Source organism: Gorilla gorilla, chromosome 9 (genome assembly GCF_029281585.2).
Source record: "Gorilla gorilla gorilla isolate KB3781 chromosome 9, NHGRI_mGorGor1-v2.1_pri, whole genome shotgun sequence".
Taxonomy (NCBI): domain Eukaryota; kingdom Metazoa; phylum Chordata; class Mammalia; order Primates; family Hominidae; genus Gorilla; species Gorilla gorilla.
In genome coordinates this window covers 35,261,381-35,549,738 of record NC_073233.2, presented here as the reverse complement: position 1 = coordinate 35,549,738, position 288,358 = coordinate 35,261,381, and the positions used below count along the sequence as shown (strand labels likewise).

Sequence of the window (288,358 nt, the reverse complement as noted above, 5' to 3'; positions counted from 1 at the left end):
AATTTGATGTCTTCTGTTTTAAATATGTAGTAAAACAGATTTTAAAATTTTGAACAGGTTGAAAATGTAATTCATGTAAAACATTCAACACAGACCCTGTCACATACTTTGGTAGTGAATAAATGTTCTCAATTATTATCATTAATATTTGTGATACATTTGAATTTGGAGATTTAAGTAAAATTTTAGTCAGCAAAAATACTTGTTTCCTGCTTCATGTATTATCTTAAACATACATCTCAAAATCCTGAAAGATTACATAGCAAATATATATATATGTGTGTGTGTGTATACATATATACATATATAGTTATTTCTCAATGTATATATATATGCATATATATGTATGTGTATATATATACATATATGTATGTGTATATATACATATACATGTATGTATATATATACATATATGTATGTGTATATATATACATATATGTATGTGTATATATATACATATATGTATGTATATATATACATATATGTATGTGTATATATATACATATATGTATGTATATATATACATATATGTATGTGTATATATATACATATATGTGTATATATACATATATGCATGTGTATATATGCATATATGTATGTGTATATATGCATATATATGTATGTATATACATTGCATATATATGTATGTATGTATGTGTATGTGTGTGTATATATATATATATGCATTGAGAAATAACTAAGTACCAGGCACTCAAGTATGTTATATTAATTCTTATTCTGTTTCTATAGCAACTTTTGAGCATCATCAAGCCATTTTATAGATGAAGAAACTGAAGCTGAAGAAGGTTAAGCAAATTCCCAGGATTTAATAGCTGATGAGATAACTAAGATCCAACCTGCAGTCTGTCTGACTATGAAGTCTGTGTTAATAACCCGTGTCATATTGTCTAGATGCATTTCAACCTGGTTAACATTGAAAATGTTAATAAATAATCATGCTGGGGACCTAGCCTAGATTATTTTAATCAGAATATGAAACCTCAGAGCCTGAGGTTAAAAAATATTTTTAATGTGATTTAGGTGATTATTATGTGCATCCAGGGTTAAGAACTAACTGGTCTAGATGTTATAATGCACCTGGGAGGCTCTTAAGATATTTTGGGTTAGGTCATATAGCAGGCCATTTTGAAATCATGAATAGCAATGGAGACTCCATCTATTTTTTTTTTTTTTTTTACCCCAAGAGTGTTTTAAGACAAACACCAAAGAAGATTCATTGTAAGAAAGCAAAGGTATTCTTTTTTGCACAGGAAGAAAGAGTTGTTATCGTCATGACCTTGAATAATCTTTTATAGATGGGTGTGGGAGTATGATTTATTTTCTCAAACTCAGAGAAGTAAAAGCATCTGTGTACTGATCTAAAAGAATGTGTGGAAAACATAGGATGAGGAGAAGAATTACTACATAGCTTGGATCAGAAATGTCAAGGCAGGCAGACGTGGGACGGTGGAAAAGGAGTGTGTCATGAATACATCCTAAGTGGGCCCCTCCTTCACATTTGTTAGCATCATTTATAATAGGATGAATAATAGTGTTAAGATGTATGCTCCATGATGTGCCCCTTTATCCAGACAAATACAAAGCAGCTCCAATAAAAGTATTAACCAAGGTCAGCATATGCAAACTAGAGATAGGGTGCTAGTGATTTCAGCCCCAGTCCCAGTGGGAGGGCAATTCACAGAAATAACTGCCTCAGTTCCCCAACTTTATTCTGAAGATGGAGACTTATAAACAAGGCATTGATTCTTCCAATCGTTATACCTATTAATTCTATTTCCTAGGGTCGCTTTCTAGAAGGGCATTAAATTAAGGGACTGATGTTATGTGCAGAAATAGGGGCTGTGGCTAGAGAAGGATGCTTTGACCAATTTAAACACATAAAAATATAACCAAATTATGTCAAAGGCCACCAAGCTCAAGAAAGCCTTACTGTGAAACAGCCACCATAATTTATATAATTATGTAAATATAATTTACATATTTATATAAATTATATAATTATATGTTATAATTATATAATTATATAAATATAATCCTTAAGTTAAAGGAAACACTCAAATTGTTAGTGTTAGTGAACTAAAGACCAGTCTCCATAGATATTGGTGATAGATATTAGTGTAAACTGTCTACTTTGTTCTGAAAAAGAATATCTTCATTATGTTAAACAAAACTATCAAGGATCCTAGAATTTTTCTCTAACAGCATCAAAATAGTGGCCTAATTCATGATAATGTGTAAGGAACCATGACGTGGTAAAAAGAATATAGATTTTTGACTCAGAATTGTTTGAATTCAGTTTTGGTTTCTACTAACAATCTATTCTTGGGCAAGTAACTTAGTGTATTAGAACCTAATACTTTTTATCTGTGAAATGAGAATAATATTTACCATTTAGGTTTATTCTGAGGCTTATAGATAGTATCTGTGAAGCAGCAAGTACAATATATCTAGAAATTATTCCATCGATAATGATCATTTCTATTATATTTTCATTGTTGGAAGTCAACTCACTCTCCTAACATCTTGTCAAGGACCTGTGCTTTCATATCCTGGAACTCAGCCATGCATTTCCCTGTTCCTCTCAGAATAAAATATTACTGGCCTAGAGAGTAGCCCTGAAATTAAACCTACTCACCAGAAAGGACAGATTCTGGGGGAATTGGCCAAACAACAGGAGTTAAGCAAGAGTTTCTGCTGGCAGACAAAGTCTAGTGCCCAAGAAACACAGCAATAACTAGGCACAATTCATATGAGTTATCAGGAACCATCTTAGAACAGTAGGTTAGGTCAGCACATAGGAAAGCTTATATGCAGCAACTCATCAGGGCTATTGCCTTGCTGTCTTCTACTTAAGGGAATTCTAGATAAGGCATGTCATAGTTTGAGGTCTAGTTCTAACAAGGAACTTCTAGTTAAAGGATGAGTTCCACGTACTAGGGAATCCAGGTCTGAAGCAAATCAGCAAAACAGGTTCATACGGGTAAAAACCAAGGAACAAGACCATTTATAAGTACTGAAGTATGACTTAGAGCTCAGAAGTGAGGTGATATCCCAACTTTCATATTTGAGTAGAAGATTTGCTCTAGATAAAGATAACTGATGCAGAATTGTCATTACTACTGCTGTTCAGGAATTAGGTTTACTCTTTCCAAAATCCCTAAGAGAGTTGCCATCCATCTCCACTTGACTGATGAAAAAGCCATAACTCAGTATGGACAAGTAAATTACTCAAAACAAAGCAAGCAGTGAGTTCCAAGTCTGATATCCAAACTCAAATTTATCTGAGTTTAAAAGAATGGACTGAACCAAGGTACACTGTACTACTGACGAAAAATAAATAAAAAGTAAAAAACAAAAACTTTGGCTTCAGTTCAGATTGGTTCTGACAACAGATGGCAAGTTTAAAGCTGCATCTTATGATCAAACAGCTCTTGCTGTGGGAAACCTGATCCTAAAAGCCTGATATGGACGACAGTTTGTTGTCTAACACAAAGGGCTTTAAAATCAAGCAGCAACACCTTCTTGTTCAGACCATCAGTAGTAGTTTTCATAATTTCCTCTCTGTGACCATTGTTAAGGACCTCTGGAATCTCACGGAATCTATTGGAATTGTATTTGTATGTTCTGTAGTTTGTACTATCATCATGGTCACTATATTTCTCACCACAATATTTCATAAAGGAATTGTCCTGACTTAATGATTAGGGAAGATTTAATGATTGGTATCATCCACTAGATTGCTTCCTTTTCAACATATTATAAATTGTTTGTTGATATCTGTATTGTCAAGGGTGTTTTGTAGTTAGTGTTGCTGGGGTTTCTAAGCCTTATTTGGAGTATCACTAGAAATATTTCCCTCCCCATCTCACTGTAATTAATATTACATGGCATATTTGGCTCTTCTGTATACATTCAGATGCATGTGCAGATGTCCAGAGGGAAAAGGCTCTTCTCATTGTTCCACTAGGAAATGTCAGAGAGGTGCTCAGTTCCCTTATAGATTCGAAAAGGAATTTAAGTAGGCTTCATTCTATGAAGTCTGGGGACAGGAGAGGTCTAAAGGGAAAGAAACAGCCTTTCTTACCTCTTCTTCATAATTCTTTTAAAAAAAAACTGTTTGTGGGGTTATGGAAGAGATAGTTGGGTTGAAAACCAAAACCTCACACTTGTTAAGCAGAAAACTTTTGATAAATATTAAGAATAAATTATCTGCAAATATTATGTAACAATACTTCTGTTCCATGGGAATATTCATTTGCTATATTTACTGTTCTCTTTTCTGTCTCTCTTTTTTCAGATGTGTAATTCTCAGTCTACCTGACATGTCCTTGAAGAAGTCCCAAGAAAATAAAATTATTGTAATTTAAATAAGCCCCACCATAAAGAACCTTTCCTTCAATAGCTCTCCCAAACTCTTGCTATCCTTCTGGTAGCCTGAAAGACTTAAACACATATAACAAAACACTTAACTTTCCATCTCAGGGGAATACCTACATAATGGAGAATCTATTTGAACAGGCCAACTGAAGAGCAATTAAAATAAAAACATTAAAAACCTACTTTCTAAATGGTATATGAATGGAGGTAAGATGGTACTTCCCAGCAAATGAATAATTTTACAGAGTAATTGAGTCCTTGTTTATTTCTTTTAGGAAAATATGTTTTCTGCATTTAAAAACATATTGAAGATAGCTGTCCTCAGTGGTATCCAGCATTAACAGTTAAACAATTTACAGGAGATAAATTTTCTACTTTGAGTGCATAGAATGGTAAATTAGTGAAGACCTCTTGAAATTATTGAGACTGTCATACAGTTAGAAATTCACTGAATGCTATTTATATGTCTTTGTAGCTTGAAAATTTAATGAGGCTGAAATCTGAAGAATAAAAATATTTCCACTACAAAAATGAAAAAAATGTTTGAATGAAATCTAGTTTCATTGCATGCCTAAGATCTCAAGACCCAAACAACATTTTTCTTCCATAAGATCACATGGAGTGAAAATGAGTCAACATTCAATAGGATCTTTGTTTAAAAGACATCAAAGGAATGCTGACAATCTCACCATTTCACTCCTCTTCTTATCATCTGTGTAGACATAATATGCTCGATTTTCAGGAAGCCTAGAGCATCTTATACATTTTTGGTACTCCTTATGGAATGTGGATTGTGTAGTTATTGGCCCTGAATGTATAAACTATGAATTAAGTGTCACTTGAATGGAAAATTATTTGAAGAAAGTACACCATGATTCACTTCTAATGAATGCTTTTATATGTCTCTGCAAATGTATTCACCCAAAGAAGTTTTCGTAGAAGCAGGCCAAGAAACTATTCTTTCTTGTGATATTTTATCTAGCAATTTTTAAAGTAAAATAATTCCCTAAAGCTAAGAAGTTTTCTTTTATTATCAAATAGCACACATAGAAATTTCCTGTGTCTGGTTAAAATCTTACCAGATAACCAACTGAAATTAAAATATTTTCTAACCCACAAAAGCATATATTCCACAAAGACTGAGAGCACTTGATAGATACACAAAAACATGAACTAAATGCTTTGATAGTCAACCTACCAGATGCAACTAATGCAGACCTTACATCCTTTTAAAAAGTGAAAGTTACCCAATATTTATACGAGTAAACTTTTGCACTCTGACTTCTTGGGGTTTTGTTTTGGTTCAAATTTTCTGTGTTTTCTTATAAAGACCTATGGATCTTTAGTCTTTATAATAAAAACTAAAAAAAACCCACCAAATAAAAATAACTGCACATCCTTGATTCTTAGTATCTGGGACTCAGTTCAGTTGGCTGATGGTTATGTGTTTGATAAAGACTTATGAATCTTGTGTATAATAAAAATAATTTAAAAAACAACAAAAATAATCTGCAAATGTGTGGTTTCTAGTATTTAAGACTCAGTTCAGTGTTCTTCGCTGATCATTATGTAACATTATCAGAGACAGATTTTTGTGCTGTGCCCGATTGCAGAAGACCTTCCCTGCTAATCAGAAAGGTGAGGTCTAATCCAAAAGACAAAGATCCAGTAGCAAATACTGTCCAAAGGGTGATAAAATTATCCTTGTTTTAGGGAGTAAAAATTTGTGACAATTTAGAAAACTTAATTGCACCCAGAGCATTTGGTTGTAGTTGCAGTTTTTCAAGTGATAGATGATGAGGGATAGGATTTAACACGTTGGCCATTGAGATAGATATGGGAAATGGATCTTAAAAAACCTCTAGATATAACTGATATTCTATATATGGTTTAAATAGAAAGAATGGGATATAGAGGGGGTTAATATAAAAAATGACATCAAATGCCCTGGCTGAGGAAGCAGAGCTGATGATTTTAAGAGAACAAGGGAGGTAGAGAATGATTAGGAGATGAGAAGTTCTGTTTTAGAAGTGCCCAATTTCAGGTACCTATAATTAAAGATGGTTACATCAAACAGGCTATTAGAGCTCTAAATTGTGTAAAAGAAAGTCTAGACTATAGTAAGAACTATTTCATTTCTCTTTTCCCAATTTTTCCCTTTGAAAGTTTATAGGACAACTTTAGGAGATGACTCCAATATCTGTGGAACTGAAGGTGAACTTAGGGCTGCAGTGGCTCTAATGATGCCTTATGGTCACTATTATTCCTTTAATTAGACTAATTGAAGGTTACACATTCAAGTCTGTCTTGCTCTGTCCTTCCTTTGGATTTAAAAAGCTTTGAATGCTCTCTGATCATATATCCTCTACCAATATTGAAAGACAGGTGCACCTTAACTGTAGAGGCCAAAGAAAGATTTGAATATCCTATTACCTTGAGTCCCAAAAATGCAGCTACTTCCTTTTATACCATTATTTTCAAAGTCTGAAATTGAAAATGCTTTAATTTCAATATCGTTGAATGAAAACAGAGGTAAATGAGTGCTGAACCACTTTTGTTCCCAGCAATTTTTCTCATAAACTTTGCTATTAACATTTTGTTTTAGCATTAATTTTTCAACCCTTGGCACGCACTTATGCAGGTATGCATGTAGCATTGCTTTTCTGACTTAATCTTCACAATGGTATTAGCATTTGGTAACTTTTTAAATTCTTGTTTTACAGATGGAAAAATAAATCTAAGGATATTACAATGTTAAGTAACTTCTTCAGGGACACATAGCTAGTGGGGGTTGGAATTTAAACCTACCACTGGAATGAACTATGTTTTGTTATGCTTAATTACCTAGTTGCAGAACACTGTACTGAGTTTTTGCTGAAATCATATCAAATCTAAGCTGGCTTCCAGGTTTAACATCATGAATCTATAATATACGCAGCTGTAGAAGGAAAAAATTTATAGAAAAGACTCAAGTAATTAAATAGACATTTTCATTAAAGAAAGTTTCTATGTTTGTGGTTTGTGGGATGAAAAATGTGAGAGTTACTCATCACTCATCAGCCTTGGGAAGATGATTATCATTGGCTTTATTTCTGGAAGACTTTAATGTTGGAGATGAGATTTAGAAAACCTTTGAAAAAGAGGAAAGAAGGTAGACTTTAAGTAAAAGGTTGTTCCAAGAATAATGAATGGCATGAGTGAGAATATAAGTGAGAAAGGCATGGTAGGGAATAGGGTAGGAGGTGAGAGTATAGAGGGAACAGTGAGTTCTTTACTCCTCCACACCTTGTATGTGATAATTAATCTAGAAAGACAGAAGAGAAAGGAATGGTGAGAAAGGGTGGGCAATTACTTAGGCAATCTACAGAAGCCCTTGAATTTGATCCTTAGAGACTGGGCAGAGAAGGAAAAATTTCATGGCCTTTACCACAGTCAAGGAAACAGGTTCTAAAAGCAGAACTTGGACTTGTGATTTGATTGGGTAGCCAGAAGGAAGGAACAGTTATAGGAGATGTATTAAGTCCAAGTATTAGGCCACTCTCATGGAGTAATATACAGAAAACATGAAATAGGCTGCTCTCCCTGCAACGGCTGGATTGCCATAGGATAGATACTGCAGGAAGAAACTCAGCTGTAAGAAGCAAAACTTTTTACAATGAAATATAGCTGGCTAAAAATATAAGTATGTTATAAGCAGCAGCTCTGCATCAGATGAACAATTTAGGTCAATTCTGTTAATCCCTAAGGCCAAGTTCCCTAAGGCTGGGAATTTGTTAGAAATGCAGAATCCCAGGCCTCATTCCAGACCCATTGATTTGAATCCACTTTGAGAAACATTGCCCTAGACTCTCTTATTTTTACTTCTCTCATTTATAAAGCACTGATAATGGCTTCAGTATAAGGTTATGTCAGAATTAAATTAAATGGTATTCTCCAAGGGTTTAGTAGGGTATTTGGCATAGTAGGTGTCAAATAATTGGAAATTAATGTATTAATATTAGTAATAGTATATATTGAAGAATTATTTTTAAATCTAAAATAGAATTTATGGGTGAGGTACAGTGGCACATGCCTGTAATCTCAGCACTTTGGGAGGTTGAGGCAGGTGGATCGCTTGAGCCCAGGAGTTCGAGCATGGGCAACATGGTGAAACCCCATTTCTACAAAAAAATAAAAATAAAAAATTAGCTGTACATGGTGGTGCACACCAGTAGTCTCTGCTACTCAGGAGGCTGAGGTAGGAGGATAGCTTAAGCCCAGAAGGTCAAAGCTATAGTCAACCGTGATAGTGCCCCACACTCCAGCCTGGGCAACAGAGCAAGACCCTGTCTCAAATAAGTAAGCAAATAAATAAATAAATAAACAAATAAATAAATAAATAAAACATTAAATTTAAAAAATGAAATAGGAGGCATGTTTTTGTAAAGACTAGATAAATCCCACTTCAGAATTGGGCATTTTAATTTCTATTCCATACACACAGTTTCACCGTGTAGGCTACCAATTGTTTATAATTCGACCTATATTTAGAAGAAAATGACCAGGTGGATGGATTGATTTTGAACGGTGCCTCGGTTGGCTGAATTTTGCTGAAGGAATTTTATTACATGTGGTTTCTGAATCATTTTCAGTATGAGTGCCTAAGAAGGGGAATTGTGAGCCAAAAAACTAATTGTCAGATTAATAGAGTTCTAATATGTAATGCAAATATTATGCTAATGAAATAAAAGTGCAGACCTGCCCTTAATTACTCAACCTGTCTCTCCTTGGGACATGCATGTGTTTATTTTATTGCTCAGCTTTAATCTATTCTCATTATTCTTGATCAGGTTTGTAAATGGGTTCAAAAGACCTTTAGGCCTGACAATATTTTAATCAACCCCAAAATCTTTCCTGCTTCAGCAATATTATATAAAATCACAGCACTCTGTATTCCCAGTCCACCTTCATGTCTGCTTTTTCTTAATTATCTAAATAGAGAAAAACTATTTGCAACATCGCAATCTCTATACTAGACCATATCTCCAAAGAGAACCTTAATCCTGATGCCCTTACAAAGGAAAATGGGGCTAACATAATGACAATAATGCTGCTGATGAGGATGGTGATGATGATGACAATGACAATTATAACTACAGTAATAATAACTTCCAACGTTTATGGTGTGTTTAATTCAATCTTCTAGTTTGGAATACTATTTTCACTCCTTATTTTTATTTTTAGTGGAAAACCTCTCTCTTCTGAATTTTAGAGACATATCCAACTGCCTACTCAACATCTTTAACTTGGATATCTGTGAGGCATCTCAAACCTAATTTATACAAATAATTGGCTTCCTGTAAGATACTGGCCCTCCCATGGTCACTCCATCTTCATAAATGACACTTCCATTCTAAAAACAAAACAATAAAACTTGAAGTCATTTTTTTTCATATCTCATTCCATTTGCCAGCAAATCCTGGCAGTCTTGTCAGTCTGATGTTAGCAACCATGTGTTTCCCCATTGTGCAACTCACAACATCGAGTTTTGCAGAAGGAATTGTTACTTATATGTTTTGTGCCATTGGGATATCAAAATAATTTTTAAATTATGAACTGCATGGAATCTTCCAAGGGACAAATGTGTCTTCAATAGTCACAATTCAGAAAACAGAAAATGTAATATAGAATGTGCAGGTAACGTTAGCAATTAGTAATAGGAAAAAGAGATTCAATTCACAGTAATTTAAGTAATTTAGCCTTCAAGAATTTCCTGTAGGCCCAGAATATTTTGAATGTGTGTGCACATGTCCGTGTGATAGTAGAAAAAAAATATATAGAAGTGTTTGGGAACTCAACAACAGTTTACAATGACAAGCACTTATTAAATACTTAATGCTTGTCTGGTACTATGCATTAAGGAAATGGAAATACAAAGATGAGTGAGACAAAGTCTATATCAAGGAACTCTGACTCTAGTAAGAGAGTCAAGGCAGTAAATAGTTTAAATAATCGTTAACTCAACTTTGCAAACTTACTGTAACTGTAAACATTCAGAGCACTATTCACTGGTGGAAGCAACTCCAATGGATGTGGAAGTGAATCAAACTTATATGGTAAATTTTCAAATCCAACCACCATAAATAATAACAAACATCACACAGAGCTTGTGATTTATCAAATCCCATAACTGTTCATATTTCTTGGAAACCAAAGAAAGAGCTCTGGAAAGTCTAAGGAGTTATCTTTTTAAATCTCCACATACCTGATGTAGCAATGCTGCACTACAAAATATCACCTCATGGTGAAAGGGTTTCCAGAACTGATGTTAGATAAAAGTCTCTATTAGGTTTATTTTCCAATAGTGCCTGTTGTTTTGGGTGACCCATTCTTTAAAGACATGAACACTGCATTGGGTTATTCCAGAAAATCAAGTAAGCTACAGAGTGATATAGTGCTCGAAGCACTAAACTCGTCATGAGTTCAATTCAAGAATGACATAGGAAAGATGGAGCACCAGGACACAAGCCAAGCTTTGGAAACTTTTATCATATATTCAGTTATGTTTTAAAATATATTTATCACTGACAAGAAAATGTTTCTACCAAAATACAATCATCATGGAAACTAAACACAGCCATAACACAGCCACTCTTTAGATTAAATAACAATTTTTATTCATCAAATATTTGAGTACCTACTATTTTCCAAACACTCTGAAGGGATACAGAGATTAAAATAATTGGCCGCAGTGATCTAAAAGTTGATAGATTAGCGAAAAACATACTCCTAAATAAAACAAATTAACGCATAGTATACTTGGATGGGTGAAGGTACACAGTGTAATAGATGGTCTATCTGAAAGCTTCAGTGAAGCCGAGTTTGAAAAATGGAAAACAGTTAAACTTGTAAAGAAGTAATAGAGTGGCTGATGTAGAAAAAGAGAACTGTATTTTTAAAGGCATAGAGAATTGGAAAATTTGCTGAGAGAGCAACTTGCCTGTTTTCTAACATCTGGCATTCCTTTTTAATTGTTGCCTAGTTATGACATTCAGCAGAAATAATAGCCATTGGGCAGTCAAAATGATTTGTTATGGTAAATAGAATGGGAGGAACTCTTATTCCCTGTCTATGCATATGAGGCTATAGTTTTAGTACTAAATTCGTTTTTTCTATCTTAGGTAATACAATAGGCAATATTTCTTAAAAACATGATTTTCATTAATCTTGTGGATTGTTGAAACTAAAGGATATAAAGGAATACTGATTCAAATCAAATGTTTTAATAACTCATAATTAACTTATTCCTATCACAAGTATGATTGGAGGGCTTACAGAAACCAACCACTGTGCCAGACTCTAGAGATAAAAGGATAAATACACATTCTTAACCACCAATACTCAAAAATTGAATGGGTTGTCAGATACATTTAAACAGATCAACCTTTTATGGACTTCCAGTCTTTAATCTGTTTATTTAAAATCTTTTATCTTTCAAATAAAAGTGCGGCCAAAATGCAAGAAGAGAATAAATTGGTAAGAGAAGCACAAATGAAGGTGATCTGACAAGAATATATAAATATGGAGAGAAACAGTGAAATCTGACCTAGCTTTTGAACAATGAAAAAAAAAGTGGTGAAAGTTGTTCTAGGCTAGCAAATGGCATAAAACAAGAGAGAACATGTAAAATGTCAGGGATTATTAGGGAAATTCCATATAAAAGTTGATTTGCTGCAATACCAGAAAAACCCATATGACATAAGATGTAGGCAATAACTCAAACTTTATACTTTCAATGTTTTGTGTTCTTTTTGTCTTCACTGACAACCAACTCTCAGCCAAAAAGCATGGTAAGATTATAGGCTCCTTTATATGGCTCTGGGATTTTAAACATCCAATAAAAAAACAATGCTTTTGGATATAGTTGAACAGCTGCTCTAAGGAATAAGATTAGCAAATGAGTTAAAATGTGCTGCTGAGGGTTAGTTAATGCATTATATCAGTGTTAATTAAGGTATTATTAAAAGGCTGACTGTTGCCTCTTGTATTCCTAGAATTTACACACACACTTCATTAATCTTTGCCCTCCCTTTGGGATAAGCCATTGCACCTGTTCATCTTCATGAGCATGAGTATCGTCTGCAATATAGCTGGCATGCAGCTCAAGACAAGTATGGATGATATGTGGCAAGTCAAAGAGAAAACATCCTGGCATTTGATAGGGATTTTACCTTCTCTTCATTTTGGTGATAGACCCTGGCCTTTTTTAAATTGTTTATTGGAATATAATTGTAAGACATACTCATTAAATTCCTTTTACCATCATCAATATCAAACATCCATTTTTGTCCCAGGCATATTTGCCAAGATTTAGAATTTAAAACATGTGACAATTGTACAAGTTTAGGGAGGATGTCTCTATTTTACACCACGGAAAATATGGCTGATCAGAGAACACATGAAACAGAGAAGTAAAATATTGGCGACGTAGACAAATAAGAGCATCATGTGCAGAGGATTTTTTGTAAGCATGGGAAATAGAATCTATCTAGAGATTCTTAGAGGTAAGACTTTAGAGCTTTGAAGGATAAAATAAATAAAAGTAATAATAGTTATTGTTTATGGAAGACATACTCCATCAGACACTATTGTTATGAACTTCAGATATATTATTTCATGTAATTGCTATTGGTGTTTATTTAAAGTCAAAATTTTCCTTTATAGTTGTAAAGCTTAAACTCCAATAATTGTTTTGCCCACTATCTCACAGCTAGCAAGAGGCAGAACTAGATTCAAACGTTAAGGGAATCTACCTCTACAAACTGTGCTCTTAGTGACTGTGTTGAATTACTTGTTTATTTGGTAAGAACTGGCTACTAGAAGAATTCCAACCATAACTTTCAGTGAAAACAATTGACTGGGCTTTCAGGGATTGTAAACACAGATTACATGGATCATGATATTTTGCTTCTGTGATGATTGGCTTATTAACTTGTAGTTGCTAGTAGCATGAATTTCAAGGCAGATTGGGAGGCTAAGGGGTAATATCTTGTCATTCAGGAAGGGTTTACAGGGAAAATATCTGAGTTCCCCAAGCTCCAGCTTGGTCCTCAATTTTGTCATGTCTGTTCAAAAGTGATCAATCCTTTGATTCAGAGGGATTCATTCTGAAGAGATAACTATGCCCATTTAATAATGTTATGTTAAATGCAATCGTAAATCTTATGAGGATGGCCCAGTTTAGCTGAGCAGCATGTTCTTGTCCTATAGCATACTGTAATAAAAGAAACTAAATTATAATCTGAAAATTGCTTAATATTCATGGAATATTAGTATTAGCAAAAGGAGTTGAATCAATGTGTCCATCTTTTGGAATATACCTTCCAAGTAGATAGAATGCAAATGATCAGGACACAAGGCTTCTCCCAGAACAAAGGAAACGCACTGACAAAAATCTTGCTTTTAGCCTCCTCTTCATTCTGGGCTTTAAACAGGTCACTTAATTCTTTTGAAAAGTTGTAGGTTTCAGAAATATATTCAAATTCTAATTGCATATTTTTGAAGTTGCGTTCTTGTCATTATGATTGTACCCAAATAGTTGCACATTTTTAATGTGTCATTAAGTGCATTGCTTCCATGGATCTCAAACTCCATTTGTTTTTGGATTCTTTTTAAGAATGGTTTCTTGGAGGTGATCTAGTGTAGTTTACCACTCATGTACTTTCAATATGTTAAGAAAAATGACCACTGTATGCCACCATAATATGAGGTGGGCATGAGTGGTAAGTACTTCAATATGCATCTCTCCCACTATACTTCAAACTACACAGGAGTTCTATTTGAAAAGTAGCATTTCACTGATGGCTAGCACAGTGACCGATGCATAGCAGGTGCTCCCAAACATTTGTTGAGCAAATGAATATAAGCCATGGTAATTTTCTGTCTCACCGTGATTTTTTACTTTTTCAAAATTGAACTATTGTAATTATTTGTCTTATTATAAAATGACTTCATACTCATTGCAAAAACTTCCACCAATACAGAAATATATAATGTAAAGAATAAAAATCTGACAAAATCCCTGCTTCTCTCCTAAGAAGTGATTATTTCCATTTAAAGGACTATTCTTCCAGTCTTTCTCTGTGGTGTGTATGCGTGTAGTTTTTACATGAGTGAAACCATATTATTTGGGCAGTCTTTTTCTATTTAATATGATGTGAAGAAATTTCAATGCCAATACATATAAATCATCTTGTCCTTTTGATGCCTACTTAGACTGCCATTGTATAGATGTTACAATTTGTTTTACTACTTAATTGATGTACATTTAGCTTAATTTCAATTGCAAACAATGCCTCTTGCAGAACCATTTATGTGTACTTTTTCAGTATTTATGTAGATTTCTACTAATGGCATAGCTGAATCAAATAAATGCCTGTCTTAAATGTTGAGATAATTTTTTTTCCAATTTATTTCATAAAGATTTTACAATTTAAACATCCACTAACAGTTAAGGAGTATCCTCAAATTGAAGTTTAATACTTCCATACAGTGAAAACTTTCATTAACCTGTGAAATTAGCCTCTATGTTTCCCTAAACTTAATACTCTGATTAGTGAGATAACTCAAATAAAAGAAGCATAATAATTGAATATGAGAAGGTAATAGCAATGCCCTTTTGATTTATAGGTGGATTTTTTAAGGCATAAGTGTTTAGAGTCTCTGAGGTAGTTAATTAACAAAAATCATTGATAACAATGATTTGTAAACACTGTTTGGGAAACAATGTCTTTAAAAACCAATACTTAAGATTAGAGTGTATTAGCCCATGGAATTATAGGTTTTTAATCATAAAATAAGCTCTTAGTTAAGGGTGATCTAAAATTGTGAAGATGAAGAGGAATACTCAACCATAACTATTAAAATAATTAAAACTTTCCACCTCAATGACTTTAGGCCCAAGTTTCTATGAATATTTATCCAACTGTACCCCATTCTACTTCTGCTGCCTCTCATTATGAATTTTATAACAATCAAAACAATAACAGAAAGTTTCAGAAATATTTTCTATGCACCAACCATACATATATCCTTTTATTCTTTTGTTTAGGAGCCTTCTGTAGACTTCCATGGATACAGAAAGTTTGGCAATAATATAGATGTTAAAAACATATGCTGGGAGAAAAACAATCAAGCATTACTTCAAGAAAAAAAAAAAAAAAAAGCTTGGCCCGGTTCATGCATGTAATACCAGCACTTTGGGAGGATTGCTTGAGCTATATAGTCCCAGCAGTCCCAGCTACTCAGCCAGACAGGAAGCTGGGGGGAGTTGAGGTAGGAGGATAGCTTAAGATGAGCGCAGGGGATGGAGGCTGCAGACCATGATTGCACCACTGCACTCCAGCCTGGGTGACAGAGAGAGACCCCTCTTTCAAAAAAAAAAAAAAAAAAAAGAAAGAAAGAAAGAAAGAAAGAAAGAAAGAAAGAAAGAAAGAAAGAAAGAAAGAAAAGAAAGAAAGAGAAAGAAAGAAAGAAAGAAAGAAAAAGAAAAGAAAAGAAAAAAATACATTTAATCTAGAATTTTGTAATGATGATGAAGTGGTGCTTTTTGGGAAGCCCAAGAGTTAAGATGGTAGGGTTCACAAGAAGTATCAGGTAATAAAAGTTTACAGAATCCGCACTAAGCTCCTTTGCCATTTAACTAATTTATCTGATTGTGACCAACTTGGGATATTGGAAGATATAATGACCTCCAATGTGAAATGTTACAAGGGAAGCAATTCACATAGTCTACATGAAAATTCCAATACAAAGGTTATTGGCACTGTATTTCTTTACTCAGAGGAAGCTCTTCCTCATTTCAAACTAGGTTTCTTGTACCTCAGACCTATTTTCACTTGATCAGTCCTGAATCGAAAGAAAGCACAGCTGGTCACATCTCTACTCAATAGCCATGACAACCCCTTAGATTTTGTAAGCCTCTGGCTGTTTCTACATGACATCAAAAACAGGATACAAAAAGGAATATTCTTGAGGAAAATGGTGATTTCATCAGGCCAGAGTTGCTCAATAGCAGTGCAATGGAATTTTGGGCCACACAATTATTTGTTAGGAGGGGCTATCCTATGCATTATAAGGCATTTAGCAGTAAGTATTCTTGTATATGATGCCGGTACTACCTTTGCATTTTTTACAATAAAAAATGTCTGCAGACATTATCAAATGCCCCCTGGAGGGCAAAAATTGCCCACCCTCCAGTGAGAACCATGTATTATTGTTTGAGGGACAACTACTCAGTCACAATTGGCAAGGGGCATGTTTACATGCCAGACAAGGCCTTGACGTCCCTTCAGCTCATCAGTTGGATACACCTAATATGGAATCCCAGCTATTAAGGGATAGAAAACACTACTGTAGTTATCATCAGGCTGTTTCCAATGTTCAAAGATAAAGTTGTTTGTTTTGAGAATTTCTTCAGTGAGATGCTATAACAGTAAGCACCTTCCAACATATGTTAACCGTTAACAGTTAACATATAGACCGTGATTCATTTGCCTGCTTTGTAAAAGAATTTCTGAAAAATAATCCCAAGAGTTTTAAGCTATTAACTCCTAGTTAACATTTAGAGAGGCACATGTGACCCCAGAGACATGTGAACACACACTTAAATCCTATCAGAGATGCATATTTAAAAATTAATCATCCTCTCTGATTGAAGAATTTTTTTGTTAGCACTAAAATATAAAATCCCTACACTGACATATTAATAAAGGGAGGAAGGGAGGCTCACATTTGTTGGGCCACTATTGTTTTACATGCTTTACATATATTAACGTATTTAATCTTCATATCAATGCTATTAAGCCACTAGTATTATTCCAATTTCATTAAAAGATGAAGAAGTTGAGACTTAATAGGTTTAAATGAATTGTCCAATATGAGACTATAGGAAATGACTGACGTATGCATCCATCTTAGATCTAACTCCAAAGCCAACATTCTCTCTCCAATATTATGGAAAAGTATTTTATTCAGAAAGTCAAAAAAATAACATGCCAAAAGTCTTTCTTGAAGATTCTCATTTGTGAAGGAAAATATTACATGAGATAAAATTAAAATCACTTTGCTTATAAATAATAGTTCTTAAAATATAAAAAGAACATTTACAGGTCTGAATGATATGATAATGAACACACATTTTAAGAATTGAAATTTAGAACCATTTAAAATAGAAAATGAATTCTTAGCCAAAATATGCACTCCTGGAAAATAAAAAAGGAACATAACCAAAAGGCATTGAAACTAAATCACTTCCTGAGCCATAATGAGCTTAGGTTTTTAATCAGACTAATGAGAAAAGATCTGTAATTCAGCATGGCTCATGAGTCATACCATAAAGTTTCTCCCTACAGTTTCATGGCAGGCCTTGATGTATCATTCATTAGGTACTGGAAAAGTAACATTTTCAAGAACACAATGAACTGCAGACAGACAGGAAAAACAATGAGGAAGCAGCCCTGGTCCTCCCTTCCAAACTGCCCTTTACTTCTATCAGTGTGCTCTCATTCCCTCATCTCCAAGCTGTGATTACTAGCTCTGGTCTGTATTAATTTGGTGAATCATCGATGGCCTTGGAAGTCTTGATCCTCAAGACCCATATAATAGAAGTGTAGGATGGTAATGAAACTCTAGTGGGGAAAACATGCAATCAATTAACTCTCAATTACGTGTCCTCCCCCCACAACCACCTGCAGGAGATCAAGACATAGATTTTTAAAAACTCACTGATATTTCTCTTTAAAAGGTCTGTGCAATATGACCTCAAATGTTCTAAGTATGCATCATCTGTGAGTGGGAAAAGCATGGAACTAGCGGTCTGGATGTGAAAATGTACCGTACATGAGCAATTCCTGTAATTTAAAGACTAAGATAATGCAACTATGAACTGAAGCCAAAAAGGATCTAGGAAACCCAGAAGACCTCCTGGAGGGAGAACCAGTAGGTTAGGAGAATCTTTAAAACTGGAAGATAGGTACAACGGAGACATATGATATAAAAGCAAAAGACAAAGTTTGGCATGAAAAGATATGAAGTACTATTGGGGTCCACTACGTTTTAGCTGAGTGACCCTAAAGGCAAATCTAAATTTCCCCAAACCTCAATTTCTCCTCCTGTAAATAGGGATAATGAGAATCCTATTTCACAGGTTTCTTTTAATAAAATGTAATAATGCATCTGAAATAAAATGAAAATTCATTTTATTTTTTATATTTACAGGTATTATTTTATAATTAAGCTTCATTGAGTATACTTTTATTATAAGAGGCATGACCGTCCTCTCACTATTTAGCAGATACTTGGCTTTTCTATCAAGCTTTCATGTATTCTCTAAGGCCAGGAGAAGAAAGTTTGTTTCTAATAAACTTGTCTGATTCCTGGAGCAGTCCAACCACAATCTTTTCTTTTTTTTAACTCCCTCCCTCCTCTTCTGCTTTTGCTCCCCCTCTGCATTAGTTTGTTCTCACACTGGTATGAAGAAATACCCGAGATTGGGAATTTATAAAGGAAATAGGTGTAATTGACTCACAGTTCCATCTTGCTGGGGAGGCCTCAGGGCCTCAGGAAACTTGCAATCTTGGCAGAAGGCAAAGGAGAAGCAGGCATCTTCCTCACTGGGTGGCAGAACAGAGTGAGAGTGCAAGAGGGAAATGCCAGACACTTATAAAACCATCAGATCACCTGAGAACTCACTCACTATCACAAAAATAGCATGGGGAAAACCACCCCCGTGATCCAATTACTTCCACCTGGTCCCAACCTTGACACGTGGGGATTTATGAAGACAACAATTGCAGGCGAGATATGGGTGGAGACACAGAGCCAAACCATACCATTCTCCTTCTCCTCCTTCTCTTCCGAGTCCTAACTCCCATCCTCCTCCTCTTTTCTCTTTTTTCTTCTCTCTTTTTTTCCTCATTTGCAAATTCTTTATTTTCTTGGCTGATGCTCCAATGTTCTTTTAGATTCCTGCCTCCCTCCCTTGGAAACCTCTTCCAGGGCTGTAGGCTTAGCTGTAATTACAGTCATGGCCATTAGGGAGCAGCAGAATGCAAAGGCGCATCGCTGGAGCCTGGAGAAAGCTCAACAGGACAGCCCAGCTAAAGCACGAGCCTGGGCCACCAGCTCCTCCGAGAAGTCCCTGACATCTCAGAAGCCACTGTGGGACAGTGGAAAATGAACAGTTATTAAAGTTAGAAAGACTAGGAGTTTGAATTATTTTTCAACTGTGTAATCTTTGGAGATACTTAATCTCTCTGCCTTGGATTTCATTATTTAAAAGATTAGGATGATATCATCGAGATAATTTTGTAAAACATTTTGTGTGCAAAACAACAAACATGGTGGCTGAGTCATAAAAGATATTTAATAAATATTTCCTTTTCTAATTTTTCACTATCACACTTGTGTTGAATTTGGCAATCTTCACTTCAGGCCAGCCTAACTCAATTTACCAATCTGCGGACACACCTACACACCCAGGTAGCTTACCAGCTGCCAATCAGCCCAATATACCTCCATTTCCAACTCCACTTCTATAGACTTTGGGTCTTCTCCACAATTAACTCTGACCTACCAAATGACAAGGAGTCAGCTTTCTAACAATCTTGGATCAGATATACAGTAAACAGCAAGAAAACTAGTGTGATAGGGTGGCTCTTATATAGCCCTCAGTGACCCCACCTGTTGTTACTCAGGACCTAGTGTAATGCTTTCCCCTAGAGTAACTATCTTGTAACCAGTAAAATACAGCAACATTGAGAGGATGTCCCTTTTCTACTTAAGTCACAAAAGATGCTGACTTTGTCTTGCTTGTGGATTCTCTCTCTCTCTCCCTGTCTCATTAGCCTTGATGAAACAAGGGGCGTGTTGGAGAGGCCTATGTGGCAAGAAACTGAGGGTAGCTTCTTGCCAACAGCCAGCAAGGAATGGAAGCTCTCAGTGCAACAGCGCTTATGAAACTGAATCCTCTTAACGACCACGTCGGTGAGCTCGGAAGTGGATTTTTCTCCAACTGAGTCTTCAGGTAACACTTTTGTATTGCCTGACATGTTTACAGCCTTGTGAGAGACCTCAAAGCAGAAGACCCAGCTAAGCTATGCCCAGATTTCTACTTTGCAGAAATTGCAGATAAAAAAATGTGCATTCTTTTAAGTTGCAATATTTTAAAGTAGCTTGTTGCACAGCAATAAATAACTAATAAAATTAGTAAAAGAAGTTGAGATGAGATCAAAGTATATAAGGGAGTCACATTATGTAGGGCCTTATATGCCATAGCAAATAAATTGAATTTTATTCCAAGTACAATGGGAAAACAGTGGGGATTATTCAGCATAAGACAAATATGCTCTAAATACATTTTAGAAAGATTTCACTGGTTGCTCTGAGATGATTAAACTGTGTGGGACTTGTTTCAGTGGTATTTTGCATGTCTTCTTACCAAAAAGAAAATAGTTTATTCTGTCTTCAGAGGAAATAGAGGCACTCTTTATCTTCTCTTTAATCATGCTCAGAAATAGAAAAACTTTTGTTATCTTTGGAATAATCTATGGCAGGATCAAAAAATCCAGTTTGGGAAAATTTTTTCAATTAAACTTTTTTTTGTATGAAAATGTAGTTTCACATACAATTGTAAGAAATAATATAGAGTGACCTCATATACTCTTCATCTAATTTCTCCCAACGCTAACATCTTGAACAACAGCAAGATGATATCACAACCAGAAAATTGGTATTTTTACAATCCACTGATCTTATTCAGACTTTATTAGACTTATATACATTCAAGTGTGTATTTAGTTCTATGAAATTTTATTACATGTGTGTATTTATGTAACCATCACCACAGTCAAGATAAAGAATAGTCTCTTCTCAGTAAAGATCCTCTGTGCTACACTTTTATAGCTTTACTCACTACTTATCTTTTCCCTCCCCCATCCATAATCTCTGGCACCCAGTAATCTATTCTACTTTATAATTTTTCATTTCATGTGTGTTATATAAATTGATAGCATGTGATCATGTGTAGCTCTGTAAATATTTTTATTTTTATTTTTTTACTCAGCAGAATTCCCTTGAAATCCATTAAAGTTACTGTGGTCTTAACAGTCTGTTCTTTTTATGGCTAAATAGTTAAGTAGAAATTCACGGTATGGATGTACCATGGTATGTTTAACCATTCACACATTGAAGGGCATCTGGACTGTTTTCGGTTGTGGGCTATTAGGAATAAAGCCATTATGAACATTCCTGTATTTTTTGCAAGTGCTTAATTTTTATTTCTGTGGCGCAAATGCAAAGCAATTTCTGGGCTGTATGTAAATTGCATGTTTAGTTTTATAAGAAATTGCCAAATGATTTTCCAGAGTGGATATTCAATTTTACATTCCCCCAGCAAAGCATAATCCAGTTTTTCTTTATCCTCACCAGCATTTGCTTGGTTTACTATTTTTCCATTTGGATATGTTTATAGTGATATCTAGTTGTGGTTTTTATTTATATTTTTCTAATGGCTAGTGATGTTGAACACCTTTTCAAGTGTTTATTTGCCATCTGCCTATTCTTGTCAGTGAAATGTCTGCCATGTATTCCACCCATTACCTAATTGAATTGTTTTTATATATTGTTCTGTATATCTTCCTAGACATGACTACTTTGTCAGATACATGGCTTGTAAATATTTTATTTTAGTCTATAGCTTTTATGCTCCCAGCAGGTTATTCCATAGAGCAAAAGTTTATAATTTTGATGAGGTCCAGTTTAACATTTTCTTTCTTTATCAGATATGCTTTTCTCTCTTCTAAAAACTCCTTTCCAGCTCTAGATACCAAATATTTTCTTGTGTCTTTTTTTTCTACCAGTTTTTTAGTTTCATATTTTACATTTAAGTCCATGATCCATTTTGAGTTAATTTTTATGTGAGATATAAGGTTTAGGATGAGATTCATTTCCTTTTGCCTATGAATGTTCAATTGCTCCAGCCAGCATCATGTGTTGAAAAGTTTGTTCAGCTAAAGCAGTTCAACTGTTAAAAAAAATCATTTGGTAGATATCTACATTAAGAAAAAATAAAGTTAGACTCCTACTTCAAACAATATGCAAAAATTAATTCAAAATGGATGAGAGACCTAAACATAAAAGTTGAAAATATAAAAATTTTTGAAGAAAACACAGGGTAAATGTTAATCTTCATGATTTTTGATTAGTCAGTGTTTTCTTAGATGTGACACAAAAAGCACAATTACAAAAAAAAGATTAATCAACATTAAAATGTTGTGCTTCAAAGGACATCATCAAGAAATATAAGGACAACACACAGAATGTGAGAATATTTCTGCAAATCATTTGGTAAGAGATTTATATCTTCAAAATATAAAGAACAGTAACATCTCAACAACAACAACAAACCCACTTTTAAAAATAGGAAAAGGATTTGAAAATACATTTCTTTAAAGAAGATATACAATGGTTAATAAACACAAAAGATATTCTAACTCATGAATCATTGGAAAAAGATGCAAATCAACACTACAATATGATATTACTTCACAAACACTAAATGGATAAAATAAAAACAGATAATAATAAGTACTGACAAGGATATGAAGAAATTAAAACTTTCTTTCATTGCTAGTGGGATTATAAAATGGTACAACCACTTTGGAAAACAGCTTGGCAGTTCCTCAGAATGTTAAACATAATGTGATACCATATGGCCTAGCAATTTATTCATAAGTATATACTCAAGAAAAAGAGAACACATAAAAAAGTTTACATAAAAACTTGTACAGAAATGTTAAAAGCAGCAATGTTTATGATAGACACAAAAAATTATATGCTCCAGCATGAGAAACAGAACACCAAAAATGGAAGCAATCCAAAGTAATGAATGAATAAAAGAATATGGTATGTCTACACAGTGGTATAATTTTGGCAATAAAATGAATGAAGTACCGACACATGCTACAACAAGGACAAACTTTGAAAATACTGTGCTAAGTGAAAGAAGCCAGCCACAAAATACTATGTATTGGTTGTTTTCATTTATATGAAATGTCCAGAATGAGCAAATCCTTAGAGACATAAAGTAGGTAAGAGTTGCTAGGGGTTGAGGGGAGGAAAAGATGAGAAATGATGACTAATGGATATGGAGTTTTCCTTGAGGATTATGAAAACATTCTAAAAAGGGATAGCAGTGGTGGTCATGTAACCATATGAATATTCTACAAAACATAATTTTTCACCATTTAAAAGAGTAAGTTTTATGGTATACAGTATATTTCAATAATGCTCTTAGTTTTAAGAAAATAATAAAAACAAAAGAATCAGCTGGACATATTATGTAAATCTGTTTGTGACTTCTCTATTCTAGTTCCAGTGATTTATATGTCTATCCTTCTGCCAATATTTTTCTCTCTTGACTACTACAGCTATAAGCGTTAACATCAGGTAGAATGATTCCTCCCACTTTATTTTTTATTTCAAAATCGTTTTAGTATTTTAGATCCTGTGGCTTTCCATATAAATTTTAAAATAATCTTGTCTATATTTATAAAAAAACTTCCTATTATCTTAGTAATAATTAAATTAAACCTATAGCTATATCAGGGAGAACCGATTTATTTACTATATTGAATCTTTCCATAGATGAACATGGTATATCTCTCAATTTGTTTAGGTCTCCTTAGATTTCTTTCATCAGCATTTTATAAGGAACAGCAAGATTATATACAATTTTTGTTAAGTTTTTCTTTTAAGCAATTGCAAACTGTATTGTTTTATATTTTGGTTTTCATATGTTCATTGTTAGCATATAGAAGTGACAATTGATTTTTGTGTATTGATCTTGTATTCTGAGACCTAGCTGAATACCCTTATTAGCTCTAAGAGTTTTTATTATATTTGGGGGATTTTCTACATGAACAATCATGTTATCTGCAAATAAGCTCAGTTTTATTTCTTCTTTTTCAATATTTACAGTTTAGCAAATAAGCTCAGTTTTATTTCTTCTTTTTCAATATTTACAGTTTTATTTCTTTTTCTTGCCTTATTGTACTGACTAGAAATTGCAGTGGGATATGCTTAATAGAGGTGATAAGAACAAACATTCTACTTTGTTTCATGATCTTAGGGAATAAGCAGTCAATTTTTCTTCTTTAAGTAAAGATTTTTAAAAACTAATTAAGAGTTTCCCACACTGGGCTGTTAAATTTGAATGAAAAGAAGTAAGGGCAGAGGGTTCAGACATATGTGGTACCAACACAGGTCTTATTAAGCTTGTATAAGAGGACTCGGATGAGTTCTTGGCAAGCTAGAGCATGAGAATCAGACACCAGTAGCTGGGCACAGAGTAGAAAATCTGGATGAAAATCATGTTCTCTATAACACTTTTATAAGTGACATTAGTGAATGAGCACTAACATTTTCTGATAAAATACCTTATTACTTATGCAATTTATTGATTTTCTTAGTGGTTATGATTAGGATTAAGGGTGAGCAGACCTGGGTTTCAATGTAGTACCTGAGACTTTTGGCACATAATCTCTCACCAGTTGTTTCACCTTCAAAGTGAAGATTGTATTAGGACTTACTTTAATCTGGTTGTTTTGGCACATTAAACAAAATATATTGAAATATTTCTATCAAGTTTATTTATAATTTAGTATTAAGAGTGCTAGCAAGGTAGTAGGAAAAAGGTTGCTTGTTCTATATTATTTATTATCCCCAGATATGTTAGCTAGGAAACAAATTATTAAAATGCAAAACACGGAAAATTACTACCCTAACTCTGTTGGTAAGATATGCTTAATTGAGAATTACAATACACCTTACTAAATAGCATAATTATTTGAGTAGCTTTGCCTTGTATCCATTTTTTGGAGTAGAGCATTTGGTGAAAGTCAATCCTTTACAATTTTTTAGCTGCATTGCTGACTTTTCGGGTTTTCACTCTATATAGTACAATGGAAAATATTAATCAATTTGAGAGTGCTTTACAACATTATTCTAAAGTACTTTCTAATGAACCTTCCTACCTAAATGACCCATAGCAGCAGCATCACCAGGGCTTTATTAGATATGCAGAATATCTAGACCACCCTAGATCTAATAAATCAAAATTGGCATTTAAACTAGATCCCTGTGAATTGTTAGCATATTAAAGTTTACAAAACATTGGCCTATAACACTAGATTCATTGAATGATTAGGTTTTGCACAGCAATGGCAATAACAGTAAAGATATGATGATCAATCAAAAGTTTGGAAAACAATGGGTTGAATAAATCTAAACAAGTTTCTTAACTTTCAGCCTTCTCAGACACGTTAGCTTTCTGATATTATCATCAGTCTACACAAATGGTTATACTATCTTATATTTTTCAAATGCATTTGGCTGTGAATTCCCTTTTTAGCAGAATAACTAATATTCTGTGGCATAACTTTTGGAAATTCTCATTTAAGCAAATTTTCCAGTGAGACAGAATCATAATTATAAGTGGAAGTTGAAGATTTTTGATATCTATGTCTAACTTCTGAGGACACAACATCCAAATTTTATCACCAGCAACAGGAAGACAATGTATTTAAAATCATGATTTCAGGCTATACATGCACTCTGTAACTGTGCACTTGGCCCCTTTGAAGCCCATAAGTTGTAATTTTGCAAGCTGGCAAGGTCAGCAGAGTCCCTAAAGGCCATTGCCTGCTGGAGAGAGGATTACGGCAGAAATCATGACTTCTATTAGAAGTCACGATTTGGAGAAAGTGCCACTTAGAGAAAGAGTCTCTCTAAATTTGATAACTAATGAGCATCAACTGAAAGCAACTAAATGAGAAAACTGTCAGAGAAATAATCAAAAGCTTGTTGAATGAGAAGTCAAGAGATGGTGTATTTATTAGTCCCATTCCTGTTACTATGTGAACATAGGTCAGCCACTTAATTTTCAGGATCATCAATTTCCTCCTGTATAAGAAGAAATAGTTAGCATTTAGTAGTCATTATGAGCATGATTTAGGAATTAGAAAGATTAGGACTGAATCCTGGCTGTGCTACTTATTTATTGTGTGACCCTGGAAAAGTTACTGGATCTCCTTAAGCTAATGTTCTCATAGGGTTCTTGTTAGGATTAAATAAGATAATGCATATAAAATACTCAGTGCACTGAAAAACTGGTAGTTATTATCATTTGGAGACTGAATTCACAGTGATTAAAAGTGCATGCTCTAGGATCAGACTGTCTTGGTTTTAATCCCATATCTATCATTTCTCAGTAACTGAATGTTAGACAAATAAATACTCTGAACCTCAGTTCTTCAATCTGCCAAATAAAGATAATATAGTTTCTATGTATTAATGTTTCTGTAAAGATTAAAATACTGCATACAAGCAAATATTTAGCTTTAGACAAAACACATATTAAGTACTAAAAAAAGTCAGAGATAATCATTATTAAATGCATTCAAATAAAACTAGGCAATTCTCATAGACTGGTAGAATTAGGCCTACAATCTAGTTACTGGGTGGTGACATCTTAGAGGTAAATCTTAATACACTTTTACCAATTAGTACAAGAAGAAACAGACATCGAAAGACACAGATGCCCAAATTAAAAGTCAACAGCTCTCAACAGCCTACCATGTGTGAGACAGTGGCAGTCACTGCATGGACTATCATGGAAAAGCATGGGACTGTCATCCAGGTTAGCCCTTGAACTTTACGTTTCTCTACAACTGCACTTATCATTTATATCCCAATTTTCCAGTTTCTCACACTGACGTCTTCCCATCCTGACTGAGAAGTTTTTGTCTGTGTTGATGTGGTAGTCTTTGCAGGTTTATGATTAGTTTCAACAATGTTCACAGATGACAACACTACATAAGCTGTATGGAATTTCCTAAAGTAGAATGCTATGTCCTTTTCAGGGAAGATTTCTCTCCTAAAGAAAAGGTAACCCTTTTGATTGTTTATCTCAATATAAATTTGGAACAAAAGTCCCATAGAAATGCACTGCATAATCCTTTTTTCAAGCTGGCTCATTCTTACTATTATTTTAATAGGACTTTAAGATATAGAGATCAGTCCTTGTTAGAAAACATACCTCAAATTATAATTCTTTCTTTATAACATTTATCTAGGGTGGCTATATAAAATATAAGATGCCCAGTAAAATTTGAAATTCCAATAAACAGCAGTTTTTTGGTATGTCACACATACTGCAAAGGACATAAACTAAAAATACATGGTTTTATCTGAAGTTAAAATTTAACAGTGTCTTGTATTTTTATTTGCTAAATCTGGCAACCCTAAGATCCAGCAGACTTGGAAATTTTTATTTAATATTTTTCTCTTGCACTATCTCTAGGATCTAAAAGGCAGAGGGTATATCTGTCTTATGAATCATTTTTTTCCTAGTTTCTATCATAGTACTTGATATGGTTTGCCTGTGTTCCCACCCAATTCTCATCTTGAATTGTAGTTCCCATAATCCTCACGTGTGTGGGAGGGACCAGGTGAAGATAACTGAATCATGAGGACAGTTTCCCCCATCCTGTTCCCATGATGGTGAGTTAATTTTCATGAGATTTGATGGTTTTATAAAGGGCTCCCCCCTTGGCTGGGTACTGATTCCTGTCAGAATGGCTATGATCAAAAAGACAACAATGACAAGTGTTGGCAAGGATGTGAAGAAAAGGTAACTCTTGCACACTATTGGCGGAAGTGGAAGTTAGCATAGCCACTATGGAAAACAGTATAGAGATTTATCGAAAATTAAAAATAGAAATAAAACATGGTCTATCAATCCTACTTTTTGATATATATATATACAAAAATGTAATTAGTATGTTGAAGATATGTCTGTATTCCCATGTTCCTTGCAGTGTTATTCACAGTAGTCAAGATATGGAATCAACCTGTGTCTATCACTGAATGAAGAGATAAATAAAATGTGGTATATATACAATGGAATACTACTCAGCCTTACAAAAGAAGGAAATCCTGTCATTCTGTCTGTCACGTGAGACAACATGAATGAACCAGAAGGACATTATTTTAAGCAAAATAAGCCATTTAGATGAAAGGAATAAGTTCAAGAAATTCCATTCAAGAATACAACATGGTGACTATAGTTAATGACAATGTGTTGTATTCTTGAAAATCACTAATAGAGTAGATTTTAAGTGTTCTCATCACACAAAAAGCAATAAATATGCCCTTCTGGCATGATTGTAATTTTCCTAAGGCCTCCCCAGCCAAGGCCTCCCCAGCCTTGTGAAAATGTGAGTCAATTAAACTTCTTTCCTTTATTAATTACCCAGTCTCAGGTAAGTCTTTATTAGCAGCGTGAGAATGGACTAATACGGTACCTGATATACTATTGACCCTTAATATGTTCTTGTGGATTAAAATGGAATAGGTGGAAGTTTTCTTTCTAATGATCCAATTATATATGTTATTTTTTACTTTACTATTTTTAATTAATTTTAATTAACAAAAAAGTGTATACAAAAGTGACAAAAGTATATACAGTGACAAAAGTGTATTTATTGTGTACAACACAATGTTTTGAAGTATGCATACATGTTGAATGACTACATTGAGCTAAATAACATGCATAACCTCACATATTTATCATTTTTTGTTTGATGAGCGCACTTAAAATCTACTCTGTTAGTGATTTTCAAGAATACAACACATTGTCATTAACTATAGTCACCATGTTGTATTCTTGAATGGAATCTCTTGAACTTATTCCTTTCACCTAAATGGCTTATTTTGCTTAAAATAATGTCCTTCTGGTTCATCCATGTTTTCTCAAGTGACAGACAGAATGACAGGATTTCCTTCTTTTGTAAGGCTGAGTAGTATTCCAGTACATATACCACATTTTATTTCTCTTCATTCAGTGATAGACACATGTTGATTCCATATCTTGACTATTGTGAATAACACTGCAAGGAACATGGGAATACAGACATATTTTCAACATACTAATTACATTTTTGTATATATATCAAAAAGTAGGATTGATAGACCATGTTTTATTTCTATTTTTAATTTTTGATAAATCTCCATACTGTTTTCCATAATGGCTATGCTAATTTCCACTTCCACCAACAGTGTGCAAGAGTTACTTTTTCTTCACATCCTTGCCAACACTTGTCATTGTTGTCTTTTTGATCATAGCCACTCTAACAGGAGTGAGGAGATATCTCATTGTAGTTTTAATTTGCATTTGCCTCTTTATTAGTAATGTTGAGCATTTATTTGTATACTTGTAGCCATTTGTCTGTCTTCTTTTGAGAAATATCTACTCAGATCATTTGCCCATATTTAAAACCAGGTTACCTGTTTTGTTGCTATTGAGTTGTTTGGTTTCCTTATATATTTTGGATATCAACCCCTTACCAGATGTCTGGTATGCAAATATTTTCTTCCATTTCAGAGGTTGTCTCTGCACTGTGCTGATTGTTTCTTTTGCTGTGCAAAAGTATTTTTAGCTTAATGTATTCCCATTTGCTTATATTCAGTTTTGTTGCTTGTGATTTTGGAATCATATCTAAAAAATTATCTCCTAAACCAATATCAAGAAGCATTTCCCCTATGTTTTTTCCAATGATTTAATAGTTTCCTATAGTACAACTTTGTTTTTAATCTATTTTGAGTTGATTTTTGTGTACAGTGTGAGGTCAGGGTCTAATTTCATTATTCAGCATGTGGATATCTAGTTTCCTCAATACAGTTTATTAAAGAGATTGTCCTTTCCCCACTGTGTTTTCTTGGCAGCTCTGTTGAAAATCAATTGACGTTCAATGCATAGATTTATTTCTGGACTCTCTATTATGTTCTATTGGTCAAGATGTTTGTTTTTAAGTCAGTGCCATGGCATTTTGACTACTAAGCTTTGTAGTATATTTTGAAATTGGGTAGTATTGGGCTTCCAGCTTTGTTCCTTTTGCTCAAGATTGCTTTTGCTATTGTGAGTCTTCTATGGTTCTACGTGAATGTTGGATTCTTTTTTTCACTATTTCTGTGAAAAATGTCAATAGAATTTTTATAGATATTGCACTGAATTTGTAGATTGCTTTAAGTAGTATGGACATATTAGCAATTCTTCCAATTCATGAACACAGAATATCTCCCAAGTATTTGTTTCTTCTTCAATTCTTTCATCAATGTTTAATGGAAGTTTCTGACTTAGTCAAAATGTATATGTCACTTGGCCAATAATTTTTCAGAAAAGAAAATATTTTCTTAGTTAGAAATTTGGACCCCATCAGATGGTCATGTGGCTTTAGGAAGAAACCTAGGAAAAATGAGAGACTATGAGTGTTTAGACAGACATATTAGGAAAAATCTCTGGCAATAAGGTAGCATGTGTTAAAGCCACAGAGCCTAAAAAAAATTTTGTTGGCTTATGAAAGAACTAATGACCCTCATGTTTGATATACATTTTCATCATTCTTTCAGGTTACCATTGACTTGCCAGCATTTATTCTTTTTGTTTGTTTGTTTTTTGCATATTATCAAAATTTATTGCTGGCGTGAAAGAACTCTGGACCAGGAGTGGCAATCTCAATCCACGTGCAAATTTTCTAACTTTTCCAAATGCTTTTCGTAGTGTTCACAGTGTGTCCTTTTTTTTTTTTTTTTTTTTTTTTTTTTTGAGATAGAGTCTCACTCTGTTGCCCGGGCTGAAGTGCAGATGTACATTTACAGATCATCACAATCTTGTACTCCTGAACTCAAGCAACCCTCCCTCCTCAGCCTACCTGACTAGTAGGGAAGAGCCTACTCTTGTGGCCCTTAACTTCTTGTGGTATCCTTCTGTAGGTCTTTTTGCCTTGTTTCCCATCCCTTTTCTCAGATACACATGATGTGTTCAATCTGATAGTACCCACACTCATACATTCATTTTGTCTTCCTACAAATGAAGCCCCATGTCTCCTATTAGTGATCTACCCCAAGTTATGTCATCACCCAATTTAACACAAGGCTACTTTAACATTTTACTTTGAAATTTTTTCTTTCTTTGGTGTTCCTGGGTTTAAAAGGCCAACATTTTCAAAGACATACTGTAGGCTGGGCATGTTGGCTCACACCTGTAATCCCAGCACTTTGTGAGGCCAAGGCAGGTGGGTCACCTATGGTCAGGGGTTCGAGACTAGCCTGGCCAACATGTTGAAACCCCGTCTCTGCTAAAAATACAAAAAAAAAATTAGCCAGGTGTGGTGGTTCATGCCTGTAATCCCAGCTACTTAGGAGGCTGAGGCAAGAGAATCTCTTGAACCCAAGGGGCAGAGGTTGCAGTGAGCCAAGGTCACACCATTGCACTCTAGCCTGGGCAACAAGAGCAAAACTTCATCTCAAAAAAATAAATAAATAAATAAAAAGGAAATGCTAGAGGAAGACTACATGGTTGAAGGATATAAGAGGGGCTTGTTGCTTCCTCTTTTGCTTTCTATCTTTTGCTTTCTATCCCTGTCAACAGGTTCCTAGTAATTGTTCTTTCATATTATTGGGGTTTTTCCTCTGTGTCCAGTTTTTCTTATATTCCCAGAACAAGTTTCATATGGCCCTTCCCAAGAGGCAGCATCAGCTAACCAGTGCCTGCTCTTTATTCTGAGCTCCAGCTCTGCCTAATTCCTCCTCTGAGCTCCTGAGGCACCAACTCAAATTGAGCCATGGTCAGCAGTTGCTTCTTCTATCTCACGAGATACCTGCATCAGACAACACCAACTCTTCTGAGGTCAAAATCCAAGTTCTGAAAAGCGTCTCCTTTAAGCTGTAAGGTTCTAATTCTCATAGTCCTTTCTATTTATTTGTTCATTCTTCCCTAAGTATACTTCCCTAACTGCTTCTGGCAGTTAGTGTCTCTGTGTTACTTCAGAACCCTCGCTTGCATTTCCAGTTCTTTCATGCCCTTTCAGCCAATTCTTTGCACGGAATTCTTGCTCTTAAAATAACACATGTGTACCTGTTTTCTTTATTAAAACCTGAATGAGACAGTATTTACTAAAAACAAACAAACAAACAAAAACAGTGGCAGCAAATAGAGCCTCACAGAAGATTCTGAGACTGTGGTCTTGACTTTGAACACAATGCTAAGCTTCTTGACAAGCAGAAGCCAGGCACAAATTGTTCTTGTTTCTATTACCATGAAACTAATTACTCCAAAATTTAATTGTACAAAACAATTTAAAAAATTGTTTTATGTATGATTTTGTGGGTCAGGAATTTGGGAAACAAGGCTTCCAGTTGATTCTTGCAGAGTGTCCCTTGCAGTCAGATGTCAACAGGGGCTGTAGTCATCTGAAGGCTCAGCTAGGCTGGAGGTCCTAAACATAGGTGTATGGTTTTTCCAAAAAGAAAAGTGATAAATAATTTAGGTTTTATAAACCAAGTAGTTGGTCACAACTACCTTAATTTGCTATCGTAGTGCAAAAGCAATCATAGACAATATTTCAATGAGTAGATGTGGCCTTGTTAAAATAAAATAATTTCAAAAACAGGCAGAGGGTCGATTTGGCCTGCGGGCCATAGTTTGCTAATCAATATCTTCAACAGGTCTCTCTAATGACTGGCAGTTAGTACTGTCTATGACCTGAGGATTAATCTGGGAGTGTTGATGGGAACACCTGAGACCTCCCTCATGGTGGTCTCAGAGTAAACATATCATATAAAATAAAGGTAAAATAAAGTATTTTCTTTGTATCTTAATTGATCTAAAAAACTACTGTGTAAATAATTGTACTAATGATGTTTTAGGTCACTATAGCATATGTCCAAGTGATATTAATGACAGCAATGCTATAAAAAGAAATTATGAACACTATATCACAAAGTATTTGTGCTACATGTGAAGTAGTATAGTGTTATTTGAAAGTGGAGATACATTAGGTAAAAAACTATATTATAAGCTCTAAACCAAGTACTGAAATTTTCTAAAAAGAAGCATAATTGATGTGCTGAGAGAAGGTACAATGGAACCATATTGAAATGCTCAACTAAAACAGAGAAGGCAGAAAAGGAGGAGAAAAAATAAACAAAGAGCAAATGCTAAAAATAGAAAACATTTACTGATTTGGTAGATAATCCAACTATACCAATAATCGTTTTAAAGGGGAATGGTGCAAAATACACATATTAAAATACAGAGATTGTCAGATTGGATTTAAAAAAAAAACAAAAAATGATACTTTATGTTGTTTACAGGAAACAACTTTAAATACAAAAATATCAGGTTAAATATAAGGAGTTAGTAAATGATATACCATGTCAACATAAATCAAAAGAACGCTAGAGCCGCTATATTAACTTCATACAAAGTAGATTTTAGAACAAGGAAATCTATCAGGTTTAAAAAGGACTACTACATCATAATAAAAGTGAAAATTGTCCAAGACATAGCAATCTTTAATGTATATGTCCTTAACAGCAGTGTGTCATAATATGTGAGCCAAATCTGATATAGTGGAAAGGATAAATAGATAAATCAACTCCGATAGTTGATATCTTCAGCCCTCCTCTTTTAGTAAATACGTAGCAAGGAGGCAGAAAATCGGGACATAGTTGACTTAAAGAGCACCACCAATCAACTTGGCCCAATTCACATTTACAGAATACTCCCTCCAACAACAGCAAAATGGACAATTTTTTTCAAACTCAAATGAAACATTCACAAAGATAGATATCACTTTGGGCTATGAAGCATACTTAAGCAAAGTTTAAAATGATAGAAATCAGGCAAGGCATATTCTCACACCACAGTGCAATTAAACTAGAAATGAACAACAGAAAGATAGCAAGAAAAGCTCCAAATATTTTGAAGTTAAGGGAAACACTTCTAAATAAGCCATGGGTCAAAATAGAAGTTTCTTTGAGAAAAATAAATTATAAAATATTTTCAATTTAAACAAAAATGAAAATACAGCTTATCAAAACCTCTCTCTAAGCAATGCTTAGAGAGAAACTTATAACACTAAATGCATATGTTAGAAAAAAAACTATCCAAGCCTTGTTTGACATTCAAAAATGAATTAATGTAATCCACCATATCAATTAGGTTAAAGAGCAAAATTATAATTGAGAATTATTTTATAAACTCCAGCACTTATTTATGATAAAAATTTGCAGCAGAAATGCTAGAAATAGAGAAATCTCCTCAACTTGATAAAGAATATCTACCAAAAAATCCTCTACAGCTAACATCATATTTATTGGTGAAAACTAGATGTTTCAGGATGTTTAAATAGATGAAGCACTGGGGATTTTTTGTAGGGTGTTGAAACTATTTTGCATAATATTGTAATGATGGATTCATGACATTATGCTTTTGTCAAAACCCATACTACTTTACAGCACAAAGACGGAAGCTTAGTGTATGCAAATATAAAAAAACTATTTAGGAGGTTACAGGATCTCTTGATGGAATGCAAAGAATGACAAAACAATCTAACCATATAAAAAATGTGACACCATCAGTGACACCATCTCACTGAAGGAGGTGAAGGGAAAGGCACCGACCTAAGTAATAGTAAGAGAAATCTTTAAAAGTAAATTCAAAAGGAATTGTATATAAGAATAGTACTTTAGTTGATAAAGCATTATCCCACTGGGGTATAGTTTCATGATTCTGACACTGTATATGTATACAAGAATTGAACAATTTTGTGAATACATGGCAAATGTGGGAGCCAGGTTTTCACTGTTAGAGTAGTTAGAGATAACCAAGGGGAAGAATCTAGAATGATCCATGAGTAAATTGATTAGAGTCGAAGACAAGTTTGAATTCATGTTCGAGCTCATATATATATAAATATATATACACACACACACACACAGATGGTTGCATATACTAATATTAATAGATGTGTATATATACATTTGTTAATATATGCACATATATTTCCTTGCTTTGTCAAGTGAGGGATCTAAAAGCAATGATAACCCAGTTGCAACAAGCACACCTGACACTCAGGTCTTGGTTTCTAATTCCATGTTCCCACAAAAGGATTGAGAAGTTCTTATAGAAATGGCTGATCTAAGACTGGGGTAGGAAATATGCAACATGACCAGGAACATCTGGCAGTGACAAAAAGTAGAAAGTGCTAAACACACATACACATGCATATGTGTATACGAAACTGATGGAGGCAGGCAAAAGGGCACGGGGACACCGAAAGAGCTTCCAGTGACCAAAGATGGAACATATTGATCAACAGATTAGATAAAGTAATATTGGGTTTTTGATCCAAAGTATAAAATAAATATATACTGATACCTATATCCAATAATACCAACAATTGAAAAAAAGAAATACATTTGGGAGAATAGATGAATCTCCCATGCATAAGAATTCTAAATATTTAGATACTTCGTCCTCAAAGAGGTAGAATGTCACTCTCTACTTTTTAGGTGTGGACTGTACATAGTGATTTTCATCCAAAAAAGTACACTGAAGTGAGAAGAAAAGTCTTTATAGTGGATAAATCTGGCAAACACTAGCTCAGCCAGGTGATCAATGTTAATATCAACAATAAGTCATGTTGATTATATGTACCTTAAATATGATGTGATGAAAAAGGTAATATATTTCTGTGGTCTTCTTCCCCAAAACAGATTACATCAGAAAAATCCCAACTGGAGGCCATTCTATAAAATGTGTGAGCTGCCTTAATGTCAAGGTCATCAAAAAAAAGGTAAGTCTGAGAAACTGTCAGAGACAAGAGAAGCTGAAAGAGACATGAATAAATATAATGTGGGATCCAAGATGAGATCTTGGGACAGAAAAAGGACATTAGATAAACACTAAGAAACTCTTAAAAAGCATAAACTTAAGTTTAATTAACAATGTTTCAATATTGGTTTATTCATTATAATAAATGTCTCATACAAATGTAAGATATTAAAAATAGAAAAAATGGGCCTTTGGTATATTGAAAGTCTCTGTATTATATTTGTAATTTTTTCTGTGAATCTAAAACTGTTGTAAAATAGTTTATTTTAAAATTTAAAGGCAGTATGAATACTTGGTAGAATGCTGTAATAGACCTTTATGAATTGGATAGTTCATCAAATTAGATGAACTTTAAGTTTCTTTGCATGATTTTCAGTTCACTCATACTCTGTAGAATTTGTTTTGATACTCATATATAGAAAATATGGAAGAAATATGTACACATACTAATCTGACATTTAAAATAAATAATTAACAAAAATCATTAATTTTCCTAAAGAGACAAGTCTTTCCAGGGAGAGACTGGACTTATAAACTGGATCACTTACAGCCAACGCATGGTTGCCACATAAACAGGAAAGGAGAAAATTAGTTAACATTTTAATGAGTTTTTAAAGGCCAAGTGTGAGCTAGAGTTAGTCCAGAAGAGCTGGAAAACCGTGACACAGGGGAGCTTGCACTCACACAACACTTGTTTTCCTTGAGCATCCACCAGAAGCTCCCAAGATAGATTGGGCATAGGATAGGAGACCTCAAAAAAAGAAAAAAATCCCTTTTGTTAATGCCCACCTGAAGATGATGATATGATTAGCAACCGCTAAGGAAAAGGTACCCACTTCACCTACTTCCTGGATACTTTCTTTCTATTAAAAAAATAATAAAAAGCTTTAGGTTGCTTGGGAAGAGGCAGCAATCTCAAACATGCCCTGTGCATGTCAAAGACCCATTGCACATGAGAGAAAGTAGAAAAAAAATTCTAATAGAGGAGGAGGAATATGGCAGGAAATCTTTAACTGTTCAATATTTTAAATGTGTAGAAAGCAAAGGTCTGCTACTGTTGACATTGGGGCAGGAAATACCCACTAGAGACCAACCACAGATACGAGGCAGAGTTGTATGCTATGCTGAAGAGAGGTAGGAATACTAAAAAGTTCTACCACAAGAGGTCCAGGGACATGGGAACAGACTAGAGAGGTTGGACTATACTAACAGAATTCTCAGCTCCCACCTTGAGACTAGGTTAGCTACAATAGTCTGCTGCTGGGTTATAGTCAAGAGCATAGAGAAAGATCTCTTCTGTAGCAGGGATGTGCAGAGATGGCTGAAGGACAAAGATGGAGCACAATCATTAAAAACAACCCCTTTGGCACTCCAGTGCTCATCTTAAGCACAAAACAACACCAGTTCACCTCTAGAAGACAAAACATACTGGAATAATGTTAACAACAAAATCTGAAGCAAACACCTCCTGAATACATTGACTCAACACCCTCACAATAACAACTTGATAATAGAAGAAATATATCCATTTCCAGGTTTAAATACTATTAACCCCAGTCCTCACTGAGATACACAGAAAAGCAACAAGTCAATTAATTACCAAGAGAGCCAGGTAGAAGCATGTTGGCTTTTTCTTGCCTAACCTTGAAGTCATGCAGAATAATTTTGCATTTTATTGATTACATGTAAGTCACTTAGCCCAGCTAAGATTTAAGAGATTGGAATGGGGACTCCATCTCTCTTTAGGAAGAAAGTCAAATAACTTGTGGATGTTTTAAAACCACTACACTTGTAATCCATCACATACTGTAGCATCCTAATTGATAAAGTTATTATTTGTGTTTTGTGCGTTTGGAAATGCCAACAAAAGTAAGTGTCTACACATATCAAGTCATTGCTGTGTTTAACTAATAGGGCAATAGTAGTTACTACAAAGACTGTGGTGGGGTAGATGCATCATAGTAGAGTTCGAACACTGAAGAGCTTGCAGAAGAAAAACTGATGAGCTTCCTTCTTCAGTCTCAGCTCAATCAAGATCACAGAATCAGGGAGTTTTTATGGTGGTCCTAAAAGACTCTCTTTTTTATTGCAAGCTTGGAACTGACCTCATTGAAAATCACACACAGTTTGATTTTATATATTGTAAAATAAAAAAGAAAGTTTTACTTTTCAGCCTCACAAGTTGCTCATGTACAAAATAGAGCTTTGTTTAGGAAGGAGTGCGACCCTGAGATTTGGAAAAAGAATATCTGGTTGGACCGACATGCAGCTGAAAATCTTGTACCCCTGAGTTACTTAAAGCTTTCCTTGTCTGTGGAAGAGGCCTGCTTTCTATGTACGAAGAAGCCAATTTTTCCTTCTTTGAAGACCCTGCTGTAACCTTGGCTGGGGCAGTTGTCTTGCAAGGGGTGCTCTTTCTTGTCATGACCTCCTATAACCATCATTCATTGTCGCTAAACACACCAGGGTCAGATCCCAGTATGCTGTAGTGGGATCAGTAGTACAATGTCTACATAAGAGGAAATATTCTCCAAAAAGTTTGCAAGAATTTTCTAATCTATATCAGCAGAAACTAGATAATAGATAATTGAGTGAAAGATTTACTACAAAGTAAATGTAGAAATGACCCTATGGCAGAATCGGATATGCTTTTAGTTAGATTAGATTGGACAGGATAATTTTGCATTAGTGAGGAGAAAGAGTAGGAACCTAGAACAGCATGGACTTTTAGACCAAATGTGCAATTCCAAGTTTTGGCTATGGAACTTACCAGGTTTTCACAGGTTTTCAAGATCAGACATGCCTGAACAGTACTTGTAGCCATCTCATATTTTGAATACTATTTATTTTGACATACAAAATATATTGCCAACATCATTTAGTCTAATTAGCCAATATGCTAGTGCAGTTTTAGAAAGTTTTTGAAATACTTGTTATAAAGTTTAGGGACATGGACCCTTGATTAGGGTTTTTTGTGTTTGCTAACCAACAACCTATGAGTGCAGATAAATTATTACAGTGATTCAAATTTTAACTAGCTGCCTTTTGATTGTAGATTAAAATTAAACTACACACACATGTGCTTATGTCACTCTGTCTACTATTGTTTTTCAAATTACAGATTTCAGTGACCCATTAATGTGTCAAGAAAACAATTTCATGTGCCAAGAACAGAACTTTTACAAAATGACATCTAAAATAAAGAATACTGGGACATAAAAAACAAGGGTAAATATTTTTCTTAAAATGTTCATATTAGTTACAATACACACACGTGTGTATCTGCATGTTTGTGCATGCTGAACTTCAACAAAGTCCTTCAACCTATAAATTAAGATTTTAAAAAGTTTGAAAACCATTTTTACAGAAGTATTTAAAGGTAAACTACAGATGACATAGTAATCATACTCATTTAGTTGCTCATCTAAATCTCTTTTCCAGCTCAGAGAGTATTTATCACTTCTGAAAAGAATAAAAAGAGACTCTTGAAGTATTCTTACAACAATTGCTCCTCTTTATAACAGGACTTCTTCTTTGATCATTAAAAATAAAACCATTAAAACATTAGAAGTGAAGTACATATTAGAAGTGCAGGGTTTGGATCTTTGGTTTTGCTCTGAACCATTCTTCTTAGGATGATAAATTTTCATGTCTAGTGGGCAACAAAAATAAAGTCATGAGCTTAAAGGAAGCTCATGGAAAAACCAAGCAAATACAGCTTAGTATTCACTTTATCGTCTCAGCTAGTTAGCACATAATACCAGCTTTGTAGGTAACAAGTCCAGAAATATCTGGCAGGTATGCACAGGAGGCTGAATTAAAAGAATAATCAGAAAGGGAGATATTTGGAATACATTAAAAACTTAAATGTGGTAATATTAATTCAGTGCCGTAAGGAGGGATCAATGTAACTTTAAGTCTGCTGGCTTGAAGGACCTCTTACGAAGGAAATGTCATTAGCTGAGAAGGTAAATTCATTTGTGTGTGTGTGTGTGCATGTGCATGTGCATATGTGTGTACGTGTGTGTGTGTCTAGGGAGTGTGGAAATTGAAATTATGTTGGCTTAAAGTGTCTATAGGACAAATTGTTGGAGATACCAAGCAAACAGTTGTCTGAATGAGTCTACAGCTAAAGAGAAAAGGCTGTAATGAAGATATATAGTTAAGTACCATTAGCATAGCTAATGAAAATTGAAGCTATGGCAGTAAAAAAGATTTCTCAGAGAGTTACGTTGAGTTAGAAAATTTGAGGACTAAACACTGGAACTTGAGACCATATTAACATTTCTACCATGAGCGGAAGAAAACTACCCATCAGGAGAAAATAAAAAATAATAGTGAGATGGGAGGGGACTAGAAGAAGAGTTGTCTCATTAATCAATGAAAGACAAATTTCAAGGAGAAAGTGATCAACAGTGTCACATATCATAGAGGGGTCAAGTAACAAAATAACTAAAAACTTTTAGAGTGACAACTTATGTTTTACCTTGGGAAGGTTAGTTTTAAGGAACTGGTAAAGAAAGAAGCCTTATTGTAGTGGGTGGTACGATCTGTGGTAAAGAAGAGGAAATAAGTATAAACTACCTTTTAGGAATGTGACTGTGAAGGCAAAAAATAAATCTGTAGTAAAGGAGTTACAGGATCAAAAAGAGTAGCGATTGTATCTTTCATAATTTTGTATGCTCCAGGATACAACACAATTTTGAACACAATGAAACTTTTGAATTTCTGACATATATACTTAAATGCTGACATGACATATTTATTTGATGTCCAAAACATAACTTAAACTTTTCTTCTGCTTTCAGTCCTCCAATCCTTACCTCCCTACCATTTGTTCTATAACAATTGATAGCAGAAACACCCTTCCAGATGCTTAGTAACACAAACAAATGCATGGGAATCATCACTGAATTTTCCCTTTTCTCTTTCTCTCACACTTCATATTCCTCAGGAACTCTTGTTTTTGAACTTGCAAACTGTAGAGAGGATATTACCTATTCTCACCAGCTCCACTTTGTCTACCCTGTTGTGACTCAACATCATCTCTCTCCTGGATTACTATCATGGGCTCCAAACCTTCATCCCTACAGCCTGTTCCTAACCCACAACAGCCAAAGTACGCCTTATAAAATGCAAGTCATATAATGTCACAAATATGGACAAAACCATCCAGTGGAATCTCATTTTTCTTAGATTAAAATCTAGATAATGACAATGGCCTATATAAACTTGACATCATCTGGCTCTTATTTCCTGGCTCACCCAGCCTCATCTCTTGCTACTTTCTCCCCTGTTCACTCTGCTACAGTCATCTTTACCTACTTGCTGTTCTTTGAATGGTTACCCAAAACCTCATCTCAGAACCTGTATACTGCTTACTCCCACCTTGGGGAATTCTCTTCACCAGAATTTTCACAATGGTAAATCTCTCACTTCTTTCTAGTCATTGCTCGGATCTCATTTTCTTCATAAGAAATATCTTGACCACCTTATTTTAAAATGCAGAGTCTTCTCCCCAAGATTCTTTTGTCTGTTTTTTTCTTTGATGTGTTCCAAGTACTTAGCACTGTTCCTGACACAGAAGAGGTACTCATAAATACTTAATCACTGGCCAAATCTATGAATGAGCAAATTTAATCTTTTCTGATCACTTTCAGCTTCCAGAAGAATACCACTGTCAGTATGACATTGATAAGATTTGTATACGTAGGTGGTTGAGATACATTATGCTTCAAGATAAACACAATTTTAAGTGCCAAGAAACCAACACAATGTCAACTTAGAAAGTATCTTAAAATAATTATTGGAGACCAAAGGCTGTTTCGGGGGAACGAGAATATTCACAGGAAATGGAATCAATTCCAGTGCAGTATTATACATCCTCTTTTTCTGCCCCAAAGGACTGTCTGACTCATCTTCATTCAAAGAAGTCCACAGCTTCAAGGCAAATAACTTTGTGTTCTAGAGTAAAGCTGCAAGACCCACACCATAGGATACCAGTCACACTGGGAGGCTATTATTATATGCCATATTTCACAACTTGAGTACTTATTACATTATTTAGTTTGGTGGATTTGGGAACTGGGAAGTGTTTCCATTCTCTTTTCCTGTTCCAAGCAGGATTGCTGCATTCGTTCAGATAGGACTGTCAAAAAAAATTCATTCAACTTACAGGATTATTTTTGTGATTTAAAGGGGCACTATTAATAGTTAAATCAGGGCAGAAACTGGGAATATGGTTGCCCTGTTTTTGGATACCAGGACCCCAATGTATAGTGCTGTAAGAGGGCCTAGTCATTGTCCCTTCATTTGCTGGATCAAGATTTGGTCTGGTGGGTCTGGTGGGTCCTAAGGGAAGGACTGAAATGCTTCAAGAAACAATGAGGGATATTTGGGAGACTTGGGTCTGTGGACAATTTCTAACTGATATAGAAAAAGAACTTCAACATTTTAACCATACTGGCTGAAACTTCTTCCTTTACCTCTCAATTTGCCTAGGACAATCCCATTTAATGCCTATTGTCACAGTGTAATTATTAATAACTCCTCTTTTATTTTCAAGCTTTTCCTGGTTCAGATAATAAATTGTTGCTATGCTTTACTTTTTGAAAAACTGTTTGATGTTTCACCAAAATCTGCAAATAACACTGAATCATTGCTATGCAAGCATTGGTGACGAAAACAAAAAAAGCTTCAAGACCTGCTGCTGTACTCAGTCTACAGAATTAACTCTTCATCTAAAGTCACCCAAATAATATAATATTGTCTATTTCCAGTCTCTGCTCTACTAAATTAATGGGGCCTCTGTTAATAGTATTTCCAATACTATTTCCAATATATACTATTTCCACTTCTATTTATTTCCTATTATATATTACCAACAATTTATTAGTTTTTAAACTTTAAATACTTGGCTTTAATCCTAATATAACCATAGAACTATAAAGTCTTTGGGCTAGTTTTATAAATCCTCTTTGGTGTTAATCAAACATTTTAATAAACTGAACCACTTTTCTATGTTAGATTATGATAAAAGTTTATTTTACTTAATAAATTCTGTCTGTAATTAAAAATAAAATTTCAGGGAATACCAACACTAAATCATCCCCCCCCCCTCCCCGTTCCAAGTGGTCAAGGCCAAGGCTGACATTCATCATGATTCTTATGTAATAACTATGTATTATTTATCCTATCATTATTTTCCTTTTTTTTTTTTTGAGACAGTCTCACTCTGTCACCCAGGCTGGAGTGCAGTGGTGTGATCTTGGCTCACTGCAAACCCTTCCTCCTGGGTTCAAGCAATCCTCCTGCCTCAGCCTCCCAAGTAGCTGGGATTACAGGTGCCCACAACCATGCCCAGCTCATTATTTTGTACTTTTAGTAGAGACAGGGTTTCACGATGTTGGCCAGGCTGGTTTTGAACTCCACCCACCTCAGACTCACAAAGTGCCAGGATTACGACCTCCAGCCCTTTTCCTGACCATTCTTAGCTTATGGTTTAATGATATAGGTTTTATTAAACTTTCTGTCTATATGTGAAACACACGCATATATAATGAAGTATAAGTACTTAAGCAAAAAATAAAAAGTGTATATATATATACATTCATAGTCACAGGTTGACATTAAAATTTACCTTTGACAGTACAAGTTTTTTTATTATTATTATTTTGGACCAGTGAGTAAACATACTTTTCCTACAGACTTCTGCACTAAAGGTTTTTCTTGAGCCATCTCAGCTTGAATTCTGGTTCAATCTTTTAAAAGCGATATGCTATCAAGCAAGTGGCTTAATCTATTTTGCCTTAGTTTCCTCTTCTATAAAATGGGGGAAATTATTATTTCCATACGTTTCATAGGATTGCAGTTAGGCTTAATTAGTCACTACATGCAATGGTCTTGGAATAGTGGTTTGCTTGTAATAGGCACTTTATAAAGCTTAACAGTCCTTGAAAAGGCAAAGTGATATAGTATAAAGTGAATGAGGTTAGTAATTTGATTATATGGATTTGGGTCCACTTCTAAATTTATTAGCCGTGTGACACTAAGGATGTTAAATCTCTCAGACTCTCTCTTCCCCTTCCCCTTCTCCTTCCCTTTCCCCTTCCCCTTCCCTTTCCTTTCCTTCTGTCAATAAAATAGGAACACTAATACCTGTGCTGAAGTGATTACATGAGACTTGGGATCACTTACTCAAAAATGATTATTAAGCCCTAAATTTTAGTTTTCCAAACATGTATTCTCAGAATCATAGGACTTAATAGGAGTTGGAATTTATTTAATGTAATCCTCTGCAAGAAAATACTTCCAATTGCATGGTTTCATGGATCACTGACTCTCTGACCTGAAAGTTGAAGAGAATTCAGCACCTCCCACAAAAGTTCATTTCAGCAGTGAAAACAGAACTGTCACATGACTGAATTAGTGTTTTTTAAACACTAGGTTATGATGCATCAGTGCTCATAAAATCAATCTGGTTAATGACCCTCATCAATAACAAAATAGGATAGACATAAGTACTTTTTAAAGAATACTCTTTATACAATGTAGTAGAGGTATGAATTTTTGTAAAAACTTTTGTTTATCTTATATATACATATACATACATATGCTTGCATATATACATGTATATATGTGTACATATATGTATTACACTGTGTACATACATGAACACACATACGTATGGGCTAAACATGGGGAGAATAATTTTTCTTCTAAGCTAAGACGCAGAGGAGGCAGATAATGAGGAAGAAGTGCAGCCACCAACTTCTCAGCAGTTTCCCTTGAAGGCAGTAAGATCTGAGAGAGAAAGTTGTTTAGCTGCAACAGATGGGATCATGAGAGGCTCACAGAAAGAGTCTTCAGACCCAGAGTGGCATAGAAACAGAGTATGCCACCAAACTGACGGTAGATATGAACATTTTGGTGATTACTTATGTATCTAGATATCTCTAAGACCATATATTTTCTGTCATCTCTTACAAAGTCCTGGAACTACACATGTGCCCACTAAAATCATGAAATATCCCAGGAAAGAATGATTTAAGATTCCTTCCAGCCTAGGAGAATGAGGGCCTGAAAAAGAAGCTATGTTGAATCCGTAAGTAACTACATAAATATACTTATATACTTGTACACCTCCATTTGAGGATTGAGGACTTTCTCTGATTCATGACTTACAAACTTGTTTTATTCTAAGGATATGCCTTATTAGTGGCCCCATGATGAAAGGTAGAAGGTTCGGGTGTAGAGGTGGAAAAAAATGCGTGCTTCCAAATATGGGGGGTAGTTATTCCTCTTGGCAAACTATCCTGTGTCATTCAACAGTCAGCCCCTGGATTCACTCAGCTATGGAAAATGATGTCTATTATCCAACAATGTATCTAAGTATGAACGTATAGTCCTGAGTGATTGGCAAAAAGTGATCATCTTTGAACAACACAAGCAAAGGATAACATGCATGTGAAGAAATGTTGTGAGATTATATCCATTCAAGTAAAAAGGGGGGAAAACAATTCAGGTAAATTCATCCTGTAATACCCTTATAATGTGTTCACTCTATCTGTACTGCACCCCCACCCCTGTACCCACCCAATTCTGCCAGATAACAGATGGGAGAAAATTTACTGCTAAGGTCTTGGGTAGACTCAAAGGTTCTAGGTACAGAGAAATGATCTCCAAGAAAAATACTAAACCAATCTGACCCAAACCATAAATGATAACATCATCAATTGACCGAAACTCAAGTCAGCATGCAGTAGTCTTAGACAATTGTATAGTTAAAGGGAACATTACCCATGAGATCACCCTCACTTCTGGCATTGAGTTCAGGGGTACATCAAAACCACCCTCAGATTTGAAAATTTGCTGGAAGAACTTACAGAACTCACTGAAAGCTATGACACTTATGGTTTATTACAGGGAAAGGATGCATGTCTAATGTACCTAAAAGAAGAGATTTATAGGGTAGCGTCTTGGAGGGGTACAAATATGGAGCTTCCAATTGTTTTATTCCTGTGAAGTTAAGGAGATTTTTACCTCCTCCTGGCCCTGATGTCTGACAATACACACAAGAGTATTGCCAACAAGGGAAGCACTTTTGAGTCTTTGTTGTCTAGAAATTTTACTGGGGCTTGATCACATGCCATCCACAGGCTTACTTTCTAGCCCTTTCCAGAGGTCAGACTAATCTCTTTAGTTATGAATCACCCCAGATGTTAGAACCAATAGTGTGTGGCCCAAAGTACCCATCGTAAATTATATCATCAGGGTATCTGATGGGCAAAGCTCCCAGACAACAAAGACACCACTCCTATTATAAAGAACATTCCAGGGACCTAGAGGTCACTTCTTGGTGCTAAGGGAAAAGGCCAGTCCTCTCTTTCAGTAAGGTTAATTCTTCACTGCACAGGATTGGAAAAAGAGTCTCCATTCAACTCAGATGAATGACATTGATGAAAAGCAAGCCAACGATGTTTAAGAACAGTTTCTAACAATTCTTCTCACTTTTACTGGTTAGCCAGGCATGCATTCTTTACAACAGAAATATTCTAGAAATATCATGAAGAGTACTTACTGAGAAGAAATTTTCAGTAAATTACACAAACATATGTGAACCAAGCAATGTGTTCATGCTAAAAATTCAAAAAAGAAAAAGAAAAATACAAGACCTTTCAACCAAAGAGGTCATTGCAATAAAAGAGAAACAGCTTAAGTGGACAATTTTAACAGAATAGAATAAGTTATGAATGGGATAACTTATATCTGTGGAATCACAGAAGAGAATAGCTTAATCCATCCTAGAGGTTTTGAGAAATCTTCCCTCAGATGACCTATGAAGGATAATATTTTATAAAAAATGAAAGTAGTAGCAGTAGCAGAAGTAATAGTAATAAAAATAATTAACATTTATATAGAATTTATTATGCCAGACACAATTTTACGGGATTGAATGGATTAATTTACTTAAATTGTTAATTTAGAAGCAGTGGCAACATCTATTACTGAACTCTGAGCCTCTGCTCTCCCTGAATTCATATCTTAAGGTCATATTGCCTTGAAAATCTATCACCTTTTTACAAAATGAAGTCAGGGGAGCTTATACTGCCCAGATCCAATAGAAAAGTACACCATTTTTGCTGCAGCGATTATTCTGAATAAATGCATGTGCAATAAAAGTTATGTGTTTTCAGATTTCACCTGCATTGCAACAATTTTACAAACCAGGAGAGCTTTTCCTTAAGCAAGAACATGCCTCTTCTCATTACTCATTCACAGACTGCCCTTATTCTTGCTATGAAGTAGGAACCTTCCTTTGGAGGCAATGACAAATCCTGGGGCCTGCGTTGCACTCATCTTGCATGCAGTGGTTGCATTGAGGCCACTTAATCCGATTGACGTCAGCCGGCACTCCGTGCACAGAATGTGCCACTCAGAATCTAGGGGAATCGATCATCTCTCAACTTGCATTGCCATGACACCTACAGCCTCGAATTATTTCAGCTTTGTAGTTTCTTTTGCTTTTCCTTCTCTTTCCTCTCCAACTAAAAGAAGTACATATTTTCCATCTTCACAAAAACCACTTATTAGAACCCCAGCTTCATCACTGGAAAATTCAGACCATCACTTTGCACTGATAATTAAATTTTTCTGAGTAAAGCTGCTGTGGAGAGCCAGGTAAGGCTGAAAAATATATCACACATCTCAGACTAAGCATTGACAGGAAGGTGCTTATTATTATATGTAAGTATTTTTCCAAGAAAATATAAGTATGGAATTTCATTAGCCCCAATAGGGAAGGAAAGGAGAAGGAGATTCATGAAACATCTACTATATTCTGGGCATATCATAAATATTATAACATATATAATTTGGTTCTCAACCAGGTGTAATCACTTCCCACCCACCTCCTGGGGAACATTTGGCAATGTCTGCAGACTGTCATGAATCTAGTGTTTGCTAAACATCCTACAATGCGTAGGACAGTGCCCCTACCACAACAAACAATTACACAGGCCCAAATCTGAATAGTATTGATGTAAAGAAACCCTGCAACTGAATCCCACAAAGCTGTTTGAGACAAGTGTTAATACTGCCAGTTTATAGATGAGGCCACTGAAAGCAATTAAATGACTTGCTTGTGTTCACATAGTAAGCATCTGGATTTGAATCCAGACTTATCTAGATGCAAAAGCTGGACCCTTCTACTGCACCAGGCTGTGCTGGCAAGCCTTCGTGGCAAAGGAAACTACAACTCTTAAAGCTAGTCTTCAGATGCATTTGACCTTTTCCTTATATAGCAGTCTTTTTTTCAGAAATGTGTTTTATAAGAATATGAAGGCACATTTAAAGGATGAATTAGGGAGAATTATTGGCCATTGATGACCCAATGGACTTGCAGGCTGCATATACAAAAGATAATTTCACTAATCAAATGATTGTTTATCAAATGATTGCTCTGATTACATTTATACTGGGAACCTGTATGTATGTATGATTCTATATATGTATGCATGACTTATTACTATTTTCTTTCTAAACTTCAGGTATGAATAAACCAATTTAACTTGCCCAGCATAGTAGAAAGAGATAGGCAATACAGGCTAGTAAAGCACAGTTACATACCAAAGACAGTAGCTGCTGTCTTTCATATTGCAAGACAAATTCATATATCAGTCATTCCTTTGAAAAACAAATGTTTATTAAATCTTTCATATGAACTCAGTACATCTGGCCAGACACAGAGCAAATAATTACACTAATGTGATACATACTATGACAGAGGTGAGCTCCAGTGATGTAGGAACATAGAGGAAGAGGCGCTTCACTATCTTTGGAGGTGATGGAGAATGCCTGCTACAAGGTGAGTGAAAAATGAAGATTAGAGTTCATCAGGTGGAGTGGTGATGGGGCTAAAGAAGAAAACAGAAACCAGACCATAAACCTTGTAGACTAAACAGTTTGAATTTTATTCTCAAAGTCAAATGAAGCCAATATGAGTTTGTGAAATGTAAGTGATTAGTTTTTTTTTTCATGTAAGTGATTAGTTCTTTTAGTAGGAATTTAGGGAAGTGGGGAGAGGGGAGGTAGAGAGACACAGTTTGAGGCTATTGTAGTAATCCAGGTAAGGAGTGATAAAGGCCCAAACTAAGGCAGAAACACTGAGAATGGAAGGAAAGGTCAAAACCAAAATAGAATTAGAATTAGAACATATAGGTATTCAATGTGGAAGTTAAAAAAGAGTAAGGATTTCTCCTTTGGCAAATGGAAATACAGGAAAAGTAATTTACAACTGGAAACAGTTACGTTTAAGGTATCTATGTTGAGTAAAAATATTGTGGGTTAATTAAATGTCAGAAACTCTACCAGACCCTCCATATGTTAATCATCACAAAAGCCATGTAATGTGGTACTATTCTTTTTTATTTTGAGGATGAAGTCTCAGAGAAGTTAACTTGCTCCATTTGTTAAGTGCCAGAGTCAAACGTTACTACAGTTCTATGTATCTTCAAGCCTGTATTTGTTCAACACTAGACAAGACTGCCTCCTTTGTGAAGCTGATGCTCTGTAGGACTTCAAATTTTTTAGCTAGAAATCAATTCTGGAGATGTTGCTCCTAGAAGAAGCAGTTGAGATCTTGAATGTGTATGAAGTCACTCGGGGGGGGGGGTGTTAATTAGGAATGAATGAGAAAGAGTCAGAAGTACAGAAGATTCAGGACAGAATTTCAGGAATACATTAAACTTTAAAATGCATTATTTAAGGAGATTAACCAAACAAAACACAAAAAAAGTCAAAGAGATAGGTGGGAGCTGAGGGAGGATAATGTCAAGGATGCAAAGGGAAAATTTGTTAACAGTCTTTCTAGGGAGTCAAATATTGTCCTGTTTTGCACTAAGAAAATGTCTCATCACAAAAGTACAATTAAGATCCCTGCTGGGAAAACCTCAGTCTAGATGAGATAATGTGGTGCCCATTCTCTCCTTTTTATAGCCACTGCAACAGTCTACTTTAAATGCTGTTGAATAGGTGAAATTATTATGTGTATAAAGTCACTAACACATAGCAAGCATCAAAAATGCCTTCTCTGCTGGCATGGATATTAGACTGTAGATCTGATGGCAAGGATCTTAAACTTTAGCTGCAAACATCTGAAACTTCAGCAATTTATTAAATGTTCATGCTACTGTGCAAGTTAATTATTATTATTTTCATTGTACAGATGTTGGAATTTAGGCACAGAGAGGTTAAAAACATTCTGCATGGTCTCAAAGCTAGTAAGCAACTGACCAAGAATTCAAGTTAGGGTCTATCCAGCACAAATGTCACCACCTCTTGCTTATTTGTAAAGCTCCATCTTTAAGTTAAGAAGGTGATATAGTTAAACTTTCAAAACAGGTACTATTGGGTAGAAGAAAACACTTGTGTTGCCAAGGGTTTAGAGACTCAATGTCTCCCCTTATCATGGTCCTATGGTTCAACCTCTAAGTCTGAATGGAACTAGGATCTTTCTCTTGATTTTAGAGCAGGTTTTCTCAACTTCCACATGATTGACTTTCAGATGGATAATTCGTTGTTGTGAGAGGGCTGTCCTGTGCATTGTAGAAAGCTTAAAAGCAATCCTGTATGTCTAAGGAATATTTATACTCTCAAGTTTATTGCAGCATTATTTATAATTCTCAAGATGTGGAATTAATCTAAGTGCCCATCAACCATGAATAGATGAAAAAAATATGATCTCTATATATATATATATCACATTTATATATATACACACATACAATGAAATAATATGCAGTCTTAAAAAATAAGGAAATCCTGTCATTTGTGACAACATGGATGAAAATGTAGGACATTATGCTAAGTGAAATAAGCCAAGGACAGCAAAACAAATATTGCCTTATCTCACATTTCTGCAATCTAGAGTTGAAACTCGTAGAAGCAGAGAGTAGAATGATGGTTACCAGGGGCTGGGGGTCAGGAGTAGAGGTTGGGGGTTGGGGAGATGTTGGTAAAAGGATACGAAATTCTAGTTAGAAAGGAGGATCAGTTCAGAAGATCTATTGTACAACATGGTGACTATGGTTAATAACAATGCATTATATACTTCAAAATTGCCAAAAGAGTGGATTTTAAATGTTCTCGCTACACAAAAATAATAAGTGTGTGAAGTAGTAGATATGTTCCTTAGCTCGACTCAGCCATTCCAAAATGTATACATACATCAAAACATCATGTTGTATACCATAAATATATATAATTCTTATAAATATATAGAGATAACTAAATAAATTTAAAAAGCATCCCTGGCCTCTATCTATTAGGTGTAAGTAGTACCCAACCAGCACCCACTTTACTTGTTACCATTAGTGACAAATAAAAATGTTTACAGACTTTGCCAAGTGCCCCTTAGGGTTCCTTGGTTGAGAATCACTGGTTTAGATATACAGCCTTCTCATTCTTAGCATTAGTATACAGCCTGAGTTCCTGTGTTTATGACTCCTCTTCCTGGAAACTGCATTTGCTTGTCTTCGAAACCCTCATTTACACCATTTCTGCCCCATCCAGTCATCCAATTCACCCTGCCTTGGGACGACCCCACTGCACGGGCTCTGCCAAAGGATCCAAACCCCTTCTCTGAGCTGATATCCGAAACCTGTCCCTGATCTGGAGACCGAGGCAGTGAAAAGCCAGCTTCTGTGATTGTGTATCATTTGGGTAGAAAAAGGCCTCATAAATCACCGGATTGTTTTGTGGGCCTTCGAGGGTGCTACTGGGAATGGCAGGGAGTGTGACTCATCCTGCTGTACTGCTGTAATATTAAAGAAAATAAATAACGGAACTGAGAAGGCATTAAGTGAGGAAATGAGGCACGGATGCGTGAGGCAGAGGTGATCCTACTGCACTGCATGTACGTGGATATTACCCAATTACTTGGGAAGCAGAACTTAGGAAGAGAACTGTGGAATCAGTTTTCTGAATGAACTGCAGAGTATACACTCAGATTGTACTGAATTCCCCAGGCAAGACTTTTCCTCTGAGCTCCCTTTCTGAATAATAAGGAAGTACATGCAATTGGGTTGTCATGGTTTGTTCTCTGTCTTAAGTACTACTGGTAATAATCATGCCTTATATTTGTTCAGTGTTTCCTGGTTTACAGAACACATTCCCATATATTATGTCATTTCACTAACAAAGCAATCCTCTAGACAGGAGGAATCCAGCCAGGAGGAAAACAGTGTTCTAGAAGGGGTGTTTTGACAGGTTTGAGACAGCAGAGCATACTTGTGAGAGCACAGGATCTGGAATCTGAAGATTTGGGTAAGAATAACAGCTCAAAACAGCTCTGGTATCTTGACCATTAAACTGTCAAACTTTAGTGTTTCTTCTGTGGAGATAATAGCACTGCTACGAGGTATTCAATGAAATCAGACCTATAAATACTGAATACTGTACCCACCTCACCCTAGGAAACAGTCTCTTAAAAACAGTGGTGGAAGCAATCTTTAACTCAGGATAATCTGTAGATTACAAAAGTATAATAGCATATTTTATTGCATAGTAGTCAAGTATAAATGAAGACTTTAGAGTCAGGTGACCAGGGTTTGAATCTCAGCTCTGCTTCTTGTAACTGTGTCACTTGAAACAAGTTTCTCAACCTCCCTGTGTCTTGGTTTCCTTATCCATAAAATAGGTGCTTTGGAGATTAAACAGGCTATTATATAAAAAGTTTTTATAACTGCAGTGTTTCTCTGCTTTGAGTCATCTATACAACAGTCATCCCGTATCCACAGGGGATATGTTGCAAGACCCCCCTGGATGCCTGAAACTGCAGATAGTAATAAGCCTATATATACCATATTTTTAAATACATACGTACCTATGATAAAGTTTAATTTATAAATTAGGCACAGTGAGAGTTTAACAACAATAGCTAATGAAAAGAACAATTATAACAACGTACTGTAATAAAAGTTATGTGAAAATCAATACCTCTCTCTCTCTCTCTCAACCCAAATATCTTATTGTACTTATTTTTGGACCATGGTTGACCATGGGTAACTAAAACCAAGACAGTAAAGCTGCTGATAAAGGGGGAGTACTGTACTTGGTAACTTTTTTGTCCTAGGCTCTGACGTCTACTTTTATTACCTCAACTAATGTGATTACTCAGAGTTGACTTTAAGTACAGCATTATTTAAGGTGAACAACACTGGATTCTGTGACAGATGAAGTCCCAAATATAGTGGCTTCACACACTCATCTCTTTTCCTCCCTCTCTTCTTCCCTTCTTCCCTTCTTCCCACCTTCCCTCCTTCCTTCCCTCCTTCTCTCCCTTCCTTCCCTTCCTTCCTTCCTTCCTTCCTTCCTTCCTTCCTTCCTTCCTTCCTTCCTTCCATCCTTCCTTCCTTCTTTCCTTCCTTCCTTCTTTTTGACAGGCTCTCACTCTCTCACTCAGGCTGGAGTGCAGTGGCATGATCATGGGTCACTGCAGCCTCGACCTGCTAGGTGTTTAAACATCAGCTGAGGATGTGACCCATGATGTAGCAATCCAGTGCCTTGTAAAGGACCACTCACCTCCTTTTGAGGCTGAAAACTAGAGTAATAGGTTTGACCTTGACAGAGGTACAAGATCAAGGTGGATCTACAGGTAATAGCAGGCAAATGGAAATGAGCTCAAAGCCAGAAAAGTACGATCAGATCCTGGACAGATAAACATAAATTTAGAACCAGAAGGAATACTCAGACATGGTAAAAACTTCTAAAAACCTGGCAACCAGACACCTGCTAAGTAGTGAAGCCAGGAGACTGTGAAAGAATATTTAAAGATATTCTTCGGAAGAGACCCAGAAATAATACCATTCAACAAAAAAAGCACAGAGGCAGTATAAAGGAGGGAGTTAAAACATTGATTTTGTGATGTACAGCCCTGCATTCAAATCCAGTGTTCAAACTCTACCAATTATGTGACTGGACAAGGTTCTTGATGTCTCTGAACTTGAGTGTTCCCATCAGTAAGGAGGAAATTAATAAATAACTCCTCTCTCAGAATTATTGTAAGAAATGTCTGAGATACTACAGATGAATTTGTTTCTAGAAATGGGGTTTCCCATTCTGGTTGCATCTCAAACTCACCTCATGATTGCAATAGTCTTTGTTGTAGTAACATATGCCTAAGTTCCATCTTGGGTGTTTCTTATTCAGTAGCTCTCAGGTGGCTGGCTGCACCTATATGTTCACAAAGCCTCGCAGGTGATTCTAATCACCATGACACTGATTTCCCAGTTGAAAACCAACGTTTCATTGGGCCATGGGCTAGCAAACACTTTTTAATTAAGGAAATATCTTAGTTTTTGCGTGTTGTATAGTCTCTGCTGCTGCTATTCAACTCTGCAATTTTTGTGTAAAAACGGACGTTGATAATATGTAAATTCACGAGCTTTGGTTGTCTTTCAATAAAACTCATTTATGAATACTGAAATTTAAATATCATATAATTTTCGCATCACAAAATATTACTCTTCATTGTATTTTTAAAATTCTTTATGAATGTAAAAACAATTTCTAGCTTATGGGTGATACAAAAGTAAGTTTCTCTGCCAAATTTGGCCCACAGGTCATCGTTTGCTTACTGTGTAGGAGAGCTGAGGCTCCTAGGCTTACACATGCAGGATCATCCAGAGGGCTTGATAAACTTTTTGGGCCCAACCCCCAGAATTTCTAATTCAGTAGGTCTGTGATGTGGCAGAGAATTTGCATTTGTAACAGATTCCCATGGGATGATGATGTAGCTGGTCTGGGGACTGCATTTTGAGAATCATTGATCTAAAGGAATACTCAGACGATTGGTTCTTCAGATTGTCCTTACTTTAATTTATAATATAACATGTTACTTAAATCATTCTCCATTTTTGAGCTTTGAAAACTATTTGGTAGCTGTGCACTGAGTTTATACCCTTTAAGAAATATCTGAAATAAAGACAATTTCTATCACGTTAACGGTTGAGTATAGATAATAAATTTTACTAGTTAAAAGCATGGACATTGGAGAAAAATCAGACCAGGCATAAATCCTGGACCTCCTTCAATTGTATGACCTTGGGTAAGTATGTTCTCTGCATCTCGGTTGCCTCAGTTCATATGTAAAATAAAGGTAATAATAATACCTATATTGTACGATTGTTGCCAGGATTAAATGGGTATGAAAAACATTCAGAATAGTGCCTGGCCCATAGTAAATATTCAATAAATGTTGGTGACTATTATATCTAAAGGTAAGTTATGACAGCAAAGGTATTTTTAATAAGAGGGATGTACTCTATTGAAGGCCTACATAAGGGTGAACCAAGGATATGATATGCAGCAGGCAAAAATCTTTCTAAATAATTTTTGATCCATTTTTAGATATGTAGCAATTATCTGTTCTAGGTCTACAATAATTCACCTGACTAATAATTTTTCTAGGCCCACAATAATTCACCTGACTAATAATTTTAGTCAGGATGTTTTCTTTTATTTAAAGTAAATATGTTACTGAATTCCCAAGATGACATTAAAAATAAAACAAAGTACCTATAAGTCAGCTTAATTTAAAAACCTCTTGATTCTTAAGTCTGATGACTTTCTTTATTCACCAAATAATTATTGAGCATCTGGTAGCAAGATAGTGTGCAAAGAACAAGTGATAAAGCAGAGTGGTCAATGAGACAGGTGCAGTGCTCCAACTCAGGGAAGACAAACATCAAGCAAATGATAACTAAAACAATTAATTCCTTCCACCTGTAATAAGTATGAAGAAAAAGTGCAAAGTTTCATGAAGAGACATCACTAAAGGAATTACTCTAATCTCCAGAGGTGAGGATCACCGAGAAAGTTTCCCTAAGGAAGACATCTGCGATGGTTAATACTGAGTGTCAACTTGATTGGATTGAAGGATGCAATAATGATCCTGGGTGCGTCTGTGAGGGTGTTGCCCAATTAGAATAACATATAAGTCAGTGGGCTGAGGAAGGCAGACCCACCCTTAATCAGTTGGGCACCATCTAATCAGCCACCAGCGTATATAAAGCAGTCAGAAAAAAACGTGAAGAGGTGAGATGGGCTAGCCTCCCAGCCTACATCTTTCTCCCATGCTGGATGCTTTCTGCCCTTGAACATCAGACTCCAAGTTCTTCAGTTTTGGAACTCAAACTGGTTCCCCTTGCTCCTCAGCTTTCAGACAGCCTGTTGTGGGACCTTGTGATTGTGTAAGTTAATACTTAATAAACTAGCATATATAATTTCCTATTAGTTCTATCCCTCTAAGAGAACCCTGACTAACACAACATCTCTATCTAATCCGATATTTGCTGCTGCTTAGAATTTCAGAAACATTCACTAAAATAAGAATCTGTGGTTCTGGGAGTGTGTCACAAAAATCTATAGGTAACATTCATTTGTTTTTTTTTTTTTATTTTCACAGTGGGTATAAAAGAAAGGATCATGCATCCTGCTTATCAAAAGTGTTCTGAAGTCATTCATGTATAAATTAGAGAAAGGAGTGCAAGAAGGATTTTCCAATGCCAAACATACATAGTTTTAAGTTCCATTGAAAATTATCATATCCATTAAGAGATAATTTCTACCAAACTTGACCCTTGTGGTGTCATTGATAAGCAAGTTTTGAACTCATACCCATTTCTATGGATCAATATTGAGCCATGCATTTTATCTAGTAATTAATACTTGACTATGTTCTGATAAAGATTAAATAAATGCCCAAAATGCTGCAAATGTTTTGGTTTTTTTGATGTATTTTCCCAGAATATGATAAAATGCCCATAAATCAATAGGGCAATAGCTGTGCCTAATATCTGCCTCCTTCTTTTCTACAATATCAACCTGAGAAACTTTAGGTATATGTAATAGGTATAGGTATTACTTATATGTAATAGAGAGAATAATGATCCCCCAAAGATGTTCACATCCTTATTCTTGGAACCTGTGAATATGTTATATTACATGGCAAGAAGGAGATTAAGGTGGCAGATGAAATTAAGGTTGCTCATCAGCTGACTTTAAGATTGGGAGATTATCTTGAATTACCTGGGTGAGCCCAATAAGGGAGAGAGAGAGACAGAAGAGTCAATGTGAGGGTGATGTATTTTGAGACAGACTCCCACCACCATTGCTGGCTTTGAAGATGAAAGGGAGGCATGAGCCTAAGAGTGCCTCTAGAACTTGAAAAGCGAAAAAATGGATTCTCCTCTAAAAGCTTCCAAAAATGAACACAGCTCTGATGACACCATGATTGTAGCCCAGTGATACCCATTTCAGGCTTTTGACCTCCAGAACTGTAAGATAGTAAAGCTGAGTTGTTTTAAGACACCAAATTTATGGTAATTACAGTATTGATAGGAAACTAATACAAAATACCATTCGAAACAAATGTTTAAAGAAATGAAGCACTCTAAAGGTTGAGAGAATAGTGTTTCTTTTATAAAAACAATAAATCTTCAGAACATTTCAAGGGCTACTCTAATTGGTAGCTCTGATTCTTGACAAGAAATAATTCTACAGAGCTGAGCCCACCAGGCTGGCTTTCTCCTCAGACCCACTGAGCCTATATTTTATCTGCCAAGGTAAAGACAAGAACAGAAAGAATGTTTTATCTTTAGTGTCTCCTACTAGTAGACACTGAATAAAGGTTAGTTAAACATGTGGGTTTATTTATTAAAAGACCCTTTGACATCCCAGGTGAATATATATGAAATAGATATTCTAAATTAACTCATCTAAAATAAAACTCCTGATTCTTCTAACGAAGTTTGCTTCTTTCCTAATTTTCTACAATTCATGTTAGGTATGAAAGTAAGAAGGATGCTTGCCCCTACTTTTCCCTTTCACTTCATCACAAAATATTTTATTAATTAAAAAAAAATCTGTCAAGGACCAACCATGTGCCTTGTCACTAGATGTAATTAAGAGCAAGTCCATTGGCTGATCTTCAAAATGATTGCAAATCTAATCATTCCTCACCACCTCCACTTCCTTGACAGCATATCCATGGCACTACCGTGTTTAAATCAGAACACTGCAATAGCCTCCTAACTTGTCGCCTGATTTTATTCTTGCCCCCCTATAATCTATTTTTCCCATAGCAACCAGAATAACTTTCTTAAAAAATATCAGATTATGCCCTTAATTATCCTGCTTATAAAATCCAGTGGCTTACTCTCACAATGAAATTAAAAAACATTCTCTGTACTGTGATCATGCCCCTACATAATTTGTCTGTCTCCTCTTATTTCTGACCTAATCTCCATCCACTCCATTCAAGTTGACATCCTTGTTCCTTGAGCATAATCAGCATTCTCTCACCCCAGGACATTTGCCCTTGCTGCTTTCTCACTGAAAAACACTTCATCAGAGTTTCATATGCTGCACTCTCACATCACTCAGGCTTCAGCTCACCCTAGGATCGCCACCTCCAAAGTCTTCTCACTTTATCAAGTATTTTGATGAACTTAAAGCACTTTAGATTTATAGCACATTATGAACACAATAGTTTAAACACTTTGATTAGTTTAACATAACTTTCCCTAGATAACCAATGTTGTCACATTTTGTTCTAAATGTGTACTATGCATGTGTTTACCAGTCTACTCTAGAATTTTGTTGAAGCTGGACATCAGGTTTACTTATTACACTTTTCACCATTTTCCTCTGTTCTGCTTTCAATCGAGTGAAATGTCTGCCTGTCTGTAATCATGTGGCAGTTCTTCAGTAAATCATGGTTTCTCCAAAATTGGCATCATGATACTGAGATCTTAATTCAAAGTTTACTTTTACACTAAAATGCAATATATTTGGGCCTTTAAATCTGAGTGATCACATTTTTTAAATATATTCTCATGTACACATGGTTTTATTAAGGGGACTTAAAAATAAGGGTATTTGGACTCATCCTTTTTATGGTTGTATAGTATTCCATGTGTATATGTGCCATATTTTCTTTATCCAGTCTATCATTGATAGGCATTTAGATTGGTTCCAAGTCTTTGCTATTGTGAATAGTGCTGCAATAAACATATGTGTGCATGTGTCTTTATAGTAGAATCATTTATAATACTTTGGGTATATACCCAGTAATGGGATCCCTGGGTCAAGTGGTATTTCTGGTTCTAGATCCTTGAGGAATCACCACACTGTCTTCCACAATGGTCAAACTAATTTACATTCCCACCAATAGTGTAAAAACATTCCTATTTCTCCACATCCTCTCCAGCACCTGTTGTTTCCTGACTTTTTAATGATCGCCATTCTAACTGACATGAGATGGTATGTCATTGTAGTTTTGATTTGCATTTCTCTAATGACCAGTGATGATGAGCTTTTTTTCATGTGTTTGTTGGCCGCATAGATGGATGGAGCTAGAACCCATCGTTCTCAACAAACTAACACAGGAACAGAAAACCAAACACAGCATGTTCTCACTCATAAGTTGGAGCTGAACAATGAGAATACATGGACACAGGGTTGGGAACATCACACACCAGGGCCTATCAGGGGGTTGGGGGATAGGGGAGGGATAGCATTAGGAAAAATACCTAATGCAGATGACGGGTTGATTGGTGCAGCAAGCCACCATGGCGCATGTATACCTAGGTAACAAACCTGCACGTTCTGCACATGTATCCCAGAACTTAAAGTATAATAATAAAAAAAATAAAATAAAATAAAAATAAGGGTATTTGGGTAGGAACAGAATTGTAGGTTGTCCAGAGACTTTGAAAGACAGCGGTGTTCTTTGAAATTTTTAAGTTGGCCTCACTGGTTTGACCACCTTTATCTTGGCCTGGGACTGCCTTTTGTTCCTGGGTGATATGGTTATATTGCTGGTAAAGGCCTACATGTGTTGTATTTGTGTCTAAATGCTATTTTGCAAGCAACGTTCTGCATTTTATTCAGAGCATTTCAGAGTTTCAAATTGTGATTATAGTGTCATCAAATTATTTACCTTCCTAAAGTGTACTTTGTGAAATATATGTAAATTTGGTGTTTATCTACTCTTCAACACAGTAATATATTGGGATGGGAAATGCTTCCTCCTCCTAGTTGAGCTTTAGATGTCCTGTTATCTATGCCTGTGATGCAGACAAACATTATGATGATAACTTACTCTCTGCTCTGGTACCCTATATTAATATTTGTCTTCATTATAGTAAACTTGTACCACCAAGGAGCCCAAGCTGCTAGAAGATTTTCCACATCAGTATAGCCATCAACTCTTTCTTTAAGTTAATTGTTCCCACTCTTCACTTCACAGTTAGCAAATTGTTTATTTACACATTCAACAAATATTTACTGAGTACCTAGGTGAGACACCAGATAGATGCGAGAAGTATAAATGTGAATAAAATTACATTGATGATAGCATTAGTAATAGCATTGATGGGAGTATAAGCAAAAACAGTGCTAGTAAAAGCAATAGGGTATTCTATGAAATTCTTGGAATGGTAGGAGGACCCACTGATAACTAACTTGAAATTATTGATTTTACATCTGTAGGGAGAAATGTCTGTCTTGTTTCTGAGTGGGTATTGATTCATCAGAATGTAATGTAAGGTGTTTATCTTTCCATTCAGGGAGGGAATATTGGCCCTTGTGTTTTCAAAATAGCTTACTTATTTATAGTCATTACCTAATTTCATTATTATGTCAGAAAAGTAAGGTACTTATTATCATTATTCCTATTTTTTACAGATAAGGACATTGAGGCTAATAGAACTCAAGTAACTTGTTCCTAGTCACATTATCCTAAGCACTATAGTTTCTCATAGTAAAGTTGAAAATAAATAGGCTTATTTTTCCACTATAATCTCTTAACATTATACCATTTTCACCAAGCAATGGAACTATCACTTGATTGGCCAGATCATAACTTACAAAGTCAGTATTTTTATTAGTTTTTCCCTTTAGCATGCAAACTTCATCAGTTTTGGCCCTTCGCCTCTTTGAATTGGTTTGTGACAATCATATACGTACATTACATATGATGCATATATGTATCACTTATGCATTCCTTTGTCTTATTTTAGATTCCCTTGAAAGAAAAGCCTTTGTCTTATTTTAGATTCCCTTGAAAGAAAAGCCTAAAATAGGGGCTTTTCTACAGGTGGTTTATTTTGAGAACAAGAGTAAAGTACCAGTAGGTGTGCAACAAGAAAGAGGGAAAAATTATCCAAAGGGTGAGTTGCAAGCCTAACCCATCATGGATAGTTGAGACTTGATCCTGTTATAAAGCCCTGAGGTTTACACGTAGAATGCACTTCAGAATTATCTGTCCAAGGATAAGAAAAGCGGTGGTATTAATTCACTATATTCTGTTTCTCACTAGTCAAAAGTTGACCTATAACTACCTTGCATTTGTTTGCAAATGCATCAAAATGGCTGAATGAAAGCTTGGAAGCAGAAAGTGAGAGCTACAGAGTACAAATGAGGTGAGATGCTATAAGGTTACAGCAGTGCACACCTGGATTCCACAGCAAAAGCTGGAATAAATGGGTAAGCTGAGAGACTATGGGGGATGGATACAGAGTTATCGAATACATACTTCGTTTGTCTTGACTTAAAATCTTAGCTCATCTCAGCTTTTCCTATGAAGTCACCTTGATATCTTCAAATGCTTATTGAATATATTAATCTCCGTAGGTTTTACGATAGAAACAATAATTACATACTACTTAATAACTATACTACTTGCTTCATTAATAAATCACCACTTACTTGCTAACCTATCCCCCATGAGCCACCTTCTGTTTTTACGGTCTCTTTTTTTTTTTTTTTTTTTTTTTTTTGAGACGGATTCTCGCTTTGTCGCCCAGGCTGGAGTGCAGTGGCGCGATCTCGGCTCACTGCAAGCTCCACCTCCCGGGTTCACGCCATTCTCCTGCCTCAGCCTCCCGAGTAGCTGGGACTACAGGTGCCCACTACCACGCCCGGCTAATTTTTTGTATTTTTAGTAGAGACGGGGTTTCACCGTGTTAGCCAGGATGGTCTCGATCTCCTGACCTCGTGATCCGCCCGCCTCGGCCTCCCAAAGTGCTGGGATTACAGGCGTGAGCCACCGCGCCCGGCCTGTTTTTATGGTCTCTTGACAGTGGCAGGTGAGACAGTAGTGACAGGCCATGATTGTGGGTATCTTCCCTGTGCCTGGAGTGTTTGCGATTCCTCACAGATCAGGTGCAGAGAGTTACAATTACCACCTTAAGATTCCATGTATCCTTTCTTTCTCAATCAGAAAATTATCATAACCTTATACCGTAATTTTTTGTTTTCCATTAATAGCAAATTTGTTTGTAATTTGATATCTATTGATAAATATTTAAGTCACTAGACTGTATTGTTTTCAATTTCTTAATTCCTTTCTCCATTGTTGCCATTCAGTTGGCAAATCCAGATTATATTTGTATTATCAACCCCTCACTGTTCTTTTTCTTCCTCTTTTTCAACCGTCAGTTGTCAACTGTCAACTGATTACATTCTCTTTCTTGAACTGTTAATTCAGCCTATCTTTACTTCACATTTTAATGTTGCTTTTTTTGTTTATCAGAACATATTTAGTCATGGATTTCCATTTCCTAGTTGCAATAGATATTTACTGCTGTGGGTTGCAAATAACTCTTTCTCCATTCTCCTGGTCACCACATACCAATTACTTTAGTGAAATACTTCCCGCAGTCTCTCCCCTTACAGATTTCAGGTGGGAGCTAACAATTAAAGAATCCAACTCCTATGGTCAAAGGAACAGACATACGACCCACTTGCACAGCATCTCATCTCCAGGACAGAATATATTGATGCCTTTGAGGTATATGACCCCAGCAAGACCAACCGGTTTTTCCTTGCCTCCACCCCACATTCAAATACCCGTGGCCATGATGTCACTTTCATAATAACAAGAGACCTGGGAGACATAAAGTAATATATAGAGAAAATTAACAATGAGAAAGAACGGGCAAAGAATGAGGAAAATTGGATGGTATTTGGTTCTATTAGGGAGATTTATGGGTTCCCAAAATTAAACCACAAATAGGATAAAAATACAACCAACAAATTTAACTTTCTTGTTTAATTACTTGAGGCTCAGTTTCTGTTTTTTGCAACCAGAGTTCTGACTACTTCACTAAATATATATACCATCCAAATTATAAGGGACAAAGGCCTGTTAAAAGGTTCAGCTCCTATATTGCAAACATTTAGTAGTCTCCATTTGGAAGCTTTAAACTTCTGCCTTTACTGAGGAATAAAAATAGTTATTTTATTCTAGGAACACATAAAGCTTTGGAGAATTAGAAAGTGCTTTGATTCCCCATGCCTAGGGTCATCTGTGCAAATGGAATAGTGAGAACTGCATCTTTGGCAGCATGTGCTCTCTAATCCCCTAGAAACTACCTGTCTTCATCTCTCTCCCCAGAAACTCATCTTTGCAACAGCAGAGGCTTCCATCTCCCCTTCTGGTCTGAAAGCAACTACTTTAATGTTTTTTTCTCCTTCCAGAGAAGTATTTCTATTCTTCTATGGGGCTATAAGACTTAGCCTCATCTTAATGGTAGAAAGGCTTCGGGAAAACACACACACACACACACACACACACACACACACCAAGAAAAGGCCATCTAGTGGACAATATGTCAGAAATAGCATTTCTCTACATTTGGAAATAAACTAATATGTTAATATTAATTCTACTGATTAATGTAAAGTACCCAATAATGATTTCGATAAATAACAAAAAAGGTATTTCATGCCATTGAATAGATGCTTCCGGGTAAAAAGAAAAGAAACATGTAGATATGCCAGGACAGAATATTATTTCCTTGACATGATAATTTTTTTAAAAAAAAATCAACTTCCAATATCATACTTAATGGTGAAATACTATAGTCATTCCCATTAAAATCAGGAACAAGACAAAGACATCATTATTTTTTAAAATTGTCTTGAAGTTCTTTCCAAAACAATAAGGCAAGAGACAGAAATAAGAGATAAAACTATTGGATATGAGACAAAATCAGCATTCTTTGCAGGTGGTAGAATTGTATAGAAGTAAATGGAAGATGGACAACCTTTTAGATTGAATTTATCTTCTGAACAGTGGTTGCATTCTACATTAATATTAAAAATTTAGATGTTTTACTATCCTTGAAATACAGTACCTGAATGTATTAAGTCATTCTTGCATTGCCATAAGGAAATAACTTAGACTGGGTAGTTTATAAGAAAAGATGGTTAATTGGCTCATGGCTCTGCAGGTGGTTTAGGAAGCATGGTGGCATTTGCTTCTGGGGAGACCTCAGGGAGCCTTTACTCATGGCAGAAGATGAAGCAGGAGCAGGCACCTCTCATAACAAAAGCAGGAGCGAGAGAGAGAGTGATGTGGGGAGGACGTGCCACACATTTTTAAATGACCAGATCTTGTGATAACTCACTATTGTGAAGACAGCACCAAACCATGAGGGATCTATCCCTATAATCCAAACACCTCCAAACCAGGCCCCACCTCCAGCATTGGGAATTAAAATTCAACATGAGATTTGGGTGGGGACAAATACCCAAACTATATCACTGAAATATGTTAAAAATTTTTCAGTTAAACATTCTCAATCTCAAATTGTACCATCATGAAAAATCATAAAACAGCCTATCAATTGCGTACATATACATGCAACCACTATCTAGGAATATCACTGTGTGAATCTACATGAAGAAAATTATAGGCTGGGTGTGGTAGCTCACACCTGTAATTCCAGCACTTTGGGAGGCTGAGGCAAGAGGATCACTTGGGGCCAGGAGTTTGAGACCAGCCTGGGCAACATAGCAAGATCTCATCTCTCAAAAAAATTAATTAACTGGGCATGGTGACACATACCTGTAGTTCCAGCGACTTGGGAGTCTGAGGCAGAAGGATCACTGAGCCCAGGAGTTTGAGGTTGCAGTAAGCTATTATCACACCACTGCACTCCCAGCCTGGGTGACACAGTGAGACCCTATCTCTTAAAAAAAAAAGGAAAAGAAAACTATAAAATATTGTATTATTTAGAATGAGCTAGGTTATATTATGGTGACAAATAATCTACTCAAATAACCTTGGTTTATTTCTCATTCTTGTTACATATCCTTGGTTAGCTGGAAGAGAACTCTGCTCCATATGGTGCTAATTCAGGTCCCAGCTATTGATATGCTCTGCATCTGTGGCAAGGGAAAAGGAAGATAGAAGATTGCATAACAGAGTCCTGTACCACTTCAGCTTACATTTCATTGGCCAAAGCAAGGCACATGCCATGCCTAATCTCAAAGAGGCTTAGGAAGTACAATACTAACCACAATCTAACTGAAAAATAAGGTGGCTAATTATCGGTGGAACCCACCCCCAATATTTCAACGTAGGTTCTTTCTATTTTCCCTAAGTGTTGGCCAGTCTGAGAAAGAAAGAGATAAAGTACAAAGAGAGGAATTCTACAGCTGGGCCACTGGGGGTGACATCACATATCAGTAGGTCCTTGATGCCCACCTGAGCTGCAAAACCAGCAGGCCTTTTTTGAGGATTTCAAAAGGGGAGGGGGTGCAAGAACAGGGAGTAGGTCACAAAGATCACATGCTTCAAAGGGCAAAAAGGGGAACAAAGATCACATGCTTCTGAGGAAACAGGACAAAAGGCAAAACAGAACTACTGATAAGGGTCTATGTTCAGCTGTGCACATATTGTCTTGATAAACATCTTAAACAACAGAAAACAGGGTTCGAGAGCAGAGAGCCAGTCTGACCACAAATTTACCAGGATAGAGTTTTTCCCCACCCTAATAAGCCTGAGGGTACTGCAGGAGACCAGGGTGTATTTCAGTCCTTATCTCAACCTCATAAGACAGACATTCCCAGAGTGGCTGTTTATAGACCTCCCCCCAGAAATGCATTCCTTTTCCAGGGTCTTAGTTATTAATATTCCTTGCTAGGAATATTAATATCAGCGATATCTTCCCTACTTCCATGTCCATTTATAGGCTCTCTGCAAGAAGAAAAATATGGCTCTATTCTGCCTGACCCCTCAGGCAGTCAGACCTCATGGTTGTCTTTCCTTGTTCCCTGAAGATCATGGTTATTTTGTTCTCTTTCAAGGTGCACTGGTTTCATATTGTTCAAACACACATATTTTACAATCAGTTTGTACAGATAACATAATAGTGGTCCTAAGGTGACATACATTCTCAGCTTATGAAGATAACAGGATTAAGAGATTAAAGTAAAGACAGGCATAAGAAATTATAAAAGTATTAATTTTGGGAACTGATAAATGTCCATATTAAAATGAAATCTTCACAATTTATGCTCAGAGATCGCAATAAAGACAGGCATAAGAAATTATAAAAGTATTAATTTTGGGAACTGATAAATGTCCATATTAAAATGAAATCTTCACAATTTATGTTCAGAGATTGCAATAAAGACAGGTGTAAGAAATTATAAAACTATTAATTTGGGGAACTGATATACGTCCATACTGAAATGAAATCTTCACAATTTATGTTCCTTTGCCACAGCTCCAGCCAGCCCCTCTGTTCGGGCTCCCTGACTTCCCGCAACAGCTAATTGCAATACCCAATCTAAAGGTTAAGAATTCAGACTCCAGAAACAGTGCCTGAGTTCGAATCCTGGCTATTAAAATTGCTGCTAAATACCCTTGCTATAATTATGGCTTCTCATCAGAAAACAACAATAGCATATTTCCTATCAGATTATGTTACAGTTTATGCATTTATGAAAAATATTTATTGAGCAACATTTTGTAAAAAGAATATACCATTCTGGGTGCCTGGATATATCAGTGAACAAAATGGACAAAGATCTCTGCCTTTGGGAAGCATATTCTTGAGAGGGAAAGGAAATAAGCCATGGAAAAACTGTAAGAAAATTGCATAGAATTCTCAGATAGCCTTTTAGGTTACAGTAAAAATTTTGGCTTTACTGTGAGCAGATGGGGAACCACAGGACACTTTTCTCATAGGAATGACATTATCTGAGTCACTTATTAAAATGATCCTTCTAGGTATTCTTTTGGGAAAAGACCCTAGTGGAGCAAAGGTCAAAGCAAGGAGATCCCTAAGTAAGGAGGCTATCATAGCATTATATATGACAAATGGTTTGGACTAATATGGTAGCAATGAAATTTTTGAGAATTGCATCCAGCACCAAATACATCTAAAGTATTCAGATATATATCATGGATATATATTAAGATATATCCTTGATACATTTTGAAAGTAGAGTTATTGATCAATTGCATGCACAGTATTAAAGAAAGAGAAAAGTCAATTAGGAATTCGGACCACAAGGTTTTTAAACTGAGCCATTAACTTAGATGGGGAAGGGAACAGAGAAGTCCAGTTTGGGATATGTCAAACCTTAAATGCTTATTAGACATCAAAGAGGAAGTGTTGAGTAGGGAGATGATACATTTAATAGAATTCAGGACAGCATTTATAACTGGAAAAGCAAATGTGTATGTGCTCACAGAGAATGCATTTAAAGCCTTGGAACTCCACCAAATCACTAACGAAGTGAGTGCATTTGTTTTTAATATGAGTTAGTAAGCGGGAATGACTTAGAATGATAGAATATAATAAACACTCAGTGAATGTTAATTATTATTATTATGTTCCTTGAAGAGACAATTGTTTCAAAATTCTTAGTTCTTACCAAATTCCAATTAACTACCGATGTCATCTCAATAAAATTCCTTTTGTCGAGGAAAGGAGTTTACAAAACTATTCTAAAGGCTGTCTGGAAAAGAAATCAACAGTAAAATTATTCTAGACATTTAGGCGTAATGATATCAGAGACAGAGGTTGAGCTTGATTACCATGCACCTATCTGATATTACCCAGGTTGGGCAATTTTACTAAGTGTGGAACTGGTTCAAGATATAATAATAAAATGAAAGGAACCAATACATAGCCCCCAAATGTACTATCTATATTTTTTATCTATATCTACATATACACTGATAAATTAAAAAATAAATTTTGTCTGGGCGCCTTGGCTCATGTCAGTAATTCCCAGCACTTTCAGGGGCCCAGATGGGCAGATCACTTTGAGCTCGGGAGTTCGAGACCAGCCTGGGCAACATGGCAAAAACCTGTCTCTACAAAAAACTTCTAAAAAATTAGCTGGGCATGGTGGCATGTACCTCTAACCCCAGCTACTTGGGAGGCTGAAGTGGGAGGATCACCTGAGCCCAGGGTTGGTCAAGGCTGCAGTGAGCTGTGATCGCACCACTGCATTCCAGCCTGAGTGGCAGAGTGAGACCCCATCTAAATAAATAAATACATAAATAAAATAATTAATTAATTAATTTTAAAATGGTTCAGAGTTTTAAAATATGACATAAAACACTAGGACTTTTAAATAAATATCCATCTACTTTGGGGTTAAAGTATATTCTGAGCATATAAGCAATAAAGATATAAAATATTGAAACATTTAATGACATAAAATTTTACTGTAGGCTGGGCAAGGTGGCTCACGCCTGTAATCCCAGCACTTTAGGAGGCCGAGGCGGGTGGATCACGAGGTCAGGAGTTCAAGACCAGCCTGGCCAAGATGGTGAAACCCCATCTCTACTAAAAATACAAAAATTAGCTGGGCATGGTGGCGGGTGCCTGTAATCTCAGCTACTCAGGAGGCTGAGGCAGCGAATTGCTTGAACCTGGAGGTTGCAGTGAGCCGAAATCATGCCACCACTCCAGACTGGGTGACAGAGAAAACTCTGTCTCAAAAAAACAAAAAAAATTTACCGTATATCATAAACATCGCAAAAAGTAAATGGCAATTTTGGAATATTTTAAAAGATAGGACCAACAATAAATTATATGAACCTAACAAAACTTATTGTGAATTATCAAGAAAATGAAATTTAATAGTCTAAGAGAAAACTGGAAAAACACAAATAGATAAGTCATGACATTAAAAATATATATGCCTACTGTAATGTAAACATTAAAATTTTCTAATAAACAAATGCGAATTTTTAAAAAACAAAAGTATTTCAAAAATACTCAGGATTTCTAAAAATATTGAATGCTTGCAAATTTATAGTGAGGCAAATATTATCTTACATTCCCAGAACAAGTTAAATTCATACAACCTTTCTAGAAAGCAATTTGGCAAAACGAATCTAGAAATCTAAAAGACACATATGCTTTAACCAACTAATTACACTTTTTGGAATTCATCCTAAGAATGTATCAAAAATGAAAATGATAATTCTACACTAAAGAGTTTTTAGTGTAGTGTTGTATTTATAACAGTGCACATTAAAAAGCAATCTAAGGCTTAAACAATAGGGACTTGTTTAAGTAAGTAATGATCAATAAAAACAATGCTAATACTAAATAGCAATTAAAAATGATATTTTCATATTTTAATGAAATAAAATGCTCTCCCTGTAATAGTATATGCAAGGAGCAGTGTTCAAAACTTCAAACACAGTACAAGTTTCCTATCTATAGCTACATATATATATATAACATTTATCTATAGATCTATTCATATTCATATATTATATATAACAATATAATGTTATTTCTGTGTGGTGATATAATTATGGTTTTTCCTCTATATTTATCTATTACGTATTTTTAAATGTCCTGGATTGCATATGTATTAATTTTATCATAAAGTATATGCAAGATATAATAAAACATATAAAAAGCATCTATATAATTAAAACTATATATTTGTCTCTGTGTGTCCTTACACTGTGTCAAGTATATAAATATTTAAAATAGTAGAGAAAGTTTCTAACTTGAAGAAAATTCAATGCCAAGAGGACGTTCTTTTAGCAGATACTAGTCATTAACCATTGCCATTCCCATAAGGATTGTTCTAAAGTTTTTAATTTTTTAAAATCTACACACACTTATAGGCCTGTTGACTCCCATTTCACTCTATATAGGTGACCTGGCTTTACATATCACTGACAAATTCAAGATTGTATTTAACCAGGATCACTCCTTAAATATGAACATTAATGTTATTCAATCATGCATACATACATTTTCCTCTTTATTTGGAATGTCAAATAAAATACAGTAGTTCCAAGGCATCCTATACTTTTACTTACTAAATCTGGCAATCCTAGCGCTCCCTCATTTCTCCCCACCCCACCACCTCCATTTCCCCTTGTGAAGTCCTACACGTCTTTTAAAACCCAACTAACATTACATCCTTTTTTGAATGCTTCCTTGAAAACCACATGTAACACTTCTGTGATGTCATCATTTGATGAATATGCCCCACTTAAACATTTGAATAACTTGTTAGTTGTTTGTATGTTTATCTACCCAAAAGCACTGTGGGTCCTGGATAAAAATATCACATCCCATTTGTCTTTGGATTCCCAGAAGGTAATTGAGCATCTTCCTCCCTTATGTAGATGCTTGGTAATTATAAATTAAAGGCAGCAGAATGTGTTAGATAGAAAAACCTGACCTCTGACATCTGACTACATTCTATGAGTCAGAGTTCAGAACTTGTTTTGCTATCATTCCATGGTGCTAGATTTATAAAATAATTCCTCAGGCTCCATATTTGATTTTACAATAAAATGCCCATATATCAACCTTACAGCTACCTTAGTCTTTACTTATTTATTTTTATTGAGGATAAGGCTAGATGAAATTAATAACTGGCAGCAAATTCTAAAAGTCAATAATACTAAAACACGTCTTCAGTATCCTCAATCATAGTTTAATACTGCTTTTTTATGTTGAATTTCTGAATTGTTCATCCTTTTCAAAGGTCAGAACGTTCATACCAACAGCAATGACAAGAACATAATGGAAGAATTCAATGAATGTGTTCTTTTGAATTTATTTGGCAATATGAATTAAAACTGGCCACATTTCTTGACAAAGCATCTTAAACAATTAATATAATTTGATACTTGAGCTAGCGCACACTGGGAAGATTCTGCTTAATTTGTTAAGAATTTAAATTTTAAAAGTTGCCTATTGAAAGATATTCAGTGTACAGTTATATATCAAAGTTAACCTTTGGATTACCTTCAAGGTCATGAAAATATCACTAGCCATTGTGCCATCTATATTCAGCAATCTGTATTCAACCAAGTGTTAGGATAAGTTTGTGTGTGTGTGTGTGTGTGTGTGTGTGTAAGAGAGAGAGAGAGAGACAGAGATAGAGCGCATATGTCTATGTGTATATTACATAGAGGAGTAACACCTCAAATTTAGAATTGGGTTGGGGAAAAGGAAAGTGCATAGAATATGTCCTCTTCCGTATAGTTCTAGATTTGAAAGCCTTTCTTTTCTTGTTTGTTTGAGGCTGAAACCCCTGCTTCAGAACTTTAAAAGGGTCTATCTCTTTTTCTTTTTCTTCTCCAGGCATATTCTTAAGAGTGTAAATCAAAGACATAAAATGTAGAATTACAGAGATGAAAAACATTCCTATATCAGCAGTCCTAGGCATATTCTTTGGGAATGTCTTAAGAAAAAGAATTGTGTGTCCAGATGAATTTATTAAATGCAGTTTACACTATCCTCACCTTAAGAAGCACCATAAAGATTTAAATTAAAGACTCAGAGAAACTCTGTAATTAAGAAACCAACTTAACTTTGATTAACCCAGAAATTCACAAAATTAATTGGCTAACAATATTTTTATTACATATCACTAGTTTGACAATATTTAGGTTCTGCACTTTATTTTTAAATTACCTCTATTTGGAAATATTTTAGAAGGATTAAATATTCTTCCAGTTATTTCCTAACTTTAATGAATTGAAGGACTTTCACACTCTTTTTTTTTTTTACCAGCTGAGTAAATTAGAGCTAGATTAGTGACGTTGGTTGCATTAATTATCACTAAGTTTGATGGAAAAATCATCCTCCTGTGGCAGATATAGCTTATCATCCTAAGTAAACAACTAACATTTTTCCCTAATAAACACTGTGGCAAATGTAGTTTTCCATAACAAATGTGTTATGTTCTATGGACTGAATGATTGTGTCCCCTTAATATTTGTATAATCAAACCCAAATCTTCAATGTGATGATATTTGGAGGTGGGACTTTGGAAGGTAATTAGTCCATGAGGGTTGAGCTCTCATGAATATAAGACCTAAGTGGCTGCCACACAGGAGACATATATAATCATTACAATATAAAAAACAGTATGTCTAGTATTGATTAAAAATGTATACTGCACTAAATGCACTACATGGATCATCTCATCCATGCTCCACAGCAATCCTATCAATGTGGTTAAATACCTTTCTCACGGTCCCACAACTAGGCTTGTCCCGTAATCATCAGGATAAACTACCTAACATGTTCCATATTTACATTATTGCATTACTATGGACAGAGAGGGATAGGTGAAAGACATGAATGTTTCAAGTACAAGCAGCAAATCCAAAGGTGGTACAAAGTAAATCTAAATTCAAAAGATTGTTGTATTTTTGCCTTTTTTTTTTTTTTTTTTTTAGGTAGGGTATTACTCTTTCACCCAGGTTGCCAGATTGGAGTGGTATAGTAGCATGATCTCAGCTCATTGCAACCTCTGTTTCCGGGGCTCAAGGGATTCTGCAGCCTCAGCCTCCTAAGTAGCTGGGACTATCAGCATGAGCCACCGATGCTTGGCTAATTTTTGTATTTTTTGTAGAGATGGAGTTTCACCATGTTGCTCAGGATAGTTGTATTTTTCCTTCTAATTTAAGCCACTGCACTTAATATGTTCCAACATTAGTATTAAGATGGGAGACAGGAATTACCCTGAGCAACCTGAAGGAAGCTGGGTAGTACATAAGTCATACTTTATGCCATTAAAATAATTTTTATTTCATAAAACAACTAAAATATATCTATATTTGGGGTCCCACTATAAGTACAATGACTTTTAAGTGCTCTGTTTCCTAAGAAAGGTTAAAACATATAATATTATAAAGGTCACTAAGGGCTCTCTTTTGAGTAATAGATCCTTTTGATACCTTGAAAAAAAATCTATGGAATGAATATCTTCTGAGAAAATTCATATGTATAGTTAAACATATATATTTGTACATAATTTTAGACCTTCAAAATTGTATATGCCTAGTCGTATCCCCTCTGGAACTCCATGAACAATTAACAGTCCAAATCCCTCATTATCCTATTTGACCATCTTTCATTAAGTAAATGTACACAGTTATGATGCATCTTAATTTGATCAAGCAGGATTCAACCATCCATAATCCTCAAATATCCGTAGTGGAGATGACCATAAAAAGAGAATTATTTAAATGCAATTTAACTTAATTGGGTTTCAGTTTGGGGGAAAAGATAAGAAGTGAGTAGATATCCTAATTACAATTTGAAAAATGTCTACTTCCCCTCACTTATTTTCTCTGGGTAGTGCTACCATCAGTGTGAAACCCAGCATTACCTTGAGAGGGTAACTAAGTAGCTAGAGCTGTACTATTTTCCTCTTTTATTTCCTATGCAAGCCTGAATGAAGCTAAATTAATGGTAATGTAGGGGGCATTATTATTCTAAGCAGTTACTGCACAAAAATGTAAAAGGACTTTGATTCCAGTTGAATCTTTTTAGTTGCAATGCACACACTGTGTATATCAAGAATCAATTCCTTCAGGGCAAACACCTCTGAACTGAGGGCTAAGGCCACATTCGTATGTTTTTTCTTCTCTCTTTTCTGATGAAATCATCATTTCTTTTAAAAGAATGTTGTTGCAACAATGATTCAAACTGGGAGAGACATGCTGAACAGGGAAGGGATTAGGAGACATTGACTATATAATATGTAATAAATATGTATGGAGTAACATGTAACATGTAAGGAAGTGTAAAACTTGTAAGCCTTTGTATGTCCACACTTTATACCTTAGCTTGAGATGTTGAATCATCTCCTTTCATGAGGTGGACTTTATGAGATCAGCTAAGGGTCTCATGACTTTCCCGGACTAGTCTCAGTCTTCAATACCTTACTTAGGGAATCTTGCAAAACATGTTAGAAGAAATGAGGTGGAGATATTGACCAAATTTTATTGATTACATTTGGTTATTAGGCCAGAAATATAAAAATCCAGAGAACAGCTGGGTGAAGTGGCTCATGCCCGTAATCTCTGCACTTTGGGAGGCTGAGGCAGGCAGATCACTTGAGATCTGCTCAAGATCAGCCTGGCCAACATGGCAAAACCTGTCTCTACTAAAAATGCAAAAATTAGCGGGGCATGGTGGCACATACCTGTAGTCCCAGCTACTTGGGAGGCTGAGGCAGAAGAATCGCTTGAACCTGGGGAGCGGAGGTTGCAGTGAGCCAAGACTGCACCACTGCACTGCTGTCTGGGTGACAGTGAGACTCTTGTCTAAAAAAAAAAAAAAAGAAAGAAAGAAAAGAAAAGAAAAAAAGAAATTGGTAAAATTCTCCTGTGGTTGGATCCCTTACTATTTGCACTCCTTTAGGTGGATCTAAATGCCTTCACAGAACCAGAAATCAGAATTGAATCAAGACCCGAAAGCAATGGAAATCCTTTGAATGTCAAATGTCAAATAAAGGGTTACATATCATCACTGAATTGCCACTTGAAATGTGTTCTTCAGGATTTGGGCCATTCCAAAATTAACGCATATATCCATGATGTTTAGCATTGTGTAATTTGGATAAGCCACACATTTAGTTTTTTAAAAAATGTATTTCTAAGTATTTTATTTATTTATTTAACTTTTATTTTAGATTCAGTGGGTTTGTTACATGGGGATATTGTATGATGTCACAGGTTTGGGGTATGATTGATCCTGTCACCCAGGTAATGACCATAATACCCAATAGGTAGTTTCTCAGCCCTTTCGCCTCTCCTTCTCTCCCCTCTTTTAAAGTCTCTAGTGTCTATTGTTCCCATTTTGTGTTCATATGTACCCAGTGTTTAGCTCCCACTTATAAGCAAAACCATATGGTATTTGACTTTCTGTTCCTGCCTTAATTTGCTTAGGATGATGGCCTCCAGCTGCATCTATGTTACTGCAAATGACATGATTTCATTCTTTTTTATGGTTGCATAGTATTCCATGGTATATATGTACCACATTTTCTTTATCCAATCCACCATGGATGGACCACCTAGGTTGACTCCATGTCTTTGCTATTGTGAATAGTGCTGCAATTAACATGTGAGTGCATGTGTCTTTTTGGCAGAATGATTTATTTTCCCTTGGGTAGATACCCAGTAATGGAATTGCTAGGTCGAATTACAGGTTCTGTTTTCAGTTCTCTGATAAATCCCCAAACTGCTTTCCAAAGTGGAAATGGGGCTTATACATTCCCACCAAGACTATATAGTGTTCCCTTTTCTCCACAGACTTGCCAGGATCTGTTATTTTTTGACTTAATAATAGTTATTCTGACTTGTGTGAGATGGTATTTCATTGTGGTTTTGGTTTGCCTTTCTCTAATGATTAGTGATGTTGAACATTTTTTCACGTTTTTTGGCCACTTGTATGTCTTCTTTTGAGAAGATCCACTCATGTTCTTTGCCCACTTTTTAATGGAGTTGTTTGTTTTATGTTTGTTTATTTGTATAAGTTCCTTATAGATTCTTGATATTAGTAGACCTTTGTCGGATGCATAGGTGGTGAACCCATTTTCCCATTCTGTAGGGTGTCTGTTTACTCCATTGGTAGTTTCTTTTGTTGTGCAGAAGCTCTTCAGTTTAATTAGGTCCCACTTGTCAATTTTTGTTTTTGCTGCAATTGCTTTTGAGGTCTTATTGCCGTATAATTGAATCACAGTACTAGGAGGATGCTATAAGGATAAAGTTGCTGCCAGTATCATTTTGTCAAATATTCATTTCTGTTATTCTACATTCATTGCTGACTATTTAGGGACTCTCAAAGTATGATTTTAGAAGTTTTGTTTCAAATAGTTATACATACTGGAATGCATAAATCTGCATGTTTGTGAAGAACACAGTATTATTTATTTCAAATGGCAAGACTTACCCTTCTTTACAAGACAGGAAATTAGCTTGATGTAAAAATAAAAATAATGTCAATGGTATTTTCCAGTTCTAATTGTTATAATTTTCCCATTTTACAAAGATATTCTACATGGTAGAAAAAAATGTAATTATATAATGTGAACATTCACACAACTGCTAAGTTCAGTTTTCCTCTGTGAAAAATAATTATTTCTATTTCATAATGTTCTTGTCAATATTAAAGGAACCTGACTTATGTAGAGTAGTGAATAAAATATAAAAAATTATTACAAAATTACTCTTCAATGAATAAATATTATTGCTCAGGACATTCTATTTCATGAGAATTCTAAACATGTGAAAATTTTAATACTAAGTTCAGAGACTAGAAGATCTAGGCATACTATCATTGTTTGCACAAAAAGAGTTCTGTTACCAACATATAGCCATCAGTTTTCCTGAAAACTTTTAAAACTTTAAGTGCTTACTGTGCAAGATGTTATCTTTGCAGTTAAAAATATGTCTACTTATTCGTCTTTTTGGAATAGCACACAGGTAATTTACGCTTTTTAACAAAGTGTCTGGAATCTCTTTGGACCTATGATTCCTGTTGTTGGAACATTTTGCCACAACAGGAATGTGACTCTTTCTTATCCTGTGAGTTGACAGGCATAAACCATTTTTTTTTTTTTTTTTTTTTTTACATACAATCCCCATCAAAATGCCACTTTTTCTGAAAGGAACTCACCAAACATTTAATGCCAACTTATTTACTTACTTATTACACTCTTGCTGTGTGCAAACATAACGTTCTGTACTGAAATTCAGAGAAGAATAGAACTTCTGATTTCAAGGCATTCATATCCTTGTGGTAAAGATTGGCCAAAAGAAGGCTACAAGGAAACAGCAGGGCACATGAGGCCCACAAAGGATTTGGCTGGTGTAAAAGCAAGGCAGACTAAATTCATCCCCAGAGAAGACGACATTTAAGCTGAGTCTAGAGGAATGAATAGGCACTGGCCAGATAACAGAGAAGAAAAATGCATTCCAAGTAGAGGAAACAATATGACAAATAAATAAATAAATAAAATAAAAAAAAGGGTTTAATAAAGAGTCTGTTATAGTCAAAGAACTATAAAAACGTGATGTGTGGCTATAGCACAGGCTCCATAGGGTAGAGAGGAGGAAGATGAAGTTAGAGAAAAGAGGTAAATACAGAAGAATTTGTAGGTCTTGTCAAACACAAGTATCTAGTGGCATTGCGTCTCTTCTACCATCATATATTGGGAATGGAAGAGGGTTATTATTGTATGTTTAGGGCATATAGTGTAGACAAGTTGTTAGCCACTGAAATTAGGGGCATTGCTTGTTACCAAATTATATACTGACTGATATAAGAATGGCATTGATCACCGTGATACAAATGGAGTGTACCACCTAAGAATAAAATTAAGAATAACTGATCAGATATGAGATGAGAGAAGCTTGAGGGATTGCTTTTAATTATTGGAGTCAGCTGAACCTGGGGAAATTAACTAGCTGTATTTCCCAGGTGGAATCTGTTCTTCTAAATAAGACTGCTATAGTCATTTCTCATTCTGCATTTTTTTAATTGAATAGAGCAATTGAATTACAATATGTACACCATACCATCTTAAAATGATTTTACTTCTACCTTTCCAAGGTTGATATTTAAAATAATTATAATTTATAAATGAATGAAATGGGATTGTTGTAGTTGCAGCAGAAGAGAAATGCTAGATGTAAGGTCAACCAAGAACTGTTTAAACAGTGGTTATTCTTCATTCTCTGACAATAGAGTTAAGGAATTCCAGGCATGTGCAAATATAAGCAACACCACAAGATATTTTGGAAACTCATGGTAATACAATATGAGGAAAGATATTTGGGCAAAAGGAAACTATGTTGTCTCTTTAAAGGATAAGAATTTATAATAAAACATCTCTCTTCCCTGCTGTTAAAGTTCTGGTTAATATAAATAAAATTTAAATGAAACATTGCAATTTAAAGAGCTTGTTGAAGCAAAGATAAGCCTCTGTCACATTGGTTATTATCCTCCTAAAACACTAGGAAATTAAAGAAAAATAGAATTCAGATGACTTAAAAATCTATTTAGCTTATCAAAGTGTTTTTGATTTTAAAAATCTAGTATAGATCCAATGGTGTTATTATTTTTGCCCCTCTCCTCTTTAATGGTCCTTATACATTTATTCTGGGACCTTTTTCTAATCAAGAATGTAAAGTGATTATTCTTAACTATATCCTAAGATTTATTTTCTTAACAGGTATTCTCTTTGCGATTCCATTAATCTCAGGATTGCTTAGAAATTCTCCAGAAATGAACACTGTAAAACCTTATTATGACAGTCCATCCTTGTTACCTCTTCATTAAGTGTTAAATGAAGCTTAGTCTCAGTTATTGCTCCATTCAAATAATTCAATTCCATCTTACTTAGAATAACCACTGTTGTAACAGTTCTTGGTTGACCTTACATCTAGAATTTCTCTTCTGCTACAACTAGACCAATCTCATTTCATGCATTTATATGTTACTTCTAGTCACTGCAACCAAGGCTTAAATGATCCATGGCCTGTTTACAGGTACCAAAAAGAGAATTTTTTTTCTTTTTTTTTTTTTTTTTGAGACAGAGTTTCGCTTTAGTTGCCCAGGCTGGAGGGCAATGGTGCAATCTCAGCCCACTGCAACCTCTGCCTCCCGGGTTTAAGTGATTCTCCTGCCTCAGGCCCCTGAGTAGCTGGGATTACAGGTGCCTGCCACCATGCCCGGCTAATTTTTTTTTATTTTTAGTAGAGATGGAATTTCACCATGGTGGCCAGGCTGGTCTTGAACTCCTGACCTCAGGTGATCCACCTGCTTCAGCCTCCCAAAGTGCTGGGATTGCAGGCGTGAGCCACCGCTCCCGGCCCAGAAATATTTTCTTGTTTTATCTTTGTTTTTCTTGTAATCTGCACTTTTCAGGCTCACATTTAAGGCAGAAATATACTTAAATAGTAACCATTCTAAAAAGCATAAGCAGAGAGATGCTTTCTGGATCAAGATTATCTGAAAAATCACTTTATTGAAGGCAGATAATACGCTCAATACAGACTTATCATCATGTGAGCATTGCAGTAGTAATATCTTTCCTGGATTTGGCTTCCAACTCCTCTCCCTACTTCGCACTATGACTTTTTTATTTTTAAAGATCGTATATTATAGGCTTAACACAAACAGAACACTATCATGTGTATAGTTATCAAATCCAGGAGTACAAAACAAGTACTTAATCATGTTCTTAAGGGTTACTTTATTCTTGCTCACTGGAATTCCTCATAGAGTCATAGTTTGTCAAGGCTACCCACTGAAATAACCTGGAGAGTTCTTATTTGTTTCCAGTCACTTGGACATTTAGTACAGGAAATGGTAATTTGACCACGTCCTATCTAGGTTCATGGAAGTTCTACAGCCATTTCAAAGAGGAGAGATAGAACTGGTAATATGGTGGCCTTTGAGATCAAAATATGAAATGTTGATTCTAATTATATCCACCTATTTCAATACATTTTCACTTTAAAAAATGAAGGTCTGGTCCCTATGGTGAAAATCCTGTTATTTTAAATTCAAACAAAGCCTGATATTTACTGCTTATGTTTAGTATGCTAATATACAGTTATGTGTGGTAATGGACAGAAAATTGCAAGCATCCTGGTCCACCTTACATGTTAGGGGCCTCAGATCCTGTGCCTGAGTCATTGAAATACTCCAATATTGAACCGTAAACCCTTAAACAAAATTAAATATCTTCTAGGGACAGAAGATTTTTTGGTTAAAAGCAGGACCTAAACAATCTTGGATCTTGAATCCAGCTCTAATAATTTGTGCTCTTAGACAACTTATTTAACTTATTTAACTGTTTATAAGAGTGAAGATAATAAAAGTATCAATGCAATAGGTTTATTGTGATGATTAAAAGAGAAAATACGCATGGAAGCATGACATAGAGCCTTACAACTGTAATAAATTTTTAGGAGAAATCATTATCACAATTTCCAGGCAATCAGAAGAACATAATCCAGAGCATAATGTCAAATATTTTCTTCCTTTGGTATATAGAAGAACACATCACAAACACCACACACACATACACACGCACACACACACACACACACACACACATCTAAAGATTGAATTTGATTTTCCCAGACAAATAAAATTTGGGAAAATCTTTGGTTAGATGCCTTGGTTATGCACACAAACAAAACAGAAAGAAGAAAATATGTCATTGTTTGAGAAGGGGTTTTGTTTTCAGATTCTTTCAAAGAAGGTCATCAAGCCAATATTCAGTTCCAGAACTAAGCTAAGTAAAACTTTTCCAGCAGCACTGACTGCTCCCATTTTAATGATGAAGCTTGCTGATACAACATTTTGGAAATGATAACTCTCCCAGAGTCAGAAAGACAGGAAATGCAAAGTGCTGGGAACCTCCTCAAAATGCTAATTCATTAATATTTGCTGGATGCTTTTCTAAAATCAGTAGTTAGCCATATGGGTTTGAATAAATTTCCTGATTCTCTTCAGCTTTTTATTCCTTAATTCTTTGTCATTAATTTTCCTTAAGTTTGGCATTGTTCTCTGTTAATTCTCACTAAGAGAACCTGATGTTTATTCAAATCTCATCCAGCTGCCCAACATTACCACAAGAGAGTGATTAAAGTGCACTTTGAAGACTGGGTAAAATTTTTCTTTGCAGAGAGAAAAAGAAGAGGTGAGAAATCTCACCATGGCTAATGTTGATATGAAATGAAAACAGTGGCAGGTAGTGGTATTTGTACACACAAATGATGAAACAATGTTTAGGTTAAAATTATGCTGATTTTTTTGTTTTTGATTCAACATCACCATCACTGCTTTCAGAATTTTTGCATTAAATGTCAAGAGAGAGGCATTAGTGTGAGACTTGGAAGGTAGAATACCAAGGGACTTCATCAATCTTGACAACATTAGAGGCCCCACATGGGCAGAAGTTGAGATTCACAGTTGGTGTCAGTAGTTGACAACTACTCTCTTGGCTGTTGCAGTCTGAGTTTGCCTTTGAATTTACTAAGATTTTGAATTTACCGAGGGGAAATTTGCTAGATGACCTTGAGACTGACAGTCACCTCTTCAGTCTCTTGAGAACCACCGACTCTAGTGTGCAGGCTGAGATTAGTGGAGGTAAAGTCTTAGGGCTTCCCAGAAGCAGATCTTGAGTCAAGGATTCAAATGAGGTAGTTTAGCAGGTCAGACATCCTAGGAAACACCAAAAGGGAAGAAGACAAACTCTCATTTGTTATTGGTTGAGAGCTGCCACTAAAACTCATTTTTTGTCATATTCGTCCTTCTTTGAGTGTAGGCAGCAAGGATCTGATATAGTAGAGAATTCTCGGGTAGCTGGAAGTCAGCTCTTACTTACTTTTTATATCATAATAAGACTATAGGGTATGCCTTACCATATCTATATTTGTCAAAATCCCATTTATCTTCAATACTACCTCAAATAATCATTGTGAAACCATGCCTAATTTCTCCTATTTGGCATTAATTATGTTTTTAGCTCTATTCCCCTAGCACATCTCTTACAAATTATTTTAACAAATTGGTCAATCTAGCAGAGTAAAATCAAGCATATATCTGTTGATCATGCTGTCATGTGAACATCTGAAAGTCAGGCACTATGAGACACAGAGTTTTTTCTCTCAAGTCACCTAGCAGAGTCTTTGCATGAAGGACTGAACTTGTTAACTTGGAAGAACTTGACTAGGGAGGGAATCGTATGATCAGGAACCCAGGTCTCAAGACAAACAGACCTGTGCTCTAATCTCTGATCTTCCACTTAATAACTGTATGTCTTAGGCTGGAAATTTACTTCTTTAAGCATCATTTTTTAAATAAAATCTGTAAAATAAGAATGCTGACCTGTATTATAGAGCATTGTAATAATAAAAATACCTTTCTCATGTCATGTTTTCTTGTTCTAATATTGTCTAGTAGGCAGAACCCAGATTAATGGGGAAAGTTAAAGAAATCCTACAAATAAGCAGGAAGATTGAGCATAGGTGATATTTATGTTCTTTTCAACTCTAAAATTCTGTAAAATAATATAATGCATATTTTCCTGGCCTCAACCAGCCTAAAGATAAAATTAGTGTAAATTATATTAATAAAGTTAAATAGTTTCAGAACAATTACTTTGGGTCTAGCTTTATTAGCAATTGTGCAATCTCCAGTCATTTCCCCATTCAAAAAATTCTCTTGGCTATTTCAGGCGTGTGTCCTCCCTAAAGTCTGAAGGTGAGGAACATTGCCTATTGCATTGGTCAGGGTTCTCTCAGAGGGACATATCTTCTATATACATGTATACATATATATGGGGGAGTTTATTAAGTATTAACTTGTACAATCACAAGGTCCCACAATAGGCCATCTGCAAGCTGAAGGGAAAGGAGAGCCAGTCCAAGACCCAAAACTGATGAACTTGGAGTCTGATATTCAAGGGCAGGAAGCATCCAGCATGGGAGAAAGATATAGGCTGGGGAGGCTACGCCCATCATCTGCTTTTCATGTTTTTCTGCCGGCTTTATATTTACTGGAAGCTGATTAGATTGTGACCACCATATTAAGGGTGGATCTGCATTCCCCAGCCCACTGACTCAAATGTTAATCTCTTTGGCAACACCCTCCCAGACACACTGGTATTAATACTTTGTATCCTTCAGTCCAATCAAGTTGACACTTAGTATTAACCATTACACCTTTTTTTGTTAGCAGTGTACCATTAGGATCTAGAATATTGCCTGGAATGTTATAAGTGTTCTAGCCACCTGTACTTGCCACTAAATGAATGAGTACAAGAGGTTGGTATGTGTGCACACACATGCGAATTCAGGTGTTTAATATATATTTGGGCATCTGAATATATTCTACCCAATTACTAAATTTGCTACTAAAGATATCACTCCTTCTTATAAAGGCAAAGATATCTGAGTCTAAACTCACTTCACATTTTCTAAAACTTTGAAGGATGCTATGAAACTATAGAACAGTCCTTGAAAATAATGTAGGAACAGTTCCATTTGAGCAGGAAGTAAAATTAGGACAATGCCAATAAGAAGCATTAACCAGAAGTATCATAATTTATGGTCTGACATAGCAGATGCACATTTAAATGGGATTTTTGGTATTGAATTGTCAGGTTAGACAAGATATATAAATCCTCTTTGGATTCTAGCATTCTCTAATTCTAAGTGTATAATGTGGTCATTAAAAATTACTAAATAGGGCGGGGTGTGGTGGCTCACACTTGTAATCCCAGCACTTTGGGAGGCTGAGGTGGGCGAGTCACTTGAGGTGAGGAGTTGGAGACCAGACTGGCCAACATGGCAAAACCCCGTCTCTATTAAAAACACAAGAATTAGCTGGGCATGGTAGTGCACGCCTGTAATCCAAGCTGCTAGGGAGGCTGAAGCAGGAGAATCTCTTGAACCCAGGGGGCGGAGGTTTCAATGAGCCAAGTTCATGCCACTGTATTCCAACCTGGGAGACAGTGAGACAGCCTCAGGAAAAAAAAAATTAAAAATTATGAAATAGATTGTTTAGGAACCTAATGAACTTAGATAAATTTAGTGAAAGAAAAGTACTCAACATTTTAATGAAAATCTAGCAATTTACGGGTTAAAATGGTGCCCTGGGAAGTTCAGAGGAGTGGTTAAAAAAAAATGAGATTGAGTATTGGGTATGGTTTGGGGTGGTACCCTGCTTCTGGCATTTGTCATCTAAGATATTTTTGAACAATGTAGCCACCCAAAGACTCACTTTTATGACATGTAAATTATGAATAATGCTTACTTCACATTGTTGTAAAGATTAAAAATTATAATGTGTGGCAATATTTCATGAAACCTCTGAAACATAAAAATGCTCCATAGTTGGTACAGTGTTATGTTTTATTTTGTTTGTAATCAGAGCCTTAGACTGAAATACCATGCAAAATATGCTAATTTTGGCCATTAAGATGCTATCAAGGGATCTTTGTTGTGCATCTTTTGATCCAGTAGATGAAATAAAATAGATTTCCACAACTCCTTATAGTCCACAAAATTAATTTGAATCTAGCAGATCAGAAAGCAGATTGCTTTAATTAAGGCAGAACATTTAAAGCAGTGCCTGGATCATAATAAGAAATCTCTGTTTGCTATCCCCATCATTAAAATAACATATTTCATGTTTGACCTCTTGACACAGATTTTTCTAAGTAATTTCATAATCTTTTTTATTTTGAAGAATGGTTGTTTCTTTCAAATATGCATACTAACTTACCAAAAATAAATTTGTAAATATGTCTAAAGAAAAAATTTTTAAAAATCTGTAATACCAGCACCCCAAGACATTCCCTTCTACTATGCTAGAATTTTCCTCTTGTTCCCTTCATGTATTAATTCATTTGTTCATGTTAATTAGCCTTTTATTTTAAAAAGGCATATTTACACAGGTCCACCTCCATTTTTACCAGCTTTTATTCTATAAAAATTTTTTTGTTTTGTTTTTGATAAAAGCAATATTTTTATAAGGCTTGCAGAGTATTCCACACTTTATTTAATCCACCCTATCATCGAAACAGTAAGTTGTTTTCAATCGTTTGTTATAATAAATTCACTGCTGTTATGGTATCATTGGACATAAATCATTGCTGCATATCTAATTTTGTCTTCAGGGTAAATTATATAAAATATAATTACTAGAGCAATGAATATGAATGTTTTCAAATCTCATGTTTCACTTTATTAAATTTCTCTCTAGAAAGGTTATTAAATTTCTGTCTAGAACCCTAGTGGCTCCCTATTTCAATCAAAGTAAGAGCCAAAATTCCTATAAGGGCTACATATCTGGCCCACTATTTAAGCTCTGACCTCTCTTTCACTACTTTCTTCCTCATTTATTCCGCTGTGAACACACTTGGCCTCCTGGCTGCTGTTTTTATGCAACATTCATGTTCTAGCCTCTTAGTTCCCTCTTGTAAATTATTCCTCTCTCAGCTACCTGCTTGGAGTCTACCATATTTCTGACGATGTTTTCCTCAAAATTCACTTCTTCAATGACGTCTAGCCTTATTACCTTCTTTCTTCTGCAACTTCCACCCTCAAAGTCCTGACTTTATAATTTAACCATTTATTGTGATATTTTAAATTTTTCTCTCTTCTCACTCTGGACACTACATATGTAGGTATCTTTAACTGTTTTCTGCACTGATGTATTCCAGTTATAGTTATCTATAGTAATGCCTCATGCATCATAGGTGCTAAATATTTGTTGAATAAATGAACATACTGACTATCACTACCAGCAACTATTACGAGTTTGTCTATTATGCAACACTCCCACAAACAGTGTGTGTTTTCTTCTGGCTCTTCCATAGTGATCATATTCTCTCCCTATTTGCCCTGTTATATTACTCTTACTTCTGTATTCTAGGAATTATTGCTAAGTTATCTTACAAATCATCAAACATGTTTCCTCTAAAATTGTTTTTGAAATTTACTGTTTATAATGATTTTTTTAAAAAAAATTTGCATGTGTGTATTGGTTTGTGTGTATCTGTGCATCCATAGATAATTTTATTTTAATAATCCCACATATAAAATGGCTGCCTTTTTATTCCCATTCTCCATTCAACATCTCTTTTTAAAAAACCTTAGTTTATTTTTGTCAAAATTTGAGATTTATAAAGTTCTTAATTCATTTAATTATATTCTAGAACCAAAGGAAATGTATTTTTAATGTTTTTGTTACTGATATTTATAATATTTAAAGTATGCTCTGTTCCTTGAGTATTTTGTTTCTGTGACTTGAGTACATAATCATTTTATGGTCAGTTTTTGGTTCTGTATTTCTGTTTACACATCTTTGAATAAAAAGAGATTCAGTCATTCACAGTACTTGGCCATAAACTGGCATTTTCCTTCATTTCTATTCCTGTTTACTGGTTGAGTATCAGTGTTTCCTCTCAGGACTTAAGCTAGAGAGCCAGCAGATGTATTAATATGTAGCTTTTCAGGAAAAAAAAATTGTGTCTAGTTTATCAAATGTGGCTTAACAGAATTAAGGGAAGGGATCATCAGCTCTCTCTGGATTGAATTAAGAAAAGTGAAAATTATTTGTCAGTAATTGAAAATAGAGTTGGTACTTGATCAACACGGGTTTGAACTGAACATGTCCACTTATATGTGGATTTTCTTCTACCTCTGCCACCCCTGAGACAAGACCAACTCCTCTTCTTCCTCCTCCTACTTGGCCTACTCAACGTGAAGATAATGAGCATGAAGACCTTTATGATAATCCACTTCCACTGAATATTACCCAGAGTTGACCCTCAAACTATGCAGGGGCTAGGGCGTCAACCCACCACACAGTAAAAATGTGTATAATTTCGTCTCTCCCCAAACGTAACTACTAATAGCCTACTGCTGACCAGAAGCCTTACAAATAACATAAACATATTTTTGTATATGTATTACGTACCTTATTTTTACAATAAAGTAACTTAGAAAAAAGAAAATGTTACAAAGAAAATTGCAAGCAAGAGGAAACATATTTACTCTTCATTAAATGGAAGTGTATCATCATAGAGGTCTTCATCTTCAACATCTTCACATCGTGTAGGCTAAGGAGTGGGAGTGAGAGGTAAGACTGGCTTTGCTGTCTCAGGAGTGGCAGAAGAGGTAAAGAAGGTGAAGATGAGGCAGAAGAGTTCCCCGTTAACACCCCGTTAACTTTTTTTTTTTTTTTTTTTTTTTTGAGACAGAGTCTCGCTCTGTTGCCCAGACTTGCTCTGTTGCCACTGCAAGCTCCGCCTCGTGGGTTCATGCCAGTCTCCTGCCTCAGCCTCACGAGTAGCTGGGACTACAGGCGCCCGCCACCACACTCAGCTAGTTTTTTGTTTTTGTTTTTGTTTTTGTTTTTGGTATTTTTAGTAGAGACCAGGTTTCACCGTGTTAGCCAGGATGGTCTCGTGACCTCGTGATCCGCCCGCCTAGGCCTCCCAAAGTGCTGGGATTACAGGTGTGAGCCTCTGTGCCCGGTCACCCCGCTGACTTTTATTGAAAAAAATCCAGGCTGGGCTTAGTGGCCGACATCTGTAATCCCAAAACTTTGGGAGGCTGAGGCAGGAAGATTGCTTGAAGCCAGAAATTTGAGACTAGCCCGGGCCACGTAGTGAGACCTTGTCTCTACAAAATATTTATTTTAAAAAATTAGTTGGGTATAGCAATGCATACCTGTAGACCCAGCTACCTGAGAGTTGGAGGTAGGAGAATTGCTTGAGCAGGAAGTTTGAGGCTGCAGTGCACCGTGATCGCACCACTCCACTCCAGCCTAGGCAAACACAGGGAGAACCCAACTCAAAAAAGAAAAAAATGCACTCATGAGTGGTGGCACACAGTTCAAATCCATGTTCTTCAAGGGTCAACAGTATATGTTCTCTTTCTTACAATTTTCTTAATAACATTTTATTTTCATTTGCTTACTTTAAGAATACAGTACAAAATACATGTAACATACAAATATGTGTTAATCAACTATTTATGTTATTGATAAGGCTTCTGGCCAAGAATAGGCTGTAGTTAAGATCTGGGGGAGTCTAAAGTTATATGCAGATTTTTGACTGCATGGTGGGGGAGCAGTACCCCTAACCCTTCTGTTTTTCAAGGGTCAACTATAATGCTTAATTTTCCTCTGGCCAGAAAGCCAGAGAAAAAATCTAAAATTTCAAAACTAAAATTTGAAGACAGTACCATCCGCATTACTTTTTCTGTCACAAATTATTCCTTGCTTGATTTCAAATTCTAGAATAAGAGGGCTAGCATCTATTTACACATTTCTTTATTACATTACTAGAAACAGAATAAACAAATGCCTTAAGGGATTAAAATCATAACAACTAGTTTTCTTGGTGGAGATCTTGATTTCTAAAATACAAAAATAAAATGCAAAGATGTCTTCTCATCTCTTTCCCCAAATTTTATTTCCTTTGGAACAAAATTTTGTTTTAGCTTCAATCACCAGTGGTGATTTTCATTTCATATCTTCAAACTCATCATTACAGAAAATTGTGTTTGATTCTGTTTTCAAGGTTGTATGTTTTAATTTTATAATGAGATTTTTAGTTTTTATTTTGTAGAATATATTCTGCTAGTCAGATGTTATCTTTAAGAGGGCAACATTGAATTTTATTTCTGCTTTTTAAATGGTCTAGCCCAGCATTCTTGTATTATAACAGTATTTTTAAAAATCTGAGCATTGTATTTTCAAAATCTTTCATTTTTGCATCTCATGCTGTTTTTTTCTGCATTTCACCCTGTACTCTCATCTTTATGAAATTTTCTTCCATATTAAATTTCCTTCTATATTAAAAGGGATTCTTAGTAATCTTCTAAACTATTGATTGAGTTATAATAAATTATGGTGAGAGGAATATTAGTACTCTTTTCTGATGGGGAGGCAACTGGCAGAAACTCAAATGCCAGGGACTCTGTTGGTATGCCTTCAAATCCCATTTACTAAGCCAGTGCACCCCTACTTCAGCTAGTGATAGTTGTGAGTTTGGGCTGATAACTGTTCACATCTGCTAGTTCTGTAGGTTATTGTCTTTAAAAATGATCATATTGGGAGGATTTGTCTCCAAATCACCACCGTGCAGCAAAGGCAGAGACAACCTGCATTTAATGATTAACTAACACTAGGAAACAAGATGCTAGACCCTTGCCTAAAGGTGTCAATGCCTTATAGAGATCTCACTCATGTTTCCTTAGATCTGTTCCTCAGTGTCCATTGCTACAAGTAGAAAGAAAACTGATTGTGTCATATTGACTTTGTATTTAGTAGCATTGCTAAACTCAGATAAGTACATACGTGGATATATATTTATAAGTATATATCTGTATACATACATAATATTCTAAATACACAATGATTTTGTCTATTAATGATAAACATTTTACTCCTCCTTGCAAAATTCTTATAAAATTCATTCGTTTGTTTTGTCTTGTTTTTATTGCTCTAGCCAGGAAGACTTCTATCAAAATGCTAAATAGAAGCAATGACCACAGACATCCTGTCAAATTGTTTATCTTTGGACAAGAGTTTGTAATATTTCACTATTGAATATTATAATTGCTCTAAAGTTTAAATTAATTTTCACTGGTTAACAAATTTTCATTTTATTTCCAGTTTGCTAAAAAATTTTAGTATGAATGACTTGAATTTTTATCAATTTCTTTTTGTATCAATCAACATGAACATATGATTCATCTTGTATATTCTACTAATGTGGTGACTTACAATGATATATTTCCAAATAATAAACCAACTTTACATATTTGGAAAGTCCAATTTATTTGTGATATATAATTTTACATACAATATATTGCTGGATCCAATTTTCTAATAATGTATTCAGGATTTTTTATTTCATTTTTTGAGATAGATAGGTCTGTAGTTTTCCTTTATTGTTTATCCTCATCTGTTTTTCCAATCTATGGCTCTTTCTCTCAAAAAATTTATTGGTATATGTTCCATCTTTATTTTCTGCAATTTCATGTATTATTGGTGTTATTTCTTCCTTAATTATTTGGAAGAATTTGCAGGTGAAACCATCTAATACAGGAGTTTCCTTTGTTGAAAGGCTGTAGATTGTGATTATAGCTTTAATGAAGGTAGAGCTGTTTACATTTTCTATTTCTTTTGTGTCAATTTTGAGAAATTTTATTTTTTCTAGAAATTTTTCTATTTCCACTCAATTTCCAAATTTTGGGACGAAGTAGTCTATAATATTGTCTTATTGATTTGTTATAAATCTTTCAACTACTCCTTTAGTGGCTGCCGTAGACATGAGTAAAATGCTAATATTATAAATACTAGCATAAAATGCAAATAAGAACCTACTTTAAATTAGTATTTTTCTCAATTCTTAGCCATGCAAACATAATCTTTGTACTGTTATTCATGTATTTTATTTTACATTTATTCTGCCTTCAAAATCATTGTTGCTTTAAACATTTTATTTGTGTATATATAGATATATGTTTTGCTTATATATTTATTTTTACCAGCACTCTTCACTTACTATACTACCATGTTCCCGTGTGGGATTAGTTTTCTTCTGCCTTAAGTATTTCCTTTAATAATTTCTTTATTATGAATCTGTCAGTCAAAAACCTAGTTTTGTGGGGTTTTCTTGGTAGGAGCAGGCAAGGATGGCCATTTTACCTTCATTTTCAAAAATATTTTCACTATATATTTAATATCAGCATATTAGAAGTATTCTTTACTTTAGTACTATAAAAATGCCATTCTCTTATCTTCTGACTTCCACTGTTTATAGTGAAAAGTTACACATGAGTTTTAGTGTTTTGAAGCTAGTGTATCTTCTATCTCTGGATGCTCTTTTCTTGCCTTTGGTTTTCACCAGTTTTACTATGACAGACCTAAGCATGGTTATTCATTGAAGTTTTTCTGTTTTGGTTAGCAAACTTCTTGAATCTCTGAGTTGAAATATCTCATTAGTTAGTATCATTATCTTCTTGATATTGCTTCTGACCCACTTACTGTTTATTACTTCCTTACTGAGACTCAAATTACATTTAAGTTAAAACTTTTTACTGGGATCTACATAAGTTTTACTCTCATTTTTCTAATTTGTATCTTTTTCTCTCATGTATGTTCCAAGCTGGGTTTTTCTTTTTACCAACGTAACTCCCAGTTCACTAATTATTTGTTCTATAAATGTGCTGAATCTATCCAATTCTTAATTTCAGTTATCCTGCTTTTCAATTCCATTACCTTTAGATTTATTTTTAATATGTTCAATTTCTCTGATAAAATTATCTTTCCCATATATTCTCTCAAACATATTTATTACAATTATTTTATATTATTTTGTTTCTATTTCTCTTATTTCCTTTTTTAAAAAACTTTGATTTTAAGTTCAGAGATATAAGTGTGTCATGGGGTTTGTTGTACAGATTATTCCAACTCCCAAGTAAGCATAGTACCCACTATTTTTCCTGATCTGCTCCCTCCTCCTACCCACATATTAATCATAATTATTTTATTATATTTCTATTTATTTTTCTTTTTTTAAAACTTTTAAGTTCTGGGGTACATTTATTTTTCTTTTTTTAAAACTTTTAAGTTCTGGGGTACAAGTGCTGGTTTGTGACATAGGTAAACGTGTCACTGGTGTTTGTTGTACAGATTATTTCATCATCCAGGTAAGCCTGCTACCCATTAATTATTTTTCCTGATCCTCTCCCTCCTCCTACCCTCTATCCTTTGAAAGGCCCCAGTGCATGTTGCTCTCCTTTATGTGTCCATGTGTTCTCATTATTTAGCGCCCACTTATAAGTGAGAACAGTCAGTATTTGGTTTTCTGTTTCTGTATTAGTTTGCTAATAATAATGGCCCCAGCTCCATCCATGTCCCTGCAAAGGACATGATCTTGTTTTCTTTTTTTGTGGCTACATAGTATTCCATGGTGTATATGTTCCACATTTTCTTTATCCAGTCTATCATTGACGGGCACTTATGTTGATATCATGTCTTTGCTACTGTAATTGCAGTTAAAGTCTGTAGATGATGTATTAGTCTGTTTTCATGCAGCTGATAAAGACACAACTGAGACTGGGAAGAAAAAGAGGTTTAATTGGACTTAGAGATCTACATGGCTGAGGTGGCCTCAGAATCATAGCAGGAGGTGAAAAGTGGATTTTATGTGGTGGCAGAAAGGAAAAATGAGGGAAAATCAAAAGCAGAAACCCCTGATAAACCCATCAGATCTCCTAAGACTTATTCACTAGCACAAGAAAGACAGGCCACCATGATTCAATTACCTCACCTGGGGTCCCTCTCACAACACATGGGAATTCTGGGAGATACAATTCAAGATGAGATTTGGGTGGGGACACAGAGCCAAACTATGTCATTCTGCCCCTGGCCCCTCCAAATCTCATGTCTTCACATTTCAAAACCAATCATGCCTTTCCAACAGTCCCCCAGAGTTGTAACTCATTTTAGCATTAACCCAAAAGTCCACAGTCCAAAGTCTCATCTGAGACAAGGCAAGTCGCTTCTGCCTATGAGCCTGTAAAATCAAAAGCAAGCTAGTTACTTCCTAGATACAGTGGGGGTACCGTTATTAGGTAAATACAGCCATTCCAAATGGGAGAAATTGGCCAAAACAAAGGGGTTACAGGACCCATGCAAGTTCAAACTCCAGCAGGGCAGTCAAATTTTAAAGCTCCAAAATGATCTCCTTTGACTCCAAGTCTCACATCCAGATCACAATGATGCAAGAGGTAGGTTCTCATGGTCTTGGGCAGCTCTGCCCCTGAGGCTTTGCAGAGTACAGCCTCCCTCCTGGCTGCTTTCATGGGCTGGCGTTAAGTGTGGCTTTTCCAGGTGCATGGTGCAAGCCATCAGTGTATCTTCCATTCTGGGGGTCTGGAGAATGGTGGCTTTCTCCTCACAGCTTCACTGGGCAGTGCCCCAGTAGGGACTCTGTGTGGGGCTCTGACCCCACATTTCCCTTTGCACTGCCCTGGCAGAGATTCTCCATGAGGGCTCTGCCCCTGGAGCAAACTTTTGCCTGAGCATCCAGGTGTTTCCATATATCTTCTGAAATCTAGGTGGAGATTACCAAACCTCAATTCTTGACTTCCATGCACCCACACACTCAATGCCACATGGAAGCTTGGGGCTTCCACCCTCTGAAGCGACAGCCTTAGCTGTACCTTTGCCCCTTTCAGTTATGGCTAGAACAGCTGGGACACAGAGCACCAAGTCCCTAGGCTGCACACAGCACAGGGGACCCTTGGCCAGGCCCACAAAACCACTTTTTCCTCCTGGGCCTCCAGGGCTGTGATGGGAGGGGCTACCGTGAAGGTCTCTGACTTGGCCTGGAGATATTCTCCCCATGGTCTTGGGGATTAATATTAGGCACCTTGCTACTTATGCAAATTTCTGCAGCTGGCTTGAATTTCTCCCCAGGAAATGGGTTTTTCTTTTCTATCACAGAGTCAGGCTGCAAATTTTCCAAACTTTTATGTTCTGCTTCCCTTATAAAACTAAATGCCTTTAACAGCACCCAAGTTACATCTTGAATGCTTTGCTGCTTTGAAATTTCTTCAGCCAGATACCCTAAATCATCTCTCTCAAGTTCAAAGTTCCACAAATCTCTAAGGCAGGGGCAAAATACCACCAGTCTCTTTGATAAAACATAGCAAGAGTTGTCTTTGCTCCAGTTCCCAGCAAGTTCCTTATCTCCATCTGAGACCACCTCAACCTGAATTTTATTGTCCATATCTCTATCAGCCATTTTTGGGGCAAAGCCATTCAACAAGTTTCTAGGAATTTCCAAACTTTGCCAGATTTTTCTGTCTCCTTCTGAGTCCTTCAAACTGTTCCAACCTCTGCCTGTTACCCAGTTCCAAAGTTGCTTCCACATTTTCAGGTGTCTTTTCAGCAACGTCCCACTCTACTGGTACCAATTTTCTGTATTAGTCTGTTTTAACACTACTGATAAAGACATACCTGAGACTGGGAAGAAAAAAAGGTTTAACTGGACTTACAGTTCCGTATGCCTAGGGAGGCCTCAGAATCATGGTGGGAGGTGAAAGGCACTCCTTACTTGGTGGTGGCAAGAGAAAATGAGGAAGAAGCAAAAGCAGAAATCCCTGATAAACCCATCAAATCTCATGAGACCTATTCAATATCATGAGAATAGCATGGGAAAGACAGAGCCCCATGATTCAATTACCTTCCCTTGGGTCCCTCCCACAACATGTGGGAATTCTTGGAGATACAATTCAAGTTGAGATTTTGGTGGGACATAGCCAAACCATATCAGATAACACAAATATTTGGATTAATTATAGAAGTTAAAATTTTTAATTTAGTTTTTAGCAACATAGATCTATTTTTATTATTCCTGTCAATTGTTATTGAATTTTAGAAATTTATATGAAACAATATCAAGGGTATACATGATGTAGTAAACTAATTTTCTTCCAGCAGCATGAAGACAATGGGCAGCATGATCTTAACCAGTCTATTTCCAATATACCATTACTTCTAAGTCTTTTTTTTCTTGGGTTCATAACTGGAAAGCCTTCCATACATACCAGGACCTTTTTCCTGGGTAGGTTTTCAACTTAAATTTTTTGTCTCTCTAGCACAATAAAACTGCTAAAATATCTGCTTATTTTTAAATTATTGATTAACTATTTTCAGTAGCTGAGCATCTTGCCCTGCTCATATTCAACTTAGGAAACAAAAAAATGCCTCAAGAAGAAATTGCATTCAGAGATTGCAGCTCTGGACAGAACAGCAGGAGGGGGCTCACACTGTGAATTTTACCTCCAGATCAACTGCAAGAACAAATCAGCAATCCTGAGAGGACCCACAGACCCTCTGAAGGAAGTGGACTGCTCTTTCAGGACCCAGGAGACCCTACCAAAACGGCGAGTGCCCCAACGGCAGAAGTGGGAAAGGGAGACCCTTCTCTCCAGAATATACACCCCCACTAGAGAAGCTGACCATCTGTTTGCAGGAGAAGTTTCCAACTTTACTTGGAACTGAGTCAATTCAGAGAGCCAAGCAAAATACAGGGGTAGAGGAAGCAGCAGAATTCCCTGGGAGCTCACTGGGTCCTGTAGCAGGCCATTCCTGCCTGGCACCACAGGGATACAACAGGAGAGGAGCAGGGAGTAAAACTACACAGGGAGAAGGAAATCTCTAGCTGAACTTCATAAAAGTTTTAACCGGGTGAGAAGCCTCCTGGCCAGATCTCAGGGGAGGGTGCGATTCTGGTGTGCAGACTCCACAGGTTGGGTAAGAATCAAGCCCTTTTCTTTTGCAGCTGGGAGGTGGGTAGCCTGGGGCAGGTTTTCAAGCCCATCTCACTCTCCACCTGGAAATAGACTGGGGTCTGTTGGCGGGTGGGGGGGCAGGCACAGTGGGAGTGAGACTGGCCCTTTGGTTTGCATGGGAGCTGTGTGAGGCCTATGACTGCCAGCTTTCTGCCACTTCCTTGATAACCTGCATGACTCTGCAGAGGCAGTCATAATCCTCCTAGGTATGCAACTCCAGTGACCTGGGAATCTCACTCCCATCCCCTACAGTTGCCACAGCAAGACCCACCCAAGGAGAGTCTCAGCTCAGACACGCCTAGCTCTGCCCTCACCTGATGTTCCTTCCCTACACATCCTGGTAGCAGAAGACAAAGGGTATATAATCTTGGGAGTTCTAGAGACCTGCCCACCACCAGTTCCTTCCCATACTACCACAGGTGATGCTCTCTGGAAAGCACCACCTCCTGGCAGGAGGCCAAACAGCACAAAAAATAGAGCATTAAACCACCAAAGCTAAGAACCCCCATGTAGCCCACTGCACCCCCCTGCCACACGACTGGAACAGGTGCTGGTATCCATGGCTGAGAGACCCACAGATAGTTCACATCACAGAGCACTGTGACAACCCCCAGCACCAGCCCGGAGCCAGGAGACCCAGAAGAGAGAAAACAATCATTGCAGTTTGGCTCACAGGAACTCATATCCATAGGAAAAGGGGGAGAGTACTACATCAAGGGAACATCCCATGGAACAAAAGAAACAGAATAACAGCCTTGAGCCCTAGACCTTCCCTCTGACACAGCCTACCCAAATGAGAAGGAACCAGACAAATGACCCTGGTAACGTGACAAAACAAGGCTCATCAACACCCCCCAAAAATCACACTGGTTCACCAGAAATGAATCCAAAACAAGAAGAAATCCCAGATTTGCCCGAAAAAGAATTCATGAGGTTAGTTATTAAGCTAATCAGGGAGGGACCAGAGAAAGGCATAGCCCAATACAAGGAAACCCAAAATATGATACAAGAAGTGAAGGAAGAAATATTCAAGGAAATAGAAAGCTTACAGAAAAAAAAAACACTCTAAAATTCAGCAAACGTTGGACAGACACACTTTTAGAAATGCAAAATGCTCTGGAAATTCTCAGCAAAAGAATTGAACAAGTAGAAGAAAGAAATTCAGAGCTTACAGAGAAGGTCTTCAAATTAACCTAATCCAACAAAGACAAAGAAAAAAGAATAAGAAAGTATGAACAAGCCTCCAAGAAGTCTAGGGTTATGTTAAATGACAAAACCTAAGAATAACCAGTGTTCCTGAGGAAGAAGAGAATTCTAAAAGCTTGAAAAACATATGTGGGAGAATAATTGAGGAAAACTTCAGTGGCCTTGCCAGAGACCTTGACATCCCAATACAAGAAGCATAAAAAACACCTGGGAAATTAATTGCAAAAAGATCTTCACCTAGGCACATTGTCACCAGGTTGTCCAAAGTTAAGACGAAGGAAAGAATCTTAAGTGCTGTGAGACAGAGCACCAAGTAACCAATACAGGAAAACCTATCAGATTAACAGCAGATTTCTCAGCAGAAACCCTACAAGCTAGAAAGGATTGGGGCCCTATCTTTAGCCTCCTCAACAGAACAATTATAAGTCAAGAATTTTGTAACCAGCAAAACTAAGCATCATGTATGAAGGAAAGATACAGCCTTTTTCAGACAAAAAAATGCTGAGAGAATTCACCATTACTAAGCCACCACTATGAGAACTGCAAAAAGAGCTCTAAATCTTAAAACAAATCCTGGTATCACATCAAAACAAGACTTCTTTAAATCATACATCACACAGGACCTATACAACAAAAATACAAGTTAAATAGCAAAAAACAAACAAAAAAACAAAGTACACAGGCAACAAAGAGCACGATGAATGCAATGGTACCTCACATTTCAATACTAACATTGAATGTAAATGACCTAAATGCTCCACTTAAAAGATACAGGACTGCAAAATGGGTAAGAACTCACCAACCAACTGTCTGCTGCCTTCATGAGACTCGCCTAGCACATACAGACTCACATAAACTTAAAGTAAAGGGATGAAAAGAGGAATTTCATGCAAATAAACACCAAAAGCAAGCAGGGGTAGCTATTTTTATATCAGACAAAACAAACTTTAAAGCAACAGCAGTTAAAAGAGACAAAGAGGGACATTATATAATGGTAAAAGGCCTTGTCTGACAGGAAAATATCACAATACTAAACATATATACACCTAAAACTGGAGGTCCCAAATTTATTAAACAATTGCTAATAGACCTAAGAAATGAGATAGACAGCAGCACAATAATAGTGGAGGACTTCAGTACTCCACTGAAAGCACTAGAAAGAGACACAATGATAGTGGGGGACTTCAATACTCCACTAACAGCACTAGATAGGTCAAGACAGAAAGTCAACAAAGAAACAATGGATTTAAACTATACCTTGGAACAAATGGACTTAACAGATATGTACAGAACATTTCATCCAATAACCACAGAGTACACATTCTATTCAACAGCACAGAGAACTTTCTCCAAGATAGACCATATAATAGGCCATAAAACAAGCCTCAATAAGTATAAGAAAATTGAAATTATATCAAGCACTCTCTAAGACCACAGTGGCATAAAACTGGAAATCAACTCCAAAAGGAACCTTCAAAACCATGAAAATACAGGGAAATTAAATAGCTTGCTCCTGAACGAGCACTAGATCAAAAACAAAATCAAGATGGAAATTAAAAAATTCTTCTAACTGAACAATAATGACACAACCTATCAAAACACCTGGGATACAGCAAAGGCGGTGCTAAGAGAAAAGTTCATTGCCCTAAATGCCTACATTAAAAAGACTGAAAGAGCACAAACAGACACTCTAAGGTCACACCTCAAGGAACTAGAGGTAACAAGAACAAACCAAACTCAAACCCAGCAGAAAAAAGGAAATAACCAAGATCAGAGCAGAACTAAATAAAATTGTAACAAACAAAAATACAAAAGATAAATGAAACAAAAAGCTGATTATTTGAAAAGATAAATAAAACTGATAGAACATTAGCAAGATTAACCAAGAAAAGAAGAGAGAAAATCCAAATAACCTCACTAAGAAACAAAACAGGAGATATTATAACTGACACCACTGAAATAAGAAGATCATTCAAGGCTACTATGAACACGTTTATACATATAAACTAGAAAAACTAAAAGAGATGGATAAATTCCTGGAAAAAATACTGCCCTTCTAGTTTAAGTTAGGAAGAATTAGATACCCTGAACAGACAAATAACAAGCAGCAAGGTCCAAATGGTAATTAAAAATTACCAACAACAAAATGTCCAGGACCACAGGGATTCACAGCAGAATTCTACCAGACATTTAAAGAAGAATTGGAACCAATCCTTTTGACACAATTCCACAAGATAGAGAAAGAAGAAACCTTCCCTAATTCATTCTATGAAGCCAGCACCACTCTAATACCAAAACTAGGAAAGGGCAAAATCACAAAACAAAACTACAGATTGATATCTTTGATGAACATAGATGCCAAAATCCTTAGCAAAATACTAGCTAACCAAATCCTGCAACATATCAAAAAGATAACCCACCATGATGAAATAGTTTTCATACAAGGGATGCAGGGATGGTTTAACATATGCAAATCCATAAATATGATACACCACATAAACAGGAATAAAAAACAAAAAATCACATGATCATTTCAATAGATGCAGCAAAACTATTCAACAAAATCCAGCATCTCTTTATGAATAAAACTCTCAGCCAAATTGTCATACAAGGGGCATACCTTAATGTAATAAAAGCCATCTATGACAAATCCATAACCAACATAATACTGAATGAGGAAAAGTTGAAAGCATTCCCTCGGAGAATGGGAATAAGACAAAGATGCCCATTCTCATCACTCCTCTTCAACATAGTACTGGAAGTTGTAGCCAGAGCAATCAGACAAGAGAAAGAAATAAAGAACATCTAAATCGGTAAAGAGGAAGTCAAACTGTCACTATTTGGTGATGATATATTCGTTTACCTTGAAAATCCTAAAGACTCCTCCAGAAAGCTCCTAGAACTCATAAAAGAATTCAGCAAAGTTGCCAGATACAAGATTAATGTACACAAATCAGTAGCTTTTCTATACACCAACAGCGACCAAGCAGAGAATCAAATCAAGAACTCAACGCTTTTCACAATAGCTGCAAAAAAATAAAATAAAATGCTTAGGAATATACCTACCCAAGGAGTTGAAAGACCCCTACAAGGAAAACTACCAAGCATTGCTGAAAGAAATCATAGATGACAAGAACAAATGGAAACATCCCATGCTTATGGATGGGTAGAAACAATATTGTAAAAATGACCATACTGCCAAAAGCAATCTACAAATTCAATGCAATACCCATCAAAATACCACCATTATTCTTCACAGAATTAGAAAATGCAATTCTAAAATTCATATGGAACCAAAAAAGAACCCACATAGCCAAAACAAGACTAAGCAAAAGGAACAAATCTGGAGGCATCACACTACCTGATTTCAAACTATACTATAAAGTCCTAGTCACCCAAACAGCATGGTACTGGTACAAAAATAGGCACATAGACCAATGGAACAGATTAGAGAACCCAGAACACAGCCAACTGATTTTTGACAAAGCAAACAAAAACATAAAGTGGGGAAAGGACACCCTTTTCAACAAATGCTGCTGGGATAATTGGCTAGCCACATGTAGGAGAATGAAACTTGATCCTCATCTCTCACCTTATACAAAAATCAACTCAAGATGGATTAAGGACTTCAACCTAACACCTGAAACTATAACAATTCTAGAAGATAACATTGGAAAAACTCTTCTAGACATTGACTTAGGCAAGGATTTCATGACCAAGAACCCAAAAGCAAATGCAATAAAAACAAACATAAATAACTGAGACCTAATTAAACTAAAGAGCTTATGCATGGCAAAAGGAACAGTCAGCAGAGTAAACAGACAACCCACAGAATGGGAGAAAATCTTCAGAATCTATACATCTGACAAAAGACTAATATCCAGAATCTACAACAAACTCAAACAAATCAGTAAGAAAAAAAAAATCCCATCAAAAAGTGGACTAAGGACATCAATAGACAATTCTCAAAAGAAGATATACAAATGGCCAACAAACAGATGAAAAAAAATGTTTTTTTCCCTGATCACCAATGGTCAGGGAAACGCAAATCAAAACCACAATATAATACCACCTCACTGCTTGTAAGAATAGCCATAATCAAAAAACAGTAGATGTTGGTGTGGATGCAGTGAACAGGGAACACTTCTATGCTGCTGGTGGAAATGTAAACTAGTACAGCCACTATGGAAAATAGTGTGGAGATTCCTTAAAGAACTAAAAGTAGAACTACCATTCAATCAAGCAATCCCACTATTGGGTATCTACCCAGAGGAAAAGAAGTCATTATTCAAAAAAGATACTTGCACACGCATGTTTATAGCAAAACAATTCACAATTGCAAAATTGTGGAACCAACCCAAATGCCCATCAATGAGTGGATAAAGAAACTGTAGTATATACATACGATGAACTACTACACAGCCATAAAAATAAATTAACAGCATTTGAAGTGACCTGGATGAGAATAGAGACTCGGGAATGGAAAACCAAACATCCTGTGTTCTCACTGATATGTGGAGCTAAGCCATGAGGACGCAAAGTCATAAGAATGATACAATGGGCTTTGAGGACTTGGGGGAAAGAGTGGGAGGGAGGTGAGGGATAAAAAACTACAAATATGGTGCGCGGGTGATGGATGCATCAAAATCTCACAAATCACCACTAAAGAATTTACTCATGTAACCAAATACCACCTGTACCCCAATGACTTATGGAAAAAATTTAAAAAAGAAAAATAAATTTTATTAAAATTAATAGATTACTTATTTGTGTTTCTCTTTCTTTGGTCCTTCAAGTTATAAATGCTTTAGCAGCCTTAAATTCAAATTTTAGTTTCACTTGTTCAGTGAAACCATTGCAGTATCTGGATCACTATTTTCTGTTCAGCCTCTATTTATCACTATTAAAAACAAATTCCCTGAGGAGAAAATTTTGGCATAAATACATAGTTCCTCGCAATGTGTTTACATTATCTCTGACTCTATCTGGCATTGTGATTCCTCAAGCCCTAGCTATTGTCTGCTGTCCAATATATTCAAACATAAGCTTTTTCCCTTAAACTTTATCCAGTTTTGATAGTTGTTCTTAGAATGAAGGATAGCTTAATATTACCTACCTCACTATAACAGGAATAGAAAATAATCATGCAAACAATTATGAAGATGAGATTCAAATGAGTAGTTTGATTTTGTTTGGTTACACATATATATGTGTATACATACATATGTATGTGTGTATGTGTGTATATATACATATGTGTGTTTATATACATGTGTGTTTATATATACTCATATATAATGTATGTATATATGTGTATATACATATGTGTGTATATATGTGTATACACACATATGTATGCATGTACATGCACATGTATATATACACATATGCACATGCATATATGTGTATACATATATATACATACATACACATATATAAACACACACACAAACATAAATATATACACACGAGCATAAATTGAGCTATTTACATTAAGAATGTTTATTCTTTCATATGACTTGATAATGGAGATTTGTTATAAACAAATAAAACTGTCAATTGTTAAGTAAACAAAAAGGTTCAGAGAGTGTGCTCACCTTAAACACACATACAGTACAGTCTTCTTCACACTAAGCCTCCATATACAATTATTTTTTTTCTTTGTTCATCTCTGGACAGTATTTATTTTTCTTTCCAAATTTATTTTAGATTCAAGGGATATATGTACAGGTTTATTTCATGGGTAAATTAAGTGACCTGGGGGGTGGTGTACAGATTATTTAGTCGCACAGATAATCAGCATAATACCCAATAGGAAGTTTTTCAATCCTCAGCCTCCTTCCATCTTCCACCCTCCAATAGGTCCCAATGTCTATTAGTCCCCTCTTTGTGTCCATGTGCATCTTGTCCATGTTTAGCTCCCACTTATAAGTGAGAATATGCAGTATTTGGTTTTCTGTTCACACATTAATTGTCTTAGGATTATGGCCTCCAGCTCCATCCACGATGCTGCAAAAAACATGATCTCATTTTTTATAGCTGCATGGTATTTTATGGTGCATACGTACCTTTTCTTTATCCAGTCTACCACTGATGGACATTTACATTGATTCAACATCTTTGCTGTGATGAACATATGAGGGCATGTGTCTTCATGGTAGAACAATTTATATTCCTTTGTGTATATACTCAATAATGGGATTTCTGGGTTGAATGGTAATTCTGCTTAAGTTCTTCAAGAAATCTCCACACTGGTTTCCACAATGACTGAATTAATTTAGATTCTGATTAGTAGTGTGTAAGTGTTCCCTTTTGTTTGTGACCTTGAAAACATCTATTTTTGGACTTTTTAATAATAACAATTTTGACTGGTGTGAGATGCTATCTCATTGTGGTTTTAATTTGCATTTTCCTAATAATTTCTGATATTGAGCATTTTTTCATATGCTTATTGGCCACACGTATGTCTTCTTTTAAGAACTGTCTGTTCATATCTTTTGCCCATTTTAATGGGGTTGTTTGGTTTTTGCTTATAGATTTATTTGAATTTCTTACGGATTCTGAGTATTAGACCTTTGTTGAGTGCATTCTTTGCAGATATTTTCTCCCATTCTGTAGGGTGTTTGTTTACTCCGCCGATAGTTTATTTTGCTGTGCAGAAGTTCTTTGGTTTAATTAGGTCCCACTAGCTAATTTTTGTTTTTGTTGCAATTGGGTTTGGAGTCTTCCTCATGATGTCTTTGCCTGGGCTGATGTCCAGAATGATATTTCCTAATTTTCCTCTAGGGCCTTTATACTTTTAGATTTTCCATTTAGGTCATTGTTCTGTCTTGAGTTGATTTTTGTATATGGTGAATGGTAGAGGTTCAGTTTCAATCTTCTGCATATGGCAGGACAGTTATCCCAGCAGCATCTATTGAATAGGGAGTCCTTTCCCCATTCCTTGTTTTTGTCAGCTTTGTTGAAGATCAGATGGTTGTAGGTATGTGGCTTGATTTCTGGATTCTCTAACCTGTTCTATTGGTCTATGTGTCTTTTTTTGTACCAATACCATGCTGTGGACTTGTAGTATAGTTTGAAGTTGGGCAGTGTGATGCCTCCAGCTTTTTTTCTTTTTGCTTAGGATTCTTTTGGCTATTTGGCCTCTTTTTTGGTTTCAAACGAATTTTAGAATTTGTTTTCTAATTCTCTAAAATATGTGGTTGGTAGTTTGTTAGAAATAGCTTTCAATCTGTAAATAGCTTTGGGAAGTATGGCCATTTGAACAATATTGATTCTTCCTATCCATGAGCATGAAATGTTTTTCCATTTGTCTGTGTTGTCTCTGATTACTTTCAGCAGTATATTGTAATTTTCACTGTAGAAATTTCTCACCTCCTTTATTTAGCTCTATTTCTAGGTATTTTATTCTTTTGTGGATATCGTGAATGGGATTGCAATTTTTATTTGGCTCTCAGGTTGTATGTTATTTGTGTATAGAAATGCTACTTATTTTTGTACATTAATTTTGTATTCTGAAACTATGCTGAAGTTATTTATCAGATCTAAAAGACTTTAGGCAGATACTATGAAGTTTTCTAGGTATAGTTTCATAATGTCTGTGAAGAGAGATAGTTTCACTTCCTTTATTCCTATTTGGATGCCTTTTATTTCTTTCTCTTGCCTGTTTGCTCTGGCTAGGACTTCCAGTAATATGTTGAATTAGAGTGATGAGACTGGGCTTCTATGTCTTGTTCTTGTTCTCAAGCAGAATTCCTCCAGCTTTTTCTCATTCAGTATAATGTTGGCTCTGGGTTTGTGTTAGATGGCTCTTATTATTTTGAGGTATGTATCTTTGATACCCAGTTTGTTGAGGGCTTATAACATGAAGGTATATTGAATTTTATTGAAAGACTTTTCTGCATATATTGAAATGATCATGTGGTTTTTGTTTTTAGTTCTGTCTATATGGTGAATCACATTTATTGATTTGGATATGTTGAACCAACCTTGCATCCCAGGGATAAAGCATACTTATTCATGGTGAATTACCTTTTTGATATGCTGCTGGATTTGGTTTGCTAGTATTTTATTAAGGATTTTTGCACCTAACTTCATCAGGGATATTAATCTGAAGTTTCCTTTTTCCATTGTATCTCTGCCAGGTTTTGGCATCAGAATGATGAAGGACTCATAGAATGAGTGAGGAAGGGTTTCTCCTTGATTTTTTTTATTTTTGAATAGTAAAAGAGTACTAGGTCTTCTTTATATGTTTGGGAGAATATGGCTATGAATCTATCTGGTCCATGGCTTTTTTATTTTTTATTTTTGGTTGGTATGTTTTTACTAATTCAGTTTCAGAACTCATTGCTGCTCTATTCAGGGACTCAATTTCTTCATGGTTTAATCTTCAGAGGTTCTGTGTTTCCAGGAATTTATCCATTTCTTCTAGGTTTTCTAGTTCGTGTGCACAGAGGTGTTCACAATAGTTTCTAAGGGTTTTTTGTATTTCCGTGGGATCAGTGGCAAGGCACCCTTTGTATTTCTGATTGTGTTTATTTTGTTTTTCTCCATATTTTTCCTTATTAGCCTAACTAGTAGTCTATCAACCTTCATTGTTTCAAAGAACCAACTTTTGTTTTCATTAATCTCTTCTTTTTTCTCATCTCCATTTCATTCAGTTCAGTTCTGATTTTGGATATTTCTTTTCTTCTGTTACCTTTGGACTTAGTTTGCTCTTCTTTTTCAAGTTCCTTCAAGTGGGATGTTAGGTTGTTAATTTGAGATCCTTCTAGCTACTTGATATGGGCATTTAGCACTATAAATTCTCTTAACATTGTTTTAGCTATGTTCCAGACCTTATTGTATGTTGTATCTTTGTTTTCATTAGTTTCAAAGAATTTCTTGACTTCTACCTTAATTTCATTGTTTACCCAAAAGTCAGTCAGGAACAGATTAATTTCCATGTAATTTCTTTTGCTGTGCAGAAGCTCTTTAGTTTAATTAGATCCCATTTGTCAATTTTGTCTTTTGTTGCCATTGCTTTTGGTGTTTTAGACATGAAGTCCTTGCCCATGCCTATGTCCTGAATGGTAATGCCTAGGTTTTCTTCTAGGGTTTTTATGGTTTTAGGTCTAACATTTAAGTCTTTAATCCATCTTGAATTGATTTTTGTATAAGGTGTAAGGAAGGGATCCAGTTTCAGCTTTCTACATATGGCTAGCCAGTTTTCCCAGCACCATTTATTAAATAGGGAATCCTTTCCCCATTGCTTGTTTTTCTCAGGTTTGTCAAAGATCAGATAGTTGTAGATATGCGGCGTTATTTCTGAGGGCTCTGTTCTGTTCCATTGATCTATATCTCTGTTTTGGTACCAGTACCATGCTGTTTTGGTTACTGTAGCCTTGTTGTATAGTTTGAAGTCAGGTAGTGTGATGCCTCCAGCTTTGTTCTTTTGGCTTAGGATTGACTTGGCTAAAACAGGCAACCTACAAAATGGGAGAAAATTTTCGCCACCTACTCATCTGACAAAGGGCTAATATCCAGAATCTACAATGAACTCAAACAAATTTACAAGAAAAAAACAAACAACCCCATCAAAAAGTGGGCAAAGGACATGAACAGACACTTCTCAAAAGAAGACATTTATGCAGCCAAAACACACATGAAAAAATGCTCACCATCACTGGCCATCAGAGAAATGCAAATCAAAACCACAATGAGATATCATCTCACACCAGTTAGAATGGCAATCATTAAAAGGTCAAGAAACAACAGGTGTTGGAGAGGATGTGGAGAAATAGGAACATTTTTACACTGTTGGTGGGACTGTAAACTAGTTCAACCATTGTGGAAGTCAGTGTGGTGATTCCTCAGGGATCTAGAACTAGAAATACCATTTGACCCAGCCATCCCATTACTGAGTATATACCCAAAGGACTCTAAATCATGCTGCTATAAAGACACATGCACACGTATGTTTATTGTGGCATTATTCACAATAGCAAAGACTTGGAACCAACCCAAATGTCCAACAATGATAGACTGGATTAAGAAAATGTGGCACATATACACCATGGAATACTATGCAGCCATAAAGAATGATGAGTTCATGTCCTTTGTAGGGACCTGGATGAAATTGGAAACCATCATTCTCAGTAAACTATCGCAAGAACAAAAAACCAAACACCGCATTTTCTCACTCCTAGGTGGGAATTGAACAGTGAGATCACATGGACACAGGAAGGGGAACATCACACTCTGGGGACTGTTGTGGGGTGGGGGGAGGTAGGAGGGATAGCATTGGGAGATATACCTAATGCTAGATGACGAGTTAGTGGGTGCAGCACACCAGCATGGCACATGTATACGTATGTAACTAACCTGCACAATGTGCACATGTACCCTAAAACTTTAAGTATAATAATAAAAAAAAAAGGAAAAAAAAATTTCCATGTAATTGTATGGTTTTAAGATCTCTTCTTGGTATTTATTTATATTTTTATTGCCTTGTGGTCTGAGACTGTGGTTGGTATAATTTCAGTTTTTTTGAATTTGTTGAGAATTGCCTCATGGCCAATTGTGTGGTCAGTTTTAAAGAATGTGCCACATGCACCTGAGAAGAATGTATATTCTGTTTTTTGTTGGGTGGAGTGTTCTGTGGATGCCTATAAGGTTAATTTGGTCAAGTGTCAAGTTTAGATCCCAAATATCTTTGTTAGCATTCTGCCTTGATGATCTGGCCAGCTGTCCGTGGAGTGTTGAAGTCTCTTACTATTGGTTACCTAAGTCTCTTCATAAGTGTCTTAGAATTTGTTTTATGAATCTGGGTGCTCCAGTGTTGAGTGCATATATATTTAAAATAGTTAAGTTTTCTTGTTGAATTGAACCCTTTATTATTATGTAATACCCTTATTTGTCCTTTTTGATCATATTTGGAAGTAAAATTTACGTCTGTGTGGAGACCCTGTGAGCCTCCATGAACTCTACTTACTATAAGGCCCCCAAAAGACTTGACTTAAACATTTTAGTTTTTGCTCTAAGAGAATTATCAAAAAATCAAAATAATTTTACTATAATTTTTACTATAATCTCACTCCCAGAACATTTTTGTTACTTAAACACTTTTGTCTTCATTAATAATAAATTTCTGTTGAAAGTATAGAGTTCAAATGAGTCTATACCTCTGTTAAACCAGTATTTTATCTACATTACATGGAGTATTAGTATACATTTACTATTTTTTCTATTGTTTTATTATATCTAGAGTAAAGAATTTATATATTATTAATTAAAAGTACTAAATGGAGTTTTGCTATATTTTAAAATATTATTTTGGAGAAACACTGGTCAAATAAACCTGAATACTGAATAGCTAATAAGTTTTTTCATTCCTCTTTCTGAAAAAAAAATGAACAAACAAAGTATAAACAAGTAGGGATCTAATTGGACAAAGATGGAAGATAGTGGCTAAAATTTATATCAAAAATAGTTGTTAAGCAAATACATTTTGATTTACCATCAAAATGTGAATAAAATGTTTATGGGTAGCTTATCAGTAAACCAACAATTTTAAGAGACTAAATTTCATTTTGTATTCAATTGTATCACTTGGGTTTCAAAAATTTTAGATTCATAGAATTCTTCAGCTTGAGAGAATATTGAAGATCATCTAGTCTAGGGTTGGCGTAGGTTGTCACTTTGCATGCCAACTCTGCCTCAGTGAAAAAGAGACCAATGATCCTGAAGCAGCATCTATCATCATCATGGAAGACAGAAATTGAGGCCTGTATGTAACTTTTTTGTTACGCTTAGTCAAAAACATCCCCACTCCCCTTTACACACATAGAAACCTTCAGGTAGACGAGTAAATGTTCAGTAGCCCGACAGTTTGATACTTTCTGGAGGAGCCAGAACTAAAACCCAGTTTTCTCCCATGGCATATTTCCCTTGTGTCCCTTTTGGTCTTTATTACCTAAAACTTATTTTTAGCTAACCCTTTCTATGAGTGAAATAAAATAATTTTCTGTGAAACATAACTAAATTCCTGGGAACTTGATAATGTTATATACAGTAGCTCTAATTCATTCAGGGCTTATTTTCAAGAATGAAATCATTTTAGCCATGCTTCAAACAGTATAAAAATTTACATCTTTATTAACAATATTGTTCAAAATAAATAGTATTTGCAAGGAGTAGAAATCCTAATTCATCATACAATATTTTTTAAATGTAATTAAAATAGCTAAAATAGCTGTATAATGATTTTAATATCTATTTACCTTTTATTTAAAATATTTCCTGCGGAAGCCTTTCTTCATCATTTTAATCTATTGAAATGGATTGAAAATGGCTTTGTTGAATGAACTTCAATCCAGTTATGTTTTCCTCAATCTGTCCCCCCGAGTACTTGGCTCATCTTTCTACCCATGGCCTCCCCTAAGGTATGCAAGGACCTACTCGCCGTGAATACATTTGTGCAGTCTCTTTCTACATAAACTAGGGATCGAGGCAGAGTTCCTGTTCATCTTGGACTAAAAGGTGATTTTTCTTCTCATTAAGATGATAATTTGCTTTGGGATCTGCGATCATTTAACACTAAATTTTACACATCAAAAAATTTAAAATATACTTTTCATTCTTTTTTGTATCCCCAACATTTGGTACAATGCCTGGAATACAGTAGTCATTTAATTATTTATTAAATACTGTCATGTATGTTTAACAATGGGATACATTCTGAAAAATGTATCATTAGGTGATGTCATGGTTATGCAAACATCGTAGAGTATGCTTACACAAATTTAGAGTATGCTTATACAAACACTGTAGAGTATGCTTATACAAACATCCTAGAGTATGTTTACATCATAGAGTATGCTTGCACATAGTTGTGCAAGCATTGTGGAGTATGCTTACACAAACCTATACACACCTAGGTTATATGGTATAGCCTATTGCTCCTAGGCTACACATCTGTACACCATATTTCGGTACTGAATACTGTAGGCAATTGTTACACAGTGGTATTTGTGTATCTAAACAAGCATAGAAAGGGTACAGTAAAAATACAGTATAAAAGATAAAAAGTGGTACACATTTATAAGGCACTTACCATGGATGGAGCTTGCAGGACTGGAAGTTGCTCTGAGTGAGTCAGTGAGTGAGTGATGAGTGAATGTGAAGGTCTGGGACATTACTGTAGATTTATAAACACTGTACACTTAGGCTACACTAAACTTATATACAAAGATTATTTCTTCATTAATAAATTAATCTTAGCTTATTGTAAGTTTTTATAAACTTTTTAAAAAAAACTTTTGGCTCTTTTGCAATAACATTTAGCTTAAAACACACATACATTGTACAGCTGTTCGAAAATATTCTTATGTCCTTAATTCTATATGATTTTTCTATTTTCAAATGTTTTATTTTTATTTTTCTTACTTTTTAAGCTTTTAGTTAAAAACGAAGACACAAACACATGCATTAGCCTAGGCCTATACAGTCTCAGGTTCAGGATCATCCATATCACTGTCTTCCATCTCCTCATCTTGTCCCACTGGTCTTCAGGGAAAATAATACTCATGGAGCTATCATTTTGTATGATAACAATGCCTTCTGGAATATCTCCTGAAAGACCTGCCTGAGGCGGTTTTGCAGTTGACTTTTTCTGTAAATAGAAGGAATATGCTCTGAAATAACAATAAAAATTATAGTATAGTAAACACATAAGCCATAAATCAGGAACAGTCATTTATTATCATCATCAAGTATTATGGATTGTACATAATTGATATATTATACTTTTATATGACTGGCAGAGCAGTAGGTTAGGTTAAGCCAGCATCACCACATACACATCCATAATGCATTGCACTATGATATTATGAACCTATGGCATCACTAGGCAATAGAAATTTTCAGCTTTGTTATAATCTTCTGGGGACAATATGATATATGTAGTCTGTCATTGAATCAAACATCATTATACAAAGCATGACCATAAATTGTCTCCAAAATTGATAAAATAAACAAGTATCTCAAAATCCCACTGACATTATGTCATGTTCCTTCCTTCTGAAAGCTTTTATCAAGCTCCCAGCCAAAAATGTATGTTCTTCCCTGAACACTTTACAATGAGGTTATATGTTTTAGTTAATACTGATCTCTTTACTTCATTATAATTATTTATATCATTATCTTATTTTTCTCAAAAAGACTGTCATCTTCCTAAGGGCAGGAGCCATGTCTCATAATTTATGTATCTGTCTGCCAATGGTTATGCTCAATATTTGGAGCACAATAAATGCCTGTTGAAAGAATAATTAATCACATGGAGAGGTGTGAATTGGAGATAGTATTTTACTTTCTTCAACAAGGTTGTTATGAAGCTCAAATGAAAGCAAAACGCCTGTAAAAGTACTTTGTAATATGTAAAGTACAACACAATTGAAAGAACCAAGATGATTATGATTTGTTTGCTGTATATATGGAACAACACAGAGCTTTAAGGATCTTTGGTGCTACCACCATAACTGCTATTCAGAGGCTACTGAATACTTCTTCCAATTCACCATAATGTGGATTAGACATCAATGATCCATCACGAGTGAAGAAAACTACTTTCTCATGGAAATCATACTTGTAATAGGCTTCAGGATTCTTTAGCTAAATATATTTATAACAACATTTTGAATTAAACTGAGGATTCATGCAAACATCTATCCATGAAATATTTCTGAAGGTCTGGTATGAACCAGGCAATATTAGGAGCTAATAGCTAAGGATATATTGATGAACAAAATAGACATGGTCACTGCCCTGAGGGAGTTTATTTTCCAAAATAACTTATCTTTAACAATATAGCTATAGTTTTATGGTTTTGTAACTGGATCTTTGAAAATTTTTTACAATAGATACTTTAAGCTCCCTCTTATGAGGATTTGGCGAATCTTAAAAAGAAAAATCCCTTCACAAAGATTTCTGTAATCAAGTTTAACCTTTTTGATCCAACAGAATAATGCCCTCGTTACTCAGGGATATGCCATTAACATTACCTGGTTACTAAACCTTTTGATTCTTGGTATCAAGAGGTCTAATTAATTTAGATGGCTTGGAATCAGTCAATATGTCTGAATATAGCAGAGACAAGTTGTGCACCTTGTCTACCTACACTCTGAGTCTTAGAACTTTGTCTAACTAAATGAGAACTCTGAAATGTTGTGCCCTAAACTAATAAAAGGAGGACACTGACAACTTCTGTAAAACATGTGGTTGATAAAGCAAGACCAACATCTTTCTGTTCTGTCTAATAAGAAATATCTTACCTAGTCATCTGACTCAGCAAATCCAATAATCCCCAAATTTCTTATCAGATAGGCTGGGTGGTTTTTATATAGGCAGGACTCAACCATGAAAAGTCATATGTGTGGGGGTGTGTGTGTATATATATATATCACACAGCTATATTTGTATATAAAGTATATATACATATACATGCCAATACACACATATATGTATATATGATTTAATATACTATGCTATGCTATGATGTTTATTACATATATTTATATCATATAGATACATATTGACTTCAATAATACATAAAGCAATTGTGACATGCTGTCTACTCTGTCATCATCCTCTCTTTTTTTTCACGCTGACTGTGCTTTGTAGTGTGACAATGCTTTGCAGGACTCAAAGGAGTTCTATACATTGATGCTGAGAAATACAGATCTGAGTACTCAACATAGCTCCAAATAAAACAGCCAGAATTCCACATATAGTTACTAAAATAACCCTGTGATAGGAGCTGTCTTGAACCTATTTTACTCATCTTGTAGTCTTTTAGTGAGGCTGTTAATAATGGTGACTTATATATCCACTGACCTGATGACCTATTAGACAGGAGGGGAAAATTATTCTCCATAGACATTAAAACAATAAACATTTAAATTTAGAAGAAAGGATAAAAACTGGTCTCTTCTCTAGGGAAATGGTATCAGCAAGAACTCTGATCTCTGCTTCAAGTCACTGAAAAGTGATTATGGTACATGCTACCATAAAAAACAAATTCTTCTGAAAACTCTCTCTTCTGTAAATTTTTTTTGACACCATACTCTTCTATATCTTCTCCTACCCCTCATATGACCTGTTCTCAGTCTAGCAGGCTCCTTCGTCTGCCCATTCTAAAATTGTTAGACTTCACTGTATCTTTTTTTAAAATTTTATCACTTTATACATTCTCACATAACTTTATCCTGTCTAGGAGGTTAATTACTACTCATACTAATAGCTCTTAAATTTTGAGGTCCAGTCGATAATTTTCACAGGAAATTCAGATCTGTATTTTCAAATGCTTACTATCCATTTACACTTGAATATATTATGAGCACCTCTGTCGGAAATATCTAAATTTAAACTCATCTCTCCCACTCGAAACCTGCTTCTTTTCTCACAATTTCTCTCTGTAAATGGAACCACTGATCATTGAATTGCCAAGTCATAACTGAGGCATCCATGTGTACTTCTCTAACCTTATCCAATCCATCAATTCAGACAATTATAACTCTTTAACATTTCTGAAATGCATCTAATTCTATCATTTCTCTTCCTACAACTGTAGCTCTGGTCATCATTATCTTTCATTTGGATCACTATGTGTTAATTTTTATCATCTAGCTCCCCACTAAGTCACTCCACTCATTGGAATAGTCTTCTAAATTGTAAATATACTGAGGCCACACCCCTGCCTAAAATACCTCAACGACTCTCCAGGACCCTCCAGATAATATCTAAGATCTTTCCTCTTATGCTTCCTCATCATGACCTGACCCCTGACGATTTGCCTGGTCTTAGCTTTTGGCCTTCTCCTTAGCGCTGACTTTCCCTTGTGAACTCTAGTAATATTAAATCTCTTGCCTTACCTTGAAAGCACATTCTGACACCATTCTTTGTCTCTGAAACTGTATATATTACCTTCTCTCTGGAAACATTTTTTCCTCTTTGCTTCTTTGTGTGTATTGCTCTTAACTCATTTTTCAGGTAACAATTTAGATACAACTTTAACTGGAAAGTCTCTTCATCTATGTTGAGCCCCAAATCTCCAATTTTTATTTACTCCATCTGTGTTTCCATAGCACCTGTACTTCCCTTATAATTATTCTTTTTTTTGTTTTGTTTTGTTTTTGAGATGAAGTCTCACTCTATTGCCCAGGCTGGAGTGCAGTGGCATGATCTTGGCTCACTGCAACCTCCACCAGCGAGTCTTCTGCCTCAGCCTCCTGAGTAGCTGGGACTACAGGTGTGCGCCCCCATGCCTTGCTAATTTTTGTAGAAACAGGGTTTCACCATGTTGGCCAGGCTTGTCTTGAACTCCTAACCTCAGGTAATAACCCAGCTCAGCCTCCCAGAAGCGCTGGGATTACAGGCATGAGCCTCCATGCCCTGGGCCCCCTTATAAATTATTCTTATCAACATGCACTACAATTGACTTACCACTTATCTGCCTTCCCTACTGGACTGTTGATTCCATGAAGACTGGGCATATTGCAACATTATTCACCATTATATCTCCAGCACCTAGCATAATGTAGTACATAGTAGGCACTAAAAAAAATTGTTCATTTCCAAATGTTTCTATTATTCCTTATTTACACATAATGGCAGATTTTTGCGTTTTATATAAAACATCACCAACATATCCTTATTTTAACCAGTGTTCCTCTTTTATCTGATTAGCAAAATGAAATTTTGGCTAAGATTTGATGGAAACAATCACAAAATAAAATTTGTAGTGTTTTCCAGCTAAGAAAAGCTTGTGTATCAGGGTTTTGTCTCTTACTATGCTAAGCATAATATATTCTTCTTTTTAGTTACCCTCATCCCTTTTCTTTCTGTACTTTATAGTTTACCCACTTGAGTATCTGAGTCCCCTATAGAGTTGACGATATTTTTAATCTTTTCAAATCTTAAAGTGTGCAGCACAGCAGCTTGTATCTACCTTGATCTTAATAAATATTTGTTCAATTTAACCTGACACAAAATGGGGGAACTATAAGCCTGAGCTTTCATTTGAGAGGGTACTTAGAGTGAGTCTCCAATTTGACCCTCCAGATATATTCTCACCTTGCCCTGTGTGCAGATAGGTTGACTTTGATGGACTGCATCAAGAAGCTTCCTTGCAACCTGGCTTCTGGTTGGATTGGCAAATAAGAGGCCATGGCAGAAGATCAGAGGCAAGAAAAATAGTAAGATAAACATGTCTATTTCCCTGGATCCTTTCTTGCCAGGATACCACTCACTAAGTCCCAGTAAATACTTCCTCCTCTGATTGCTTCAATTCTAAGGGCCCTACTAGTGGCTTACTGTTATAAGCATACACACATCTAGGATATTATACTCTTCATTATTTCCTTAATCACACCCATGTCTTTTTTAATAGAACCTTTATTAGATTCTTCTCAAATTACTCAGTCTTGGTATGATATCTTTTCCTGCCCAAGCCATAATTAATAAATAGCCTTCCCCTATATTCTCTGACATCCCGTTCTCAATCTCCAAGAGTATTTGTCCATTTTCATACTGCTATGAAGAAATGCCTGAGACTGGGTAATTTATAAAGAAAAATAGGTTTAATGGACTCACAGTTCCACATGACTGGGAAGGCCTCACAATCATGGCAGAAGACAAAGGAGGAGCAAAGGCACATGGCAGCAGGCAAAGGGCATGTGCAGGGGAACTCTTCTTTATAAAACCGTCAGACCTCATGAGACTTATTCACTATCACAAGAACAGCAAGAGAAAAACCCACCCTACGATTCAATTAACTCCCATTGGGTCCCTTCCATGACACATGGGGATTATGGGAGCTACAATTCAAGATGTGATTTTGTGGGGACAGAACCAAACATATCACCAGGTAAATACTGAGCTAACTTGGTCACTGGGGCCTATCAGTGAAAAATTTGGGGCAGTTATCAAGAAGTTTTCACGCTCCTGATAAAGACATACCCAAGAATGGGCAACTTACAAAAGAAATAAAGAGGTTTAAAAAGAAAGAGGTTTAATTGGACTTAAAGTTCCATGTGGCTGGGGGAGCCTCACAATCAAGGTGGAAGGCAAGGAGGAGCAAGTCCCATCTTACATGGATGGCAGCAGGCAAAGAGCAAATGAGGAAGACACAAAAGCAGAAATCCCTGATAAAACCATTAGATCCCATGGGATGTACTCATACCATGAGAACAGTATGGGGGAAACTGCACCTATGATTCAGTCATCTCCCACCAGGTCCCTCCCACAACATGTGGGAATTATGGGAATACAATTCAAGATGATATCTGAGTGGGGACGGAGGCAAATCATATCATTCCACCCCTAGCCACTGCCAAATCTCATATCCTCACATTGCAAAACCATCTATACCTTCCCAACAGTCCCCCAAAGTCTTAACTCATTTCATCATTAACCCAAAAGTCCACAGTCCAATGTCTCATCTGAGACAAGGCAAGTCCCTTCTGCCTATGAGCCTGTAAAGTCAAATGCAAGCTATTTATTTCCTAGATACAATGGGGGTACAGACATCAGGTAAATACAACTATTCCAAATGGGAGAAATTGGCCAAAACAAAAGGGCTACAGGGCCAATGCAAGTCTGATATCCACTGGGGAAGTCAAATCTTAAAGCTCCAAAATGATGTCCTTTGACTCCATCTCTCACATCCAGGTCACACTGATGCAAGAGGTGAGTTCCCATGGTCTTGGGCAGCTCCACCCCTGTGGTTTTGCAGGGTAAGCCTTCTTTCTGGCTGCTTTCACAGGCTGGCATTGAGTGTCTGTGCCTTTCCAGACGCACAATGCAAGCTGTTGGTGGAACCACCATTCTGGAGTATAGAGGAGAGTGACCCCCTTCTCACAGCTCCACTAGGCAGTGCCCTAGTAAGGACTCTGTGTGGGTGCTCCAACCCCACATTTCCCTTCCACACTGCTCTAGCAGAGGTTCTCCATGACAGCCCTGCCCCTGCAGCAAACTTCTGCCTGGGTATCCAGGCATTTCCATAGATCTTCTGAAATCTAGGGGGAAGTTCTCAAACCTCAAGTCTTGACTTCTCTGTACCCACAGGTTCAACACCATGTAGAAGCTGCCAAGGCTTAGGGCTTGCACCATCTGAAGCCACAGCCCAAGATCTACACTGGCCCCTTTCATGCACAACAGGAGGAGCTGGGACGCAGGGCACCAAGTCCCTATTCTGCACACAGCTCAGGATACTCTCAGTCCAGCACACAAAACCACTTTTTCCTCCTAGGCCTCCAGGCCTGTGATGGGAGGGGCTGCCACGAAGAATTCTGACATGCCCTGGAGACATTTTCCCTATTGTCTTGGGGCTTAACATTTGGCTCCTCATTACTTAAGCAAATTTCTGCAGCTGGCTTGAATTTCTCCTCAGAAAATGGGATTTTCTTTTCTATCACATTGCCAGGCTGCAAATTTTTCAAACTTTTATGCTCTGTTTCCATTTTAAAACTAAATGCTTTAAACAGCACCCAAATCACCTCTTGAATGCTTCGCTGCTTAGAAACTTCTTCTGTCAGATACCCTAAATCATCTCTCTCAAGTTCAAAGTTCCACAAATCTCTAGGACGGGAGCAAAATGCCACCAGTCTCTTCGCTAAAACATAGCAAGTCACCTTTGCTCCAGTTCCCAACAAGTTCCTCATCTACATCTGAGACCAGCTCAGCCTGGACTTTATTGTCCATATTGCTATCAGCATTTTGGGCAAAGCCATTCAACAATGCTCTAGGAATTTCCAAACGCTTCCACATTTTCCCTTCTTCTTCTGAGCCCTCCAAATGGTTCCAACCTCTGCCTGTTACCTAGTTCCAAAGTCGCTTCCACATTTTCAGGTATCTTTTCAGCAACGCCCCTCTCTAGTGGTGTCAATTTACTCTATTAGTCCATTTTCATGCTGCTGATAAAGACATACCAGAGACTGGAAAATTTACAAAACAAAGAAGTTTTATTGGACTTACAGTTCCACATGGCTGGGGAAGCCTCACAATCAGGGCAGAAGGCAAGGAGGAGCAACCCCCGTCTAACATGGATGGCAGCAGGCAAAGAGAAAATGAGGAAGATGCAAAAGTAGAAACCTCTGACAAAACCATCAGATCTCATGAGACTTATTCACTAACACTAGAACACTATGGGGGATAAAACCCCCATGATTCAATCATCTCCCACCGGGTCCCTCACACAACATGGGGAAATTACAGGAGTACAATTCAAGATGAGATTTGAGCGGGGACACAGAGCCAAACCACATCAAGTAGAATGCCTATTTAGAAATCCTTTGTATACCTTTATTATGGAGCCAACAGTACACACAATTACTTGTTGGTGCAAATTTGGAATAACCTCTTTGTGCTCCAAGCAGAGTAACATGGAAAGAAAACACTACTATTTGCTACATTTTGCAAACTTTTAAGTAGTCCATTATTTTGCTAAATTAATTATTACCATCTTTTACAATCTTCTGTAGTTTAACTTCTAAGGCTAGTTGACTTCTTACAGTTGATGTTATAGGTCCACTTCAAACTTCCTCTTAGTTCTCTTTAAAAGTTGGATAACTGTAAATCTCATATTTTCCTTAATTGATTTATCAGTGGAGTATAAGTCTTTATCACCATTTTTTTCTTTTTTATTTATTTATTTTAATTATACTTTAAGTTCTGTGATACCTGTGCAGAATGTGCTGGTTTGTTTCATAGGTATATATGTGCCATGGTGGTTTGCTGCACCCTTCAACCTGTCATCTACATTGGGTATTTCCCCTAATGCTATCCCTCTCCTTGACCCCCACCCACCGACTAGCCCCGGCATATGACGTTCCCCTCCCTGTGCCCATATGTTCTCATGGTTCGACTCCCACTTATGAGTGAGAACATGTAGTGTTTGGTTTTATGTTCCTATGTTAGTTTGCTGAGAATGATAATTTCTAGCTTCATCCATATCCCTGCAAAGGACATGAGCTCATTCTTTTTTACGGCTGCATAGCATTCCATGGTGTATATGTTCCAAGTTTTCTTTATCCAGTCTATAATTGATGGGCATTTGGGTTGGTTCCAAGTCTTTGTTATTGTGAATAGTGCTACAATAAACATACATGTGCATATGCCTTCATAGTATAATGATTTATGATCTAATTAAACTAAAGATCTTCTGCACAGCAAAAGAAACAATCATTTGAGTGAACAGGCAGACTACAGAATGGGAGAAAATTGTTGCAATCTATCCATCTGACAAAGAGCTATTATCCAGAATCTACAAGGAACTTAAACAAATTTAGAAGATTATAAAAAACCCATCCCATCAAAAAGTGGGCGAAGGATATGAACAGACACTTTTCCAAAGAAGACATTTATGTGGCCAACAAACATATAAAAAAAGCTCACCATCACTGGGCCTTAGAGAAATGCTAACCAAAACCAAAATGAGATACCAGCTCATGCCAGTTAGAATGGCAAATATTAAAAAGTCTGGAAACAACAGATGCTGGAGAGGATGTGGAAAAATAGGAATGCTTTTACACTGTTGCTAGGAGTGTAAATTAGTTCAACCATTGTGGAAGACAGTGCTGGCAATTCCTCAAAGACCTAGAACCAGAAATACCATTTGACCCACCAATCCCATTACTGGATATGTCACCATTTTTAAGAATGAAAACTAGACAATATTAATTTTGTGGATGTGTCTCACCTGTGTCAAAATGAAGTCTGAACTAGGTCATTCAACCTTCCTAATTTGTTTTTTTACTTATAATTACAACTGAGATGAAAAATGTATAGTGCCTAATATAATGCTTGGCATATGAGCACAAAGTAATCTCACCCTCACCTCTGCATTCTAGCCACACTGACCTTATGTTACAGCCTTGAATGCTTCATGCGCCTTACTCCTCACCAGGCTTTAGTACATGTTATTCTTGAATACTCATAAAATGTTCTTCCAGAAAAGCTGTTCTGATTCCCAGGATCATTTTTGTTTTCTGGTTTATATTTCATACATCTGTGTATATTTCCTTTATAACACTTGATTCATTTATTTGTGCACTCAATAATTATGGAGTTACTATGTTGTTGGATCAGGTTTTAAGGATAAGACAATGAATAATATAAGACAATGAATCTTTCTCATTATTTAGTTCATAGCCTCACATCTATAATTTTTCATTAGAGTTTAGAGTTATATATAGTTATATTGAGTTAATATGTTACTCCCCCACCAAACTATTACCTACATGTGGATGTAGGCTTTTTTTTTCATCCTTACTTCAATTACTTTGGTCACATAACAAATTATTCCAAAACTTAATGGCTTAAAACAACAATTGTACTTATCTTTCCTTGTTTCTGTAGACCAGAAATTTGGATAAGACAGAGCTCATTAAAGGATCAAAGTCTGAGGGCTTGAATCATTTCTCATCTTGGGCCATTAACTCAGACTGCTGGCTGAGAATGCAAGTGTCAGGGGATCTCAGCTATATCCTCATGGACTTCTTTGTGTGGTCTTTATACCTGCACTGGGTTCTACAGATGAACTTTCTGAGAGGAAATGAGGTGGAGCTCTTTCACCTTTTCTGAGCTAGCCTGAGATACCATCTAGTGTCACTTCTGCTGCATTTGATTGATTGAGGTTTTTGAAAAATTTGCTCAGAGTTGAGGGAAGATACAGAGACCCCCACATCTCAGTGGGAAGAGTGTTGTTCATGTTGTAAAGAAGAGCATGTGGAATGGAATGAACATACACACACACACACTCTCACACTCATCTTTGGGAAACATAATTGTCCACACACATTATTATAATTTTATTGTCTACCACTTACCTTGCATATAGTAGTCACCCAATAAAAAATTATCAAATGGAGAAATCAATAAATGAAATAAAGAAGAAGCAAAATCATAAGGAGAGATCGTGAAATGACATATGTATAATTTATACATTTATTCCACAAGTATTTTTAAGCTTTTCTTAGAAGATATATGCCCAGGGTACATTCCTTAGGATTCCTAACTAAGCCACTCTTAAATGTTAGTTTTTCTGGAATATTAGTAGTGAAGCCTATGGACTACAGAGAGGGAAAGAGAGTCGGAAATTTCTCAGACCAACTCTATGCCCATGAATTTGAGTTTGGGGATAACTTACAGTTCAGTTCTTAATTGTGTCAATTCTTCTTACCTCATTCTGCAGATGTAAGAGTTAAGTGCATTGGAGGACTAAGTAGGGGGTGATTAGCAGAAGTTAGTGTTGGTGAGTGGTATGGAATTTCCTCTGTCATTCAAGATTAGATGAAAAAATGATGCATCCCACAGGAGTTACCTGTAAACTATGGGATTCACAAGTGCCATTGAAACAAAGGGCAATGTCTTCCTGATGCAGAGGAAGAAGAAAAAGATCAGAATTGACAGTCCCTATAACATTGACATTACAGTTAACTAGAGTTATTGTTAACTTCAGGGTTCATGAGTGTTTCACAAAGATTATTTGTTATGCTTTCTCATGAGAATAAATGGTAAAAATTTTTAATGGTATTTAATGCAAGAATGTAGGCTATTGGCTTTTGTAGTATTCATATATTTCTGACTGTGGGATATGTTCCTGTATCCAGTTTATTGAAATTGTTATAATTCTCTGGCTGAGTGGAGTTTCTCTATATCTGGGCAACGTTCACTTTCAGTGTCTTATCTATAGAATCAATAGAGATGGCAACTTAAAAAAACTCAGAGTCAGAGAACTAAATCTTACCTGGTTTTTGCAGTTGTTTTATAAGTAGTCTAGTCTTTCTGTTCATTTAACCCAAACAATAAATCAATAATGGGCTATACAAATCTCAGGTCAAAATTAAGTATTATAATTCATACTCCCTCTTTACCTCTTGCAAACAGCAAATTATTGGGGGGATTCTTCCCTTGTCAAATTCCTCCCAGTTATTCCTGTACAATCATTATGATTTTATCATGCTTGTAAAATCGGAGATTATTTGTTGTAAACTCAATAGAGGTAAATTAGAGCTTACTTAAGTCAAAGGAGTTTCAGTAAACTCCAAATGCAGGAATATAGCCAGGATAGAAGCCAAGCACTGGCCAGTTGGTCAGTTGTCACATCTGTTCCCGCTTTTATCTGTTTCTTTTAATAATCATCTCTCTCTCTCTCTCTCTCCCTCCCTCTCCTCCTCTCCCCCATCCCAGACTACTTTGATGTATGAATTTATTTTTGCTTATGGTACATAAGATGTCTTGGGCAAGATACGGCTGCCCGTGACAACAATACATAAAATTTGTATGTCATTATTTGAATCATATAAAACTTAATTTGCTATCTCTTAGTTCCAATTCCCAAATCCAGGGAGACAGCTTATTATCAGCCAGCAATTTTTTTCAGGCTATCATTAATTTATGATTCAGTTTATTGAGTTTGACAATCTGCATGTTTAAAAAAGAAAATAAAATAGAAAAATCAGAGTATAAGGCACATAGAATATGTTAAATATATGGGTGTATATTCAAGGTATTAAATAAAAATGTACTGTGAGTCTCAGTGAAAAAGCTTGAAAAATGCTCTTAGGACCAGTTTGGAGATGTTTATGTCTACCTAGGTGAATCATGATAGTTTATTCAAAAAAGAAACAGAAGTGTGTTATAAATATGGCCATGAAAGTGAACCTCTGGGTAGAGGGTATGGTAGAGTTCTTACAGAAGAGGAACCTCACATGTGGATAGTGCAGAAATCCTGAATCATCCATTGCTTCTGCTCACCACCTGCATTTAAACCTTGCCTTCATAGACCACCCTCTGTGTGACCTTAGGCTGGCAATTAACTCTCTGAACCTTAGATTGATTATATTTTAAATGGAATCTTAATAAAGTTTGTGGGGTTTTTTTTTTGTCTTTCTTGTAGATTTATTATGTGGACTAAATGAGATAGCCCATACTCTTAGCAAACTGTAGCTAACGGTTTAAAAAGAGTCTTTTACAATATTATATTAGTCCTCATTACTATTCATCATTACTGTAATATTATTCCTATTGACAAATTATATTTACTCCATTTTTCCTCTTCATGTGAGGCTCTGTCCTATTGCCATTAGTAATGAAGCTCCTGTGCTGACACTCAGAAGCTGCAATTTTGTACTAAAAGCATTAATGCCATCCACAACCTGAAATACTATCAAAGTTTTCTCTTGGGATTGGATGAAGTCCACTAACTACATTAATTTCATACGTCAATACTAATTCTTCAAGAACTTCAGGTGCTCTTCCCCCAGTATGGTGCTACTCTGATGACTAATAATGGTGACTAATAATGAACCCTTGTTCTTCTAAAGTGTTAGAGGTTGCACAAAGACATCCCTATACTGGTTTGTGCTTACTTTGACAAACCATTCTTTCCCTAGGCATGCTTTCCCTATACATTGGTACTGTATATCTTTGGATTCAGATACTTTTAACTTCTAACATTTGTTGGAGCAAAATTCATTTGAATGGAGTTTATTCTTGATGTTTGTTACCCAGAGAGTTCCTTTTCATCAAATAAATAGTAAATTTTTTCTTATAGCTTCAGGATGTATCCAAGCCTAACTGTATACGAGAGAGAACACTATACCCAACATAAGGTCCTCAAATAGAGATTCTTCATTTCTAAAGCAACAATCAGTTCTGCTTTTTCTGTTTTTTTCCCCATCTTCGTGGTTTTATGTAACTTTGGTCCCTGATGATGGTGATATACAGATGGGGCTTTGGTGTGGATGTCCTTTCTGTTTTCTAGTTTTCCTTCTAACAGTCAGGACCCTCAGCTGCAGGTCTGTTGGAGTTTGCTGGAGGTCCACTCCAGACCCTATTTGCCTGGGTATCAGCAGCGGAAGCTGCAGAACAGCAAATATTGCTGAACAGCAAATGTTGCTGCCTGATCATTCCTCTGGAAGTTTCCTCTCAGAGGGGTACCCAGCCTCGTGAGGTGTCAATCTGCCCCTACTGGGGGATGCCTCCCAGTTAGGCTACTCAGGGGTCAGGGACCCACTTGAGGAGGCAGTCTGTCCGTTTTCAGATCTCAAACTCTGTGCTGGGAGAACCACTACTCTCTTCAAAGCTGTCAGACAGGGACATTTAAGTCCGCAGACATTTCTGCTGCCATTTGTTCTGCTATGCCCTGCCCCTAGAGATGGAGTCTACAGAGGCAGGCAGGCCTCCTTGCGCTGTGGTGGGCTCCACGCAGTTCGAGCTTCCCAGCCGCTTTGTTTACCTACTCAAGCCTCAGCAATGGTGGGCGCCCCTTCCCCAGCCTCACTGCCACCTTGCAGTTCGATCTCAGACTGCTGTGCTAGCAATGAGCAGGGCTCCATGGGCATGGGACCCTCCGAGCCAGGCACAGGAAATAATCTCCTGGTGTGCCGTTTGCTAAGACCACTGGAAAAGCACAGTATTAGGGTGGGAATGACCCGAATTTCCAGGTGCCATCTGTCACAGCTTTGCTTGGCTATGAAAGGGAATTCCCTGACCCCTTGCACTTCCCAGGTGAGGCGATGCCTCACCCTGCTTCAGCTCACGCTCGGTGCGATGCAGCCACTGTCCTGTACCCACTGTCTGACAAGCCCCAGTGAGATGAACCCGGTACCTCAGTTGGAAATGCAGAAATCACCCATCTTCTGCGTCGTTCATGCTGGGAGCTGTAGACTGGAGCTGTTCCTATTCAGCCATCTTTCACAGAACAGAAAAACTGAGAATTCTAAAAATCAGAGCACCTCTCTTCCTCCAAAGGAACACAACTCCTCACCAGCAATGGAACAAAGCTGGACGGAGAATGACTTTGAGTTGAGAGAAGAAGGCTTCAGACGATCAAACTTCTCCGAGCTAAAGCAGGAAGTTCAAACCCATCACAAAGAAGTTAAAAACCTTGAAAAAAGATTAGATGAATGGCTAACTAGAATAACTAATGCAGAGAAGTCCTTAAAGGACCTGATGGAGCTGAAAACCTTGGCATGAGAACTACGTGATGAATGCACAAGCTTCAGTAGCCAATTCAATCAACTGGAAGAAAGGGTATCAGTGATGGCAGATCAAATGAATGAAATGAAGTGAGAAGAGAAGTTTAGAGAAAAAAGAATAAAAAGAAATGAACAAAGCCTCCAAGAAATATGGGACTCTGTGAAAAGACCAAATCCACGTCTGATTGGTGTACCTGAAAGTGATGGGGAAAATGGAACGGAACGAAGATGGGAAACACTCTGCAGGATATTATCCAGGAGAACCTCCCCAACAGAGCAAGGCAGGCCAACATTCAGATTCAGGAAATACAGAGAACACCACAAAGATACTACTCAAGAAGAGCAACTCCAAGATACATAATTGTCAGATTCACCAAAGTTGAAATGAAGGAAAAAATGTTAAGGGCAGCCAGAGAGAAAGGTTGGGTTACCCACAAAGGGAAGCCCATCAGACTAACAGCTGATCTCTCAGCAGAAACTCTACAAGCTAGAAGAGAGTGGGGGCCAATATTCAACATTCTTAAAGAAAATAATTTTCAACCCAGAATTTCATATCCAGCCAATCTAAGCTTCATAAGTGAAGGAGAAATAAAATACTTTACAGACAAGCAAATGCTGAGAGATTTTCTCACCACCAGGCCTGCCCTAAAAGAGCTCCTGAAGGAAGCACTAAACATGGAAAGGAACAACCACTGCAAGAACATGCCAAATTGTAAAGACCATCAAGGCTAGGCAGAAACTGCATCAACTAATGAGCAAAATAACCAGCTAACATCATAATGGCAGGATCAAATTCACACATAGCAATATTAACCTTAAATGTAAATGGGCTAAATGCTCCAATTAAAAGACACAGACTGGCAAATTGGATAAAGAGTCAAGACCCATCAGTGTGCTGTATTCAGGAAACCCATCTCCCATGCAGAGACACACATAGGCACAAAATAAAGGGATGGAGGAAGATCTACCAAGCAAATGGAAAACAAAAAAAGGCAGGGGATGCAATCCTAGTGTCTGATAAAACAGACTTTAAACCAACAAAGATCAAAAGAGACCAAGAAGACCATTACTTAATGGTAAAGGGATCAATTCAACAAGAAGAGCTAACTATTCTAAATATATATGCACCCAATACAGGAGCACCCAAGGATATCCAGGAATTGAATTCAGCTCTGCACCAAGTGGACCTAATAGACATCTACAGAAGTCTCCACCCCAAATCAACAGAATATACATTCTTCTCAGCACCACATCGCACTTATTCCATAATTGACCACATAGTTGGAAGTAAAGCAATCCTCAGCAAGTGTAAAAGAACAGAAATTATAATAATCTGTCCCACAGACCACAGTGCAATCAAACTAGAACTCAGGATTAAGAAAGTCACTCAAAACCACTCAATTACATGGAAACTGAACAACCTGCTCCTGAATGACTACTGGGTACATAACGAAATGAAGGCAGAAATAAAGATGTTCTTTGAAACCAACGAGAACAGAGATACAACATACCAGAATCTCTGGGACACATTCAAAGCAGTGTGTAGACGGAAATTTATAGCACTAAATGCCCACAAGAGAAAGCAGGAAAGATCTAAAATTGACACCCTAACATCACAATTAAAAGAACTAGAGAAGCAAGAGCAAGCACATTCAAAAGCTAGCAGAAAGCAAGAAATAACTAAGATCAGAGCAGAACTGAAGGAGACAGAGACACAAAAAACCCTTCAAAAATCAATGAACCCAGGAGCTGGTTTTTTGAAAAGATCAACAAAATTGATAGACTGCCAGCAAGACTAATAAAGAAGAAAAGAGAGAAGAATCAAATAGATGCAATAAAAGATGATAAAGGGGGTATCACCACCAATCCCACAGAAATACAAACTACCATCAGAGAATACTATAAACACCTCTACGCAAATAAACTAGAAAATCTAGAAGAAATGGATAAATTCCTGGACACATACACCCTCCCAAGACTAAACCAGGAAGAAGTTGAATCTCTGAATAGACCAATAACAGGCTCCGAAATTGAGGTAATAATTAGTAGCTTACCAACCAAAAAAAGTCCAGGACCAGACGGATTCACAGCTGAATTCTACCAGAGGTACAAGGAGGAACTGGTACCATTCCTTCTGAAACTATTCCAATCAATAGAAAAAGAGGGAATCCTCCCTAACTCATTTTATGAGGCCAGCATCATCAGGATACCAAAGCTTGGCAGAGACACAAACAAAAAAGATAATTTTAGACCAATATCCCTGATGAACATTGATGGAAAAATCCCCAATAAAATACTGGCAAACTGAATCCAGCAGCACATCATAAAGCTTATCCACCATGACCAAGTGGGCTTCATCCCTAGGAGGCAAGGTTGGTTCAACATATGCAAACCAATAAATGTAATCCAGCATAAAACAGAACCAAAGACAAAAACCACATGATTATCTCAATAGATGAAGAAAAGGCCTTTGACAAAATTCAACAGCCCTTCATGCTAAAAACTCTTAATAAATTAGGTATTGATGGGATGTATCTCAAAATAATAAGAGCTATTTATGACAAACTCACAGCCAATATCATACTGAATGGGCAAAAACTGGAAGCATTCCCTTTGAAAACTGGCACAAGATAGGGATGCCCTCTCTCACCACTCCTATTCAACATAGTGTTGGAAGTTCTGGCCAGGGCAATCAGGCAGGAGAAGGAAATAAAGGGTATTCAATTAGGAAATGAGGAGGTCAAATTGCCCCTGTTTGCAGATGACATGATTGTATATCTAGAAAACCTCATCGTCTCAGCCCAAAATCTCCTGAAGCTGATAAGCAACTTCAGCAAAATCTCAGAATACAAAATCAATGTGCAAAAATCACAAGCATTCTTATACACCAATAACAGACAAACAGAGAGCCAAATCATGAGTGAACTCCCATTCACAATTGCTTCAAAGAGAATAACATACCTAGGAATCCAACTTACAAGGGACGTGAAGGACCTCTTCAAGGAGAACTACAAACCACTACTCAAGGAAATAAAAGAGGACAGAAACAAATGGAAGAACATTCCAAGCTCATGGATAGGAAGAATCAATATCGTGAAAATGGTCATACTGCCCAAGGTAATTCATAGATTCAATGCCATCTCCAGCAAGCTACCAATGACTTTCGTCACAGAATTGGAAAAAACTACTTTAAAGTGCATATGGAACCAAAAAAGAGCCTGCATCACCAAGTCAATCCTAAGCCAAAAGAACAAAGCTGGAGGCATCATGCTACCTGACTTCAAACTATACTACAAGGCTACAGTAACCAAAACAGCATGGTACTGGTACCAAAACAGAGATATAGACCAATGGAATAGAACAGAGCCCTCAGAAATAATACCACACATGTACAACCACCTGATCTTTGACAAACCTGACAAAAACAAGAAATGGGGAAAGGATTCCCTATTTAACAAATGGTGCTGGGAAAACTGGCTAGCCACATGTAGAAAGCTGAAACTGGATCCCTTACTTACACCTTTATACAAAAATTAATTCAAGATGGATTAACGACTTAAATGTTAAACCTAAAACCATAAAAACCCTAGAAGAAAACCTAGGTATTACCATTCAGGACATAGGCATGGGCAAGGACTTCATGTGTAAAACACCAAAAGCAATGGCAACAAAAGCCAAAATTGACAAATGGGATCTAATTAAACTAAAGAGCTTCTGCACAGCAAAAGAAACTACCATCAGAGTGAACAGGCAACCTACAGAATGGGAGAAAATTTTTGCAATCTACTCATCTGACAAAGGGCTAATATCCAGAATCTACAAAGAACTCAAGAAAATTTACAAGAAGAAAACAAACAATCCCATCAAAAAGTGGGCAAAGGACGTGAACAGAGACTTCTGAAAAGAAGACATTTATGCAGCCAACAGACTGCATAAATGTGTCTACATGAAAAAATGCTCATCATCACTGGCCATCAGAGAAATGCAAATCATAACCACGAGATAATATCTCACACCAGTTAGAATGGCAATCATCAGAAAGTCAGGAAACAACAGGTGCTGGAGAGGATGTGGAGAAATAGGAACACTCTTACACCGTTGGTGGGACTGTAAACTAGTTCAACCATTGTGGAAGACAATGTGGCGATTCCTCAGGGATCTAGAACTAGAAATACCATTTGACCCAGCCATCCCATTACTGGGTATATACCCAAAGGAATACAAATCATGCTGCTATAAAGACACATGCACACGTATGTTTATTGTGGCACTACTCACAATAGCAAAGACTTGGAACCAACCCAAATGTCCATCAATGATAGACTGGATTAAGAAAATGTGGCACATATACACCATGGAATAGTATGCAGCCGTAAAATTGATGATTTCACGTCCTTTGTAGGGACATGGATGAAGCTGGAAACCATCATTCTCAGTAAACTATCGCAAGAACAAAAAACCAAACACCGCATATTCTCACTCATAGGTGGGAAATGAACAATGAGAACACTTGGACACAGGAAGGGGAACATCACACACCGGGGCCTGTTGTGGGGTGGGGGTAGGGGGGAGGCATAGCATTAGGAGATATACCTAATGTCAATGACGAGTTAATGGGTGCAGCACACCAACATGGCACATATATACTTATGTAACAAACCTGCACGTTGTGCACATGTACCCTAGAACTTAAAGTATAATAAAAAAAAAAGGAAAAGAAAAACAAAAGACAATAAATAAATAAATAAATAAATAAATAAATAAATAAAGCAACAATCAAGAGCTAACAGGGGCACCTTTATAAGTGGACAACTGTGTGGTCACACAGAGCCCTGAAATCAGAAGGCCTTTGCACTTGGTTTAGTGTTCTGCTGTTGCCACCTTGAAATTCTTAACGATTTGATCTTCAAACTTGAATTTTGAAAATGAAGTCCAGTGAGAGAATGGAGCAGTGAAGTTTGACACAATATCTATGCCCCCTTTTCCTGGCCACCTCATTTGCATATAAATGCCTCTCAAGAACAGAAGTTCATTGGACCGAAAATGTATGGGAGTTCAATGCAACCCACGTAAGCATAAGAAAAACCCTTTAAATTTACAACCTGAGTAAGCAGGGTTGCTGGACGTCCTATAAGGCCATATTTTTCATTTGAACCAGACCTTGCTTCAATATTTCAATGGCACTCTAAGAAGCAAAAGCAACCAAGGAATTACATCATAATTTTTCTTTTTTTCCAGACAGGGTCTTGCTCTGTTACCCAGTCTAGAGTACAGTGGTATGATCTCAGCTCACTGCAACCTCCACCTCCTGGGTTCAAGGGATTCTCCCACTTCAGCCTCCCAAGTAGCTGGAACTTTAGGCACACACCACCATGCTTGGCTAATTTTTTTTTTTTTTTTTTTTTGTAGAGACAGAGCGTTGCCATGTTGCACCGGCTGGTCTCGAACTCCTGAGCTCAAGTGATCTGCCCACCTCAGCCTCCCAAAGTCCTGGGGAGTACAGGCATGAGCTGCCACACCCAGCACTTTTCTTTTATTTTCCCTTCCTTTTCTTTTATCTTCTTTCCTTTCCTATTCTTTTTGTTAACTTTTACTTTAGGTTTGGGGGTACATGTGAAGGTTTGTTTCATAGGTAAACACCTGTAATGGGGGTTTGTTTTACATATTATTTCATCACCCAGGTATTAAGCCCAATACCCAGTAGTTATTTATTCTGTTTCTATCTCTCTTCTCACCCTCTCCCTTCAAGTAGACACCAGTGTCTGTTGTTTCCCTCTTTGTGTTTATAAGTTCTTATCATTTAGCTCTGACTTACAAGTGAGAACACACAGTATTTGGTTTTCTGTTCTTGCATTAGCTTGTTAAGGATAATAACCTCCAGCTCCATCCTGGTTCCCACAAAAGACACGATCTCATTCTTTTTTTATGGCTGCATAGAATTCCATTGTGTATATGTAGCACATTTTCTTTATCCAATCTGTCATTGATGGGGATTTAGATTGATTCCATGTCTTTGCTATTGTGAATAGTGCTGCAAAAAAAAAAAAAATCATGTGCATGTGTTTTTATGGTAGAATGATTTATATGCCTCTGGGTATATACTCAATAATGGGATTTCTGGGTCAAATATAGTAGTTCTACTTTCACATTTTTTTTTTTTAGACAGTCTGGCTCTCACACAGGCTAGAGTGCAGTGGCACGGTCTTGGCTCACTGCAACCTCTGCTTCCCAGGTTCAAGAGATTCTCCTGCCTCCGCCTCCTGAATAGCTGAGACTATAGGTGTACACCACCATGCCCAGCCAGTTTTTGTATTTTCAGTAGAGATGGGGTTTCACCATGTTGGCCAGGCTGCTCTCAAACTCCTGACCTCAAGTGATCTGCCTAACTCGGCCTCCCAAAGTGCTGGGATTACAGGCATGAAACACCTGGCCTGCTTTTAGCTCTGTGAGGAACCATCATACTGCTTTTCACAATGGTTGAACTAATTGACACTCCCACCAATAGTGTATATATGTTCCCTTTTCTCTGCAACCTCACCAGCATCTGTTATTTTTTTGACTTTTTAATAATAGCCATTCTGACTGGTGTGAGATGCTATCTCATTGTGGTTTTGAATTGCATTTCTGTAATGATCAGTGATAATGAGCTTTTATTCATATGCTTGTAGGCCAAATGTATGTCCTCATTCGAGAAGCATCTGTTCTTGTCCTTTGCCTGCTTTTTAATGGGGATGTTTTTCTCTTGTAAATTTGTTTAAATTCCTTATAGATGCTGGATATTAGACCTTTTTCAGATGTATAGTTTACAAATATTTTCTCCCATTCTGTAAGTTGTCTGTTTATTCTATAGTAGTTTATTTTGGTGTGCAGAAGCTCTTAAGTTTAATTAGATTCCACTTGTCAATTTTTGCTTTTGATGCTATTGGTTTTGGTGTCTTTGTCATGAAATCTTTGCCCTTTTCTATGTCCAGGATGGTATTGCCTAGGTTGCCTTCCAGGGTTTTTATAATTTGGGGTTTTATATTTAAATCTTTAATCCATCTTGAGTTGATTTTTCTATATGGTGAAAGGAAGGGGTCCAGCTTCAATCTTCTGCATATGGCTAGCCAGTTATCCTAGCATCATTTATTGAATAGGGAGTTTATTTCTCATTTCTTGTTTTTGTCAGCTTTGTTGAAGATCAGATGGTTGTAGATACGTGGCCTTATTTCTGGCCTCTCTATTCTGTTCCGTTGGTCTATGTGCCTGCTTTTGTACCAGTACCACGCTGTTTTGGTATGATAGCCCTTTAGTATAGTTTGAAGTCTGGTAACGTGATGCTTCCAGCTATGTTCTTTTTGATTGCATTGGCTATTCAGGCTCATTTTTGGTTCCATATCAGTGTTAAAATACTTTTTTCTGGTTCTATGAAGAATGTCATTGGTAGTCTGATAGGAATAATATTGAATCTGTAAATTGCTTTGGCCATTTAAATAATATTGATTCTTCTTATGCATTAACGTGGGATGTTTTTCCATTTGATTGTTTCTTCTCCTATTCCTTTGAGCAGTGTTTTTATAATTCTCATTGTAGAGGTCTTTCACCTCTTTGGTTATCTGTATTCCTAGGTATTTTATTCTTTTTGGGGCAATTGTTAATGGGATTTCCTTTCTGATTTTGGTTTCATTTTGGCTGTTTTTTGGTGTGTAACAATGCTAGTGGTTTTTGTACATTGATTATGTACCCTCTTTCCTTTTCTGGTAGTAAAAAAAAAAAACTAAAATAAGATGTACCCTCCTAGTATATTTTGTGTATAATACAGTATTGTTAACTATAATATTGTACAAAAAGCTACCAGAATATGTATAATTATATAATTGAAACTGTATATTCCATTCCATTCTTTGATCCTATAGATTTGACTAATTTAGATAGCTCATCTAAATAGAATCATGCAGTATTTGTCTTTTTGTGGCTAACATTTCATTTGCGTAGTGTCCTTAAGCTTCATTCATGTTGTTATATATTGCAGAACTTTTTTTCTTTTTTAAAATGGAGTTGTATTCCATTACTTCCTCAAACAAGCCCACAATTTATGATGAAAATGATAAAATAAAAAAAGAAAAATATGGTACAACTCATAGTTCCTTTTCCTTTCAGTCTTTCTTTACTCATTAGCAAGCCAAAGATAGTGTTGGTATATATACTTGTATCAAGAAGTACAATTTTTTAAAAAGTTGAGTTAAATTTGTGCAGTGTTTCTACTATTCTGGTTGGAACAAAAATACATATGTATGTATGAACTACAAATATGTAAAAATTATGTAATTTCAGGAATTCCACATAAAAGCTATGCTCTTACAATTGCATTTAGTATGGGCATTGCACAAAATTAAAATGAATTGTAAAACTTATAATAGTTTAAAATTTTAATTTTTTTTAGAGTGACATTAAACAGCTAATAATAAGCACAACCATAATTGAGAATGAGACCACAGAAGAAAAAGCTTTATGTTTTAGTACAAGCAAAATAACTTTTTTTATGCTTTTTGGACAGGGAAACCCATGTTTTCATTTTGCACTGGTCTCAGAAATTATGTAGCTAGACTTAAGAATCGGATGAATTAACTGAGAATTCTGATGCAGGAAATGTGGGCAATTTCTTTACCCTCAGCTTCTTTTCCTAAATTCCTCTAAAACAACTTAGCATTTTGCATTTCTGGACCATTGTGTTTTTTGGGAGGACTTACTTAAAGAGAACTATTGTTTATTATTTAAATGTTTATGTAGCTCCTTTATTGACATGGGAGAAAGGAAGCATCACTGTATTTCTCCACATTTCTAGTTTGTTTTGTTTCCTTCTCACTGGACTCTGCCCCCATGCTTCACACTAAGATTTCATGGGTGATGACAAGTCAGATGGCATTTCTCACCCGTGCTCCATTGGGTATCCTAGCAGTTTAGATCACCTCCACTGCAGACAAAGCTGCTAGAAACACATGCAAAACTCAGTTCCCCTCAGAGTTATTCTGAGAACCCTAATTCATTTGAGAAGTGGAGGGGTGGCAAAGAACTTCAGCCTACACTCCAACTTACAAAGCAGATAATAACACTGACTTTTTTCCTCTGATGATGAATCAGAGGAAAAGGCAGTCAGAAACACCATTTTAGCATAGATGGTCAGAATATGCCAACCCTCACATGTCCCAGGCAATGCCATTTTCCACTTGATAGCGACAGTTTTCCTGAGGTGTGGTTAGAGGTGCAATGAGTGAAACACAATGTGTGGAATCGCAAGGAAGGGAATAGGAATGTTGATATTGAACCAAATGATGAGATGAAGAAGCCCCACAAGGAGGAAACATATGGCCATGCATATGCATGGTGATTTGGATCAGGAGCACATGTGGCTAGATGACACCATGGTAATGCTAGGGGATAGCAGTCAGAATCAGTCTTAAAAGCTGCTTACTCTCTACTGAGTGCCTTCCCATGATGGGAAGATAGTTCTCAATTATATTAAAATGGATTTCTTCACTCTCTTGCAGGCTAGGGAATATCTCTATCTGAATATGAGTACAAATTAAAAGTACCTTGCTTTGCACTTGTTTTTTCATTGAAGAAATTGAGTTTTTCAATTATATTTTAAAATACACATACATATTGGATATTCATTGATCTTTTCCATCTGTATTCTTTCTGGTTGAACAATTCCTCACACATGTCCTTAAAAATCTTTTTAGATGATGATGATGATGATAATGCAATAGCATGTCTGTTTCATCTGTTTAGTATGACATCATCTCATTGAAAATCTGCAGAAGCATACTAGCATCATTTGAACCCTAATCATGAGGAGATCACATATGTCTCAGTATAGTGTAGCACTGTTTGTGCTATAGGTGAGAAGCAAGGCTTCTGTTAATAAATGTTATCTTGATGCTGTTTATCCAATTAGTTTTGTTTCATGTGGAACTGGAAACTATAGTGAGGTTTAACTAAATATTCTTTAGAGAGGAGAAAATTTGGTGACAATAATTATAGTAGAGGTCATTTGCCAAGAAGTTGAAGATGCTGTTGTATACCTGATATTAGAGACATTTCCTTCTAGAAAATGTATCACAGTAGATATAGTTTAAAACATCAGTCTCTATTTACAGCTTTAGAATATTCCTCTTTAACACAGTGCATATAAAAATCGACTCATCCAGGCAATTTGTTTTTCAGAAAAGTTGCCAAGTTAGATGAAAAACCAAATGAAATTTTAAGATTGAGAAATTGTATTATTATTATTCTATTTAAAAATTCAAAATATTCGTTGCTTGTTTCTCATTTGCAGAATAGTTCTTTTGTGTACTGTGTTGTGATTGTGATCTCTCTGGGCTAATACGGATATTGTTGCTCTCTCCATATCAACCTAATCCCTATTACACTATTGTTCCTAAAATGAAGAATGTGCATCTTCCAATGTGATTTAAACAATTTGGCATCCAACAAAAGCTCATAAGTAGAGAAGGTGCCAAATTAATTTTCATTTAACAAATATTGGAGCAGCATAATTTTTCAAAGTGCTTTTTGAGGTGCCAGAAATACACAAAATAGAAACATTTCTTCTCTCATAGAACTTACAGTCTAGTGAGGTTATGCAGGCAGTAAAAATATGAACCAAGAAGTGGACAAGGTTATTTCAGATTAGAGTTTTGAAGAAAATAACATGAGATGATCCATAGTGGGGTCACTATATGTGGGGCTTCTTTAGGCAGTGACAAAAATCCTCTGAAGAAAGTCACACTTGAGTTGAAACTCAACAAATGATAAAGAAGCCAGACTGTGGAATTTGGGGGGATGCATTTCACACAGAGGGAGTAGCAAGCATAAAGAACTCTGAAAGGAAATCACCATAGAGTGCTTGAAGTTCCAAATAAAGTTCAGTGTAGCGAAAGCACAGTAGGCAACACATAAAGAAGTAAGTGGAAGCCAAAGAGGAGAAACCATATAGCAGGAGTCAGATAACAGGGTGACAGTAATGCATGTCGACATCTTCTATGGTATATACTATTTTGACAGGTTTTATATCTATATGTGCTTTAACTTAACTTCACCGTTTGGTTTCTTGAGGAGAAACCCATGCCTGCCTCATTCTAATAAAATTCAGGTATCAGCTAGCTTGCTCTATTCTTTGATATTTAAAAGAGTTTGGCTTAAAATATTCAACAGCAGGTAGTGGGAAAACCAATAGCTGTCCCAATTATTTCAAAGATTTATTTGTGAGAATGAGGCATACACACTAAATTAGTTTAATTTGTACATTAATTAATTGAATTAGAAAATTTGAATATTTATCAGAGCAAAGAATTAAGAAAGAAAATATTCCCCATAATTCCCATGTGATAAAATTAGAAATGAAACTTAAAACTAGAGTTCAAACTTAATGCTGCAGGGACTGGATATTGGGAAGAGTGTAGACATAAATATTAGCCTTAATGACTATGATTACATGTAAGCAGGAAGTATGGTCTTAGGTCTAGGTGATGTAACAGAACTAAAACAGATACCACTACAAAATGCCATATATACAAATTCTAGAAGTTTTTCCCATTAGTAAAAAAGAGATTAGAAAGATTATAAAGACTCTTTTCATTGGCTCAAGAGAAACATTATCATTGCTAGTTTTTTGACTGGAAAAAAACGTTTAAGATGGGAAATCAAAGTTTTAGCCCATATCCAATATAGGTATGAATCCAAATGTATACAACCCACATGATTCAAGAAGAGATTTTGCATTTATTTAAAAATGATCTAAGACTGAGGAAATAATGAGGGCACTGGGCAAAGGACAAAACAGAGCTTTAACCCCAAACTCCCTATCAAGAGCACATGTATCTTCCATAGAAATATTTTAAAAAATTGAAATAAACAAACCAATCTCCCTACCAAGAGTACATGGATCTTCCATAGAAAAAAATTTTAAAAATTGAAATAAACAAACAGAAAAACCTATCTCTACTGCAGCTGAGCTCACAGCAAATGTGAAGACTACTTACGAAATGACCCCTCAAAAAGGAGAAAAAAAAAAAACCTAGCAGAATTAGCACTATGGATATGTTTAGAATGAAAAGAAAATAACTTTGTCATAATTAAAGACCTAAAGAAAGCAGTAAATAATGCAATGAAAATATAATTCGAAAATTCAAACAAGTTGGGATTTGGAAAATGTCCAAATAAGACTTCTATAAATGAAAAGGGTAATTTTTGAAAAATGATAAAACAAACACAATAGATACAGTTAACAATTTTTTTAAAAATGAAGTGAGCCTGAGGAAGTTAAACAGAAAGTAACCTAAAAAAATATGATAGATGAAAATACAAAAACCTGTGAGATGCTTCCAAAATAGTAAATTCCTAGTCATTTACTGCACCAGGGAAATAGTCAGTGAAGCAAAGGGAGGGGAGGAAATCTAACTGCTTATCAAAGAGGTTTAACCTTGTCTTCCTTATTTTAGGCTGCTTCTTCCCTCTTGGTTTTAAAGATACCTGGTTCTTCCAGTTCCTATGACTTTGCGGTTTTGTCTGGTAAAAGTCAGACTCATCCCTGGCTGTTTTCACTTCTGATTTGTAATTTTGCTTCACTGAGGTTTTTAACTTGGTTGTCACTCACCCTTCTGCTTTTTATCTTCCATCTTTTCTTCTCTTATTCATGCTCTTGTATATTTATGACTTCAAAGGATTGTCACTAAAAAGAAAGAAAAAAGGATGTACGACAGAGACTTTACAAAATTTGGTGTCTTGTTATAGCAAGGAATAAGAAGACAAAATAGTAAAGATGTAAATTATCTTCAAGTTAAACAATAAATATAATTCCAATCAATATCCAAAAATGATTTTTCATAGAAATTGACAATTTGAGCTTAAAATCTCATTATAAAGTAAAAGGAAAGAAAATTTTTTTAAAAAAAGGAAGTAGACTTATCCTACAAGGTATAAAGACACTGTAACATTAAATTATTGAATTGTGTTTTCAACTTGTAGATAATAAAAAGTAGACCTTTGGAACAAAGTTGTGAGCCTGGATATAGAAATATTCATATACAACCAGTCTCTGAGCAATGGGAGGATTAGGTAAACTTGTGGAGTTGAAAATTTGCCTATAACTTTTCATGCCCCCAAAACTTAGCCACTAAGAGCCTACTATTGACCAGAAGCATTACTTATAACATAAACAGTTGGTTAACACATATTGCTTATGTTATATGTCTTATATGCTGTATTCTTATAATAAAATGGCCAGAGAAAAGAAAATGTTTTTAAGAAAATCATAAGAGAAAATATATTTATATTAAGTGGAACTAGATTATAAAGGTCTTTATTCTTATTATCTTTACATTGAATACACTGAGGAGGAGGAAGAAAAGGGGTTAGTCTTGCTGCCTCAGAAGGGGCAGAGGTAGAAGAGAGGCAAGAAACAGCAAATTTTGTGTAATTTACAAAAATACATCATAATTTCTGCCTGAATGTTTTGCTTTTTCATTTCTCTAAAAATGCTTCTATACAGTACCAATTCGTCCACCATTTGCTTTAGCTTCAGTGCTCATATCTTAAAAAGACCAGGTTTTAAAAGAAGTCAAAGCAGTCTTGAGTAATCAGAACTCTTCTGCTAGATTGTCTAATGTGAATTTGCTTTCTGTCACTGCTTCTTCTACATATTCTTCCTCATGATTTGAGGCACTCATCTCCATCAAGCCATCTTCTGTTAATTCCTCTGGTGTGGTATCTCTTAGCTCCTGAATTTCTCCAAGATCCCTACCTTAAAACCCTTCACTCTCCACCTTATTTGCCATATCCACAATCTCTCTCATGATTTCCTTGGCTTTGTTGCAAATCCTATGAAGTCATGCAAAACATCTGGACATAGTTTTCTCCAGCAGAAATTCATTACTTGGGGCTTGACAGTTTTCACGTATTTTTCTATACTGATGGCAATTTCAATGGAGTAATCTTTCCAGACTTTCATGATGTGTTGTCTATCAGGGTTCTCTTTCATAGCATTGATGATCCTTTCCACAGAGTACCATACATAATGATCGTTAGCAGTCTTTATGACTCCTTAATCTACAGGCTGAATTAGAGAGATTGTGTTTGAGGGCAAATAGACCTTTGATGCCTTTGGTATTGAACTCATGGGGTTCTGGGTGGTCAGGGGGCATTGTCCAATATCAAAAGAGCACTTCTTGACTACAGGGACAAAGCATGGTTGGAACTTATCCAGAATAAAATGTTGTGTTCAGGCATTCTTGTTGTACAACCCAAAGTCTGGAATGGTGTTTATCTTTTCCATTCAAGGCTTGAGGGTTAGCAGTTTTGTAGATAAGGGCAGTCCTGATTATCAATCCAATTGCATTTGTACAAAACCATAGTTAGCCTGCCCCTTCCTCCTTTAAATCCTGCTGCTCACTTTTTCATAACTAACAAATGTCCTCTGTGGCATTTTTTTTTCTAGTATAGGACACTTTCTTCTGCATTAAAAGCCTGTTCAGGCACGTATCTGTTTTCCTCAATGACTTTTTTAATGGAACTTAGGAACTCTGCTGCTTCTTGTTCAGCAGAAGCTGTTTCTCCTATTACCGTGACTCCTATTATTAATACCTCTCCTGCTTCTCCTATTACTTTCACTTTTTAAAAAAGCCACCCCTCTTTCTAAAATTGTTAAACCATCCCTTGCTGGCATTAAATTCTTTAGCTTTAGATAATCATCTTTCATTTGCTTTAAGTTGTTATACAATGACTTTGCTTTTTCTTCAATTATATTAGAGTCTACATATATGCTTTTCTTACAGCAAATCTGCACCCACATTAAAGCTGCATTTTCAGTATGAAATAAAAATGTATTTTTTAAAAAGTACAAGTTTTTCATGTCTGCTGGCATTGGTCCTTAACGCCAAATTTATTTATCTTGAAATGTCTTGAAATGGTAGCCACCACAACTGCAGACTTTAATCTGTGGAACCTATCAAGCAATTCAACCTTTTCTTGTAATGTCATGACTCTGCTCTGCTTCTTGGGAGCACTCCTAGCATCACTAGTGGCACTATGTATAGGTCTCATGATATTATCTAAGGTTTACGATATTGCAGTAAACACAATAAAAATATGTAAGAACTGTGAGACATCTCTTTTTATTGCAATACACAATTTACTGGAGAGACTGCTCACCTGGAGATGATTAGCATCACAAGGATTTTAAACAGATACTCTCAACACTTGAGCTCACCACAATAGAAAGAGAAGGTGACTACAAAATTATTACCATTGTACCTTATGTACTGTAGTTAATTTTATGCAGTAATAATAATTTCTTTCTTTCTTTCTTTCTTTCTTTTTTTTTTTTTTTTTGAGATGGAGTCTTACTCTGTCGCCTAGGCTGGAGTGCAGTGGCATGATCTCAGGTCACTGCAACCTCTGCCTCCCGGGTTCAAGCGATTCTTCTGCCTCAGCCTCCCGAGTAGCTGGAACTACAGGCACCCGCCACTACGCCCAGCTATTTTTTGTATTTTCAGTAGAGACAGTGTTTTATCATATTGGCCAGGCTGGCCTCGAACTCCTGACCTTGTGATCCACCCACCTCAGCCTCCCAAAGGGCTGAGATTACAAGCGTGAGCCACCACACCCAGCCTATGCAGTTATAATTTCTTACTGTATCTTTATGTTTGTTTACCTGTCTCTACTGCCAATGAAGTCATGTACAGTCTGCCTTTGTGTGCATGAGTTTTGATACATTTAATCTTCTTATAACATATTTGTGTGTATTTTATGGTAGTAAATGATAAAATTGACTAGAATCTTCATGTATTTTATGCATTCATCACATAACCTTTTTCTAAAAATTTTCAATACTTCTAGGCTACACTGCTTGTCTGCAAGTTTTTCAAATTGCCAAAAATCTCAAAAAATTTTTCCAACAGAATTAATGAAAAAAAAACCTGTGTAGTACGTGGACCTGTGCAGTTCAAAAGCATGTTGTGGAAAGGTCAACTGTATAGAAAATTGGAATATAACAGACTTGGCATTTTAATAAGTAGTGGAAGGAAAAGAATTATTTATAAAATGGTTCCAGGACAAATGGCAAATCATACAATAATAAATAAAACCAGATTCCCTTGTACTGTACTTCAGATTATCTCAAATTTAAATTAAAGACCTGCATATTAAAACCTTTAGAAGAGAATGTTGTCATGAATTAGGAGCCGGAAATAATTTCTGGAAAATACTCAAAAAGCACAAACCTTAATGAGAAAGACTCTTAATGACCAGAGTAAAAAAACTTTCCATTACAGATAATACCATAAACAAAATTAAAAGACAAACAGTTTTGTGGGAGAAGGTGTTTTTATAGTATGTGATCAATAAAAGATTGGTTATTAGATTACATATTTTTATAAAATGCCTTCAAATTATTAGAAAGACATACAATCCAAAAGTAAAATTGTTTGTCTTTCTAATGTTTATATATAGACATGTATATATAATACACATATTTATGTATATATAATATACATGTTTATGTATATATAATAGATTTAATGCTTGTATATATTTACATGTATATGTTATATATTTACATGCATGTGTGTGTGCATATATATGTATATATGTGAACAACAAATTCAGAGAAGTGGAGGCCTGCATGACCAGCAAATGTAAGAAAAAATAATCAACTACAGTTTTAATAGAACATATAATTTTAAAAAATGAGCTACTAAATCACATCTCAGCTTGCCAAAAAATGTAAAAATCAGATATTCATAATTGTGATGCTGTAGAGAAAGAAAAACTTTCATACACCGATAGTATGAGAGTAAATGGCACAATCACTTTGGCATTATCTGGTAAATTTAAAAATGACTTATTCTATAGCCCTGTAATTTCAACCCTAGGAACATACCCTAGTGCTATGGTGTCTCAACCTACAAGAATGCTATTTTATATTGTGACTCAGTATATGCCAGGACACAACTGAAACAAAATTTTCATGAAAGAGCACTTATTCTATCTGTGTGTGATACTGTTATGCATTGAATTGTGTCTTTTTAAATGTGTATGTTGAAGACTAACCACTAATACCTCAGAATGTGGTTTTACAGAATGCAGAGGAAGAACTTTTACAAAAATAATCCATTTTAAATGAGATAATTAGGGTGGACCCTAATTGAATATGACTGGTGTCTTAATAAAAAGGGGAAATTTGGAGACATACACATTGAGAGAACACCATAAGATGAAGGCAGAGATTGAAATGATGTTTCCATAAGCCAAGGAATACCAAAAATTGACAGCAAACAACCAGGAGCCAACACTGCTAACACCATGATCTTGAACTTCTAGCCTCCAGTACTGTGAGACAATACGTTGTTGTTTAAGTCACTTTGTTACAGACTCCATGGCAAACTAATAAAGATGAGTAATGATATTAGTAGTCTGTTTTATTTTGTTTTAAAAGTTGAAATTCATGAAATTAACGCTACCACCTGCAAATAAATTATGACCTATAATTTGAAAAATTTTGCCCTAGAAAATATCTTGCATATACTACCAAGAAATCATTGAACCATTATTCATAATAGCAAAAACCTGTAATTATGTAAATATCAACCAAAAAGAGAATGAATAAAATGAATTGTGGTATATTAATATAAGGGTCTACTCACTTGTAACTGAAATGAATGAACTGGAGCTACATGTACGAATATGGAAAAATGTTAATTTATAAGGTAAGTAATACAAGAAAAGTATAATATGATGCATATAATTTAAGACTATTTATGGAAGAAAGTTCAGAAAATAAGTTTTTTATGGGTACAAATATATGTTGCAAATTTATGAAAATTTGCATGAAACTATCATACCACCTCAAAATAGAAATTATTTTCCCTCCGTTGTAAATATGGGGTCATATAAAAGGAAGAATTTGCTGTATCTCTATATTTTAAAAAATTCACATTTACAGTAAATTTGTACTTATAAGGTTCACAGAACTAATAAGTAAAAAATAATAATAATTCACCTCATGTTTGTTTTTTAAATATAAGCTCCTTGCTCTTTACATTCAGCCATTATCCTATCACTTGAAAAACCTCATGAAGTCAGAATTAGGAAAGTTTGGAGAGGCAAACATAAAATTAAAAAGGTGACCAAACCCATTTGTTTCCTATCATGTGTGAAAAAAATGAAACATTAATTGAATGCTTCTCATTTTGTTTCCTGTGTTATGTAGTTCTTGTTTAAAACAGAGAACAATGATTCTCATATATCTGTTATTTATTTCATAATTCTCTCCAAAATTCTCTTTAGCAGATTTTATATGGCCATGATCCCATTATGTTTCTGTACATGTGTGTGTTCATGCAGCAAAGTAGCAAATATCAGAGGCCAGACTGCACTGTGAGGTGTATATTCAAGAAGAAGATACAGAAATGCAACAAAACTTTTTATTTTGAAGAAACTGTTTCCTAAAGTTCCCCAGTTTCCAAAAGCTTTTCTACGAATGGCATAAATAAGTCCTTTGAGTTTTAAAGACTTCAGGCTGTTCAGAAGGGATAATTTACGTTTTACTTAAAAAATTCATGGTACTATGGCAGGCGTGGTGGCTCATGCCTGTAATCCCAGCACACTGGGAGGCTAAGGCGGGAGGATCACAAGGTCAGGAGTTCGAGACCAGCCTGGCCAACATGGTGAAACCCCATCTCTACTAAAAATACAAAAATTCACCAGGCGTGGGGTGCACGCCTGTACTCCCAGCTACTGGGAGGCTGAGGCAGAAGAATCACTTGAACCCGGGAGGTGGAGATTGCAATGAGCTGAGATCATGCCACTGAACTCCAGCCTGGGTTACAGAGTGAGACTCCATCTCAAAAAAAAAAAAAAAATTATGGTACCTTGCTACATTATCTATTTAATTAATTGTATTCATTATTCATTGAAAAGTTAAAATTGATTAATACAAATTTCTAAGTTTATGTGCATACTCATCAACATGTTGGGGAAAGGGAAAACTTGGTGGTTTACCTCATTCCAAATGAAATCTAAATGTCTGAATAGAAAGGAAGAACAAAGCTGTTCACTTGTATAGCCAATGAAATGCTGAACTTAGCCTGCTCTTATAAAATTATAAAATACCATTCTACTGTCAATTCCATAACAAGTTATTATCAGATATCTTTAAAGCACAGATTCATCTCATGTTGCCTTATACATTTAATGACCCTAAGATTTGCAGATTGTAGAATGCCTTTCAGAATTTTCCATCCATCAATCTGCACTCTTTAGACTTAGAAAATATTTATTTCTTCATCTGCATGATAAGTACTACGTCATCTTTAATGTCATGCCACCCACAAAAGATGGTGAAATATGCAACAGCATCCAATACTTCTGGCAATGCCTGCATAACACTATGACTAAAAGAAAACTTGAAAGCCTCTGAAATGTAAATGTTAAGTGTTCAATAATAAAAGAAGTTAGCATTAACCCCAGGGGTGAGATGAAGAAGATGTAATTTGTTTCCACCCCCATAAACAATGTGAAAAAAAATATTAAGTTGAACTCAAGTACACAAGTCCACAAGCATTGGGTATGTTGTTGAGCACAATTCTATAAACATGCAACAATAAATTATTCGTAATGTAAATAAATGAGTAATTCACACAATGGGGCAGTGCAAAGAGACTTATTTTTTTAAAAAATAAAGATTTTCTGATTTCCAGGATTGGTTGATTCATCCATTGATCCATCAAATGATTGCTAAGTATCAACTAGTTTTCTAGAGCACCCAATAAAAAACAGAGGAACGAGGCAGAAAGGTATTGTTTTCTTGGTACATAGATTAGGAGAAGAAATATAATTCAATAAAATTATGACAAGAATTAAGTACTGTACAGACTGCTTGAACACATTCCAGAGTCATCTAATCTAGTCTGGCACAAAGAAAGCCTTCTACATAGAAGTCACATCAAATAGCTTCCTCTGAACAGTAGAGTAACAACCTGGATTAACTGTTTAATATATTTTTTCAGTTGTATTTATAAGAAATTGTAACTGTTCATACATTTTGCAAAATAAAATTAATAGGTTAAATTTCATTTACTCTGTAATTTTCAAAATTTTTCTAAAGCTTTTCTGCCTACGTCCTATTGTATGTAAAATGAGGAAAGTAACACACATCTAGACACTTTCAGATGAGATCAGGCACATTCAGGGTGGTGTGGCTATAAGACAACATCTAGACACTTTCAAAACATATTTCAAGAAATACTGCCATGTAGAAATACTAAAAACATTAACCTTCATACTAAGTATTCTGTCTGAATGTATAACCAGCACAAATGATCATTATTATTTTTAAAATTTAAGTATATTGTACTTAGTCAATATATCCACATTATTTTGACATATAATTATTATTGATATATTTTATCTTCTTTTTTATACTAAATATTCAAAGCCAGTATATATTTCATACAGACAGAACATCTCAATTTGAACTAGCCACATTTCAAGTGCTCAAGAACCACACATAGCTATTGGTGATTTTATTGGAAAGCAGAACTCTGTCATAAGCCAGGCATGATAGTGTATGTTGAAAGAAAACAAACCATGAAACAGAACTTAAACAGTATGAAATGTATTGATCGGGAGTTGAAAGTGTCCAGCCTAGACCCACAATTCCCCTCCACAGTTGCAACCACTATTAACAGTGTGTGTTATTGGCCCTAAAAAATAATTGTGCCCATAGACTCATAAACTGTATATTTATATATTTGAGTATACGTGTAAATATATATAAACATAAATATATGTACACACACACATTATACACACACATATACTCAAATATGTATATTAAGTAGATATAACTCATGATATATACATTATATTAAATTGTATATATATGCATGTGTTTGTGTGCACATATTTGTGTATAATTTAAGCAAAAGTGAATGTTGTAACGCCACTCTGCTCTTTGCTTAATTAACAATGTGTGTTAAAGACCATTTCAAAGGGGCATATATGCCTCATTTTCTCACTAGCATAAAAACACTATGGTGAACATTTTTATATAAACATCTTTGTGCCTAGAAAGGAGCATATCTGTAGAATACAGTCCTGGAAGTATAATTACTTCATGAAAGGGTACATGCATTGATGAACATTGCCAACTTATTCTGTTTTTTTTTTTAAGTTATGAAACAATACATGTTGAAATGAATCTCAATACAGATAACAGTATGATTAAATAAGTGATCATTTCTTTTCTTGACCCTCATCTTCAGTCCCCAAGCCCCACTCCCAGTACTTTCTCTTGCAGCGACTCTTGTTTTCAATTTGAAATTTCTCCTTGTTTTATATCCCCCCTCCAAGCTTATTTGTTATTTCTTTTGGAAATATTACAACCTTATTAATCAAAATATTAGTTTCCCCAAATGATCTTATACTCTTATAATAGAAAGCCTTATAATTAAACTTTAGATATATATGATTCAGATCAAACTTGGGAAGTCTATAGATAGGAAAAAAATTTGTTAGTGAATTAATGAATTTGTCTTCAGTTTGTAATTCTAATACAGAGGATAGAAAAGTCTTGACATAGGCTATGCTGTGATGAAAAATATAAATATCCGAAAGCACACTGAGCTGAGTTTTTGCTTTAAAAATATCACATTTGTGCAATTCACACGTATTTGTGAAATTCAAGTTCATGTATTCTCTTTCTTACAGAAACTTCAAATTAACAAATAACATAATTGAGGATATTTAGTAAACATCACCGAATTAATTAATTTGCTACTACTAATACTAATTTGCTACTACTACTAATATTCTTTGCTTACATTAGCTTAGGCTTGATATTTAAAGCCATCGAAGTCTAATCATTATAACCTTCTTCCATTATTGTTTCAGGTTGAGTAATTTGATATACTGAGATTTGTAGGCAGGGGGACTAATGAGGAGTATTCAAGGAACAGAATTCATGTGGATACCATTTTCAGTGCCTTTCAGTACTGTGTGTATATCTGCATATCTATCTGGCTTAATTTTCCTCCAACTAAAGTACTTCCTTTAACACTTTCTATAGTACAGTTCTGTTGAAAATGAATTCTTTCAACTTTGTTGGACAAAGTTTAATTTCATCTTTATATTTGAAAATATTTTTATTTGATACAGAATTTAAGTTTAATAACTTTTGTCCTTCAGTACTTTAAAGATGTTGTTCCACTGTCTTCTTGATTGCATTGTTTTTTATGAAAAATCTGCTGTCATACTTATTTTTGAACTGTTGTATGCAATGCATCTTTTTTTGTTTGCTTTAAAGATATTTTTCCTTTATCTCTGATTTTGGGCAATGTGGTATGATGTTTATTAGTGTTGTTTTCTCCATGTTTCTATGCCTTGGGTTTATTTAGCTTCTTGGAACTGTGGGTTTATAATTTTCACTGAACTTGGAAAAATTGTTTCTCGGTCTTTTTTTCCCCCAAATTCCTTCCCTGCCAACAACACGTACACACACACACACACACACACACACACACACTCATTCAGGGATTCCATTGCAAATATATTAGGTCACTTGAAGGTGTCTCACAGCTCAGTAATTCTCCCTTCACTTAGAAGAAATATTGTTCTGTGTTTTATTTTAGTTTCTAGTGCTAGGTCTTCATGTTTACTCACCTTTTCTTCCACACTATCAGATTTGCCATTAATCACATCCCAGATCACAAATCGTAGGTCTCATCTCACAAAGTTTGACTTGAAACTTTTTATATTTTCTATTTTCCTACTTAACATTAACCCACAGAATACAACTATAATAACTATTTTTAAAGCTGATTTTAACATCTGGCTCAGATCTAAAATGGTTTCAATTGATTGATTTTCTGCTCCTTCTAAGTAATATTTTCTTACATATCTGGTAATCTTTGATTAAATACCAGGCATTATAAATTTTACTTTATTTGTGCTGAATATTATTGATTCCTATAAATATCAGTGAGCTTTTTCTATAATGCAATTAAGTTACTTGGAAAGACAGTTTGATCCTGTAATGTCTTGCTTTAATGATATGTTAGTAGCTTCTGCATTAATGCTCATTCTAGAGATAATTACACTCTATCACTGAGGCAAGACCTTCTTGAGTACTGTGCCCAATTTCCTGTGAATCATATTTTTTTTTCAATCTGAGTGACATAACAGGGACTTTTCCTTGTCCTGTGTAATGCTAGACACTGTTACCTCTAATCCTTTTGGGTAGTTCTTTCTCCAGTCCTTAGTAGTTTTCTCACATACATGTGTAACTTATCAATATTTAGCAAAATACTTGAGAAAGACCCTAATCAGCTCCCTAGAGCTCTCTTTCAATGCACACTCTATCATACCCTGTCCTGTATTCTAGCTCCCTTTGTCTGCCCAGACTCTCTGCTTTGTCTCCTAAACTAAGGAGTCCTCTACATCTCACATGGATTTCTCCTCCCTGTACTATGACCCGGATACTCTCAAATTTGTAACCTGAGGAATTTGTTTGGCTCTCCTCATTTGTCTCCCGTCCCACAGGGTTCACTGTATTTCAGTCCCTGATGTCCAGTGTCTTAAAATTATTAATTTATATATTTGTCTATTTTTGGTTGCTTAGAAAATTATTATTGGAATTTGGAGATTTCAATGCCTTTCCCCCATCAATTAAAAATATTTTTTGGCTCAGAAGTCTAAATGGGGTTGAATATATGAACTCTTATTTTCATGCCCATTCTATAGGGAGGAAATACAGCAAAGCAATTAAAATTGTGCACTGGAATTGTATCTTGACACCAGAAGTCTGAGGAAGTTAGTAAATCATTCTGTACCTCATTTCATCATGTATAAAATAAAGAAAACAATAATACCTGTCAGACAAATTTTATTAAGCATCACATAAATTAGTATATGTTAAACAATATATCCCTAAAACATAGCATTTAGAACATGACCTGGCAAGTGGTAAGTTTGCTATAAAATTTAGTTATACTATACAACCATTGAGAAAATGGGGATATAATTAAGACAATCTATTTGTACTGACAAACCCGTAGTTTGACTAAATATTCAAATTTCCTATAGACTATGCAATGAAGAAAATTGTCCTTTTCATATCTTCATTTTGCTGATTAATTCCAGGCTCAATTTTGTATACCAGCATGAAACTATTTCTCTACTTAAAAATCCTGTGAAATTCCAGCCAAAGTGAGAAAGAGCCCAAGCTGTACCCATGATTGTCCAGTCTAAATTCTTTTCGGTAAAGTAACTCTGAATCATCAGGGTGACTTGAAGCAAAATAGAATTTCCTGATTTTGTGACTGTCTCCCCATCCCTTCCTTCAGTAACTCTTATATAATTTGTACTTCAGAGTAAGAAAAAATAAATTTAAAAAGCCATCAATACTAAGATGCTGGTGAGGTATGCTAGTAAAAGAGAACCAAGATTTATTGCAGGTCTACTATGTGCTAGACTTAGTTCTTTTAAAAGTATGTGTTTTTTCTCCACCTCTCCACAATACTCTCTCATTAATCCCATTTTGCAGATATTCATTTCTTTTTTTACTGAAGAAATATGAGTGATTCAAGTTTTGTGATTACTTTTAATTGCAAAAACTGCGATTACTTTTGCAACAACCAAATATTTAGCCACATTGTTTGTGGTCACCTAATTAAGACATTAGAACTCAAATAATTTGAATAAAAAGGGCTAAGATGTATTGAGCATTATCTCATTAATCCTCATGACAACTCTATACCGTACCATTATTTTCATGTAACATGGGAAAAAAAAAAATAAAAAGAACCGAAGCTAAGAAAAATTGCCCAGGCTTCTCAATAAAGAGCAAAGTTCTACCCTAAAGCCGTATACTTACAACTACTGCACAACTTGTCACCTTATATGTCCAACTTTGAAATAATGCAAAGTTGTACACTAAGCCCATATTTAGGGTACCACTAAGGTAGATACCAATAAAATGAGAAAAGTTCATTTTAGAAGGAAGCTCAGTTAATATTTGTGTTTTTAGGTTTAGTATTATGTTTAATTTGGATTCTATGTGACAGGTCTGGGATGGTGGGCACTAACACATTTTTATCATTTAGAACTTTTGTTGACTCAGGGTATCTTAATCAGGTCTTGATATAGGAGTAAAGTAGACTCACTTTTAAGGACAATGTTTACAAATGGATTGGATTCTGGGCACCAGTAACAGCAGTAAGAAAGCTATATTTGGTCATAGCCCTCCTTCATTTCACCACATATCCATACCAATGTAGGTACCAGAGTAACCTGTTCCTTTAAATTGTTTCATGTTAGCTGTGCTTTCCATCCCTCTTTCTAAAATAGACTTAAATATACTGAAATTTCATTTCTGAATCACTAACAGTCAACTGATATTTTCACCTTCCCCTAAGAAGGAGGGCAGTTTGCCAATTTCATTTTCAATATGTTGCTAGTTCTGAGAATCTTCTTTCTTTCCCTTTCTCTATGCCAAGAGAGAAAAGGAGGTGAGAAAAGAAGGGATCACCAGATAAATCAACATGGGTATTTCTTTATCTTTTCCTGAAACATCTCCCATAACTTTCTGACTTTAAAGCTTATATCAAGAAGCATGATGTCTGACTAAGAAAGGAGAGCTGTGTGAGGCAAAGCTTAAATCCATCTGAAAAATAATAATCTGGTGTAATCCCACTACAATAATTATTTGTTCCTTGTCTGGCTTGACAAAGAAATTTTAACACGTGTCTACCCACCAGTCATAAGAGGAATGAAAACCAGAGATTTTTCAGGGTACGGGGTGTGACAAGTGAAGGATAATGATGTACACAAGAGTTTGAACACTCCTCTGTTGCTTCTTTTACTTTTTTAAAAGTGTGCATTGCAGTGGTCATTATTTTTCTGGTCAGTCTGAGAAATTAGCCTAAGGACAGACTACTTTTGTAAGGAGTAAGGTGGGCAGAGGAATAATAGAGAAGTTGGCAAAGCGTAATTCTGAAAATATGAGCAGTGGGCCTGCAATGAGACAGAACTGGGGAGTGTGGGGGAGCAGGTGGGCAGGCATCTTGGCTGGGGATGGGACAGAATATGAATCATGCCTAAGGCTTGATAAAATTGACTACAAATAAATAATTGTCTCTTAAGCATAAGAAAAAAAATCAAATGGCAGAGGAATTGGCTTTCTCAATATCAAAAAACAAATAGCTGCCCCCCCAATTTAAATCTCAATCACAGTAATAATGATTTGGATTTTCTTAAGACCCTTCCCATAAATGCACACCATGCTTATATAAAGATGTAGAAATTTAGTCTCATGATATTCTAGTGGATGCTACAGGAATATTTTAATTTTGCAGTTGAAAAAAATGGGAACAGCTGAAGTTGGAATCACTATGATTATGTAGAAGAGAAAATTTAATACCTTGTCCTCACTATTTGCAAGGTTCATGGCTGATACTCCAATAACAAAGGACGGATTAACAAGAGAAAAGCATAACTTATTTAATAAAAGTTTTATCTGACTTGGGAGCCTTCAGAAATGAAGGCCCAAAGACCCAAGAAAAACTGTATATTTTTTATGCTAAATCTGATGATATAAGTGGATAGCTGTGGAGAAACATGATTGGACAAAAAGGGGTATGATCTAATGGTAAGGAATGCAGAGTGGAGAGTGCCTTCAGCAAGGCCTGTTTGTTCACATTCTTTCCTGTGTCTCTTTATCACGTTCCTTCTTCCTGAGCAAAATAGGTCAGAGAAAGCCTTTTAGTCAGGTTTCAGGCAGGAAAGATGGGAGAAAGTCAATGACCTTCTTGCTTCTGTGGTTTTCTCAATTGTCAAGCTGCCATGTTGTGGGATATCATGTTTTGAGCTCCAACAGTTACAACAATGATATTCACTATTCTGACAACAATGGCTTGAACAGTCTATGCAAAGCCTGGTGCAAAATTCTTTATAATCATGATCTCATTTAGTATTTCACATAACCCTATTGGGTGGGTATTATTCATTTCTTTGTAGAAAATATGTTCTGAGAGATCACAAACCTCACCTAGTGTTAATCAACTTCTAAGGGGTGAAGGCCACATTTGAGTCTAGATTCCTGATATTCTAAATCTGATTGGTAACCACTAGAAAGAGGTGCTCCCATTGAATGCCTTTTGGGATATATTTTAGGTCACAGTGTGCAGTGACCCACAGAATAGTGACGTTGAATCTGGGGATCTGTAGCCAAGAAATAGAGCACCCTGTATTTTCCCCAAAGCAGCTGCAACATGTGGTGATGACCACACTGTGGAGAACAGGCTGTCATTCCCTTCATCATCACGATGTGTCAGGAAAGATGAGTGGGGGCCGGCATAAGGGGTGGAAGAAATGGAAGGTGGTGAGTCATGCTCTCATCTCAACATCTAAAAATAATCGCAGCATATTAAAAGAACATTTTTTCTATAAAAATGAATTTTTTTTACCTATATGTCTGTAATTTTCCATTTCCAAACAGTATTCCATTGGCATGGGGTTGTATTCCTCGAAAATATTAACGATCATCCTGAGAAGCCAGGGAGCCAATTTAAATCATGGCACCTACATAGGCCATTGATAATACAGGCTGAGCAATCAGTCGGTTGCTAGGGATGTCCTTTGAAATAACTTTAAGAGAAATGAGCATAGTTCAGAGGGCTTTTAGAAACAGTATCTTTTGCCCACAATCCCACCCACCAGAGGTCTTTAGGAGGTAAAATAATTTTTGTCTAGCTCCATCAAAATCCACCTCTAGGTCCTCGCATTTATAGGAAGGAGAAGCAGACAGATTTCCCCATTCCTTGTTATCACAGCAATAAATCTGCCATTACTGAAGAAGATCAAACCCTGGGTGGTTTTTGAAGGGGCACCAAAGGGACAAAGGAATATGCCTGGGAGTATAAAAATACATCTAAGATCTGCATAGTGAATCACTGGTTATTTTTAAAACTCAAACTGAATTGATCTGAAACTTAGTTAGACATGCACTACAGACATGGAAGTGATCTTGAATTTTTTGCTGACATCTGTGGGATTGGACACAAAGAAAGAAAGGAAGGAAAACTATGTGATGTACCCAGTTTTCTCCTATAAGCCATGATTAGAAAAATTGCACTGATATTCTAACGAATTAAGGCCTCAGAAAGTATAGCTTTTAGTCTTTGCTTTATGCCGACATATCACCAATTGGTAACTTTGTCAGAAGAACTGCCTGGGGAATGTTCAATCAATAAAAATGAAGGTATTTCAATATGAGGAAAATGTCAGAACCTTGGGGAATAGGTAGTAGGATGCAGATGTTTGTTAATTAAGTTTACAAAGGCAGTAAATGTAATGAAGCCAGTATCTCACATAGGGCATTACTAAAGAAACAGCTGTTCTCTCCACTCCACTAACTCTGTATATACATGTCCCACCCCCTCAATAGCTGTCAAGTTCTGGGAATACTTGTTTTGCCTATAAACTTTAATTATTCTATAGAAGAGTACAACAAAATGATTATCAATAATTCACACTAGGGAAAGCAACGGATAATACACAGGAATGTAGTTACAGGACCTCCTCAACCTACAATTGTAGAAAAAAAAAGACTCATTGTCTATCTAATCTTTACCCAAGATAATGATTGCTTCCATCATGGATCATTGCATTCATTTGGAAACCTGATTTTTATAGACTTTTATTCTGAGTGATGAGATTCCCATTTTCCTTTGAGAAAGTACATGGAAAAAGAGTTGCTCAAGTAAAGACTGTTACAACCCAACTGCCAAAATGCAATGCTTCTTCCCAGGATGCACTTTCTTTTCAGAAAAGGAAATTGAAAAACAAAGAAATAAGTTACTCGAAGTCACATCACCAATGGCTGGCAGGGCAGGAATTCATGCCCGTGAAGTCTAGTTGTCAGCACTATAGTATATTGCCTTTATCTACTAGTGCATATGCAGATCAAGGAAGTCACAGCACTGCCATGCCATACCTTACTTAGGAATCAGGAATGTTGTGTCCGTTTCAAGATGTTATTCATTATTTGGAACACTGACTAATTTGAACATGCCCCAAAAAGGTAACTAGGGTGGTAACAGACTGAAAGGCATTTCTTATTGCTAATTTCAGCCATGCTAACATGAGGAGCTATTTTAAGGTCAATCCAATGTGAAAGATGTGAGAATACTTTTTTAAAGTGTGGCATAATAATATCTTATATCATCATCACAGTTGTCATCATCATTAATCTACTTATTTTAATATTTTATAGGTGAGTCATAATTGTATATATTTATCTTAATTTTAATATTTTAGGTGAGATTTATACTTATGTAACAGATATTGATTAGTTTCAGTTTTAGGGAACAAATTGAAGTCATTACTTTCAGTATGCAAATTTTATGACTCAGTTCCATTTTGGTCTGAAACCAGATTTTCTTCCTTCTCCTTCCAGATATTCCCCTTTCATTCTGAAGCTCAGACCTGGTGACAATTTTTTTTTTACAGAGAACAGTGAGAGTATTACCTACAAAAATTCCACATCTAGCTTGTTATTATTATTGTCATCTGGTGAAACTGTGAAATAATGACATGATGACTCTATGTAAACAGATCACTAGCCACCATATGTAGGTATTTTTTTACCTCCTTAGAAGAACACAACACTTCCTTTTATCCGTCTTTGTCTAAAATGGTAGTAGTTCCTTGCTGATACTCAACTCTGGTTTCTCTATCTTATATTTGACTCTCTTTCCCTTTATCTAACTAACTCCTTGAGTTAATTTTCTTCTGCTGTAAATACTTCAAGTGATTTCCATTCTTCTGTTTAGATAGACTTTGATAAATACAATGAATTAACATAAAGTTTTATGTTCTGTTTGTGTCCCAGGAAAACATAGGATAGTTAGTAGAGGGACCCTTCTCCAGCAGGTTTTCAGCCCCAAGATGCTTTGCTCTGGAAACTCCACCCCTATCTAAATTTTTGGGTCTTCTCTATTCAGTGGTACATGGAGAGACAGAGTAAGAATGAGGGAACTGGGTAAAGTAACTGTATGGGTCAAATCTGCAACTGGATGGCCATCACTTCTACTTATATTCAATTGGCAAGAATGTAATCTACCCACATGGTTGGCTACACACACCTAACTGCAAAGAAGGCTGGAAAATATAATCTAGCTTTAAGCTAGCTTTAAGCCTAGAAAGAAGAGAAGAAAACATACCATTAAACGTTATCAGTTTCTTCCTTGGTGTTCCAGTCTAACTTCTGTATCTTATGGCTTGGCAGATGGTGATAAACATCATAAAGAAAAACAAAGCTGCTGCTATTCTAGACAGGTTACTCAGGGAATACCATCAAAAACCTCACAGAGTAAGAGAGCAAGCTATGGGAAACAGGGGAAGACTACTCCATGTAGACCATGTTAAATGCAAAAGCCCTGAGGCACCAATAACATTGGCATGTTTGAAAATTAGTAAGGAGCTAGTATGGATGGTATTTACTTAATATTTAATTGTTTTAAAAAGATCTTAGTGAACTTTTTAATCTTCAGGACTATTTTTAGAATAAATAAATGTATTTAAATTATGAAAAAATCTATCTTCCATAGTAGAAATTATATACCAATGATTTCGACAGAAATCTTCTTTCCATTCCCTTCCAATCAGATCTTTTTCCTCCTTTCCTATCAATAACCCTTTTCATTAGTTTTCTGTTTTATATAACCACTGTTTTTTTTTCTTAAAATCATAAGCAAATATATGCCAAGTAACAAACCATTCTGGCAACCATTTCTTATCATTTGGAGATCCTCCTGTTACTTTTTGTCACTAATTAGTAATCCATTGTGTGGACATAGCATATTCCATTCAACAAAGACCCTACAGGTGTATTACTTTGTCTTTTGCAAAGTAGAGTAGCCTTCCCTAAGTCACTTACTTTTATCATTCTGTTTTACTTTCCTCAAAGCATATATCACTTCAAAAATTATCTTAATCATTTACATGTTTACTTCCTGTCTTCTCACTCTGGCATTATCAGTGCCAGTAAGCCAGATACCTTGTTTTTCTTATTTCTATATCTGCATTCCTTGGAATAGTGTGTGACACTTAGTAGAAGCTCATTTGTTGAATGCATGCTTTTGTTTTACTCCTTTAAAGCATCCTGATGGTGGTTAGTGTTTTTTCAAAAGGAAGTGGGAAGCAGGCTGTGTTAGGCTTCTCCAGAGAAACGAAACCAATAGAATAGATAACTAGATAGATAAATAGACATGACTTACTATAAGGTATGATTCACATGATTATGGAGGCTGATAAATCCCATGATGTTCCATCTGCAAGCTAAAGACAGAAAATCTGAGGGCGCAATTCAATGGCCCAGCAGCCAGGGGGCTGATGGTATACATTGTAATCCAAGTCTGAAGGCCTGAGAACCAGGATCCTGAGGAGCAGAAAATATTGATGTTTTAGCTTAAGTAATCAGGTAGAGGGAGTATGAATCCAAACTTGCTCCTCCTTTTTGTTCTATTCAGGCCTTCCACAGATTGAATGATGTCTCTCCACATTAGGGAGAGCAATCAACTTTACTAAGTCCCCCAATTCAGATGTTAATCTCTTCTAGAAACACCCTTATAGACACATCCACAAATAATGTTTAATCAGATATCTGGGCATCCCATGACTCACTCAAATTTACACTCAAAGTTAACCACCACATAAGCTCGTAGTTGTAAAAAAAAGGCTGCAAAGATACTGGTTTTCCATCTCAGGGGTGAAAGAGATATCCTCTGCCAGACATAGTTTAGCAACAGGCTGGGCAGGCAACCTGTGAGATGGGGGAAGGAAACCACTCAGGAAATAATTGAAGCAGAATATTGTAATTGTTAAGAGCTTGGCTTTGGATTATATCACTTACTAGCTATGTGACCTTGAACAAGTTACTTAACTTCTCTAATCTGTAGATTTCTTATTTGTGGAAATGGAATAATATGTTCCTCATTGAATTGTATGCATTAAATAGGATAATCCATACAAAGGGCTTAGTGCAGTGCTTGGCTCAGAGTAAGATATCAATGAATATTAGCCATCATCGTCATTATTATTAAAGAAAAACAAAGTTTGAGCCTTCTGGAATCTGGATAAACACACTGAGAACATTATGCTTTGCTGTTGTTGTGGATACAGGGCCAGAATATTACTAGACATAGAGCTGACATTTCGAAAGAAAATATAAGCCACAGAGCCAGTAAGTGTCACAGGTAGAGAAGCTGGGTTTCAAAGTGAAGCTTTCTGCCTGCTGGCCCTGTATTCTTATTAATATGATAGCAGAAACAGCAATTACAATACACTGTTTTATTAGAGAAATAAATGATTTTTAAATATCTCTATGTACACGGTCTCTGAATAAAAAACTTCAGACCCACTCCTCTGATTATAAGACGCCAACCTTGTCTTACACAGGGCCTGGTGAATAATGCACCATTACTGGAGAGGTGGTAAGAAAAAGCAGACAAATTCAAGAAAACAAGGAAATAAGGGAAGAACAAAGAGCAAGTGGACTCCATTGTGTCTGAGTGCATGGATGGATTCTAAGGTTTTCCTATGAATTTGTTAGGACCGCACTTAGAACTGCAGAGTTCCAACAGCTTCCTTAAAACATTTCATTTAACATTGTTATGCTCAAATAATTAAGAGTTGACTAGTAAACAGATGTCAGATGTTCAGAAATCTCACTTAATATAATTAAAACACATATACTGAATGCTCAGATAAATATGCTTTAGCCATGAGAATTTTTTAGATACTCATCAAAATCCATATTTAGCAATCTAGCATAGCTTTTTAAAGGACTTTCTTTGTGGTAAGAAACTACTTTCATTTTTTAATGTGTCCCTCAGAGAGAAGAATAATTAGAAGAATTGAAAAACACACAGTAAGGGCCATGGAAATGTTGATTGTGTCTGTATTCTCTCCTAGTGTTTTGTCTACACTCAGCTGTCTTTCTGGCATTTCCTACGTGATTTCACTAAGACTGCCTTGTTGTGGCAACAACTGAGTATTTCATTTATCACCTCCGTATCTCTTGTATTACTGAATGACTAAGTATTTGTGCAAATGCTGACCCCTTCAGTATACTGCCAAAGAATGACACTGTAAAACATGAATATTACAATAAAAAACATGAATCACATCTGTGTTGAGGTTCTTTATTGTTGTTTTTCTCCCTTTTAGTTATTTATGTAAAGCAGGATAGAGACTTTATGTAAAAAAAATTTAAACAATAGGTAAAAATTGAAAGTCCTTGTGAAGTCTTTCCTCTTAATTTCTTCTCTAGAACTGTCACTGTAATTGTTTTCTTGTTTATTTCTCTAGAACTTTTCCTTTACATTTACAAAAATAAAACAGACACATGAATGCACATAAAAGCTCATGTATACTTATAGCTTATTTTCTTTTATAAAGAAATAAGAAGAATTATTTCTTTATAAAGAATTACAATCCAACTAGATATATTGCTCTGTAACATACTATTATTATTTCCTAATATGACTTAGGGATCTTTTCATGTTATTAGATGTAGAATTATCATATTCTTGAAACTCTACAATGTGGATACATCAGAGGTTGCATTACTTTTTATGAATTGGTAGATTTATATTATTTTCCATTTTTCCTCATTAGCTAAAATGCATGTACATGATTAATCATGAGTATGCATGTATAACCTCATAGGTGAGGCACCTAAACAGTTCGTGGTTGGGCCAAAGACAATACTTGTGCACAGGTACTATTACATTGACCTCCTCAAAGGCTGTACGTATTTATACTCTTACGTATTTCCCCTCATATATGCCAACATATGATACTGGTAATGTTTTTATTTAAATCTAATATGCATTTTAATTTGCATTTTTCTAGGTAATACTAAATGTGAAGTCATTCCTTTATACTTCTTTATCAACTATTTTTATTTATTTTCTGAGACACAATCTCACTCTGTCACCCAGACTGGAGTGCAGTGGTACAATCATGGCTCAGGGCAGCCTCCACCTTCTGGCCTCAAGTGATCCTCCCACTACAGCTTCCCCAGTCGCTGGGACTACAGGCACAAGCCACCATGCTGGACTAATTTTTTATTTTTTGTAGAGATGGAGTCTTCCTATCTTGCCCAGGCTGTTCTCAAATTCCTGGTCTCAAGTGATCATTCTGCCTTGGCCTCCCAAAGTGCTGGGATTACAGGCTTGAGCCACCATGCGAGGCCTCTGTTATATTTCTTCTGTGAGTTACTTGATCATAGGCTTTGACGCTATCTATGAATTGCTTTGCCTTTTCTTTTTAAAATATATTTGAAATTTGTATAATCCAGATAATAATCTAATGTTTTATTCTATTTTGACAAATATTTTCCCAGTGTACCACTTGTCTTTTATCTGTTTTTATAATATTGAGGATTTCAGATTTGTGGGGTCAAAATTATTTATCTTATTTCATGCAATTCTCACATTCCTTAGGAAGGGCTTTATATCAAGGTCATAGCTTTTTTTTTTATTTAATTACTTTTATTTTCAAATAGAAGAAACCATTTAATAGATTTTCATTTTTTTAAATAAAGCTTTAAAAGGATATTTGTCCTTTTCTTTGCAAATGTGTAGGTCACATTTGCCAATCATAATTATTATTATTATTATTATTATTATTATTATTATTATACTTTAAGTTCTGGGATACTTGTGCAGAATGTGCAGGTTTGGTACATAGGTATACACATGCCATGGTGGTTTGCTGCACCCATCAACCCATCATTTACATTAGGTATTTCTCCTAATGCTATCCCTCCCCTATCCCCCCAACCCCCTGACAGGACCCGGTGTGTGATGTTCCCCTCCCTGTGTCCATGTGTTCTCATTGTTCAACTCCCACTTATGAGTGAGAACATGTGGTGTTTGGTTTTCTGTTCCTGTGTTAGTTTGCTGAGAATGGTGGTTTCCAGCTTCATCCATGTCCCTGGAAAGGAAATGAACTCATCCCTTTTTACGGCTGCATAGTATTCCATGGTATATATGTGGTGTATTTTCTTTATCCTTCTATCATTGATGAGCATTTGGGTTGGTTCTAAGTCTTTGCTGTTGTGAACAGTATCACAATGCACATATGTGTGCATGTGTCTTTATAGCAGCATTATTTATAATCCTTTGGGTATTATAATCCTTTGGGTATATGCAGTAATGGGATTGCTGGGTCAAACAGTATTTCTGAAATAGGAACAGTTTTACACTGTTGATGGGAGTGTAAATTAGTTCAACCATTGTGGAACAGTGTAGCAATTCCTCAAGGATCTAGAACTAGAAAGGTCACAGCTTTATTACTCTGTATCTTCAGCTAATACTTTTTACTGAGCTATAACATACATACAGAAAACTGAATAAACCATTAAGTATACATTTCAATAAATGATCACCAAGTGAACATGCCTATGTGTCAACAACCCAGGTTAGAAAATGGGGTATTTCCAGCTAAAGTGAAACTCTTCCTAACATCTCCCAATCATGAACCCAGCCCTCTCTCCAAAGGTAGTTGCTATCCTAATGTCTATGTCTAACATGCTTTTATTTAAATATAATCACACAGTATATATCTTTGTTTTATTTTACTAAATATTAAGTTTATGAAATTTATCTACTCCATTAGTGTGAGAGTAGGGTTTTTTTCAGTATTGTTGATATGTAGATTATATTATTTGAATATACCAAAATTAATTTCATCTATATTCTTGTTGCTGCTCATTTAGAGAGTCTCTGGTTTTTGATGGTTATGAACAATACTGCCATGAAAATCTTAAATTGTAATGAATTTCTTCCAGAATTTTAAGGACAGCTTCATTGTATCCTATTGATCAGTATTGTTGAGAACTCATTCCTCATGTGTTAAGACTAGGCTTTTCTCTTTTATTTCAGGTTCTTTGCCAAAATGTGTTTTGCCATTTTTATGCATTAGATCTTCTAGATTAGTTTTCAAATATTAATGGTAATTTCATTAAAAATTGTCTGGAGATTTGGAGGAGAATTTCATTGAAAATGTGGAAGATGGAAAAAGATGAAAAATTGGCATCTTTATGATATAGAATATTTCCAGGCTGAAGCATAGCACACCATTCCTTTATTTTTGAAAACGTGTTTCAGCATTTTCTCTCTTATATGAGGTTTCTCTTATCTTCAAATTAACCTTAAACATATCATAAATTTGTATACTTTTTTCTGTCCTAGAATCTGGTTCTGGATTCCACATTAACTTTATTAATAATTATCTCCTTACCCCCTCCTCTAATCTGTGACAGCTCCTTGGTCTTTCCTTGCCTTTCATGATGACAACTTTGAGAGTACTGCTCAGTAATTTTGTGTAAAGTCTCTCATTCTGGGGACTTGTTTGATGATTTCTCATTATTAATGTGAAGTTATGCACATTTGGAAAGGTAACAGAAAAGTGATGGGTTATCAGTATATGATATCAGGAACCACATTATTAGTATGTCATTTTACTGGTGATAGTAAATTTGATCACTTTATTAAGGTATTGTCTGCCAGATATCTCTAATTTAAATTTACTCCTTTTCTCTTTGAAATTAATAAATATCCTAAGGGAGGTCCTTTGATTCTATACAAACATCCTGTTTCTACTCATACTTATGCTCATTGATTTTAGCAACCATTGGTAGATCTTGCCTGACTGTTATTACTGCTAAATTCTAATGAGGCTTTCTATTTCTCTCATTAATTCTATATTTTTTGTTAGGCGTCTTATGTAAGAGAAAGATGTTCCTTATACCCAATTATTTAGTCAATTATTTCTTTCTATCAGCAAGTAAATGTAAATATTTATTTTAGAATATGTGTTATAAGGCAATACTATTGTTATTAATTTTCTTTCTCCGATTGTTTGAGCATTGGTCATTGGGACATTGACAGATTGTTCTGATTTGCTCCACAAAAAAAACAATAAAACAAAGAACTATAATAGGTTTGAGGAAAAGTATTAACACACCAAAAATTTTATGTCATTTTATAATTATGAATCTTTGAATACACAAGAAAAAAGTAGTTCATATAAAATTTTCAAAATATATATTACCTAAGCACTTTATCTAAACATATTAATCAGGTTTTCTGAAAGAAGTTGAAATAAAAACATAAGCATGAGTTTGTCAGGATAGTGAGGTACATTAGCACTGAATAAATACATAATTTTATTAATAATTTAAAAATAAGAGCAATTTGTATATGAAAGAAAAAATAATCTACTACATAATTCCAAAACTTCTAATATAGAATAAATTGGGCTGGGAACAAATAATTTAAAAGTGCATAATCTCCCATCTTTTATATAGAAAAGCCTAAAGTTACTGTTTTGTTTTTAATTTAAAATTAGATGAATATAGTCTTAACAATATATTAGGATTGTTAACATCACAATTGAAAACAGGTTTTACTGCCCTAACCTCTTAAGAATATTGAAAAATTCAAAGAATTAAAGAAAGAAAATAGAAACGATGTAAAAGAAAAGAAAACAAAATAGCAGAAGCCATAAAATAAGCACATTTTAAAAGATAAATATAAAAATTTACTTCCACTATTCTAAAGCATAATCTTTTGAAATAGACTACCTCCCGCTTTTCTACTTACATGCAGTTCTAAAGGAAAATAAAACTAGTCATATATAAAAGGATTGGTAAACATGCCTTGATGAATAATTTACATTTAATAGGTAAATTAGAATGTATGGCAAAGGAAAAATTAGGACACCAAAAATTGATACAATCTATTAATATATATCCAAATATATCAATATATCTGAAGTAAAGGTAATAAATAAATCTAAAAGTTAATAAATATCTATGTGCCAAAAATAAAGCACTAAAAGAGAAAAGAAAATTGAAATGCGAAAATAAAGTGTTCATGAAGATACAAAAGCAGTAGATGTTTACAAAAGTAACATCTGTATATAGCAGAAATATTTATTCAGGGTTATTAAGTATACATAGCACTGATGCTTCTCAAAATAAAACTTTAAGAAGTTACCAGAGTTTTCTAATGATATCAACACTCCAAAAAAATGAGTCATATGTCACTTGTGGATTTGCTTATTCTTCATTAGAACATGTTGCTCCAGTTTAAGTTAAAGGGCATAAAGGATAAGAGCAATATGATTACTAAAGTAGAATGAATAGATAAAACCTAAAAGACAACAGATGTATTTTGCTCAAGTATTCATAGAAGGCTCAGAAAAATTGATGACATGTTTAAAGAAAAACCTCAATATATCCCAGAGATATAAGTGCTCTACTCAATGTAGTGTAATATATTCCCTACTGATCTTTGTAAATAGATTATTGTTCTTTTAGACATCTGTGTATGACTTCAAATGGGAGGTGCTGAAATTCACTCTCACTAGCAGTGTACTATAATATTCACTTATACTGTTCTTTTTTTTCCTTACACAAATAAAGGATATATAGTCTTTCTGTATACTAAGTTGTGCTCACTTTTGAAAATGCTGTATCTCCTTTAAATGTTGAAGATGTTTTCATTTGGGGTATTGCACATGTAAGGCACGTTTGGACCATAAAATTACATCAAATTTGGTAAATCAAACAAGTGATCATTATTCTATATTACTTAGAGGTGAAGTTAAAAGTGATAAATCAGTTTGTTAAAAAAGGGCATCAAAATGAATGTCACTGATTATTAAAAAACTGAACATAATTATTGCCAATGACATGGCCATATGTAAAGAAAATCTTTAAAATTCCACCAAAAACTGTTAGAACTAATAAATAAATTCAGTAAAGTTGTGGAATACAAAATCAACATTCAGAAAACAGTTCCATTTTTATACACTAACAATAAACTATCTGAAAAAGAAATTAAGAAAGGAATATCATTGACAATAGCATCAAAAAGAATTTTTAAAAATAGACCAATGGGATTATATCATACTAAAAGGCTTATGCACAGCAACAGAAACAATAATTAGAGTGAAGAGACATCCTATGGAATAGAAAAATACCTTTGCAAACCATAATTCTAATAAGGGATTAATATCCAAAATATATAAGGAACTCAAACAAATCATTGATACAAAGACAAATAAGACAAAAGGTAACATGTGCTGGCAAAGGTGTGAAGAAAGGGGACATGTGTACACTGTTGGTGAGAATAAAAACTGGTATAGCCATTATGGACAACAGAAAATATTAAAATTAGACCTATTGTATGATCCAGCAACCCTACTTCTCAGTATGTATTCAAAAAATGTAGAAGAGGTACTTGCACTCACAAATTCTTTGCAACATTATTTACAATAGCCAAGATATGGAAACTATCTAAATATCTATCATGGATGAATGGATGAAGAACGTATGGTATACACATACAACAGAATATTAGTCGTCATCAAGAAAGAAGAAAATTCTTCCATTTGTGACACCTAAGATAAACCTGGAGAGCATTATGTTAAGTAAAATAAGCCAACAAACAAAAGGCAAGTATTGCATTATTTCTCTCATATATAGAATCTAAAATAGTCATACTCATAGAAATAGAGAATAGATTGGTCGTTGCCAGGGGCTGGGGAGAGGAAGAAATGGGGAGGTGATGGTTAAAGGATATCAAGTTTCAGTTATGCAACAGGAATAAGTTCTGGAGACCTACTATAAAGCATAGTGTGTATAACAGCACTGTATTGCATATTTAAAATTGCCAAGAAGGTAGATATTATATGGGGTCTAACCAAAAAATCTAATAGTAATAAAGGAAGTGGGAGAAAACTTTAGAAGGTGATGGATATTTTTATGGCCTTGACTGTAGTGGTAGTTTCACAGGTATATATTTATCTCTAAACTCATTGACATGTATACATTAAATATGTACAGCTTTTTACATGTCAAGTATACCTCAATAAAGTGGTTCAAAAAGAGAGAGAATATGATATATCAATATGTAATTTTATCAAACAAAACTGAAAATGGGTACTCGTATACCTTATTCATGGAAGTATATGGGAATATTACAAACTTTTAGAATGCAATACTGAAATATACTAAATTTTAGGTGTTCATATCCATTGACCTAACATTTCTACTATACTCTTTAGAAACACCCCACAATCAATAAGAATGTTTTATTCATCATCAATGATAATTATGAAAAATTAAATGAACCATATTGTCCTTAGATGGATCATTAAATAACAATTTTGGATGCAGGAATAAAATCTTATATGGCTATTAAGAATAATAAAAAGTTCCATAAGTGTTGGCAAGGAAAGGTATCCAAAATTATTATAAGGTGAAAAACAAAAGCAAATCAAAACAAAAACCTATAAACTTTAGAGGAATATATTTAATATCATCAGATTTTGCTAAAATAAACCAAATACAGTGTATGCAAATATATATATATATACATATATATATATATCTCAAAAGGCAAAATGGTATCCAAAATCTTTTGACAATGTATATTTCAGAGAGGGAATGGTGAAGAAATTGATAGTTAATAGGTACAAATATTAGATACAGTTAAATAGAATAAATAAAATCTAGTATACATTAGCACAATGGGGCAACTATATGTAACAGTAATTTGTTATTTATTTCAAAAATAACTAAAACAAAATAACTAAAAAATGTAATTGGAATGTTCCTAACACAAACAAATGATAAATACTCGAGGAGATTGATATCCCAATTGCACTGATTTGGTCATTATGCATTGCATGCTTGTTACAAAATATCACATGTACCCCATAAATATGTACAATTATTAGGTAGTCATAATTAAAAATTTAAAAATCAAAAGTTTTCATGCCTTCAGCATATTCATATTTTATAGAGTGCAATAGCAAAGAACAACTTTATTAAAACTGATTTCCATAGAAATTTCTCCTTTCTTTCTTAAACTAAGTATTACATCATTCTTCATCTCACTATTCTACCATGCCTTCACTAAGAAAGCTTTCTCTTACCTTCCTAATTAGGTCAAACACCCCTGTTATATGTTCTTAAAGTATCATGTAACTTTCCACACAGTGCTTATCTGAGTTATAATTTGCATAATTTGAAAAAAGAAAGTTATTTTTCCCATGTTTGTGTCCTCCACTAGATAGATCCTAACTCTGAGGACAGAGATATCTATTTTGGGCACCGTTTAATCCAAAGTGCTTATCACAGCACCTGACACATCTTAGGCACTCAATTATATTAATTAAAACAATAAACTGCCCCAAGTGTTATTTATCATTGTCTAGCATAAAATACATAAATAGTGATACACACCCAAGGCTTAAACTACTTGTCAACAACATGAACTGTGTATACATATTTTTTAATTGGATGGTCTTCTCATCCTTTTTCTCCAAAATGGAACTCTCAGAACACATACTCGAATGCTTCTTTCAGTTGAATTCTGTATAATTAAGGTTATTATTTCACGCAACCAAAGCTCATGAAGGTATAAAAGAGATGAAGTAGTTCCTCCCTCTTATGCTGAGTTTGAATCCTCTTGTTGAGCTATGTAATAAATTTCATTATTTCACTTTATTAGAAATTTCTAATTCTTTAACTAACATAGAAAAATCTTCCCCACCCTCTCAATAATTAATTTCAGCCACCAAAATTTGATTCTGTAAGCATTATTATACAATAGGGAAAACACTCCCCATTCAATAAATGGTGCTGGAATAACTGGCTAGCCATATGTGGAAGACTGAAACTGCACTCCTTCAGTTCACCATATACAAAAACTAGCTCAAGATGATTAAAGACTTAAATATAAGACCTAACTCTTCAAAAACCCTAGAAGAAAATCTAGGAAATAACATTCTAGGCATCGGCCATGGCAAAGATTTTATGACGAAGTCTCAAAAAGCAACTGAAACAAAACCAAATATGGACAATTAAACTAAAGACTTTCTTCACAGCAAAATAAATTATCAACAGAGTAAACAGACACCCTACAGAATGAGAGAAAATAGTTGCAAACTCTGCATCTGACAAAGGTCTAATATCCAGAATCTACAAAGAACTTAAATTAACAAGCCAAAAGCTAAAAAACTGATTTAAAAATGGGCAAAGAACATGAACAGATATTTCTCAAAGAAGACATACACATAGCCAACAAGCATATGAAGAAATGCTAAACATCATTAACCATCAGAAATATGCAAATTAAAACCACAATGAGATACCATCTCATACCAGTCACAAAGGCTATTATTAAAATGTCAAGAAATAACAGATGTTGATGAAGTTGCAGAGAAAAGGGAATGCTTACACACTGCTGGTGGGAATGTAAATTATTTCAACTACTGTAGATTGGAGATTTCTTAAAGAACTGAAAACAGAATTACCATTCAACCCAGCAAATCCCATTACTGGGTATATACACAAAGGAAAATAAATCATTCTACCATAAAGACACATGCAACCGTATGTTCACTGCAGTACTATTCACAATAGCAAAGGCATGGAATCAACCTAGGGGACCATCCACAGTGGACAGGATAAAGTAAATGTGGTACATGTATACCATGGAATCCTATGCTGCCATAAAAAAAAATGAATGAAATAATGCCCTTTGTAGCATCATGGATGCAACTGGAGGCTATTATCCTCAGTGAATTAATGTAGGAACAAAAAAAACAAATATCACGTGTTCTCACTTATAAGTAGGAGCTAAAAACTGACTGCACATGGACACACAGAGGGGAACAACAGACACTAGGTCTACTTGAGGGTGGTGAGTGGGAGGAGGGTGAGGGTCAAAAAACTACCTATCAGGTAGGTACTATGCTCATTACCTGGGTGACAAAATTATTTGTACACCAAACCCCAGTAACACACAATTTACCCATGTAACGAATCTGTACCTGTACTTTCTGAATTTCCACATTAAAAAAGAAAATAAAAGCTTTTATAAATAAATTCCAACAATTGATATGTATGCGTACATATATGGTCATTATATCCTGGCTATTGAAATATATTCAATATTCAAAACAATTTTTTTCTAAATGTAGCACTGGAAAAGTACAGTTTGTTAAACATTTTTTCTTTAACCTTCCTCTCACATTTAATGATTCATTCTTAGCAGTGTCAGCACTGAAAACAGGAACATAAAGTTAAGTTCCCTCAAAAGGTTGAACATTTTGCCATTTCCTGAAAGACTGAAGGAAATCAAACCCAGCTAGCCACCCTTACTTCCTAGGTTGGTAATGCTTTTACTTACATAAGTCTTCACAATCAAGTGAGAGTTCAGAGAAGTATTTTTAAATTAAGTATTCATTATCACACAATTTTATTATTTTATCAAAAAGTCCAGCCTAGAAAGGGCTTATTCACCTTTTATAAGTATTTCCTTAGTCTATGCTAGGAAATAAACCCAACTAGAAAATACAAGTGTTTGTTTTGTAACTATATAATCATTACAGCAGTACATACACTAGAAAAAAAAACAGTAATTAAATTTAATTGTCCAAAGATTTTTGAAAAAGCCAAGTATCTATGTACTAGAGAACACTGTGAGGCATATCCAGATCTTAGAAAGCAACAGATATGTTCATTGTCCTCATGCAACTTAACACATATGGCTTCCTTACTTCTGTCTTCAGGTATGTACTTCATTTAAATGTATACATGCTCCATAGAAAACTGTACACGTTATTGTTTGACTGCATCCAACACAAGTGCCCCCAAAGAGACTTGGGTCCTAAAAGGGTTTTTCATGTTAGCCAAATTTAACCAGTCTGTGTTTCAGAGAAAGCTTTCTGAAAAGAATGACATCTCAAAGGAACCATGAATGATAAATGGGAGTTAAATTGACAAACAGAGTTGAGAGACTGGTCAAGGGAATGGCATCTTCAAAGACCTTTATGTTACAAGGGAGTTGGTGAGTTCCAGGCACTGAAAACAAGTGCAACATGTAGATTGATAGTTTGGAGCAAGGTGGAAGTGGTAGAAAATGAGACAGAAGAGGTGGCTAGAAACAAAATTACAGATGCTCTTCAACTTACGATGGAGTTACATCCAAATCAACTTATCATAAATTGAAAATGCATTTAATGCACCTAACATACAGAACATCATAGCTTGGCCTAGCCTATCTTAAATTTGCCTAGAGCACTAATATCAGCCTACAGTGTAGCTAAACCATCTAACACAAAGCCTATTTTATAAAGCACTGAATATTTCATGTAATGCATTGAATGTTGTACCGAAGGACAGTTGCTTTCACAGCATCATAAACTTATAAAATCATAAGTCAAACCATGGTAAGTCAGGTCCTGTTGATATCTCAAGAAATGTTAGATTTTAATCTAAGAATGATGTGAAACCATCCAGGGGTTTCAAGCATGGAAATGATACAAGTATTTCTTGGTTGAAAACACTCAAATCTGGTCTGCTGAGCAGAAATATTCTTAAATGAAGATAAGTGCCATGAGACACTATGACATCATATATCTGACTACAGTGCCTCAGAATCCATGTTCAGAATTCACACTCAGCTTTCCCATGTACATGTTTCATTGCAAAATAATTTTCTTTCTTTCCAATACTAGGACTCCATCAAGTATTGTTGTTTTGGGTAGACTGGATCCACAGAGCCAGTTGACATTCCCTAAGTGACCCCTGACTTTAGGGTCCCTTTCGTCATTCAAACTGGGAGTACATTTTCCCAAGAGGGCATTAAGCAGCCATTGAAATATATATTAGGTGCTCATAAAGATATATATCCATTATATAATTAAGTTTTAAAAGAATATAAAGCTCTAGTATGATCACACCATGCTTTAAAAAACAAGAGGTAATGGTGTCTTTGTACTGGGGTGGCGGGGAAGAAGTAACAAGAAATAGTAAAACTCTGGATATATTTTTAATAATTTTACAATGCCCAGAAGTGGGGTCTGAGGTGAAGACGGACATCAGAGATGACTCACATTTTCAACCTGAGCCACCAATGGCTGGGGGCACCATTTCCGAGCAAGAAATTGAGTCACTGCTCAAGAGAGGATGCATTGGAAGGAGGAAATCCTGGTAGCATTACTGCTATTTTTTCTTTAGAGAGCACTTGGGATATGGAGAAGAATAAACATGACAGAATTAAACAAAGAAAAAACAATTAAAATATTTTTAAAAAGCATAACAAAATTTATATTTTCTGAGACTTTATATTTCCATCTGTTTTTAATCATAACTACATATTATATTTAGAAGGATACATTAAGGAAATTTTATTTTTTAAAAAAGAAACCTTTTCTTCTCTAGCAGATGATAATACTGAGATAAACTAAGTGATAACATTTCTGACTTCTTTTAGATTAGATGCTACCTCAAACCTTAAATTTTATAATTAAAAAGCCTACATTGTTATATTAGAAATTAATATTTCTATTAAAAGTCATCACCTGAAGTAGCCTCAGAAGAAGACTATATTTCAAGATTTAAAAACTAAAATCTCTAAATTTCAGACAGAACTAGATATTCTTATTAATTATTGTTCAACTTTTGCCCTTCTTAATTGTTTTGAATTCAAAGAGAGTTACAAGCACCTATTTAAATTTGACTCTACATTTCTTCCTGAATGTTGACTCTTTCCCGCTATAGGGTCAATACTCCTAAAGCTTTCTCGTTACCTCCTTGTTAGGAACTTGGTCTCCCTGTAGAGTTCCCTGGACGGTGTGGTAGACTCCAGCTCCAAACTCCAACTTTTCTCACCCACAGACCTAGAACAAATGATTTAACCTCACTATAGTTCAGTTTCCTCAGCTGAAAACTGTGGACAATAATAGTACATCCCTTGTGGGTTGGGAAGATCAAATGACATAATCCATGTAGAGAGTACACATACATGGTCCCTAACAAACAATATTTACTCAACAACCATTAGCAACCAAAGGAATAATTTCACAGATTGTTACAAGCTGAGTTCTCTAGGAAGTAGACCCTGAGGTAGAGTTTGAGGTAAAATTTATTTGGGGACACTTTCAGTATCAGCACCTGTGGAGGGGAAGAGACAGGAAGGAAGCAGAATTGGGCAGATAGAAATTGATTCAGTCTTGACGAACGCCACAGCTGTCCCCACAGAGAAACTAGAGCAGTCCTCCAGAGTCGGCTTGCATTGGATCAAGGAGTTAGATTCGAGTCAACTTATCATGGGATACAGGCTCTTACTGCCTTGAGGTTGAGGGAACCCTTTCCAGCCTAGGCAATTTCTAGAGAGGACTCACAGTTAAGAGCTGCCTGAAGGGAGATCAGTATGGCTCATCACAGTATCTTTTACATAGGTTGATGAGAAATACAATGTATTCCTGTTTCCCTTTTCTCTAGATTTCTATCTAAACTCTTCCTTCCCACAAGGGACTGCATTTCATACCACTAAATAAATATATTTTGCCACACTTTCACTTAATTTTTCATCCTATTCATCTCAACTATTTTTTCTTCTTATTCCTTTCATTTATATGTTTTTTCTGGACTTAATTTGCTGTCGCAATTTACATACAATGAAAAGATTACTTATTCTTTTTTTTTTTTTTTTTGAGACGGAGTCTTGCTCTGTCACCCAGGCTGGAGCACAGTGGCGCGATCTCGGCTCACTGCAAGTTCTGCCTCCCGGGTTCACACCATTCTCTTGCCTCAGCCTCCCGAGTAGCTGGGACTACAGGCACTGGGACTACAGGCGCCCGCCACCACGCCCGGCTAATTTTTTTTATTTTTTTATTTTATTTTTTGTATTTTTTAGTAGAAATGAGGTTTCACCGTGTTAGCCAGGATGGTCTCTATCTCCTGATCTCGTGATCCGCCCGCCTCGGCCTCCCAAAGTGCTGGGATTACAGGCGTGAGCCACTGCGCCCGGCCAGATAACTTATTCTTTAAAAAATGTGGTTCTCTTAACATTTCCTTACCCATTACCCAACTTTACAAACTGCCTCAGGATTTTAAAAATGATACATTCTCACTTTTAGGGAAAATGTTTAAAGCAAAACTTGATTAAGCAGTTAAACATATTTCCCTGAAGGTTGATATTATTTGATTATTTCATATTTTAATAGCAAATGTTAGTTATTGACATGGTCTGCCCCTTCGTGAGGCGATCCATAAAAATAACATGTGCCTCTGAAGAATTTCCTAGCTGAAGCAGGTTTTGCTTTGTGTCTTCAATTATAATTATCTTCACTGTATTGTAAAGAATCCTTGTCATACACTAAGTCATCCATTAACAATCATAATGTGAGCAAATTTTCTTTGTTTTAGTACATCTCAAGGGTCCAGGCTGTTTGTATATGATAGCAGCTTATTGAGATCCAAATTATGCAGAATTTAAAATACGAATAGGAAAAATACTGCTGTTTCACCATTTTTTTTTTTACAGGAACTTGCTTTTTCCTTTTATATACAATACATATTTAAGGAAGACTCTTTGGAAGAAAGTACCTCCTTAGTTAGGTTAAGCAACAAAAAGAAGGAGAAGGAGGAAGAAAAAGGGGGGAGAAGAGAAAAAGAATATGTCTCAAGGAAAAGTGTGAGATATATATATATAGAGAGACCCCCTTATTCTACTAAATAACTAATAATATATAGACCCCTTTATTCTACTAAAATAACTATTAACAATAACAAGCAATTTGTTATTGGATACACAATGAGATTTAAAGTTCAAAACATGTATCAATAAACTGTTATCCTTTTAGTACTCTAAAAATTAATTTTGGACAAAATACAAATGTTAAGGTCTTAGCAGGTGAGGAAGAGCCATCTCTTGATATTTAGGGCACTGTGCTTCTGAAGTCTTTCTCACTCATAATGAAGATATCCATTTTAATTCCAGTCTCAACTTACTAGGCCTTTATCTTTTCAGTAAGCTTAAAGGTAAGAATTAATTACCAGATTTCACATATATCTATTAAATTACGTCTTTTGTAGCAACATGGATGGAACTGGAGGCCATTATATTAAATGACCCAGTTCAGAAACAGTCAAATACTGCATGTTCTCACTTATATGTGGGAGCAAAATAATGTGTACATATGGACAAAGAGTATGGAATAATAGACACTGGAGACTCAGAAGGGTAGGAAGGTGGGAGGGGTTGAGGGATGAGAAATTACTTAATGGACACAATATGCAATATTTTGCTGATGTTTACAATAAAAGCCCAACTTCACCACTACACAATATATCCATGTAACAAAACTGCACTTATAGCCTTTAATTTTATACAACTAAAAAAAGAAGGATATGTCAATCTAATCAATACAAATAACTCCTAGTAAATACATAATGAGCTACAGACAGTATGGGTGAAAATTTCTATACAAGAAATACAGAAATGTAGAAAAGTGCCTACTATCATGCCAATAACTTTTCAGGATATAGGGAACATAGTAAAAATAAAGAATAATATGATGTGAGAGTAAGGTCAACAAGAAGAGGCAATAGAGACAGACAAGTCTGAAGTATCCTTCTTTTTTTTTTTTTTTTTTTTTTTTTTTACAGTGTGGAACAGATGGCAGTTAAATGATATGCTTTTCAGTGCTGAGCGAATTGAAGAGATGTTTTCGGAGGGAAATGATGTTTTAGGGAGGACTCTTTCATTTGTGAGAGATAGGAAACTTTCCATCTCCACAGATTTGGGCAAAAACAAGCTTTAATGTGATGTAGCTAAAATTTCTTAGCAATGATTGATTTTGGGAACAACTGAATACATGTTCTCCAAAGTTGTCACCAGTATCTAGACTTGCTCTTTTAGGTTCTTGGCTATGCCTTAGTCTGCATGAGCTTCCTTTATAGACTGTATACTTCCTGTTGCTGGCAGAACGGGTGTCAAAGTCTCCAGCATTTCATCATATGTTCTCAGCAACTGCGTGAAAAGAAGCTTCTTTCCCATTCCATCTATCAGAAGCCCCCGGTACCAGGCACTAAACTGACCAACCTGGGTCAAGTGTTCATTCTTGTACTCTTCTCTATGGCCAGAGGTAAGCCATTGCTCTGTCCAAGGTACATCTGAATCCTATAGACTGAGAGAATGGAAACGTGGTACTTTCCCAAAACAATATCAGGGCTCTTTAACCAGAAAATGGGATAAGAGTTGTGAGGGAACCCAGAGTATTTGTTTACTACTAATGGTAAGAAAAATGGGATTTAAGTCTAGGAGAGAAAATGGAATTCAGAAAGGATATTTGGGGGGAAAGAGGTAAAAATTAAATACCATCTTTCCTAGTATTTCTATTCACTCACTCAAAAAACTCTAGATTTTTAGAAAGGAAACAAATACACCTCAATAACATCTTTTTCTTTTTTTCTTTCTAGTTAACTTGTAGGTAAGTTCTACAGGTTGATACTCTGTGTTTTGTATTTGATGTTTTAGTTAAACTGTATTAAAACTAAACAAAAAAGAACATGGATATATATTCCAGACCTCCAAACAAGGACAATGAGTAGCACTTCAACTACACCCACCTCTAAGCTGGGTTGGGGAGGGGTAGATGGAGATGAGCAAGCATAGAGCCTAAGTATAAGACACAAAGAGGATAATAATGAGGGGCAACTGCAATTATCCTGAATTGCAGGTTACCTGAGAGGGCAAGGGAAAACCCACACAGTCTAATAGGCAGGAGAAAGTTATCATAATTCTTTTTATGATAACTTTAAAAACTGGCTTTCTTGGATGATAATTTTATTTTTTCCCAACTAGCTTTCAAATGTGGGTTTAGTTAAAGTTCCCTGAACAATTAAATATTGTTTGTTTTTTAAATATATATATACATCTGAAGCACCTAGCCTTGATAGAGATTGGCAATGTGTTTTTTCCTCTAATTTAATAAGGCTTGTTGAGTTCAAGCTACATAAGCAGAATTTTGTGATTCAACAAGGAAAAGCCCAAAGAAGTTTTAAAGTAATAGTTTTTAAGGAAGACTAATAAATTAAGAATTGCCAAGGAATATGAATAATTATTCTGTTGAATGAAAAAAATTATTTATCATAATTAACTATATCTTACTTTGTATGAATTTAAATGCCTGTAAGGTAAAGCATCAACAAGCTAAGTTAGAGTGATTTGCCTGAGAGCAGGACAGAATTAATTTGTTTAAACTCTATCTGGCACAGTCAAATTATTAAATTAAGTGTGGAAGGGAAAGAAAAAAAAAAAACAGAGACAGAGCTATGAAACTGATTGCTATTAGGGAGGGCTGCAGGCCTGATATGAGAACGAAGTGTAGGTGGTGCCCAGTGATTCATACATGAAACCAATTGGGAAATAGCAGCAAATAATATTTATAGCTTCAGATGCATGTACACCAATTTTCAGAGCATGGGTAATAAACAAAACTTAAAATGTTGGTACTATGTGGTATATTTTATATTTTTATTAACTTATAACATTGTATATAGTCACATATATATTTATGTATGTATATATCTAATTTGTGTGTGTTAGGACTAAGATGTATAATGAACATTATCAATAAGAAAGACTTCCCATTACGAGTAGTTGAATGAATTATAGAAAAGTGCCCAGCAGAGTTCTGTGAAGTTATGTTTCAGGCTACTAAAGACTTGTGTTTGAAACTGCTATTCTGCTTCCAGTGGTCTTGAAACATGATAAAATGGGTTTTGTGCCACAAGGCTACAGATACAGTGGTAGTTCTTTTTAAAAAGGATTGTAATTAGCCATACACAAACTTTATGACTTGTGATTTATAAGCTTGAAATAAATGTTAAGCACAATTGAATAACAGACTATTAAAGTAACAGTTTGTAAGCATTTGGAAGTGGAAACAGAAATCAGCAGGATGAGTTTAAGCAGAATGAGTCAGGTCAGACTGACTTCATTCCCTCTTGAACAAGAATTTGAAAAAGGTGGATTACATCCATCTGGATTTAGCCAGGTATTTGTCACAGTCACAAAAGGAAGATAACCTGAATGACATATAGGGAAGTATATCTGCAAGGGCCTAAACAACCATATTCATGATTCTAATTAATGAACTGATTAAATATTAGAGCACAGATTTTTGCTGTTTTCCAAAGATCTCTTCCTTTAGCTTCTTTCTTTTTAAAAATTACCACTACTACGTTTGAGCATCTGCTATGTGCTAGGCATTGAGGAAATTGCTTGGCATAAACTTTATTCTCACAGTTACCAATAAGATAGATATTCTTCAAATTTTAAAGATATTTAGAGATTTGCTCAAGGTCACAAGGCTATAGACAGGAAGTTTAAATTTGCAAATTACATGCAGCTGGAAGAAAAAAATACGTTGAATTACAGAATTAGACTCTCAAAGAATCTAATCTTATTAGTATGTCAGATTAAATATGAAATTCATGGTGATTTTATACATTAACAAACTCAATGAGAGTCAGTAGTGCTGACATGGCTGCTAAAAAATTAAAAGATTTTTAGGTCATACTGTGGAATAAAAGTAGCTGAAGGGAGGTGGCATGCTTGCCCTTACAGTATTTTCAGTTCCCAGGCATCACACCTTAATGTGGAATACCTCTGTCAGGATTCTTTCCTTTGTTAACGACAGAAACTTCACATGCAAGAAAGGGATTTTTTTTTGGCTCACACTGCTAAGAAGAGTTCTCAGATAATCTACCTACCTGAAGAAAAAAATTGCTTAAACCTGAGTTTTAGGAATGGAAACCAGGATTTCGGAGCCATTCAGTCTCTCTGTTTGTTTTCAGTCTCTCATTTCTGTTTATCACTGCTTCTCCTTGCATGTTGACCTTACCCTTTCTTATTTCATATAGGCCTTCACTACTGGGAGGAAGCGTGACCACTAAAGAGTCTTGGCTTAGCTGTTTCAGCTGACAGAGTAAACTTCCTTTCACCTAACATTTAGATAGAAATTCCTGAGAAAAGCTCTGATTGCTATGCTGCAGTCATTTAAAAACCTTTGGCCCAATCACTATTGTCAGGGAGATGGAACAATGTGGTTGGCTAGGATTTGGTCATGTGATCAGTCTTGTGGCCAGTGGCTGTGCAGAATATAGGGTGGAGCAAACCTGTAACCAGAAGAAAGAGAATGGAGAATTGGCTGAGCTGACCATGCAGGATATATTCATTTCAGGCATGTTAAGAAAGAAACAGGCATAAGGATGAGAATTGAAACTGCACCATGAAGACCAGATGAGGAACCAAGTGCAGCTTTTTTGGAAAAGAGAAAGCTTGGGGGAAGACCAAAGAATTGTTAAAAAAAAAAAAAAAAGAAAGAAAGAAAGAAAAGAGAAGAAAAGAAAAGAGCAAGCAAATTCTACATTCTACATGGTTCAAGGGACAGAATCTGAGTCATCTTCACTGGAGGAAAGGTTTTATTTTTAAACATATTTCAACTTAATGAGACTTTAACTTTCAAAGCTTAGAGCAGGCCACAGTGTCTGTTTCATTTTGATTAAACAGGAACCTTGTTACTTCTGTTTTGAAGGCATTAACTGTTTAACCATTTGTCAGTGAAGTTGCATATGGGTTATGAGCATCAGAAGAACAGTTGGACTAAATTACTGTAAGTAAAGGAGAGGCAATGAAGAAAAGTGTAGATTTTAAAGTCAAACACATATGAGTATGAATCTAAGTTTTAAAATTCAGTGGCTATGTGATCTTGGACAAATTGTTTCCTCTTAACCTCATTTTTGAAATGGAGATTATATTTCTTGCCTTGCAGGGCTGCTGTGAGAAGTGAAGATACCCTTGGCAGAACTCCTGTTTCATAGATAGCTCTTAATATGTTACAGTTTATTTGTGTATACACACAAATGCACATGCGCACATTCATAGTGGTATATCTTGAGATTTTCTGACATCTTTAAAATAGGAAGTATGCCATATCTGAACCACAACAAACCCTTAAAAATGCACAGATTGTGCCTGTGAAGTAGCTGTGGATTTGGAAAGAGAAAGAGAGGAAGAATGGAAGGGAGGCTAGGTATATGAAGTTAGAACATATAATGGGAATTTATCAAGACTGCCCAGCATCTTGGAATTTACTGTCTTGGAAGTCTGGCATTCCTATGGTAGAATTTGACAAATTTAAGTTAGCACATAAAGTCTCAACATGTTTTTCATGTGAATGAAGTAAGATAACAAATGAAAAAATGCTTAGAATAATTCCTCATACCCAGATAGTGCTACATCAAAGTTTATTATAATTTCAATTAAAGGTTTATTGTATGGTCTCCTGCTTATCAAGACACAGAACATATCATATTGATCACATTTTCTCTATACTTTAGTATACTGCCTGGTACTTTATAGGCATGTAAATAAAAGATGGCAGAAAAGGAGTTGTGGTATCATGAAATAAAAGCCACAAAATCAAAATTATAACCTAAAGCTGTGTGTGGATTTACACTTGAAATAGCAAGAGAGATAAAATCTAATTGGTAATAAAAAAAAAAAGGGGGAGCATGGTAGAAAGATGAAGACCAAAAAGGGTGAAGGATCAGGAGATAAGCTCAATAAGCAGAAGTATGGCAGTCTAATTCTGTAAGTTTCAGAGTCCAATACTTCTACAACTGAAATTAAAAATGTCATATATTATAATTTCATGGTATTTGTTTTCTATACTACACTTTCACGTTTCATACCTTCAGTACTTAAGTTTCTACAACCAATTTCAGTTAGCAGCAGCTAGCAGGCACTTACACCAGGCTTGCTTCTCTCAAATTACCTGCCTAGTTTCTATGGACATTTTGAGTTTATCACTCTTCCTCTAAAGAAGGGCTTTCCAACTTTATTCATGCCATAGCATACATAGAAAATGAGAATGCCTCATTAATGTAGCTATTGAGCTAATGGAAAAGCTAGATAACAGCTGGGGAGAGATTGTCCCGAGTTCTAGCCACCCTAGGCCCTGGCAACTGTCCCCAGAGCTGAGGAGAACAGTATTTTAGCAGGCCTATAAACCAACAGTTGGGGCTATTAGCGTGATGGGTCAACTCCAGTTGGCTCTACTGTGAAGAATTGCACACAGCAGATTTTATAGTTTTGTTCATTCAACAAATATTTCTGATAGTTACCCTTCTAGCCGCTGAGGTACAGAAGTGAATAAGACAAGTCCCTGCCTTACTAGAAAACAGGCTGAAAGAGGCTAAATGTCCTAGTCAAGTTCACAGGACTCTGTATAAGGGCCACAAACCACATCACCTGAATCAATGCAAGATTTTTGCCAAGAAAAATAAGTGCTTAAGGGTCTATACTATATAATATATATTCATCATTTCTTGGTGAAGAAAATGACTACCCAGCTTTCTAACTTACAGGTTGATAAATTTGTACTCTACTTATTTGGAAAGTGAGAGAATTTTAGGAGGGTCGAACTGTGCACTTCAAACTTTTCTCAATTACTGGATAGGTTAAAAGAAAAAAAAAGATTTCTAAGGTCTGTGCTACTTTGATATATGTTTATCTTGTTTTTATGGATACTTCAACATTTACCAACATCTTTTATTGTGGGTGACACCCCTGCTCACAACAGGCAAGTAGAAGAGTGAAATAATAGATTGTCACCAGCATTAACCCAGTGAGAAAAAAAATCCTGTTATCACTAAGGTGAGGCAAGCTTGACAGAAAGCATAAACCGTTCCAAAAACATCAAATTTTAATATGCATAATTGATAATTATAGATTCATCTTCAGTCTTCATTAAAACAGATCCCTGAAGATCTCTACTTGGGAACACTTTAATAATTTATTTGAAACTATGTATATATATATATATATATATCTACATTTATATTTTCAATAATTCAAACTTTTTTTCTAATCCTCGTAATGAGAGGTAATAAATGATAGATTATGGATAATTTTATGTAGTGAAAAAATTTTCACATATTTGTACATGGATCCATGCAGACAAATGTCCATCTAAAACTCAATTATTTCTAAACACAGTAACAGAGGGGAAGATGTAACGCTATTCTCACTGACCTGGGATTAGGTAGGACGTATTGTTACTATTACATTTTTATAGATGGTAGCAAGTAACTTGTTAGAGGTAGCCAAAGGCAGAATTGAAATGTGACCCCAAAACCCATAAACACTGTCTCTTTCGAATTTATCCAAAAAAATCTCATTTTTTAACTACTTCTCAAATATTTAATTGTGATTTTAGTATAAATATGTTCACTTAATGCCTGCTATTTAGATGGAAATATAATATGTTGTAAAAACCTCCAAAACCTGAACATTTAAATTAAATAATGATGCATATACTTTTACTTATTAAGCACATTTTGGGTTTGATGCTAAAGTGTTCAGCTGCAGAGAACAGAAACCCATAATGTCAAAAGAAGTTGAATGATAGCTGCTTGGGTTTTTAACACAGACTTCAAAACAGGACTTATCAGTGTTTGAAGCAAAGGTAAAGTAAAGTTATGTCTGTTAAGTGGATGGAGAACAGTGATGATCAGTTTTTGAGCACCTGTGGTGAGCCAGGATATGATACAAGGATCTCCATCACTATGTTTCACATTATAATGTGCATCACCCGGGAACCTTGTTGCAATGCAGATTATGATTAATTACATCTGGGAAATGTAATACATCTTGAGTTGAGTTAAAGCTGGCCTCTGCATTGGAAGCTTTTCTCAATAAATTGACACATAATGCTGGTGCCATTGGAGCACACTTGAAGACCACATTTTGAATAGCAAGGTTCTTAACACCACCTGAGAGCACCTTCATTTCATTTTACTCATGAGGAAACATGGCTCAGAAGGCATAGTGCTTTGGCCAACATCTCTAAATTCTGCAGAATATTCAGTTTCATAGTAGGGTGATCTTAAAACCCCAGCCATTTCCACCATTCTATGCCTTTCCCCGTTACTAGAAGTCAGTGAGCTGAAAATAATAATAATGAGTAACATCCCCCTAGGCATTTTTAAACACAGCGAACCCAATTTTGATTTTGGAGAAGAGTTTGAAATGTTTCTGATGGCATCTCAATCAATTTGTACTTTTTACGCAGCTTTTATGAAATCCTCTAATATTTCTAATGTAGTTGCTTTTTTTGAATTGTTGGGTCATTTAAGAAAAAAAGAGGAAAAAGTTATGACTTCAGAAAATGGTGCAAAAAATGAAATTATGTTATTTTAAAGCCATCTACCAAAGGCATGGGGAATGTCATCTATTCTTAACATAATTTAATTTTCCCTGGCTCCGTGGCAGAGTGCAAGAGAGTAAAGTAACAGCTCTGTTCCTACCTAGATGATCACTCGCTTACAGAGTTGCCAAGGTAACCATAACTTTTGATTAGTATCAGAGTAAATAAGAACTAAAAAATCCCTCAATTTTCATTTTCAATGTTCCATGTCACTTGGAATAATAGTAATGTAAACTTTATTCTCCCTCCACATCTTTCAAGTGGTTTTACCCCATAACACTGCATTTAATGATTTGTTTTTCAGGAAAAGATATTACAACAATGAACAATCCAGAATTCTTTAACCTGGAGAGGTAACAGGTTCAAGAAAGACAGAACTCTATCCACAAAAATGCTTCAGAAAATAAGCAATTTGCCTTGGCTGAGAAATGGGGATAGTGAAATGTGATGAGAAATAAGGAAAAAATGCTAGCTAGAGAAAAGACCTGGCTGCCAAGTACCAGGTTCCAGGTGGAGCCATAATTAGGAAAATCAAATTCCAGATAAGAGCAATTAATTTAATATTTCTTATAAAATATAATAGGCAATGAGATGATAAAATATCAAATTTATGGCAATAAGTATAGTCCCTTAGACAAGAGAAATGTGCCTATTTGGGGATTTGGTTGAGTTTGGTTTAATTTGTGTTTTATAGCTACTGCTCTAGGATACTGGTCATCTAGTTTGATCTTCAGAAATATAATCATGCCACATAAAAAGAATGCAGGGAATTTCCTAAGAAGCTATATTAGATGTACTGAAAGAGCATATGCTACTCTTCTCCATTAGACAGTTAATAACCTTATTATAGAAAATTTAGAGAATACAGAATAGAAATACCGAAAACCATCTAGATTGCTAAAACAATTATACTTTTTATTAAATATATTTAAGGTATATAGTGTGAATGTTTTGATATACCTATGCATTGTGAAATGATTACCACAATCAAGCTGATTAACATAGTGGTCATATCACATAGTGACCATGTTTTGTCTGATGAAAACCACAAAAGATCTCCTCTCTCAGAAAATTTCAAGTATACATTATTATGAAGTACAGCCATCATCCTGTATATTAGATCTTCAGAATTTATTCATCTTATACCTGAAAGTTTGTACCCTTGGATCAAAATCCCACCATTATGATATTTAGATATATACCTTTCAGTTGTTTTCTAAATATTTTGACAATTAAGACCTATTACTTAAATAATGTTAAAAGAACATTTTACATAATGTAAAAATAACATTCTGTTTATCCAAATTTATATTTTATGTATGTATGTATGTATGTATTTTGAGATGGGGTTTCGCTCTTGTTGCCCAGGCTGGAGTGCAATCTCAGCTCACTGCAACCTTTGCCTCCCTGGTTCAAGCAATTCTCCTGCCTCAGCCTCCCAAGTAGCTGGGATTACAGGCGCCTGCCACCATGTCCAGCTAATTTTTTGTATTTTTAGTAAAGACGGGGTTTCACCATGTTGGCCAGGCTGGTCTTGAACTCCTGACCTCAAGTGATCCACCCGCCTCAGCCTCCCAAAGAACTGGGATTACAGGCGTCTGCCACCATATCCAGCTAATTTTTTGTATTTTTAGTAAAGACGGGGTTTCACCATGTTGGCCAGGCTGGTCTTGAACTCCTGACCTCAGGTGATCCACCTGCCTCAGCCTCCCAAAGAACTGGGATTACAGGCGTGAGCCACTGCCCCGGCCCTAAATTTATATTTTAATGTTAGAATTCATCTCAAACAGTTTTCATGGCAGCCATATGAATTTATGCTAATTTATTTAACCATTTCCTTACAATTGGATATTTACATTATTTTTAAAATCCCTTGCCAGCTGCAGCTAACACTGCATTGGACATCTTTGTATTAAAGTCTTTTGCCTATATTTTGGGCTTTTTCCTCTGGATATAATTCTAGACATAGAATTACTGAGCCAAAAGAACTATATGTTAGGGTTCTTAATAAGAGTTGCCATATTTTTTCAAAATAATTTATTTTACTCTCCCGAGTTTTAATTAAATGCTTAAGTGTGTACAGTGAAGTCTTTTTTTTTTTTAATATATGGAACCTGAGGCAGTTGAGCATAGTAATAAACAGCACCAGATTTGGAGCTGAACCTACCTAAGTTCAAGAACGTATGAATAGAAACTTTTAACCTTTCTTCTAGAGCTTGCCACTCATAAGGTTGAACAAAAGTCTATGACTATAGGATCTATAACTATGGCAATATGTTCTATTAACTCCATTTTATAGAGGAAAAAAATAAAAGTCAAAAGAAAAAAGGTTAAACAAGTGGTGAAGCCTCCTGCTCCCCAGGTCAGATGCTATTTCCAACACCCGGTGCTTCTGGCCTATGCATACAGACTTCAAATGTTGGGTTTCTGATCTAATCTCCCACAAACTATTTTAAAATAGTTTTAAATCACATGCTTTGTGTGATTTAGCATTTAAGTTCACTAAGCTTTGATGAGATAAATAGTGCTTTCCTCTTGTCATGATGTCATTACCTACTCAATGTATTTTTCCCCCTTTTTTTGGAATCATGTCATGTACATTCAATTCCCTAAATCCTATAATAGAAGCTTTTTATTTTTTAACCTCATGTGTGCTCTACTTCGACCTTTTATCATAAAAGCCTGTTTGTTCACTTTCTGACAGCTCTCCACAGCTCATCACCCTGCCGGCTGCAGCTAAACCATACCATTGTATGAATTTCAATATATAGAAAAAGATGAAAGATGAAAAAAATAAGGAGAATAGACAATGGATCTATGATAAGTCAAAGAAGTAACAAAAAGGGTCAAATTACCTGAAGTTCAAACCAAAAGACATCAAAGAGGGAAAGCCAAGTACTAAAATAAGAGATAATAGAAGATGATTAGGGGGAAAATCATAATAAAAAGGAGATAATGGTTTGTAACTGGGAAGAGAAATTGTAAAGAACTAGAAATAAATGGGTAAGATAGAATTAAAGATATAATAATGAGAACTGAAAAATAATAGTGGATGTAGTAAGAGATAAACCTGTCATATTATCACAGGGAAGATGAGAATAGAGGAGACTGTTCTGTGGGAAGTTTCCAAAGCCCTGGACTGAGTGGTTTTATTCAGATGTGGAGGGAAGTCATGGGGATACAAAAGTAAATTGGGACAACATTGAAATGGGTAATTATAATGGTGGCAAGCCAGTCTTGTAATTTAAAACAGTATGATTGTAAGAAAAGTCCTCAGGCTTCTTTTTCCATGAAGAAACGTAGTGTGCTTGCAAATCTATATGATCTGCTTCTCAATTCCTCTTATTAAATCTACATATTCTGCATCATAAATGTCTTTGTTGGAATACATGTTGTGTGTGCTCATGTATGTGTATCTTTCTTTCAAAATATCTTTTCTAGAACTATGTGCCATAAGTGGTTTTGTTCACATCTGTCTCCTTCACGTTTCTTTCAGTGCCACTAGTTATGTGCTTTGTCATTTTAATATGTTATTTTTACTTAATCTGATTGGTCATTTGAGTACACAGGTTGTGCAGTACAATTATACTTGCAAAATTAGCAAGATACATACATAAAGCAATAAGATAGCCTTCATTTGGTTCTTTACAGATTCCAGAAGTATATAAGTAATTGCTTTTGCTTTATTTGAACATGGGCTTTTTAAACAATAAAAAGACTTTCAAACGTACCATTCTATTATTCAGCTGGGGGCTTACTTGATCTATGCTGTGAAACTGATCCAGTTGGAATGAAACAACTGCATTTGAGCAAGAAACCACAATGCACTATCCTGGAGGTATTGAACTCTGCCCAGAATTTAATATATACTTGATTGCAACAAAATGTGCAAGTTAGGAACACAATACCATGCTACAAATGAATGGATGATTAAATGAATGAAATAATTAATACAAATTTGCACTCCTAGAAAATCTAGACTCAAATATACAACAGAGATTCACAGTAACCCCCAAGTTTTAAATTTCAGGAAAATTCCTGAGTATTATACAGAAGCTCTCACAACAGTTGACATAGCAAATATACTCATCTATATGTTCTAATCTAACAATCCTAATTATAGTTCACAATGAAAGGTCATTTTCTTTAATCCAGCAATTCATGAACATATAGCTGACTTTGGCTACAGAATTAATATTATTCATAGAATAATAAGGTCAACTTCATTATCTAAGATACTTTGTATACGATTGATTTGATTTAATCACCTATAAAGAGAAAATGTCAAATACAGTTCAACTCGGTATGACTGAAAAAAATTATATTTATAAAAACATGATAGTTTTCCCATTAATACCACTATTATTGAATATTCTTCTTTAAATGCTGGTCAAGTAAAGATAAAGTAACATAAGATGCAAATATTGAAAATGAGAATGCAAGTTTACCTTGGAATACTATGCAGCCATAAAAAAGAAAGAGATCATGCCCTTTGCAGGGACATGGATGGAGCTGGAGGCCATTATCCTTAGCAAACTAACACAGGAACAGAAAACCAAATACCACATATTCTCACTTATAAGTGGGAGCTAAATGATGAGAAGACATGGACACATAGAGGGAAACAACACACACTGTGGCCTTTCAGAGTAGGGAGGGTGGTAGGAGGGAGAAGATGGGGAAAAATAACTAGTGGGTACTAGGCTTAATACCTAGGTGATGAAATAATCTATACAAAAAACCCCCATGACATAATTTTACCTGTGTAACAAACCTGCACTTGTACCCCTGAACTTAAAAGTTAAAATAAATAATATAATGAAATAAAATTTTTAGTTGATTCCCTATTAGAAAAAATTAAAAGTTCACTAAAAGTTTGCTATAAAATACACAAATCATTTTTAAAAACTTTGATTTATTAATAATACAATACTAATTTTAAACATATAAAGAAAATCACAGACATTTAACCAAGTGTATATAGGAATTTAAAATATGATGAAGATGGCTTTATAAATCAATGATTACCAAATGAATTCCTAAAGAACTGGTATTAAGCATTTTAATGAATATTTGGAAAAAATAAATCTGGACTCTTGCTTCATTCTTAATCTCTCTCTCTCTCTCTCTCTCTTTTCCCCTTCTTCCCTCCCTCCCCCACCAGATTAAAAAAAAGATACAATTAGTAAAATAAAATGGTATTTTTAGATATATTACATTTAGGAGAACTTACTAAACTTTATATGAATGCTAGAAATTTTAAAGGAAAAGGAGATCGATTTAACAGCATGAATAATAAAATACAAGCCAAATCAAATCAAATGACTCTGTTTAGCCAACATCAGAATTAGGACTAAGAAGTTACGTAACAAATTGAGGAAAAAAATTATATATATATATATATATACACACACACACACACATACATATATACATACACATATGTAAATATATAAAGTATACATATATACATATTTACTATATAGATACAGCTGTAATAGGTTAATATAAACATAGATATATATCAGACACATAGAAGATCTTTTAATATTCACATATCCCAGGAGAAATATGTATTAGGCTATAAACAGACTATTTACAGATGAAATATAAATGCCTAATATTTTTTTTTCTGTAAAAAAAGGAACAGTGTTACTGTTCAGAGACACTCACATAAAAATAATCAAATAGATCGACAACGACTAAAACAATCATGGTAACTACTGTGTTGGCAAGTACTGAAGGAAATGAGTATTTTCATATCCTTTTGGTGAGAATGTGTCAATTGGTAAAAATATGCCTGGAAAACAGTTTGTTAATGTGTGTCAAAATCTTGATCCAGAATTTCTACTTCTAAGAAATTCTCTCTAGAAGATAATTTATATACCATACAAGAATGCATCATAAAAATTTTTAATGTTTATAAATAAACCTTGGACTCAAGCTAAATTTTTGTCCACAAAAGAGTTTAAGACATTAGATATTGGCAAAAATAGCATGCTATGAAGCCATTTAAAATAAGGAATGATGCACATTCCTGTTTATTTACATAGAAAAATGCCAACAAAATGTTTGAGAGAATAAAAATATTTCAAAGCAACATTTATACTATTATATCTGTATATCAATATCTAGAAAGGAGTTCTTTAAAATGTTTTACATTTTACATTGGGTGGCAGAGTTTGAGACATTTTGTAACTTCCTATACTTTAATATATACTTGAATAAATGTATTAGGCTTCTCTAGAGGGATGGATAGTATAGATGTATACATGAAAGAGAGTTCATCAAGGATTATTGACTCACACAATCATAAGTCCCACAATAGGCCATCTGCAAACTGAGGAGAAGGAAGCCAGTCCGAGTCCCAAAACCTCAAAAGTAGGGAAGCCGACAGTGCAGTTTTCAGTCTGTGGCCAAAGGCCCATGAGCCCCTGGCAAACCACTGGTGTAAGCCCAAAAGTCAAAAAGCTGAAGAACTTGGAGTCTGATGTTCAAGGGCAAGAAGCATCCAGCACAGGAGAAAGATGAAGGCCGGAAGACTCAAATAGTCTAGTCTTTCCAAGTTTCTCTTCCTGCTTTTATCCTAGTCATGCTGGAAGCTGATTAGATTGTACCCACCCAGATTGAGGGTTGGTCTGCCTCTCCCAAGTCCACTGACTCAAATGTTAATCTCCTTTGGGCACCCTCACAGACACACCCAGGAACAATACTTTGCATCCTTCAATCTAATCAAGTTGACACTTAATATTAACCATCACAATGAACAACAACAAAAAAATCTGTTCTTGTTTTGGAAAATAATAAAATAAAACACAATCATAGCATACATTCTCTATATGGTCAGGGAGACGGGAGGGGCAGTTTTAAGGACACTAAGAGGAGATTCTGCTTTTTGAAATTTAATATTTTTACTTTTAAAATATTTATTTAACTTATTATTGAAGACATTAGAGCTATTTCCAAGAAGGATGAGAGAAACTAACACATTTCTTCATTAAAAGAATGCTAAAATTAGATTGCTAAAATAAATAGAAAACTGGTTGATAATCTGCAGTCTAAAAAAATCATACTCTTTGGGATTATCTTGTCAACTGGACAGAATTCACTTGAATCACTATCAGACAAATATAATTTATAATTTATCCATCTTCTGTAAATTAATATGAACTTTATATAGCTAGGTCCTAGTGATTAGTAAATAATAAGCCAAAGCTACTCCTCCCTGCTACATCAAATGTTTCTAAGACAGTCTTGTTAGACAATGGTCTCATAGGTAATAGCCTTTTTAGATAATTTTGCTCAATATTTTTCAGTTTGAAGAGAATTAATGAATGGTATAGGGCAGATATAAAATAATCTTGAGCTGAAGATGGTCTCTATTATCATTTCTTTTGTTTTATCTCATCCTCTCTTCTTTTTGTTTTATTTTGTTTGTTGATTTGGTTGGTTGGAGTTTTACTTTTCTGCTTTAAAACAGCAAAAAATATATTGTATAGTTCAATTTTATGGTTCAGGAATCTAATAAGAGCTTAGCTGGGTAATTTTTTCTGTTCCATGTGGCATTAACTGGGGTCACATGGTGGTAATCAGCTGGTAGCTGTGCTAGTCTGAAGGGTCCAACATGACTCTATTCTCAGGCCTGTCTAGACTTAGATAGGTCCTCCTTTTTATCTCCATGTACCCTTTCCATGTGATCTCCTTAGTAGGGGATGTAAGTCAGACTTATGTGGTAGCTCCAGTCTTCTAGAGACCAAGATGGAAGTTGACTGTCCTCTGAGCCTAGAATTGATACGGCATCACAAATGCCACACTCTATGAGTCAAAGCAGTTTCCGGCCAGCCTATTCAACATGGGGAGAAATGGAACCCATTTTTTTAATGGGACAAACATCACAATATTTACATCTATCTTTAATCCACAACAATATGAATATTACTAATCCTTATATCAACAAGATCAGATACAGTTTATAGTTTATAATAAATTGTTTCACTAACATGAAATAATTCAGTCCCTGAGTATTATACATGTTCTTTTTGTCACCAACCAAACTCAGTGACTAAAACGTTAAAGTTGAAATGTATTAATATTTCTCAAATTTAATCCTTCATGGAATGCAATTTTAGATATTTTTAAATGTGTAGCATTTAAAACATGCTTGATATTATATTTCTTATAGAAAGAAAAAGATGGAATTGTTCAGTACATATTTAAGGATTAATATATTCATGGTTATTTAAATATTTACCGCAATTATCAGTTTTCTAGGGGTGTGTCCAAATTTATTATTTGGATATTGAAGTATTCTGCTCTGTTGTTTATTTTCACAGCTACGATAATAAGGTGTTGACTTTTTAGCGCTTTCTTTTACAAGAACTTGCTCCAAGCTCCTGCCACTTCTGCATTCTTCAGAATGTCTATCAGGGGTTTCAACGTGGATATAATTATGCTATCAAGCAGACATGGTCTGGTATTGGTTTACAGTTCAGAAGGAGCTGGAAGTCATGTAGACGAAGTGGCCTGGCCACAGCAGGGAATCAGCACACTCAGATGAAAGCAGTATGTGGCCAAGACTTTGCTCCCCCATTTGAGGAGTTCATGTGTAGGACAGTGAACACAATAAGCTTGGAGGATAAGGTCAGAGTAAGAGGAAGCAGGGTGAACAAGAATGTAATTCTTGTGAAAAAAACATCATTTTGTATACAGGGGACCCCCACAGAGGAGCTTTAAAAGAGCTTGGGCCATAAGTGGCTAATCTCCTTTGCTTTATAGCTGAATAAATGAAAAATATAAATGGTATGAGCCAAAGAAGAAAGTTTTCCTCCAATCCAAGACTCTACTGGCCATTGCTAGAAGACCTGATCACTCATTAAGGCTGGTCACTCAGGCACAGATAGCCACGTTATGGTCATAAGCCATACGAGTGAGAAGGACATATTTGAAAATGCCAGCAGTCAGAAAGAAGAAAATCTGAGTTCCACAACCAGTATGTGAGAAGTTTATCTTTCCAGAGAAAACCTCAATACCAATTTTAACAACAGAAATGGCTATATCAATGAGAACTCAGAAAGAGTACAATGATGTGTGAACTCAGAAATCTGTCTAAATCAAGAAAATCAGAATAGATGTCCCTGAGAGGGCCACAGTGTACATCTAAGGAAGTTGTAAAATTGAGAGAGAAAACATTTCCCATGTTGAGAAAGAGTCTCCGGAGAATACAATTTGCCATCAAAGTTTTTACAATCCAACTCCAGCTTTACTCTTTTCACCCACATAGCAACCATTCTGAGGTTTACCATTGCTTTGTGTTGGTCCATATTCCATATGGTCTCAGTTTCCTTCTACCTGAATTACTTCCTTTAATGTCTCTTTATAATATGTATCTCCCAGAGATTCATGTATTCAGCTTTTGTATGGCTGAAAAGTTTTATTTTGCCTTTATTTTTTAAATATATTTTCAATAGTATAAAACTCTAGGTTTAAGCATTTAAAAGATGTTGCTCCATTGTCTTCTTTTTTGTGATTTCTGCCAAAAATATTCTTTACTTTTGTTCCTCTGTACATAACATGTCCTTTATCTCTGGCTGCTTTTATGGCATTCTCTTTGTTTTTTAACAATTTGATCATGATGTGTCATGGTTCTCCAGAAAAACAAACCCAACAATTGTGTGTGTGCATGCCTGTGTGTGTGTGTGTGTGTGTGTGTGTGTGTGTGTAAAATAAGGAATTGGCTTTGTAATTATGGAGACTGGCAAGTCCCAAGATCTTCAGGATGAGTGAGCAAGCTGGGGACTTAGGAGAGTCAATGGTATAGTTCCAGTCTCTGTGTCCAAAGGCCTGAGAACTAGAAAGGCCTCATGTTTCAGTTGAAGTCCACAGGCAATAAAAAGCCAAGGCCACAGTTTTAAGGTAATCAGGGAAGATGAATCCTCCCTCACTCAGGGGATGGCCAGTATTTTTGTTCTATTCAGGTCTTCAACTGGTTGGATAAGACCCACCCACATTAGGGACCTAAATGATTTCAATGGTAATTTCTCCAAAATTGCCCTCTCAAAAACACCCAGAATTATGTTTGATCAAATACCTGTCCAGTCCATGGCAAGTAAAGTTGATACATAAAAATTAATAATCACAATGTGGATTGATCTATTTTTTCTTTTTTTTTTTTTTATTATACTTTAAGTTTTAGGGTACATGTGCACATTGTGCAGGTTAGTTACATATGTATACATGTGCCATACTGGTGTACTGCACCCACTAACTCGTCATCTAGCATTAGGTATATCTCCCAATGCTATCCCTCCCCCCTACCCCCACCCCACAACAGTCCCCAGAGTGCGATATTCCCCTTCCTGTGTCCATGTGATCTCATTGTTCAATTCCCACCTATGAGTGAGAGTATGTGGTGTTTGGTTTTTTGTTCTTGCAATAGTTTACTGAGAATGATGGTTTCCAATTTCATCCAGGTCCCTACAAAGGACATGAACTCATCATTTTTTATGGCTGTATAGTATTCCATGGTGTATCTGTGCCACATTTTCTTAATCCAGTCTATCATTGTTGGACATTTGGGTTGGTTCCAAGTCTTTGCTATTGTGAATAATGCCGCAATAAACATACGTGTGCATATGTCTTTATAGCAGCATGATTTATATTCCTTTCGGTATATACCCAGTAATGGGATGGCTGGGTCAAATGGTATTTCTAGTTCTAGATCCCTGAGGAATCGCCACACTGACTTCCACAATGGTTGAACTAGTTTACAGTCCCACCAACAGTGTAAAAGTGTTCCTATTTCTGCACATCCTCTCCAGCACCTGTTGTTTCCTGACTTTTTAATGATTGCCATTCTAACTGGTGTGAGATGGTATCTCACTGTGGTTTTGATTTGCATTTCTCTGATGGGCAGTGATGATGAGCATTTTTTCATGTGTCTCCTGGCTGCATAAATGTCTTCTTTTGAGAAGTGTCTGTCCATGTCCTTTGCCCACTTTTTGATGGGGTTGTTTGTTTTTTTCTTGTAAATTTGTTAGAGTTCATTGTAGATTCTGGATATTAGCCCTTTGTCAGATGAGTAGGTTGCGAAAATTTTCTCCCGTGTTGTAGGTTGCCTGTTCACTCTGATGGTAGTTTCTTTTGCTGTGCAGAAGCTCTTTAGTTTAATTAGATCCCATTTGTCAATTTTGGCTTTTGTTGCCATTGCTTTTGGTGTTTTACACATGAAGTCCTTGCCCATGCCTATGTCCTGAATGGTAATGCCTAGGTTTTCTTCTAGGGTTTTTATGGTTTTAGGTCTAACGTTTAAATCTTTAATCCATCTTGAATTGATTTTTGTATAAGGTGTAAGGAAGGGATCCAGTTTCAGCTTTCTACATACGGCTAGCTAGTTTTCCCAGCACCATTTATTAAATAGGGAATCCTTTCCCCATTGCTTGTTTTTCTCAGGTTTGTCAAAGATCAGATAGTTGTAGATATGCGGCATTATTTCTGAGGGCTCTGTTCTGTTCCATTGATCTATATCTCTGTTTTGGTACCAGTACCATGCTGTTTTGGTTACTGTAGCCTTGTAGTATAGTTTGAAGTCAGGTAGTGTGATGTCTCCAGCTTTGTTCTTTTGGCTTAGGATTGACTTGGTGATGCGGGCTCTTTTTTGGTTCCATATGAACTTTAAAGTAGTTTTTTCCAATTCTGTGAAGAAAGTCATTGGTAGCTTGATGGGGATGGCATTGAATCTGTAAATTACCTTGGGCAGTATGGCCATTTTCACGATATTGATTCTTCCTACCCATGAGCATGGAAGGTTCTTCCATTTGTTTGTATCCTCTTTTATTTCCTTGAGCAGTGGTTTGTAGTTCTCCTTGAAGAGGTCCTTCACATCCCTTGTAAGTTGGATTCCTAGGTATTTTATTCTCTTTGAAGCAATTGTGAATGGGAGTTCACTCATGATTTGGCTCTCTGTTTGTCTGTTGTTGGTGTATAAGAATGCTTGTGATTTTTGTACATTGATTTTGTATCCTGAGACTTTGCTGAAGTTGCTTATCAGCTTAAGGAGATTTTGGGCTGAGACAATGGGGTTTTCTAGATAAACAATCATGTCATCTGCAAACAGGGACAATTTGACTTCCTCTTTTCCTAATTGAATACCCTTTATTTCCTTCTCCTGCCTAATTGCCCTGGCCAGAACTTCCAACACTATGTTGAATAGGAGTGGTGAGAGAGGGCATCCTTGTCTTGTGCCAGTTTTCAAAGGGAATGCATCCAGTTTTTGCCCATTCAGTATGATATTGGCTGTGGGTTTGTCATAGATAGCTCTTATTATTTTGAAATACGTCCCATCAATACCTAATTTATTGAGAGTTTTTAGCATGAAGGGTTGTTGAATTTTGTCAAAGGCCTTTTCTGCATCTATTGAGATAATCATGTGGTTTTTGTCTTTGGCTCTGTTTATATGCTGGATTACATTTATTGATTTGCATATATTGAACCAGCCTTGCATCCCAGGGATGAAGCCCACTTGATCATGGTGGATAAGCTTTTTGATGTGCTGCTGGATTCGGTTTGCCAGTATTTTATTGCGGATTTTTGCATCAATGTTCATCAAGGATATTGGTCTAAAATTCTCTTTTTTGGTTGTGTCTCTGCCCGGCTTTGGTATCAAAATGATGCTGGCCTCATAAAATGAGTTAGGGAGGATTCCCTCTTTTTCTATTGATTGGAATAGTTTCAGAAGGAATGGTACCAGTTCCTCCTTGTACCTCTGGTGGAATTCGGCTGTGAATCCATCTGGTCCTGGACTCTTTTTGGTTGGTAAACTATTGATTATTACCACAATTTCAGCTCCTGTTATTGGTCTATTCAGAGATTCAACTTCTTCCTGGTTTAGTCTTGGGAGAGTGTATGTGTCGAGGAATTTATCCATTTCTTCTAGATTTTCTAGTTTATTTGCGTAGAGGTGTTTGTAGTATTCTCTGATGGTAGTTTGTATTTCTGTGGGATCGGTGGTGATATCCCCTTTATCATTTTTTATTGTGTCTATTTGATTCTTCTCTCTTTTTTTCTTTATTAGTCTTGCTAGCGGTCTATCAATTTTGTTGATCCTTTCAAAAAACCAGCTCCTGGATTCATTGATTTTTGGAAGTGTTTTTTGTGTCTCTGTTTCCTTCAGTTCTGCTCTGATTTTAGTTATTTCTTGCCTTCTGCTAGCTTTTGAATGTGTTTGCTCTTGCTTTTCTAGTTCTTTTAATTGTGATGTTAGGGTGTCAATTTTGGATCTTTCCTGCTTTCTGTTGTGGGCATTTAGTGCTATAAATTTCCCTCTACACACTGCTTTGAACGTGTCCCAGAGATTCTGGTATGTTGTGTCTTTGTTCTCGTTGGTTTCAAAGAACATCTTTATTTCTGCCTTCATTTCGTTATGTACCCAGTAGTCATTCAGGAGCAGGTTGTTCAGTTTCCATGTAGTTGAGCGGCTTTGAGTGAGATTTTTAATCCTGAGTTCTAGTTCGATTGCACTGTGGTCTGAGAGATAGTTTGTTATAATTTCTGTTCTTTTACATTTGCTGAGGAGAGCTTTACTTCCAACTATGTGGTCAATTTTGGAATAGGTGTGGTGTGGTGCTGAAAAAAATGTATATTCTGTTGATTTGGGGTGGAGAGTTCTGTAGATGTCTATTAGGTCCACTTGGTGCAGAGCTGAGTTCAATTCCTGAGTATCCTTTTTGACTTTCTGTCTCATTGATCTGTCTAATGTTGACAGTGGTGTGTTAAAGTCTCCCATTATTATTGTGTGGGAGTCTAAGTCTCTTTGTAGGTCACTCAGGACTTGCTTTATGAATCTGGGTGCTCCTGTATTGGGTGCATATATATTTAGGATAGTTAGCTCCTCTTGTTGAATTGATCCCTTTACCATTATGTAATGGCCTTGTTTGTCTCTTTTGATCTTTGTTGGTTTAAAGTCTGTTTTGTCAGAGACTAGGATTGCAACCCCTGCCTTTTTTTGTTTTCCATTTGCTTGGTAGATCTTCCTCCATCCTTTTATTTTGAGCCTATGTGTGTCTCTGCACGTGAGATGGGTTTCCTGAATACAGCACACTGATGGGTCTTGAGTCTTTATCCAACTTGCCAGTCTGTGTCTTTTAATTGGAGAATTTAGTCCATTTACATTTAAAGTTAATATTGTTATGTGTGAATTTGATCCTGTCATTATGATGTTAGCTGGTGATTTTGCTCATTAGTTGATGCAGTTTCTTCCTAGTCTCGATGGTCTTTACATTTTGGCATGATTTTGCAGCGGCCGGTACCGGTTGTTCCTTTCCATGTTTAGCGCTTCCTTCAGGAGCTCTTTTAGGGCAGGCCTGGTGGTGACAAAATCTCTCAACATTTGCTTGTCTGTAAAGTATTTTATTCCTCCTTCACTTATGAAGCTTAGTTTGGCTGGATATGAAATTCTGGGTTGAAAATTCTTTTCTTTAAGAATGTTGAATATTGGCCCCCACTCTCTTCTGGCTTGTAGGGTTTCTGCCGAGAAATCCGCTGTTAGTCTGATGGGCTTCCCTTTGAGGGTAACCCGACCTTTCTCTCTGGCTGCCCTTAACATTTTTTCCTTCATTTCAACTTTGGTGAATCTGACAATTATGTGTCTTGGAGTTGCTCTTCTCGAGGAGTATCTTTGTGGCGTTCTCTGTATTTCCTGAATCTGAATGTTGGCCTGCCTTGCTAGATTGGGGAAGTTCTCCTGGATAATATCCTGCAGAGTGTTTTCCAACTTCGTTCCATTCTCCGCATCACTTTCAGGTACACCAATCAGACGTAGATTTGGTCTTTTCACATAGTCCCATATTTCTTGGAGGCTTTGCTCATTTCTTTTTATTCTTTTTTCTCTAGACTTCCCTTCTCGCTTCATTTCATTCATTTCATCTTCCATTGCTGATACCCTTTCTTCCAGTTGATCGCATCAGCTCCTGAGGCTTCTGCATTCTTCACGTAGTTCTCGAGCCTTGGTTTTCAGCTCCATCAGCTCCTTTAAGCACTTCTCTGTATTGGTTATTCTAGTTATACATTCTTCTACATTTTTTTCAAAGTTTTCAACTTCTTTGCCTTTGGTTTGAATGTCCTCCCGTAGCTCAGAGTAATTTGATCGTCTGAAGCCTTCTTCTCTCAGCTCATCAAAATCATTCTCCATCCAGCTTTGTTCCATTGCTGGTGAGGAACTGCGTTCCTTTGGAAGAGGAGAGGTGCTCTGCGTTTTAGAGTTTCTAGTTTTTCTGTTCTGTTTTTTCCCCATCTTTGTGGTTTTATCTACTTTTGGTCTTTGATGATGGTGATGTACAGATGGGTTTTTGGTGTGGATGTCCTTTCTGTTTGTTAGTTTTCCTTCTAACAGACAGGACCCTCAGCTGCAGGTCTGTTGGAATACCCTGCCGTGTGAGGTTTCCGTGTGCCCCTGCTGGGGGGGTGCCTCCCAGTTAGGCTGCTCGGGGGTCAGGGGTCAGGGACCCACTTGAGGAGGCAGTCTGCCAGTTCTCAGATCTCCAGTTGCATGCTGGGAGAACCACTGCTCTCTTCAAAGCTGTCAGACAGGGACATTTAAGTCTGCAGAGGTTACTGCTGTCATTTTGTTTGTCTGTGCCCTGCCCCCAGAGGTGGAGCCTACAGAGGCAAGCAAGCCTCCTTGAGCTGTGGTGGGCTCCACCCAGTTCGAGCTTCCGGGCTGCTTTGTTTACCTAAGCAAGCCTGGGCAATGGCGGGCGCCCCTCCCCCAGCCTCGCTGCCGCCTTGCAGTTTGATCTCAGACTGCTGTGCTAGCAATCAGCGAGACTCCGTGGGCGTAGGACCCTCCGAGCCAGGTGTGGGATATAGTCTCGTGGTGCGCCGTTTTTTAAGCCGGTCTGAAAAGCGCAAAATTTGGGTGGGAGTGACCCGATTTTCCAGGTGCGTCCGTCACCCCTTTCTTTGACTCGGAAAGGGAACTCCCTGACCCCTTGCGCTTCCCAGGTGAGGCAATGCCTCGCCCTGCTTCGGCTCGCGCACGGTGCGCGTACCCACTGGCCTGCACCCACTGTCTGGCACTCCCTAGTGAGATGAACCCGGTACCTCAGATGGAAATGCAGAAATCACCCGTATTCTGCGTCGCTCACGATGGGAGCTGTAGACCGGAGCTGTTCCTATTCGGCCATCTTGGCTCCTCCCCTGATCTATTTTTTTCTTCATGTTTCTTGTGCTTGGGGTTCATTAAGCTTTGTGGATCGCTAGATTTATGGCTTCCATAGTATTTGGAACATGTCTGGCTATTAATTTTTCAAACATTTTGGTAACCCCTCTTTCAAAGATTCCAATTAAATGTACATTAGACAATTGTCTATCACCCTAGTGATGCATTTTATTTTTAAAATTTCCTTATTCTCTGTGTGTTTCATTTTGGGTAATTTCTACTGTCATCTTCAAATTTACTAATGAGTAAATCTTATTCTGCAATGTCTAATATGTTGTTAATCCAATTATTTATCTCATATATTAATTTTTTCATTTCCAGAAGCTTCGTTGGGTGTTTTTTTATACCATTCATTTTTCTACTTATTTTGCAAACACATGAAATATTATGACTATTTATTGTTCTTAAAAGCTAATTCTAATATCTGACTAAGATTTGGAATGGTTTCAATTGATTTTTCTTCCACATGGTGATTTGTGTTTTCTTGCAATCTAGTAATCTTTGATTGGATTTATGAGTTTTACCCCTTGAACACCAGATATTATATTCCTACAAATAATTTTGATCTTTCTTGGGGGATGCAATTAAGCTTCTTAGAAACTGTTTGATCCTTTCAGGTCAGGTTTTTAAGATTTGTTAGGCAAGATCTAAGCAGAATTTAATCTAGAACAAAATATTCCCCACTGCTAAGGCTGAGTATTTTCTCTAATGTTCCATAGTCATAAAGTTTTCCAGTCTGGTGGGTGGTAACAGGCACTATTATCAGTCCTATGTGAATGTCAAATACTCATCTTTAATCTGTTCAGCTAGTTATTTCTCTGGACTTGGGCAGTCTCCTCACAAGTATGCACTGATAAGTACTTTACTGAATACTTAAGTGAAGCCTTTTGCAGATTTCTGGGATTCTCTCAATGTGCATGATTATTCTTCCCAGTACTCTGCTTGAGGATTTTAATCTCTGTTGTCTCTGCAGGCATTCAGATCCATCTCTTCAGGTTGATATTCTTAGAGATTCTTATAATGGACTGTTATAATTCATTTTGTGTTGACTGTGCATGCATCCTGAATCTAGGTTAAACTTTCTTATCCCAGAAGCACAGCTTAGCCACCTTTGACAGTTTCCAGTTCGCCTCCTCTCAGTTCCACAATGTGGTCAATACACACTTCTGCCTTGTTCAGCTGCCTCCTGGTGACCCCCTCCTTACGCACATAAATTCAGCCTACTTGACTCATTCAGTGACCCTAATACCCCTCATGGATTACACAGATATGCTACAGTAACCACTTTCAGTCACACTATGACCTCATGAAACTTGCTCCTGCTTGTTCTAAACCCGCCAATTAGAACTCCCTGGGAAACCTGTGTGGGGGAATACTGTGGACCCCACAGACCCAGTGGTCTGTCTCTCCCTGGCTCCTCACCTGCTGGTTGAGCCCATTGCCCTTGAGACCTTCCCATCAGCTTTTATCAGTACTTCTCCTCTCTCATGAATCTGTGAGTAATAAACTGATTATGTTATTTCACGTATTTTTGTTGCATTGTCTCCTCTGTGTTTCACAGGACCAACACACCCAGACCTAACATTCCTCCTGGTCAAGCCTTTCCTAGAGAGTGTCTGTCTTGGCAGGAATAAATTAGATACAGGTCAGACAAGAGCCACATGGTCATCTGCCAATGTAAACAAGTTCCCCATAAGAGGAACACTTAGGCACTAGGCCATTCGCCAGGATAAAGACGTATCCTGTGAAAGGTACACTGTAAACATCAACAGAACAAATTCCCTGGAGCCTTGTCCAGGCAGGGCTAGAGTTTAAAGTCACGGTTCAAAGAGAGATCTCAACATCAAATTGAAGAAAAATATAACAATTTTTACTCCTGGGTTCCTCCTCATTGTGCTATATGCCTGTAAACTACCTTTTGGCAATAAACTAGATAAATCACCTTTTTCATTTCCACATCCTGAGATCACTCTTACTTGAACTTCACTTAAAATTCACTGTGGTGTATATTATCTGGTTTTTTTTTCTCTTTTTCATAAAAGTAGTGAAATCCAGTTCTGTTATTCTATCTTGCCTGCAGGCAAAACTAATTATTTTAAAATTTTAATGATTGCCTGTTAGAGGGTATGGCTGCCACCCCCACTTTTCTCTCTCTCATATATATATATGATAGGTTAGGATAATAATATAGTCCAGTGTGTGTGTGTGTGTGTGTGTGTGTGTGTGTCTGTATAGAAAGAGAGAAATAGAGAGAATCATATGCTGGAATTTCCCAAAGAGATCATTATAGTCTGTTACGACAATAGGATTAGAAATTGAAAGATATTGGAGAAGATAATATAATGCAGAAAAAAAGGCCTGCCCTAGGAAAGCTTCAGGGAAATTTTCAACTTCTCAAGTCAGCCTTAAGACATAGCATAATAACTTTTCATCCTTTTTAGTAAAAGGCAACATCAAGTCAATAGAATATCTTAAAATTTTATGAGTCAAACTAGTCTTAGCTTTCTATCATCTCCCAACTCCTTAAGGTATCTGAGGCACATAAATGAAACGTACTTAAATTATCTTGCAAATATAGAAGAAAAGATAGTACAGTTATTATTATACCTATATAGATCCCACTCTGCTCCCTCTGTAAGATATATATACATATATATGTGTGTGTATATATATATATATATATCTCACAAGCAACATTATGCACATACTTTGAAGTTTATTTCCCAGAAGTTGTGAATATAATCCCCAGTTACGTGCACCAGAAAATTTTAGAGAATTTGTGAAAAATGAAAATTGGATTATGCATTTCAGATGCAGAACAGGTACTAAGAACAGTGGTAGAGACAAGGGAAAAACAATCAAAAAAATGTACAAATTTGCTAGTATGTCTCAGTCAGCACTTATGAAACACTATAAGTATAATTGAATACAGTAAAAAAATGCAAAGTAAATTTTTGCTGTAATACAACATGAGTACAAGGAACTCATTAAAAAGATATGGAGATTGTAATTCACTAAATTATTATTAGTACATAGAAAAAAAGCTCTTAATGTGAAAAGGCTGACTTGGAATAAAAATTTAAAAATATCTCAGGCCAGTTACTTGATGTGAGCATTAAAGCTATGTGTAAAAGCCTAACATGTTCATTTATATTGTTGACTCATTTCACTTATCTATGAGTATGTTAGACAAAATAAAGGCAACCAGCTTTCCTTTCTTCCTTCCTTTCTTCCATCCTCTCCTTCTCTCTTCCCTTTCTTTCTCCCTTCCTCTCTCCCTTTCATCCTTCCTACTAGACCTATAATACTGATTTATCAAGCAAGGGTGAGATTGTAGGTTGCAAGCCATTTGTTTGTTTGAAATATTTATTTATCAATCCACAGTATAGGTTTAAGAGCAACACAGCTTGAGTTTTTAAAAAATCCAATTTAAATAACGCTTAGCTTAATGACATAAACAAAATAGCGTAACATTTAGTTATGTGTGTGTGTGTCTATGACAGAACTGGCTACATAATTTTTGAGGCCCAGTACAAAAATGAAAATATAGACTGTGCTCAACAATCATTAAGAATTTCAAAATGTCAATAGTAGAGCATTAATGCAATCACAGAACCCTGTGAGATTATGCAGGTAGCACACCTAAGAATCTAGCCCTAGTTTGAGACAATGATGATCATGACCAATGCAACAAGAGTATCCATACTAAACTAAGCTAGAGGACTTATACTATAAATCTATCTGGACTATATCATTATACTAACCTACCCCCCCCCCCAAAAAAAAACTCAGAAAGATAATATAGTCCTAATCTTGCCATTGTGAACTACTTTTATCGACCAACTGATGGGAAAGAAAACTGTTTGAAAATTAATACCAAAAAGCTGACAGAGGAAATGATTCATTAAGTGGAAAAATGGCATTGGATGGTCCTCTCTCTCTCTCTCTCCCTCTCTCTCTCTCACTCACTGTCTGTATGTGCAATGGCTTTGAGATTAAGTTGTAACAAAAGAAGCCAAACAAAACAAATAGAATTTAAGGGACATGCACGATTATGTAATTACTTCTGTAGTTGATGAAATGTATAGAATTTAAGGGACAAGTAGGATTATGTAATTACTTCTGTAGCTGATGAAATGTAAATGCCTAAAGCTAACAAAGTAATTACAAGGCAATTATGGAAAGAAGAGCTGTTTTGTTCATTCTTATTTCAGGTACTATAAAAAAAAAGTTAGCGTGTCAAATTATTAACTTTGAGTAAGTTAATAGCCATTCCTAAAGCTAAAATAAGATATTCTGGTGTCTTGCCAAAAAAAAAAAAAAAAAAAAAAAAAACAAAGAAAGAAAGAAAGAAAGAAAGAAAAAACTACAGGAACTACAATTCTTCTAAATTTCGGTTAAACCAGTCTCTTGTAACAGTTGCTTTCCATGGTGAAATAGAACTGATAAATGCAGTATTGGCAATGTTAAGTAGATAAAAAGTAAGTGAATCTTTGTTTCTTCAGGATTATTCTTAAGTAAATACGTACTTCATCACCTAAGGAAGTACGGAGAAAGATGGTTCTTGAAATTGCCAAAGAAGATTCCAGGGGAGGACAGAAAATCACTTTAAATCGTTTGTGATTAAAACAATTATATAATAACCCTAATCTTTAAAATTGCTTTATGATGCATATTTATCTTTTTACTCTAAATATTCTTGCAATTAATATAGTTTGAGAATATTTTGTCATGATGCTTCCACTTATAACTACCTTAGAAATTTCTAAACTGCTAATGTTGACACATCTCTCCCTAAATTGCATGTGCTGTCTGAAGGAAGGTGGTCATTTTGGTTTAGTGACAAATTCCTCAGTATGTACTGTCGGTGATTATAGGAAATAATTTAGTTTTTTAAAAAATGAGCCTACAATTTTTCATGGTTTTTAAATGGCTTTAACTCAGGAAACATGGAGGTACAGGGCCTTAATAGACCTAAACTCAAATCCTTTCTTGACTACCTAGGATATAGGTAACTTTACAGAAGATACACCTGTTTTCTCATCCATAAAGTGAGATTTAATATCTACTATATAGAATGTGGATAAAAGTTAGGTTTTATATATATATTTTTAAATCTTCTTACAGGCTATATCATATAGCTAAAATGTTATACATGTTATTGTTGTTTCTATTTTCCAGAAGTGGAGTAAGTTGCTTTTATTTATTAAGATATAATATTTTAGTCATTTATCTCTCTATTATGCTGTGGATTACTCTTCTAAGGACCTACAATAATGACTTCGGATATGCAGCATATACATATGTTATATATTTATACACAGATCCAAAAATGGCCATGAAAGCTTTGGAGAAAATAAAATAACTTATTATATCTTTGAGAGCCAATATTGGCCTCCTACAAGGATAAAACCCTGGGTATCTTTATCAGAAATGATTATTTGGATTACATTATTTTTTCAAAAAGAATATATATGCTTTCAGACACATAACATATGTGGTCTACTAGTGGCAAGATCTATAAACTTTAGTTTAACCGACATTTATTCTAATTTCAGTTCTTATCAGGAAATCTCCAGAGACAACATGATAGAAAAAACAAAGTGATGTATACTGTTTTAATATACAAATATTTTAGCTATTATTATGGTGTCTGCTCCAACTCTTAGAATAGCCAAAGCATTTTGCCTGATAGAATTGAATTGAACAATTAGAACTTTTTCTGGCTATAGTATTGGGTAATTTGAATGATTTCAGGAGCACTGGATAATGCATTTCACATCTACATCATCACTAGGACACTTGTTCAACAAGTGACTGCTTACTTTGGAGACATGTCCCACGCTGTGCTGGGCACTTAGGATACATCAGTGAATAAAACAAAAAGATCTGCTCTCCTGTAGATACTGTAATACCTAGATACAGACATTATACAATAAATACAGTAATTAAGTCAACTGCATAGGATGGAAGGTGATAGGTGCCGTATACATTAAAACTAGTGCCAGGATGGGAGAGGAGTTTTTGTTCCTGACTATGGTAAAATAATTGGTAACAAATTCACCTCCAAAGTATAAGAGAACAATATTTATGAGAAAATGTGTTCAGACATTAGACAACAGGCAGGTCAAAACTGTGAACTCTTGTAAGTTGGATTCCTAACTATTTTATTCTCTTTGAAGCAATTGTGAATGGGAGTTCACTCATGATTTGGCTCTCTGTCTGTTATTGGTGTATAAGAAGGCTTGTGATTTTTGTACATTGATTTTGTATCCTGAGACTTTGCTGAAGTTGCTTATCAGCTTAAGGAGATTTTGGGCTGAGACGATGGGATTTTCTAGATATACAATCATGTCGTCTGCAAACAGGGACAATTTGACTTCCTCTTTTCCTAATTGAATACCCTTTATTTCCTTCTCCTGCCTAATTGCCCTGGCCAGAATTTCCAACACTATGTTGAATAGGAGTGGTGAGAGAGGGCATCCCTGTCTTGTGCCCATTTTCAAAGGGAAGGCTTCCAGTTTTTGCTCATTAAGGGATGTGAAGGACCTCTTCAAGGAGAACTACAAACCACTGCTCAAGGAAATAAAAGAGGATACAAACAAATGGAAAAACATTCCATGCTCATGGGTAGGAAGAATCAATATTGTGAAAATGGCCATACTGCCCAAGGTAATTTATAGATTCAATGCCATCCCCATCAAGCTACCACTGACTTTCTTCACAGAATTGGAAAAAACTACTTTAAAGTTCATATGGAACCAAAAAAGAGCCCGCATCACCAAGTCAATCCTAAGCCAAAAGAACAAAGCTGGAGGCATCACGATACCTGACTTCAAACTATACTACAAGGCTACAGTAACCAAAACAGCATGGTACTGGTACCAAAACAGAGATATAGATCAATGGAACACAACAGAGCCCTCAGAAATAACACCACATATCTACAACTATCTGATCTTTGACAAACCTGAGAAAAACAAGCAATGGGGAAAGGATTCCCTATTTAATAAATGATGCTGGGAAAACTGGCTAGCCATATGTAGAAAACTGAAACTGGATCCCTTCCTTACACCTTATACAAAAATTAATTCAAGATGGATTAAAGACTTAAATGTTAGACCTAAAACCATAAAAACCCTAGAAGAAAACCTAGGCATTATCATTCAGGACATAGGCATGGGCAAGGACTTCATGTCTAAAACACCAAAAGCAATGGCAACAAAAGACAAAATTGACAAATGGGATCTAATTAAACTAAAGAGCTTCTGCACAGCAAAAGAAACTACCATCAGAGTGAACGGGCAACCTACAAAATGGGAGAAAATTTTCACAACCTACTTATCTGACAAAGGGCTAATATCCAGAATCTACAAAGAACTCAAACAAATTTACAGGAAAAAAACAAACAACCCCATCAAAAAGTGGGTGAAGGATATGAACAGACACTTCTCAAAAGAAGACATTTATGCAGCCAGGAGACACATGAAAAAATGCTCATCATCACTGCCCATCAGAGAAATGCAAATCAAAACCACAGTGAGATACCATCTCACACCAGTTAGAATGGCAATCATTAAAAAGTCAGGAAACAACAGGTGCTGGAGAGGATGTGGAGAAATAGGAACACTTTTACACTGTTGGTGGGACTGTAAACTAGTTCAACCATTGTGGAAGTCAGTGTGGCGATTCCTCAGGTATCTAGAACTAGAAATACCATTTGACCCAGCCATCCCATTACTGGGTACATACCCAAAGGATTATAAATCATGCTGCTATAAAGACACATGCACACGTATGTTTATTGTGGCACTATTCACAATAGTAAAGACTTGGAACCAACCCGAATGTCCAACAATGATAGACTGGATTAAGAAAATGTGGCACATATACACCATGGAATACTATGCAGCCATAAAAAATGATGAGTTCATGTCCTTTGTAGGGACATGGATGAAATTGGAAATCATCATTCTCAGTAAACTATCGCAAGAACAAAAAACCAAACACCGCATGTTCTCACTCACAGATGGGAATTGAACAATGAGAACACATGGACACAGGAAGGGGAACATCACACTCCGTGGACTGTTGTGGGGTGGGGGGAGGGGGGAGGGATAGCATTAGGAGATATACCTAATGTCAATGACGAGTTAAGGGGTGCAGCACAACAACACGGCACATGTATACATATGTAACTAACCTGCACATTGTGCACATGTACCCTAAAACTTAAATATAATAATAATAATAAAAAAAGAAAGTAATACCATCAAAAAAAAAACAGACAACAGACGGAACTTAAACAAACAAAAAAAGTTATATCTTTTCTATATTCATTTAAAAATTCCCATTACTTATAAGTTGTCAGACTGTCTTCAAGAAGTTTTTTCTAAATGAAAAAAATATGGCACGATAACATATTGCATAATTACATTCCAGGTTTGCATTAATAAAGTATTATACTTGTATGTTTTACAAGTAGAAGTAAAAAAAAAAAAAAAACAAAACAAAACTGTGAACTCTGAGAGCAGAGAAACTAACTACAGGGTCTCCTTATTACCCAGAATCTGTGCCTCAGGAATGTTTCTTATTGTGGCTTAGTAACATAGAATCAAAACAGAGTGTAGAAGTACTACTCACATAATGAGACAGAAATCAATGTGAGGGCAACTGAAGTGGATCAAGTCTGCAGGCAGGACACTGGAGAGGAGGGAGGGAGCTGAAGTGTGGGTGAACCCATAGCCAAGAACTCACAGAAAACCTGCCACGGACTTGGGGCTCTCCCTCTGCCCAGGATAAATACAAGAAGGCTGTTTCTAGGGAAATTATACTCAAACTACCGAAAACAAAAAATTACCGAAAAAAGAAAATTACAGAAGCAGCAGAAAAACAACAACAAAAATACAACAAAACTGCACAAAGGGGAAAAACGGTACAAATGATTGTTAATGGTTTCTGGTCAGCCGCGTAAGGATCTTAGAGGTTGCCACTCTGTCCAAACAACAAGGGAAATGCTGAACAAACTGAAAATCAAAAACTGTTCTTAGATATGGAAGATAAGTGAGGTCACAGGGAAAATTGCTGCCTTCCAAACTGGAGAGACGGATGAGTCCAGAGAATCCCAACTTACCAGAGTAGAAACTCACAAGTAGAAACCTTTGCAGAAAACAGTGCCCAGGTGTGGTAGAAAAACCTAAACTGTCATTGACAAACTGCTGGAGGCTCACTGTGGACATGACTGAGTGGGGAAAACTCCAGGGAGACCCAGTCATAAGCAGACTCCTGCTCTTTTGTTTTACTTTCAGAAGCTTGACGAATATTTTTCAGTACATACTGGAGAAAAATCTCCTGTTTCTGCCAGGGAGAGAAGAAAAGGAACCATTTTAAAATATGCCAGAACATCTTGTTGTTAGCAAGGTCTGAACTCAGGAGACAATATTTAATGAGAGCCGAACCTGCTGGGTTTTATCAGACCGGAACTGACTTGGAGGAAGAAAAGTACTCAATTCCAGGTGGCTTTTTCATTCTACTTAGAAGCAGAAAAATACCCATTTCAGTTCATTCTACCACTCCATTCTGTCCCAACTATGGAGTGAAAAAAACTAAGAAGCCCTTGTGAAGCTCATAGTTCAGGGGCACAGGCTTACCAAAAGACTGAGGCCTAACTACAGAACTATATAGTGCTTCCTCTTCCCCATACTTTATCACCACATTAATAAAGACCTATTCATAGCAGTTCCTATTACCCAGTACATCATGTCTGACAGTCAAAAAGGATTCCAAGACATACTAAATGCCAAAAGAAAAACAACCACTACCAACAACAATAACACAAAAACACACAGAGCTTTAAGAGACAGAACAAGCATCAGAAGCAGCCTCAAAGATATCAGGAATATTGCAATCATCAAATTGGAAATTTAAAAAAGCTTTCATTAATATGATAAGGTTTCTAATGAATCAAGTACACAACATTCAATAACAGATGGGCAGTGTAAGCAGAGAGATGTTATAAAGATTCTAAGAACCAAAAAGAGATGCTAGAGAAAAAAAATGCTGTAACAGAAATGAAGACTACCACTGATGGTCTTGCTAGTAGATTGGACGCAACTGAGGAAGACTTTCTGAGCTTGAGGATATCTGAATAGAAACCTCCAAACATGAAAAACAAAAAGAAAAATAATTGAAACAACAACAACAATAACAAAATTCTCAGTTAAAATCACCAAAGGCAGAATAAGAGTGAAAGACAAAAATAGGAACAAAGAAAAAGAGCAACAAATGAAAAACAGTAGCAAATATGGTAGATATTAATCAGACTATATCAATAATCACTTTGAACAGTAATGGTTTAATAAATGAATTAAAAACAGAAATTCTCAAAGTGGATCAAAAAAGAAAACACAATAATATGTTATCTACAAGAAACCCAATTTAAATATAAAGACACATATATATTAAAAGTAAATTGATAAAGATATACCATGCTAACACTAATTCAAAAACCGGGAGTGGCTATATTAATTTCAGAAAAATTAATACTAAACATCAAAATTTTAGAATAAGGAAAACAAAGTTATCAGGGATACAGAGGGATACAAAATGATAATAAAAGGGTCAAGAACAAAATAAATAATAAAAAATAGTACAGAAATCAATGAAATTGAAAATGGGAAATCAATAAAGGAAAACCAACAAAACCAAAAGCTGGTTCTTTGAAAAGATAAATAAAATTGATAAGCCTCTATCCAAGCTAACTAAAAAAAAACCAGAGAGAATACAAATTACTAATTATTAGAAATAAAACGTGGAATATCCTGAAAGATTCCATGGACATTGAAAAGATAATAAATGAATAACATGAACAGCTTTATGCTCACAAATTTGGTAACTTATATGAAATGGAACAATTTCTAGAAAGACTCAATCTGCCAAAACTCACACAAAAAGAAATAGTTTAAATAGGACTATATATGTATTAAAGTAATTGAATCAATCCTTAACAATCTACCAGACAAAAAGCACCAAGCCTAGATGGGTTCACTGATAAATTCTATACTGAATATTAAGGAATAAATTACACTAATTCTCTACAATCTGTTTCAGAGAGAGAAGAAGAGGGAATGTTTCCTAACTCATTCTATGAAGCCAGCATTCCCCTAATACCAAAACCAGATAAAACATGAGAAAACTACAGACCAAGAGATTACTGATTTTTTATCAGTAACCATGGAAAATAGTTACCAGTAAGAGAATTAGATCTATAGGAAGAAATGAAGAACACAGAACATGACAAGCAAGTCGATGTAAAGGACATTTTGTCCTAGTAATCTATTTAAAAGGTGATTGTTTAAAGCAAAAAGAATAATATTGGTAAGACAGATTTTGTAACAGATAGAGAAGGAAAAGATATAACTTCAATATATCAAAAATGAAGTGTAGTGGATAAATAGAAGTATACTATTTAAGTGGGAAGTGTGCAGTAATAAGTGGAAATCATACAGTGCCAAGTGTAAAGTGTGAAATGTGAAGTGGTAAATAATATTTACTCTGAATGGCCTTCAGTAAGTTAGGAATGCAAACTGTGAGCCCCAAGGCAAATAATAAAATGAGGAAACACCAAAACAAGTACAGAAAATGAAACGAAAAACAAACAAAAAATTGATTAACCTAAAGAAGTCAAGCAGGGGCAACAAAATAAGAAGAAATATGAAGGGACAAGTGAAAAATAAGTACCAACATGGCAACTTAAGCACTACGATGTTGATGGTTACATCAAATGTAAATGGACTAAGAATAAATAAGGAAAATGGAAAAAGTCAGATGGAATAAAAGAGCAAGACTGAACTATATGCTGTCTATGACAGATCCACTTAAAATATAATGGCATAGATACATTAAAAAAGAACTGGCATGGTGTTTCTATTAATACCAGCAGTAGATTATAAAATGAAGATTAGCACAAGAGATTAAAAAAGGACATTTTATAATGATAAATAAATTTATCAAAAATACAAAACAATTCAAAATAGGAATACACCCCATTACAATTATCAAGTAAATTTCACAGGCTTAATGAGAGAGCTAGATAAATCTACAAACATAGATGAAGATTTTAGCACCCTTCTTTTAGTATTTAATGAAAAAGTAGATAAAAAAAATCAGTAAAGATGTAAAATATTTGAACAACACTCTCAACAACGTGACTATTTATAAAAGATTAAACACGCGGGGCACGGTGGCCCATGCCTGTAATCCCAGCACTTTGGGAGGCCGAGACCTGCAGATCACCTGACGTCAGGAGTTCCACACACCAGCCGGATTAGCATGGTGAAACCCTGTCTCTACTAAAAATACAACAATTAGCCAGGCATGGTGGTGGGTGCCTGTAATCCCAGCTACTTGGGAAGCTGAGGCAGGAGAATCACTGGAACCTGTGAGGCAGAGGTTTCAGTGAGCCGAGATCGCACCACTGTACTCCAGCCTGGGCAGCAGAGCGAGACTCCGTCTCGAAAAAAAAAAAAAAAAAAGATTAAACACAAAAAACTAAAACATTTTAATCTTATAGGGAATGTTCATTGAGATAAGCCATATGCTGGACCATAAAATAAACATAAATATAAAAGGAGCATGCATCATGACTTGGTGCAATTGATCTCAACAACCCGAGGTTCATTCAATATTCTAAAATCACTCAATGCAATTAACTGCCATAACAGAACTATTATATTCAAATAATCATCTCCAATTCAACACCCATTCATGATAAAAACTTTAAGCAAACTAGAAACAGAAACGTATTTAACTTGATAAACAGCATTTAAAGAAATAACAACAGGTAATACACTCAATAATGAAGAATTGAATAATGAAGAATTATTGTCACCATTTTTATTAAATATTTTACCATTTTTATTAAATATTTTACTGGAAATGTAATAAAATAGAAAAAAAGTAGAAAAGCTTTGTTAGGACAGGAAGATGTACATCAGTCTCTATTCATATATTACATGATTAACGCTATAGAAAATTCTGAGGAATACAACAAACTTCTAAAATGTATAAACGAATTTGTTAATTTCTCTTATAGACTTCAACTTGATACTTGTTATTGCTAATTATATTCTATTGTATTAATTTTCCACAATTTGTTTTTTCCATTTACTTGAAATTTTTCATTTCCATTGAATTAGCATTCTGGTTGTTTCTAGTTCTAAACTATTATGATTAAAGTTGCTGTGGACAATTTTGTAGAGGTCTTAATGTGGATATAAGTCTTCATTTCTCTTGAGTAAGTATTGAGGAGTAGTGCTGGAAAGTTATATGGGAAAAGTATAGCTTATAGACTTCACAATAGCTAACACAATTTTGAAAAAGAAAGAAAGAAAGGGAAGTTAAGCTGTGATTTTAAGGCCATCAAGACAGTCTTACATGGGTGTAAAGCTGAATCAGTGGAAAAAAAATAAGGAATCTAAGAATAAATCCACACATACAGGGTCAAATGATTTTTGACAAAGGTGCTAACAAATTTTAATGGTGAAAGTATAGTTTTTGCAACAAATCATGCTGTCAAACTGATACTTGTATGAAAAACAAACTTGGAACCCTGTCTCACATTCTGCACAAAACTTAACTTTAAAAGTAACATACACCTAAATATAAAAGTTAAAATTATACATCTTTTGAAGAGAATATAAGAGAAAATCTTTACAACTTGTGTTAGGCAAAGATTTTTTAAAAGATGAAACAGAAAGCATTAACTATTTTTAAAAAGGATACATTGAATTCCATTAAAGTTAAAAATTTCTGCCCCTCAAATGACATCCTTGAGGAGAGAAAAAAAAGCAAGCTATAGACTGGGACAAAATGTTTTCCATCTATAATACATGATATATATACATATGTGGACACATATTTGTATACCAGTGATTAAACACTGGTACACAAATATTTAAAGTACCTGTATTAGTCAGGGTTCTCTAGAGAGACAGAACTAATGGAATATATATATATATGAAGGGGAGTTTATTAAGTATTAATTCACACAGTCACAAGATTCCACAATAGGTCATCTGCAGGCTGAGGAGCAAGGACAGCCAGTCTGAGTTTTAAAACTGAAGAACTTGGAGCCCAATGTTTGAGGGTAGGAAGCATCCAGTGCAGGAGAAAGATGTAGGCTGGGAGGCTAGGCCAGTCTCTTTTTTCACATTTTTCTGCCTGCTTATATGCTGGCCGGGCTGACAGGTGATTAGAAGGTGCCCACCCAAGTTAAGGATTGGTCTGCCTTTCCCAGCCCACTGACTCAAACGTTAAACTCTTTTGCAACACCCTCCCAGACACACCCAGGATCAATACTTTGTATCTTTCAATCCAATCAAGTTGACACTCAGTATTAACCATCACAACACTTTTACTATTTAATAATATGAAGATAGACAACACAAAAAATGCACAAAATATTTGAAAGATACATCACAAAAACAATGTAAAATGGACATTAATTCCCAGAAAAGAAGCACAACATAGTTAATGACTATGAAATACAAATTAAACCCGCTATAAGGGAGTGTCTCATACTCACTAGAATGCTTAGAATTAAAAATATTAGCAATACCAAGTGTTGTTAAAGATGTAAAACAACCAGTACTCATACATTGCTGATGAGGGTGAAAAATTACTCAATGACTTCCAAAAATAATATGGCATTTTTTGGTAACATTAGCTACACTTTTCCCATATAACTTATCAATACTACCTCTCAATACTTACTCAAGAGAAATGAAATCTTATATCCACATTAAGACCTCACAAAATTGTCCACAGCAACTTTATTCATAATAGTTTAGAACTAGAAACAACCAGAATGCTAATTCAATGGAAATGAAAAATTTCAAGTAAATGGAAAAACAAATTGTGGAAAATTAATACAATAGAATATAACTAGCAATAACAAGTATCAAACAACTGATACATGTGAGAACACAGATACATCTCAAAAATTTATGCTGATTGAAATAACACAGACACAAAATAAATATGGTGTATGATTCAATTTATATGAAAATCTAGGATGGATGAAACAAATAGAGACCAAATAAGTAATAAATAGTTGCCATGAATAGGGGTGAGGTTTGACTGCTTAGGCGTATTTGGGAACTTTCTTAGTTGATCCACACATTCTTATCATGGTTATGACAACAGATGCACAAGTAACTACATTTCTCAAAACTTCAAATGGTATACTTAACATATGTTTGTTTTATATAATGGAAATTATACTTCAGTAAAGTTGATTAAAATATTCCCCATCATAAAAGAATAAAGTAATAGCACTGACAAACAAGGGTTAAAAAGAAAATGATTAAAATAAGGGCTTAAAAGCAGAGTGATCAAGAGTGTTGAAGATGTAGTCTGGTTGGGGTGAGGATAGCGAGGGTGGCAATATTCCTCACTGAGGGTTCACTGAGAAGATTAAATTTGAGAAAAAATCTGAAAGAGGTTGGAAAGTTACTGAGTAGATATCTGGGAGGGGTTGGGGGAAGGAATAGTTGAGCAGAGGAAAAGCTGTAACCAAGTCTGCTGTTGAACATGCCTGATGCATTTAGCAAATACAAAGGAGGCTACTGTGATGTGTGGCATGGTAAACAAGGTGGCAAGGTAAACAAGCAGTAGGAGAGGTTTACAGAGCTTGGTCGGGGGCAGGACCTTCTTAAGTACTTTGGGTTTTACTACAGTTTAATACAGAGGCTTTGCAAGAGTTAGAAAAGAGTCACATGAGTTGTTTTAAATTTTACAATAATCTGGCTGCTGGCTTGAGATTAAATTGCACAAATCAAATGTAGGAGCAGAGAGATCTGTTATGAGGCCATTTCAGTATCCTTGGGAGAGCTGAAAATGGCTAAAATCATAGTGGTACCAATAGAGGTGTCTGGAAATAGTTGGATTCTGGATCTATTTTGAAAGTAGTGGTAGAAGAATTACCTGATTTATTAGATACAGGATGTAGAAAAAGGAGAGGAGTCAAAATGACTTCCAGGTATTTTGACTTAAGCAACTAAAAAGATAGATTTGACTTCAGCTTAGATGAGAAAAACTGAGTCTAGAGCAAACTGTGGAGAGAAGACCAGGATTCCTATGTTGAACATGCTGAATTTGTAATGTCTAATTGCCACCTAGCTCCCAAATTAGAAACTGAAGCACAGTCCTTGGTGCCTTTCCATATTGAATCATTTTCCAAGTCCTGCTATTTTTTCCCATTAATAGCAGAGGGGAAGTTTCAATTTTGATCTGTTTGATTCTAAATTCCGGTTCTTTCCACATTAACTTGCAAGTGGATAACAGACTACCACTTTTGGTATAACTTTTAAAGGATATTTAATCCAACTTTCTACTCAATGCTTGAATCATGTGATTATTCTGATATTTTGAATGTTACTTTTTTTTTTAATTCAATTACTTCCAGTACAGAAAATTAGCTTTTCTTTAGGAAGTTCATTCCAACTTTGTTTTCTGTTGACTATTTGAAAAAAAAAAAAAAAAAAAAAAAAAAAGGCAAACCTAATATATTAGCGTTTTAGGCAAACTGATTACCTTAAAGTTCTTGGAATATTTAAAAATTGAACAAGCAATTTGAATACAACAACCTGTCAAATAAAGGGCAGTAATTACAAAGATTTATCAACAAACTATGTAAGGTCATGTGCCTGAGGTTAAACTGAGGGTCTGAAATATACCTGGGCAGAGAAACTAACGACTAAATAGAAAGTTTCAAGAGGTTCTCAACTAGGTCAAGAAAATAGGAAACTATGTATAAAGCTCAGCTTTCATTACATCCTGGGGTCCTGACTTTCTCCAACTCTAGAACCTATTTACCACTGTTTCTTTGTCACATCTCCTTCAGTGCCATCTATCCAACCACAGAAACCTCTGTTTAAACAGCGTATTACCTCAAAAACCTTCCTGTTTCCCCTCACTCTTTTTTTTTTTTTTTTTTTTTTTTTTGAGAAGGAGTCTTGTTCTGTCACCCAGTGGCACTATCTCGGCTCACTGCAAGCGCTGCCTCCTGGGTTCACGCCATTCTCCTGCCTCAGCCTCCCAAGTAGCTGGGACTACAGGCGCCCGCCACCACGCCCAGCTATTTTTTGTATTTTTAATAGAGATGGGGTTTCATTGTGTTAGCCAGAATGGTCTCGATCTCCTGACCTCATGATCCGCCTGCCTCGGCCTCCCAAAGTGCTGGAATTACAGGCATAAGCCACCGCGCTGGCCTCCCCTCACTCTTTAAGAGATGGGTTTATTCCTCAACGCTAACACAATGCTGGGTAAACTCGACTGCTGAGTCCCTTAGTATTATTGCAACTCCAATCAATATGTCTGTGGGTACATATGTATGTATATGTACATATATACACAGTGTGTTTGATATATCAGTGACACAACTACAAAGAGTCTAATATAGGAAAATAATATCTCAATTTATTCACATATATCAGGTATTAGCCATTTTATAAACCACAGAGGCTTTGCTCACATGGTTACCATGACACAATCAAAATCCCTTGGAATATATTCTGCTGTCTACCCTATAATTCACAACCATTATTGTCGTCTCTTTGTATCACACACCACATTCTCTTTGGCTCTGTTCTCACCCAGTGTGTCTTGGGAAACTTCTCATGGCACGAATTTGCGAATCAAACACTTCCTGTTTTGTCCTGTTTCACTAAGCCCGAAGGGAAGCACCCAAATTAGCCAAGCAACTCTTTTTCCACCAACGCTGACAGGGGTGTCTGCCACTGAGAGACAGCTCAGCCACCCAGGTGGGAAATATTACTGCAGACCAGACAGCTGCTCTCAATGCCAGAACAAACAGGTGCAGATTTTATTGATGCAACAGAAGTGAAATAAATAAAGCAAAATAGAGTTTTACTCATAATACAAATTTCCCAGAGTAAAAAGCAGGAAAGGGAATTTGCAGAGTAAATAACAAAGCACCCTCTTCTGATCCAGCTCAAAGTCACGGCCCCTGCTGCCCGCCATATTCCATGCTCTGAGAGCTTGTATGTGAATTGTCTCATAATAGTTGTCTCATAATAGAGACATGGGATTCTCCCCTAAGAATAGAAAGATGCTTACATAGAAAGAGGTACAAGGTTGTTAAATTTGTTTACTATGTTGGAAAACAGAGATGATGTTGTAAACTTTTTAAATGGCCATAGCGTTTGACAGCATATTTTATCTAGTGATGGAGTATTCATCTTCACCTCTTAAATCTGCATTTGACCTTGTGACTTGCTTTGGCTAATGGGATATTAGCAAACATAATGCAAGCAGAAGCTTGAAAAGTGCTTGTGCATTGGGACTTACTGTTGTGTGTGAAAATGCTTGAGTAAGTCTGCTGGAGACATGTATGTTATTCACCCATCCAAAAGCCAGATATGAATAAGGCTATCCAGGATAAGTCAATGCTTGTATGATTCACAAGCCAACTGTAATCACATGAATGAACCCAGGCAAGACAAATAGAGCTGCTCAACTGAGATGAGTCCAAATTGCTTACTCATTGAGTCAGGAACTAATAAATTGTGTTTGATGTGTTTGTTACACACCAGCATTTGACTGATACAGATGGCATAGCCCGCTCAAAGCTGCAAAGGGATCAAAGTCAGAAGCACCATTTACTGCTGAGTTCTGAGTCATACTTCTCAGCAGTATCATATTTTTTTGGCAGAACAGTGACATGATTCCTCATGGCATTGAGTCCTATTCTAACAACTCAAGTAGGCTGAAAACAAAAGAAATCTTTAACTTTACCTGACATCATGTACCATACCAAGGAAAATTTACGTTGCATTTTTTCTCTTTTCAATTTGTATTGGCATCAAGTACATATAGCTCCAGATCTGATATCAAAATAGGCATTTGAATCTGTGTACTACTGTACAAGGCTTAAAGATCTATATGTTATTCATGCAGCATGCCTAGATCCCATTACATTTATATTTTAATTTAATTTATTTATTTATATATTTTTTAGATGAAGTCTTGCTCTGTTGCCCAGGCTGGAGTGCAGTGGCACAATCTTGGCTCACTGCAACCTCCGCCTCCTGGGTTCAAGCGATTCTCCTGCCTCAGCCTCCCAAATAGCTGGGATTACAGGCACCTGCCACCACACCCAGCTAATTTTTTTTGTATTTTTAGCAGAGACAAGGTTTCACCATGTTGGCCAGGCTAGTTTCGAACTCCTGACCTCATGTGATCCACCTGCCTCAGCCTCCCAAACTGCTAGGATTACAGGCATGAGCCACTGCGCCCGGCCCACTCCATTTAATTATAACTCAAAACAATTGCATATTCTTGTCAAATAACTCATTTTAAACTAGAAGAAATCTACCAAATGTGGGAAAAACATGTATAGAATAGAAACTTCTAGACAGAATGAAAGAAAAGTAGGAGTTATAACAGCCAGGTACTGTAGAACAGTGCCCCTCAACTTCTAATGTTCACAAACAACCTGTCTTGTTAAAACACAGATTTTGATTCAGTGTCTCTGGGATCTAGTCTGATAGTTTGCATTTCAAACAGCTATCAGGTCATGCATGGCTGCTACTCCACAGATCATACTTTGAATAGCAAGACACTACAATTTCTCCCTGTTTTTGAATACCGAACATGATTCTGACAAAAATTGTAATGTGATACCAGACCATTCATTACTGAAGATCAACTTTTATTGAAAGAATATGTGGGAGTGCATAAACCCCCCAAATATGAGACTCAATAAAAGCTACTGACTTCTTTATTTCATAAGTGACTTCAGAATAAGTGTTTTCTTATCTCAGGGATTACTCCTCCTAAAATCCAACTTTCTATGCTGTCTTTCTGGAAATGTTATTGATAACTTGATAAAATTATATTTGTATAATATTCCATCAGAGGGTTGAGCTGGAAGCAGAAAAAAATGTGTGGCCATTCTGTTCTTTTTGTTTTTGTAATTGTTTTTCTTATCCTATTTTTACTTTAATTTTACCTGAAGGATATTTTTCCCTTAAGACTTACCAGATGAAGGTTGGTATTTTTTGAGAAAAAGTATTTCTAGTGCTTGAACATAAAGTTTACCTGCAAGTCTACTATCTCTAGAAGCACTAATGCCAAAGCTGACATCACATACTATACAAAGTTATATCAATTTGAAACTCCAAATATATCATTTTTTGTCCTACTTGGCTAACATCTACTTATTTTAGGATGAATAATTGTTGCATTAAATTATCAGTTTTTATATTCTTTTTAGTACCTTATTGAGAGGTTATTAAAACAGAGACACTTGATTTCTAGTGGTCTTCCAATTTTTCTTGGAGACTTTCTAAGTAAGCCCAACAATTTGCTGGAAATCTTAATTACCATAAAAATTCTCCCTTACACACTAGGAAGTGCCATAGAGAAGAAGATTCATGCATAGGCATTAAATATCCAAACATAGGCATTGCACATCGGCTCTCAAATGCCAAACTTTCTACTTCCTACCTATAAGACCATGAAGAACTTAGCTTAGCCTTTCTTAAACCTAAGTTTTGTCTTTGTAGAAGTGAGGTGATAACATTTTTCTCATAGCTGTTGGTACACAATCCTTCATTTTAAAAGAAAAAAAATCATAGTTTTCAACTTTTCAACATTATGTCATCTGGTGCAACAGAGAATAAGTCAACTTCCTTTTTGTAGGACAGTATTTCCAGTGTTTATTTATTCATTTAATTATTCAAAAATATCTGCAGAATGCCTAGTTCTAGGCAATGTACCATGTACAGAGGCTAAATATATGACTAGACATAGTTATATTTGCCTGTGTGTAGTCCAGTAGGGGTATAGGTGCATAAAGAAAAAAATTGCTATGGTATGAAAAATAAAATAAAATTATGCATCAGGTATTATCAGAGAACAGAAAACATACTCCAGACAGAGGTGAAAGAAGAAATTCTAAGCAGAGAAGACAGAGATGCTATTTTATTTTCTCTTTTCCAGACACTGCACTCTGCATCTTGCAAGCATGATCTCATTTAACTTCCAAATAATGTGGTGAGAAAGATGTCACTATTCTTAATTTACAGAGGAGGAACCTGAGGTTTCATAAATAAGTGAATATTGTCATATAAGTAGTAGAGCAAGGATTTGAAACCAGACCCTTTAACTCCAGAGCTCAAATGCTAATATAGTCCAACATGCTTTATTGTAAGTGCAAGGAACAGAGCAAAATCCTCTAAGCTATGTGTAGAGAAATATATATAGTTTGATATTTCTGGAATATAAATGTGAGGCAGAGGATAGTGAAAATTGAATCCAAAGTATTAGGCAGTGATGAAAGTCACTACTTTCACATTAAGTAACTTAAAATTTGTCATTGAGGCAATAAGGACCCCTTGAAGGTGACCTCCAAGAGGAAGACGAGGACAGATTTGCATATTAGGCTGATTCCTTTGTCAGTCAGGGGGATAATGGCTTTGAGAGACAAAAAAAAATGAAACTAGTAATATCTGTTTGGTAACTTTAGCAGTATTCAATGACAGTGATTATGAGAGAAGTTGGGGGGAGCAGACAAGGAAGGAGGAAAATTATACAGGAAATGTTTAGGATATAAAATTGGGGATTTTCAGTGTTTAGATGGGGAAATGTGGAAAATGGAGGAGAAAGATGACAAATGCCACCCTGTTTTCTAACCTCATTGATTAGGAAGATGTCAACGCCATCAATATGATACAGAAAGAAAAGAGGCAGGACATTGCAGTTTTGGACATACTGAGCTTGAGGAGGAAAGAAGCTGCCCAGCATGCATTACCCAGGTTTAGTTACCATGCCTCTCTATAGCTTCTTACAACTGTAGTCTTCCTCAGTGTAAATGCATAGCCATCACTATCTGCTTTCCTAAAGTATACCAACCACACATTAAAATGCTGATGAGAACATCACCAGGGAATAGCATCAAACTTACAGAAGTGCAATTTTAGTAATGCATGCTCCTTCTGTCAACATCTGCACATTTTCCAATTCCCTGTTTTCTTCACTACATCTCTTCTTAATTATTTCAGAGATTACTGACAATGTTTCTCCATGTCTTCTGCTAGTTCTTACAAGCCCTTGGTCCCAAAATAGTTAACTTAGGAACTTGATATTTCCTAATACCCCACAACTTGAGCCTCATTCTCTCCTTAGTGAAATATTCTCTTTTTATGTGTTTAAAGATCATTACCAATGATTAAGAACTGATTCATTTTACTTTCTTTTTTCTCATTTTTAAGCACTATGTCATCTTCCCACAGGCAATCCTACGTTTCTTCACTGTCTCAGTTGAAACTTGATTGCAAAACATCTTCTTGTTTGCTTCATGCTAAGAAAATATCAAATTCTTCTAGCTTTTGCTTTCTTGACATTGTTTAAGCCCTTCCAATATTTTTAATTGTATTTCACTCCTTCCAACCTTAGATTATTTATTTTTAAAATCTGATCAGTTAAAAACATTGCTTTGCATTAGACTGTGTATATCTATAATGACAAATCAATTTTGTCAAATCTCTAAATACTCTTGAACTAAATTACTTTTTTAAGACTGCCCTCCCCAGAACATATTTTTTAACACTTTATATTTTTATGATGTATTTTCATAAGGATAATATCTTCTAGTAATGTTCCATATTTTCTGCCTTGCTGTATGAATCTTCAATATATCATGACCTTCCTACTAAGAGCTGCCTATATCAATATTTTTAATCATTTTCTCCTTGATTATCAGAATTACCCCGTGGCTAATTTCAATGATTTTTTTTCAAGATAATATTTATCAAACCCTCTGATTTTAGTTGAATGTTACATTCAGCACATGCTAAAGTTCGCCATTCCTACTACCTCTCACTTCTGCGATGCTGCCTTTGCAATCCTTATTAGGAAAGCTCTGAGCATACCACCTCCTGATCAGGCAGACTATAAATCACTTAACAATGCCACCTTTATGTTTCTCTTTTCACCCTGACTCCTGTGCGTATGTGTGTGTGTGTGTTGTGCCATATTACCCTTAGGTGCTCAGATTTCCAATAAGAAGTATGACACTAATACATACTTGAATTGATGATCATGATCTCTCCCACATTTACGTCTTTTTTTTTTTTTTTTTTTTTTTTGAGACAGGGACTCGTTCTGTCATCCAGGCTGGAGTGCAGTGGCACGGTCTTGGCTCACTGCAACCTCCGCCTCCTGGGTTCAAGTGATTCTCCTGCCTCAGCCTCCCAAGTAGCTGGGATTACAGGTGGCTGCCACCACACCAGACTAATTTTTGTATTTTTAGTAGAGACGGGGTTTGGCCAGGACGGTCTTGAGCTCCTGACCTCAGGTGATCCACCCTCCTCAGCCTCCCAGAGTGCTGAGATTACAGGTGTGAGCCACCATGCTGGCCCCCCGCATTTTACTTCTTTAAGAATATTTTATTTGCTATGATTATATGAGTTTCTGAACCACTCTAGAAAAATCTCCATTTCAAGAAAAACAAGAAGAAAAAAATAATCTACCATGCATTGATTTGAAATGATCCATAATTATCAAGGCCATTCATGTGAAGTTTTATAATTCTTCCCTGTCACTGGCTTCATTGATCTTTTTTTTCCCCTAAATTTTCTACTTGTCTCCACTCTGAACATGTTATCTGATCTGCAAGCTGTCACATTGATAGCATGTTCTTGTACATGTCTTACTCAACACATGTCCTACTCATACCAGGGTTGTGCAAATAGTTCATACAGCCTTGTATTTTAGTTGTTTTATCTTGCCTCTCCAGCAAAGTCTAAATTCTGAAGGGATAGACATCTGATTTTAATTTGAATACCCTTAACAACACCCAGCACATATTCCAGGTATTTTATTTTATTTCATTTTTATTATTTTTTTTAGAATAACTTTTTTTTATTATTATACTTTAAGTTTTAGGGTACATGTGCACATTGTGCAGGTTAGTTACATATGTATACATGTGCCATGCTGGTGCGCTGCACCCACCAACTCATCATCTAGCATTTCCAGGTATTTTTTAAAAAATAAACAGAATGAAAAAATAAATCTGTAACAATAGCCCTAACATTTCCTATCAAACTACGAAATCAATTGTATGAGCAGTAAAAAAATAAGAATTTGTTTCATGACAGTCACTCCCTAATTTATGTGCATTAAGTCTAGAAAACAGAATTGATTAAAATAACTAAATTAAACTCTAATACTATTCTTTAAAGCACAATATTAAAGGAGAAATTTCAATGTTTCCTGTATTGAACATCAACACCAATTCAGATAAATGCAATCATGTTAACATTTTTAACATATCAACAGTGATATGGAAAATGGCATGAATCACTTACGTTAGTCAATAATTATAAATAGGAAACTGATTCCTTAAAATGTACTCTTTCAATTTTCTATTTGCATAATTAAAATTATGGAAGAAGCTCATTTGTACAATTTGTTTTCCCACGGTATGTAGTTACCATGACAATGGTTATTGTTTGAGGATGAGCAGGATATTAATATGAGTATTATTCAGTGCAGAATTATCAGAGAATGATCCTACTCAATAATAAGTCAGTGTATCTGAAAAAAAAAGAGAATGTAACCATTCTGAGCTTTTATTAAATGAGATTTTTAAAATTACCTTTTAGGAAAGATGGAACTTGTTTTTCAAAAAGCACGTTATTACTAATTTATTCAAATATCACAACACACCAGCTTAGATCAGGTGATGCACAGGCTCTGTTCCCTATAGAAGGACAATGTTTTCTGTTCATAATTACCTGCTGTGACAGTGTCACAAAAAGAACATTTCAACAGAAACTGCATCACCAAAAAAGAAATTCACATTTAGAAAATTATGATTATAGGATTAGGAATGTTTTATTTGTTCTTAAATAACTCAATTCTATAGAATGAAGTATATAATATGTAGTAGGGAACAGGCTTTAAAACAACAAAAAAAACCACCTGGGGATTTCTGAGCTTTAGTCTAATATGATACCTCTTTGAAATTTTGAGCATGTTATAAATAGACTTGAGACTCTTCCCTGTAAATTCAGGAAAATAATTTTTAACCTATCCCATGGTTGTTTGTGCTACACCTAATGTATGCTTAAAATTGTAAATGACTACAACATGTCTCATATAATTGTTACGATATTTTTCTCTTATCAAGAAGCAAGGCTGCCCTATATGGTTACACAAGATATCCACTTAAAATTACACATAGAAATTTACACATAGAAAACTATGTTGACAGTCCTACAACTTGGCAACCTCTGTCCCATTGAGGTTTGTTATCAATTATATAATAGATTTTCACTCATCAGGATATAAAACTTGCTCTAAATGATAAAGAATGTTGAATTCTAACTGATTTGCTCTTTGAAGTGCTTAAAGTTTGCAGAAGACATGTTTCTACTGATTCTTGAGTGGTCCGGATTATTTCTATATTTCAAAACAGCTTTCTAGTTATTAGTTTAATTTCCATCAAATTTCTCAAATGGAATTACTTATACTTATTGAATGTAAGTAATTTGAAGTAAAAGAAGAAAAAATTTGAACCATTACTTTCAGATTACAAATATATGTTATTCTTATACAAAGCAGAATGCAAGTGCTAAATAACTTTCAACATATAATGTAATTTCCAAAAAATGATCAATTTAGATGGGTTTCTTTGCTCTCTACCCTACCCTACACCATTCCAAATGGACTCACTCTTCCTTATAGTTAGGAACACTTCATTTGCAAAGGTAGATAATTTGTCCCACCTGCAACTCCTAAGAACTGAATCATTTTGCTATGATTTTCATAACACCCATCTTAAAGAAAACTAAAGCAAGAGTTAAAAAATAACTTTCTTTTTTGAAAACAAGATGGCAGTTTTGGTTCAACATAGAAGCATTTTTCTCAAAATGGTAGTATTCCAGTCTAGTAAAGTTTGCATAAGGAAGATCAGCCTATATAGTTCCGATAGAAATAAAGCTTGCTCATTGTCAGAAAGTAATTGAAACATGAGTATCAAAAGTCTTTAAATTTTTTTTGTCTATTAATTCTATATGTAAGACTGTCTCACATTTAAGAACTCAATTATTAAGAATCTCCCTTATATCTCTCTTAGGGAAATAATTCTGAAATACAAAGAAAAATTTCTACACGAAGACATTTTATCATCATCAATGTGTTTAAAAGACCTGAAAGTCCTACATTATTTTAATAATAAAATTATATCAAGTTCATGTATCCAGACGCTTTCTATGTGGCAGAAAACCCAACTCAAACTTCTATAAGCCAATAAAAAACACATGTATCAGTAAGATGGGAAATATATTGGCTTACATAGTTGAAATCATCAGGGATGTATCAGGAAGAATATAAGTACTGGGGAGCACAAACAATCTATCGGTTCAGTTTCCTTCCAGTTGCCTGGTTCCTTGAAGTGTCAATGTGGCTGCCAGTAGCACTGCAACTACCATTCAAGTCCAGCATACAGAATAAAAGGGTCTCTTGTAGAGTTTGTATACCTTCTGAAAAGTACTGTGATTATAACTTGCTACAGTGCAGCATTGCTAAAGCAATCACTGTGGCTAGAAATATAAAATTACCCTAACTGGCCAAGCTTTAGTCAAGTGCCTATCCTTGAATAAATGAATTATTATAACAAGAGGGTTTCTGTGGTTATTTTTCTTTACAAAGCTGTGTGACTGCCTTATTCTGTTTTCTGATGTTTAAAACAGAATATCTGAAACTGGGTAGTTTATAAAGAAAAGGAATTTATTTTTTACAGTTATAGAGCCTGAGAAGTCCAAGGCCAAGGGGCCACGTCTGGTGAGAAACTTCTTGCTGGTGAGGGCTCTCTGCAGAGTCCCAAGATAGCACACCCCATGACTGTGTGTGCTAGCTTAAGTCTCTCTTCCTCTTCTTATAGATCCACCAGCCCCATTCTCATGAAAACGCATTGACCCATCAATCCATGAATAGATTAATTCATTCATGAGCACGGTGCCCTCATGACCCAATCACCTTTTAAAGGCTCTACCTGTCAAGACAGCCACATTGGGGATTGAACTGCTACATGAGTTTTGAAGAAGACAAATATTTAAACCATACCAATGACTTTGGGAAAGTGTGCTAAGTTTTGGGGAACTAGTTTCTCACACACTAACTAGGAGACTTGGGCTAGATCATTTTGGAAAGCCTTTTAACCATTACTATGTATCATCCTACAGTGTTGACTATGGGCTGACTTGTGACATAAAAGCTTTTTCTGGGCAGGAACAAGTATTTCAGGATTAACTTATGAATATGGGTCATGTGGTCTGTTACCCAGCATGTCTTAAAGTTGCTTAAAGGAATTGTGCCAAGGGGGACAAAAACCAAGGTGTTTTTAAAAAGATATTTTAAAATATTGACTTAGATTGAACCACAACATTTTTGGTGAAAACATAATTGGAAAACTTATCAAAGCCTAGAACAAATCCAAGCTATGGATTTTTCCATATGCTTACAAGGGTATACAAAAAACAAAACACAGTATCAAATTTGAATGGTATTCTTTAAGTTTGTGTAAAATAGCACAACAGTTTGCAATTCATCTATCTTTTTACATGGATTTTATGTTATATTCTTATATTAATTCATGTTTCCATACTTTGCCATGTAGTTGGTGAGCTATGTAATCAGAAGACAGCCAGTCTAAGAGATGTCTCTGTTTCTCCCTATCAGGTTTTGTCTCCTGAAAAGGGAAATTTAAAGTTAAGATACATTGATAGGAGTTTATTCTTTGGACTCACAAGTATGAACGAGTTCTTATGCTCTTGTGAAAGCCTTATTCCAACACATTTTTAAAAATACTTTTCTCATCATGTTAATAATTGGTTGTTCCCCTGTTGTCAATGTACAACAGATAATCATAAACTTTCAGGAAGTGAGGGTACAAGAGTAGGGTGGGAGACACTGGAGCAAAAGATAAGGAAAACTGAAGATTTCATCTTCTCCATCCTGAAATTCATTTGCTAGTCCAATTTTTTGGTGCATAGTGTACTGTGTATGATGTGGTACAGTTGGCATCTTTATCCCCTTTTTTAAGATTATATGATGTTTTATATAGTTATGTATCATGATTTACCAAAAGTGGAGTCAGAGATATAAAAAGAAAATGTCTCAAGTAAAAAATTACAGGCAGTATCAAATCTAGGGGGGGCCTATTTTTAGGAATAAGGGTTTCTTCACAAGCTTTTGGATGACAAATGACTCATCATATGTATACTACATATTCTGCAAATCTTTCTAGAAACTCTATTGGATAATTAGAAACCCTTATTAAAAAGTCACCATAGTTTATAAAATATTTAAAATAATTACATATGATTTTGAAATTACTTTATAAAGCACAGAGCAAAATTATAAAGTTCCTGCATGAGTCATTCAATCCTAGACCCATTTTTATTCCTTTTTTTTCTTTTTTAGGCAAATGATTCTTATTCACTGATTACAAGTTTTGATTAAGTTGGATGAATAAAGAATGTCTGGTTAGTCTATTGGCTTTGCCAAATATTGATTTTTTTTCTGGCATAGAAACAAGACTAGACACAAAAGCATAGATTTAAATTCACTGCTGAGAAACAACATGACTAGCAGAGAAATACATCACTTAGGAGACGATTCTGGTGCAATATCTATAGGCAAATTTGAACTTCTAGAGAGTTGTATCCCTTCGTCCCTGCATTTAATGAGATTTTAATCAAATGTATCTATTATGTAATGCAGCTAGCTTCATACCAAATTGTTAAAATTTGCTTATCCAAATGAAGTGGGCCCCTTCAATTTAGCCATCAGGTAGGCTAGGCATTGATTCCAATGGTGTTTTTCTTAGAATGTCATTGGGAAGACAATAGCGAGGAAGGAGCAGTAGAGGAAACAAAAGTAGGAAAAAAGGAGAGCGGTAGAGAGAAGAGAAAAAGAGGCAACAATATAAAGTTTGTTACTGTTTATTTAAGAGTATGTTACATGCCTGTCACTACCTGGAATTACAACACTAAAGTAAATATTATTAACCTTGTTTTATAGATGAGGAAAACTGATCAAGGGGGTTAAGTAACATTCCTAAAGTCTATGTATTTGTTATCTAGTCACTAACAAGATTATCCCCAAAATTAGTGGCTTAAAACAACAAACACTTTATTTGCTCATAGTTCTCCAGTTAGCAATTTGGAATGGGCCCAGCTGGGCAGGTCCTCTGTTTGTCTTGACAGGGGTCACTCATGTGGTTGCACATATTAGTTGGCTTGTCTGGACTAAATGATCTAAGATAGCCTCATTCCCATGTTTAATTGTTAGAAAGAGCTATAGGCCAGGCAATGGGTCTTTAGCAGTCTTCATGTCTTAAACTTCTTTACATAGTGGCCACGTTCCAAGAGAACAAGTTTCCATGTAGAAATACTTGTTAAGACTCTGCTTGTATTATGTTTTCTGATGTCCCATTGGCCAAACAAAGTCATAGGACTAAGTCCAGAGAAAGTGTGAGAAATCATAAAACATGTGGATACAAAGAGGCCATTAGTGAAACAATTTGTTAGTGTAACAGTGTCTGGTGTAAGGATTACACAGGCATAATTGAGATATTGCAGGTTTGGTTCCAGACCACTGCAATAAAGTGAATATGACAATAGAGTCACACCAAATTTTTGGTTTCTAGTGCTTATAAAAGTTATGTTTACACTATTCTATAGTCTATTTAGTGTGCAATAGCATTATGTCTAAAAAACCCAATGTGCACACTTTAATTAAAATATACTTTACTTCTAAAAATTCTAATGATCATCTGAGCTTTCTCAAATCCTAATCTTTTTGGTGGTGGATGGTCTTGCTTCGAAGTTGATGGCTGCTGACTGATCAGAGTGGTGGTTGCTGAAGGTTGGAGTGGCTGAGTCAATTTCTTAAACTAAGACAATGATAAAGTTTGCCACATTGATTAACTCTTCCTTTCACAAAAGATTTCTCTGCAGCATGCAATACCATCTGATAGCATTTTCCCCAAAGTATAACCTTCTTTCAAAATTGGACTCAATTTTCTCAAACTCTGCTGCTGCTTTATCAACTAAGTTAATGGAATATGTTAATCCTTCGTTGTTATTTCAACAATGTTCATAACATCTTCACCAGGAGTACATTCCATCTGAAGAAAACACTTTCTTTTCTCATCCATAAGCAGCAACTCCTCATCTGTTAGGAGGATAACACTCCTCAAGTGTTATCCTGAGATTGCAACAATTCAGTCACATCTTCAGGCTCCACTCTAATTTTAATTCTCTTGCTATTCCCACCACATCTGCAGTTACTTCCTCCACTAAAGTTTTGAATCTCTCAAAGTATCCGTGAGGGTTGGAATCAACTTCTTCTGAACTCGTGTTAATGTTGATAATTTGACCTTCTTCCATGAATCACAAATGTTCTTAATGGCATCTAGAATGGTGAATTCTTTCCAGAAGGTTTTCAATTTGCTTTGCCCAGATCAATCACAGAAATCACTATCTTTGGCAGCTATAGACTTACGAAATGTATTTCTTAAATAATAAGATTTGAAAGTCAAAATAACTCCTTGATTCACAGACTAGAGAGTGGATGTTGTGCCAGCAAGAGTGAAAATATTAATATCCTTGGACGGGCACGGTGGCTCACGCTTGTAATCCCAGCACTTTGGGAGGCTGAGGCGGCGGATCACAAGGTCAGGAGTTCGAGACCAGCTGACCAACATGGTAAAACCCTGTCTCTACTAAAAATACAAAAATTAGCTGGGCGTGGTGGTGTGTGCCTGTAATCCCAGATACTCAGGAAGCTGAGGCAGGAAAATCGCTTGAACCCGGGGAGCAGAGGTTGCAGTGAGCCGAGATTGCGCCATAGCACTCCAGCCTGGGCGACAGAGCAAGAATCTGTCTCAAAAAAATAAATAAATATATATATATATGTGTGTGTGTGTGTGTGTGTGTGTGTGTGTGTATCTCCCTGGATGTCTCCACCACAGCTCTTGGGTGTCCAGGCACGTTGTCAATGAGCAGTAGTATTTTGAAAGAAATCTTTTTTTTTCCAAGCAGCTATTCTCTTAAGTGCGCTTAGAATATTCAGTGAGCCATTGCTATAAATAGATATGCTATCATTCAGGTTTTGTTGTTCAATTTATTGAGCACAGGAGGACTAGGTTTAGCTCAATTCTTAAGGGCCCTAGGATTTTTGGAAAAGTAAATGACCACTGGTTTCAGTCATACACTGTATTAGTCCTTAATAAGAAAGTCAGCCTGTCCTTTGAAGCACTGAAACCATGCACTGACTTCTCCTCTCTAGCTATGAAAGCCCTAGGTAGTATCTCCTTCCAATACAGGACAGTTTTGTCTACATTAAAAATTGGGTGTTTAGTGTAGCCATTTCCATCTGTGATCTTACCTAGATCTTCTGGATAACTTGCTGTCGCTTCTAAATCAGCAATTGCTGCTTCAGTTTGCACTTTTATGTTATGGAGATGGCTTTCTTTTTTACATCTCATGAAACAATCAACCTCTGCCAGCTTCAAACATTTCATTGGCAGCTTCCTTGCCTCTCTCATTGTTCATAGAATTGAAGAGATTTAGGGCCTTGCTCTGAATTACACTTTGGCTTAAGGAACTGTTGTGGCTGGTTTGTTCTTCTATCCAGACCAGTTCAACTTTCTCCACATCAGCAAAAGGACTATTTTACTTTCTTTTCATGTGTTCACTGGAGTAGCATCTTTAATTTCCTTCAAGAACTTTTCCTTTGTATTCACAACTTGGCTAAATGTTTTGTGCAAGATACTTACTTTTCAGCTTATCTCAGCTTTTGACATGCCTTTCTCACTAAGTTTAATCATTTCTAGTTTTCAATTTAAAGTAAAAAACATGTGATTCTTCCTTTCACTTCAACCACTATGGGGTTATTAATTGGCCTAATTTCAGTACTGTTGTGTCGGAATAAATCAGAAGGCTTGAAGAAAGAGAGAGAGATGGGAGAATTGCCAATGGTTGAGTAGTCAGAGCACACAGATTTATTAAGTTCATCATTTTATACAGGCATGGATGGTTCATGGTGCTCCCAAGACAATCACAATAGTAACTTCCAAAAATCACTGAATAAAAAAAAAAATCAGATACAATAATAATGAAAAAGTTTAAAATATTGTGAGAATTACGAACATGTGAAACAAAGACACAAAATGAGCACACGTTTGAAAAAATAGCACCAATAGACTTGCTCCATGCAGGGTTGCCACACACCTTCAATTCATGAAAAGAATAATATTTGTGAAGCACAATAAAACCAATCACAATAACACAACGTATCCTTGCATTTAAAGAGTGGCAAGATCATGACTGAAATCCAGGTCTTTCTGATATGAATTCTTCTGCTTTTTCCAATGTAAGATGATAGTAGTTTTTGCTGGTGTGTAATGAGGTAAGCTTTCACTTTTAAACGTATGTCGGAGAGAACAAAGTCAGGAGAGAGAGCTATGCATGGTTTGGCAGTAGTAAAAGCCTATCTTTTTGTTTGTTTGTTTGTTTGTTTTGAGACGGAGTCTTGCTCTGTCCCCAGGCTGGAGTACAGTAGCATGCTCTTGGCTCACTGCAACCTCCACCTCTCAGGTTCACACCATTCTCCTGCCTCAGCCTCCCAGGTAGCTGGGACTACAGGCGCCCGCCAGCATGCCTGGCAAATTTTTTGTATTTTTAGTAGAGACAGGGTTTCACCATGTTAGCCAGGATGGTCTCGATCTCCTGACCTCATGATCTACCTGCCTCGGCATCCCAAAGTGCTGGGATTACAGGCATGAGCCACAGCACCAGGCCTTAAAAGCCTATCTTGAAGTTTGCTATTTTAAAAAATATGTTTACTTGTAAATTTGTTTGAGTTCATTGTAGATTCTGGATATTAGCCCTTCGTCAGATGAGTAGGTTGCGAAAATTTTCTCCCATTTTCTAGGTTGCCTGTTCACTCTGATGGTAATTTCTTTTGCTATGCAGAAGCTCTTTAGTTTAATTAGATCCCATTTGTCAATTTTGGCTTTTGTTGCCATTGCTTTTGGTGTTTTAGACATGAAGTCCTTTCCCATGCCTATGTCCTGAATGGTAATGTCTAGGTTTTCTTCTAGGGTTTTTATGGTTTTAGGTCTAACGTTTAAGTCTTTAATCCATCTTGAATTAATTTTTGTATAAGGTGTAAGGAAGGGATCCAGTTACAAGAAAAAAACAAACAACCCCGTCAAAAAGTGGGCGAAGGACATGAACAGACACTTCTCAAAAGAAGACATTTATGCAGCCAAAAAACACATGAAAAAATGCTCATCATCACTGGCCATCAGAGAAATGCAAATCAAAACCACAATGAGATACCACCTCACACCAGTTAGAATGGCGATCATTAAAAGTCAGGAAACAACAGGAGAGGATGTGAAGAAATAGGAACACTTTTACACTGTTGGTGGGACTGTAAACTAGTTCAACCATTGTGGAAGTCAGTGTGGCGATTCCTCAGGGATCTAGAACTAGAAATACCATTTGACCCAGCCATCCCATTACTGGGTATATACCCAAAGGATTATAAATCATGCTGCTATAAAGACACATGCACACGTATGTTTATTGCGGCACTATTCACAATAGCAAAGACTTGGAACCAACCCGAATGTCCAACAATGATAGACTGGATTAAGAAAATGTGGCACATATACACCATGGAATACTATGCAGCCATAAAAAATGATGAGTTCATGTCCTTTGTAGGGACATGGATGAAATTGGAAATCATCATTCTCAGTAAACTATCACAAGGACAAAAAACCAAACACTGCATGTTCTCACTCATAGGTGGGAATTGAACAATGAGAACACATGGACACAGGAAGGGGAACATCACACTCTGGGGACTGTTGTGGGGTGGGGGGAGGGGGGAGGGATAGCATTAGGAGATATACCTAATGTCAATGACGAGTTAAGGGGTGCAGCACACCAGCATGGCACATGTGTACATATGTAACTAACCTGCACATTGTGCACATGTACCCTAAAACTTAAAGTATAATAATAATAAAAAAATGTTTACTATTTCTTGCATTAGTTTGCTTTGGATATGGCACCAAACAACTTCAATATCTCAGTGGAATACATCTATTGCAGTTATCAGACTGTTTACTGGGCAGGGGAAGTCTGAAAGGTCAATTTACAACTGAAGAGTCACAATCTTTTTAAGTTCATTCTAGCAATACAATTCTTTTAAAAACTTTATTGCCCTTTTCTTGGCCTATTTTATTCTATTCACTTCCTTTGCAGGAACCACATAATTCTTTTTCTGACATTCCCAGTTCTCTAAAACTGTGCTGTCCAATAGGGTAGCCATTAGTCACCTATGGCTATTAAGCATTTGCAATGTGACTAGCCTGAATTGAGATTTAAGTATAAAGCACACATCTGATATTGAACAAGAAGTACAAAAAATGGAGGTCTCAATATTTTTATATTGGTTACATGAAGAAATTATAATATTCTGTATATGTTGAATTAATATATCTTAAAATCAGCAAATGAATTATTTACATGTTTCTTTTTACTTGATAAAATGTGGTTAGCAAAATTTTAGGTTATATATGTGGTAGGTTGCAATATATTTCTGCTGGACTGTGCTACTCAATAGTTAATTTTGGCCACCTCAAGTTTAACATTATTCCTTGGGATAGCAACACATTTAGGGTCTTTGAGACATTTTGTCCAACAGAAAGAATTTTCTGAGTCTATCTTAATCCAACAAGAGGTCTTAAGGGTGGAAGAGTCACACCATTAAGTGGTTCTTTGCCTTGAGACTGTCTTAATTTGACAATAGTTTACTGTCAAATAAGAAAGCTGTGTGCCTTTCAACTGCCAGTCCTAGAATGTTGGAATTACAGTATCTCTCTTCCCATTCTTCTTCCTTGGAAACAGGCTAATTCTTCTCTTAGCTCATTCTTTATTGTAATATCTAATCAAATTTCACTAATGACAACCAACTCATGCTATGAAAATTCTGCTCAGTATCTCTTTGCCCAAAGTCACAAGTTTATTAGCTGCACTTTCTGTCTTCCAACTTATTGCAGGCAATTATTTTACCAAATGTTTTACCAATGCATAAGATAGATTGCTACATTTTTCTGCCTCCTTTCTAAGTTTGCTTGCCTATATATTTATCAGTCCTGTATTTAAAAGTTCTTTTTGGCATTATGCCACTTCTGGCACCATTCATTTTGCTGGTCAGTTTTTGTGCAGTAGCTTACAACTTCAAAATCTTAGTAGTTAATAAAAATGATAATAAAAACTTGTTGTGCATATAACATGAGAACAATAGGCTTTTGTGGCTCTCATCCACTCTCCTGGACATGACTAGGCTCAATTAGACTCTATATGTCTTCTCCTTCTGGAACCCAGGCTGAAGAGGCATTCACTAAATGAAAATGCTGTTCACTCTTGGCAGAAGGCAGGAACTAAAGAGGTAGTGTCAACGCATGAGGGCACCTTCAAAGCTTCTCTTAGGTATGGCAAAAGTCATATCATTAGCCAAGCCATGTCATATGACCAAGCTTGAAACCAATGCCTACACATAAATAAGGTAATGGTGGAGAGGAGATAAATAATTATGAACTTACAATTTAATATACCACATTACTCTCTCAGCATTATCTTTGACAGAATTTTGATGCAACAGAAGAAAATTAATATCCTCATCGTCCACCAAACATTCATGCCTAAGAAAGCATCCCCTGGCCTAGTCAATCTCTTTATCCATCAGCAGGAGTCTGGGAAGAATTTATCATCAGGCAAAAATAAAAAGTAACCTTCAGAAGGTGAATATTTGCTTCCAATGACAATATTTCCAAGATAATGTATCACAGACTGTGAGGTCAATGCTCTCCCAAAAAGCTATATCAAACATTTTTTGAGTATGAGAGACACCACAGCAATAAAGAATTAGATCTCCCTTAAAGTTAAAAGTTTAGCTCTGTTAAAACATTCACTGTTTTGCCTTGTACTTACATGTCATCTCACAAAACTGCATGCTAATATTTTTTTTTTCTGGCCAGCTTTTGAGCCCATCTAATTAAGAGGGATATTTCCTTTTCCCACTCTACTTCCTTTCTCTTTGACATTCACCTATTAATACAGTGAAACCATCCTAATTTGAACTCTGTCTAAAAACCGGTACCTTCGATAATTCAAAGTAATTTTAATAATCTCAAAATAAGGTTTTTAACTTCCTTCAGGAAGAATGATCAATATTTTTTCTTCTGCTTCTTCATTTTGTTCCTAGAAAAACATAATATTTTTCCTAGAAATGCCTGTGCTACTTCACAGCCATTTAAAAACTCTGTGTGCTTTTACTTTATGATTTCCAAGTTAAATGTCCAAATGCAAGAGGGCTCTGTTCTACACTGCCACTTTGTGTTTAAGTAAAATTTATTCAAATCTCAATTTCAAGAATGAGGATTTAGAAAGCCAAAAATTAATTAACTCTATTAAAAATATTTTCTGTTTTTATTAATTTTAAATCTGTAAACATTAAAATGCTGGTGAAACTTTAGCCCAAATAGCCCTTATGTTTATTTACATTTTTTTCTAGCAATTTGATAGTTTCATTTTACCTTTATTTGCCAGGTTTTCTACATGCCATGGACTTCATGTTTGTGCTCCACAAAATTCATAAGTTGAAGTCCTAAACCCCCAGTGTAACTAATATGGAGATGGGGCCAGTGAGGAGGTGATAAAGGTTAAATGAGGTCATAAGGGTGGGGCCCTAATCCTATAAGGACAGCACCCTTTTAAGAAGAAGAAGAAAGCGCTCCTCAGAAATAGAATTGCCAGTCATCTTGTTTTTAAACTTCCAGCCTCCAGAACTGTGAGAAACAAACTTATAGTCTGTGTTACTTTGTTATAGTAACCTGAGCAAAGTAATACACTACATTTGTAATTTATTTTTATAATTAGCTATTTTTCACACTATCACTTATTCAATAATCTACTATTTTATGGATTATGTTTGCCAACTTTTTAAATGTAGTATACTCTTACATATAATAGAATGCATTCTGAAGTTTTCAGAATTTTACTTCTGCTCCTAATATACCCTGCTTTAATTTTTTACAACATTTTAAGATACTTTTAAGTCTGGTGGTATAAGCCTCCTCCATAGTCTTCCTCAATTATTTATCTTTTCCAAGTACTTTCAGGATATTCCTGCAAACAAACTTTAGAATGTCTTTGAATTATAATTGAGATTGATTTCAAATTACAAATAATTATGCACCAAATAACTTTAGAACATTGAGTTTTTCTAGTCAGGAATAGATATTTCTTGACTAAAGCCTTTTCTTATTGTTGCTTTTTCTGATCACAGAAGTTCTGAGGTTGTCCTCATCTCATCTATTATATTTCTTGCTAAATTGTTTCCTTTATATTTTGTGTTTTTGCTACACTTATGAATAAGAGCTCCTTGTCACAAAAAAGTATTGTCATTGGTTAACTAAGATTTTAATTTCTCAGATCTTCAGCTTCAGATATTTAAATAAATTTAATCTACACCTTAATGTTCTAGCAGTAACCTATGACGATTAGACTGTAGAAGTACCATTTTTGCATAGACTCTTTCCTGTGCATCTTGAGCTCACTATACAAGGAATTGCATTTTGTGTAGGGTCTCCAAGTATAGATAGTGTGGCCATATATATCCTCTTTCTGGCGTTAGTTCTATCAATTTCAGAGAAGAACTCTTGAGAATAATCAAAGAATCTGAGAGAGAAACTCCTATAATTAGGGCAATGATTGATTCATCTTTTAAAGTGGAACATTTTTGAGGGAGATAGCGTTATTTAAAACTTTACTAGGACAACAAGGATAAAATAAAGCTATTCCAGGCAGACCAGAATGAACCTACCAGTGGCCCATAGACTCTCTATATGTGGATCACTCTTAATCTTGAACCTCTCAACCTAGACTCTTCTGAAAGATGGCGATCCACCAATAAGTCTAAATGGCACCTACCTACGTAGTTTGTGGCCTCCCTGTGCTGCTTCTGGATCTGTTTTCCCTCAGATCTGGTTCTGACCTTTCCCCTACAACTGTACTGTAAATTCCCGTATCACCTGGCTTCCCACTGGGTTAGACTCACGGAAGACACAGGCAGGAGAAATCAGGGGACAGGAAAAGGGAGATTTCCAGGGTACGTCCACTCCTCCTACTTAGCCTCAGGTGGCAACTCTGGCAGGGACCGCATTCTCTGAATGGCTCCAGTTTCTGCATACAGGCCTGCAGCGGTCTGTGTTTTCTAATTGTCCTTAGCAAGTCAATCAATGGAATTGACTTAGGGTTGTATTATCAGAAAAGTAAGAAGTTACTTTTGGAACTGGACCTTTGTTCTATTCCAGTGATGAAAAATGAAACTTTTTTATTGGGATTTTTTTTAAATCAAAGACCATATATTTAATATACATAATTTTTCTTTAAGAAACTCATATATATAATAGTCTATCATACAGATAATGGTAATAACAATAATAATGAAATAAACTATGTGCCAGTTGCTGTGCCAGTGCTTAATTTGCATCATCTTGCTTATAAAAGCCAACCTAGAGAGGAAAAGTCTGACACTTCCTCCAGGTCCAATCCAGTACGGCAAGTTTAAGGCATCAGATACTTTTTTTTTGCTTTCGTTGAAAAAAAAAAAAGAAGCTAAATATCTAATGATGCTTAACATTTAAATCATCTTATCATGGGATGTTTTTATTTACTTTAACATGAATAATCCATGTCCTTTACGCAAAGAATACAAAACACAAATAAGCAAAAGGGAATATCATAGCATATATGCTTTTCTATATTTTTTCTCATATTGTAATTGAAGCACTTTTCCCATCTAAACATACAGATATAACTTATTCATAATATCCAAAATTTATTTCATTAAAAAATGCTCCATTGTGTATTTAATACTTAACATTTTCCATTTTCCCTATTATAAACAATAGTATGGAAAATAGGAAACACACTGTAATCAATATATATGATTATCTACTTGTAAAAGTATGAATTTCTGATAGAAGGTGTTTCGGCTCAAAAGTCAAATGAGTTTTTAAAGGCTTTCCATTCACAATGCTCATTACTATCCAAAAAATGTATATGCCCATCTTTATTACCAGTATCAATAAAGGTGAAGTGTTCCTGTCTTCACCTCTTGCTGACAGGATATTACCATTCTTTTCCTTTTTATTGATTTAAAACATGTACACATCATTTCAATTGCCTATTTTGGAATTATTTTATTACCAGCAAAGTTTCTATTTACTAAAAGCATGCTAATTGGCTATGTTTCTTCTTTTATTATTTGTCTATAAATGTCCTCAGACCACATTCTCTATTAAATAATTCATGTTCCTCATGTTTTTCTTTTATAGTTATGATAGCTAATTACAAGTCTTTGGTTGTCATAGGCATTACATATATTTTTTTCAGCGTGTCATTTGCCTTTCAAGTATGGTTTCAGTCTTTCACAATAGAGATTTTTATAAAATAAAAATAGTTAATTACAGTTCCTTAACCTGGAACTGGTTTGTTTTGGCAAGTTCTACTTGCCATGTGTGTAGGCTTGGACAAGTTAACCTTCTAAACTCTAATTTTCTCATCTGTAAATTACAGAAGATAATAGTGCCCATCTCATAGAGTTGTTATAAGGATTAATTGTATTATATGTAAATTATATCTGGTAGGCAAATGTTATATAAAGCCTGATACGGTTTGGCCGTGTTGTCACCCAAATCTCATCTTGAATTGTTGTTCCCTATGTGCTGTGGGAGGGACCTGGTGGGAGGTAATTGAATCATGGGGGTGGCTTCCCCCACGCTATTCTCATGATAGTAAGTTCTCATGAGATCTGATAGTTTTATAAAGGGCTTCCCCCTTTGCTCGGCTCTCATTCGTCTCCTCCCTGCCACCATGTGAAGAAGGACATGTTTGCTTCCCTTTCCACCATTATTGTAAGTTTTCTTTTATTTTATTTATTTTTTTTTAGACGGAGTCTCACTCTGTTGCCCAGGCTGGAGTGCAGTGGCATGATCTCCGCTCACTGCAAGCTCCGCCTCCCGGGTTCACGCCATTCTCCTGCCTCAGCCTCCCGAGTAGCTGGGACTACAGGTGCCTACCACCACACCCGGCTAATTTTATTTTTTTTGTATTTTTAGTAGAGACGGTGAAAATTTTTAGTTTTCATCGTGTTAGCCAGGATGGTCTCGATCTCCTGACCACATCATTCCCCCGCCTCGGCCTCCCAAAGTGTTGGGATTACAGGCATGAGCCACCATGCCCAGCCAAACCTCTTTCTTTTATAAATTACCCACTCTCAGGTATGTCTTCATAGCAGTACGAAAATGGACTAATACAAAACCTGACACATACTAAGCCCCCAATCTATTCAAAAATAGTACCTTCTATCTTGTAGTTTTCTTTTTTATATCATCTCTGTAGTCTAAAATAGCTCAAGTTTCTCCTGCATATAACCAATGCATAATACCAGTGGTATTATGTGCACTTCCTCCAATGTAAAATTTAATGAAGTTCATTCATTGTTAGTTTTCTAGCAATTCTTCCTTATTAATTCATACTCTATCTTAACTCACTTTAGTGATTTTGCTCTTCATGTTTCCTATACTGCTGTTATTAAATTTTTCTGTCTATAAAAATACTTTATTCTGTTTCCTGCAATAGATTATTTTCAAAGGCATGCACTTTCTCTTCCTGGTTTTAAGGATAAAATGCTACTTTATTTTCCTTACATATTATTTTCCCTTTATCCCCATGTTTTTAGTTGCTTTGTTTTTGTTTCCTACATTTTTCTTCAAATAGAGTAAATTCTGCCTAGACCAAAACCTTATTGGTTGTTTTTAGTATTGGTTCTCTCTCTCCGTCCTGTGACTTTGGGTGTTTTCTCAATCTCTTTCTCAGTTCTAAAACTAAAGAGCTGGACAATTCTGTTTCTAAAGCAAATCTGGTCCACTTAATGTCTTCCGTATCTATTACCTGGCTCTCTGATTTTATGAACGAATGAAAAGCTTTTAAGAATTCTAGATAAATTATTGCCAGGGATTTTCTTGACTCTGTCATACCAAGAGTATTTTAATTGTGGAGACTTCACCTGCCTGGATATGGATACAACATACCACTGGTCCAGCCCATGTCCCCTTTTTATTTTTGGTTTTTTTTTTTTTTTGAGACAGAGTCTTGCTCTGTCGCCCAGGCTGGAGTGCAGTGGCACGATCTCGGCTCACTGCAAGCTCCGCCTCCCGGGTTCACGCCATTCTCCTGCCTCAGCCTCCTGAGTAGCTGGGACTACAGGCGCTCGCCACCACGCCCGGCTAATTTTTTGTATTTTTTTAGCAGAGATGGGGTTTCACCTTGTTAGCCAGGATGGTCTCGATCTCCTGACCTCGTGATCCACCCACCTCGGCCTCCCAAAGTGCTGGGATTACAGGCATGAGCCACCGCGTCCAGCCCATGTCCACTTTTGTGATCTTCTCCATGTGCTTTCTTTCCAGTTCTTCACTGAAACTTTCTATATATGAATTTAGAATTGTGACAGAGGAGGAGAATGAGAGGAAAATGTATCAATTAATAGTATAATAGTCACCTGATAAAGTTACTCTTTCTTACTTGGCAAAGGGATTGCTGCCAGTTCTGAGATGGCTACAATCTATGGTACTATGAGTCAGGGCATATAAAATAGAGGAGGGATCTAGTTTTTATTTTTTCATATTTTTCTATATCTGAATGCAGTATCTATATCTGGAATTAAAAACTGAGTATATTGTAGGACAAAGGATGTCTTAAAGGTTGGGAGAGTCTTTCAAGTATCTGGAAACCAAGGGAAGACAGAGAGAGCTAAGGCTATGAGGAGTCAAGGAAGATGAGTCTGGGAGAGTAGGCTGGGAACAGACTGTAAAAGGCCTTGTATATTAGGCTATCTTGTTTGTATTTATAATGTAGGTAATGAAGAATAACAGAAGATGTTAACTGAGGGAATATCATAATCAGACTTGAGTCTTACAACGATTACCCTGTTGGGCTAAGATAGATTTAAGGAGAGCAGAGTCTAGAGTCATGGAGACAAATTTAGAAGCTATTATCATATCTAGGTGAGAGATTATGATGGCCAGAACAAAGACTTCAATCATTGGTACAAAGAAGAGAGGAAGAAAATGAATTTCAAAATATTATTTATAAGCCTTCGTGGTAAAAGGTGCAACTGGAGAGAAGCCTCAACTGCATTTTCTTCCAACTTCATGCTACAACAAATAGGACACAGGAAATTTAAAAAAAAATGAAAATTTATGCCTCCAACAAAAACAGTTGTAGTGATGGATCAGAACAATTTTTTTCTGATGGGAGAAGAGGGCTTTATAAATGCAGAGATGTCCTAATGAGGAAACCAGTAATAGAAAGTATCCAGGAGGAGTGAGATGCAGGACAGAGAAGAAAGCTGTGGATGCAGAAGGAGGACCCAAGGGCATCAAAGAAAGGCAAATGTGGCCCCTGTCACTGCTTTACCCCAGGGATGTATATGGAGAGTTTAAAATACCCTTCAAAATTTCAAGTAGTATCTAACCTAGCCTAAAATTTAAAATTTCCTCCAAACTTGATTTTTTAGTATGAAAATCTGATGTGTCTGTGAGGGGTGTGTGTGTGTGTGTGTGTGTGTGTGTGTGTGTGTACATAAAACATGAGCACATAAATACCTTAAGAGAGCATGTGGTCATGTGGTCTGAGGATATTTATAGGCAAATCATAAAAGAAGAAACACGGCCGGCCAGGCACAATGGCTCACACCTGTAATCCCAGCACTTTGGGGCTCAAGGCAGGTGGATCACTTCAGGCCAGGAGTTTGTGACCACCCTGGCCAACATGGTGAAATCCTGTCTCTACAAAGAATACAAAAACTATCTGGGCGTGGTGGCATGCATCTATAGTCCCAGCTAATGGGGAGGCTGAGGCACAATAATTGCCTGAACCTGGAGGCTGAATTCGCAGTGAGCCGAGATCATGCCACTATACTCCAGCCTGGGTGACAGAATGAGACTCTGTCTCAAAAAAGAGGAAGAAACATGCCCTATTAACATTCCTCTAGTAAATGCTCTATTTGCATTCTTCATCTTATGACTAGGAAAAATTCAGTCCTATATAGGAAATTGGCGTGGTTATTGGATAATTCCAAAGGTAGTAGATTGAACATGTATGTGTCTTTTAATCTGAAATGTTAAGAAAATATATAACAAGAAGTTTACACCTGATCCTTTGACCACAAACATTTTCAAGCATGCTTAGAAAGCAAAGCTGATATTCAGGTCAAATTCACACACACACATATGTAAACTCCCATTTGTTTCTCTTTGATATTATCTTCCCCAATTGGTCCCTATAAGGGCACCAGTTTCTCAAGTTGTATGTGATCTTTCCCCCTTGAAATGGGAGGTTCCAGGTGCCTTTTTAAAATAGTCATTCTCCAAAGAGAAATGCCAACTATTCTGGGTTGCTGAGTACTTTGAAGTTATTGTCCTCAAATGTAGTATAGAAGGCATAGGTGAATAAGAGGAGATTTAAAAATCTATCTTAAACATCCAATTCTTCAAGCTTTGTTCTGGCTCCTCATCTTCTAACTAGGACTGTCCCCTGCAAGTGAAGCAGGCTTTTATCTAATTCTAGCTGAAACCTGACAGTCTCATTAGTTTTTGATGACATTTCCTGTTCCTTCCATCACTGAGGCCTTTTGCATGACAGACACTGTCTGGCTGGAGCCCTGAAGTTTTCTTCAGAACTTCAACCCTCTGGTTTCCAGATGGGAATTCTTTTATATGTACATCAGCTCTCTGCCCAATTGATCTGTTTGAGGTATTTCTTTTGTCCTGTTTAACTATTTTCATGCTCAATATCATTACTGGTACTCCCTGGAAATAATCCCTCCTATTATCCTACATCTTGCACTGTTGGGCTCCACAACGAGTTACTCAGAGGAGAGGAAGGGGACAAAGCCTCCCTCCAAGACTCATGTGATTTCAGAGATATTTCTGGGAAAGACTGTGAAGAAACAAATAATTTTAATAGCTCTTCCATCCTCTTTCTCTTGCCCCCTATCTGAGGTTTTTGTGGCTCTTCTGTGCAAGTGCTTTAGGACCTCATTTCAAGTTCTAGAAGAAGGGGTTAGGAATTCAGGAGCAGCTTAGCTAAGCAGTTCTTACTCAGGGCATCCAAAGCAGTCAAGGTGCCAGCTGGGGCTGTGGCCATCTGAAACCTTCCTCCAGAGGTGGAGAAGCTACTAACACGGTGGCTCACACACATGTCTGGCAAGTTAGTGCTGGCCCTTGGTGGGAGGCCTCAGTTCTTGGCACATAGGAGGTATTCAATTAACATGAGCTACTTAAGAGTCCTTATGACATAATGGATAGCTTTTCCCTTAATGCGTGATCCCAGAGACCAAGGTGGATGCTGTAATGCCTTTTATGCTGCTAGAAGGAAGTCACAATTCCCTTTATGACCCAGGATCAAAGGTCTCTCATCATCACTTCCATCATACATTATTAGATCACACAGGCCAAATATCATGCAGTGGGAGGGAACTTTTAATTTTTAGTTTATTCTTTATTTACTTTAAAAAAGAATTAGAAGAACAGATTATCTATAAATGTATATGTATATTACACATATACATATATATGAACAATTTAAAGTTTACTCAAGAATGTGTATTTTTTCTACATTATAAAATGTGGTATCGGGTTCTAGGAAATTATTTCAAACCACACGATCATTTGATGAAGATAGCTCTTAGGAAAAAAGAGATGCTCTCCTCTAACTTCTTAGAACCACTGCACTGCCAAATGGGGATTTATTTCTATTGCCTCATCCAAGTCAGTTCCAAAGCTTAACTCTTCCATGAAGTTTTCCATGATCAATCCTGCCTAAGGTAATGTCCCCTTGCTGCAAGCTACTGTCATCCATGCTATTTGTACCATCCACAGTATATGATATTCAATGCACTGTTGTGTTGTCAACTATTTTTTAATGTGTATATTTGCATGCTATTCAAAACATCTGAGATTCTTAAACTGTTTTCTATTTATAAAATGAGTTGAAGAGAATAAATGTCTTGACACACACTAGGTTTTCAATTAATGTGAATCTTCTCCTCTTCCTATGTGTTTCTGCCTAGACCACCAAACACTGAGCCCTACATATCACAAATATACATTAAATGTAGGCGGATTGGTTGAAAGGCATGATGTGATAGTCTCTATGTGGGCATATTACATTACACACTATATAAATGAAATTGTCATGTATAATATTCACATTCACCCAAAAGTTCCGAAACAATCAACCCTACCTCAGAAAGTTAATGAGGGGCATAAAGAAAGTGAGCGTGTTCTCTCTCCAACTAGACAGATGTTTACATTCTGTATAAAACACAGGACTTGCACGGGTCCCAGCTGGGACTTCCTATTACATGGCCCATTAAGATCCATGTGGTTAGAAGAACTAATAAATATTAAGACCTATTTTCCACCCATGGGTGGGTAGCTTGATTTCTATATACCTGGGAACAGAATCACACACAAGCATTAACTATATGACTTTGAAAAGGAAGTTTTTACTCAATTCTTTTTTTTTCTTCCTTCTTTCTGCAAACATGATGCTCTATGACAAAGGTTTGAAAGTGGAAACCCAAGGATCCTGTCATGCTGCAGATGTATTTTAGCTTGTACGGTGGTGATTTTCATTTAAATTAAACCATCATTTAATAATAAAGGAAATCACAGAAAAATCTCACATTCATCTTTTCTAAAAACTCTGAAGATCTGTCAGCATGGACTCTAACACCTGGATGGTGACCAAACGGTGTAGCTAAGTAGCAACTGCCCTTACCAGAAGAAGATTTATATTAAAACAGCTGATACAAATGACAGCACGTTAAAAGTAGATGCCTCAGGTGCTCTGAGGAGTAGGTTTTTATTCTGAAGCAGGAGGATCACACAAAGCTTGTTAAAGAAATAGCATTGGAGTGGAGTGTTAAGATTTGGATTTGGATACACAAAGAAGATAATGGAGGCAGAGAAGGAAAGCATGACACATTTTTGTGGCTAGCTAATTAGCAGTTTTGGCTGGAACAAAATCTTCCCGTAGTAGAGTAAGGAGAAAATTAGTTTGGGGAGTAAGGAACAAATTTTTGAGGTAATTTCAATGCCAGATAGAAGAGTTCACACATAGTTTTATAGGCAATCAAGTCATTCAGGCTTTTTTTCGATCTTTCTCTCTTCATTATTTCTTTTCCTTTCTAATTTTATGATGCTATCAGTTCTTTATATTGATGTATTTTCTGTTTATTTTACTTATAAAATTTCTTTTTATAAATCTCCTGCCGACTCTCTAAGAATGGACAAAATATGAATCTATGATATTTATAAGGCTTATACTGAACTATATATAACTCATATTAAAATAGTGTCTTGTGGCTTAACCTAATTTTCTTTTAGATTCCAACTACAAACCAGCAATATAAGATGCCAATCCATCATAGACAATTAGACTACCTTGGTAGAAACTCAGGGAGAAATGGAAGCTTATGTCCCATTGTGGGTCATTTCTGTCATGTGGTAACCATAAAGATCACTCTCATATTTTAGGACACAAATGTTTCTAGCTTTGATTGCTCAGATTCCTAGATTCTGGACATCAGAAGCAAAGCTCTACCCAACTCTCCACATCAGACTGCTTTCTGCTGCCGGTGAAGCAGTCAGCCATGTGTAAACACCAGTGGAATTTTATAAGCCTTTGTAATTAGCAAGGATAATTTCTATTTGCGATTAGAAAAAAATGAGTCTGTGTCTCTATTTCCTGTTTGTGTTTTGTTGTTATAATATTGAGATTGTGGAGGGTTTTGAATGTTATCTGTAGAACAATGTCATAACAACTTTGCTCTGAAGATTTAATCTTTCAATAGACAAGAATTATGGCTGCATTTGTACAGAGTTCCCTATGACAAGGGATAATTCATTCAGAGAAGACCAGCTGAGGTGCAACTACCTTTCTGTCCCCTCAAGTTGTGACTTGGACACCAGTCTAAACAGAGAGTTTTGTAAACCTCTGTGCCATAAGCAGAGGCTTTTCTGTTCTGTCTAGGGGCTGAGGTCCCTCAGCCAGAGGCCTGCTGACAGGTCAAGTATGGTAGTATGAAAACATGCCCCTTTCCACATTCACAATTTTTGACATTCCTCCCATCAAGAGGCAGGGTCTGTGTCCCCTCCCTCTTCATCTGAGTGGGCTTCTGACTGCTTTGACCAACGGAGGAGCTTGGAATGTTGTTAAGTAGCTTCTGAGAGAAGGTCAGAAAAGACCATGTAACTTGATGCTGTTGAGATGTTTGCTCTAAACTAAACCAGCTACCACTTAAGAAGTCCAACTATACCCTGAGGCCAAGATGCCAGAAAGACTACATATACACACTCAGGTTTACAGTTCAGTCCATCCTCACTAATGAACCTGACATGTGAATGATGCCATCTCAGGCCCTCCAGACCAGTCCATCCAACATATTGGACAACTCTGCTCTCAGGAAATGCCACAAGGAGCAAAAGGTGTGCCCAAAGAACACTCCTCAAATTCCTCACCCACAAAATAGCAAAACAGTGTGTCTGTTTTACACTGCAAACTTGTTCCATGGTTTGTTATACATCGGTAGTACCCAGAACACACTTTGCTGTTATTTTTGTTTGTTTGTTTGTGGTTTTTTGGTATGGTAACAAGGCTAGAACTAAGAATAATCAGTGCAAGTTACAAAGAAATGTGTATTAATTTAATATGCAAAAAGCTAATGTATTCTATAATGAAATGGGTTGCTACAAAAAATAGATTCTTGACACTGGAAACAGTTAACCAGAAGCCATGTGACTATATACTTGAAATGTTGTCCTAGAAATGAAAATATCAGATAAACAGAAAGTAAGAAAGACTTCCAGCTCTGAGAATAGCTGTATGCAAAGCAACATTAAATGCTAATATCTCATTTTACTGAATCTTCATTTATCAAAATGGCATAAATATATATTTATTTAATTTGGACCTGACAGTTCTGTAAAGTAAATTGAGACATGCATTGTCTCTATTTTTAATAGTTATAGCCAATATATTTATTAAATAATTACTAAGTATTAGGACTAAACAAAACATTTAAGATGTGTAATGTAATTAAACCTCAGAATAACCCAATGGAATACATTCTATTGTGATTCCTACTTTATCCTGGACACAAGACACAGAGAGGGTAAGTAATTGACTAAGGACACACAGGGTGAGAGGTGAAGACAATCAAGCCCAAACTGTTAGACTACAGAGCCTGAAATCTTAATCACTATCTGAGGCATCTTAGGCTGGGTGCATAAGAACATATACCACATTTACCATAATAATGGCTGACAGACTTGACTTGTTTTCATTGAATCTTAGGGTTTTATTGTTTGGTTTTTTGTGGTGTGTGTGTGCATTTGTGCAAACTTGTGTGTGTATGTGTATGTGTTTGAGTAGACAATGGAAATACAAATCTTTAATGAGAACTTTGATTAAAAACTTTTGAATTTTTCATAATCTTGGTTCTTGATGTTTAGAGTATGTATTTACTTAGCCAACTCTATTAACACAAACACCTTGAATTTTCTCAAAACCACATCACAGTATCGTGGAATTAGACAAGACTGAGAGGATTTGTCTCTTTTTCTCTCTGGCTTGTGCTCCCCTTTCTGTCTCTCTGCCCCCTTCCCTCTCTCCCTCCCTTTGTAATAAGCTAATGTTTTCCCAAGAGTGTACTCCACACCAGGCACATTGCTGGGGGATCTAATTCTTTCAACCATCCCAGTGATATCATACACAATTTCTGGATGAGAAATTGAAGTTCAGAGAGCTTTTAATACAAGAGTTTTTAAGTGACAGCATCATAATTTGAACCCAAGTCTCTCTAGGGGAAAAGGCCATGCTTATAACTACCCAATAGTGTTACTATTAAATGAACCCAATTAAAATCAAATACCCTACCAATCTTTCTAGAAAAAATACACATTTTCTTCAACGCCCCATTCCAAAGTAAACAAATCCTTAATTAATAAATCCCCTTTCTATTTGGGTTAATAATCTCATATTTCAATGTAAATATTTTTCTTTTCTCTGATTTAAGTGGAGACTTAGAAATGCTAACTGTTGTATTTATGAAACAATCTTCTACTCTTCACATTATTGACCAGCACTAATTTATTGTTTAATGTGGCACCATATTTTGGTTGAAGAAGCCCTCAGGTAAGGACTCAATGTAGTTCACAGTAATGCAGGCAGTCCTAGGTTAAAATTCCATCTTCAAACTCTTCCAATTCTTTGTCCTTGTACAAGATGTGTAAGCTCTTGGAAACCTCATTTCTCCTATACAAAATGGGGATATTACTGCCTGCTTCAGAGGATTGTGTGAGAATTAAATGAGTCAATGGGAGTGATTAACATGGTGTCATAATAAAAACAACTACTAAGCTCTGTCCTTTATAAATATACAATTCCCAAGAAAATCCTACGAAGTAAAAACCATTATAATCATTATTGCAGATTTATAAGAGAGGAATGGAAGTACAAAGAGGCTAAGGAAGTTGCATAATGTTGTCAAGCTAGTAAGTAATAGAGCCAAAATCTCAATGCAGGCAATCTAGCTGCTCTTTAACAAAATGGTATGCATACAAATTAGTAGGTAGATCAAATGTGGTGGCTATTTTTAACCAATATTAAGATTTAAGAATATGAATTCAAATGTAGTCTTTCTGTAAGAAAATGGATAATTGATATTTCTTCATTATCTGTAAATATAGTATCCCTTGTATATAAAATGAAAATCGAGCACTTATATCTAAGAAGAAAGTCTTAGATAATGCAAGTTCATAAGTGAAATACTAAAATATATTATGGCAAAGTAATGTAATTGTCTAAACCAGTAAATTTATATTTGTTATTTTATTTCAGCGAACAATTAAAAATAATATTGATGCCAATTAGAAAAACCAACATTTATTTATCACTTAGTACCTAAAACTTCTAAACACATCACATGGCCTATTTAATCCTAACAGCAAAACAATAAACTAGGTACAGTGTGGTAACATCATACATACTTTCAATATATTCAAAATCAAATACATTTACTCAGCAAATTAAAAAAATTACAGTGAGAGAAAGAAGAAAACAACATAGACATAAAAATTATCTGCCCTTATTCCACTCAAAGAACATGTGTCACAAAAGGAACATAATTTGTCAGACTTAAATATATTTTTCCTTTTATTTATCTCATAACATCTGACATGTTAAATTTACTCTTCAAAAGTACATATATTTCAGATAACATCATCTGTAAACATAAACCAATTTACTTATCCATGGTTCCAATGAAGAAGTGGTGATACATTTCAATATAGAAAAGTAATTGCTATGTTGGATTTACGAAAGAACAGTATGTCTATATAGAATAGACATTTAAGAAATTTCCAAGGATAAATCTAGTCGTATCTGATTTCTATCATTTGTATTGTAGAAATGAATCCCCCAGAAAGATGAAATTCTGCTCTATTATTTTACAAATGAGGATACTGAGACTTAAAGCATTTGCATAGTCTTTTGGGTGGCAGAGATGGGATTTATTTAAATCTAGGCCTCCCTAATTATTCTGTGCTACCTCCCAAATAAAAATCTAACTGGTAAGGGAAACTTGATACTCTCTTTGTGGAAAAAACTTTCACTTAAGATAGGTAAGTCAAATCCCATTATAGAAAAAAAGTCGCTTCAATTCACTAACTCTACATCTCAAAAAAGGCCAACTTGTTTCAGCAATTTTCAGGGCACAGTACAACAAATATAATGTGATCAGTAGATAAAACACTAATCTTGCAATGGATAATTTTCTTCTGATTATTTATATATCTGACAAATTTCACTTTGATGTTTGTTATTTTTAAGAAAATGCTATACATTTTCACCATTCTATGTAATTAATTTCTGTAGCAATTTCAAACTTTAGTTTTACACTGCTTTCAAAACTCATTAAAACTTTTTTAAAATTTATATCCTTAAGATAACTACTGCTAGGATTTAAAAAAAGTCAAATTATATTGACTAGGTCCTCAAGAACTTAATTCATTGTGATACACTGAGCATTTACATTGATCCCACCCTTCTTTCCCCAAATCTCATGGACATGACAGAGAACAGGAACAAACCAGAGAAAATTATATGTGTGAGAATGGAATAAGGGCTATCAGAAGATAGAAATTTTGACATATTTCTGGAAGATGGAAGCATAAAGCAGACTGGAAGAAGCTCTAATCCAGAAAACATAGCAGAAGCTTTCAACGGATGTGTGGGCTGCTCTTCCTGAGAGAACCATAAAAAGATTCCAAGCTTGGCAATGGCAGGTATGGGGACCAGCAATAGGAAATAAGGTGAATATTAAGGTAACTAATTAAAAACTTAATATGAAATGACTACATAAGCCGCTTCCCCAATAACTCTCAAAGCAAACAAAATACAATGTGAAGGGTTTCTGGGATACATGATGGCCTCTGAGAGCAAACCTCACCTATGGATATAAATGACTGTTTCATATATTATCACAAAATGAAGCCTTCTAATTTATACATTTTCCCAAGCACAAAGCACACTTTCTTCCCTTTTACAGAGAAATATATTTTGAAGAAAGTGGTATATACACCAAAAGAACAGGCTCATACAAGCCACCTATATTGATTAACTAGTCCTGCATTTATAAGTATAAAAAGAAAACCAAAGAGTACCAGACATCTGGGAAAACTAACTGCATGACAAAAGGCTCAGGTGGACAACAACAAAAAACTAACCGAGGTGGAGGGAATGAAAGATCATTTAAAGGACAAAACAAAAGTAAAAACAAAATTATAGTGATTATTCTCAGAAAAGTACAAAAATACAGTATGATGAGGAATCGAGAAAAAGCTTTCTGGAAAAACAAAAAGAAGACTCATAAAGACAGAAATCTTAGAAATTAAAACATATGACTGCTATTTCTTTTTCTAGCAACATGACAAACTAGATATCCTAAAATCCCTCAAATATCTAATAATGTAAAAAAGTTTAGCCAGGTGCGGTGGCTCACGCTTGTAATCCCAGCACTTTGGGAGGCTGAGGCAGGCAGATCACCAGAGGTCAGGAGTTCGAGAAAAGCCTGGCCAACATGACGAACCCTCATCTCTACTAAAAATACAAAAATTAGACAGGTGTGGTGGGTGCCTGCAGTCCAGCTACTTGGGAGGCTGAGGCAAGACAATCACTTGAACCTGGGAGGCGGAGGTTGCAGTGAGCCGAGATCGTGCTACTGCACTCCTGTCTGGGCAATAAGAGTGAGACTCAATCTCAAAAAAAAAAAAAAAAAAAAAAAAAAGTTCACAACTTAAATTCCAAGTTCAGGAGGTGGCTAAAATGCAGGGAATGTGGGAAGGACAGCAGGAGGTGAAATTGATGAGAGAGGTTGGAACAGATTTCAGAAGGCCATGGATAGAGTACTCTCCACAGAGGTTGTAAGGAAGGAGAGTGACAGGGTGTGTTTTTAAGGTAATGTCCTTGGGTGGCACTGTGTGAATTGGACTGGAAGGAGGGAGACTGATCAGAAGGTTTTCAGATATTCCAAACAAGGCATAGATACAAAGCTAGGGAACAACGTAGTGTCAATGGGGATGAAGGAGGACTTGGCAGGGATGAATAAGTAAAATATATTTTAAAGGCTCTAATGAGTGATTTGAAAGGGAAAAGGAGTAATAATCTGAAACCAAACAAACAACAAGAGCTAGCATCCAGGGATTAAAGTCAGCAGTGAAGCCGTGATATACCCTGGGGACACTCACAGAGACTATGCAATTGAAGCTTCATAACACTTTAACAGGTAGAGAACTGACTAGCTTCCACTAGGAATTAACAATGATTAAGGAAGGTCTGCAACCTCTCAGAGGGAAAGAACTAGTGCAAAAGAAAAGAAATAAATAAAAAGATGATTCATCTTCTCTAAGGTTCTTGATCAAAAAGCCAAAGTGTGGTTTTGAACTTGTGTCTACTAGTTGTGTCTACAAGTTGTGGTTCTTGAATTTTTATCTATTAACTAGTCTGCAATTGAATTTAGAGGCTAGTTTTACATTAGTTTTGTGCTTTCCAAAACCAAAGACCTGGGTTTTTAATTTAATGTAGTACCTCAGATGCTAGACAGAAGCAAATAAACTGTCTATCCTGAAAGAATGCTTCTAATACCCAAACCTAAAGGACAAGAAGGCACAGAATCACAGTAAATATGACCTCAAAATAAATACACCCAAACATATATATACACACTAACAATTCACAAGGAAATAAGCACCATGAGAAGTTGCCAGAGGAAATATCAAGAGAATCAGCATGGAATGTTAAATAAAATATAAAGAAAAAAGTATAAGAATAGAAATGATTGGAAAAGAAACATACACTTGAGAAGAATAAAATGTGAAAAGTTGATGTTATAAAAAGACAAAAAAATTGGAAATCATCATTCTCAGTAAACTATCACAAGGACAAAAAACCAAACACCGCATGTTCTCACTCATAGGTGGAAATTGAACAATGAGAACACATGGACACAGGAAGGGGAACATCACACTCTGGGGACTGTTGTGGGGTGGGGGGAGGGGGGAGGGATAGCATTAGGAGATATACCTAATGCTAAATGATGAGTTAATGGGTGCAGCACACCAGCATGGCATATGTATCCATATGTAACTAACCTGCACATTGTGCACATGTACCCTAAAATTTAAAGTATAATAATAATAAAATTTTAAAAAAAAGACAAAATATACAAATCTTTGGCAAGTTTGTTCAAGAAAAAGAGGGAGAAGCAACATATAAGTAAAAAGGGAAATAAATATTTAAAAAGATTAAAAATACAAGAAGAATACCATTAAAAAGAGAACACTGCCAGTCTGAGTGGCTCACACCTGGAGTCCCAGCACTTTGGGAGACTGAGGCAGGAGGATTGCTTGAGCCCAGGGGTTTGAGACCAGCCTGGGGAACAGAGCAAGACCTCATCTCTGCAAAATATAAAAAATAAAATAATTTGCCATTCATGGTGGCATGCACCCACTGAGGTGGGAAGATTGCTTGAGCCCAGGAGGTCCAGGCTGCAGTGAGCTATGATTGCCACACTGCACTCTAGATCCAGCAACAGAATGAAAAAAAAAGAAAAGAGAGAGAGAGATAATATCATAAACAATCATATGTCAGCACATTTGAACATTTACATGAAATAGACAAATTCTTAGGAAAATATGATTTACAGAACTGACTCAAGAAGAAACAGAAAGTATGTAGTCCTATAATTATTCATAAAATTTGACAGAGCCGGAGCACTGTCATCTTGGACAAACATCACCACTTTAAGTTCCAGCTCCCTTTCTAGCCTCATGCATTTCAAGGAATCCACTTCTCTTCTAACTACAAGCATCCAGAAAGGGCAGACAGTAAAATACGGATAAGACAACTCAAACACAGAGGGAGATGGGGGAAAAGTCTCTTGGGTAACCGCCAAACTTCCTCACACAATGGGCCCAAGTAAAACAGTCGGCCTTAATAAGGACATTCTTTTCCCTTCAGGTGCACTAAAATAGAAAAGCTAAAAGCAGACTTAGGGGGTATGCCTGCAGCTGAAAAAAAAAAAAAAAATCTAGGAAAGAAACATACAACTCTCCCTCCCAAATTAGCACAGAAAAAAAAAAAAAAAAAAAAAAAAAAAACAGAGGCAGCCCAAGCCTCTAATAAACTCTCCCACCCTAAATCCTTAAAAACTCTTAGTCTGTAAAAGAGTGGGCCTTTAACCTAACTCAGCCAGAAGTTCCCTCATGTTTGTTTTCTCTAAAATAAACTGTCTTAACTGGCAAGCCACCTTTCATGTTTCTTTCCTTTCTTTAATTCTTACAAAATTGAAGCTATAGTTGAAAATACACACAAATATACATGTACACAGAATCTGAGATCTTTCACTAGAAACTGCTAGCAAACAATTACTACGTAATTCCAATCCTTTCCAAATTTTTCTATAACTCGGTGGGGAAAAAGGACACTCCCCAGTTTACCCTGTGAAGATGATATATGTTTGATACAAACCAAAAAAGAGCTGTGTAAAAGGAAAAAAGAAAAGAAAATTATCGAGCAATCACTCTCATAAATGTAATTGTAAATAATGAATATTAGGAAGCAAAATTTAACAATATATATAAAGACGATATTTCAGGATCAATTGGAACTATCTCATTGGCAAGTATGCTTTCACTTTTTGAAAAAATCTATAAGTATACTCTAATTTATTAACTGATTAAGAAGAATAAAGGATACAGTTTTCAAAAGAGATGACATGAGGCTTTAAATAAAATACCACATACCACATGTATTATAATAAAAAGCTTTTAACAAACCAGTAGTTAACCCATAGATCTACTGAAATAATTATAAGAATTAATATAGGTAAAAGCCTTATAACAGTGGTTGACACAAAGCATACTTACAAGCAGACACAACATTAAAGACCTGGTCAAGGGTACCTGAAGAATTCTAAAGCAAAATAATGCTGATTGCTTAAAAAACAAAATAAAACAAGAACAGAAAAAAAATTAGAAACCATTTAAAGATGCAGCTCAAAACAAAAAGGCCAAATTTCACTTCTTTCATTTAACATTGTACTATACAGGTATTAAATACCACTTTAAAAAAGCAAAAATTAAAGCCAAATATATTAAAAGTCCAAAAGAATCAGAGTGGCAGCTATTCACAGATTTCATGTACTTAGAAACTTCAAAATAATCCAGAATTATTAATAATAAGGGAATTTAGCAAAGTTTGTGGTCATAAGGTCATTTCCCCAAAGTCAATTATATTTTTATATTAGAGCAAAATAATTAGAATATAATTTTATAAAATGCAAAAAAACATATGAATGAATATAACAAAACAATAAGAACATATTAATGAATCTAACAAATAGTATGCAAGATCTTTATGAAGACAATTCTAAAACTTTAGAGCAATAACAATAAAGAATAACAGAATAAACAGACTATTTCCTTAGGTGGGTTGACTAAATAAAAGATATCAATTTTTCCTAAAATGATGTATAGATTAAACGGAGTTCCAATAAAAATTTTAATACATTTTTTTCATGAACATTGAAAAGGTGACCAATTATTTTATAGAAATACTGTCAAATTCAATAGTAATTGGCAAAATTTAAAAATTCTGACAACATCACAGGCAACAAAGTTATGAAACTATGGGAATGCTCACAAACTGTTGATAGAAATATAAATTGATAAACCTAATTAGGTATTTTCTTGTAGTGTTGAATGTTTACATGTGTTATCACTCAGCCATTCTACTGTAAAGAGGCTTACACATAGAAAGAAAACTTGCCCATGGAAATAGGTACAAAAAAATTCATAAAAGCATTATTCATCAAAAATAAAAAAGAACACAAAACCAAAACAAAAATGGCCCCAAAAAATAATAATTTAAGACGCTTTGACAGAATAAACCAATTGTGGAAAAAACTCATTCATTGCTCACTCTATATGGAACCTTTGCACAAAATCCAAGAAGAGTTCTCCCCCTGGGTCGATGATTACAAAAGGTATCCCTCCACTGGACTGATACTTGGAGTTTGTAAGCAGTAGCTTGGACTTGATTTCAGTCTCTACTTAAGCTGACACTCTCTGCCTAACAGTCTTATACATTCATATGATAGAATTTCCTGCACAAAGTGAAATAAACTATAGTCACATGTAGCAAAATGAACGGAACTTAAAAATATGGCCGGGCGCAGTGGCTCATGCCTGTAATCGCAACACTTTGGGAGGCCGAAGTGGGCAGATCACCTGAGGTCAGGAGTTTAAGACCAGCCTGGCCAACATGGTGAAACCTCATCTCTATTAAAAATACAAAAAACTTAGCTGGGCGTGGTGCTGGGCGCCTGTAATCCCAGCTACTTGGGAGGCTGAGGCAGGAGAATCGTTTGAACCCAGGAGGCAGGGGTTGCAGTGAGCCGAGATTGTGTCATTGTACTCCAGCCTGGGCAACAAGAACAAAACTCCGTCAGAAAAAAAAAAAAACTATTAACTGAAAAAAGTGTACTGCAAAATGTTATGAATACATTATTTTTATACAGTCTAAAACATATACAACCAAACATATATTGTTCAGCAATATGTAATTACTTAGTAAAACTACAAAAAAAGCAAGAGGTGTATTAAGAAGAAAGTTTATAATAGTCTCAACCTCTACAGGGATAATAGGTGTGGGCTGAGAACCAGAGTTAACTTTACTAGTATCGATAACATTTTACTTTTTAAGTTGGGTCTTGGGTTATAGTTATTATGCTTCAAGCTTTGCCTCTATAACACATACAGTCTGAATATATCAAATATTCAATCAATTGCAAAAAAATAGCTGTAAGAAGAAAAAAATTAAAAATCTAGGAATGCTCCTAATGACATAAAACATTAGAGAATTCTGAAGAGACAGAATTAATGAAGAATTAACATCCATATACTGGAGGCATTTCACAAAGAGAGAAAAGGGAAAATCAAGAAGAGAAACCGATACAATAAAACTTCCTAATGAAATTTTCCACAGTTGAACAGCAACAACAACAAAAAACCCCTACAAATTCAAGCATTAAAACATAGACTGGGCCAGGCATGGTAGCTCATGCCTACAATTCTAGCACTTTGGGAGGCCAAAGTGGAAGGATCACTTGAGGCCAAGAATTCAAGACCAACCTGGGCCATATAGTGAGACCTCCATCTCTACAAAAATAAAAATACAATAAAAATTACCCAGATGTGGTGGCTCATGACTTTAGTCCCAACTACTCTGGAGACTGAGGCAGGAAAATAGCTCAAGCCTAGGAGTTCATGGCTTCAGTGAGCTGTGATTGCATCACTGCATTCCAGCCTGGGCAACAGAGCAAGACTCTGCATTTAAAAGATAAAAATTAAAATAAAATAAACACATAGACTACCAAGAAAGGTAAAGTAAAACACTCTAACCCATCATTTTAAAATTTAAGAATACAATGAGAAAAAGAAAAGCTACTAAGGATTTACAGCAGAAGGGGAAAGGGGCAAGATAGATGAAGATGATAAGTAATAGAGTGAACATCAGTTTCGCATTAAATTCTCATTACCCAAACTGAATTCAAAAATGGAAATAAAGTTCAGAGAAAAAACAGTTTTGATTTGAAAACACTTCGTCAGACTTTCAGTCAAGTGGTGAGCAAAATAAAATTATTTACAATTTATTCTTATTTTTATTTGAAGATATGTTTAAGCAAACTAAAGTAAATGCTAATAAGGTAAATATTAATGAGAAAAAAAGCAAAATTGAAAAGGAAGAACAGGTGCTACCTCAGGGTAGATAATTCTCCATCTATTATTATTTCATCTCTCACTCTCTTTTCACTAGGCGAGGTTCTTTGACTATCTGCTCTCATAGCATCTCTATTGTTCCTTTGTGGTAGTGATCATATAATAAATAAGTTATCATGACTGCTGTTTTAGTAATTTTTTTCTCCTAGATATCAATCTTCATGAAGGAGGGACTGACTACACCTGTTGTATTCACCATAGCAACTTTAAAGCTAGCTCAGAATTGAGCAGTAAACATTCAAAAATGCTTTTGAATAAATGAATGAATGCCTATAAACATGTTCACAAAAAATTCATTTCAACCAAGCCTCATCTTCATACTGCTGCTAATTTATGTTTCCCCCTCCACTGCCTATATTCCGGAAACCATTATAACCCAAATATCTATGGGTATGCGTGACGCCACATGAACAGGTCTACTTCTTCCCTCCAATGCTAATCAGTTGTGAAATTCATTCTTTGAATATGCCCAGTTCCTCCAGGCCCAGTCTCAATTTAGTCAACTATATCATCGTCCATCCAAAATTTTAATTTCCTTACTTCATGGCAATGAAGTCTCAGTCTTGCTCTCTGTCTCTGAACCTATTCTCTGAGCGAACCCATGACATTCCTTGTGTATCCATGCAACCTGCCCTTCACCCACATTTAACTTACACTGCAGCTAGTTCTACTATAGCTTCTGTGCACACTGATGGCATTCCACCTCCAGTGCCTGCCAAATCTTTCAGCTTTCTGCATCAGGGCTTTCTCTGAGCTATGGCTGCTGCTCAGTCCCCACCCTCAAGTATTTGGGAGTTAGTGACCCTGGGGAAACCTGGAACCACTAGCAGTGGTAGCCCTCAGCTGTCAGCCCTTTGTTGAGACCATTGTGAGGTGCTTACTATTTGCTTCCTCAGAGGGCTACCTGCAGCACAGGGACCCAAAGAGTCAGAGCCATAACCTTTATTGAATTCTCTTCTTTGCCTGTTGTGGTTGTCCATACCTTCTATCTGGCTTCCTAGGATCAGCTCCCAATAATCTACCTGTAACTCAAGTACTTATCTCAAGATTTGGTTCAGAGAAAACCAGAGATGAATTTCTAATGAACAAATTCAATGAATATATCTATATTCTTATCAGTTTTGCAAGATTTGACCTTATGCTTCCTTTCTCTATGAAATTTTCTCACCTTGACTTTTCTTACAATGTGTTTCTGGCCTGTTCCTACTTTCCTGATCCCTCCTTTGTTGACTTCTAGTTTTCCCTTTAAGCAGAGAAACTCTTACATCTGTTCTTAGGTGTCCTTGATTCATTTTCCACGAACTCTTCCAGTGTAATATCCACTTTCATGGGGTTAACAGTTACTTATTCATATATCAATGGCTATGGAATCTACTTAAACAGCTCTTGTCTCTCTAGAATTGTGAACACATATTTTTACTTGCCTGTTGTGTGTTCCCACTTAGATATCCCCACAGACACTTTCTTTAAAAAATTAGGTTTTCACTCTGTCACAGCCTAGAATGCAGTGGCATGATCATAGCTCACTGTAGCCTCCATCTCCTTAGGCTCAAGTGATCTTCTTACCTCAGCCTCATGAGTAGCTGGAACTACAGGCATGTGCCATCATACCTAGCTAATTTTTTTGATCTTTAGTAGAGACAATGTCTTGCTAAGTTGCCGAGGCTGGTCTTGAATTCCTGAACTCAAGCAGTCCTTCCCCCTCGGCCTCCCAAAGTGCTGGGATTACAAGCATGAGCCAAGGACACTTAATTCTCATTTACCTATAACTGTATTCATTATATTTCTTTACCTCAAATATGCACGTCTCTTTCTATATATGTTTTCTGACCTAATGTCCCCCATCATCCACATTCTTACCTATTCTTGCCATTCTTCTTTTTTCTCATTTGCTATAGAAATCATCTCTATAAATTCTATGTGCTTTATATATATTATATATGTATATATACACACATAGCATATATATTCCATTTACATATGCATTATATATGCATATATGCCATAACTATATTCCACACATATATATGGAGTGTGTTTGTGTGTGTGTGTTATAACATTCTTTCTGTCCCTCTCCTGCCTAATGCCTTCATACTACTTCATCTGAGCTATTATGACAGCAACCCTAGTCACACTGTTTAATGCATCCAGGATGCTTCTATAAGAACTGATTTTCTAAAATCAAAATATAATAATGAAAAACTACTGCTTAAAATTATTACATCATGTCTTAGCATTTTTTCATTTATTATACTAATTCTTTACCCAGGAATTAGGAATCTGGGGAAAATGGTGCAGGTAAGTAAAATCTTATGATTGGTATAAATGTGGCTGTTTGAGGAGGAACAGATAAAGTATGATACCTGAATGATGACCCAAGAAACAAGTAAGTGCAGGCACCTAGGACTTAGGTGGAAAGAAGTTTTCTAAAGGCGAACATTTATTTCTGAGTGAGCTATTTTTATCATAGCTGTCTCTAAGCGATGGGATTTGTAAAGATACCTAACAAATACTGCACATTAAAAAATTAAATCATACCAATGGTTTTCATGTTCCTGGGTGAATGACCAAATGAAATTTGCAATATACTCTTCAATATTATACAATTTTTCAAGAGTAGATTATTCTACTACGTAAATATGTAGATGGTACTGTGTAAATGGTAAGCCAGTAAAGAATCAAGACTGACTTTTCTTGCTTCCTGCATACTATAAACAGATTTGTTTAAAATACTTTCGTTCCTTTTTATTCAGCTCATTTCTGATCACTGCCCAAGGAAGGTAGTTAAAATAGGCCATTGACAGAGTGATAACACTTATTTTCTCAACAATGATCTTTGGTAGGTGATAAAATGCTACTTCCCTTGTAAAGAGAAAGGGCAGCTGCCTACAAAACAACAGAGATCTTCCAAGGTGTGAGCAAAAGAAAATGTATTGTGCAATAAATCTATGAAGCAAGGAGTTATTTCAGGACTACTGGATGACGCCAAATGTGGTCTTTTGAAGGTCAGCAATTTCGTGATCCATGTTATTAGAAATTTCAAGGAGTACTGCAATATCATAATCTGACTTTTTAAATGTAAATTACTTGGTCTTTACAACTAAATTAAAAAATAGTTTAGGGCTATATCAATTGCTCCCCATATTTGAAATTTCCAGAATTGACTATAGGATACAAGTGAGAGAATCTAATGAGAATAGATAACAATATTTACAAGACCTCCCATTGACCACAGGATAAAATTCAGATTTCCTATCATGACAAATATGTTCACAAACTGGCAGCTACCTACTTCTCCTAGCTCATCTCTAGCATTCTCAACATACCACTCAGCACCCTACAAACATGCACCCAATGTCTACAATACCTACAACATTATACTTCCATCCACTTGTTACTGTAGCAATGTCTTACTGTCATTCATTTTGTGAAAGTAATTTCTATTAATTCTTCAAGGTGTGAGAAACATGTAACTTCTTTTGTGAACTCTTCACAGTGACTCTACAAGCAGTATACAACTTTGTATATGTCTACCTGTGATGTAGTCATTACCATACTATTTACATGTGATCAGCAACAGCACAATTGCACAAATGATTTTCAAGCTCTTTTCCCGCCCAAATCACCCTTATCCTGACTACCCATTTGGAATTTCTTTCAGTGCTTTAAATGTACCTTGCTGATTCTCAATTCTCTCTTACCTTAAATGTTTACTCATTCCTGCAGGGCTCAGCTTAAAAGTCAACCTGGCAAGAAGTCTCCCTTTATCTGTAGACTAAGTGAGATTAATTTGCTCCCACATTCCCAAAGGTTCTTTCAGTCTCTATTATAATGCTATTCATTTATGATTATAAATAAATAATAAATCTCTCCTTTTCCATTTATGTCCAAGTGATAGAAATATAATTAATTTCAATAGTAAGTAAGTATAAGTCCACTTTGTCTTAGAAGGTGATCATATTAGGATTCACTGGAGGGTAAAACAGGGCTCAAGTAAGTACTAGGGACAAAAAAATATATATGCCTTAAATAGTATGGTTTTCCCTAAGTGGAAATAAATATAAAGTTGTATCCCATTGTATCAGATTCATTTGAGAGCTATGAGAAATCTGATTATGATAAAACATGAATTAATGCTTGCTATATGCAAGATATCAGTTGCAAGTACTATAAAAATAGGTTTGTTTGTTGATTCTAAAGAGAACGTCTACATAGGGCCTTTTGTTTCTCTCAGCTGAAGTGGCCACCTGTGGCTCTCAAGCCTCTTGATCAGAGGTTTGTTTGAAGTAATGAATCAGATATGCAGGGATCAATTTCCAGAACCAGATGAGGGGGAAGCAAACTGGTTAACACTATGTTGGTGTGAGGCTGCCAAGTGGCAGACAAGCAGCTGGCCATATAGAATGAACAGAAAGACTGCAAAACTGTAAGGCAAAGTGTAACAGCTGATGCACATTTGCACTGTTGATTGTTCCTTGGGCCCAAGCCCAAAAGCCAGTCCCCTGATAGAGAAGCTACCTTTGGACAGTAATCTTTGCTCCAGTAAAGTGATGGAAAACAAGAAGCTTTCTCTGTTGGGATGTCCATGGTGTTGTTTTGCTTCTTTGGTCCATCCCCCTTATCTGGCTTGTATTTTGGAGAACTGGCAGGAAAATAAGGGAATAGAGCTATTTAAAGATCCAGGAGTGCTGGTTAGAGTATAAGGAAATGTTATGATTAAGCTGTTGTGCAAGGATAGGGGCAAATGGTAATGAATCTTCAGGGAATCCTGAGGATGGAGACTTTAGGCTCCTTAAAAAAGGGCTAAAGATTTGGCCTCAGACAATCTAGCAGGCTGTTATGACCCCATGCATACTTAAAAACTGAAGAACAAGATGAGAAGAAAGAGAAAAAAGAATGGAGAAACATGAAGGGAAACGGAGAATCAGAGACATCCTAAAATAATGCATTTACTCAACAGATATTTTTGAAGATCCACTGTGTGTATACACAGTATGTCCTTATATTAGGCACTGATGGTCAAAAGCCAATTGAAATTCTCATTTTCAAGGAAATCAATCTCTAGAAGGCAAAAACAAAACAAAACAAACAAAAAAAACAAGGTTAGAAAAATAGATAACTACAATACAAAATTATACGGATCCAAAGTTATATGGGCCATATATTGCATAAATAGCAAGAAACAGATGATTACAAGGGGTCCTATAACATGAAACAAGAAGTATAAAATTACCTTACCTGAAAATCTAAGTTACTCAAAAAAGGTGAAGAAAAATAAAATTTGATGACTTGTGGATGGTAGTTTGCAAGGTTCATGGTTTTCCAATAGGTATTATGGAAGGTTTTGTTTTGTTCCTATTCTGTGAAAATATGCAAACTTGGGCAATAGATCAAAGTCAGAACTTCTATCTACACTTTATTTTTAAATATAAGCTTGAAACACATCAAAATATCACTTAATTATCAGATTTTCTAATGGTGCCTTATTGTGGCATTCCCACTTATATTATGTCAGATAACATCTGTCACGAAGAAGAGCCATTGATGATCCACTGTTATAAAGGCTGCACTTTGGGGAGGAAAGTAACTTTTGCTACTAGCACTAACCAGCTGGTAAATTATAAAGCAAGAAATGAGATATATTTCAATATCTGTGACAGATGTAACATCCCATCTGAACCACAAGAAAAAGCCATTTAAAACTATTTAATCCTAGCTACCACGGTGAAACCCCGTCTCTACTAAAAATAGAAAAAATTAGCCGGGCGTGGTGGTGGTCGCCTGTAGTCCCAGCTACTCGGGAGGCTGAGGCAGGAGAATGGCATGAACCTGGCAGGCGGAGCTTGCAGTGAGCCGAGATCGCGCCACTGCACTCCAACCTGGGTGACAGAGCAAGACTCCGTCTCAAAAAAAAAAAAAAAAAAACTATTTAAAAATTGGAATGCCAATAATAATTTATCCCCTGGGGTGACAAAGAAGGGGTGAGAAAAGGGAAAAGAATAAGAGAAATAAGCCTTCAGTGGCTTATTCCACAAACTAACGTGATAGATTTTTTTTTTCTTCTGGCTCTGGTTTCTCAATAGCCATATTGTCATATGATTACTAAGATCAAAAGTATTTATTTTAGAAGGACGAAAAGCCTATGAAAGTTGATTTTTAAACTTATGTTTGGATTTTAGTCAATGTAATATTTACATTGTTTGATCCACTATGAAGTGAATCAGCAATACCTCCTTCTAAACAAGGGTCAGAACAGAGGTCCGCTTGAATGAGGAATTTTGCATAAAAAGAAAAATAGGAAGCTGGATAAGAATAAAATATTTTTAAGGTTTAAAATAGTGGTGCTAACTACCTGATAAAAGATGGGGGAAAAGGATATAATGGGGAAAGAGGAATCCATGAAGAGAGAGATAAATTGTATTTTCCAAAAACTTTAATTGGTTAACTGGAGATGAGTTAAGAGTGCTTTGATGTCTTTCACAGGTTCTAAGTTTGATGTATTTCACAGGTTCACAGGTGCTGTGATGTCTTTCACAGGCAATGGATAAAGCATCCTGCATTGTCCTAGGCACACTCTGTAGGGAAGATATGGGAATCTGAAGTCAACTTTGCCAAAATTGGTAAGTGAATAAGGTAGAATATCATCAAGATCTTGCCCCAGGTGATCTGAGAGTTCTACAAGGGCTCCCACGGTTGGTTTGCTCTTTGAAACTTAAGGTTCTAACTCTGAAACACAATAGTATAGTGGCAAAGGACTCAGGGTCTGGACTCAGAAAAACCCAAGTCATAGGCTAAATCCTACGCTCTATCATTTGCTGGTTATGTAACTAAAAGAAAATTAGTCTATATCAGTTTCCTTGCATAAAAAGTGGTGATAACAACAGTTACTATTTCATAGAATGCAACACATGTAAATATGAGCTTTTATGTTTATTCTTACTAATGATAGAAATAATGATATCCAAGTCAATTGGACTTCAAGTCATGTTTTGCTGTGAGAAGTATGGCAGTAGCTTACTACATTATATTGGATGTCATAACAGTATAAACTGGATAAGAGTTGCATCATATTAAATTGATATACCATAGTACTTCCTGATCCATGGGGGATATGCTGCAAGAAGCCCAGTGGATGCCTGAAACCATGGAATAGAATCAAGCCCTATATATACTGTTTTTTATACATACATACCTATGATAAAGTTTAACTTATAAATTAGTCACATTATGAGATTAACAATAACTAATAATAAAACAGAACCATAACAATATTCTATAAGAAAAGTTATAGGCATGTGGTAATTCTGTCTCTCAAAATATCTTATTGTACTGTGCCCACCTATTTTAGGATTACCTTTGACTGTGAGTAACTGAAACCATGGGGAAAAAAATGTGGCTTAAGAGGGACAACTGTAGTTGCTTGACAGGGAACTTGACTTAGAAAATGAAACAGAGTTATGTCTTAATCTCATGAAAGCATAATAATAATGGATAATGTTTCTGAGCTTATAATTTTTTATTCATATTGTACTTCATCTGGAGAAATATTCTACAGATAAAGAAATTGGAATTGAAAGGAGCAAGTTAATTATCCAGAACCACACAGCCAGGATGCTGTGGAGGTGAAATTAAACCCAAGCCTTCTAAGTACACGTGTCATATCCCTTACTTGCAAATTCACTTAACAGCCATCATCATATCAGTTGACTATTGCTCTGTAACAAATCCTTTCAAAACTTCAGAGGCTTAAAATAATCAACTTTTTTGTTTTCATGATAGTGGGTTGGATGGTATGTTTTTTAGGTCTAGGCAACTTTAACTGGGGATCGATGTTTTAGGATGGCCTCGCTCACATAATGAAAGTCTGGTTGGACTAGGAGGTCTCAGCTGAGATGGCTCACCTCTGCACCATCACTCAGCAGGCAAGCCTGTGCTTTTTCGCATATCAGTCTCAGGGAGTCAAAGAGCAGTAAGTGAGCAAGCTACGGCACAAGAACTTTGCAAGCCTCTGCTTGTGCCATATGTCTCACTGTTCCGTTGGCTAAAACAGGTCATACAGCCAAGTCCAGGGTCCCTGAATACAAGGAGGTATGAAAAAATTAAAGGATTCACAGTAAACATGCCAACATTTTAATATCCCTTAGTTCTGAGTGGTAAGAGTCTAGGTAATTTTTTTTTTATTTTTTCTGTATCTTCCAAATTATCCAAAATGAACATTACTTTTGTAATATCAAAATAGAAATTTCTTAAATAATTTAGAAAATCGGGCCATTTTCTGGAGAACCACAAGTCCTGGTTGTAAGCTCATTTCTTTTCGAAATGGGAATTAAGACTTCTTTTCTCTAAACCACAACAGATAATGTTACTGTTAGTGTTTCTCAGGTTTCTCTTTTGTCTTTCTCATCTTATTGCTCTGCTCACTCTTCCAGTATGATCTCATGAATTCCTGTTCCCTCAATTATAATTTACATGCTGATAACTCCCAAATCCATACACCCAACAGAGTTCACACACAAGTGCCTCTGACCTGTTTCTCCAAATGCCTGCTGGACATATGCGCTTGGATGGGCATCTGCCCACTCTTAAAAATGCAAATGTGATTGTTACCATGCTCTTTCCTGTTTAAAACCACTTCCAGGGTCTAATCTTGCCCCCTTCTTCCAGATATATTTTTTTTCTGTCTCTCACTCTCATTCTGCTATGCACACCTTTCTTGTAGTTTTTTGGAAGTTTTCTCCCCAAAGTTTTTTCAGAGCTGCAAGCTGTCTTTTGCCACAAGCCTTCTTCATACATGCAGTTTTCTGGTGTTTGAAACCCCAGAAGTACCTTCCTGTATTTTAATATCAGCATTTTTATGATCTTGGCAAAAGCATCAACTTCAAACCAGTCAAATCGGTTAGGTTCCCAAGTTTTAGACCATTTATCTCAGGATGTTACTAGAAATGATCAGCTCCTTTTTATCTTCCATATTTCAGATTAAATGTCACTTCCTCCTAGAAGCATTCCCTGATCACCCAGACATGGATCACATGCCCTTAAGTGTTTTGAGAGTACCCCAAACTTCTTCTGCTACACAATTTCTAAGACTATATTATAATTTTCAGTAAAATTTTCTGTGCTTTCTAATTAAACTATGATATTGGACCAAAGTTAAGGGCTATATTGGTCTGGTTTACCCTGGTATTATTCCCATTCCCTAGAAGAATGTGTGTGATATGAATACATATGATATATTCAGTAAGTTACTTTATTTGTTCAACTAAAATATACTCCTTAATACATATTTTAATGGAAAGAAACTTGGTGAGAAAATGACAATAAAAACATGTCATATAAATCTATTTATAATTTTATTTGAATAGTTCTAGGGGTGTACGTGGTTTTTGGTTACACAGATGAATTGTGCAGTAGTAAAGTCTGGGCTTTTAGTGTACTCTTCACCTAAATAGTGTACATTGTTCCTAACAGGTGATTTTTTTTTTATCTCTTATCCGCTCTCACTTTCCCACTTTTGAGTCTCCAAAGTCCATTATACCTAACTCTATGTTTTTGCCTATCTATAGGTTAACTCCCACTTATAAGTGAGAACATGAGGTATTTGGTTTTCCATTCCCAAGTTACTTCATTAGGATTATGGCACCCAGTTCCTTCCAAGTTGCTGCACAAGACATTATTGCATTCTTTTTGGCAGCTGAATAGTATTGCATGGTATATACATATCACAATTTCTTTGCCCACTCTTAGGTTGATTCTATTCTGTGCCATTGTGTACTGTGCTGAAATAAAAATACATATGCAAGTGTCTTTTTAATATAATGACTTATCTTCCTCTAGGTAGATACCCAGTAGTGGGGTTGCTGGATTGAACTGATCTACTTTTAGTTCTTTGAAAAATCTCCATTCTGTTTTCCATAAAGGTTGTACTAATTTACATTCTCACCAGCAGTGTGTAAGCATTCCCTTTTCACCACATCTGTGCTAACATCTATTGTTTTTTGACTTTTTAATAATGGCCATTCTGGCCATGGTAAGGTCATTCTGCTTTTAATTTGAATTTTCCTAATGATTAGTGATGTTGAGAATTTTTTCATGTTTGTTGGCCATTTGTATATCTTCTTTTGCTAAATGTCTGTTCATGCTGTTTGCCCACTTTTTAAATTAATTTTAATGTTAATTTCTGGGGTACGTGTGCAGGATGTGTGGGTTTGTTACATAGGTAAATGTGTGCCATGATGGTTTGCTGCACCCATCAACCCATTACCTAGGTAATTAAGCCCAGCATGCATTAGCTATTTTTCCTAATACTCTTCCTTTCCTGACCTCATCCCTTGGCAGGCCCCAGGTGTGTTGTTCCTGTCCTCGTGTCCATGTGTTCTCATTGTTCAGCTCCTACTTATAAGTGAGAACATGTGGTGTTTGATTATCTGTTCTTGCATTAGTTTGCTGAGGATAATGGCTTCCAGCTTCATCCATGTCCCTGCAAAGGAAACCCCATTAAAAAGTGGGCAAAGGACACAAATAAACACTGCCTACTTTTTCATGAGATTATTATGTTTTTTCTTGGTTATATTTTGAGTTCCTTTTAGATTCTGGATAATAGTCCTTTGTCAGATGCACAGTTTACAAATATTTTCTCCTATTCTGTAGGTTGTCTGCTTACTCTGTTATGTCTTTTGTTGTGCAGAAGCTTTTTACTTTAAAGTCCCATTTATTTAATTTTGTTTTTTCTTGTATTTGCTTTTGTGGTCTTTGTGATAAATTATTTGTCTAGACCAATGTCCAGAACAGTTTTTCCTGGGTTTTGTTCTAGAATCTTTTCAGTTTCAGCTTTGAGATGTAAGACTCTAATCGATCTTGAATATTTTATATGGTGAGAGATGGGGACCAGTTTCATTTTTTCTACATGTGGCTATCAAAATTTCCTAGCATCATTTATTGAATGTCCTTTCCCCAGTGTATGTTTTGTCTCCTTTGTTGAAGATCAGTTGGTTGCAAGTATTTGCTTTTATTTCTTGATTCTCTATTCTGTTCCATTAGTTTATGTGTCTATTTTAATACCAGTACCATGCTGTTTTCGTTACTATAGGCACATAGTACAATTTGAAGGTGGTTAATGTGATGCCTCCATGTTTGCTCTTTTTGCTTTGGATTGCTTTGGCTACTCAGCCTCTTATTTGGTTCCATATGAATTTTAGGCTTTTTTCTCCTAATTCTGTGAAAAGTGATATTGGTATTTTGGTAGGAATTGAACTGAATCTGTAGATTACTTTGGGCAGTATGGTCATTTTTCACAATATTGATTATTCCAATCCATGAGTAAGAGATGTTTTTCCACTTTGTGTCACCTAGATTTATTTCATCAGTGTTTTATATTTCTCCTCGTAGAGATTGTTCACCTCGTTAGTTAAGTATGCTCCTAGGCATTTTTTAGTAGCTACTGTAAAAGGGATTGAGTTCTTGATTTGATTCTCAGCTTCGTCATTGTTGGTGTATAGCAGTACTTTTGATTTGCATATACTGATTTTGTAACCTGCGACTTTATTAACTTATTAAATCTAGGAGTCATGGAGGAGTCTTTAGGGTTTTCTATGTATAAGAGCATATCACCATCTAACAGAAATAGTTTGACTTCCTGTTTTCCAATTTAGATGATTTTTATTTTTCTCTTCCCTGATTGCTCTGGCTGGGATTTCCAGTACTATATTGAATAGAAATGGCGAAAGTGGACATCCTTGTTTTGATCCAGTTCTTTATGGGAATGCTTTCAACTTATCCTCGCTTAGTCTAATGTTGGCTGTGGGTTTCTCATATATTGCTTTTATTATTTTGAGGTACAGAACATGCCATATACATTTAAATGCCTCATATATTTTGGAAAATATTTGACTTATTCACTATATTGATGTGGGCTATTTTCAAGGTAGAATTTAACAAGTGATATTAGGAACACATGACCCAGTACACTCAGAGTTACAAAGCCTAAAAATAAAGCCTACGTGGAGACACACAGGGAACTCACAGTATTGACTGTAGAAGGTATGATTTCCCAGAGAACTCCAAAAAACAAACACACTTGATTTCTTCAGCTTTTTGTTCTTCATGTTTTTAAAGTGGCAAACAAAGTGAATTTATTGGCATTTCCCTTATATTGATTCTTGTCAGACAGGAGTAGACCTTTTTCAGATAGCTTTATCCAATAGATTATTCCAAAATTAATTTTAAAATTAAATTATATATGCATATACTTATGCTTATTAAATATATCTAATCATATGAAAAGTCATACCTTAACAATGAAAATAACTTAAAGAAACATAAATATGTATAAAAATACCAAGGAACCACAGCCTTATTAACACAGAGTTAATCTAATCTGGAACAGTTGTAAAGCATTTTAGATGCTTTAGCCTAAGAAAAATTTCAGTAGGTTACTGTTTCATAAGAGAATAAAGAATTTTATGTTGGTAGTAGGATCGTTTTTCCACAAAGGAATTAATATATTTAACTGAAAATTCTGTCCAAAAAACTTTGCCTCTGGTGAATATTTTCACCTAATTGTAATGTAAGTAAACCCATGGACTTTGGAGTAAGGATGAGCTTTGGAAGTTCTCTTCCAAGTGAGAGACTAGCCAATCTCATTTTTCTCATTTGCATAATAAAGACAATTATGTCTGTTTTATAACTATATAGTGATATTCATTCCTTCACTCAACTGATATCTATTGAGTGTGCATTATATAATAGGCAGTATCTAGTAACAAACAAGATACACACAGGCTACTTCTACACTAAGCTTACCATTGAATAAAGGAGGTTTTATTAAAGTGTGTGATGAAGCACTTAGCACAGCATTTTACACATAATAATCAATAAATGTCAATTATTGATATTATTACTTCTTAAAGAAGTAATAGAGCATGCCATCCTAAAGCAAAAGAAAAAGGGGGGTGGATGGTATGAATTTACCTATATTCAAATGTATACATACACATACATTCATATACACAAATATATGTGTATACATACACCAAGATTTCCAAATACACAAACATTTCAATGATTCTGCAATATCCACTACAATTCTCTATTTTAAAAGTATAAAAATCAATTTAGCTTCTCTTAATATAGAGGCTTGGGATTCAAACTGATTTAATAAAGATTTTTAATGAAGTTGGAATAGTCAGTGACTCATAGGTCAGAAGTGGGTGGCAGGTGACAGAGGGGAAGGCCTCAGGGGGAAAAGAGACTCTCAGTACCAGTTCCCTATTCAGAATGCCACAAGATATTATTTATTCCATTATTTTAACCTACAGCTGATGCATAAGTCACATTTTTCCACACTTATATACATGAAAGTAGTTATGTTTAAAGAATACCTGGGGAAAAAAAACTTGCCAAGCACTCCCAAACCAAAAAAAAACAGGTTAATTTTTTTAAAAACTGTCTTATTCTGAGTCTTACCCTCTCTAATCTCCACTCCCTACACCCATAAGCCAGTTATAGAAGAAACTACAACCTCTTGTTTCATCAAGAACTATATAATGTTTATAATTTATAATTTAACCTAAAATTCTGTGTTATAAAAACAGTCATTTTGTCTCAATTTTAAGGTGCTTGTTGGTTGTCCTTAGTAATTTGAACAACATAGAGTAAACAAGAAATATGTTTAAACCTATATTCTATTAATCAAAGATTTGTATAGTTTTGTCTATCTTTATCAGAATTATATTCATTCACATATTGATGTGCAATGTGTAATAAGCAAGAATTCACTGGGCTATGATTTCAATACTTTAACTGTTGTAAATTGAATAAAATATATTTTAAGGGTACAAACAATTTATTGCAATAATATATCTAAACCAAATAACCTACTTAAAAGCCTTCAGAGCCTAAATATTTAATAATAATAATAGCAATACAATAATCTTCTTGTGTAACCTGAATATATTGAACAAAAGCCTCATTGGTATTGAAGTATAAGATCAGAAATTATTAGCATAAATAGGAAATAGTATATTAGGCCAACTAACATGAAACTATATAAAATGTAGTCAGAGACGATTATGAAATAATTGTGCCAGTCCTCTCATAAGAACAGCGATGCAGAATTAAATGGGTGGTTAATATTATAAGGTAAACTCTTAAGCTAGACATTGCTAAATTTATTTAGGCAATTTGGTTGCCAAACAAGACAAGATGTTATAAATACTTTTAAAAGAAATAAAAAGCAACTATAAATGTGGGTATTTGCAGTATAAGTCTACCCTATGAAAAGATGTCTGTAACAGATAGCATTCACTATAATCAAGAAGGAAAAAATATATACATATATAAATTAAACAGCCAGAAAGAATGGAGGGCATAGTACGTGGCACACATTTGACTAGATTCTGTAGGTGAATCAGAGCTAAGATATTTATTTTTCAATATATTCTGAGCACTTGCTAAGTGGCAGACATAGTGCTAAAAACTGAGTATATGGCAGGAAGCATAATAAAAGTCCTTTACCACTATGAGTCTGGTAAGACTGGTGAGTAAACAGGAAATTGAAATTTAATGAAATATATTCTGTAGTACCAGAAATTTAGTATACAGCAAAAGAGAAGTTTGCAAAATCTAGAAATCAGGAAAAGAGTTTCATGTACATTTGAAAAAATTCAGATAGAAGATACGAGAACACAAATTTATCTGGGGCAAAGGTTAGAAGCTAATGTTTAAGGAGAAAAGACTAGCTAGGTAAAGTGTGGTAAGCTTATCAGAATATTATCCTTGACCAGAAAGTTGGAACTTTATGCTGCAGGCAAGTCAATCATGAGACTGGCAGGTAGAAAACTTCATTTACTATTATAATATAGTGATTATCCAATGATAGAAAAACAGTGGAAAGGAAAGGAAAACTAGTGTGAAAGTATGTAGGTTAGGGTGTTGGAAGCCTGGGCTCTTCACTTTAGTGAACGATGAAAAGGGGAAAAAATAGAATCCCAGAGATTTTTCAAAAGAAGAATCAAAAGACATAGTGACATATTGGATGCTGTAAGATGCCCGAGAGAAGAGTGAAAGGCAATTCTATAATTTGAGTTCAGGTCTCTAGAAGTATGAGTGCTACTGCCCATGGTTTTATCTGGAAAGAAAAGGTAGTTTGGGGAGCATAATTCTGAATTCACTTGGAATGCACTGAATTTAAAATGATATCCACAATTCAATCCAGTCTATACTACTGCGAGTTGAGAATAAACACAGGAAGAAGGCATGCAGGAAACCAGGGCTGAAGATGTCATTTGGGAATTATCTGCACAGAAATCAGAAATGAAACCATGAGTATATTCTAAGAACAGGAAAGGTTTGAGGTAGAAGCTTGAGTGCCCTCCCCTAAAGACTGAAAGAAGAAAAGGAAGTCATTAAAAACATAGAGAAAGAATGAGTAGCAGAATGGGAGAATCTATGCAACTTACCAACCAAAGCAGAGGAAAGATTCAAAAAAAAGGTGTTTTCAAATATTAAACACTTAAGTGCATCCAAAAAACCAAAACATCTAAAAAAAAATAATAGCTAAGGTACAGTTCCTGGCTGTAGGGGCAAAGAGGTCACTGGTAATCTTTTGATAGTATTTTCAGAAGTTCATGAATTTGGAAGATAAATCTTATTTCACATAGTTAAAATGGAGCAAGTGGGTATGAACTAGAAGCAATGGAGAAGTCCCTTTCTTCAATATTTTGATGTAAATGGAAAGACTAAAAAGTAGCTAGAAAAGTAGCAGGGTCAAGGAAGGTGGGTTCATTTTATGTTTTAATAATGCATATAGTTGAGTAAGTTTGGAAGCAACCTTTACATTAAAGACAATCAGTTGGGCATCAAAGAAAAAAAACCGTGACTAAATTATTATTTCTACCTTCAAGGAGCTTACAGCTCCATGGACTTTTTTCCAAGTGCCTGAATCGAAACATGAGAGGATGAAGGTGAGGTAATGTGAGAGTGTTTTCAGTAAAATTCAGCTTTCAGCATAAGTAAGAAGCAATATTTCCACTAAGAACAAGGGAAAGAAAAATGGAGGATGGTTAAATGTTTTAAGTAGAAAATAATAACCAGGATAATAGCTTGGTGACATTTGAGAGGTGAATAAAAGGGTTGATGTGATGACAGGCATAATCATGATGAAACTCCAAAGAATGAATCTGCAATTTTCAAACTCTTGTGCATTTTCTTTCATCAGCAATCCCTGGCCTGACAGCAAAAGCAGAGTGAGTAGGCGGTAAGGATAATAGATATTTGAGGAATGATGTTTAGGGAATAAGCAGCATCTTTGAAGATTAAAAAGAGCATGTAGTGATCTAAAGTTAGATTACATACATAAATTAAAGTACAGGAATTCTAGTCCTATAAATGAAGTACCTTAAAGACTAATGATATAATAGGGTTAATATCATCAATACTAATTGACATCAATAACAAAAATGGAAGATACAACATGGTAGAAATATCAACGGTTTATTTCTGGTATGAATCTGGTCTGCTATTTAATAGAGAACTTGGGAAGAAACAAAAATAGCTTTCAGCTCTGCTTAAGAGGTGATACCTATTCTCATTAAAATGTTTCTTAGTTCTCACAAGGCAACTAATTCCATGGCTAAAAACAAACAGAAGTTAACTGTCTGTCAAAAGCTTAAAATGGGTCTTGATAACGCATCTTGACTTTCGCCCATGGTCCTCCTGGAGAAAGGCCACAGCCAGAATCCTCGATGCCAAGAAAAGTTATAGAAAGAATTCTCTCACTAACAGGGTCTTCCGGTACTGAAGTGCAGAATGACTCTATCACCCTTGTTCATTCACTTTGGTTCCAACCAAACTATACACAAAGCTCTACTCTGTGAAAAGAAAAAAATGAAGAATTTGGAGGGTAGAAAATATATCTCTCTTAGTTAGACATGTTTGATGGCAAAGAACAAAAGCACGCAAAAATAAGTTAAAATTCAAAATAGATGTTTTTGTAGGTGTGCAATAGTTGATCACACATTCATTTTTGGCCAAGAAATGAAAGGAGCTGGACACCATAGGGACTGAGCCAGGGAAATGGAAATTCACTAGTGGAAATTTCTTTCCTTTTCTCTCAGAATTATTTTCTCTTTATGCTTCCTGCTGCATATCTTCTCCAAACTTCTCTTTCTCTCTGATAGCCAGTTTTCCTGCTATCCTTGAAAATGGTCTATCGTGAATAGAGGTCCAGCTCCCTAGTTAACTAATTTACATTATCTCTGTATAAATTCTCCATAGCTAGAAGAGATCATTTAAATGGCTTCCAGAGTTCTGGATGAACAGTTTCTTCAAGAAGGAATTTGGGTAAGGAAAATATTTAGCATTTCCAGCAGCATGGTCTAGAACTTTGATTTGCAATCCAGACCATGTCTAAATTACAGCAATTAACTCCAAAGTTGTATACAAAAACATTCTTGGATATCCCACACAACATCAACTAAAAGGTTAGCATGTATAAATTATGTTTAGCTGAGAACATGAGAGTATGTTATTCTGTGTTTCTCTGAGTTGTCATGTAGAAATCTTGAGAATTAACCAGGAATTAATAAGCTTCAAGCTGAGTGCACATCCTTTGAGATAGCTAACGATCTACTTTTGTGAGGATTCAAATTATGCTTTCCAATCAAGTATTATCACTATACATTTTAGGAAAACCAAAATCAAGTCCTCAAGTGTGGCAAGCTAATATAACGAAAAATAATGGTTACCCATCAGTAGAAGAAACCAACAGAACATAGCAACATAAAAGTACTACAGACTTTTTCCAGCAGAGGTACTTGATTACCTTATGAATTGACAATCTGTCTCTACATTTCTAAGTTCCTACTTAAGTCAGACAAATTTAGCTGTCTTCAAGAAGGTATGACTTATTCCAAAAAACTAATTTGTATGTAAGAAAAAGTTCTGCTACTACCATTGCCCCTTCTCAATTCTCATCCAAGCAAGGATGTTGTTTTAAATTGGATCCTCACACTTGAGTCAGATCTTTATAGGAACACAGCAAGACAGGAGACTTGTCCTGTGTGAATCATATCTTCAGCAACTGTGTTAACCTGTAAAGATGGCAAAAAAAATGATTGAGCATGTTATATTGAAACTACAGGTCAAATCCCTTAAAAAACTGATTTCAGATAAAGATTTTTTTAATCTTTAAATGTCTTTGCTTTGTATAGAATATTGTTCCAAGCAACTTTCATTAGCTATGACAGGAAATATTTGTATCACAGAAACATATGGAATGTAACAGCTGATTACAAACTTATAAGCGTATGCTGTGGACTGAATTGTATACCCCCAAAATTCACGTGTTGAAGTCCTAGTTCTTGATGGGACTTTATTTGAAGACAGGGCTTTTAGGAGGAAAGTAAGGTTAAACGAGATAAATCATAAGGGTAGGGTCTTAATCCTATAATATCAATTGCCTCAGAGAAGGAGGAAGAGAGAGAACCCTCTCTCCAAATGCACATACTGAAGAAAGACCATGTGAATATACAACAAGAAGGGGATTGTCTACAAGCCAGGAAGAAAGCACTCACCAAAACCTGACCTTGCTGGTACCCTGATTCCAGACTTCCAGACTTTGGAACTATGAGAAATAAATTTGTTGTTTTAACCACGTAGTCTATGGTATTTTGTGATGGCAGCCCAAGCTAACAAATACACAACTCAGTTGCTCCAAAATCACAAAATTTGATGCTAATTACCAAAGAAGAGATCTTTAAGCATAAGGGAAATTATGAACTTGCAACTTCTATGATAGCTTTTAATTAATTAACCAATTCATCAATTATAATCGTGCTACATTTGGCTACTTTCGATATATTACTTTCTTGTAGATGCAGAATAAATGCTAAAATATAGCTACAAAGATAATTACATTTTGAACTGACACTTTATGAAAGTTATTTTGATTTATGAGAAACCCAATAGCTCTTAACTTGAGATAACTGAATTAATCATAAATTGATTTTATTATGGAATGATTAAGCTTGAGGATGAAGTCATCATTGCATTATTAATTTATATACTATGAAGACGCAATTTATGTTTGTGATTTTTTAATTTACAAGTTCCAAATACCAATAAAGCCTGCTGCTAATTTGGGTCTTTGGTTTAGCACTTCAGTTGCCTCATTTTACGTAATGCCACCTAACTTTACTCAGAGGAGAATTTCTAAATATAAATAGAGAAGGTAATTTTAGAAATTTAATTAGTGATCCCTCCCACACCACTGATTAAGTTTGACTTCAGATCACTAATTTTCAAAAAATATTATCTAAAAATTCCATGAGCTAAAATGATTATTTATTTAATATCACATCCCCGTATGCTATATACTTTTTAAAAAAGTACAATCTCTGCTAGTTGTTTACACGAATGGAGTAATGAAAATGGAAGTATCGCAGCTATATGGGTTGCTTTGAAATGGAGGATTTCTTTCCAAGAGGGTATGATATTTCACTGAGGACCTTGATGTTACATGCAAAAGAAATAGGGAAAAAACATTTTTTAATTATATTATTTGAGATACTGAGGAAATATAAGTATTTTCCTGAGCTAGAAGCCATTTAGGTAGAAGGCAACTCTATTTTTAGTTCTCTTTATTAAAAAGAAATGTAGTAGGCATAGAATGTTTAAAAATAATTATTACCCAAGGGCATGTTAAGATATTATAGATCATAGGGTTTACCCCATATTATCCTTCAAAAGATAAAAAGAATATATTACACTCCTCCTTTCATACATTCAACAAAATATTTATTGTGTACCTACCAATTGTTAGGTTACATGCTAGGAACTGTAGAATGTATGATGATTAAAAATAGACTTGGTTTCTATGTTATTGTACTTGTGGTCTAGTGGAGGAGCATGCCACTAATAAAGTAATCACATTAGTCAATGTAAAATTACAGATGTGGCACATGCTGTGAAAAAAAATGTATATGTTGTTATAAGAGTGCTCTGGGCTAAAACAAAAGCACTGAATTATCCTGCAACAGAAAAGACCTCGAAGAGGTAACTGTCCAGAGCTAGAGAAATGAGAGAGAGCCTGGTAAAAGATGACATTTAGTGTTTTACTTTTATCCCAAAAGTAATAAAAACTCTTTGAAGCTTTTAAGTAAGTGGGGTAGATGATTGGAATAATTACATTTGCGTTTTAAAAATACGTGCAGTCTAGTGGAAGAAAGGTTGGATGCAGGCAGACCAGTTAGAAAAGTATTTTGGAAGTCCAAAGGAGAGCTCTTGTTGCACAGACTGGAGTATTGCTATGAAAGTAGGAAGAAGTAGAGGGAAAATCAACAGAAGTTGATCAAAGGATTGAACATGTTCAAATCATTAAAACATATCTTGCTCCCATTAGATTACAATATCAGTGTTAAAATAGATTAAGAAAAAAAATCTACTCAGGCTATGATATAAAAACTCCAGCTTTTTGTGCCAATGAAGTGAGCATTCTGCAATGTGGATTAAAAAAAATCTTCAATATCAGTATTTCCAGACTTATAAGAATCCCAAATATAAATAGCCTATTCCTGGTTAATCATGATGCTGCTTTGTTCCAGAAGTCCTAGTATACAATATTCAAATGTAATTTTTGTCTCTGAATTCTCATTTAAATCTACTTCTGTAGAAGTAATCTCACATCCTGTGTAAAAATTATCACTAATTTGGCAGGTACTGCTTAGAGCTTATCATTTATAAGGGGACTGACATTTCACCAGGGGAAGACTACCCTTAGATAGTCAGGATTTCATGTTGCTAGGCAACCCAGCAAAGTAGCCCAGAAACATTTAAAAAAATAGATTGTGTGTGTTAACCTCTACAAATGAGAACATATCCAAATATGAATTGAAATTCCCATATATTTTTAAGGAAACTCTCTAACTTATTCTATAATCCTTCTTGGTCTGCAGTGAGGATTGCTAATGTGAGATGAGAATCTACTCACAAACATTAAGAAGGTAACATGATGAGTGAAGTAAAGGTAAGTAATTTTCTCAACATATGAATCAATTTAAGCTTATAATTGAGATGGTCTTCTTTTTAAAATAATTGTTACATAAATAATTTAAGACATGATATCAATTATTCACACCACCTGACTGATCTATTTTCCTAAAAATCAAAATTAAGCCCTCAATAATTTTTGTATGAGTGGTCTGACTATCAAAGGATTCTCCATGAATTCACAAAGATGAATTCTTCCATTCATTATGAAGTTGTTTAGTTTGACTTTTCCTCTGAAGGTAAAGCCTCCTAGAAAATCAGGGGAAATAATAAAACTGTCAGATGTCAAATTGGTTTTTCTGTCAACCCATTCCCCAGTGTCATTTTTCTTGGATTTTTATTTCATCTAAAGAATAAAATTTGAAATACGAATTTAAAACAGCAACACTAAATTCTTATTGCAAGGTCTTCAGGTATCAGTATATAGATATATATCTATAAATGCACAGATTATGTACCTGATGTACAAATATTTTCCATTTATTCCTTTAAAAAGAATAAAGTGTAGGCAATTCCATTTATCCAAGTTTTCTTATATTTGTTTCTTCTTCTGTGAACACCCACTTTCTGACAATGCTGTTGACAATGTCACCCCCAATATGACAGTTTTATTATTTTATTCAATCTGTGGGTTAGACAAATTCAGCATACTCTGAATTTAAACCAACTTCAGCTTAGAAATCTTAAGAGAAAATGCCATTTTTTAGCAGAAAAACATTAAATAAAAGATCTTAGACAAAATATAAAATCAGAAGAGAGGCCAAGAATATTGACATTAAAAGCCTAATACCCTCTCTACTTTTATGTCAACTTTATTCCTTTTTTTTGAACTGTACATGCACTTATGTTTGCTTCTCCTTTCCTTTTGCAGATTTTTCCTTTAGTTTTTATAGTAACACTTGACTTACTGCATTTTGTTTCTTGATATTTAATCTTTGCTTGTTAAACAAAAATAGAATATGCATGAATATCTCTTCATTATAAAAGCAATATTTGTTCACTATATAAATGTGAAATATAGGGACAGGTAGTAGGAAGAAGTTATCTATTGTTCCAATACTTACAGATAACCAACCACGGACCTTTCTTACAATCTTAGAATGATGAGACTGAGAATTATTTCAAATATATGATCTCTTCTATAAAGACCGAAGAAATTCTACAATGCCCAAGCATTTTTAGAGGTAATGACCTTAAACAGGAAAATTAGAATTTTAGAACCGATTACCACTCATTTTACCAATGAAGAAACAAGTTCAGAATAACTAAATGACTTGCTAAGGTGAAACAGCTTTCACTGTCATGAGAAATGGATGATTATTCCCTGTATGTTTCCGCTGTCATCTGTCATTTTCAAGCATCAAATGTTTTCTTTCTTTTTTTTTTTTTAGATGGAGTCTCACTCTGTCACCAGGCAGGAGTGCAGTGGTGCAATCTCAGCTCACTGCAACCTCCACCTCCTGGGTTCAAGCAATTGTCCTGCCTCAGCCTCCCCAACTAGCTGGGACTACACACGCACGCCACTACACCTGTCTAATTTTGTATTTTTAGTAGAGACAGCTTTCTCCATGTTGACCAGATCTCGAACTCCTGACCTCAGGTAATCTGCCCACCTTGGCCTCCCAAGGTGCTGGAATTACAGGCTTGACCCACCACTCCCAGCCTGTTTTCTATTCTTGACCAAAAAATAGAACCATCTAAACAAGTTGTCTATAACAGAGATTTCTGGGTTGCACAATTATTCAATGAATTAGTTTCTCAGGGAGAAACTCACATTTTCTCAAAAGTTACCAAGCAGCTGATGACCAGCAAGTTTTGCAAATCTGTTACAGACCAACTCTTTCTTCTTTCATAACTTTCACGTTATATGTTGTCTCCCTTCTTTATATTCTCCATTCCATTTATATTCATTTAAGGAATATGTTCAGGCAGTGTGCTAGCTATAAAGGCAGACATATAGAAAATAAAGAAATAGACTCTGACCTTGAGGGTTGAGAAGTAGGGCATGGTGAGAAAATGAAAGAGAGGTAGACACCACTTAAACTAGTAATTACAAATTAAGTTCTATAATACAGTTATGAAGTGATTGGTGAGTGTTGCTGGTTGAATTGTGTCTCCCCCCAGCAAAATATATTCAAGTCCTAAACCCCAGTACCTGTAAATGTGACTTTATTTGGAGACTGGGTGTTTGCAGATGTAATCAAGGTAAAATGAGATCATGCTGGATTATGGTGGACCCTAAATATGATGACTGGTGTCCTTTCAAGGAAACAGAGCTTCAGAAATACAGACAGCCACAGAAAGAAGGCCGTGTACAGACAGAGGCAGAAATTTGAGTGATTTGGCTACAAGCCAAAGAACTGCAAGGATTGCCGACAACACTAAAAGCTAGGAAAAGGCGAGGAGGCATTCTTGCCTAGAGCCTTCAGAAGGAGAACGGCCCTGTGCTATTTGGATTTCAGATGTTTAATTTCCAGAACTGGAGAGAATAGATTTCTGTTGTTCTGAACCACCCAGTTTGTGACGACTTGTTAAGGCAGGAAACTACTATAGTGAGTATCTGTTAAATGGCTTCATTTTGCAGGAAAACAAAAGATTGGAATGGTCAGTGAAATATATAAAAACCGTATAAATTAAACTGTCTTATTTTGTAACTGCTAGAGCCAAGTCCTCTGGGAAAAATAAATCATATTAAATCTGTGTTTATCTTTGCCTATTTTTCACCAACATGAAACAAAACACAGAGGTATAAATATTTGCAATAAAATGTATTTTAAAATTCAATAAATGCATACAAAATTATTGAAATCTATATATCTTTTACTATATAAAATAAAAGGCACAAATAGTTTCAATTCTTAATGATACAGAAGACTATATTCAATTATGTTACAGAAATTTATCTCTCACGTATATAGATTATATTTTCTTTGGGGAATTTTCAGAGATATTTTAGGAACCCCTAACAGTGAATAACAACAACAGACTGTGTACCCTGCAGCATCCTGGCCTAAATCACACAGCTACTAATGTCAAGATCTCTCAAAAAGAGAGAAGATTCTAGCACAGGGAAAATGAAAAAAGAATGATACCAAATACAAAAAAAGAGCTAAGAAATGAACATGTAAGGAAAAGATAAACCCAACTTTAGGAATGAAACCTTTGGACCAAGATAAGAAAATATAGGCTAATGTTGGATTCCTATTTATCACCTAAATTAAATAAAATATGGCGCTCTTAGCCATAAAGTCTCATCTTAGGAGATAAAAGTAGAGAAAGTGGAAAGAAAGATCTATTAAAAAGATACCAACAAAAACCAGAAGGAAACTGAATTCAGATGCAGTTGCCCCAGTTTGTAACAAGCAGCCTAACCCTTTATATAGAAACCTGTGTTGGGTGTCTTTCTTATTTTATTTTGTTTTGTTTCACCCTTGAACTAGAAACTGAACTTATAAATGTAGTATAACCAGATTTATAAACTGTAGATGATAAATACTACACATGGAAATATGAAACAGCTACTATAATTACACAAATATATGAATAACAGTAGTAGCTGCTGTTGCATTTTCTAACCCAACTTCTCTGCCTTCCCTCTTTCCTCAGAGGGACTCCATCTGATAACCATAATGAAATAAACATAGATGATCATTGCCATCATAAGCTAGCACATGTGCTCTTGCTATATATCAAATTTTACTCTAATTTATTTATATATACCATCGATTTTATCTTCATATTAATAATAGAATAGATATACCAATATTACACATGGAAAACTGAGGTTCAGGGAGCTTAAATGAGTTGCCTCAACATTCCTCACTGGTAAATGAAAGAGTTAGAATTCAAACCCAGGTAAGTCTAACACAACAGCTCATGTTATTAACCACTGACTTACACAGTTTCCCTTTGCCTTCATTTTCTGTATCCTCATTTTAAATTGACACAAAAGTAGAGCCTGTGATATTCTGTAGACTGGACAGGTATAACGTCCAAAATGGGGGAAAAATCTTACAATGCTTTGCCCAATCACTTGCGAGATTCTCTCAAATACTTTGTGGGTGGAGCCATCAAAACCTTGGGCCTGGTCAGTCTCTTCTAATATTACCCAAAAGGGTGAGAAAGTGGGAAGAAGCAGAAATTTCTCACGACATCCTAAACTTACAGGTGAAGAATCTGGCTTGCTAATGCCCCAGGTTCAAACCTTGAATGCCTATACTTTGAATGGATAAAGATGTATCAAAGTGAAAGAACAGCTTTCAAACCAAGAAGGAAAGACAACTCAACCAGTCGACGAAGGAGGAAAATCAGAGAGAAATTAGGGAGCTGCTAATAAGAGGTCCAATTGTCTTCCTACTCCCCTTAGTCAAAAATTGATTTTATGCATGTATGAATGGGGAAGAACAGATAGTTAGAAATCTTCATAGGCCTGATGGTTCCTTATGCTTGGTAGAAAAGGGCAGGTGGGATCTGGGCAGTCTGCTGCTTTGATTGCTCTTTCTGCCCTCACAATCTATCGAGAAGACAGAGCCATCCCAGAGGGAGAGTAGAGAAAGAAATCAATGACTAGCAAATATTTTATTAATTTTAATTCTCACTATACAAACGAGCATTTGAATTTATTTTAGAAAAAAGATAAAGACAGAGAACAGCAAAAGGAAGATAATTTTTTAAATAATTCCTTATAAGAGGGATGACTATTTTAACATCATAATAGTTTTTTTCTTTTCTATTCATTTGCCTCTAATATATCGAATGCAATTATAACTGGCTAATTTCTCTATGACTGTATATTTACATATCATATATGTCTGACTATAAATAAATATACTTATTTCTACAAAAGTAGAGTTATATATACCACATAGTTTTCTGTAACCTCATTTTCCCTCTTAGCAGCATAATATGAACATTTTCTATATCAACAACATAAATTTGTGAAACTTAAATTACGAAAATTTGTGGTACAGATTAGTATTAACATATTTAAAATCATCTTGTAAGAAATTTTAATTATTTTATTTATTCTATTAAAAATGATATTGCAATGAATATGCTTATTTGTCTGATTAATTCCTTGGGTAAGATTTCTAGAATTAGATTTTGGTTCAAAGAGTATGTCATCTTTTGATATGTGTTTCTTTCTGGGAATGTTGTACTGGTTTACTCCCACAAGCAATATATGAAGATGCCCATTTTCCAACACCCTCGCCCACACTAGGCCTGGTTAATGGCATATTTTAAAACTATTTTATGGTATGATACTTATGTGTAGGATGGAAACTCTAGTATTAAGTGTCAATGTTGAGATTATTCCCTTACTGAGTGAAACAATGAAACCAATTATTTACTGCTTGATAAAGAATAGATTTTCTGAAGAATATTAGCAATTAATGGTAGATTATATTAAGGACATGAATATTAATAATTATGGTACATTACCATAAATGTTTGTGCTTTCAAAATATTCTTGGATTAACAGCATCAGAAATTTTAGTTTTAATGACTTGAATTATTTATTAACTTTCCCATTATTAGCGTAATATAAACAGTATCATTTTATAGCCAAAAAAATAATTAATCTGCACCACAGTTCCTCTTTTGTGAGTCATCAAATACCACCTACCTGTGACAAGTTTCATGAGCCATTAGAAGGGATTTTCCATTCTCTGCAATGGATCACTGACACACAGTAAAATGTGTACAAATTAGTTTTACTTTTCCAGACAAATAATTATATTTATTTTTAAGGTAGGTTATAGTTGAAAGAGCCACAGGAAACTCTGTGTCTTTGCTTCCCTTTCATGCGTATGGACTCATATTCCATGATTGAAAGGTAAGCCATATTTTTTTTCTCTAACTTTAAAAGATAAGGAAGAAAAAGCTCACCCCATTTAACATGCTAAGTGTAGTCATTAAGTGTTTCTCAGTTGCTCAAGATCAGTAAAAGAATAAACATATTCTGTACATTATACAGGCAAAACTACAACTCAGTCTCAATGTTCCCCATGTTCATGGGTGATGCATATGCTGCCTCAGGTTCATCCAAGCAAAGAGACCCACCAATGAGCTCTTTGCCTAATTTTGCTTTGAGTCACTGCCATAAAATTACTAACATTTTAGAACAAAATAATTCTATTTTAAGTATATTCTGAATAGTACTTTATTTTGTTTAAGGTTATGTTTTTAGTGGCAGTTGAAACAGTTTTGCCTTAACTGTGAATTTAGGAAAAGTTAAAAAGTCCCAAACAAGTCCTCCAAAAAGTCTCCAAAACAAGAATGCCAAGAAAAGTAATTCAATATATGAAGCTAAATGGAAGTTCTACCTCCCTGAACAACATCATTTCTTACATGTTGCTCATACCAATCCTGATTAAGAAACATTTTGGGACTAGTTAAGCCTGGAAAAGTAAGTGATGTGTGTATGGCATTTCTGGAAACTTTCTTCTTTCCTTTTGTTGTTTTTTTTTTTTTTTACCATAAGAATGTAATGTTTAAAGGTTTTCTTAATTTTTTCTAAAACGGTGTTTAAAAATATCAGATTGCACCAGTTATATACAGGCCCCCACACCTATGTTGGTAGAACTTTGAGCTAGAAATTACACCTAAATTCTTTAACCCAGTGAGCTCCCACCCCCAGGGAAAAATCAGAAAATTGTCTGCATGAGAATTTTTTCCTTTTACAATTAGTTAATAGTTAATATCTTAGACTCTACTGACAATGACTGAGGCTGATATAAAATAATGTGAAATTATATCAAATATATCATTTTTGTGCATTGTTAGTATTAACTGGACACTTAGTTGGACAGTTGGGCAGATGGGTAGATGCATAAACTATTAGGATCATTATAGCAATCAAGATCATTCCAAACAACTCACAGAATAGAAAGACCATTGGATCTACAGTCAAAAAAGGCTCGATTTAAATTTAAGCATTTACTAAATGTGCAACTTGGCTAATTCCAGAATCATCATAATAATGGGTGCACAATTATTTGTTGCATAAATGATTGACCAATTCCCACTAATTCAAGAATTGACAGATTCTTCATTCTGTTGTACTGAATGTGAACGGACTAAAAGATAATTTTGTTTTTTCTAAAGTTACTGACATATTTTTCTTCTTTTCTTGCTTTTTTTTAAAATTTTCTTTAATTTTTAACTTTTTTTTTTTTTTTTTTTTTGAGACAGAGTCTAGCTCTGTCGCCCAGGCTGGAGTGCAATGGCACAATCTTGGCTCACTGCAAGCTCCGCCTCCCGGGTTCACGCCATTCTCCAGCCTCAACCTCCGGAGTAGCTGGGGCTACAGGTGCCTGCCACCACGCCCGGCTACTTTTTATATTTTTAGTAGAGACGGGGTTTCACCGTGTTAGCCAGGATGGTCTCGATCTCCTGACCTCGTGATCCGCCTGCCTCGGCCTCCCAACGTGCTGGGATTACAGGCGTGAGCTACCACGCCCGGCCTTTTCTTGCTTTCTTAAGGAAATTTTAAGTTTGCATGCCGATCTACTGAATGCTTTGGAAAATTGATGCCTGAAATTAAACATTTTTCCCATCATCTCACCTATGCCAAAGAAGAACAACCAAGAGGAAAATAATTGGACTTGTTATTATGCAAGCCCAGATACTCTGCTTTCTGCTTCCTAATTAAATACCTAAGCAGTGAAAGTCTTCATGGTCCTTCATTCCTTGAGGACTGCCGTAACATAAAGTATAGTCAGTGTTCCTTAAATCCTCCTATATAAGAAGAGAAAGGGAAAGTTTCTGGAAACGTGACCTTATTTAGGCTAGAGAAAGCATATGGTGGCAAAAACCTACACTTACATACACTTTTTCCCTTTTCATTCTGGTACCCTCCCAAAGCATATTTGGCAGATAAACCTTTCACGCCTATGGCAAGTCACACATGTTGGCTCACTCAACACGCATTTCAAACCACTTTTCCTTGCCTCCCTCTATTTTGTCATCCCAGGTTTCCCTAAACCTAGGGGTGACACAGCTATAGTCAATAAAGCATAGGATAAGATTGCTGGGCAACTCTTTCCTCTTTCCTTCTCTATTCCTATAACTTTGGCTAAATCCTCACAGAAGCAACAACCACCTTTCAGCCAGAAGGACAAAAACCACACCTTAAGGACAGCAAGAGCTGAGTTAGCCAGAATTCTTGATGATGTTGTTGTGATATGTACATTTCTGAGTTGTTTTTGTTATGACAAACATAAAGCACTTACTTCTTTAACCCACTAAAGAAGGATTTCTTCACTTGCCTTTGAATGTATCAATGATACAGTCTGACTTCTAGTCTTCTCTCTGAGATGCTTTCTGTGATGTCCCAAGTCAGATACAGCCATTTTTATTCTATGCTGTTCCCATATAACTTTTTGCATACAGTTTTTCGATAAAAAAAGTTTTCGTTGAAGTATAAACCAAAGGTGCATAAAATAAAGGACACAGCTTGATGAGCTATTATAAATAGTGAACACAGACTTGCAACCAAGTCAAGAAATAGAATATCTGCAGAAACCCAGAGTGCCGCCTTGTGCCCCCTCCTAGTCAATACACTTTTCCTTCCCTAAAAGTAATTTAACTTTCGCCACCAGATTCGGTTTTTCTGTTTTCTTAAATTTATATAAATAATGTCACGCAGTATATATTCTTTTGTATCTGGAGTCTTTAGGAAAAAAATACATTTATTAAATTCATCTGGGTTGCTTTATGTAGCAGTAATTCATTAATTTTCCCTGTTGTTTGATATTTCATAGTATAAATATATCACAATTTATTTACTCAATTTACTTTTAGTTGATACTGGACTCTTTCCAGACCTTAGAAATTAAGAATAATACTTATATAAACATTCTCATTATGGCTTTTGGTGCACATATGCACAAGTTTCTGTTGGGCTTATACATAGGAGTAGAATTACTAGGTCACAGGCTGTGCATATGTTTAACAGTATTACCAAACACTTTTACAAAGTGCTTGTACAAATCAGGCACCCATGAAAATTCCAGCAGCTCTACACATACAACAATATTGGCTATTTCGGCAAATGTTATTTTAGCCATTCTTATTGGTATGAAGTACATTTTCACTATGGCTTACTGTTGCATTTCCCTGATTATGAATGAGTCAAACTATTTTATATGTATATTGGTGGCAATTCAGATATCCTCCTTGATGAAGTGATTGTTGAAGCCTTTTGACCATGTATAAATTTTAAAATTGAACTGTGTCTTTTTCCTTGTTGATTTGGAGAAGTCATTGCACATTCTGGATAAAAATGCTTTTCAGTAATATGTAATATAGATAATTTCTCCTACTCTGTGGACTATCTTTTCACTTTCTTAATGGTGATCCTATTTTTGAGGTAGTCTAGTTTATTAATGTTCTTTTATGGTTAAAGCTTTTATGTTCTGCCTAATAAATATTTTTTCTGCTTTAAAATATGAAGGTTATCTTCTGGAAGCCTATTGTTTTACCTTTCATAGTTTGGTCTACAACATACCTAAACTGATGTTTGTGTATGGTATGAGGTAAAAGTCACTATTCAGTTTTTGAATATGGATATTCAAAAAGCATTGTGTTTTTCTTAATGATGCAATATGTAGCATCTTAGATTGAATGAAAAATGGTAATATTCTAAATTAGCAATATTATTTGCAATAATATAATACAGCATAGCATACAAAATTGATTAAAAGTTGTGAAAGAGATGGTATATTTAAAAAGCAAAAATCATCACATTTTTAAAATAGAAGAAATGACTTTAAAGTTAAAGTAATTTAATAAATTAGATATATTAATAGGAATTCATGAGTTTTAATAAATGTTCCCAGCTCCATTAGCTAATCTCATATATACTCCTAGAATACAGAATGTATACTTCTAATACTATTATTCACTAACAGCGAATAATGTGAATAGTTAGGATCCATGTTTTGGACACGGAAAATCAAGTTGTGCCTGGAATAACTTGATGCTAGACTGCCAGACTGCTTTCAAAGATAGCTGAAATCATGCTAAAGAGGACTATGGTCCTAACTAAAAAAATAAAAACAAAGATAATTGTTAGAGTTCATTGGGCAGAGTTAAACCTTTGAAGTGCTGTGAGTCCATAATATTACTCGAAGGGCAAAAAATATGAATTATAATAATGTCAAGTCACAAGAGTTATAAATATTTTAATGTTCTAAATAACCCAAGTTCTTTGAATGCAATCTTTAAGGTTTTTGTTTGGTTGTTGTTGTTTTTTGAGACAGAGTCTCACTGTGTTCCCCAGGCTGGAGTTCAATGGTACAATCTCAGCTCACTGCAACCTCAACCTCCCGGGTTCAAGCAATTCTTGTGCCTCAGCCTCCCAAGTAGCTGGGACTACAGACATGCGCCATCACACCTGTCTAATTTTTGCATTTTTTTATAGAGACTGCATTTCACCATGTTGGCCAGGCTGGTCTAGATCTCCTGGCCTCAAGTGATCCATCCACCTCAGCCTCCCAAAGTGCTGGAATTACAGGTGTGAGCCACTGCACTCAGCCCATCTTTATGTTTTTATCAGAGCCTATCTTAACTATGTTGACATACGTGATACCTATAGCAACAAGTAAATGTTAACACACATATTCAGAATTATGCAAATATGCTTATATTCTTGTCAACGGTAGATAAAAAATTTTATTAAAATAAATTGGTTGTCCAGAGAGTTGAAAGGTAAGAGGAAATAAAAGACAAAGAGAAATTTTCGTTGCAGACTGAGCATCACCTAAAACAGAAGTCTTCAAAATGTGGTATCCCAACCAGCATCATCAGCATCACCTGATTAATTTGTTTAAAATGCAAGTTCTCAGCCCCTAGACCTACTGAAGCAGAACATATGGAGGTGGCATTCAGCAATCTGTATTTTTAAAACACTTCCAGTGATTCTAATGTGCATTACAATTTGAGAACCACTGATCTAATGACACCATTTAAATTATTGCACCTGTCTGAGCTTTATAGCTTAATTGTGTTGGATATATAACACTGACTCCCTTATCAGAGGAATTTGACTGATTATAGATCAAATTTTAAAAACCTACCTTTTTCTCTGTACTACTAAGTTAGCACTAGGTATTTTGACACTCCACTGGACCCCAAAGTGCTAGAATGTGAATTGAAATCCAGATACTTCTTAATACAAGACTGCACTTCTTACTATGCCATTCCCTTTTTTTTCCTAAAATTTATTCTAGCTCTTTCCACAAAGAAAAAGAAGAAAGTAGTTTCCTAAGATGAGCATCTCTCATATCTTAGGATCTATCTATATGGTATTTCTAATCTTTATAATCACATATATAAAGATGAGATGCAAAGAAGCTGAAATGCAGTCAGGTTAAATATATCACCCAAAGCCACACTGCAAGCAAGGGCAGAAGTGGGATTCCACGCCAAGTTTTCCTGGACCCATAGACTATTTACTTCCCACTCACATGCTCATTTCTCAATATCATATGCTTCTAATATGTACACCACAAGTGTTCAATAAAAGTTTATTGGGTGAATGGTAAGTCAATGAATGACCTGAATTTCCCTGTTACTGCATTTTCAGGGGCTGCTACTAAGAAAAAGCATGCTGTCAGATAACCGTTTTCAGATAACTTCCAGAAAGTGAGAGTATACACAGATTAACATGATGGTCCACTTAACGGGGGAAGAGAGTAAAATGTTGGTGTCACTGACAAGGATGGCAACGTTTAAATGTTCAGATCCTTACAGGAGAAGCATTGCAGTCACTTGACAATCTCAAGCTATGTGTTTCTTCAGTGCTTCTTGAAAATATTTATAATACAGAATATGGTTTTAAAAAGTGTATAACTTTTTC

General features: G+C 35.6%; 2 long non-coding RNA genes across 2 annotated transcripts in view; one reads left to right on the top strand and one right to left on the bottom strand.

Moving 5' to 3' along the window:
• Positions 1-4,545, top strand: part of LOC109028835 (uncharacterized) — an 8,606-nt gene extending 4,061 nt beyond the window's left edge. Inside the window, exon 3 of the long non-coding RNA XR_002007811.3 lies at positions 4,319-4,545. This is a non-coding gene — a long non-coding RNA (uncharacterized lncRNA). The remainder of the gene's footprint in view (positions 1-4,318) is intronic.
• Positions 4,546-109,020: 104,475 nt separating this feature from the next.
• Positions 109,021-280,523, bottom strand: LOC129525472 (uncharacterized). Its single transcript, XR_008669789.2, has 4 exons — positions 280,394-280,523; positions 137,037-137,111; positions 113,862-113,945; positions 109,021-110,056 (listed from the first exon to the last, which is right to left on the bottom strand). It is a non-coding gene; the product is annotated as an uncharacterized lncRNA (long non-coding RNA).
• Between the last annotated feature and the right edge of the window lie 7,835 nt (positions 280,524-288,358).